Source organism: Gouania willdenowi, chromosome 8 (assembly GCF_900634775.1).
Source record: "Gouania willdenowi chromosome 8, fGouWil2.1, whole genome shotgun sequence".
Classification (NCBI taxonomy): domain Eukaryota; kingdom Metazoa; phylum Chordata; class Actinopteri; order Blenniiformes; family Gobiesocidae; genus Gouania; species Gouania willdenowi.
This window is the reverse complement of record NC_041051.1, coordinates 13,183,798-13,472,155: the sequence shown is the minus strand read 5'-3', so window position 1 is coordinate 13,472,155 and position 288,358 is coordinate 13,183,798. Positions and strand designations below refer to the sequence as shown.

The window sequence follows — 288,358 nt, the reverse complement described above, 5'->3', positions numbered from 1 at the left end:
CTATTCTGCCCCTGCACTGAAGTCAGTCACTGCGCACCTGCACTGTAGGTGGAGCGGCCCTGAAATGTGGCAGTTCCAGTCAAATCTCGCCTTACGCATATCCTCCCGTTTTTGCCCCCTGCACGCTTCTGAACCTGGAATACGTGCAGCGACCGGGAAGGTGAAATAATATATTGCACTAGAACAGTGGTTCCCAAACTTTCCACAGTCCCGTACCCCTTCAGATATTTAACCTGAAGGCATGTACCCTCTACTCCTACTTAAAAAACTAAAATAATTTAATTTAATGTTAAGTTGAGGTGTCTTTTGTTTATTCAGACAAGGTTTTTCAGGATTTTTTTTTTTTAAATCTACTGACATGTTTCAACTGTTAAATGCCAGTCTTCATCAGAGGAGTTCTGCTGATCGCCTTTGATAATTCCTTTGAAGTTTCACTGGACTTCCATGTAATAGTTAAGTTGTTAAATTGAGGTTGAGACAAAACCTTGTCTGATATAAATAAAACCTCAATTTAACATACTATTCAAAAAGAAGACAAAATGAGTCTCGCTGGAACTATTAAATGTAATGTCGTATACAATGTAGCCCTCCAGTGAAATTTGTCTCTGAATTTTACATTACCTGTCGAGGAATAATATATAATTCAAAATCATAATAATATGTAAATCAAGGTATAAAACAGGTGTAAATAAATAAATAAATGAGATTAACGAGTGCAGCGAGTGCAGGGCGACTGGCCATGCAATAAATTTGCCCACCACTAGAGGGCAGTCTTACAGAGGTCAATGTGAAATTTGTGGCAATGCATGGAGGCTTCTGACTGCTGCTCTATTTATATTCTAGTTTCCATTGTTGTCACGCTGTTCTTTATTTTTATTCACGTACCCCCTATGACAATTTGCTCACCACTGGGGTACCCGCACCCCACTTTGGACTCAGTTATGGCAACAAGGACTCATAATATTGCAAAAAAGACTTCCAGAAGTAATCTATTCAAACACTTTCACGCTGTCACGGGGGTGGTGGGGGGTTCATTATGTTCACATTTCCAAATTTACCAGCGCTTGATGGGACAAAATGTCGAAAAAAAAATCACGGCCAAGTCCGCCTCCTTGTAAATGAAGCACATCAGACCGCCTTCATTCACAGAAGTACGCACATTTGGTCAATTTATGTACAGTGGGCGTGTCAGGAGTCTGGATGGGAGAAAACGTGTGGGAGATACGTGCGTAACCGCAGGCGTGTAAAAAAACTCTAAAGTGTAGACATGAGAATAGGCCTCTATATGAATATATTCCATACATGCTATAAAATGATTGTATTCACTGCAACACTTTAACTTACCATAAATAATATCATATTGATGTTGTTTGCCTTTAAAACCTTCCATGCATATAATAATTATGAAGAAAATACAGATGTATTATTACATTTGAGAGTTTAAGGGCTTGTGTATCTATTTGTGCTGTGATCCTGTTGGTGCTAAGTTAAGAACGAGTGACTTTAAGGTCAATCAACATTTTCATCAATTTCTTACAGGCTGCTTGTTTCATTAAAGGACCTCCAGGTGGTCCATACTGAGATTTTTCATGAAATTTGATTACTAATCACATGAACATAATACAGTATTGGCTGTTGTGCGCTGCTGTAGTATTGGATTTCCGTTTGTTCGGATTTTCCCTGATTTAGATTTTTTTATGACTTCAGTAACTTCTGAAATTGAAAATTGTTTGAAATCATTTGTTTGTTGTATATAAAAGTAAAAGTAATATCAAATTTTACTGCCCTGTTCCAATCACTCACTGATCAGCTTAAAAGTTTCTTATGAAGTCCTACGTGCTTTTAGGTTAATGACAGAGAGAACAATAAAAAAAAGCTCCCAGCTGAAAGCGTGTACCTGTATTGATGGATTTCTTACCCCAGTCAGAGACTTGTGACATTTGCACATTTCTCACCCTGGTTACAATATTAGACTTATTGAAATATTTTAATAAAATAGAAAAAAAAATGTTTAAAAAAATAAATAAATACAGTTTTAAAGTAAATTTGTGTGGATGGTTAAGGACTTAAATGTCACTGCACATTTTTGTGTGTAATAAAGGTATAAACCTAAAGTCTAGTTCACCACAAGTTTAAGCTTAATAACATACAGTACGTTTTTTTTTTTTTTCATCTGTATTTACAACTTTAAAAACATTTATGTTTACTCCAAGGAGAATACGTTGGGCGGACCAAACCAAGTTTAAAACTCCCTCAATGTTTTTTTTAATATATCTATATCTATATATATATATATATATATATTATAATTATAATTATAATATATAATTTTATTTATTTATTGAACAAGTACAAATATAAACAAACATTTCTGCAGATTATAGACAAAACAACAACACTAATAAACAACAGATTGGACTATTGAAAATATATATATATATATATATTTTTTTTTTTTAATAAATCAAATAAGTCTAGAGGCATTTCTGTCATTAAGAAAAGATCATTAATTGGCTGAGTTTAAGCTTGTTCCTCCAGTGGGTAAAGTTAGCATTCAAACTCCTTCAAAGTGTATTAGCCAATGTTGACATTCTGCACTAGTGCACACATCATTTTGTGCTGTGAACAGCAGAGGGCAGCTTTTGTCTGTGCTTACATTTACTCCCATAGTGTGTCATCAGACCTATTCAATATTACAGGATTACAAGATTTCAAATGTATGGCTATAGTGTCCATTTCTCTTTATGTTTAAGGTACAGTTACATTTAATGCTTTCTTTCTGTTATTTTGACAAATGAAAACAAGCAGGCCTAAAAATGACAGAATTTTGCCTGCACATTTTTTTTATTAGATTGACATAGTGGCCTAAAGTAATCAGGATTAAATGTGATGAACATAGAGGGAGACGTTTATGTTGCTACCACTGTGGAGCATTAGCAGCATATTAGATGCTTTATTTATTAATACCAGAAGACTAAAGCAGAAACAATACGCTTGTTTCCCTTCAGGGACCTAAGTAAATACAGAAAAAAAAAACATAAAAGCTGAAATGCATTACTCAAAACATACAATATAAATGATTACTGATGCATCATGTAAGATCAGTGACACTTTTCAACAGCTTGGTCCTGCTCACCCAACCTTTCCATGACCTCTTCTGGTGATGATGACAGCTGTATCCAGACATCCCATAACCAGTCACACAAGGAATTCTTCCACAATTCATCCCTTTAGGCAGACCCTGCTACCAGTTCTGACACAACAAACACTCTGTCGGCCGCTTGTCCGATCGTCCAGTGTTTCTAAAGCTCATTTACAGGAGAAGGAGAAGAAAGATTCACTGTCCATTCAGAACACTTTGGATTACAATATGCTCAAAGATGATTATGGATTTTTGACCAAACAACACCAAAAAAAAAAATTACATATTGCAGCTTTAAGTCTTTTCCTCCCCTTTATATTGGACGATAGGTCTAGCAGTGGGAGGTAGTCATATCACAGAAGATTTTGCATCTTCAGGTAGGCATCGAGGTTTCAAATGGCAAAATGAACGGATTAAAACAAAAAAGACATTTGAGGTAATTTTGCTAAAATAATAAGTACACCAAAATAACTTCTGAATACCTTGTGTGTATGTAAATATTGAAAAAGAGTCAAATTATCTCAAACTATGTGTGAAAAAATTTACATTTTCTTTTCTTTTAACCCCAAGTATGATAAATGCTCATGAAGGATTGAAAATGATTTTCCACTTTAGGGTCTGAACCCAGTATTTTTTAATCTTGGGGTCGGGACCCCATCCATGGTCACCGGAAATCATACTTGTAATTAATAATAATCAATAAATTAAATACTGATTAGAAATAAAATTTAAAAAAATGTACAACTGTATTCTATCCTTTCATTTTGTCAACTATAAATCAAATTACAATAAATAAAATTATTCAAATAAAATGCAGTATAAAAATGAATCCTGGCTACTCTGTATTTGTAATACAGTATAACAAACATGACCAAAAACTTATTCTAAAAAGAAATGTCTTGAGGGTTGCCAGAAATGTATGATATAAATATGGGGCCACGATCCAAGTGTGAGAATTGCCTCTGTAGTTGGAAGCCAGAGTCGGGCAATAAAGTGAATTGATCTGGGGGCTGTTTAGATGCGATTCTGGTCAAACTGGAGGCATGGATCATGACTCCTAATGTAGGAGTAACAGAGCTTGTCACCTGGTAACCAAACACAACCAGCTTGCATTCCAAGGACGAGTGTGAGGAAGAGAAGAACCAGCGTGTGAGGAAGATTCTGCGTCTCCTTTCTTTTCTCGCTCGGCCAACATTTCACTCCATAAAAGGCAGAGATGTTGGTGTGATGGATGGTAGCAGAGACTCTGACTGAACAGAGGGAGCTGTGGTGCCACTGGGCAGAGTCCCTGCAGTTTCTCCATTCAGCACCATTCACAGATGACAGCATGAGGGAAACCCCCTCTTCTACTGAGAGAAAACACTGTATACATCCTGCCTGCTCTCTCCTCCTCTTCATCCTCCTCTTTTAAGCTCCAGACAGAGTAACGCCACTGTATTTTTAGGGTGTTGGACAAATTGTGTTTTAACAACCATGCATAAAGCCTCATGATTACCATCTTTTCTAAAAGCCATATTCAACAGTAAAAAAGGGGAAAAAAAACTCCCAATTAAGCGGTTGTTTCATTACTTTCCCACCTCTGAGAAGTTTCCTTTTTATGATGGCATCAATTACTTTTCCACTTCAACTGCATCCACAGTTTGCAAAGAATAAGGACATGCTTGCTCAAAGTCTGGCCCAATAACTACTTCTAGGTGTGATATACGGACATTTATTCTGACAGTTTATATGGAAAAAGAAGGCATTCGTCTTCTCAAAGATCTGTCTGAACTCTTACTTTATTCACCAATATGGAATCAACACCTCTTCACTCCACTGAAACTGACTGGCCATGAGGTGAAAGCCGCTCTACTCACAGCTTGTGTTTCACTTAATGGAAAAGTCTGTACACACACACTCACACACACACATACACACGTGTTGATGGAGCCGAATCCGTCTTCCAATTTTGAGGGATTCAAGGAAGTTAACAATGTCCCCTTTGCTTGGAGCTCTTCTTCCATCGCCTCTCTCTTACATCATTCCTTCTTTCCCTTTTCAAACAACACACCGCCACCACCATTGGCCTTTAAAACCTAACGAGGGAAGACAGTTTTATGCTTTTTCCTCCATAAATTGAAACCAAACGTCAACACGTTGGGGTGACTCGTGTGGGATTTTAATGTTTGATTAAACTATTGGTCATTAACTTGAGTAAATGTGTTGTTATACTGTATTTACTAGATTTTATGAATTCATTGGAGCAAACACACCATTTATTATAATTCCAATCCAAGACACTTTTACAAGGACGTCAGGTTGATAATATAGGCTACTGGTTATACTGCACTGGTAGAGAATATAAACTCATATTACTGCAGACATGAACATCATGCAGTAACATGCAGAAGAAATGTTATTTATTTCATTTAAAAATGGTAACACTGTGTGTGTATTGTATTAAGTTTCTCTTAAGAATGTATTCTTTTGTTAAAAATCCTGAAATAGTTTCTTCTACCATGCTCGTCTTGATGTTTTTCAATGAGCACTTTTAGCGTCTTTACAACAACAAAAAGCTTCCAAAACCCTTGAAAAATCTTCTCAGTTTCCTCTAATAGTAGGAATTTAAAAAATTATCAGTTAAAAGAAAACATCTCTACACTCTCAGCAGGGTCCTTGAGGGTTCATGGTAGTTTGTCCAACTGGAGAAGGCATTCGACCGTGTCACTCAGTGATTCCTGAGCGGAGTTCTCTGGGAATATGGGGTATCGACCCCCTGATACGGTCTGTCCGTTCCCTGTACGACCGGAGTCAGAGTTTGGTCTACACTGCTGGCAGTAACTCAAACTTGTTTCCAGTGACGATTAGACTCTGCCACATTGCCAATTGAAAACGATTCTGTTCATAACTTTTATGGACAGAATTTTTAGGTGCAGCGAGGGCATTGAGGGGGTCCGGTTTGGGGGCCTCAAGATTGGGTCACTGCTTTTTGAAGATGATGTTGTCCTGTTGGCTCCATCAGGCCGTGACCATCAGCACCTCCAACACTGAGTCAATGGTTCTCGATCGGAAAAAGGTGGAGTTCCTTCTCCGGGTTTTGGATGAGGTCCTGCCCCAAGTGAAGGAGTTAAAGTACCTCAGGGTCTTGTTCACAAGTGAGAGAAGGATGGAGCAAGAGATTGACAGATGGATTGGTGCAGCGTCTGCAGTGAAACGGAGTCAGCACCAATCCGTCGTGGTGAAGAGGATGTCGAAAGGCAAAGCTCTCGATTTACTGGCCGATCTATGATCATGAGCTTTGGGTCATGACCAAAGAACAAGATCACGGGTACAAGTGGCTGAAATGAGTTTCCTCCGTAGGGTGGTCATGGGCTCTCCCTTAGCGATAGGGTGAGAAGCTCAGTCATCCGGGAGGGGCTTGGAGTATTGAGAAGAGCCAGATGAGGTAGCTTGGTCACCTACTTAGGATGAACCCTTAATGCCTGGGTGAGGCGTTCATGTCAAGTCTCACCGGAAGGAGACCTCAAGAAAGACCAAGGACACGCTGGAGAGACTATGTCTAAAAGCAAAGCTCAAATTCCGAATGTGAAAAAAATAAGTGAAGTCACACTTGTTCAGAACAAAAGGTATAAAGGTGACCCTAATAGAGAACATATTAAAAGAAATCTGCTAACTCTTTCAAATGCTTGTCATCCTCCCCAGAACCCAAATTATTTTAACCTGACTGCAAGAAAATAAGGCCTACAAAGTACCAGCAATAGTCTCACTGTCTTAAGATGAATCCTTGCATGTCTGTAGTTGAAATAACTAGGGTTAATTAAAGCGTTTCCAATCTGAAAATGTTTTTGGAAAAAATAAATCTTCTCTGGAAATTTAGAGGTGCTGAAAAAGCCAGGAACACTGAATGCCTGCTCTCACTTTGACAGACAATATTGACAGACAAATGGAAAGACACACATCCTATGTGTGCACCGGTTCACACTTTGCTCTGTGTGTGTGTGTGTGTGTGTGTGTGTGTGTGTGTGTGTGTGTGTGTGTGTGTGTGTGTGTGTGTGTGTGTGCAAAATAAAAAGCAAGTCGCAGAATTATATTGAAATGCAGATTATGCATCAGATAAAGGCCTACAGATGGCGCAAAATGACCAGTCTTGACAAATTCTGGTCCCTGGTGATTTGGTTTCAGGAGCTGGTGCAGATTGAGTGAGGGATTCCAGGGTTTGTGTGTCTGTGTGAGGAAATGTTGCCCCATTATAGCGTCTGTGAGGGAAGTTGAGTCACAAAAGGAAAACATTAGCCTGGTTTTTCCAACCATATAGAAGTTTTTAATGCAATCAATGCACACAGCCTCATTGATATAAACCCTGGAGTAACCCACATTTAATAAGAAAAGAGTTGCAGCCTTTTTTCAAAAGTATCAGATGTCCACTTCATGACCTAATCAAAGTTTATGAAGTTTAGTCCTTTATTTCATACAACAGAATGAACAGAAATGTATTAAAATATTTCTTTCAATATTTTCCCTGCAGTAAAACAAATGTACAATATTCTTCAGTGATGTGGCAGCAAATAATTCACACATCCATCCACGTACTGTGGGATACGCTGCATTCACTGACCACCAAAGCATTTTTTTCTATCTATCCAGCATAAACATATAAAAGTTATATCTGACTGTGGGAGCTCCTGCGACGGTTGGAATAAAGAGCTGCAGTGTTAATGGAAGCTTGACTGGTCATGCTGGGATCCTCCTTCACAAACAGAAGGCAACCTCGAGGAAGAGCAGCTGATTGATTCAGTTTCCACGCTTTCCTTGGCTGCAGGGCTGAAGGGAAGCATGAGGATGGAACCTGCTGGAAAACCAAACAAGGATGCTGGAAGGTGTGATAGAGTTTTGTGTGCTTCTGTAAGCACATCTGTCACCACACTGTCCTTAGTACTGATCCATCCAATACATCTTTTTATCAAGATATAATTGACATTTGCCATATGGTGTTGGCCTCCCTGTACCTCAGACATGGGCAACTGGCAGCCAATGGACCACATGCGGCCCTTGATCTAATTTTGTGTGGCCCCCAAAGTAGACGCATAATAAAACTACACAGAACAAAAAGAAAGTGTCTATTTGTGCGGTTGCCATACGGACAACCCCCGGTGCTATTGGTATGGTTACCAAAGTACAAGTATGTAGCGTAGCTTAGGGTTAGGGTTAGGTTTAGGGTTAGTCACGCGACCTAAACTGGCCAATGACTTACCTATCTTGTGACCTAAACTGGCCAAATAGAGGCGCTGCTTATGCATAGAATGTCGGTATATTGATGCGGCAACCGTACGGATAGCCACTGCCAAACAAAAACAACAATTCACAAAATGTGTCTAAAATTACAGGAAAAACACAAAACACCTACAAACTCAGACAGAAGCACCCCAAATTACACACAATTCCTAAAAAAAGCACACAACAACGACAAAAACACACAAAAATTTTTTTTAAAGTATACAAAACAAGAAAAATACACCAAAATATACAAAAAGATACAGCGTGACAACAGATTCCAAAAACACACAAAACAACAACATTTTAAAAAAACGAGCACAAAAACACCCAGAAACCCTCAGATTGGTCATTCTAAATGCTGACATGAATGTTTATATTGTGGCCATCACATTTTGTTGGCCCTGCTGTGATAAAAGTTGCCCATAAATTGTACCTGAATTTGCATAATCTAGTCCAAATCACTAATAAACAACAATCTATATAGCATGGGCTACAAACAAAGTTTGACTTTCCCCCTTTTCTGATGCCTGCTTGTCTCTGGCCTTCAGCCTCTCATATATCAAATAAATTTAAAGAACGCAAGGAGAGAGTGGAATGAGGGAATTTTAATTCCAAGTGTCTCTGTCTGCTGGGCCTTCATGACATCCTTACCCAAATTCTCAATGTTCCTATCTAATCTGGCAAACACATGTCCGATTAGTACAGAGAGAGCTCACCGGGTGTGTTTGTTGGTGGGATGCACCGAAGTCATAAAGCTCTACTTTATAACAACCACTCTTTCAACCAATGGGCCATTAAATTGCCAAATGACCCAACTTCACCGCCTCAGAGATCAGAAATTACAGGGCTGAACACAGTGATTGTAGATGAAAGGGAAATAAACCTGACACAACATGACCTGCTTCAATGCACAGAGGAGATTCACCAACATAAGGTTTATACAGATAATATTCCCTATGCCTTCACCTTATCAGCATACATGTAATGGGATGAAGACATGGAAATGCGCAAAATCTAAATAGCGCAAAAAAACCCAAAATCTGGTAATGGAAACACCTGAATTTTGAAAAAACACTCAAATATCGATAAAAAGTTTTTACCCTTTGATGAAGAGGTATTTTAGACGTTTTGATATTGAAATATGTCGCAAAAGCGCCATGGAAACACACCGCAAACACAAGTCACAGAATGCAACGTACCTTGTCACATGACCTGACGTACATGGTCCTGTGACCGCTTCTCTTCGAGAAAATGTGGCGCGGTACATGTAGACAGAAGAGGAGCCCGGGATATTTCTTAGTATTATACTTAAAAATGATTACTGTCACATTAGACGTGAAACAACAAAGGAATACAGAATGTTACAGTATAAGGAGGTTCTGAGTGTTATTCGTCCTGCAGCAAAGTCTCGTGGGATGAGATTTCACGGGAGTTACGTGGCTCCTGCCCAAAACAACCTTCAATGGAAACACGTTCAAAGTGCAATTATACTTTGTCGACATTTAGAAATATTGCTTTTATTTTGCGAAAATCTGTAATGGAATCTTAGCTATAGTCAATATAAGAATTTTACAAGTGGTTTTATTTCTACGTTTTCCAAAATATTTCACAGATGGGGTCAGTACATGTAATCAACCAATTAATTTATACCTTTTTAAAAAAAATAACTCCAATCCAATGGCGGGAAACACCTGCCATCTAATTTTATGTTTTCCCTTGTTTCAGCACAAATGTTTCTTGTTTGGTCCACTATGTGTTGTCTTGCAGTTGTAGAGAGGTATTTTAGAGTAGAATCATTGGCCATTCTCTTTATTTTGAGTGTGCGTGAGGGTGTGACCTGATTGTATGCTGTGTCAGTTAAAAAAAGAGGCTGTCGCAGCCGTCTGTGGGGTGCTTTTTTACCTCCCCCTTGTTGATGTTCTCTGCTGGGATTCATCTTTCATGTCAGACTGTCAGTGGCGTCCTGCAGGGGTCGAGGGTTGGGTCACGTCAGTGTGGTGCCAAGTGTCTTGGTGTCTCCATCGTTGTAAAACCACACTCACACACATGTAACGGAATGGAATTTACATGCGCAAACAGGATGAACATGCACAAATGCCTCTGGGACACATGCAAAGATGGCATGCTTACCAAGTATGCATGTGTACACGGTCAAACACACTGTAGACTCACCATGACTCCAGTCTCTCTGCTATGCCTGATAAATCATCCCAACTGCCATTAGATGTACAGGCAAGGCATTCCTTCCTAACAACTGTAAAGCGGAGAATGATGGTAGTGATTGGGAGGATGAGTTGGGTCAACATGTTTCATGGTTAAAGTAAAAAACAACAAAAACAACAACAGAAAACTAAGAACCCGTTGGAAAACCCCCAAATTTCTCCTCCGTGAAAAGATTCTCAAGATAAAATAAAGTAAAACAAACTCGGGGGAAATTAAAAAAAAAAAGTTGCCTCCAGCTTGTGTCATGCTGATGCACGTTTTGCATCACACTACTGCAAAGAAGACGAGGAGGAGGTAAAGAGTAAAGCCTTTGGATAAGTTGCTTTATCTCCCCTGCTGTCTATCTCCCCCCCCCACTTCGCTCCTTGTCCTCGCTTCTCTCATCTTTGATTTCTCTTTTTCTTTTGTTTACTGAAAGAACTGAATGTGCTGCCCTCACAGATTCCTCTAAGTGAGTATGTGAGCTGTGAATTGTTCTGTACTTCCCCAATAAGATGAGAAAAACTTGAAATAACAATGTCTGCAGGCGGCAGGAGACCCCCAGGTCTCTGTTTTATCTCTCGTGTCTCTCTGTTCCTGTTTCAGCACATGACAGTGATGCGCTCTGCAGATTTACTGCAGGTGTGCACCTTTAGCTGTTTAACACCAAATGATACACTCACGCCTGTGAACACATGGTACACCACCAAGCACAAGATTTTACTGCTTTAAGAAAATGACAAACGTATGCACTGCATGGAAACATTAAAGTACGGTGTTGTCACTGGAACTAATCTGCTGAACTTATAAATGTTTTATGTGATGGGTGAGCTGCAGCCAGAAGCCCAAACTGTACCAGAATGTTTGATGACGTCTTTGGAATCCAAGCATGACACAGCTACTTTTATCATTTCTAATCTTATGTTAAAATTTCTACATATGTGCACTTATGGAGTTTAACTGGCATTAGGGATGACTTTTCACAAGCATTTGTCTGTCAGTTCATCTGTCCGTCTGTTAATGTGGATGTTTGTTAGCAGGATATCTCAAAAAGTTCTTAAAACTGGGGTACTCGAATTAATTTCTTTAGCTAAAAAAAAGATTCTTATTAGCATCATAGTATATCATAAAAGTAATAATTTCTGAAAAAATCGTACATCTGTGTGCTGTCTGTGCCTTATAATTAATTATTTTAGTTAATAAAACCTTGGTGGTCACCCCCTCCAGCTCCAATCACAGGATTTAGAGAAAGGAGGGGTGAGCAGAGCCCACAAAGGAGCCTCCTTATTGGCTGCTGCGATATATGGTGAAGCGTGTGCACGGTGCAAACTTGTTTTCAGTCTTGGACTAACTTTGGACGTGCACGTGGCCGTTTTCCGTCCAGACAGGTAATCTAATGTTCCATTTTCCTATATGTTGTGGGCATTCTTTTGCGTGGTGACGTGTTTTACCAGTAGTGCACGTTCAGCTCTCGTGCGCGATTTCGTGCACTTCCAGAGAGGAGGAGACTGGGAGGGATTATCAGAGTGGAAGGCGGGATTCAGCCATGCCCCCCTGTCATGGTTCAAGATTCAATTAGTGCAGCTTTAATGGATTCAAATGTAATTTGATGAGCTGATATATAATGTCAAAAGGAAGAATAAGTTCAATATTGGAGATGAACCAGAAGGTATTGTAGATACAGTGACTCTAAACTAGGTGGAGGTTTGCGCTAGCTGAGTGATCTTGTGTTAGTTGCATCCTGTGTGCAATGACAATTAATCCAAATCTTTAAAGATCTGAGCTGGAACCATAGAAATATGAAAGGGATAAACACATTGGAGTGGTAATTCGAAAATAAGTGGCTGTTGTACTGGAAGTATGAATCCACTCTATCCAATATTTTGACTTTGTGTCGTTGGGCAAGTTACTTTACCCACAATATCCTGTGCCAGTGTTTAGGTATGCAGGAATTTAGTAGTGGTTGGAACAACTGTTGAAACAAACCAGCAGACATACTACTTAGACTGCAAGAGAGCGACTGCGTGTAGAGCTATGTGTTGATCGAAGTATCATCAAACAAGACACTGAACCCTAACCTGGCATGGCAGTGAATGTGAATGGAAACAAGTAAAGTCTTTTAAAACTACTAAATACGTGTTTTAGGGCTATACAGCATATTATAACCTTAAAATACTTGGTTAGTACCTTTAGTTACAGTACCTTCCTAATAGTTCAGTATTAAAACTACTGTGGAAGTTTCCTCTGTGTTTGGTCAATCATGTTTCTATGGTGTCCTTTGACTTTACGTGTAGACCAACTTGCAAAATAGTTTTTAAACTCTTTAAAAAAGGATCTAGAGTAAATCCTGCTCTGAGTCATCTTAACTCCCTTTTAAAGTAACCTTAAAAGAACAGACATTCTGAGTTAAACTCACACTTCATCATCGGCAGGGACACACACAAACGTCCAGCTGGAAAACAATTGTGTAATCAAAGTATTTTTCAATAACAACAATGCTCTGATTGGTTGTAACAAGGTTTAAGTCTTTAAAGGTAGATTCTACATGTGTGGATTACAGAGGTAACAATTAATGAAGTACAAATGCTTTGTTTCTGTACATAAGTATTTTTTTCTGGTATCTGTACTTTACTTCAGAATTTTTTTTTCTTTTGGTGACTTTTTACTTTTACTCCTTACAAATATCTGTACTTTCAACTCCTTACATCTTAAAAAAAGGCTTGTTACTTTTAAGATCATCGAAGATGGCATCATGACATAAAAAGATGCAACATTTTGGTAGTTTGAGCTTTTTTCTGTTAGGCAGGTCCCTTAGTTTTATGATTAATATTTTCAATTTTTAAAAAATGTCAAACTCAAAGCTACTCTGGGGTTTTTGTTTTTTTTCTTTAAACATTTTATTTACAAATTTTATCTATGACTGCTAAATTCTCCAGGTGTTCATAAAGTTTAACAAATTTAATTGATTTCCGTATATCAGTTTTCTACAAGTTCTTCAAAAAAATAAAATATATGGAATTTGTTGGTTTAAAAAACTCTGTGTTATTATTATAGGGACATTTGTTTTATTTTTTACTTTTTTACTTAAGTACATTTAGTCGCATGTACTTTTTTAACTTTTACTTAAGTAGGGAGCAAGTTTAATACTTTTACCAGTCATGTTTCATCCAAGTATCTATGCTAGACTAGTACTTTTGCCACCACAGGTGGATTTTTGTTCTACAGGTTAACTCCATTAAAAGCTTTGCACAGACTGTTTTTAGTCTATCTTTGTGACAGCATAGCTTTTGTTATAAATATATATTGTATTTGTACCCAGTATTAGAAGCAGTCTGTGTACTTGCTTGTGTGTATATACAGTATATGGACATAATTGTGTGTACATATCTGTGTTTTTGCAGCAGCTCACAGATGCCACAATCACTTTTGATGGATATCTACTGTGGCTATGGGAGGCAGTACGTGTTTCTGTGGGTGAGTCATGGGGCCTCCTTCAATATGTGCGTGTGTGTGTGTGTGTGTGTGTGTGTGTGTGTGTGTGTGTGTGTGTGTGTCCATCTAAAAATAAAAAAAAAACCTTTTAACATTAGCTAATCGTGCAGTTTCCAACATGGTAAATGGGAAAATCAATCACAACTCCTGCCTCAGGTAAACGAATAAAACCGGTGCAACAATGGAGCCCTTTTTTCTCTCATTGTCCAAGCCATGAATCAATATTTTTGAGTTCTCATCTTAAGATGCTCAAAGCAAGTTAACTGTCACCTTGCTTCCTCAATAAACATCAATGAGTTCATGCCAAAAGAAATTCACACTTGTACATTTACAGGCCTGGAGTGACTGACTCCTATCTGCACAGCTTTACTGGGAACAGAATATTTGGATAACCTCATGATTAGCTCAACAAACAGGGCGTCTGAGGACCTATTTTAGCTCTTTGATTCCTCTGCCAAGACCTCAAAGAATAAGCCATTAATTTATGTCATATATTTCCAAGGATAACTTGAAAATAAAAGTAGGAAGTGTGAGTTTTTTGATTCACAGGAGATCATTTTTACAGTTGAAAAGTCATGTAAACATATGCTTCTCTGTTAAACTGGCCTCTGGGGGTCCAGCTTAAAAAAAATAAAAAGACTCATGTGATAACTACTCTTAATTTGGAAAAAAAAACAAGACGTGTGATGGAGGGTCAGTAGAGAAAGTTCTATTGGGTGTGGAGGCCTTTTTTGATTTTTTTTTTTTTTTAATATTCATCAACACTAGTTCAAGACTGATTTTAAACCGACACTGGCTGAAGTATTCATTTATATTTGCTATTTTGTTCTCTGTATAAAATGTGGTAATACCTTTGTATTTTGTTTGTTTTTCTTTTTCTTTATTTGACAATGGGTTCTAAGATGTTTCAATGTGGGGTGGGTCTATGTTTCAATGTTTTTCTAAAAATTCAATAAATATATTAAACACAAAAAAAGACTCAAACACAAAAATAATATTTTGCATAAGGACTATCTTATCCTATATTATTATAATTCTTCTCTTCTTATCATTATTATTGGCTATGATGAGGATGAGACCTTATTACCTAATCATAGACGTCTTTGTAGACTTTGTTACAAGAGCAGTAATACATAAAAGATAGAATAACATTTAATCACAAAAAAAAAAAAACTGGTAAATACAACAGACAGTTCTACAAATGGTTGGGTTTGAGAAAAAGATTATTGGAGGTTAGAAACAGAGAAGAAGAAAAAACTAAATAAACAAACATTATGTCTGTAATGAGTAATTGCTGACGAACAAAAGGTAATCAGACATTCCTTTAAAAAAAACAAAAAAACTCATAACCTTCCAGGACACCCCACCTTGGAATTGTTCAGAGATCATGGAAACATGGAACAAACTCAACATATTTCTATATTACCTTTAACGTTCCTCTAGCAAAGAATGAGTCAATCTTTTGGCTGTGATGCATATGAATGACCTGATCACCCCATGTTATGCTCAAGTTTTCCAGGTTAATTCTCTCCAGAGAAGAAATGCCAACTTCCATTAAACTGTGACTGCTGAGTCAGACCTGAACTCTTTTATCAGGGATCATCTCTATGTGCAAAGTCTCAAATCTGTCCGATGTTTTCAAAACTCCATCCTCATGAGTTAGCAAAAAATGATAACAGCTTTCTGTGACTTCTGTCCTGATGGTCAGGCTATTCTGGGCTGAAGGTACTCAGACCACTTTGTGGTTAAACACAAATATAGCCTCCCTCAGTATGCCCGAGTTTAATCGTTTAAGTTTGTTGTGTAAATAATAAATAATCATTAATGGTTCTTCCACAGGTTTTTCCTCATTATTTTGTGCTAGTTCTCTAATCTCCAAAGAGCTCTTATCCTTCTCGACTGCTACAAATAATTCCAGAGCTAATATTGACATGTGCTAAAGAAGTTCACCTGCGGTGGAGGACTTGGACCAGAAGACTGTGAGGAGAGTCAAAGCCAGACCGCAGGCCTGCACAGCAAGGAGAGGCCAGCCAGCGGAACAACGGTGCATCAAAGACACCGGGCCGCTCTCAGCTGCTCTCCACCTCTCACGCTCAAGCCCTATTTTCAGAAAAAACAACATCAGAGCAAACAGCAAAGCTCCCATTATTGTTATCATTTCCAAACAGCAATTTGCCTGGTCAAAAATACCTTTGGCTTCTTGACATATGATAGGAGCTTGTGCAGGGGTTTTCAAGGGTGTGTGTGTGTGTGTGTAGGTTCATACACCTTTTCATAGATTCCCAAATGTTTACTTATTTCATTTTAGCTCGCAAAGGGTTATTTTCTGCCAGTTTTACTGTCGTCACTGGGATCGTGCAGCCTAGCTTTGGTGCTTTGGCTCAGCTTGGGAAGCACTTGGCTGGCCATGTCGACTCTGGGCGCCACTGTGCATTAGGTTGATGAAGAAGGTCTCTGTCCCCAAATACTCCTCCCTTTTCTATGGCAAAGGATGTGAATATGAAAGCAAGTGGCAAGCTGGCTGCCATCTGAGGATACATACACAGCCGACATCCGTGATGTGCCAGCATGTAATCCACACAACTTCTCTGTGCTCTATTACAAGAGTTTAAGCTGTACAGATTTTCCAATTTCTCTATATTCATGAATTTAAACATGCCAGGGCCTTTGGGTAAAACTGCCTGTGATGTAAAGTCACACTGTAAGCCTCAAAGATCAATAAATTTAAGATTACTGGCTGAAAGAAAGGATGTAAAAGGTTGAAATTGCTGCTTGAAAGTTTGGTTTCATCTACACTGTAAAGACTCTTTTATTGACATTTTCTGAAAAGTTTTGTGGATTGCATTGTGGGAGGTATAGTCCCGGCTTCTTGTTCCTTTGCCAGACAAGAAGGACAGCAACTTTTGTTCTAGATGTTACCGGTATTTAACGTGATTCCATGTCACTCTGTGAGACATTCAATTTTGGCCGGAATCGGATCCTTTCATGTAAGGCCAGAAAATAAACTTTTGGCAACAACTTTTAGTTAGAAAACATCAGAAATGTGTTAGGAAGCCACTCTGACAGTTTTTGTGGCAAATACAAGAAATCGCCATAAGAACAGTGCTTAATTTGTAAATCATCAAGTCCTGGAACACAGGCCGCGTGTTGTTCCAGCAGTGAGAAAGAAACAAAAATGTATTTTTTAAAGCATCTTTTTGCTAACTGAATGGGCCAATAATATTACGTGAACACAAACAACCAATTGACCTAAATGTTTAATAAAATAATTCTGAATCAGCATTAAAGAAGCATTGAAAATTGCACATTACGGAGCATCTGTAACTCTCTCCCTGAGTCAGTTTAGCCACTTTTAACTTTTGCACCCAGGCCATAACTCCTCTAATGAATCAGCAGCACAGCACAGCAGAAAATGAAAATATAACATGTGCTTACCATTTATTTGTCCAAAAGAGAAGGAGAACTTTGTATCCTCGCAAATTTTTTTACATATTTCTCAGCCGAGGCCTGTCTTGTCTTTTATAAGCCAAGAGTTGCAGCTCATCTTGGCTTTAAACTGAGCCTCTGTCCAAACTTCCCTGGTCTCAATGTCCATAGCAGAACGTTCTCCTTCTCTTCTCTCTGTCCCTGAGTCCTCCTCATGTCCCCTAGATTGTTCTTCTCCTGTGTCCTGCATTAGCCTCGTTGCTACTAGTGCTGCTACTCACTACGCTAACTGCTGCTGTGCTGCTTCTGCTCCACCATTTCCACAGAAAAAAACTTGGAGTTCTTGCCTTTTCTGCTTTTTTTATCCATTTTCTACCGTCTTACAAGTTGACAGAGAAACTATTTAGACGTAGCGTGGGCGTGGCTTGATATTGCATTGTCTTCCTCACTCACGCTATTCAATTTTGTGTGGAAAATGACATTTCCAGTGATTTTAACTCAATAAAAGACACAGATGTCAAAATATAGTACTTCAACATTTAATCAAAACACCTAAAAGCAAATGTGATGCTGGGAAAAAAATTATAAAAAGAACGACGTGCTGGATCCAACCAAATAAGTATCGGTTAAATTCTGGGAGGTGCCGGATCTTGCTCCGGCAGGATCCGGCACAAATTAAGCCCTGCGTAAGAACGAAGTCAAAACACTTCTCATCTATCTATGGGACTCCACATCCCACAATGCAATTGGTGAAACTTTTCCAAGAATATCAGGAATGTCAGGAAACGCAGTGTTTACTGTGGAGATAAAAAATAAACTTTAGCGGCAATTTTAACCTTTTTCATCTTTTATTCCAGAAAATGATCTTTGATTTATTGATGTAAGAGGCCTACACTATGTATTTATCTGATTAAAAAAGGACTTTGCCAGCAGCTTTAGGTTTAGCTAAACGTGGAAGAACACTTGTGATCAACCTTCTGCTAGGATTTATTGTACCATTTTGTCTTTCACATTTACAATCTTGAACATCCTCTTGGACATGCTCAACCCATGAAGACACTTTACCAATTTGAGTTTCAATGAGAGCAAGAGCTTAAACTATAACAATTCTTCAGGACATTTGTCGATTTTGTGGTGTGAAATGTGCAATTTTTCAAATGAAAGAAGCAAAAGGGTTTAATTGTGACTCTCTGTCCAGGTGCTCATGAACAGATAGCTGAGACAATTCCCTCATCAGCTGAAAGAAGCATCAAAGCTTCCACTGATGAGATGATGATGGTTGAGTGTCTCTCCATAGGGGTAGGGCCTCAGAAGGAGGTTTGTCAGTGAAAAGCCCCGTGATACAGGTCTCTTCTGCTTTTGATTTGAGTCTTTGGATGAATGCTATGGAGGCACAGACGTCAGCAGCATTTCACTGATCATTGAGATGCTGGGACAATAGACTGGGTTACCATAGTGGATTGTTTTGATCTTAATGCTAAACTGAGTGAGGATTTTGGTTAAACTTTTACTAAATGGCTATACGTTCACAACTACAAGGCAGCTCTCTGTTTCGTGCAAAGGCAATGTTCAAGTCAGAAAACCTTGAATCCAAGACAGGATAGAGGGGAGAAGAATATGAAAGAAGAATGGGAAAGAATTTAGTTTGAGCATGCTGAGCGCATACCGCGGATCAGTTCACAGATTCCACAGAAGGCTGATGGAAGTGAGCCAGGCCACCTCACACGGGAGGGGAGGAGAAATGCAACCGCAGACAGGAAAAGATGGAGGTAAAGGGGAAGAGAGAACAAGAGGGGGTTAGAAGGTTGGGGGTGCATTAAAAAAGATATTCTCTTTAATCAGAAAGCTGAAGGACACTGATGGATAAGGGACAGTGAGTGATGGAGGGAACTGGTGAGGGCAGAGGCAGAGTGACAAAGACGAAGAGGAGATGCTGGAGGAGCACTACAGCTGCAGCGCTTCAACACCCCCCACCGTCACCCCAATAACCCCTGCCTGCCTTCTGTTTGCCCTCCATACTTTACCCCCCACAAAAAAAACGCTGGTCTGAGAACAGGTACATTTTCAAATGTAAAGGTTTAAGGAAAAAGATTAAAGAAGCAGCGCAAAGGAAGGGAGGAATCTTAATAATTGAGTTGCAGTTTTTACCACCTACATCGCAATCACCAGAGTCAAGTCTGTAAGAGCCAACACAAGAAGAGTGTGGGCAACAAGCAATGCTCTTTGTGTGATGACACCAGTGACATGGACTCCAAGGTTGGTCAGTGACAGACTGTGAAGCTGTTAGAAGAGAGATTGATGGAGACACTTTGTACTTCAAGGAGAGAGGAAGGGGAAATGGGCTGATATGACCTCCAGATAACAGATAGCAGAAGAAGATGGTGGTGAAGGGGTTAAAAAACCAAACTTTACTCAAAGTAAAGTTAACTTCTGAATGTCCATCTTGAGCAATATGAGCTCTGTCCTCTTGACACACAGTGGCTTCACAGGCAAGATTACCGTCTCCACTGTTGTGAAGCTAGACCTCTGGGACAACCAATCCCAGTTCAAGAAGCCTTGTAACCCAGGCTATGAGAGGGTGGGGCAGGGTCAGGGGTTGGGGGGGCTGACAGACAAGAGAGATTGATGCCCGTTGACAAAACTTGAGCTGCACCCAGTCTCAGCACCAGACCTGTCTGCTCCCCAGGGACTGAAAGAGAGGTTCACAGTCCCCCATCCCCAATTCTTTCATCACCCCGGAATGCACATTTTGACCCCCCCCCCCCAACTCGAACTATATAATATATATATACTATCCCACTTTCCTGACTGTCATGTTTGATCATGATCTGAACAGTAAGAGGAAGCAGTAAAAACTTGAATAAATGGAGAGCTCTGACATATATTTCATTTCATCTACTCATGAATTCCTACATCACTGTGGGTGTGTTAGCTACAGAGGAGCCTACTGTCAATTGATGGGTGGAGACTCTGTAGAAGTTAAATTATGCAGGCATAGATAGAATTACATTGGGCAAGCATATAATTGGCCTATTCGCAGATGATGTAATTATTTTTTCGAAAATCTCCAGACAAAGGATTCCCCTGGCTGATGAACTTTCTTCGGGAGTTTGGCCACTACTCAGGATATAGGTTTTTTTTTTTTCTTTTTAAATTAATATTATTTTCCAAATACACATCACACACAATAACTGTATCCTATACTTTCTCAAATATAAATCTAGTTCAAATAAAATGCGGTATAAAAATATCCCAGGTGGCCCACTACTCACTTTGTGCATTACACATTGACACTTACTACTATTTATTATATACCTGAGGCGTGCAGGAAAGATCGAGACCGCCCCCTCCCACCCCGGTCACAAACTGTTTCAATCTTTCCCCTCTGGAAGGAGGTTTCGGTCCATCAGGACCAGAACCTCCAGTCACAAAAACAGCTTCTTTCCCTCTGCCACCATCCACATGAACACAGCCCCAGTTATTATTTTTATTGTTGCTGGCTTGTTTCTTTGTTTTTTGTTTCGCGCACCGACTACCAAGTCAAATTCCTTGTGCTGTCTTAAAAAAATCATTTCTGATTTCTGATTCTGATTGTTATTTGTAACACACTTCAATAAACATGATGAAAAACTAATTCTAGAAAAAAAAAAAAAAAATGTCTCTGGGGTCGCCGGACATTTGTAATATTAAAATGGGGTCACTACTCAAAAAAGATTGGGAACCTAGGGCTGAGGAGGAAGACAATGAACAAAAATGAAACTCTTTCGTTCATATATTGTTCTTGCACTTCCTTCAATATTTAAGTGTGAATAGGGAAAACTCCACCGTGCCGTGGATCTCTGCAGTGAGCACTGATCCTTCACTTGCTCTCGTCTCTTGTTACATGAAGTCATTCATGTGGAACGTCAGAGCCGCATCCAGACCTCAGAGGAGAGAAAATGAGATGGTGGCGGCATGTATAGTGTTTGATGATATGTAGAAAGCTGTAAAACTCTATCTGTGCGGTGTGTGTGGTGTCTCTGTGTGTTCTGACATAATGTGTCTGTACAAAACTGAGGCTATGAACGAGAGCCGATGACGAGTCCTCAGGTCTGGCTATGCAGTAATGACAGTATTACGTAACAGACATATTTCTTTAGATCAGGGGTGTCCTGGAGGACCGCAATCCTGCATGCGTCAACCTTTTTAAATGATTCATCTTGCCGCTCTGAAGAAAGTCTGCAATCAGGTGTGTTATATCTTTATATAAATCCATTCAAATTGCCATTAAAAATGATAAAACATTTATCAGATCAATATGGCAGGTTTTTTTTTTTAAGTTTCACATATGAAGCGCACAAAACTGTTTGTGAAAAAAATTAAAGCACAATTTATGTTTATAAAAGTAGGTAAAATAATACATATTCAATGCTGCATTGATTCATCATAAACTCAACTCATTTGTTTTTGTAATCTGTTATAGTGCATACAACACTTGGTTTTCTGTATTTCATTTGAAAATACATTGTGGTTTGACAGAGCTTACAGTAATATTTTTGAAACATATTCATAAAGATTAACCCAGTTCAGAATTATTATGAAGACAGATATTCCTTAATTTACTGATTCATATGGTGTGAACATTATGCACACATAAAAAACTGTTGTAAAAAGAACAACCACATTTATATCATGTGCACATTTCACTTAGAATCTTGTGCTTTACATAGTTTTATAGAAATAAACATCTCATATTTTACTGATAAATGTGGTTTCAGAATTGTATTGCTGTCCGGGGCTCGACCATGGCTCAGTGGTAGAGTGGGTCTTCCAATAGGGGGTTCGAATCCCGCTCTCGCCAAGTCATTGTTGTTGGGAAAGGCACTTTACCCATATTGACTTGGGTATGAATTGTGCATGAATGTTGGTGGTGGTCAGAAGGGTTGTAAGCACAAAGTTGCAGCCACGCTTCTGTCAGTATGCCCGAGGGCAGTTGTGGCTACATTGTAGCTTACCACCACAAGTATGACTGATGTGAGTGACTGGTGTGAATGAATAATGGTTTCTATACGCGCTTCGAGTCTCCTCGAAAAAAGCGCTATATAAATCCAAGCCATTATTATTATTGCTGACATCTAAAGGAAATGACTGTTAAAATAGTAATTTTGCTGTATACACATGGGAAAAATATTAGGAATGTATTTATTACAAATTGAATCATTCCCAATGTAAGTTGTATAAAAAAAAAATGACAATATGGAGCTTACTATAGCTAATGGGCTCATAACCAATAATGTTATATTTTCTTCCCAACAAATGTTTTTTCTCTGCAGTTTTGTGGGTAAATAGTTCAGAAATATATGTATTGACCAGATTTAACAGATTTATAAATACAGACACATTTAGCACTAGCTGAGCTCCCTCTACCTGTGCCAGAGCTCCACCAATCAGAAGAACAAGGTGAGGATTAGGTGTAAACAGAGAATCATTGGCCTTTTGAAGCCAACCAGGAGGTCATGTTCACATCCCTGCCCACTTCCACTCTGTTTCCTTCATTGATTGGGAATGTTTATCACATTAGGGGGAGGTCAAGGAGGGGGTCAAGTCAGAAAGGGGCTAGTTGGCCCCCACCTTCAGCCTGGCTGATGATATTATCCAGATTCTGATCCCAGAAAACCTGTTGAGTGGGATTTAGTGGATTTCACAGCTTTACCAACAGTATGTCTGTCATTGATTGATGGAGGGTAAAAAAGAAAAAAAAAGGTGGAAGGTAAGAAAAGAAATCAGATCATGGGAAGCCTATCAGTAGATGTGTTTCCATTGGAAATGCACAAAATCTAATTAGCGCAATAAAAACTAGTAATGGAATCACCTGAATTTTGAAAAAACATTCAAATATCCCCAAAAAGTTTTTACGCTTTCATGAGGAGGTATTTCAAATGTTTCGATATTGAAATGTGTCGCAAAAGCGCTATGGAAACACGCGTCGAAGGTTCATAATTCACCCAGTGACTGTGAAGTGGTGGGAACATTATTGTGGCGGTGTTTCCGGTCGGATGTATTTTGGTGTGACTGTGTGCACTGTGATGTCAGAGGGCTATAGACACTGTAAGTGTGGTTGAATGGAGAATCAAATTTGGAGTTCCTTGCTGAACACGCCGCCTCCGACTCCCGTTCATCGGCTCTACATTATCGAGAGTGGCTTGGCTTTATTTGCGCCTTGGCGCCCTTACTGGATTCATCAGAGCTGCGCTCGGACGAGAGTCGCTTTCAGCGCTACTTCCATCTCTCCTGTGCCCAGTTTGATGACCTGCTGACCCGCATCGGCGCTCGCATCTCCTACCAGGACACCAACTACAGGAGCTCTATTCCAGCAGAAGAATGTCTGTCCGTCCGTCTCCGGTTAGTGTTTTTTTTTTTTTTTTTTCTGAATTCGTCACAGTTGGGGAAAGCTCCTGATTGGCCGCTATATGCCCCAAAAGTTCAATAATCCCAACTCTAGCATCGCCGCACAGGAGGCGCGGGATGTGCAGCAGGACCCCTGATGCTCTTAGAAGCACGTCCACCATATATTGTCTTTGTAAACCTGACGCTGTTGACGCTTTGGATGCATTTGGTGTGAACATTTCATTACTGCCACATTAGACGTGAAACATCAAAGGAATACAGAGTGTTATAGGTTCTGAGTGTCTGTCTGTCTGCATCAAAGTCTTCGGGGATGAGATTTCACGGGAGTTACGAGGCTCCTGCCCAAAACAACCAATGGAAACACATTAAAAGCGCAAATATACAATTAGAAAAATCACATTTATATTGCTAAAATCGGTAATGGAAACCCGGCTCAACTAGTCTTGACCACTCTGATGTTCTATCCTTCTATCCTATTCTGTTTGACCTTCTGTTCACTAACCCCAACCAGTCGAAGCGGATGGCTGCCACCTCTGAACAGCTGGAGATTTCTTCCTATAAAAAAGATGGAGTTTTTTCTTCCCACTGTCGCTAAATGCTCGTTCATGTGGATCTTGTTGGGTTTTTTCTTCTTTTTTACTATGGACTTTATATTTTGTTCAGTGCTTTGAGATGACTTTGTTGTATTTTGCGCTATAAAAATTAAGTTGAATTGAATTGAATTGAATCTAAACCTTACAAACACCTGTAATCTAACCATTTGTAACTCCTCCTCTATAATTTGGTGCATAAACTGGTCTCCAGTCAGAATGATAAACAGAGCTTTAATCTGTTGAATGAGTGCAGGTTCCTGTGACCTATAGGCTTTACCACAGAATTGCTCGAGGGCACAAAGACATCCCTTTCATGAATGACAGAGCAGAGACCTTTATGCCTCTCCATTTGACCTCCTTGTTGCCCTAATTGTGTGTAATGCCAGGGCCATGCCCCACCCAACCCTTACAGGCCCCTGAGCTGCCATGGCGGGGCCCACAGGACCTGCAGAGGCCAATTATTTCCTTATTGTTGACACAGACATCCTAACAGTCCCCCCTCCCAAATAACTCCTGTCCTCCCATGTAGTCCTGCGTGTCTGTGTCTCTTTCCCTCCAATCTTTTTCAGGACCACCAAGGCACTTGCAAAGACTAATGCACACAGGGGCTTTTTTTCATGTTGCACAGTCAGGATCCTCTCTGTTCTGCTCATGATCATGCTCTCTGCATACCAGTGGAGATAGCCATTAAGAACTCCTCCTCCAGGCACGACCATGACAGAAGGGTGTGAGAGGTCAGCCGCTGTGGGGGCAAAATCCCTTTTCTCATTTCATGACACTGAAGAATGTAACAGAAATGTTTTTGATAAGTTATTGTTGGATTTATTTACTTTACTTACTGCTTGCCATTTCTCGATCATTCTGTTTGAAAGAACAGCCAAAGACTGATTTTTGTAGGATTTAACAAAGATTACCCATAAACCCTGCAATACCAGCAGTGTGCCAATCTTATGTGTTGTATTATCTTTTCATCTTCATCAATAACTGCATTCTTAGAAACAGTTTTTAAAAAAAACAGTTTCCACTTTTCATCTTTTTCAATTTTTGTAATGCGAAAAAGGCTTTAAAAAATGTAAGAAGTAAAACTATCTTCCCAGTTGTTCAGTGTTAAAATTTGTATGATGTATATAACAAAATTCGAAGAGTTAAATACATTTAAAACTAATGTTGTGCTGTATATAGCAAGTCATAATATTCTCCCTGTAAACACTCAAAAAATGTTTAAAAGTAAAGAAAGAAAATTATGATTTAAGAGGAGAATTTGTGATGAGAAAACATTGCGTTCACACCACCCATAAAACTATGTGTATCTCTGTGGAATGAGCTGGATAAAGAGACTAAAAGAAGCAAAACACGAGGACAACTATAAAATAATGTATAAAGACATTATCTGTAGGATTAATGCTGGAGAATACTCAGAATTTTTTATTATTGTACGGTGAATTTATTTTTGTATAACTATAAACAATAAATCCTTAAATCCTAAAAATCTGAGTATATGGTGAAAGTTTTTCTAGTGATGATATAGATGCATGAGAGATGAGGGGTTGGTTTTTATAAATTTTTTGAACTTCTTCCTGCTCCTTTTGAGCACAATTGTTTTAGTTCTGTTATTATGTAAAATAAGTTTGTAATATGCTGCTCAAATGAATAAATAAAAAAAAAAAAACATAATCTTCGAAAAACAAATGCAAGCAGCCTTAAACATCTAAAACTAATGATCTAAAAAAAAAACTAATTTAATGTTTTTTTTTGAAGATCACCATCTGCAGTGTTTTTCCAGATGTCATTCTGCCTCTTGTCGGTATATTACACATATAGCTGCGTAGCCTTGTTTTAAAAGCCAAGCAGTAGATCTGGATTCTAGAACTAAGCCCTGGCAAGATCAGCACTTTATTTTCCAGTCATTGGCAGGTTTCCTATTGCTATTTTCTGTCATTCTCATGCCTGTAACCAGCAACACCTTTTAAATATATTGCTTTCATATTGTATTTGAGCAAGTTGCAAGCAATGCAACAAACACACACATTTTCACTCCTTTGTAATGACATGTAATGACAATGGGAATAGACAGAATTCAAAGAGAATCCTTTTTTTATTGATATGATGAGAATAGGGCTCTTGTCCAGATGTGTTTGTATGCTTGTGTAGAAATCACACGTAGTAACTGTAATGCATAAATAAATACAGTCAAACATTGCAAGATCTATCGCTTTCTGCTGGTATGATCAGACTTCATTTCTGACTATCCTAATCATGGCTTCTCTCTCCACTGAGGTTTTGTGGCTGAGCTGACTGGTATTTGGAGGCCAGTGCAGTTTAACAAAGCTGCCTTTATTCATGGCCACTCACTGTAGTTTGAAGCCATAACTACTTCTGCCGACAGACTAAGATGAGGTGTGTTAGCGTGTTTTGCATTTGGTGGTATAAACTGAATTAAATCCCTCTGTTTGCCAGGTTTAAAACCTCACTCCAATCCGTGTCGTCCACACACTCTTTGGGACGTGACAGTTATTGTTCTGCTGGGATACAAGTCCCACCAGGTGTGTGTGAAGTCTCTGGCAGCCTGATGATTTAGCACAACAGCTCTGTGTTTTTTAACAAGATAGAGGAGCCTCTGTATGCAGATAGATGGATAGGTTGGACCCAGGGGAGCCATTCCGGCTCCTACGGAGAGGTCCCTTGGCCACCTGACTCCACCCCAGAGACAGTGCTGGGAGCAGGGTGTTGGTCCACAGCGGTGTGGGCTGGGGCCAGTCTCTGGTGTGACGAATAGGACACCTGAGGCACACTGTAACACCACCAGCGTGGTGTGTCCCTCTAATCACTCTGACTGCCCGACTTTAAGCATCAGGTTTCAGATTCCACAGAGTGTGATGGTGGGGCTCTGCCTCACTGGGGCGAAGGTGTCTGGGTTGTTTAAACAACAAATGTTAACAAACTCTCCTGCACATGCCCTTCAGTGCCCCACAATGCTCATGCACCAACTTTAGAAAAAGACAAGGATGAGCAAATTTGCATGTGTGCAATTATTAGGTAAAAACACACACACAGACCGCATGTCTCTTGCATGCTCTGGATCAAGGTTTACAGCACTAGGTCTCACCCAGCAGGTGGCAAATAACTGGAATTTTCTGAAATATGATCACTCGTAAGCGGAGTGATGCCCTCTTAATAAAGTGGAGGGGGAGAACATACCAGTTGTTTCCCCTCTTACTCAAAGTCCTGGTCAGAGAATATTATAGCTTTCATGAGATAACTATGAAGGTAGATACTGTATGTTGCAAAATAGGAGAACTTGTAAAGTGTGATGTGAGAACTTGAAGGAAAGAAATGTGAAATTGTATGAAAAAATGTTTCCTTGTAAGAAAAATCCACACGTATGAGATTAATTTCATGTCACAAATGATGGGAATAAATAAATGATTAAATAAATAAATGTTAAAATTTAAACCCAAAGCACATTTTCACACATGCGTGATCTGAATGTGAAGTCACAGAAAAAAAAATGTTCACAAATGTGTAGAATGATATTTACACAAATAAAATGACAGCTGCAAACCTTGTAATCCACCATTTACTCATGTTTTTTTTTTTTTTATTACTCATGCTATTCTTTACAACCACATCTCTGTGGTTCCAACTCCTCCAATCTGCCACATTTTTACATACAAGTTCTCAAGGTATAGAGGAGGATTTTCCCAAAGTTTAGAAAAGAAACGCCCTCTCCACTTTTTGAAAAAATGCACATGCGCAACACTGTACCTGCTCCCAAGAGGGAACGCGTTTTAAACGTATGTGAGAGAGCGTGCGGTTTTCCTCGTGCACAGCTCTGTTTACAAATTGGTGTCGGCATCGCTCATACGAGCTTACTTTCCACAAGAAGATTTGCACCCGGTGAGAACGGCTGAAACCGTAGCTCACGAGACACATAAACACTTGAAAGTGCGCATGTGCATCAAGCGAAAACTAGCTCGGGACGTCAGAATGATTGACAATTAGGAGGACCAATAGTTTTGATCATCCACCCGGAATTTGAAGCCAGATTAACATCCTTCACAATACCTTTAAGTTCTCACATCAGATTCTACAAAGTCTCCTATTTTGCAACATATCTACCTTCATAAATAACTTTATAGAAGTTGATTTACTGGTCCATTACATAGTTAAACTGCACAAATGATCTTCTAAAACTTGGATGGCTGATGTGTCATTGACAGTTAGAGATGGCCTAGTTTGTTCCTTAATAACAGGATTCTATTACTTGACTGGAGGTGATGCAGAGCCTTGTTGACATGAGAGACTATCAGTTGACTATGTTAATTGAAGATCTAATATCTTGGATCGAGCAGATGGCTTGAGGTGAACCTTGTCCTCCTGCCCCCGCTCTGTGGGTTTTATTTCTGGATCAGCTGGGGTAGGTGGGAGGGTGATGGTTCCTGTGCCCAGGACTGAGGCCTGCCTGTTTGGGCACCTGAGACCTACTCCCCCCCTTATCTGTGCAGACATTCACCACAGCCTAATTTATCTGAAGGGAAAACTAGGCAGAGAGATATTTTTGAGAGTTGTGTGTCAATAGCAAGGTTTTCCAAAGCAAACTCCATTTGCACTTGTTTCTCTGCTTAATCGCTCATCTAAACAAGCTTGAGGGTTGGTGGGAAAGGAGGAAGAAGGGTATTGGGGATGGGGGGGGAGGGGGTAAAGGTGAAGAGGCAAGCAAAGGGGAGTAGATGAGGTTTGCCAAAATAAATGCATGAATGCTGTCTTTGAATGGCTCGCATCTTTGAAGTAAGCTATAATTGCAGGCCTCTTGTCCAGCAGTGGAGCCTGTGGTCAGGCAGACTTTGGCCAAATTGAGGTATTTGGCTGCAGCAAAGAGGAAACATTATAGCTTAACAATAATCAGTATCAAGAGGAGTCCGTTTAGTTTTATGGAGAGTTGTGCTGCGGCAACAGAAAGAGGACAAAAGGGTTTTTCTTTGTCCTAGCATCGATGGAACACCATTTCCACAGTGGGTGCCCCCTCTGGCGGAGACACAGCGAAGACTTGTGAAGACGCCGCACTTTGAGGAAAAGGCAATCCCTACAAAGCACCATTCACAACTGCACATATGCTGCTATTAGGTAACACTACGCCCCCTAACAACAGCGCTACCTGTGTGTACTGTACTGCAGCTTTACCGAGAACACACCAAATGTATCGCATGTGTTTATATGTTCATGCGTGCACAAGCACATGACTGGGAGGGGGGGTCATGGCCTCCTGGAACATGATGGGGTAAAACTGACCACTCTGATGTTTTTTCCACAGGGGGAAGTTACAGTGTCATGATTAATACAGAGCCACTTGATGTCTTATTTAGAAAATAAACCCTTCCAGCCCAATGATTATTAGACTGAGCTCCCTCAAGATTACTTTACACAATGTACCTTTCAGTTACTCTTTCAGGTTTCCTCTGTCAAGGGTGTGTTGTCTGGGTGTTTTAATGTTCCACTGCTGCACTTGTGTGAAGGGAAAACCCCAGTTTTGGTATTGCCTTACAATACCCCTCGGTGTATGTCTGTGTAACTTCGAACTCTTTTTTAAAACTGGAAAAGTAAACGGTGGAGGGATTAGTCGGGCATTGCTGGGAGCAGAGCTGTGCTTGTCAGGGCAGACTTTAAAAAACTCCAAGGTGTTTCTTAGTCTTTGTCTTTTTTTTTTTAATGATAAGGATCCTCGACAGCTCAGGCAGTGTGATGCGAAGGTGAAACGACAGATCACTTTAATGCAGCTTTTTGAAGTTTAGCCTGAATTTGGGCAACGTGCCAAACGCACATTCCAGGTTGTGTGGTGTCACTTCAAAACCTGCAAAGCTTTTCACAGCTTAGAGGAAATGAATTCACCCTCTGTCAAAACCTGCATGCTTAGAAGACATCCCCTTTGTTTCCTTAAAACACAAATTCATAATAGAAGGGTTTTGTATTTTTGTATCTTATAGTGTATTACATTAAATGTATTCCTGAGTGTGTCCACTGATTTAAAGAAACAATATTCTTAAACATGTGGTCTGATAAAAACCAGTGGCTGGTCAGATTATCATTTACACCAAATAGCACTGGGACCCAACTTTTACTTGAACACTTTTATTTCATTCTTTGACCTTTTTCCCTAATGGGACGCATGGCTGCCTGTGTAATGCTTGGTAATTATGGACCACGTATTGATGTTTTTAGGCCCAATTTGTCTAAGATTGGTGTCACTGTCTGTAAATAGGCAGAAGTGCTTTATTGACTTCCTTTAAAAAAATAAAATGTTTATTTTAGCTTTGCTTTCCTAGATTCAGGGCTTCACAGTCCGTAGATTGTTTTAAGCAACATTTCAACTCAAACTCAAGCAACATTTTTAGACATTTTATTCTATCTTGATTGTTCTTTGTTTGATTTTATATTACTGTTCTCACTCCCTCTGAGATTTGTGTACAAATATAAAGTTCATTATTATTATTATTATTATTATTATTATTATTATTATTATTATTATTATTATTATTAATAATAATAATTTTCAATGTTAAAATGTAATGTAATTCAAATGGAAAAATAACCACCTGACATAAATGTGCAAAATAATGAAATTCAAATAATAGCATCGAAACTCGTTCTAGTTCAGGGGCCAAATATGAACCAGTTTGAACTCAAGTGGGCAGCAAGTTTTAGGTGGGGAAAAAAAGAACAACTTTAACATTATTGTGCCCTAGTTTTTAGTATCACTTCAGTTCACTTCAAGAAATAACTGATTTGCTTACTCGATTTTTTGGCATGGTACAACCAAAAGTAATTTGTAGAATAGTAGTTACAGTAGTGCGTGCGGCTCAGACTCTCTCCTCATGTCCCGTTCGGTTTAACCCACGTTTATCATGACATCATCAGTTCGAACATTCTGATTGGAACTCTGATGACATCACTATTGATGACATCATCAGTGTTCTAAAACAATGCGGGTCAGAGCCATACACTGAAGAGCCCACCCCCACACCCCACCCATTTTTGGAACATTCCCCACCCTCTCCAGCAATGATGTCATTAGTCCTCCTCTACAGTGATGATGTCATCCCCATGTTCTAATGATGTAATTCCTATGTTCCAATGTTGTAATCCAATCACTGGAGAGCCCACCCCCACGCCCCCTCAGCTCTGTCCGAATTTACTCCAAAATAACGGATGCACACACTCGCGGTATTTGGAAGCCGTTGACAAAGTTTCAGGTCGATCAGATACTGCGCCGCGGAGATATTAGCTCCATAAACACACACGCACACAGACGTTCCTTGCTTTTATGGATAGATAGCTCAGAATACAACAAAGTTATTTCAAAGCTGTAGAGGTAGGACTGATGACATCATCACTGAGTCTGTTGACTCAGGAGGTGGGGCGTGGGGGTCGGCCATTCAAACAAATCCGACGTTGCACAACCTTGAACCAAGCAGCAGCCATGTTGAAACTCTCAGGTCAGTCTGATCCTGACACACACAGACACACAAAGGTTCCTTGCTTTATAGATAGATCTACAACTGGAATATTTGCCAATTTACACAATAACGAATGCTCTAAACGGGCCTTGAGTTTGACACATGTGATGTAGTGTATAATGTAATGACAAAAAAACTGGTAATGTAACAGAAAATAAAAAAATAATAATGACTGGAACCAAGGAAGGAATTTAATGGCAGCCTTGGTTTTGGTGCACAGATCCGGCAACTGCCCAAACGGAAAATGACCACACACACACATGCATGCACGCAGACACAAAAATACTCAGTGCAGACACAGGGGATTGGTTCTCTACAAAATAATATCCGATCACACTATACATCATTGAAAATGAAATGTGCATATACAAATAGTTGCTGTCCTCTGATGAATTTGGTGTTGATAACGATGAGAGTCATTACCTCATCTGTCATCAGCCTTGAATGACCTGTGGTTTATCCTGAAGAATCTGTTTAACCTTTTTTTGTAGCCATTCTGAGTGCAAAACCTTTATAAAGTTGCTTATACAATACAAATTCAACTTTACTTCTTACTATTCTTTCGAGAAAAAAGATTACAAAATACAGTATAAATCATAACCTCACATAACTTCCTAAAAAATTAAATGAATTCATTATATACATGTACATATTAACTCAAACTGCTAATCAGCAAACAGCTGCTTTGTAAGGCCAACTTACCAGATGGTGGCCATTCATTGCACATCTGAAAAAAGATTGGGAATTTTCTATGTATTGTTGTTAATGTTTGCTTTTTTTTTTCTTTTTCATTATTTTATACTTTTTATTTACAATTTTATATTACATGGACAACAAGGAGAAAGAAAAACACAAAAAAAAAAAAAAAAAAAAAATTATAAATGAATAATTAAAGAAAAAGAAAATAAATAAATTAGGGGGGTAGTGCTCCTTGTGAATATTCAGTCCTTTATCCTGTAATCAATCCATTTTGTCCAGTGTATTTGTCCATTGAGTCACTGTTGGTGGGTCAACTTTCATCCAGTTTTTGGTCATGTTCTTTCTCACTGCAGTTGTCATTATTTTAAAAAGATAGATATCACTTTTAGAGATGACTTCAACCGGTACAGGGCCAAGGTAAACGACAGGGTCCACAGGTATAGTACAACATAGTACATCTCCCATTACTTGTATAACTTCCCTCCAAAAGGCTTTTATTTTTGGACATAACCAGAAGATGTGTGGACCATTCTTTTTCATTTTTAAATAAAATGAATACATGTTATGGAATATATAAAAATATATGATAAGAATTGTGTATGTTGAAGTTTACACTGGGAACAACACCAAATAACCCTTCTCATGGCCAAGAAAGAAGAAGACATAAAAGTATTATTGCATTCTCATACAAAAGTAGGAGAACATACGCAAGATAATTCTTAGAAAATGATTCAAGGGAGAAGGTAGGAGTGAGGAAATTGAAGTAGTGGAGCATTAGATCAGAAGATGACTGAAAATGCTGAAAGAACAATGAGGCTGAACCTGAATGAGATATGGAGTTCAAAAGGGAAAATAAAGGGAACATGATGCTAGAACATCAGCTTGGATATGATCCAAGGCAAACACACACTTTCTCAGGTTACATGCTGATCTCACACACGTAGTGTCTCAAGGTCCCTTTAATCAGTAACTCAAACAGCAGACAGTGCAAAATGTGAGGGAGTTAAAAAGTGTGATGGATGAGTTCAGTGCATTACACGGGCCAACAGACAACACAAAGACAGAGAGAAACACTTTGTGTGCAGTTCAGAATGTCATCGGTAAGTGGAGATGGTTCAAATGCAAAACGGATTTAAAGGAATTATGTACAAAAACACAATATTTTTTCAAAATACACTTAAATGAGTAACAACCCTTTAAAAATGAATGAAAAAACTCTTTTCTACCCTTAGCCTCACATGAAGACTATGATTTCTGAAATTCACTCATACTAGATTATATTATATCATAATATATTAGAGAAACTTTATTAATTCACAATGGGGAAACTCATTTGCCATCAAGTTCCACGGTATACACACAGTCCACAACATGACATTAAAAGTACAGCAACGTGCACAAAGTACACAAAACCGCACAGAAGATACACAAAATAACTCATCAAACACAAAATGAAAACAAAGACACACAACAACCACTTAAACAAGCCAAATGACGATGAAAACACAAAATACAACAACAACACATGACAGAATAGCTCCAAAGACACACAAACACACAAAAATGACAGGAAAATACAGAAAGCAACAACAAAAATACAGAAAGTGACCCCAAAGTGAGAGAAAAATAAAACAAAATTACAACAAAAAATATAAAAAACACACGTGATAACTCTAAAAACACACAAAATGACTACAAACTGACAAAACAACAACACCACAGACCAGACAAAAAAAGCCCTCTTCCCTCCTGTATTAATGCTCAGAACAGTCATTATTCTAAATGCTGACAAAAATGTTGATAATGTGGCCCTCGGATCAGATACAATCACATTTTTTGGCTGTGATAGAGTTGCCTGTCCCTGATTTAGAGCTTCCACAGAACAGACGTAGCAACAACTCACAGATGTTCATTAAAATAACTATACTAATACTATTGCAGACACTGATAAAAGTTGTACCTGATCTGCATAAAAAAAAAAAAGAAATTGTAAAAGAAAATGCTGCACTTTATAAGATATTTAAAACTACTTTCAGTGCTACTAAAACTGTTTTTAGTCTCTTGAATGGCCAAACAACCTCAAAATCATTTCTTAAGCATGATACACATCCTGCCCTGAGCCCGCACTCATTACTAGACTTACGTAAAGTCTGCAGCAGCGGTTTGTCATCACGCAACGACAGAGTAACGGAGGAAGACGGCACCTTGTGTCAAGAGCGGTTGCTTGAGGCTGTAGCGTGAGCTCAGAGATGTGCTATGTTGATGTTATCTGGACAGCAGTAAACACTTCTTTCTTAGAACAGACGCGGGCATGATACACAGGGCAACCCACAGACTAGAATAAACCTCATGGATAAGAAAATTAGAACTTCTGAGTCCATCTTTAACATTTAGTTTTAGTAAGTCATTATTTTTTAGTGTCTCCGCTGATCTTAGCTCACTTTATTGCCCCATGTACCCCTTAGCCTTTGCTCACGTTATACATTATTTATTTGTGTCTGCAGGTTCGTCTAAACACTTTCCTGTGTCTCCACCAACATTAACATGAATTTAGGCCTTTTTATTCATTTATTTCTGATGTTTTGCTCATTTTAGAATTTGAATTTCACCTTTTGGTGTATTATAAAAAGTCAAAAAGTGTGTGCATGTAAAAAAAAAAAATATATCTATCATGTTAAAAAATAAACTGACAAATGTTTCTGTGTACCTCCTGAGAGGTGTTCAAGTACCCCTAGGGTTACACGTGCCTCTAGTTTGGGAACCATTGTCTTCTTTTGAGTTGTTTACACATTTGTGTTTCGTCTCTGTGATGAAGAAGGTATCGCGTCACAGTTCATCTATTTTGTTTTGCTCTTTCTCTTTACTGTCCTTCTACCAAACACAGTTCACTGTCACTATCACACACTCAAAGATCACAGCTCGCGTTCTACCACAATCAAAACACATGACAGGGACTTTCTGCTAAAACCCCAAATCTATATACACCAAATGTAATATACATTAATAATACATAAAGTATGTGTAGCCTTTAATGTGAAAGGCTCTCCTAAACTCTCCAAGGGGCCCTGCATCTGCCTGAGCAGGTATGTGTTTATTTTATCTGGCTGTCTATTTGGATTACATTGGAAAGTGCACTGGGAGCTGTCAAGGCCTTGTCACACATTACAGGACAGCTTGGTTCTTGGCTGCTTGCAAACACTACAGGAATGCATTGACAAAGTGCCGCATAGCAAATCTATCAAAGTTTGTTTGTGTGGTTTTCAGTTTATTAGAGGACTTCCTTTTTTTTTCAATGACAGTGTATTCAGAATGACTTATGACAGCTACAAAATTGATATTCCTCCCTTTTGATGTCCGCATTGTATTGAGAGATTTGGATGGCTTGATAAATGCAAGGAAAAAAAGATGTAATGGAAAAAGGGGTTTGTTTCTGATGAGCAAGCAGTTTACAAGGTTTGTGTCAGTCAGCAGATGGTTGAACACATTTCATGTCTGCACAGGTCTGTCGTCTGAACTCAATCAAGGGTTCAGAAACAAATCATATTTCCTTTGAACACATTTGAATCAATAATAAGTTCAGACAATGCTCTATTAGTCCCTCATTGGGTATATTCAGGCTAACATTTACATCCATGTGGAAATTAAATGTAGTGGAAAGAAATAATGACAACAAATGGAAATGTTTTCAAACTTTTCAGCCCGCAACCCCCTAATAAAAGGTACCAGAGACTGGGGACCCCCACTGTACCTGAAGGTGGTTGAGCACAGACATGAACATTGAAGAACAGTCATGTGGAGACAGGACCATCTACAAGGGGCAATAAAGGGGAGAGATGTTTGGGGTCCAGCAAAATGATGGTCTATTGTTCTATGAATCTGTGATAACCACATTTATTTATTTATCTGAATAATGTCCACTATTATCCAGGAAATATGCTGTTGTTATTATTGGCGCCATGGAATATAGTCATCTTACTGATGTAAATCCTTGTAAAATGGGTTAAAAGTGACCAAAAATGGTAAAAAAAAAAAGGTGGTGAAATAGAGTTTTAAAAACCACAGAAGTTGGTAAAAAAAAAAAAAAAAAGTTGGAAATTACAGTGACCAGAAATGAACAGAAATGGTGGTAAAAAGGGTTCAAAGTGTCATTATTGGCTTGAAAGTGGATGAAATGACAGTAGGGGGGGTTAAGGTATTGTAATTTAAAAAGTAGGAACAATTAGTTTAATCTGGCAAATAATCTGTATACAAAAATGTGAATGTGGTTAAAAGTGATAATAATGAGTCAACATGGGAAAATTTGTGGAAAGGGTTTATAAGAAAAAAAAATGTGCTTAAAAGTGGGAGAAAAGGCATTGAAATTTGATGGAGAAGTGACAGTATTGGGAGTAATGTAGCAAAAAATACATTAAAAGGAACAAAAACATTTGGTGTAGTTTGGTGTAGTTGCAGAAAAAGGGTAAAAATAGGCTCAAATTGTTCAAAAAATATTTATTGAAGGCATCTGGCGACCCACTCCCAGTGTCTCGTGAACCCAAATGGGGTCCTGACCCCAAAGTTGAGAACCCCTATTCTAAAGCATTGTAATAAGCCTCCGTTCTGATACACATCGCTACATCAGAAAGGTGGTTTAAACATTAGGTTGATGACAATACATGTAGAACCATCATCAGGTTGTGTAATCTGACAAGAGTTTCCACTTTAGCTAAAAAAAAAAAAAATCATAACAACATGGAAATGAGTGTAAAAATGTGAAATCCACTGGTAGCGTCCAAACAAAACAAACGAAAAGATAAACCAAGGTAGCTGGTAAAGCAATAAAGAGAGAATGTGGGAGGAAGCCAGGGTGAAAGGAGGCTCTGTGTACACTGTTCTGCTTGCTAATGTTGTAGACAGTAATGTTATACCTCCACTGTGTTTTGACATTCGAAGACGAATAGACTAGTTTCATACCAACAAAAGGCCAGACGATCATCTGTTCTTCTTTACCAGGCACACAAAGGCAGCACGTTCCCATGATGTTGACGCTCCTCCTCTACCTGAGACAGCCTCAGATTACTGTAGATATATGTTGTTTATGTACATCGCTGGACACACAAATACTGGGTCTGGTCTAGATAGAAACCTAAATGTTGAAGGCTTTGGCAGGATGGGAGCTTGGAGACAACGGTTGATCACACACCTATCCACATGCTTCTTCATATGTCAATCACTAACGATTTTACTAAATTTAATAATCAATGTGAATTGCGGCAGAAGATTGTAGATTGTCTTCGAAATATCATTTGACGCAAATAGTGGAGTCCATATCCAATTTAGTTTTCACCTTCTTTTTTCTGTTTTCACGTGGCAGAATATATTTCTTTCAGAAGGTAATGTTCAGGAGAATAAATCATATTTCAAACGAGCAGAAAACAATAGCTATTTAACCAACTTTTTACTAGTGATGGACGATATCATTGGCCCGTTTGCCATGAAATGTAATAATGTTTGACATTAATATTGGTTTTTTTCACTGATAATAAAAAATATATATCTGCCATTGTTTGAGACAACGCTCTAAAATAAATCTACATTTTTCTATTACTAAAGTTAAATTAGATTTCCTATTTTGACAGATGATGTTTGAGGTGGAGTATAGCCAGTGGGGTATCATATTAAATGTAGGGTTGTGGTATTTACTAATATTAGGTTAGGTAAAAATTAGGTCTGTGTATTTATTGATATCAGTTAAAATCAGAAGTTTTAAGTGTTGGACATTAACGGCATATCAGATATCAATAAAATGTCATCTCAAACATCTCTACCAATTACCAATTGCAGCTAATAGACACGTAGAAAAGACAAGAATTTCTTCATGAACTGATAATCACAGCCAGTCTTAACTTTAAAAAACATTACTCGGGACCCACTGGTCATTTATTAAAGGCAGTGGCTATCCGTACGGTTGTCGTATCAATATACCAACATTCTATCCGTACGCAGTGCCCCTCATTGGCCAGTTTAAGTCACATGATAGGTCAGTCATTGGTCAGTTGAGGTTTAGGGTAAGATATTGAGTTATAACCAAACCCTAAGACGCTACGTACTTGTACTTTGGTAACCGTACCAATAGCACCGGGGGGTTGTCCGTATGGCAACTGTACAAATAGACACTTTCTTTAATAGACGAAGTTTCTATTGATGCCGCAACGTATCAATAGCCTCAGGACTATGAGTACGTTCTCCACGTTTTCTGGACCTTTTCTACATAAAAGTAGTGTGCCTGTGTTCTTTCACCGTGCCAGGATGGCCAAGTGGTCTAAAGCGCTACACTCATGATCCTTCCTTCCGCTAACGTGGGTTTTTGTCAGAAATATTTTTTCATTTTAACATATTTGACACGGCATTCCACCTTTAAAAATACATATACAATTTAGGGTATTTCCTTGGTTAAGGTTAGGTTTAGGGATGGGTTAGGGCTAAAATAAAAGGGTTAGCGGGGTAGCTAAAGATAAATATGAGCTAAAATAAAACTGACGGAACTTTAAGTCACATGGTGCACCGATCACGTCACCTAAACAAGCCAATGAGGGGCGGCCTGTATGAATAGACTGGCAGTCTTTTTACAGCCATGGCTTTTATTAAATGGATGAAAGAAGAAGAAAAAAAAGTATGTTCTTGTTTGTATTGTTTTATTGGCCGTTTTGCTTCCAACAAAATACAGTTTTTGTTTCGTATCCAAATTAAATGAGATTTTTTTACACAAATACATTGTTTAATGCTTCGGGACATTAAATGTTCAGTTAATTCAAAGATGTGTCGTGCTGACGTGGTTGAAAATCACTTTTTCTGTCCTCCAGTGTCAAGAAAAAAACATCCTAAAACATTCTCATTTTTTCCCACTTCAGAGAATAAAAATGACCCTGGAAGCACTAATAGGAGCTGAGGCACCCGGACACCTGAGGAGTCACAATCTCCCGCGTTACAAAGTGTCATATCATTTATCAAGTGCTGATAATGTCAGTCAACTGCTGTCTCTCAGATATGAGCGTGGTGGTTGTTTCTTGTCTTTTATGTGATCTGTTTAAGGAGATCAAACTGTTTTTTGTTTTTTTTTTGTTGTTTAGGCTGAGTGATAAAATGTGGTTTTACGGTAGAGCTATTTCTTCCAAAATACTGTTATGGGCTCATAATACTAAACAACACTTTACTCCACACAGTTAGTTGATTTAACTATTTATTTGTTATATTAAGCCTCTAATCCTATTACAACTGTAGCGTCTACTTTTTCAAACATTTAAATCCAGAGTTAAAGTTGCACTCATCAGACTTACCTCTTAATTAACCCCCACGCTCGCCTACCTGTCTTTTTCCCTCTTTCCGTGTGACCTTCTCACCCTTTTTGCTGTTTTTATATCCCTGCCCCCACCCCTCCTACAAACACAGGAAACCTGTGCTGGAAAACCAGCTTGTGTGTCACTCCACTTTAAAGTGAGAGTATCAAGAAGGAAAATAAATACGGGATAGAGAAAGTAGCAGCAGAACAAAGTAAGACAAAATTGGCGAGGCCGCACAGCCGGGTTCTGGCTGATGTCCATGTTGATAGAGAGGCTTAGGGAGGATGCTAGCATTTCAAAAAGACCGCTTGTGATGCTATCAATGACACGCTACGCCATTGCTTTGCTGTTACACAGGCAGGAGTTTTATTTCTGCTTCACAGTGGATGAGTGTGTGTTGTGGTGCTGAATAATCATTGGAAAGCCCAAAAAGATCATTGTATACGCACAAATGTGACGGCTGTGTTTACCTCTATCTCACGCCTCTGGTTTATTTTTTGCTTAGGTCACAATAACAACTGTTAGCTGGCTAACCATATATTTGTTCTGACAGCAGACATGCCACGCACAGGGTTTATTAGGAAGCGGGGGTGACGTTTATTTAACTATGATCTCAACTCAAAACTTGTCTTGCTTGCAGTAATTTGCTTAAAGTGTTTTTTAAGGCACTGAGCCACATCAAACACTCATCCCATCCCAAACTCCATCCCATCTTGTTTACATCAAAAACCAACACAATCATAGACCGTGACCTCTCACTCACAGCACCTGCACACACTATCAGTACACAGGCAATTTAACCAGGATCAACCACACAGATAAATACATAGAATTTTGGAAAAATGGCTAGCAAAATCAAATACAGTTTTAGCTTTTGAAGATAAAAAAAATATTGATTATTGGTCAAATTAGTCATAAAATATCAGTTTATTGGATATTCTTTCTTTCTGAAATACTGCTTTGCTGCCTCTAGCACTGACTGAAATGATAAGATAAAACAATGTGATATTTTTCCACTGGTTGTGATAATATATACCGGTATTTGTTTAAATCAATCAACTGCATTGTCACTATTTAGCCAAGATGCCAAAGTGGGCCAATGGGGAAGAATCCCAAATGAAACTCTAACACATTAAAGATAAGAAACAGGTCTGGAGTTTTATGCTGCGTTCACACCGAATGCGTCTTCTGCGGCACCGGATGCATCTGCCACACGAAACGTACCGCAGGGTCCGCAGGATCAAATAATTTCCCCAATTCGTTTCATACGCACATCTGAAGTGAACCCCCGCCCACCAGCGACACATCCAACTCGGTGAGTTTGACTGCCTGCTGAAGCGAGAAGCTGTGCTCCTTTTTCTCCTCTCATAAACATAAACCACCAGTGAAAAAAGCCAGTGTGATTAGCGGCTAATCCACCTCCTCGCTGATTCTCCTCCACGCCAAATCCTTCCTAATCCGGTCCCGGTTATAAAGGTTGTGTCATACAGCTCCAGGTGGTCACACACAGCTTCTACTCCATGGTTGAATGGGTGAACAGACCGGTGTCCATGTTGACGGCCTGACGTCATCGTCAACAAGGACTCTGATTGGCATTCGTCATGCGAAACAGTCGCAGGAGTTCAATATTTTCATCTCTTGCGAATGTGCGGATATGCGTAAAATCAGGAGCGCGCTCGCATGGCCAACGTTCTTGACGTGCGGATCGGACCGTACTGCCGCACTGGAAAGATTTCGCATCTTATGATGCATCTATCCATTGACTTTGTATGTAATCTGGACGTACGAACATTTCGTGACGCATCATTATTTTGAATATAACCTGAAACCAAGAGTTTAGATACACCCAGACTTCAAATGTTGTACAATGCAAAGAAACAAGTGAAAAGGACACAGAATGAAGACAACCTAGCAATTCAACAAACACATCAAGAGTCTACACTACATGATACATTCTGTTATACACAAGGGAGCACGGGGGCTTAGTGGTTAGTGTGCAGTTTGCATGTTTTCCCCGTGCTGCATGGGTTTCTTCCGGGTACTTCGGTTTCTTCCCACAATCCAAAAACATGACTACAGTTGATTGGACTCTCTAAATTGCCCGTGAATGTGAGTGCTTGTTTGTGTCTGTGTTGCCCTGCGATGGACTGGCGCCCTGTCCAGGGTGTAACCCCACCTAGCGTCCAGTGTGAGCTGGAGATAGGCACCATCAGACCTCCGTGACCCTGAAAAACAAGCAGGTCTGAAAATGGATGGATGGATGTTATACACAACAGAGCTGTTAAGATACGAGCAGAAACACAGTAGTATTGTAACAGGACAAAGATGCACACTGATGGTATACAGTATAATCCCAACTAATGTGTAGGTCATGCAAAGTTCTCAACCAAAGTCTGACCTGGCCTCCCCTCATCCCACTTACAGAAAAGTACCGGTAAGTGTTTTTAAGGTTAGAACTCATGCCTCACTGCTTTGATCCTGCTGATATGTCGCAAAAAGTGCTTGTATTCTTGTACTCTGTGAGTGTTAATTTTAAACATGTGAAGAAGTCGCTTTTAAATCCAATGTTGGTCATGAGGTGTGGACTGAAGTGTAAGCATGCACAAGCCAAAGACAAATATACAGGTCCACTGAGTCCATGTTTTTCCAAAGGCCAGCCGACAAACTAATATACACTTAGTGTGTGTGAACAGGCTACTTTTAGGATTTTAGGTAAAAGCACTCCTCGTCCTCCTGCGTGGTAATGATGGTATTCAGAGGCCAGTCTAGCAATGTAGCTTTGGAGCCTAAAACTGCTGAAATAAGCTAAAAAAAACGAGGCAGGATAATGGGGGACAAGGATTTCTGTCAGTTGTCAGTTCCCTCCTCCTTAGTCTCTCTTTCTAATCGTTTCACTGGAGCTTGCTAAAGAGAGAGAGCTGCACAGTGTGTGGACTTCAATAGCAGCAGCTGATGGGTTTCAAGCTGAAAGACACCACTCCACTGTTTAACTTCAATGGGTGTTTTTATGTCAATGAGGACTTCCTAGAATACACACACTTGATTTTCCCCTCCACTATACAATGGTGCATTGTTTCCTTGTTGGCTGGAAAGAGTTCACTCCTCCTCTGGGAGTTGTTAACAAACTGAAATTACTTTCATTTTTAAAAAGTCACCAAAATAAAACATTAAACACCATTTTGTGTTATGTTTTATGTGTGAAGGAACTTTTACAAAGTGTTTAAAGAAGCATAGGGCAGGATTTGTGTTAAAAAAAAAAAAAAAGAAAAGTCTTTTAATGCTTAAAATCCAAAGAGAATAAGCCCACACAGAATTGCAATTCCAGGCCCGAATTTCTAGTGTTGTGTTCAAGACCAGAATGCACCGAGACCAAGACAAGACCAAGGCTTGCAGGAGCGAGTCAAGACCAAGACCGAGACAAGCCGAGACCAAGACCAAGACCATAACATTTTTTTTTTAATTTAAAAAAATATATAAATAAATAAAAGTATGACAAGGTTCGACAGTTAAATAACATTCTGTCTTTAATTTTAGTTTCAGGTGCCTGCAAAAAATAAACTAAAATATTAAAACTGCTACTGATACATTCACAATTATTGTACATATTTGAAAACAAGACTTTTATGTCAGCTGAATGTACAGCAAGTGTTTAAAACAAACTCAAACCCTGGAACAGTCATTGACAACAGTTCTTGTTGAGAAAAATTATTATTATTCTGGATACAGTGGAAAACAGAAACTATAAAAAATAGTTAGATTGTGAACCTATTTATATTGTAGGGAACATATTATATACAAATATGTAATTGGAGTCTAAAGCCACAAAAACCACCACTTTAAAAAGAAAATAGACTAATATAAGACCTCTTTTTTTTTTTTTTTTTTTTTTTTTTTTTTTAAAGGATTTTTTTGGCTCTAGTGGCCTTTATATGACGGTTGCTTGACAGGAAGGGGGTGAGAGAGAGCAGGGAATGACACGCAGGAAAGGGTCCCAGGCCGGGAATCGAGCCTGGACCTGCTGCAGGTGAGGAACTACAGCCTCCGTACATGGGGCGGGCGCTCAACCCACTGAGCTACACACCGCCCCTATAAGACCTCTTTACAGTTATTTGAGTAGTTTTGCGCTTGCGCAACTTGCGGCGATGACGCGCTGGTGACGACATAATCCATAATCCAAGGATTGTTTTATCCCGTTCTTCTCCTTGTTATTATCACATTATAAAAAGTTTAAAAATAGCAGGAATTAGTGCTGATCTCGAACGGCCTTGAGGGAAAATCCCGAGTCCGGGCACCCCGAGTTCGAGACAAGGCCGAGTCAAAATGCTTCCGAGTCCGAGACGAGACCTAGACCTTTAAAATTTGGTCTCAAGACCGGTCTTGGTCTTGAAACCGGTCTCGACTACTACAACACTACGAATTTCCCACGCAGTTCTGCAGATGTGACGCCAAATGACGCTGATACACATTCTTGACGGCTTGGAGAGGCGTCCCTTCTGCCGGAAATAAAGACGAAGAAGAAGAAGAAGAAGAAGAAGACGGCTTGGAGACTGAATAAAGACAAGCGCAATGGACCGAACTATTGTTTTGTTCCGCAGAGGCATGTGACAGGCTTTCAGATATTTATATCCAAGCCCGACAGTTAAAATCTAATTTTTTCCCCATACAAATGACATGTTTACGTTTGTTTTAGTGGTAAGGCAGCTTTTATTAACAAACAACTGTTAATTTCAACATCAGATCAGTGCACATTGTAACAAGCGAACATCAAACAGGGGAGCAGCGCGCGCAAGAGACCCAGTGGATCTATTTACGTAATCCATGTATCAATGGATAATCCATGTTCTTGTGCAGAAAAAGGATTGTATCAACATTGGATAGTTTCAAGGCTGTCCTCCTCTGCTCAATGTTCCTGCCTGCAGTGCTGAAGCTGCGCTAACTGCTACTGTTGCAGGAATGGAAAAAACGCTGCGCGCAAGGGCACATGTGACCAAACCCAACCATTAGTTCTAAATATCTGTTCAAACCTGACCCGACCCGTCAGGCTTCAGTTGGGTATCCATCCTCTAGTCACAGTATCAGCTGCTCTGCTATCCCACACTGGCTTGGCCAATGACTGCAGTTACCCTAACGGCCGTCGTGTTACTATGGAGTCTTATTTCTTGATTCTGCCCTATGCTCTTTGAAATTGTGTGAAAAAATATGATGACTTTCTTTGTTCTGTTACGGGGTAAAAAAAAAGCTCTGGTTGCATGACATTTCAGATATTTGAGTCAAAATAGCATGAAAAGAGGAATTGTGCCAGACAGGAATGTCCGCCTCAAGGACATCTGTTGGATGGTGCTAACAAAGGGTGTTAAAAGTTGCTGGAGAGAAGCCAGAAGTTTAAAAAACAAAAGACTTGCATTGCTTCTGTTTCTAACCCTGGTTAAAAGAAAGAGAAGAGAAAAGTTGGAAGGAATGGCTCATCTATGTGGTTTTTGAGGTAACAATGTTTCCAAAAAGGATTACACAGAAACGCAAATGGACTCTTGTGAGAAAAAGTGATTGACTCAATGCCACAAGTTAGGAAGAGACAGAGGAGGTGAGAGAAATACAAGATGAAGAAATGATTTCACACGTGTCTCACTGAGATTCACTACTATGTGATATATACACACAAGTGAGGAAAACTGTTCTTTACAGATGACACACAGTGGGAAATCATTCCCATCTCTCTTCTACAAAGTAAGCCCAAATGTTCCTGTTTTCCTTGGCTCCCTTTTTTCCTCTGTGTCGCTCTGTAAATAGAAAGCTCTTGTTTTCACACCAAGAAACAGCCGAGCAGCTGGCTGCTATTCTAAGTGATCATCACCTGGATATCAGAGACTTGAGAATGAACTGCTCAGAAATATACACTGAGCAAATTATGTTATAAAATAACATGCCAGTAATAGCTTTCAACAGCTCCTTCTCACTCCTTACACAGAGAAGCTGTGGAGAACAGAAGCGATTGTCTTCGGTATGTCTGCCCGGCACAGCTCTGCATCTGTATTAAAAAAAAAAGTTGGCGTGCTGTATGTAAGCTTTTGCTGCTTTGTTTGTATCAACAGGAGCTGCTGTCATTCGAGCATTGACCCTGCTACTTTACTGGGGTTGGAGGCCGGAGGTCAATCCAGTGACACTGGGATTGTTGCAAGATATGGAACGAACTGACCGGGGCTTGTCACAGACGTGACACAAAAACAAAAGCCTGAGCGCTCCTTCCGAAAAGAAGTTAATTTTGAATCGACAGAAGAAAAACAGTTCAGTGAAAAGACGATGGAGAAATTCACCACAAAACAGAGTCATCTGTTGGTTATGGGAAAAAATATGATTCACAGTGCTGACAGTGGGGAGGCTTCCTGCAAGTCCTGACCATGGCATCAAAATGACACGTCTGTAATAAATCTGAGATTCTCATGTCAGGAAGACACAACAGAGTAGGTCTATGGAAGTAAATCTGTGCCATCAAAGTTTGAATTTGTATTCTTAAAGCAGAACTAAGCAACCTTTTCACCTTAATAGATCATTCTCATAGTCCCTGTGAGGGGAATACAAATGTCTACCCCTGCTGTCTCTGGCCAGAAAACAGCACTTGCAACTTTCCTGCCTCCGACCCGGTGGCAAGACATACTGCTTTACGGCAGCCTAATACAAACTAATGCTCGATTATTACCAGCCCCATGGCTGCACACGGTCGTCTACAAATTCACTTTTGTCAAACTTATATCATGGTGGAGCCAGCAAAAAAAAGGCAGAGAAGACCTTTGTCTGAGGAACGGAGCAGCAACAAGCACGCACACACACTCGCAACCCAGCACTCCATCAGGCAGCACACACACAAATGTCCAGCCATACTGTATCTATCTATCCATCCATTCATCTATTTTCAGAGCAGCTTTGTCAGCACACAAACAAACACATCACAGACATTTCCACACTCCCTTCCGTATTACTCCCACATCATTCATTCATTTTACTTGTCTCTCTTCAATCCGTTTATCATTCGCTCACTCATTATTTGATATTTGTTTCCAAAACCAAAATGAAAAAACGGAAAACGCCTTGTTTTTCAAATTCAAGCTCTTTTCCTTCGGTACAGAAAACGAAAAAACGGAAAACAAACACCTTTATTCATTTTCTCCATTACCGATTTGCCAAAGTACGTGACCCAGAAGTGAAGCGAGATATCTTTAGCTATGCAACACTTAGGAGTCTCTAAATCCTCTGAAATGTCCGTGAGGAGGTTCTGTGCCCAACACCAGCTAAAGCGAAAAGAACACGTTTCGGATGCACAGTTGGAAGCAGCAATCTAGTCATGCCGAACTGCCGTTAGCATAGCCGTTAGTGTTGTCCATTAGCAAAGCCGTTAGTGTCGGATGAGAGTACACTCGTTTTTCATGTTTTTGTTACATAATGAAAAACGAATGAACAAATGATACATGGATTCTCTTCCTCCTACTGTTCACATGGTCACATGGGACTATATGTGTGAAAGCACCCTTAGTGTCACTGTTGTATTAGGATTTTTCAGTGATCGGTTGCTACCGTATTGGGAGAGCAAAGATGCGCATGTAGCTGTGGGGTGGGGCAGGTGGCGGGGGGGTGCTTACGACAGTGACATAACCAAAAGGGACCTTTAGGAGGAGCGCTAAGCGCAAGTTACTTAGTTCCACTTTAAAGCTTTTTTTTAAACATCAAAACCAGACTTTGAATTTCAAAACAATCAAATTTCTAGCATGCTTTTATATTCCTGACACTTATTTTTAAAAGTTATTAAAAATTCAAAACTCAAACTTTAACATAAAATAATTCAGTGTCAAAAAACACCACCAAAAAATTTGACTGCAGTCCAAGACAACATCCAGGCCACCAAGGAAAAGCAATAGATCCCCTCCTCAATTAAATCCCCAACATTTATCAATAATTCTTACAAACACAAATAGCAAATGAAGTAAACAATCTTGCCAACACTCCATCGCTCCCGTTGGCCAACATCGTTACTTTCTCTTACAGCGTCGGTGTCACATGAATTTAACTTGATTGGCTGGACGTTGGATAATTGAGGAGGGGGTCTATTGCTTTTCCTTGGTAGCTCGGTTGTTTGCTTGGAGTGCAGGCAAGTTTTTTGACACAAATTTTTTTACACTGAAATTTTTTTTTTTTTTTTCTGTATTGAATTTTTTTTTTTTCTAATTTCTAATAAGTGTCAGGAGGAATAAAAAAGCATGGTAGAAATTTGATGGTTTTGAAATTGAAAGTCTGATTTTGACGCTAAAAAAAAAATCAGAATCTGATGGCACATACAGGTTAGTGGTTTGGTTTTCAGCAGGAGAGGTTATGATGTCAGCACTGGTGCTTGATGCTTCTTAGCAGCATTGGATTCCTGTGATATGTATTGTTTAGTAACATAAAGGGAGTGTGTGTGTGTGTGTGGGTGTGTGTGTGTGTGTGTGTGTGTGTGTGTGTGTGTGTGTGTGTGTGTGTGTGTGTGTGTGGTTGGATTAGATGTTATGTTACTAACCCTTGTGGTATTCCGTCTACCATTGCTGGTATTTGAAAATCATTGTTACCTGTGCCATTATCTGTATAATATGTGTGGTTTTGCACATGTGTGCAACCATAATACTATTCCTTAAAGAGGTTGTTTTTTTTAGAAAATTGAATAGGAAGCAGCTATTTTGTTCATATTAATTCTTTGTTAGATTGGGGTGGGGTTCAATACGTTCTTCTTCTCCCTACTCCATTTCAAGCATCAGTGTATGTGATTATTATTGTATAGCCTACACTTTGTTTTGTTCAGGCTGTTCATTGACACCCAAAAATCTTTTGCTGGAAGAGACACAAACCCACACCATGCTGCTTCAGCAGGTCCAGTGCAGATATTTGCTTCCCATGATCGCACAAAGTAGATATAAATAGAAGAAAAACCTGACATCAGACTTATTTACAGATGGAGAATTTTCAGTTGTGAAGTCACCATGAAGATTGATGTGACACAACATAAACAAGACTAAAACGGGAGACTCAGAATAAATAAAGAAGGAGCAAACACCCTCTGCCCTCTTTGTATTACTATTAATGAGAAGTCAAAGAGGCCACATTTTACCAGTACAAATTTAAAAGTGTGGTGACCTGCAAAACAAACAGGTGTTCAACAATGTTATTGGACTCTGGGTCTGTCCCAGCGACCAAAATTGTTGACCTTCTCTAGTTAATGATGCCCATTTGTTCCCTCTTAAGCTTCCAGGCTCCTGAAATAAGACGAAATAGATCAAATTTGTCATGTAGCAGCATACTATGTAGAAAAAGATGTGATTAGTGTAATGCAATATGTTTTTAAATACCAAAAAGCTGTGAATAAAAATAAACTAGTAAGTAATCGTTAGTGTAAACTTGTAAGCCCAATCTTTTGTAATTAGACCAAAATTGGTCTCATGAAAACATTATGAGACCAAAAAAAAAAAAGACTTGTGTGTTCCCCATGCACATCAAACCACCGATGCCACCTTGTAGCGACAACCGCAGTCTAACGCGGCTCTTCACACACAGCATGCCACCCATGCTTTGGCCTGGCACCCACAAACAGATGCTTCATCAGAGCGCTGATAAGAACACTCTTTCCCAGTCTGGGAAAGACAAATGAATAGAAACAGAGAAAAAGAGCAGATTGTTGTTACTGCTGCCAGTAATTCAGGGATTTAATTTCATCTCTTTGTGTGTCAGAGGGCAATTTAGACAAGAAGAAGAAAAAGTGGGGAAATGAGAACAGTCTGAACATGAACATTGTTGGTGCTGCTCAATTGAATTTATGATGGAAGCAACATCATAAATTCGAGATAATAAGTGGGATACTCATATACAAAACAATAAGGCTGTTTCCGTCATAGTTTTCCCCCTTTACGACAAAGAATTCCAAATGCCACGTTAACTTCAGTTTTCAGATGATCATGTGGTCCAAAATGTGACAAGTGTGAATTTGTTCCAAAAATCGGCTCTAAAACGCGTCAGGGCAGAGAATCGTAAATATTTAAACCTGTTCAATATTTACTACCAAAACTCCTCATGGGAAAGGCGACGACTCCCGACTCATGACCCTGGGATTTGTGACATTAAACAAAACGTAGCCAATCAAGAAATGAGCTGACTGAGAAACACTTAATGCTGCGTTCATGGCAACTCGGAACTCAGCATTTCCACGTTTAAAATCTCATCTGTTCAGCGGCAGCATGTTTGATTTTTTTATCTCGACTTTACAGGGTGGGAGTTCCAACTTTAGGTGGCGTTCCAAGTCCCTTTTTCCAAGTAGGAGGTCGTAAAGTCAAAAATCCGCGTTGCTTGGAACGCATCATTATATCACGTTGTTAGATCTTGTTTGGTTACGTGAGATTTCTGGCTTGGAGGAAGATCGGTGGTGAGACATAATGGTTGTATGTGTGTGGTGCTGTGTTCAGATTATCAGAGCACACACACACACACACACACACACACACACACACACACACACACACACACACACACACACACACACACACACACACACACACACACACACACACACACACACACACACACACACACACACACACACACACACACACACAGATGCTAAGATCAAAACTGTTCTAGGCCTGATTTTGTATCTTAAAGCTGATATCCGGAGTTTCTGAGAAATTTATGTTTATGTATGATTCTTTTGAAATGCAAAAAAATAACTAACTAGTCTTTTACTATGGTCTACTGCCGGTGGTCATTTATGTACATTAATGTATATAAGTCCCTCCTTCGTCCTATACAAATGGAAACGATCAACGACTGCGACCAGCCAATAGGCTTCAACTTCCTGTTTTTGAGACTGTCAATCAAAGTGAATGCGGAACTGTGCACGGAAACAAGGCCGCGCGTCACAACAGCAAACAGGTAAATATGATTTGGCTCTTACCTGATCCATAGACCTATATCAATGCGACCTTGTTATGTTCTGCGATGCGCGTGCAGAAAAGTAGAGGCGTGGCTTCTGGCAGATTGGCAGAGGCAGTGGGAGGAAGTGAGGCTGTTTAGGGCGGGACATCGAGCCGTTTCTCAGAAACTCCGGATAGCAGCTTTAATGTCTGAAGCCTGTTCAGATTTTAAAAAAATCCTGTCTGATCCCCTGTGATCTGTCTTGGTCACCTTGAGTTCAGTTCAAGTCTAAACTCATTGCATTTCTGCAGGATATGCATATCTCCCTAAACCAACACGCTGAGAATCAAGCTCTTCTTTATTATTCACAGTTATATTGTAACCTGATGTTTCCTTTTACAGTCTGCACTTGTTCCCATGCAACTCAAATCAAGCCTGACAAACCCAATGCCATGCTTGCTCTGGTTTTTGGTTGTAAATCTGAAGTTTTGAAGTACCCTGACAAATTGTTCATATGAGCCCTTTCAGTCATCTTATTATCACCTCGCACTTCTTTACCATCATCATAATTCAACTTTACATTATAATCCACAAAACCATCCTTTGTCCCCTTGCACACATATCCTATCTCACCTTGGTCTCTGGTTGCACATTTACTTTAAAGGGTGATGCCAAAGTGCCAAAAAAGAAAGAAAGCTATTTTCCCGATTTGCTCCAAGTCAAATGTTTAAAAATTGCAATTTCCTCGAATGATCATACACCTGAACATTTTCCTGTTAAAGTATTGGTTTTCTCTCTGCAAACATGCCACTGTTATCATTATCTGACTTTCATACACACATGAGCCCTGTAGCATTCGTTGTCTCCAATGAACTTCCAGCTGAAATGCACACTGCTGCCACTGGCACAAGAGTAACAAAGGTCTACACAGGACCATGTTGTCCTGGGACAGTACGGCAGTTATCTGTTCCACAGTGGAAACATAAAGCAGTCAAAAGATGAATGCTATCTTTATATCTACGGCACCAAAAGTGATTTGAAACGCTGCCGCAGAATGTCATAGAGACGACTAAGAAACGCAGCCTTTGAAGCACTGACAGCACCAACAGAATCAGGCCCGGCCTTTGATGGGGCAGAGGGGAAGGAAAACTTGAATGTTTGGAGAGGGAACATTATTTAGTTACATATAGAGCAGAGGACGCAAGAATAGTTTTAAGGAAAATCAAGGAGAATAAAAATATTTTCAAACATGCAAAGGAAGCTTAAGGGTAAACTAAGATTTCTTAATTACTTTTTCCCATGACCTCCACATTTACATCAGGAACAATGGAATAAACGTTCCCATTGTGAGGTAAAAGTTTAATCTTAAACATGATTCCAGTAATTACAGCGACACAAAGTCATTCCTAAACTGCGTAATTCAGGATGCTATCTTAGGTTCAGTCATACGTTTTTGCTATAATGAACTTCTTTGTTGGATCTGTTTGTGCTTGAGGGACTCTAGCTATATCTACCCAACGTTGGGTTTATTTTTCCTCAACTTCCTGTTTTCTGATTACACATCATCTAAATGCTCTTTCTCACTTCCTGCCCGCAGGACTTCAGGTAAACCAAAACATTACGTCAGCGGGGAACTTGCGTCTGGCCACTTTGGGCCCCCGGAGTATTTTCTGAGTAGAATGATAAACACAGCAGATGAAGGACATAATTACGAAAGCCGATTCACTCACTTCTGCCGGGTTCACGTCTGTGTGAGGTTTTTATTGGGATTCTTAACTTGGCCTGAGTAAAAGCACAATCTGTTTTTAATGGGACTTTGAATGGTTAGAAGTTGTGCTGCTGTGAACAGAAGTCAAGCCACTGCCGCTGCTTGCGGTGCAGAGTCATCTCATTAGACTCTCAGTAATAAAAGAGTAATGAGGTGATTAGATGGAGGGGTAGAAAAAGTCAATGACGATATCAACAGTTACACGCTGCTTAGCACACCACACACCCGGAGGCTTTCATTTGACCACAATCACACATAATTCCTGTGTGCATTCCAACATAAACGTACAGTGCAGCTCAGACTACACTTTTACCAAATCGGCTGAAAGGATTTTTTTTTCCTGAGCAGCCACATGAAGCCGCTGTGAAATACCATATCCAAAGTCACTTAAGAGAAATGTCTGGCTTTGGAAAACTCTTTTTACTGGGCAGTCTTCACAATGGATGAAGTATTGAACACAAACGTGTTGAACTCTGCTTTCACTTTCAAGATTCAAATATGATTTTTAAACAAATTTCCATACAACAGGTACAGTATGTCATCTGTTAGGTGAGGATCAGTGTTTGGAATAACAGCGTTAGGTAACGGCGTTTATTTTTCAGTGACGGGGTATTCTAACTAACGCCGTTAACGTTACTGAACGTTAAATGCGGTGCGTTACATGCATAGATTGAATGAACTGCTATCCGAAAGCATCCCTCGCATCATACGCAGCTGTAGTGAGGAGGTGGGTTAAAAACAAGGTGAACGATTATGATTGGCTTAGGCGGCGTCATGTTTCATGGTAGCCAATCAGAGCCAGTGTTTTTACACAAGTGGCAGCACACGCGCCACACACAAACACAAACACACACACACACACAAGACAAGAACGTGTATGTGTACATTATATCCAGGAGTGAAGACTTTGTCCACATCCGTTGTAAGCAACTCAAATTTAATGAAGCACCTCACAAGACACACGCATCTAAAAAAATCTGAATTATTTGACATAGAGCAACTTTTTTTTTAACAGTAACACAAATAGTTACTTTCCTTGGTAATGAGTTACTTTTATTATAGAGTAATTCAATTACTACATTTTTTGGATCAAGTAGTGAGTAACTATAACTAATTACTTTTTTAAAGTAACGTTCCCAACACTGGTTAGGATTCTGAATTTGCTCCTCGTGTTAGTGTGTGTGTGTGTGTGTGTGTGTGTGTGTGTGTGTGTGTGTGTGTGTGTGTGTGTGTGTGTGTGTGCCTCACTCCCTTTACCCAGGATGCTCTCTGCTTCTCTTCTTGTGTCATCCGTTTATTTGAACGTTGTCTTGAATCAGCTAGTAAACACAGTGTAATTGATGTTTCACACTACTGTGTTGTCTCTGTCAGCAGTGAAGCATGTACAGTGATCACTGTTGTTGAAGTATTGAGAGGCATAAATAAACGTGTTTGGTGTATAGATTGTGGTCTCCAATTTGACTGAATTTGTACGAAGTGTCTATTGATATCATTGAAAATCACTTCTAAACTACTTTGTCCACATCCGTTGTAAGCAACTCAAATTTAATGAAGCATCTCACAAGACACACGCATCTAAAAAAATCTGAATTATTTGACATATAGCAACTTTTTTTTTTTAAACAGTAACGCTAATAGTTACTTTCCTCGGTAATGAGTTACTTTTATTATAGAGTAATTCAATTACTAAATTTTTTGGATCAAGTAGTGAGTAACTATAACTAATTACTTTTTTAAAGCGAATTTGTACGAAGTGTCTATTGATACAGAAACGTATCAGTAGCCCTCGGGACTGTAGGTACGTTTTCCCGACCTTTTCTACAAAAGCGTAATGTGACTGTGTTTTTATCGTGTCAGGATGGCCGAGGCGCCTGACTCAAGGATTCTTCCTTCCGCTATCGTGGGTTTGAACCCCACTTATGACGTACAGTATATATTTTTTCATTTTAACATATTTAACAAGACAAATTCCACCTTTAAAAATACATATACGAAAGAAATGAACATTTTAGGGTATTTCCTGGGTTTGTGTTAGGGCTAAAATAAAAGGGTTAGTGGGGTAGCTAAAAAATAAATATGAGCTAAAATAGGGCTGGGCAAAAAATTGATTTAATCGATTAATCGAATTTGTAGATAAAATGATTTTTATTTTAAAAAAAAGATATATATATATATATATATATATATATCTTTCTTTTTTTTAAATTTCCCACCACAGGTTTTTTTTTACTTTTTCGTGTTCCGATGTGAGTCAGCCCCCTCTTTGTTTACATTTCTTTACCCTTTGAGTAGGCTATATGTGTGCCACAGGTATGTTCAATTTTTTATTCACACTATACTGAGATGCTCAGGGAAGAGTTTATTATTATTTTTTAATTGTAATGTTATAGGATGTGTAGTTATCAGAAAATTGAAGCTACTGTGAAGTTGCTGTCGCACTTTTGCTTAAACCTGGGTTAAAGCTTGAAATTGTTGAATGACTCATTTACTTTTTATTGTGGGATTGTTCTATGCATTTTACCTCTTGAGGACAATCACAGCAATAAAGTGGCACTTTTGACAATATATCTGATATATGCAGTCATTTTTAAGTGCATTAAAAAAAAAAAAAGAAAAAATCGAATTGAAACACGAATTTTTCTTTAAAAAAATCAGAGTTTTTTTTTAGGCAAAATCACCCAGCCCTATGCTAAAATAAAACTGACGGAACTTTAAATCACGTGATGCACCTATCAAGTCACCTAAACTGGCCAATGAGGAGCGCTGCGTTTGAATAGACTGGCAGTCTATTGATACGTTTCCGTATCAACAGCCACAGCCAAATTTGTATGTGGCTCCATGTTCTCTGGCATACCTTCTTACAAGGAACAAGATAGTTTCACAAAGATGAATGAATAAATGCTTCTGAACTATTTCAATGGATTATGATCCAGTGTAATAGTTAACAACTAGGTTCTGATATCATAACATTTTACTAATCTTCTAAGACGGACTCTTAATGAAGACAAAGGACATAGGCGAGCTGAGAACCAACATTGTCCCGGGGTGGCCTGAAAGCAGGAATATGAAACATTTTCATCATATCGAATACAATTTAGCTATTACCTACCTAATTATTTCCTAACATGAAAATTATGACTGCAGGAAAATATTTGCTGTAAATGTAGTAAAATCTGTAGTAAAATCTGTGATACAAGTATAACGTTTAGCGCTCTTACACTAGAGCAGGGTTTCTCAAATGGGGGTACGTGTACCCCTAGAGATATGCGATGGCACTACAGGGGGTACTTGAAAGAGAGTGGAAGATTAACAAATAAAGGGTCACACCAGGCGTGAGATGACCAGAAATGATGAAAACTATAGAATAAAAAAATCTATTCAGGAGCCACTAAATCAGTGTTTTTCACCTTGGGGTAATTTCAGAAAAACTAAAATAGGTTTTTGAATTTTTTAATAAAAACAACATATCAAACCAAAAAAGAAAAGAACAATATAAAGGAATTGTTTGTTGAATGTCATGCTTATACAACAGTATCTCTACACTTTCACTTTGTGAAATATAAATCTAGTTAAACTAAAATGCAGTAAAAAAAAATAAATAAATTATAATAATAATATCTGAGCTCAAATATGATCAAAAACTAATTTTAGAAGGAAAAAAAAGTCTTTGGGGTCGCCACAAATTCTTGATATCAAAATGGGATCACTATCCTAAAAAGGTTGGGAACCACTGCACTAGAAAACATGACGCAAGACAGTATTTAATACAGCTTAAATGGACTGCAATGCATTTAGACTAAGTTTACCTCAGTAGGCACAAAGAAGCACAGAAAGGTGATCAGCTGCATAACAATGGACAACAATGACAAAGCATCATCAACATCCATGTGGAGAGTCGACTGCTCAGAATGAGTAAAAGGCAGTGATAAAGAGGCTCAGGTCAGTGGGGTTAACTCCAGCCGTATCGCCTCAGACCCCTGCTGCACAGCTGAGGATTACTGAGCATCTTAAAAAGACCAGGGACTCCATGGTCCTGAAGACCTCCAGCAGCTCTGCATGTGTTCAAAGCATCATACAGCGGTCAAACTCTACCATAAGAGGCAGAGACTCAAATACAAAAACACACTAGTTGAATACGGTTGGTCTGTTTTGAATTGTCAGGAAAAGGGCAACAAACTAAAGTTTGTATGTGTAAAAACAACCCTGTTTGAGTTTTATACATCTGTTTATTTTGATATTCAATCACAAGAAGAAAAAATCAGAATGGTTGTAATATCACAAATAGTGTAAAATGCTTTGAATTGCTCATCTTTTCTATTTGGAGACCTTCTCGTATTGTCTATTGGGTTCTGTTAAACGGATGAAAAAGTTCTCCTTTGAAATAAACACGTATTTGATCTACTTTTAGCATGCTAATTAGCATGATAAGGATATGGTATAAAGTCCCAATGTTGTGGCCTTCTGTGGAGCTTTTTACATCAGATATTTTATATGAGATCTTCTTTAACTGAAAAGAGTCGCATAGGCCTTGTCGTGACTTGTGGTCTAGGATGAGGACCCAAATGCAGAGACAGATCGAAGCATCAGACAGGTATAGTTTTCATAATGATTTTGCCATGTTTTATTCTCAAACCTAGCAAAAATCCAATATGGCACAAGGAAAACAGGTAGGAAGGTAGAAAAAAACAGCAGGTACACAATGACGGTAGCATTGATGATGACAATGACGCAGCAAACACTCAACTAAATAGTGCAGGAGGCTTGATTGGGAACGAGCCACACCTGGGTGCACAACATGATGCGGTTAATCACCCACAACCCAAACACAGTGACATCACTGGGAGGAGGCGGCACGAGCAGGAGGACCTGGGAACACAGAGGCTGTGCCCGAATAGTCCCTCCTATCTCCTTTACTATCCACTTTTCCTTTACGCCCGGAAGTGTTTAAGTGGTGGCCATGATAAAGGGCGTCCAAGTTCTTTTTAAGCTCAGGAGAAGAGGCTCACTGCTTCCTTTTTTACCTCCTTTAGCCCAGGAAACACTGGTGCATCCTTTACCAAAGGAGACGAGATAATGCTGACCCACAATTCCTTGCGGTGACAACATATAAAGGGACACTCGACCAACGCAATAATAGGCCTTGAACAACTTTAAATAATCTAAAACCTACATTTTATTATATGCAGCCATGATATCAGATTAAAACTGACATAAAACAGACACTGTGGTTATAGAAAAAAGGATCAGAGACATTTTTAACCACATTGTGTTTTATTCTATAATTCATAATTCTGAGTGTGAGCAACCATTCTCAATGTGATGTTCTTTTAGTTTCCTCGTAGCCTGGTAACCTCTTTTCCTTTGATTGACATTCAAACCTTGTGATTTTTAAGATTATATCGGCGGAAAGTGTTATAAATGTGCTTTTAGTCCATTTTCAGAAATTTGTAGTTTTTTCACCACGGCATACGTCACTAACCTTCGCGGCCATCTGATTATTACGTCACCTAGTGGAAGTGCGTGTGATTGTCAAAACAAATGGGATCGCCTTTCCCTAACTCCTCCCCTAACACCTTTCCTTAACCCCGTGATGTCATCCACGGGGTTAAGGAAAAGTGGACAGGAAAGGAGATAGGAGGGACGATTCTGACGCAGCCAAAGACAAGAGTTAACACATGAAACTAGAACTATAATGTAAACTAAACAGAACCAATAAAGACTTACAGAACAAAAAGAGGACCACATGGGCTACAGACAACTAAAACTAAACAGAACATGACAAGCCAGTAGTGCAATGAAAAAAATGCTTCTGACCTCAACTGGAACCATGTGTTTTTAGTAGATATGTGTGTTTGTGTTTGGGTAGAACTGGGAATTATGAGGGGGTTGAAAGAGGGAAATCATAGACTTTGAGAACAACCTTTGTTTTCAAATTGTTCTTTGTTGGTATTTAAAAGATTTCAGTCATGTCGGAAACACATGTATGCTAGGATGTATACATAGCTATCTTACACTACAACAGCAATTACAGTGATCAAATGTGCTCAGCAATATTGGTACTTTTGAAGAAAAAAAACAAAAAAAAAAAACTGGTGTTCATTAAGTCATGGAAAGAAAATTAGAGTGAGAGGGCGAGACACAGAGAAGTGTGTGTAGGGGACAAAGATGGGGGAGGACTGAACATGAACTAAACGCCAAAATGGTGAAGTCAAACAGGTCATTGAGTTTCTCAACCACTCTTGGGTTCTGCTTCTTATCCTGTGACAATAACTTTGCCAGGCGACGCCTCGTAGCACTGGTAGCAGTAATACTGTTGCTGTCAATAGCTTTGGTGAAAGTCACGTCACAGATATTCAGGTCAGACTAAAAACACTCAATATAAAGTGTTGAAGTGTGTGCCTGTGTGCTTCTGGTTATTAACACTGTGCTGTGACATCACCTCAGAGAGTTGAAAAACTGCAGGATATCTCAGGAAGAGAAGCAGAGCATTGGTGAAAACAAGGGTTTGGAGCTAGGATTCAACCAGGATTAGAACATGCATAGATAAGCAATTAAAGCTGCAGTATGTAAGTTTTTTTTGCATCATATGGTCAAAAATCCATACTCATCTATGAGCATGTTGTAATCCAAAGTGTCCTGAGTGGACAGTTAACCTCTTCTCCTTCTCTTGGCCCTGTATAAGACATTTAGAGATCCAAGAGTGTGAAACTGGATTTCAGCTTTCTACAAACAGAGTGCTCCATAAGCTGTTTTGGGCATTACCATTGGCTGTTCAAGTGAAGTCAAGCGCGTCCACGTACCATCGATAAAGGTGTAATGACGGACGTTTCAGCAGAAGTCTCATTTGCGGTGTTAGGTACAATGGTTACACGTCAAGGCAAGCGGAAAAAGGAAGACCGACATGGAAAAACAACAGAATAAAGACACAAACTCGGGAGGAAGAGACCATTTTGCGTCCTCGTGGATCCCCATGACTGGGCAAGATCTGCCCCACGTACTGGCTTCAGGGGGAGAGTGAGAACAGACAGGATGGATTGCGTGTAAGAGAAGCTTATTCAAGGTGGAAAGAACAGACACCATACATTTTACAGTATTGGTTTCAAAGCTGAGAGCGGAGGGAAGAGTCTACATACTGCAGCTTTAAGTGACATTTAGACAATTTATTGTGATCTGGGGTTATCTGTTTAAACTCTGGTGGGGTTTTTAATTTGGGTTTTTAGTACTGTATGTCCTACCTGAGGTCGCCACACCATCGTCACCTGTCCTGCTTGGTATCGACGCATTCTCACTTTCACCTGGTGGAGGACTTTTTGCGTATCACCACCTGCCCTAATATTCATGCCAACTGGCTGTTTGCTTCGCCTAACCTGCCGAAGTTGCTTCACCGCCCTCACCTGCTACACCAGCAGTCAACTCACCATTGCCTTCTACACCATCAGCCTGCAGTGTCATGTACTGTGTTCACATTGTACTGAGATTGTATATGCGCATGCACGCATATTGAGCACTACCGAAAAATACATTTTTGCTAAAAAAATAATAAATCATTTTTGTTTATTTTTGTTTTCAAAGTGAACGGACACGTATTTTATTTGTTTATTGGATTATGTTAGCCAGGCTCCAACTCGGGTCGGGCTCTACTGAACTCTGCCCACCTGTTGGGCCCATTGAACACTGCCTGGTCTGATATTAGCATTGGTTTAGTTAATGTTCGCTGGTCTGCACCAAACCATGAACGTAACTACTTTCCCCCACATCTGATATCTAGGTCGTAAAAGTCTCTCCTCACTGAGTGCAGTGTCATAGCTCATCTTCAAGAGAACATCTCAGGTCTAAGTGGTGATCACATATCAAATCACAGTCTGTCTCATATTTTAATGAATATGTGTGACATATTTAGCCTTTCTGATCTGCCATAAATTGCAACGACAAGTGTGTAACGATACTCTGATTTAAACTGGATGGACACATAGACTTCATTTACAAATAAAGGTGAGCTCATACACAATTTTTGATAAAAAAAAGATATCTAATTTTATCCTACGTTAAAATATTCTGCTAACACTTTACAATAAAGGTCCCTTAATTTACATTAATTCATTCATTATTAAGGATTAATCAATAGTTTATTAATATGTAATTAATCATTATGTATTAACATTAATAGCATATAATTTAACACATCAATAAGCAGTTAATTCATCTTTACTCCGCAGTTAATTAAAGCATTATTGAGCATTTATAAAAATGACATAATGTCATTAGTTATCCTTTTGTATGCATTACTTATTAATTAATATTGTAGTAAAATGTCATAACTTTTCTAGTAATAATTTACTAACCGGTATGTTTTTTTTTTTTTTTTTTTTTTTTTTTTAATGTAAGGTGATACGTAACGTTAGCAACCTGACAAAAACCTTAATAAATATTGGAGTGCGCCTCATAAGCATTATTTGACCATAGTTATTTAATAGTTAATGCCTTTTGTTGTTGTAAAGTGTTACAAATATTGCTTTGTTTTTCTTCCATTAAATTGATTAAAGTATAATCAAAAGCTATTGAAACAAGTTCATGTTTTATATACTGTAAGCTTCTATTTTGGATTCATAACTTTGTACATTGAGGCATCAAGTCATGAACCTCACAGCATCAATGGAACCAGTGGATATCCTTTAATAGGACTTAACAATAGGTCTGCACCTTTTTTTTTAGACCCTTTTGTTTGAATATGTGCATTGATCTATTTTTCACCCCCAGGTGTGTCCTCCACCTGTGATCAGTGTGAGGTCTGTGATGATGCTCTCATCATACCCTCATCAGTCAGATAGGAAGACAGCTGCAGACCCAGTCTTTCCCACAATCTGAACATGAAAATGTGTAAACACACACACCACAGCTCAGAGTCCATCTTCAGTGTAGCTCATACACAAAAAGGCCTTTGTGTTTGATATGTCAGTGTGTGTGTGTGTGTGTGTGTGTGTGTGTGTGTGCAGCGTGTGTGTGTGCAGCGTGCGGTGCATGTGTGCGTGTGCGTGTTGGCCAAGTGTTTTAAAGATAAGCAGAAAAGTGTGGAGGCTCTCAAACAAGTGGTGTAATGATGTAGTAAAACCAGGTGGTCTTATCGTGGTAAATTATGGGATGTTGAGCAGTGAAACCCTTTGTTTGGCAGCTTTCTTAAAGCTGATGTCCGGAGTAAGTATCATTCTTTTGAAATGTGAAAAAATACCTAACTAGTCTTTTACTATGGTCTACTGCCGTTGATCAATCAGTTCATGAGTTATGAGGCTTCTGCCCAAAACCGCCTTCAATGGAAACCTTTTCAAAGCACAATTATACATTGTCGACATTTAGAGATATAGCTTTTATTTAGCAAAAATCTGTAATGGAAACCCAGCTTGTGATAACTAGGGATGTCGCGATACAACTTTCTCACTTCCGATACAATACCGATATTGCAGCCTTGAGTATTTGGTCGATACCGATATCAATCCAATACGAAATCAGCACGAATCATACATACGTTTATTACTTATTTTGTAGTGTGGAATGTTAGAAAAAGCTTGATCAAGTGGTCAGCAACAGTAGGGATGAGGAAAACAAACCCATTTATTATTAACCAATTGGTTACATGAATTTTAACCTTCAACATAATATCTAGAGTATTCCACAATTGGATAAATATAATATAGAATATATTGGAGAGTTTAGATGCAGTCCGATAAAATCCGATCTTCGTTTTCTGGCTGATATCGGACCAAAATCCGATATCAATATCAAACCGGGACTTCCCTAGTGATAATACTGAGACATATCAACACATCTGTTAAAGCTGATATCCAGAGTTTATGAGAAATCTATGTTTATCTATGATTCTTTTGAAATGCGAAAAAATACCTAACTAGTCTTTTACTATGGTCTACTGCTGGTGGTCATTCATATACATTCATGTATATAAGTCCCTCCTTCGTCCTATAGACCCCTATACAAATGGAAACGATTGCCGACTGCGCCCAGCCAATAGGCTTCTACTTCCTGTTTCTGAGACTGTCAATCAATGTGAATGTGGAACTGTGCACGGAAACAAGGCCGCACGTCACAACAGCAAACAAGTAAATATGATTTTGGCTCTTACCTGACCCATAGACCTATATCAATGTGACCCCATGCAACCTTGTTATGTTTTGCGATGCGTGTGCAGAAAAGTAGAGGCGTGGCTTCTGGTAGATTGGCAGAGGCAGTGGGAGGAAGTGGAGCTGTGGAGGCGGGACATCGAGATAGCAGCTTTAAAGAAGAAGACGGAGTCTGTTTAATTCACATTTGATAAAAACATTACTTTCTGCTCATCATATTTTCCAAACAAACAGGAATTACTGAATGGAGAAGTTTAGCTTGGACCATTACCCCTGATGACCTCAAACATGTCTGTGTTCACATATAAAGACACACACGCCCCAGGCTTCATTCATCACTAGCTGAACTTTCCTCATTTCTTCCCACAAACAGAATACCATTCACTCCTTACAAACTGCAGACATGTGATTTATATTGTGGATAAAGGAAAAGTGGCTTCCCGCTATCTGCTCGCATCGGAAAACATGCGAGCTCACACGCTTGACCTCTCTCAACAACCAGTAAGGGAAAGCACTCCACTAATCTCCCTTTGTTAATCTAACATATGCAGACCTCAGCACCCATTAGGACAAGAGTCATCTTCCTCAAGAGACCAATTGACACTGTTGATATTTCTAGAGTTCTGACAGAACCAGGCACTTTGTATTCATTCACACTGTCTTTGTGGAAAGAAGAAGTATTTAAACTCAAAATCTACATACCATAATCAATCACCTGGGGTGGCACTTAAGGTGAAAGTAACGTTACTGTAATTGAGTAGCTTTTATGGATACTTGTACTTTTTTGAGTATATTTCTAAATTAGTAATTTTACTTGTGCTTAAGTACATTTTAAAAGAAAGAAAGTAATTTGTTACTTTTCTACACCCAACAGTTGCTGAATACATTTTTATTTTTTTGTTTTAAAATGATCATTGGACTTTTTTTTGGACACGAGTCTGATTTGTGTTTGGACATGAACATATTGTATTGGTAGATGTCACCATACAGTATGGGCAAATAAGTAAATGTTTCATTAATTCACTGTGCTATTGATGCCACATACTTTGTTATATGGACCAGTCTCGCAGCTCTATTATTGTTGTTGTTGCAGTGTTAATGGTTGTTCTGTTTATGTATTTGTTTTTGTAAAAAAAAAAAAAAAAAAAAAACTAAAACTAATAAACAGAATATACAACAGCACAAAAAAAAAGTTCAACGGATACTGTGAAACTACAAAAAAATGAAATGACCAGACAACAATCAAATGCATCACATCATAGCCGACCAACCAGATTAAACGTAATGCACCGCGACAAAACAGCATTGAATGGAGGTTATTTTAGCCTGAGAATTATTTTAAAATTTACATTTTGACAAATCTTTTATTTTATACAGATGCCTTTGTGGAAAAAAAAATATTTCCAATTGTGCAAGATTTGGTCTCTTCCTTTTTAAGTTTATATATGAGATGTTTACTGTATGTAAGGGAACAGCGGCAAGATGTATTACCAAAAATAAACGTGGGGGTGAAAGTAACTAGTAACTTTTACTATTTAATGGAGCTGCTTTTTACTTGAACTTAAGTATTTCATGTATGACTTACTTGTACTTGTACTTGAGTACAATTTCAATCAAGTAACAGTACTTCTATACTTCAGTAGGATGTATCAGTACTCTTTACACCTCTGCCCCTACTACCTTTGCCTCTTGTAGCCATCAAGTTTGCCCTGATTTTATACATTTGTATTTAAAGTAGGTTTTTCTCTTTTTACATAACCTAAACCAAACCAAACCTATTTCCACATTACAATAAACATGTGTAATTATTCCATTTTATAAACTATTTTTCACAGTTAAATAAAGTGACCTAATATTCAACCAGAGGACAAAAAAAAAAAATGAAATATAAATAGTAGTAGACGAATGGTTAGATGAGAGATGCTACAAATATGTATGCTGGTCATGAGCAATTACCTGTGTGAGCTGAGATCTATGTGAATGAGAAAAATGTATATGCGAGACGCCACCCAAGGGTGAAACCAGAGACCAGGATGGAGAAACATGAGAGACCACGACCACCTCAGCCTCGCCTCTGCTCTAATCCACTGTTTACATTTGTCGCTGGGCAGTAATGATAGCCATGAGACTGTAGACCACACCACGTCCATATGCACCACCTTCCCCCCATCTCCCCCATCACTTCCGCCACCACTACCACCACCTCCACCACTAACCCAAAGCTGTTTTCACAGGAGCCAAATACCTTAAATACATAATTAGCGGGGTCATTTGTGCAAAAGGGGCCCCAGCAAGGGCATGAGCGTGTCCGTGTGAGTTTGTGGGGGGCAGAAGGAGGGTGGGAAGTGTAGCAGGGGGAGGATATAAAGACGTGAGAGAGCGGCGCACAACAAAGACACGCATTCATGGTAGTGGCCCCGAACAAACTTGGCTGTCGCCATCTTCAAAGGCCACTTCTGCCTTTCCTCAAAACCCAGAGGCCACAGGTTGGGGCAGAGTTAAGAAACATAACAGGGCGATATGGAGGGGAAAAGGAAAGGGGTGGATGGATGGGGGAAGGAGGAGAGTAATGAACGACAAGTTTAAAGATCTGCAATCTGGGAAGGAAACGAGTCAGGGCAATCTTTGGGGAGGTCATTCGGTCATTCAGTTCGTGTTTTCCTTAATTGGGTTAAAACCAATGAATTTTTTTGGTATAGCAGATACAAAACATTTATTCACCTCAGTTATGAAAATTGGAGATTGAAAACTTTCCAAGGTTTGTATTGTAAGCCTTTGCAGAAAACTGTTAAAAAACCAGTGATTAATCAGGGATGCAGCCTGTTAAATCTGAACATTGTGGATAGTCAAATCACATAATTCAGAATTAATTATTCAGAATCAAATTATTCAGAGTCAGAGTTTTCTGCTTTATGTTTGAATTGAAATAGTCATTCTGAATTGAGGTTTACATGGAAAACAAGTTTATTAGGCTTTTTTCGATTCTGCTTTAGGTCTGTGGGTTGGGAAGCGTTCTGATTGGACAGGGGGCAAACGTGACATATCAAGTCTATCGGGGTAAAACACACAACAAACCTTTTATTGTCGGCTACAACATAAAAGACGACACAATAAGAACTGTTTTCACTTTTAATTTGATTGTAGTTTTGTAGCAGCAGCTGGACAATAACATACGGTTTCACTTTGGTCAGCTGAGCAGGAGAAGGAGATAGGAACTAATCGCTGATAAATAAAGCCCAGTAAAACTCCGGAAAACTATAACCAGGATTAAATATTTGCTCACTGGTAAAAAATAGTAGGTCTAACAACCGGTACAATGATAAACATGGAGATATTACATCCTTTTCATATTTACTCCGTCTCCGGGTTTTAGTACCGATGAAGCTTGTTCCATTTACCGATGTCCTTGTGTGGTTAATAAGTCCGTGTGAATATCCGCATGTTTACGCTTCTGTCCATCCACTCTTTTTATTATATCCACGTCTTCTAAGGCTCTTATTAAACAAATAGTCTCGGCAAGAGTTCGGGCTGCCATCTTGGTTTATGTCATCACTGGCGCGTCATCGCGAGAAGTCGAATATGCGCAAAACGACCGGAACTAACTTCAAGCAGAATAAATGTTGAGAAATGATCTAATTTGGAATTAAAATAAGAATAAACCAGCCACATAATTCGGATTTAAGTTTAATTTGGAATTACATTTACATTCAGAATTAAGTGTTTACAAGGTCAGTTTAAAGAGGAATTCACTTTTATTCAGAATTAAAGAGGAACTAAAACTCCCACGTAGACACACACACACACACACACAAGACTTATTCACACCTTGGCTGTCCCCCAATGCCCCTCTGGCATTGTTTATGAAAGCATGTCCACTTAAGTGCTGCCCTGTCTGCCCTCTCTTGCTGTGGTGCCGATTACCCACATCCTGAGACCACTTCATTCTTTCTTGCTCCCTTTCTCCCCCACCTTCCCTTGTGCTCCATCCCATTGCACTCTCACTCCTCTGGGTATTCCCACTCCTCCTCCTCCTTTTCTCACTATAACTTTTTATCTTTCAGTTTCCGACAACTACACACCACACGCCATTCAAAATCCTCACCTAAGCTCTCCCCCTGGGCCTTATGAATAAAGCTGTGCATGTCAGATAAAAACAATAAAGTCAATCATGTTAGTGCTCTTCCTTTTATCTTTACTTTATTGACTTTATCCTCTGTTCCACTGGCCAGCTGAGCTGCTGCCTCTCTGATCCTCTCTCTCTTTCATGTTCTTCCTTTCTTTATCTGACTCCCTCCTGAGGTAATAAGCAGGGTGTATGGCTGGAAGTGTAAAGGAGGGGGACTTTCATATCCCTTAGCCCTAGGATTAGGGTGAGCGGCTCGCAGAAAAGCAATAAAGCCTCCGGAATATACCAGCTGCTGCTAGTTGTTGCTGGAATAAAACCTGGCCCCTGCTCCGCCTGCAAGCCAGGAAAAGCTAACATTTCCCGCACACACCACCAACCTTTTGTCACATCTACTCTCACAGAGCCCAACGCAAAACCTGAGGTGATCATTCTCTGTAAACTGAAGCTTCACATTGGTGGAATTTTCAACTTTTATCACTTGAATACAGTAATCTCTACAAATACATAAGAAAAAAATAAGATTTTTATTCATGAAAGCTTCTGGCAAAACCAAAATTTTACCTCCACCAAGGACGTCATATTTTCACTGGTGTTTATTTATTTATTTTGTTTGTCTGTTAGCAGGAATACGTAACGTATATTGTACAAAATTATAACCAAATATCGACTTTATGCCATTGAAGATTCCATCAAATTTGGATGGGATCTGGATCAATATATTGATTCTGGATCAGGTGCAAAAATCATAAAACTCTAACTCTCATCATTGGCAAAATTGCAATTATTCAGATCTCAGTTTGTTTGTTTGAGTTGATTCCTCATTTTTGAGTTTTGTTCGGATTTCATCACAATTTTTCAAACAAATGGGGGTTTGAATACATTTGGATTGTATCAGAAACGAAGCAGAAGTACAAACAAACCCCAAAGCAGAAACGAAGCACGAAGCACAGAAGAAGCACGAAGCAGATGTGAAGCACAAAGCAATAATTAATCTTCAAGCACAAACAAAGCCGAAATGAAGCATGAAGCCTAAACGAAGCACGAACAAACCCCAAAGCATAAACAAAGCACAAACGAACCCCGAAGCAGAAATTGAGCATGTAGCACAAACAAAGCATGAAGCAGAAACAAAGCACAAAGCAATAACGAATCATGAAGCAGAAACAAAGCACAAACGAAGCATGAAGCATAAACGAAGCACAAACGAAGCATGAAGCATAAACGAAGCACAAACGAAGCATGAAGCAGAAACGAAGCATGAAGCAATAACAAATCACAAAACACAAACTAACCCCAAAGCCGAAACGAAAAAGCAAAAATTAGGCACAAATCAAAAACAAAGCCCGAAACACAAACAAAACCCAAAGCAGGAACTAAGCACGAAGCCGAAACAAATAGAATTTTCTTACAAGCCTTAAAGTGTGTACCAGGATCAGAATCACTGATCCAGAACTGCCAATATCTGACAAAGAGTTTATTTGTCGGAGGTTTGTACTTTCTGAGGGCACTAGTTTACATTTTTTAATGTCTAGAACTGTTTTAAGGTTGTTGTGTATTTTCTTGTCAAATAAGTTCATTCTTTCCAACTTTCTTTATCAAAACCCCTTTTATTTTGAGGCCAGTGTTACATTTATAATGGTTTTTTTCTGTAAAAGGTTTGCTAATAAATTAAGAAAAATGTCTATAAAATGTATATAAACCTCTTTGTATTGTTCACTCTAATTTGAGATCTTGTTTGTATTATTATCACAGGCCAATGGTGTCATAGGTCCTGCTCTGCTCATCACCCTCACTCACCTCACCTGTTTATCCAAGCTGCAGCTAATCAGGTTATCTGTTTCAGCTGTATGTTAGCTGTGTGTTAGCTGTGTTCCTCCAGTGCCACTCTGACACTGTGGCTGTGTCGTACTACACACGACACCCTCAATGAGTATATACGGTCTACCGTATACTCTTTGTATGATTTGGGAGATTAGGATGATGACCTCAAAGTTTCCCAAGATGCATTTTGAACCTACAACAACTGAGGCTAAATATCTCTGTTGATTCGACACCTTTGAAACTTCTGAAAACATGTTAAGCAAGAAAGTAGAATATCAACATGTGCTCATTTGTTTCATAAAACTCATGGAAACACATCTCATGCCGACATTTTGGAGATTTTTGTGCAACTGACAAAACTTCCGGTTAACTTCAAAATAAGAACCCTATTTACAAAAGCGTTAAATTGCTTTTGTTTTTAAATGGGTATGTTTGAATTTTAGCTTGAAGCTCCAGGATGATTTTTACATTACGTTCGCAATGCATCATGGGGCGGTTGAGTATGACTAGTGTGCATACTTGTCCCGATATGGTCAACCCAGTCTCACTCCCAACTTGTCACGTATCGACGTTCCGGAACAACACTTTAGCGTCAGTATTTGATGCACGGGGTACCCCCTTGGAGTTCATTTTCAACGCTGAGGGTCCGGAAGCTCCTTTTCATTGCAACTTTTCAAAATAAGACTTCTAATCCTAACCATCAGTTATGGGTAAATTTCTCACTAGAAATGTAATAAAAACAATTGTAAAGCGACAACCTATCTTGAAATAAGGTAATTTGCCACGGGCCGTCACTACATGACGCCAAATGTACCAAATGTACCCTTCCGAACATAGATATGTGACAAGTTGGGAGTGAGAATGTGTTGATATGGTATACATCCTGGTATTTTTCACATACTTAATCTTTCCATACTATCTAACTGGAATGCACTACATACTAATTTTGACGTCAGACTTAGTATGAGTAGTACGTTAGTATGCGATTTTGAACACAGACTTTGTTTGCATTTCTCTTGTGTTGATCAGACTTTGTATTGAATGAACTCTTTAAATCGGCTTTCTCCAATAATGTATTCATTCCAGGGAACATTTGTTAGCAGAAATATATTTATTATGGAAAACATAAATATATAAATTAGGATTATTTATCCAACAAAAGCTCAAAAGTAAAAAAAAAAAAAAAAAAAAAAAGATAACCTGTAGTGTAGTAATCAAATATCTCTAAGCATGGTCCCTGATTATCCAAGAACACTTCCAGGGATGAAAATAGACGTGAACCATGGTGATCATCAGTTAGTTCATTTAAAGTGATGATACAAATACAATTCCAACTTTTCGTTTGATTTCCCATTGTCTCACTACTCAGTCTGTTCCAAGTCCAACTTTTGTATTTCAAAGCTGGCTGTTTTTGTATGAGTCGGCTGCACATTCATCATTGTGATCGAAATGGGAAACAAAGTAATTATTTGTTCAAATGGGAGCATGGGCTTAAGCAGACGCTTGAACCGTTCTCAGCCCCCCCCCCATCCCCCCCCTTATCAAATCTTTTGAGTGATACGAGTGGAAGAAAAGGTCTTGCGTGTTGCGTGCGAGGACACAAACAGCCTGTCTGCCATGACATTAAGGCATTCCTGCTTTTTATGGTTGCTCTAACAGTTTTGTGATTGACATGCACGCCCTCTGTTGTATCACATGCATGTTTGTGTGAAGTGTCTGGTTCCATAAAAACTACAAGATATGACTATGAGCAAGGCAAAAGCATAAGCTGCACTATACACACCAGGTAAACAAGGCCTTTTTGTTGGCCTGTCCTGCAGAACTGATGCAAAAGCAGAATTTTGTTGTTTTTTTTGCCAAACTCTTGCACCCTTTCAGTATAAAACACACCTTCAAGCACACAAAAAAAACAGACATTCTGCATGAATACAAGTATGGATAATATATTTCATAACAAAAATAAAGCATCTTCCTTTACTGACTTTCACATCTCCACCTTGCGCACATATATCCAAATCATATACAAGACATGTCATCAGGTATACTGAAATATAATGAAAAGCATTACTGACCAAAGGGGGGGGAAACAATAAAAAATGACACTGAGATTGCGATACTCTTTGCAATGAAGAACCAGACCAAACTGACACATTCTGAAGTCTGAACAATAATAAAACACCTTTTTTTTTACTGATAGCGATAGGCAACAAGTGTCCAAATATAAATAGTTTGCAAAAAGCGGCGCATCATCTTTTTTTGAATGATATCTTTAAGCAGGAGGAGTCACAGACAACCAAGGCTCTGAGAGAAGTTTAACTCTACATACATTAGTCTTTTGAAAGGGGGGGGGGGTCAGTCTCATGGTTGCACAGTTTCTCTTGCTTTTTTCTTCCTCTGTACGTAGAGTTATTCAAACGAGGCAGGGCACTTAGGTTGAGTCGGACCACTGGGTTTCCGAGCTCTGAGAAACAGCAGTTCAGTTGTGTGCCAGGTCTGAGAAAATAACACACGCTCCTTCCTTCGTCTCCCTTCGGGCCTCCTTTTGCTGTCTGAGAGTTTCTCCTCGTCTCTTTTATATCGGCACAGTTCGGAAGTCTGGGTAAGTTTCATACCACAGATAAAGTCATCTTCACTGGGAACTATTTAGAGTTTTAGTATTTTTCAAAAGCACCTTTGGCATCATATGTATATTTGTCTTTCATTGAGTTTCCTGTCTCTTGATTTTACAGAAAGTGTGTCCTTTTTGATTGGTGGATCTGCAGTGGGCAAGAGGACACAGCAGGCTTCCTGTTGGTGATCCTCTGTTTAGGTCCCACACAGAAGTCCCTTGTTCGGATTGGTTTCACCTCACATCCACTGTGAGAAAAAAAAAAAAAAAATCATGTTATTATAATAAAAATAAATCTCATCAAGTCTCAAATCGTGGTTTTTTTTCTACATGAATTTAACACAGCACACACAAGGCCCAAATCATCTAAAATTGCTTTTATTCGTCATTCAAAGACAGTGATCAAAGCAGACGTCAAGATTTCTGTTTAAAACACACACACACACGTTTGTTATCTTTTGTTCCCAAATTAAAAGACTGTTTCCAATTAAAGGACTGCAAAGATCCTCCAGAGTGATGATGAGATGAAAAAGTGAAGGAGAGCAAAAAGCAAACAACGAATGCAAAGTGCTTTTTATCAAAGTCAAAACACAAAGACAATCAAAGCGGATTCCTGCTCGGTGCACAAAACACACACACACACAACCACATTGTCATATAGGCTGTGTTCATGCTCAGCAGGCCTTCAGCTCAACATGCAGCTTCAAGGCAAAGAGTGAGATACGTCGGGCTCTTCCTCAATTACACACTGATTGACTGTGATGTGATTGGTGACAGTGATCGGAGGAGCCCCTGATTGGGTCGATGCAGCTCCAAAAAGTGAAAGAAAGCTACGGTACTTCAGTCCTACCTGTTCCCTTTACAGCTCTCCTGAAGACTTTGGGTAATGAGAGCAACTTTATTATGTCAGCAATAAGTCCTTTCTGGGCCTTAGATTTTTAGGTTTCCTTTTTTTACCTTTAGCCCTACGGTGGCCTGGAAACACAAAGTTGAAGAGGGTGGATTGGTAGGAGGGTTAAAAGAAAGCACGATACAGAAAGCGGCACCACGGCCCCGCGACAAAGCAGAGAGTGCAACACGCACTATAAATAGTTGAGATGCCTTATCAGCACACATTATAGCACTAATCTGCCCCAAGGCAGCGAAAGGCTTCACATCAAAGCAATGGCATATTTATCTGCTGTCCTGCCAAGCACCCTTTGGACACCCTCCCTTAACACACACACACACAATACGGAAAACACGTTTTAGAGTTTTGCAAGAGCTGTCCACTTCACTGGTGTGCTAGTTTAAAGCTGCTGGACACAAATACTTTTCATCAGATAAATCCATAATAAAGGCCTCTGATCAATAAATACAAGATCATGTCCTCAAACAAAAGATGTTAAATGTTTGGTAACACTTTACAATAAGGGTCCCTTATTTAATGTTAGTTAATGCATTATTAAGCATTATGATGTACTCCTATACATTTAATAACGTTTTTGTCAGGTTGCTAATGTTACGTAACAACCTACTTAATAAGCACCACAAGTAATTGAATAATAGAGACATTATTACTTATTACAGTTACTGATATATTAATTCAAAATAAGCAATGCATACATAGTAGGAGTGTGACAATATCGCAATCCGGCGATATATCACAATATTTTACAGCACGATCGATTATCGATATGCTCGCGCTAAGTATCAAAAAAAAAAATTTCAATTTTTTTCAATTTTTTTTTTTTATTTAGGTCTTCACAGAAATTTTGTCACTGATGAAGGAACCAATATATTGTTTACTGGAATATTACACTATAATGGTGTCACTGGTAAAAAAAAAGACTATTTTTTTTGTTTACAGAAAGCACTATTGGAGATACTTATTCGTTTACATTGGTATGTTGACACTTTTTTACAGAAATTTTGCACTAAAATGGTGTCACTGTTCATAGGACACTTTTTCAATTTATTGTCTTTCAGAGATATAAAATAAAAATTGTATTTTTTCACTTAATCTTTTTTTTCTTATGTCATAGATTATCGTAGATTGATTTCTGACCAATATATTGATAATCGCAGTATCGTCATATCGTGAGATAATCGTTATCGTGAGCTTTGTATCGCGTATCGTATCCCGTGAGGTACCCAGAGGTTCCCACCCCTAACATATAAGGATAACTAATTACATTATAAATGTGTTAATTAACTCTGTGCAGTCGACATTTTTTAACTGCATATTTATGCATTAAGTGATAAGGTAATTAATGTTAGGTAATACATTCTAATTATTCTTAATATATTATTAACCGGTTGATTAATGCTTAATAATGCATTAACTAATGTTAATTAAGGGACACTTTTTGTAAAGTGCGACCAAAAGTTTAAATTGCCGCTTGGAAGTTAGTTTTTATCTTGACACTCCCGTTTGTTGAAGTTTTTGCACATTGCATTGTGGGATGTGGAGTCATGGAAAAGGGTGCATAGAAGTGTTTTTACTTCATTCTGATAACACTGAAATCCCACTAAGAATAAAATTTAAAATCTCTGAATTTCTGAAAATGTTAATAAGTAGAGGATTAAAACCAACTGTAGAGCGGCAATTTCAACCTTTTTTCTTTTTGAGTAAATGATGTTTGAATTATTGATCTATTAGGGGCATCCACTATGATTTAATGTAAGAACAACATATTGTGGGTAGCACCTTTAAAATTCAAGATAAGTTGCAGCAAAGCAAAAAAGTCATTCAGGAAAACAGAAGAATTGATGGATCACGATGCTGGGTGTGAATCTTCTACAAAAAGCTGCAGTGATGTTTAGGATGGGGGGGGACAATTACCTGTTTCTGCATCGGAGTGCTCCACCACATGATGTTGTGATGTGCACACACACTCCAGGTGGTCTTCTAAGCGCACAAAGACCTCTTTCAGCTTTGGCTTCCTCCTAACGTACTCCACCTTGGCTACCTGAAAAGAAGAAGAAGTGAGAAGGTTAAGTGTAGCTGCAGGCTGAGGAACACATCTCTAACTTATCCATCTGTACAAATGACTGCACACTGTCTTTGGTCACCTGCAAACACCAGGAGGTTTAGGCGTGTGACTGATGGCACATTTATAAACCGTTTCATAAAAGCCTCAGTGGTGGCTCGACCTTGTTGTGTTTGAAGAGTGACGGTAGCATTCCTCAGTCGCTGATTCACTGGGTTCCTCTTGTTTTGTGCTTTATGGGCTCTTGATCAGGTGTGTAACTGAAGGGAGTGTATGACCCTCTCAGAGCAGGCTCCAACAATAGCAGAATAAGAGCAATGGAGTGTAAGAGGGAGTGTTGTATACCCCGAGGCTCGGAGAAGGTAAACGCTGGCAGGAGACAAGAAGCTGGGAGATCCCCCCCCCTTTCCCTCCCTCCTCCTCCTCCTCCTCCTCTGCACCATGCCTAGAGCATCCATATACAGACAGACACACACAACTAAAACTCTCCTGCCTTGTTCCAACACGCTGGCTTCAAACTACATCTCTTCAAAGGCTGGCCTCAGATACAAAAGTACAGTTTACATGGTTTAATGTTGGAGGTGGAGCCTGACAGAGTAATCACAGCAGACTGAAGGGCAGAATTCTTTATTCTTGAAGGTAAATCTTTCTTTAACCTGCTTTGCTCCCCCAAAAGCAGCCAGCAATGAAATGACCAATCCTCGGAGGGTTATGAATATGTCATGTTGACTAAAGCTTCAAAGAGACAGAAACAGGAAGAGGTTAGATGGAGGTTATGATGAGCTGGTTGTGTAACTCAGGCGAGATGTCCACATGCTTTTTTCCCTCTCTGATCAGGCCGCCATGGGCAGGTAACCTCCCCATCCATCGCTGAGGGCTTGGAGGCCACGTGGAAACAATATCCCCCTGCTTGACTTATCCTACTCACTGCACGAAAGAGGATATTGGCTGAAAATCTCTCAGCGCTCTCTGGCGTTATGAACGACACAATTTTACAGTCAGCATGAGGCTAACATAAACACACTGAGGGCCAAACCTGATGAGAGGGTTTCTTCCTCCATCCCATAATGGAATGACGCCAAAGACCATCTCTTGATGCTGAGTTAGTCATGCATATAAACGAACATACCAACTCCTGCCTAATAACTCAAAGCACAATGTTGACATTCACACAGAGAAAACAGCCTTTTTAGTCTTACTGCTTTAACAATGGCCGCTACGTCGGGGTGAGGGGCCTGCTGAGGCAGAATAGCACTGAGCAACTGTCAGTTTCACCCTGCAACAGTTTCTGACTGTGGAAGAAGAGGAAGAAGAAAAGGAAGGGAAAAAAAAGAGTGTGAGCAAGGGAAGGAGGTATGCAGTGAGTAAATAAAGGACAATGGTGTCTGGGTTAGTGGTGGTGTGTTTGCTGTTAGTGAGGCCTGACAGCCAGAGAGAGAGGGTGAAAGGCCAGAGCTAGGAAGACGTGAGAGTAGGATGGTGAACGATCAGCGTGTGTGTGTGCGTGTGTGTAAACAGAGCATAAAAGAAGGTTATTTAAGGAGGACAAGGTAGAAACCAGCCATGGTCATGAACTAAATGACATTCATATGTTACTTATTAAGTTTTAGGGGTTATACAGGAGGAATATTTATTACACCGTTGCTATGATAGATTATTTTGTTATCTGTCCGATGAGTAGCAGCATCAAAGGATGACCCTACATTTCCAGGAGATAGAATGAAAGATACAGAAGTCTCCAAGGATACCTCTGATGCTGTTCGATATGGGAATATCTCAAGCAGTAGCCACAGAAAGCTGAAACACTTAATACAAAAACACTCACATAGACTGAATAATGATGCAAAGGGCCTCCTTAATGGGAGCACCAGTAGTGGAACTGTCATCCAGCGCCCTCTCAGAGCAGGGTCAGAAACACTCCCTTTATCACCGCACACAGACGCACTGAAACATGCATATTTGTTCTATTATATCTATTCTTCAAAACACGCCCACTCCCGTTTCCTTTGTCTGAGAGGCATCCTGGCAAAGCCAATGTTCACAAGCCATTTTCTCCCTCCACTTTCTTTAATGTTTTATCTGTCATGTTTGAGCTATTTCTTCACCTCTATTCAAAGATCGTTGGCTTCCTTTCTGGCACCGAGTCAATGACTTCTCACATAAACCATACATCAGAAAGAGACCCCCATGCTACAACAAGGGGCCCCTACACTCTCTTTGTACAAATCAAGCTGCTATAAACTCCTTCGAAAGCTCAGGCCCTGAGAAAAAGTCCCCTGAGTGAGTGCGAGGCGACATCCGATCCAAACGGTTGGGGTGAAGGACAGGGGCTCTGGGAAGAGCACTCTAATGGTTTGTCCTCTAACAGCCTTTTCTCTGAGGCCACTTGTCCCAGTTAGGTTCATTAAGAATTCTCTAAGCACAGAGCAATGATGAGAGGATGATAGAAGGGAAAGTTTTATAATACATCCAATAAACACATAGCGGGATGTGGATGTGCCACATATACCATTAAGAGCCAAACCACTGACAGAATTAGGAAAAATAATTTGCGTGCGTGTGTGTGTAGAGTATCAGGTTAGGGAGATTTATTGAATGTGTTCCAACAAACAGAAACACACAGTAGATAAGCAGTGGACATCAGACAAAGACTGCCAAGACAACCTGCTGCGTACTTCTGCCTCCACCCATATACAACACATGCACCCATTAGCCTGGGGCATGGGTGAACGGGGTTATCACAATGCAGAAAAAGCAGGGAAGTAAGAGCAGCATTAATCATGAGTCACACAAATCTACAACGGTAAAAAAAAAAACCTCCTCATGGCACATCCCTGTCTCCCCACTTCTCCCACAACCACACAGAACATTCAAACATCTGCAGGGATGAGTGTCTTCCCGACCACATCGTGCGCCGAGCTTCCACACACACAAGCTATCATATATCAAAGAATCTAAAAAATGTAAAGATTTTTTTGGGGGGGAGGGGGTTGACTTTTCACTGGCCAACAATGCAAAGACATAAGGAGACAGATTGATTTCTCTGACTAAAAAGAAAGAAAAATAAACACAAATGAGAAAGAACAAAAATGAGAGATGGCAGACACTTAAAGTGGTGGATTAGAGAGTTGGAAACAGCTCTGTTTTAGGAAAGAAATGAAGAGAGATGTAAGAGAAAAACATTTTTACATTAGAGAGGTCTGTGTGAGGGGGGGGATATTGAAGAGGAAGATAACTTCAGCACAGGGGATAACAATAGGAGAATAGGGAGGCAAAATACAAATGTAAAGTCAAAGCCAGTTTAAAAAAAAAAATTCTTTCTATTCCTGATCCATTCCAGCTGGAGCAGCAGTAGCCCAACTCTCCAGCTTCTGGCTCAGTCCTGACACTCCCATGATCTACCCCCTGTCCTGCAAACCTTCCCACACACACATTTATACACACAAACTCCCTCACCCCACTTCATCTCCTTGAGGATCTGAGTGAATCAAAGGGAAAATAATTCACAGCTGCAAGCGACTTCAAACAAGGAGGCCCCTCATTCTCATCTGCCCACACCACTATTCAGATGATCATAAATCATTCTCACTGTATCACAGTAACACTGTCTTTTATTTAGGAAACACCCCGTAAGTCAGGGTCTCACGGAAACGCAGGGCTAATGCTTACCCCAACGACCAACGTGACCCGCGGTCATTGCAGTAACAACCAGTGTGTAACGTGTGTGTGTGTGTGTGTGTTTGTGCATCGGGGTCGAGGGCCAGTACCAGTGCAGAGGGATGTGTGGACCCCCACACTCAACACTGTGGTTATATCTGCCTGGCCTCTGTCAGCCTCCACTTTGATCCAGTGGCCATCAACACTTCATTACTCTGTGGCTCCTCTTCCTCTTGTTGCCACTTTATACAAATGGCCGTGTCCCTGCTTCTGTGGTTGGATGAGTTTATGGAGCATAGCGAAGAGCGGACACTCTCTGTTTAGCTGTCACCCACACTCACCCGCTCATATTCGTCTCTGGTTTGCACAGATGTGCAATGCTGACCTTTTCTGACCTCTGCAAAGAAACTCTACGTATGCCTTACGGGCAACTAAGTTTTCACAGCAATTCAAACCACCAATCGCGGATGCATAGAAAACCGCGATAATCGTAATAATCATCAACTCGTAGCACCCTGAATCGTAATCGAATTGAATCGTGAGGTTCCTTTGATGGCACACCCTAATAAATAAGTTGTTTGAGATCAATTCCAACAAAGAATGAGTTGGAATTATGGAAATGGAGTTAATTTATTAATAGTAACAGATTTTGGTCGTATAGTCGAGGAAACTGGACTTGGAGTTTTGGCATAGCTCATTAGCATAATAAAGGATAGATGATATCAGATGACACAGGCAGATCGTTGTTTAGTTCTCTAGGGAGGGAAGAGATGACAGGATTATACAGATCAGAGAGGTGATCTGGACCCATTCCTCTGTTCAAAGATGACCCTTCATGTTTTACAATGATGCCCTCTTTCATGTATTAGGCTAATGAGTCACACATAGGCTAATCATTGTTAATGAACTCACTAATATAAATCCAAGACTCCCAACTAGTCAGTTTCAAAACAGAAGAAACCTTGTGGATCAGACGTGAAATGTCTCCAGAGTTTTCTCCTCTAAACTACCAGAACCAACATGACCTGGACGACAGAGAACCTTCACAGACATTGGCCAGAGAACAACCTAAACAGGAAGCCAGTCTATTACAGACAAACACAAAGACAGAGAGTCACGCTTACACACACAGGCTGCATGATGGAAACACATGAACCGTCAACTGTGACTCCAGATTTCAAAATAAATACATGTAATGCAAAGTATCATATGTTTATATTGATAAATGGTCATCATTTGTACTGTAAATGATTGTTTTTCAATGCTGTATTATTCATCCCACCAGTCAGGGTAAGCAAGGCAGGCAGTGCCTTCCTAAGAGTGAATTGAAATGAATGAAATATTAATTTTGATTATTTTTTTAATTATGATGTAATTATCATTTATTTTTCAATTTCCGATAGAGTACCTATAAGTTTTAAAGTGTCAGCATTTTATGCTTTTCATCGCCCAAATGACTCAACACCACTTTTTCCTGGTATGGCAGAGACGCTGCACTCACTCCTGCACTGTAGTATGGTGAAGGCCACACCTGCTCCTGAAGGCCACACCCCCTCCTGAAGGCCACACCCCCTCCTGAAGGCACGCTACTGCTCTGTCTCTGCCCCTCATATCAGTGTATGGATGTTTTTGCGCATGCGCAGTCAGTTCCCCAATATGAAAACCATGTATGTAAAAAGGCAGATCGCTACGCTGCCTTTGGATGTAACCGTGCTCTACTAAATGCTATACGTACATTCAGAGTACATTAGTGAATTGATACAGCGTGGCCGCTGCTACGTTTTCTAGCTAGAAGCGGGATAACACTACAGGCAGGATGATAGCGCTAGAGACGATAAAGATATTTTCACAACTTTCTTTTGAGGAAAAAAAACGGCAGCTTTTAATAGAGACCAACACCTGAGCTGCCAGACCTTCAGCAAAGGAAAGGTCAGAAAATTGTCTGAACTTTTCACAGTGAATGGTACAAAAGAAAGGATTGGCTTTGTGGATGCGCCTCACTGAACCGGCTGTTCTGCTTCCCATCTTTGCTGTTTGGCGGGCGCATCACCACTGCCTTTCGAGTGTTTGTTGTTGTTGTCATTTTCTCTGTGTTTCTGTGTTCCCAATACAAACAAGAATGCGCTGCCGTGTCATGAGATATATCTTGTTGGAAGAGTATGGAGGCTGCTATTGAATAATTGTTTGTTTTTTTAATGGTGTTTAATAATCTTGATTTTGTTTGATTAACACTTACCAGCCGAAACATATGAAATTGTTATTGGTGTCGACATTGGTGGTCTTGATTTGCAACGCCCTGCCTACCCAACCCTAGTGCTCATGGCATGTCACTGCATCCCACCAAAAAAAGACCCATTTGGGTGTACAGCACAAAGGATAATTTATATAGATTTTTTTCCCATTTGGTATTTAGGAAATTTGAGTTGAACCGTCATTGAGTGCGAGGATGAGTGACAGGCCCATTCTTTGACAGTGTCATGGTCTGTTTACTTGGCTCCATAGAGAGAACACACAGAAAGACATCGACACACAAAGACCAAAGAATGCTGTCACTCTCATTCTGTCCCTCTCTCAACTTGCCTCTGCAGTGTTGTGTGTTCAAAATCACCAGTTTTATGAGCGAGTGTGTTTTGTGTGCATTAGTTTTAAAATCATTGAGAAAACCATCAGCAGTGCTGAGTGCAGCTGCAGCTGTCAGACAGGGACAAAGGTATGAGGGGGCGAGCAGGGAGGAAACAGAAGAGAAGTGTAGATGGAGAAAAAGCATGTTGCATGTTGAGGGGGAGAATACTATGTAAAAATGATCAAGGTCCATGCAAGGCACAATGTCCAAAATGATTTTTTTGTCTATGAAAATTGTTCCGATAGACAAAAAACAACAAAAGCATAGAAACAAGCCCAAACTGGAAAGTTGACATGTTGAGGGAGTGGAAAGATTAGACTTTTTCAAAAGAAAAATACATAATAACAAAAATAAAAAAAATCTGCCTCTCTCTTTTTTTTGTACGCTTTGCCTTTTTGTCTCATTTGTAACTTTTAATGAATTCCAAGGTGTCGGTAAATGGCTGTTCTTTTTCTTCTCTTCACACCTCTCTCTATCTCTCTGAGATTTTGCATCCTTTCACCCCAAAGGTATGCAGGCCACTCGAATGTAAAAATATTTCGATGTGCACCCAAGACTGAAAACAATGAACCCAATTGCAAGTTTAAAAAAAATACCAAAGAATGCTAAAGCAGATGAAGAAAAATAAAGAGTGACTTTTCTCCTTTTTCCTGAACTCGTCCGTTGTACATTGTTTTTATTTGCACTATCCAGGAACAGGACAGGCTTGTATAGTATAAGGCCTGCGCAGACCTGTTACCACTTTTTTGGGTCTCTAATATTAAAAAAAGAAAAAAGAAATAGAAGGAAAGAGAATGAGGAGAAGTAAATGAATACATAAAGGTGCATTTGGACAAATGCATAGTGGCATGAGATGGAACAAAAAAGCACAGTTAATGTGTTCTTTAGCTAAGGAAAAACATGTCAGCTTAGGTCAGACACCAAGCATTTTCAGCTTTCTAACAGACAAGAAGGGAAGCATAAAATGAACTCCTATTCAAGCTTCCATGACAGGAAGAAAAAAACTTGACATGGGACAATGTTTCTCACATACAATGTGGTAAGTGTCTCCTGACTGAAGAGAGCCATGATTTATTATTTTTATTTTTTATTTATTTTTATTTATTTATTCAGTTTATTTCCGACGTTACATTCACTTTTTTTTTTTTACATTTTTTTTTTTTTTTTTTTGTACATGTCGAAAAAGGAGACGAGAGAAGCAGTTTGCTTATCTGGGTCCCGTCCCCTGTTTTACCATTGCAAATTTACATGGGTTTACATGTCTCTCTGGTCAAACATTCTTGAGTTGTTCTGAACTGTCCTTTTTTTGATGGTGACAACTACTTTGCTGCCGTTGTGCCAATGGCTGAAACCACATGTCCAACACCAACAAACCCCAAGGTCCGCTTAAAGGCTTCTTGAACTCATTTCATATTCAGTGTCATGATGAGGACATCTGCACATTTTCACGGATCACAGCATTCCAGAAACAGTTGAAGCAGACCTTGTAGCGCCTTTTGCACTGTTGCCAGTGCCTATCTGTCCTTCCTCATCACTCGGATCACAGACAGAGCTGCTATTGAGGACGACAGACAGCAACTGTCTAACAGGCGGAGAGACAGACTTGCATGCAGACTGATAAATACTCTGCTTTTTGCTGAGCATCAGGGTTAGAAATTCTTACGCACACTGCAAGTCAAGATTTCCCAGCAAAGTTGTGTGTGTTGCTTTTGCATCATCTCTTTAAAGATGATGTTAGTTGTATTTGTCATTTAATGAGTTGAATGACAAAATTACAGATCCAAATGGCAGACCTAAGCCAATGCAACTGCATGAAAAACAAGGACAGAAATCACCATCAAGTTGAAAATGGCACGGCAAGAATGTAAGGATTCCAGAAGAGACAAACTGGTGCCCAGATAGATTTGATGGGAAGCACAAACAGTCAAGAGTGTTTCAGCCTGTCCTGTTTATACCAAAAGTATCTGGTCCTTTTACAGAGCAGGCCACATAACCCCTATACCTCCAAAGAGGGTCATGCACCAGCTAGCAGACAGTAGTGTAAATAATTCAGAAACATATCTCAGGTCCAAGCTTTATGTCACTCCTGATCCTGAACAGATGGACATGTTTTTAAGCAATTGATGCCAAAAAAGCCCCTAAGAACTGTGCAACCCTCTACAATCCTTTCCCATTCTCTTTGTCATACCTCTTTGCCTCCTTTTTTCAAGGGACGACTTAAAAAAGCCAAACAAATGGAAAGCGGAAAGACTACAACTGTAGCCACTGATGCTCCATCATTGGCAATGTACAGAAAAGCGCTTCCCACTCTTTCGCTCACTCCCTCTCTCTGGTTGTGCACTCCTTAACAGGATTGTCCCACGTGGGTGAATCTTTCAACAGATGTCCTGGGAGAAAGTGCCAACAAGCCCCTCTTTCTGTCCTCTCCCTCCTTCTCTCTTGGCATAGCCACCCTGGCCATTTGCCAAACAGTGGATAGAGTAATGAGAAAAGTGGGTGGTGATCAGTTGAAAGGGAAGGAAAGAATCCAGGAGGGTGGCAAATATTTGGGTACAGGCCAGTAAAAAACAAGACGGAGAAGACCTAAAGACTAGAAAAAGCATGAAAAAAGACTCACACGACATCCTGTTTCTGTTTGCACCACGTTTTATGCGTTCTTACAAAAAAGACTATTCAGTTAAATCTATCTTACCTTAACGGTGCGGTGGTGCTTGCGTGAAGGGTGACATCGCATGTTGCTGGTGTTGCAACAGCCTGTGCAGCGTTTCACTTCCACACATGGCGGCCATATCAGGAAGTTGGCAGACGTGGGGTCCACCTGGCTCCTGGGGATCTCGTAGATCACTGTCCGTGTCTTACAGACCGCAGGGACTGCCTCTTCGACTGGAGGAAGAATGAGAAACAGGTCAACTTAACCCTCTGTTTGTCTATATCAGTAATCAACCCTTTTCACTTGCATGTTATTTTACTACTCACCTGACATGGGAGCAGTTTGAGGCAAATTAAAAGACAAGTTGTCAAAAAACTAGCTAAGGAACTGGCTTTGTTTTTGTTGTGGCTTCTCAAAGGGGTTAATGCAGCGTAACTAGACTAGAAAACCTTTATATACATTGGTGGGTGATCTAATAGACCCATTTCATGTGACGTATGCATATTAAATTAAGTGCATGCGCGCGCAGGCTCGGTGCAAAACAACCAGAGAACTGCATTATACTAGCATTGGCATGCGATTGAAACACTTTTTTGTATTAAAACAACACAATGCCATTGTGTTGCGTTGTTAATTGCACAAATAGGAGTACCAACAATCCAGGACTTAAATTTGACAACATACTGGCTGGTGGGCGCCCTTTTCAGAAGAATAGACAAGACTTATGGTTGCGTGCTATCAAACAGAGGCTGACAGCTGACATATCTGACGTACACGGAGAGAGAGAGAGAGAGAGAGCACTGAAACATTCCAGATAAAGTAAAAATCAGCTGGTTTATTGTAGAAATAAACAGCATAAAGTTTCCAAATACCCACGTTACGTTTGTTCAGAAGCGATCGTGTCAACGTAATCGCTGCTGAGGCGATGGTGCACAGGGAGTGGACGGAGCGCTATCTCAGTCTGGATCCAGTAAAGAGTGACCATAAAAAGCTGTAAATAGACTGATATGCAGACGTGGGACAGTGAGGAGGAAACTTAATGTAGAGATGGAAACTCATCTGTTGAAACTGATCAGAATACGTGGAAATACACGGAAACCTTCGATTACAGGAGTACAGCAGCCCGCCTACCTGCCCGTTCATAACAAGTAGTTATAAACATCTAGAGACATGTATGCTTTTAGGTTTTCTTTTGTACTGTATATACACTGGGTTTTTCTATCAGATATGTATAAACGTATGGCCAGTGAACATCGGGTCAAGAGCGCACATCAGATGACCACTCATTTTCGGGAATGCTGCATGGGTCCCGCAATCGTTCACCTGTACTTAAAGTGAGTTTCCTTAAATAAGCGGTCGCGTCCTCAGGTGACAAGCTTTCTACATACTTAGAACTACTTTCGAGCCTTAGCAGAGGTTCATTCATTGCCATTTTTTGAGTCACATATGTAAACAACTGATAGCGAATATAATGTTTGTCCACACTGAAATCCGTCTATAATAGCTTTTGACCACCCTCAGCTTTGGTTAAAATAAGAAGGCAGTGAGAATTCTATTCAGATTTAACACTCTGACAGATGCTCAAACATAAAGATGTGTACAGTGATATACAGTACCATTAAGTTGTAAATGCGATGGGTCAATCGTGCAGAGGAGAGGTTTTTGATGAGGAGTGCTAAAATGCAATGCAATCATGTGTCAAACTCTCATGATACTTCTACGTGAAGCATTACTGGCCACTTCATTCAGTGTATCTGGAGAGAAAGACATAAAGCAGCCAGGCCTAACTCACATAACACACTGCATGGTGCACTCCACGCCTTGATCAGATATCGTACCGCACTGCATTTTATGAAGAATTATAACTGAGAGCTTGGGCGAGCTGCAACTTGAAACCTGAATGCCAGGAATTTCCACGCTCAAGGATATATTTTTCTCTTGACGCGTGTGTTTTAGATCTGCAAGCCTCGGGCCAATTAAAAGGCTTGCTGTCAGACATCCCGTTTAACCTCATTCACCAGTATCATTTCCAATGATTCCTTGATTGCCATAAATGCTAGGAAGACATCTTTATTAGGGTTGGGTTTATCCGCAAAAAGCCATATAAAGGCCACTAAATATCATCTTTGTTTGAAGTTAGTGTATATTGACTCTCATGGGAACTCGTGTCAGAAGTGATATTTGAGACATGTTATTTTAAGGGCATTTTGACACCGCAATGGTGTGTGCCAGGCAGTTATCTATAAACTCTCAAAGGTAACCCCCCCCCTTCCTTAGGCAACATGGTGTATATTGTGTTCATTCAGACTTACCAAGGCTTCTCTTGCGTCTACTGTGTAGCTGAGAGCTCTTCAGGTCATTGTAGTAACCTTGATGATGAGAGTTGTTTTTCTGGTGGTTGTGGTGTTTGCGGTACTTGTGCTCCTCAATAACGTTGTTTCCCGCACCTCGTCAAAACAAAAGGAGGTCATATTAATAATGACACAGTACAGGAAGACTTAACAACAGCCACAGCAGCTTTTTACAAAGGGAAGCAGCTGCTAACACAGTGCTTTATACACATCCCCTCCTTAAGCATCAGTTAGTCACACAACCTTTATGAGACAGCAACTTCCGTCTGATACGTTTGTGATTAATCCCTAAAGGACTTCCCTTCAACATACAGGGTGGTAGGCATCGCGGTCAGGCGACTCCTAATGAGGTCACGTATTGAGGTACAGAGTCTAGAGTACACAGCATGCACGCAGGAGGCACAGCTTTACTGAGACCTCTGTGTAACTGCCAGCTTTGTGTGTCAGCATCACTCACTGATTTGGCTGAACTTTCCCAGCAGGGTAAAAAAAGTAACTAGACACAGGTGACTCAGCAGGATCCTTCAAAAACACCCAGCTTTCACAGGACTTAAGTGGCCATTCAACAGGTGGGTCTGCACTGCCATTACTCTCCAGCCCAATTAGTGGTTTCACTTTCCTCCATTACTTAAAATGTTTTGCTTCTTCAAATGTTCAGTGGCTTAAAGAGGTACATGTTTTATTATGCTATGTTCAGCATTTCACAGTCCCGGTCCTCTGATAAAGCTAGCTTGTTTTGGTCTCCGCCTTGACTTATTGTGGAAAAGTTCAACTGCAGCAATAAAGTTATAAGGCTTGTCTGTAAGACACTGCCCTTTGAGAGCAGAGTCTGACAGTGTTTGTTATGTGGGTGGGTGTGCCTGGTACAACACATCCACCCCATCTCACTAGCACAATCCTACACCTGTACGCTTAACTTAAACACACACAATTACGCAAACCTGCACTCATTATCCTCCACAACATGCTAAAATCCAGTGTACACCACTACAACAAAGCTCAGCCATAAGCAAACACATTCCACTCAACCAGCTCCTTTGTGTTGTGACCATAGTCTTCTAAAGGCATTTCCTCTACCTATACATGTTCCACTTCAGGGATTGGTTGTATATTTACTTTTGAAAGGTGTCTTTTTCAACGTCAGTCAAAGTTTTTAGTCCCACTTCAGTTCCTTCAGTGAGAATTCCCCCCCAGCTTGCCCGGTTGTCAGTTAGACTGCCAGTGACCCTGAACCAAAGGTGAGGAGAGGGGAAGTGTTGATGGGAACAGAGGCTGAGAAGAAAGCAAAGGGTCTCGTTTTGGTCTCTCGGACACAAGTATGGACAACTTGTTCTACCTTCGATGCTCAGACTAACTGTACAGCCTTGTCAACAGGATACAAATATTTCATCAAATGAACAATTACCAAAGGGATCCATTGACTTCACCGCATACTGAGATACATGTCACAGTGATGAAAGGAAAGCTATTATATAAACTAAAGCAAAAATCAGAACAATAAACAAGTGGCCAAAATTCTACTCAGTAAAATTAAAGGGTCCTAATGGTTTTTAAAATATATATGAATAAAGGTGATGTAAACAGCAATAAAGAAGAAGCAAGGAGAAAGTTAATGAAAGTAACAGTGGCTGACTCCAATAGTTCCAGGTGACCACATTTAAATGGCAAACAAAACATCATCAAACTCAAGACTTTTACAATGAATCAGGGCTTTATGAGCAGTGACTCAATCCCTATGTCAGTGAAACAATTTAATTTCCTCCTTTAACTCCTTTAAGTCTTGAGGTAAGTAACTAATTCTTTCCTGGTTCTCTCATTACAAACATTTGCATGTAGGGATGTTTTTTTTTAGCTTTTGGCCCATGACTGATATTCTGATATTGTACAACACAAAGTTTCCAATATTAATCGATATCGATATATGCATAAACACCCACACACCCCCATCCTAATTTTAGGTTACATAATATACAGTATATCTCCATTGGAATAACAGATTATGGATACTTTTAATGTGATGCCCCACTGGATGTACTCCACAGATAAACATCATCTGTGCGAAAATAAGAATAAGTATTGAACTTTAGTAATGGAAAAAGTGTTATTTTTGTTTGTATCATGATGTTTCAACCAACAGCACTTATTGGTTTTGTAATATCTCTGGAAAAACCGATACCAACCATGACCAGGTAAACATTTTATGGCTAATATTGGCTGATAATATCGCCCATCTCTAGTTGCATGTTTGAGTTATCGGTGCACAAGCCCCCATGTTTTATATGTAGGACAGGTCTTACCCTTTTTATAAAATCCAGGTCAAAAATCAAATGAACTTTCCCTTTGAGACTATGGAGTTAGGAGGTAGTCCTTCTAATTGTACAGACGTAAACACAATGACAGCTTAGCAGAAACAAAAGCAGGTTGCACAATAAGTGTCGGCCTCTCTGAATAAAGCGGGAACACAAGCTCCAGATTCCCTCTGCTCCAAGCTAAGAGTCAGGTTCCCTTTTCTGTCAAAGTCCGTCAGTGAACGAGATAAGAGCAGGCAGGCGGGCAGGGGGGCCACCTCAGGAGAGAGAGGAGAGAAGAGGAGAGGAGCACCTCCGGGGCCAGACACATATCTGCAGACTTCCAAGGGTCATCACATCTGTCAGTCAGAGCTGAGAACACCATCCATGTAAAAACAAACTCAAAGCTGCGCTGAGCAAAGCAGCACTAAATGAAACACAGTAACGACACAAGTGTTGCAGGCCAACTACAAACATGTCTACAGACTAAAGTACACAGTCATTGTTCACCTTGGAAGGCATCAAATGTTGATCTCCACTCAAATAAATGATTATTAGGAAGTTAATTTGTTGCATAATCTAACACACATATAATCATAGCTCTGTGATTTTGTTGGTATTTCGTGCTGGGTGCACTTTAGCCTATTTTGATAGCCTTCCTGCGTCCACAACAAAAGCTCTGAAAATACCCCACTGGCTGGCGTCGAAAGTCTTTAATGGGCTGCCCAGTGCCGCCAAGCCGGCCCTCAGACAGATTTATGTCCTCGTAATAATAATCAGCCTACTACTGTTACCCCACAAAACATTACTCTGTTTGAAAAAGACATGTTAATTCAATTATAAACACCTCTTCTCATGCTAGAGGCACTCCAAAGGTCTATCCTGGTTGAGTGATTAGGAGTACAGGTCTGTCGTTGGTTTCACTGTGAAATAATTAAGTAATACAGGGCTATTAATCCTAATTGATACGTCCAGTTGACAAGCAGATGTGTGCTTACATAGGAGGATAAGTGAGTGAAAGGCCTGTTTTCAAGCAAATAGCTGAAAAAGTTTGGATTCTACCAATGATCTTTGACCTGTGGGCTTGCTAACTTCATCAAGTCGACTTCACCTATTACCTATCTCCATCTATAAATCTCTGTCGTGAACTCTGAATTAGATATATGTCGAGAGCCTGTGTAAATAGAAGCTCAAGTGAAGGCCGACAGCTTCTTCCAGTGGACCCCTGTAACTCAATCTAATGGCGGTCCCCCCACCAAGGAAGAAGCAGCAATCCAAGCACAAGAAGCCCCTCTGACCTGTGAGCTGCTGTCTCTATTTACAGGTCTACAAATGTGCATGGCAGTCTGCTTACAGCAATGGCTACTGGAACAGGAAAAACAGTGAAAGTCCACCTTATATCACACCTGTCACAATAAAAGCTTCATTGTGGATGTCATGAGTCTACTTAGCAGTTCCTCTTGTTTACATAAAAACAAAAGAGAATGTATTCAATAATGATATTAATATTGTACTTATATAATCCCTGATGGCTGAGAATAATTTTACACACAGTCTTTTCTTCTGCAGATATATTATCTTATCTTCGTCATATATTAATATTATTTATTCAAAAACAACAAAAACAAATTTCCAATCCAAACGACTTCCAGGCAACCTTTATGGTTCAACAGCAGCAGATTGGTATCTCAGTAGAAAAAGAGAAGCAAGAGGCAGAATTTACCTACGGAGTCAATGTCCAGTAGCCGCTGGAGGTCGCTGATGCTGTGGATTTCACTGTGGGACAGTCGGTCTATCAGCTCCTGGGGAAACTCCACTTCCTTTGGACGCATAGAAATCAAATGGGATGGAAGTTAAGAGTGTGTCTGTGTAAATATTGCTTTGAGGTCTATTTTTAAATACACATTTCGAGCTACACTGTCTGGGAAGCACGTTTGAGATCCATCTGCAGGTTCATACACCTCTTTAGTAATAAGATCATGGTATACTTTGTAGTAGGAAAACATTTTCATTTTGATAGGCAATGCAGTGCACCCTATCTGCTTAGAAATAAACTCAAAATATTAGTGTTCTGAAAATAAAAATGCAACATCTGTGCCTCCTTTTTTTTTTTTTTTTTTTAGACAAAAACTATAAAGTTCTCCTACCATAGCATTATGATTCATCAGCATTCAAGATTAAACAGCATTAAGGTCTAATCTCCTGCTTTTTTAACCCGTGTGAACTGCGCCTGCTTGGACAGTCTTTGCACTTGTTGCGCTCCTGCAGACGCCTCGGTCAGTGCCGTGCGCCCTGGCATGGACACCGGCTATTTTTACCACCCGCAGCCGTTCCCATGAACGCTTGGCCCGAGATAGACTCTTTTTTTCCCCCAGTTGGCATTCGACCCAAACAAATTTGGCACGAAAAGCAAAAAATAAATTGAATCATGCGTCCAAGTTGCTGGCGCGATGCGCATTCTCCGAGCGCAGTTATGCGTAACGAAGATGCGCTTTTACACACGTTTCACAGACTCTTGTATAAAAAAAAAGTTTTTGTCAAGTTATTAAAACCGTTTTCTGCATCATTTTGTTTGTGCAAATGGGTGCGTGAAGGTGCGTTATTGTTGTGCGTAAAGCAAACAGAGGGTGGTGAAATGAAACTCCACACTATCATTTATGACACACGGTGCCTCTCATGGCTCGGACTTTACCTCAGCGGTGGCCAGCAGCAGGTACGTTGTCCACAGCAGGAAGTGACAAAGTGCAGCTCTCATTTCCCTTTAATGTAGAAAAATCCCCAATCACGAAAAAGTTGCAATCCCGTCGGAGCCTCCGAGTCGCTCCTGACGCCAGTGGATCCACGACCATCCCCTCCGGGTGGGAAACCGGAGTGTCAGAGCAGCTCAGGGGGGGCTCACACACACTCACACACACACTCACTCAACGTGCTGCACTTGCTGCTGTGAAAGTTTGAGAAGTCTAGGAGTTGATTGTGATCATTGACTTTCCTCCTTATGGAGCCCTGTGCTGCAGCTCAGCATGGTTCCTTGGGCGCACATGAGACAAATCCCCGGGAGAAAACAACACGCCTGAAGCGCAGTGCACTTGTCCTTCACCCTATGGAAGAAAGACAAAAAAATATATATCACAGCTCAGCCCTAGAGACGAATGGAACGCACTTCTTCTTTGTTAGAAGCTGATAGTCGTAAATGAGAATAAATCCAAGCGCGCGGATGGCCTGAGAAAGTGTGAGGATAGGAGAAGGTTTGTCCGCGCTGTGGTGTCCTGTCCACACACTGTGGAGCAGAGGAACCTTTGCTGTGTGACTGTGGAGTCAGTGAATGGTGTCAGAGCCTCTCAGCCTGTGAATATACAGAATGTGCTCGTTGCGCCTCCCCTCGCGTTTTGGTGATTGTGCATCTATTCAGCCAGAGGCGCTGGTTGGTTGGTTGGTTGGTTGGTTGGATGACTTAAGACTTAAACAGCACGTCCTCCCCATCCCCCTGTATGTGATTCATACACACTTTCATAGAGGAAAATGAATCAAAATTGTCAAACAGCTGCAGACTAACAATCAAAGGCGATGTCTTTGTAGGGAAATTGTGATCATTTGCTGTCAGGAAACAGGAAACCAAAGAAATTATAACTCACATGTTGACAGATCTAAACACAACACCCGAAATGAAATTGCATGGATGGAGTCATTAGAAAACTACGGAAGCGGATTAGGGCCAATTTTCATCGAGTGAATAACTTTGGGCAAATTATTAATAAAGTTAAAATGTCGAGAATAAAGTTGAAAAGTCGAAATTAAAGTTGAAATTTCGAGAATGAACTAAAAAATACAATATCGTGATAAAAGTCAAAGGTTTGCTATTAAAGTCAAAATTACAGAAGCCGATTAGGGCCAATTTTGATGGAGAAAATAATTTTGAGCAAATCACAAATAAAGTAGAAATGTCAAAACTCAAGTTTTAATGTTGAGACTAAAATTGAAATTTAAAGAATAAACTCAAAATACAATATTGTGATGAAAGTCAAAGGTTTGCTAATAAAGTAAAATCTACGTAAGCGTAAAACAATAACAGTCTGCATCAAAACTGGCCCTAATCTGTTTCCGTAGCTCCTCAGATGGACTGAAAGCTCCACCTCTTCCAAACTTGACTGGTTTTTCCATCTGAGCAGATTCTGTTTTTGCCAATATCTCTTCAAAGTCCTTAAAAAAAACGCCTTGTTTATGTACGTCTCTATGTTATTAAACCCGACTTTGAAGAATATTTTAACGCATTCATTAACACACAACATTTTGTTAATGGTCACAATTTGCTGTTTGTTGTATATGGTGAATTGGCCGTAAACTTGACTTTATTAGGAGACCTTCCACTTTATTGCAATATTGTATTTTACGTTTATTTTTGAAATTTTGACTTTAATCTTGACTTTTTCGGCTTTATTCTTAATTTGCCCAAAATTATTTTCTCTATTAAAATTGGCCCTAATCCGCTTCCATAGAAAACACACTGTACAGCAAATTAAACATAAATTACAAATTGTTCTTTTTAATGCAAAATCATGCATCCAAATTCTTGCAATGAGTCAGTTTTTCAATAAACAGTGGGGTGTGCGGTCATAACATTTGTACACATGCAGGAAGTAGCCACTTAACGGCATGTTCACAGGTGACTGGCCCTAACATGTAATGAGGAAGCTGGAGGTGCTGTGGTTCAGTGCTGTGGTGTGCTGGGAGGTCTGAGGGGAGAAAGCCTGAGGGTCTGACGAAGGAGACACACCTACACACAGCATGCGCTTACATTATCAGCCAGAGGGGACAATCAGTGTAGAGCCATAGGTCATCAGCCAACCAGGTGGTTGTCAACCCCCCCCGCCATGTCCATTCACCTGGATCATGGAACAGAAGGCCTGCACAGGCTCGGGGTGTGATATCTTGATATATCACACAGAGAAAGCTCCATAAAATGTAATGTGTGTATTTTGATGAATGGAACTATAGGGACATGATATAAAGGTGACCTACAGGTGCAGACAGGCCCAACCAGATTGACCTACAACACAAGGCAGGGACACCCTGGATGTACCATGTCTAATAAACTCAGTCACACAATCACTTCTACAGAATGTTTTAAGTCTGATTATTACCTCCATCAAGGAGGTAATATTTTATATGTTTGATTGTTTGTCTGTTTGCACTAGCAGGATGACTTCTGACGTACCCATACTAACAGATTTTGTAGTAGTTGACCTGTAACTTTGGGATAAGGATTGGCTCTAAGGGCTGGGTCGGTCGGGCTGGGGTGCGAAACGGGGCTGGGCTCGTGCCACGATTGGAGGAGCAGCTGCCCCCGCCGCCGCCCTCCTCTCCTCGCCGCCGGAGGCCCGGGGCTCGGCCTTGCTCGGAGCATTGATACTGTCAAGTAGTGTATATTGGCCTGAGGAATCATTTAAAATAACTCACGTGTGTCAACTCAAGTCAGCGGTGTGCCTTTAATTACCTCACTGAATTTGCATCTAAATTGAATGTGGATTGCTCATTTCATTGAAAATTTTTCTGAAAAACTGGGGGTGCCTATACGTTTGGACCTACTGTATTGATATTGATGGGGATACACATTCCTTCCAAGCCTTTAAAGTATGATCAGGATGTTTGGCATTTGCACTTGTTTAAAAGTCTGATTATATTAAATTATTTTAGAATGAATAAAAACAAATAAAAAAAAAAAAAAAAAGGAACTTGTTAAATCCGAGACGGAGCGACTGGGATGTGCAAACCTGTGATGCTGCTACACACTCCTCCACCGGACAGTTTGGATATTACCAGGGAGATGAGTTCACACAGTTGCACAGTCATCAGTACTCAGTTGCTGATGGTGGAAACCTGATTACTTGTCAAAAAGTCATGTAAGCGCAGGGAACGTCCAAGTTCTACACAGTAATAGTCCTGATTGGAGGCATTCCCGTGTGTTATTGCTATGGGAGATTATTACAAACCTCAGTGATGTTTGTATTCATTGCTGTCATTGTGGAATGACAACAATGATTCAAACAAGAACACAAAGGTCTCCCTCAACACAAGTTGTCAGCTCAGTTGAACGTAAGGTTGTAACCTCCTTCACTGCACCAGGAAAACCTAGTCCCAACAGTGCATGATATTCAGGACGAATAATATAAAAGACTTTGAATGCAAAAACATTTTTTTAAAAGTTGTGACCAAAGCTTAGACTTTAAACTTTCTTGATTGAGATGGAAGATGGTGTGACAGACTGACTCACTTCCCATCATCTCATATCCTGAGGGGAACAACGGAGTCAGAAGATGAGTAGAAAGGGCAGCACACAGAGGAACAGAGAGGGATTTCTCTGTTTGGTGAAGAAGTGAGTAGTAGAAGGAAAAAGTAACAGGTGGAAATGAATCACCGACTAGACAGAGTTTCTAATGATCAGAGTTTTCTCCTACCTCTTCCTAAAATAAGCTTATATATTTACTGGAAACTGTATCTTACAACATCAACATATTAATTAATATGTTGTATTGAGTTTGCTGCTGCAACTCAATCCAGCTCTATGAACTCAGTGTTTAGTTGTCAGAGCGAGGGATGAGATCCCCCATATTGCCCAGTGATACTAGCAGATGGGAAGTGGAAATGATTTGCTGTTGAATGGATTGGAGATGCTTGGTCATTGAGCAACCAAAGTGTGTTTCAGTATGGACTAATCATGGTGTTTCTTGGAAGGGATTTAATACATTTTTGTGGGCTTAAACATTTACTCGAGGCTACGTTGTAAGTTTATCACAACTCTGACAGAGACAAGTTCTGAGACCAACCAACCAAGTGGTACAACTCCATTTACACACATGTGACTATTAAAAAAAAAAAAAAAACGGTTTTAGCAACACAAACATGTATGTGTTTTTTTACTTATTAAATGAAGACATTTTGAGTAAAATAGAGTGTAGTTTATGAAATGTCTTGACTGTTTAAAAGGTGGACTTATTCAGAAATAGCTTCAGCGACAATAACTATCGTAATTTTTGACGGAACAAATAAACGTCTGTTTTTTAGCATGTCTACTTGTCACAAAAATGACAAACCAAAATACACATTTAAGAAATGTTAACGTATACACAAACAATACACAAAGTTCCACCAAGAGCCAAATGTCCTTTTTGCCTTATATTGGCAGTTATCTAGAGCAGTGTTTCCCAACATTTTCTGTCTCATGTGCCCCCGATTCCTCTCTTCAGATTAGGAGAATCCCTTCGTTACTCCAATTTAGTAACCTTTTTTTGTTTTATTTGCATGTTGTTAACATGTTGCCTCTGAAATCTCCTACAGCTTGAAAATGTCAACCTGTAAGTTTAATGCACACTAAATATCAATTTTGTGCATTACAATTATTGTATATCAGAGAATATATTTATAATGTGCATAACATGTTAGTAACAATTTAGTAGAATATTAAGGTCACAATATTGTTTATTCCATTAATGCCGTTTATTGTCAACGGGTGGAGAAGATGTTGGATGATCATGTACAGTGTCTGAAATAGGCTCAACAATGACTCAGCATGTTGGAAATAGATTCATCAATGTTTCCAAGTACCCCCTGCAATGTGTTCAAGTACCACTGGGGGTACACGTACCCCTGGTTGGGAACCACAAATCAAGATCATTGATCCTGATCAATGGTGCCATGATCATTCACACTCTAAAGGCTTGGAAAATGATATTCCCATTAATAACAATACAGTAGGTCCAAAAGTATGGGCACCACCAATTGTTCAAAAGATCACAATGAAATGCACAATCTGGATCGGATCCAGATGAAACCCGGTGGAAAGCAAGATATGAATTTTAGAAATGTAGTTAATGATGAGAGATAAGGATTTTTAATTTTTTTAAACTAACCCAGAATCAGTATATTGATTCAAATCTCCTCCAAAATTTAACGGAATCTTCCATGGTTTAAAATCTATCTCCGGTTAAACTTTTGTCAAAATCCATTAAGCACTTTTGATGTAATCCTGCTAACAGACAAACAAATAATTCAAAACCAAAAATAGCCAAATTATTCAATAGATTATTTAAAGAATGATACAGTACACAGCTGCATTGGTGATATTCTTTGATAAAGATATATTACAATAGCATTATGATGCAGCAGGAGGAGTGCACAGGAGTTCCAGAAGGTTTTGGTGTAAAAAATAATTATTAATTATGATCCCTGTGAGAATGAGTTAACATGTGGATTGAGCAGTAATGGCCTGTGAGTTCAAGTTTGGTCATAATCAATAATACACTCAAATGATTGGGTGTGTAGAAAAAAACATGCAACATTCTTTTGTGTTCCAGTACAGTAAGTGTCCAACCGCACCCATTGTCATCTAATACTCAACTTGAACCCAGTGTAGCTGAACTTTGACCCTGGAACCAAAGCCAAGAGTCTCACACTCCAATAATGAGAGCTGTAAAAAGATAAGACAAGTGAAACTCATTCCACTGATAGCTGAATATTCAATACAGAGAACTTCGTTTCCACTCAAAGTTATTACAATATTTTCAATCAGTGGATACCACTGATATGACAGCTCATCATATTCATGACCAAGTGGATTGCCGTGCAACAGGGAAACAAACAGAGATCCTAACCCGATGCAATACCACCCTCCCCCCATCCACCCTCCACCCCTCTTCACCACTCAGCCATATCATGAGCATGCATGAGTCACGGACACGAGCAGCGGGTCCTTTGTAGATAGGAGTGATCACCTCCCTCCTCCTCAGGGTAGAGTTAGGCTCTGCTGAGCAAAGCCCCGAACGTCTCATCAGTGATGATGATGATGATGATGACAAAGTTGATTCCATTAGTGGTTTTTTGTCTCGATGGTTTTAGTGGAGCTGTGTGTGTTATTTGACACACAGCACTTGTAATACAGCCATTAGTTCACAGCAGCATTTATGGTTGAGTTAGTCACGCACACACAAGCACACACACACACACACACACAATAGTGAGTACTGTCGAGGAAACATCCATGAGAGCATCTTTTCACGTACATTAGTATTTTCATTGCTGTGATTATTTTTGTTATTTGCACATTTTCAATTTTATGTATATATTTTTTTTACGGTAAGTCACATTTTAAAAATAAAATTGGTTCAAAATGTGTTTAATTCAGATTGGAATAATTAATCATTCAAACATAATTTGTTGCCCACATGGACCATGAGAGGTGCTCCCAGGAGCTCTAGTCACCAATGAGCTCCATTTATAATCTGATTTACTTTCCAGGATTCTTAATCACAAAGATAAATACAGATGATAGATGTAGTTAGTATTTAGTACATGTATTAAAATTCTAGTATCAAATTACCATCTATATATGTTTATTTTCACTGAAACATTATGACCAATGTTTTTTAAGTGTTGCAGATTTGGTGTATGGGTTGTGGTATGTGATATAATATGATATATATATATATATATATATATATATATATATATATAATTCTTAAACACAAGGGGGATTTTTGTAAAATATTATGTAATAGTTAAATTTTACAAATGTTTGTTAGTAGCGAGTACAATAGGAAGATGATAATTGTTAATGAAATGTAATGAAAATGAAACACTTGCATAAATTAGGAGAAATGAAGTGTTGCATGTTGAAACTTAAACATTTCCTACATTTTTAAGTTACTGCTAGTCTTCCTTATTATTTTACCCTCTAATTAACGTGAAACTGTGAACATTTATTTGAGAAGTGCTTGTCAAACTGGTAGCCCTTCAGACTATTCCATTTCTGAAAGGTTGGTGACCCCTGCTTTGGAGCAACTGTGGTATAAACCTTATATTTGGTGATAGTGTACAAAAAAAAAAAAGTAAAGCAGTGATTTGTTGGAATATTGAAATTGGTGAAAGCAAACCTCCAGCTGCAACACATCAAGTCTTAGAGCAGCACACTTGAGTCGTTAAGGGTCCTCCTCTCTGTGTGGTCACCCGCTCCGTCAGACCGTGCTCTGCTTTTGTCATAACTCTCCTATGAAGGGTTTTAATATGTTCTGCATTGTGGAAGCTCAGACGGGGTGGACAGTAAGAAAGAGATACTAAAAAAAGGCTGTGATGTAACGACAACGGAAACAGAAGTTTACCTGGCTGCTATAAAGTGTATATAAAACTAACAAAGGAGATGAATTTTTACACATTATATCCATATTTGGAGAAAATGATATTAACTGTAAAAAACAAAAAAAGACTGATTACCAAACTGCTGGAGAAATATTAAAGGTCCGTGTGTAATACTGCCCTACATAGAGGAAGTGGTACTGACTGCCTACCGTTGTGATTTTTAGTGGCAGGTTTAATGACAAATGAGAGAAAACAGCATAATCATTAACATTGTTATCATTAACATTATTATCTCCAAGTAAAGACCTATACCAAAGTGACAGTCAGTGAGGGCTTTTATATTGACATAGAGCCTGAAACAATGCCTGAGTGTCAAAAAGCAAATATGTAACAGAGAACATGCCTGTGCTCAAAAATACCCATCATTAAAATGAACAAACAAAATCAATAGACAGTTACATTAATTTACTACATTTGTGGAGTTTAAAATTGTACTTGGCTTTGTTAATAGGTAGCTTTGGTAGGTTTTGTGGGCTGGAGGTTTGAACCAAGAAATAGAGGCAGGAATGCCAAATAAAGAGTCAACAAAGTAGCAAATCAATACATAAAAAGTAGAGGTCGACTGACATATGGACTTTTTTCAATATCGGCTATCGGACAATTTTCATTTTTTATTTTTTATTTAACACTAGAGGAAAAAAGAAAGAATGCAAAAAACAAAACAAAAAAAGCAATAATAATAATAATTACCATAATACCATGTGCATGGGAGCAAAAATAAAAGCAGATATAATAGGATAAGGATATAATATAATAGTGCCTGATCAAATATCCTTATCCTATTTTATCCTTGTGAACTTTGCACATTGTATATTGTTGTCGTGCTTACCCGTCCTGTACTTTTTGATTTACTTGGTTGTGTATGTTTGTATTTAAAGTTTGATAAATGTTAGGAGTTCCATTGGTGTATTTAATTTAATTTCTACTATCATATGAGTGTTTCAATTGTCTTTCATAATCAATGTGCTTTAAAAAAAAAAGAAGCATATCGGCTTCCAAAATCGGCTGATTTTTTTTTTTTTTTTTTTCAAATTTGGTTTCAGCATCGACCTTTAAAAATCCCATATCGTCGACCTTTAATAAAAAGTGCAAGTCAAAACTGACAAAACTTGAAAAAAAAAGTTGTTCAAGCACAGCTTTAGTAGTACATGTAAGGTAATCAGGGAGTGAGGAACACCTGGCTGAACGATGCACATTCACACACATGTAATGACAAAACAGGGGGTGCAATGAACAAGAAGGGACGTGAGTAAAAACAAATGGTTTTTGAATCATTTTTGCTGTTTGTCTTGCATTTATCTTCAAAGTCTCTTTGAAACAATATGATTTCAGTGTGATTTTACATTAATCTCTGTTATTATTGTTATTGTTAAATAACAATACTGTTTAATGTGATGAATTATGTTTTAGAAGACCAGACGTCTCCGCTTGAAGGACAAAGAAAGAAAAAGAAAACGGAACATTATCAGTAACTCTGTGTTGGTTTTGTTTTTTGCAGAGTCAGCATCCTAACTGTGACACTGTGAGCATCCCTCAGTAATCACCATCATCATCATCATCATCATCATCATCATCATCGTGATTTCACTCATAAATACATTAAACAAAAGTAGATGTTATACTAACATAAACCTGCATAGCTGCACTGTGTAAATTCCCTTTTTTTTAGACAAACAGAGAGAAATGAAGCAATGTGGGCACAAGTCCTTACTTGCTGCTCCTCAGAACCCCCCCACTTACCCCCCCCCCCCTCCTCACCCCACAACCCCATCCCAGCTCGTTTTCTTCTTAAAACACTGCCTCTTTATTTCCTATGAATGAAAGAAAAACACTCTCTCTTTCAGCACACGCAGTCAAACGAAAAACAGGGGACTTCCAGCTATTAAGAAATCGCAGCATAATTGTTGGTGCTCTGTTGTCTATCAAGACGTGACCTTTTCAACATGTGTGTGCCGTGTTGGGAGCGATGGGAACCGTGGAAGGCGGGGGGGAAGACAGGGGTGTCCCCAGCTCTTTGGTGGTCTGACCCACTCTCCCCTCCTTGTTCCTTTACTCTTACTCCCCCCACCAAAAAAAAAAAAAGCTATGGGAACTCCTACTGTGGCAGCATGTTGTGTGGGTATGATGGCAAAGGAGGGGAGGACACGGTAAAACCCACAAATCAGGCCCAGGGCGAGGGGAACATCAAAGGCGGGATGGGATGATGTGGAGGGGACAACAGAGAAAGAGTTGCCCTGTCTCGCTGTGATCCCGAGGGAATGGACTGGAAAAGTAGAAGTCAGTGTGAGTAGCCACAACATTATAGCAGGACAAATCATGGCCCTTTTTCAGTGCCAGGAGGAAAGTAGCAGACTGGTGTTGACTTACATGAGGCTGGCCCTCAAAACAGGACATTAAAGAATGAACCAGGGTTGGCCTCAATTCCATTTTTCAGTTACAATTACGTCTTCAATTACCCATGTTCAATTACAATTCAGTTACGATTATAGTGACCAGCATTTTTCCCTATTACAACTAAATTACAATTATCTTTTATCCTCAGAAAGTCAATAGCAATTATGTTTTCAATTACCTTGTCTTTCCTTGTACTGCCCTAAAAAACTGTACTTGGCCATTAAAACATTTCTGATTCTTATGTTCTGTGAGCATCTCTTATTAATAACTGGTCCTAAATCAGCTGTAAAATACACTAAAAACAAATATCTATCATCTAATTTGCTTCTTACCTTGTTAGGCTTCCTAATCAATTAGAATATAGCTTTTAATATTTTTGGTGTGGACACAAAAAAGGCTCTTTTTTGTGTCATTATACCCCTTGATTTCAATTATTTTTGACATCGTAAAATGTGGGAAGGCAAGGCAAATTTATTTGTATAGCGCATTTCATAGTCAAGGCAACTCAATGTGCTTTACATGATAAAACATTCAACTGTTTAAAATCAATAGGAACATTTAAAATCATCAGTAAAATCAATTAAAATCATCAGTAAAATCATCATGACATCAACAACATGACCAAAAATCTGCCTCTCAATCATATGCAGCAGAGAAAAAAAGTGCCTTTAACTTTGACTTAAAAATGTTCACATTGGATGCTGACTTCAGCTCTACTGGCAGTTTGTTCCACTTCTTTGCAGCATAACAACTAAAAGCAGCATCACCATGTTTACTGTGAGCTCTGGGCTCCACTATCTAATATATGTCCATAGATCTCAGAGACCTGCTGGGTTCATACCTGACTAACATCTCACTGATGTATTCTGGACTAAACCCATTCACAGATTTATACACCAGCAGCAGAACTTTAAAGTCTATTCTGAGGTGACTGGGAGCCAGTGTGAAGCTTGATATGAAACATATTTTAATAATTAACTACATGTGTAGAACTGTACATAGAACTGTAACATGCTTCCCCAGTTTTGCATTAAATTATAACTGAACAATTTTTTTAGAATTTTATAGAATTGTAATTAATTATCAATTACTCAATTACAATTATAATTGACCCCAACCCTGCAGAGAACACACTCATAATAACCATCTGTGAACTTTGCACTTGGGGTAAAAAATGGTTCTGAGTCCCATAAAGTCACCTTTATGATATTTGACAGCGCTGTCTGCAGCCATATATTAGCATGGAGATTTTAAGCTCATAATGACTTCAATTCTCATGTCAGATTGAGCTTTCCCTTTACTCTTCTTTCTGCCAATCTGTCACTGGCCACGTTGGTGTAGGAGCCTAGAGATGAGTGGTGGATGTGATGATGGTGAGGATGTTTGGGATTAACCACTAACTTGAGTGACATTAGTTGATGGAGATGGGAATGAAATGATAAGACCTGGAATGAAGAAGGGGAAAAAAAAAGAGTGGAGATGGAGTATTGGAGTAAATCCAGATTGAAAGATGAATAAGATTTTAATGCTGCGGTGTGTTGCAGTCCACAAACAAGGAGACGAGAAGGTAAAATCTGTCCTGCAGGCAAATCCTCAGAGATTTTCCTCTACATATTTTATTTTCCTATGGCAACCTCGCTCAATTAGAAGCACTTTATCTCCAGCCGCACACGGTTTATGAGCCGTAGTACGAAGCTTTCCACACGCATCATGGTAACGATTAACAGTGGTTTGTGTAAGCCCCCCTGCCTTTGAGAAGTTGCACCTAGCTGTTGTAGAAAACCGCATGATGGCTGCTTTAAAAACTAATTACAGCAGGTCTTGGGATGGTTTATTGTTGTTGTTCCTACAAAAAAGTTATAAAGCAACTCAAATCCAGTCAGATCCGACACAAAGATGCATGTCAGCATGTGTGGGAGGAAAAAAAGTGTGAGAAAACAATGAGAAGGAGCTGGGTTTAGTTTTTCCGAGCACGTTGGTGTTCCTGCAGTAAAGAGTGACGTAGTGGGGAAACCTCACAGGCACAAAGAAACCAGTGAAACCAAATTATAATGTTAATGTTAAATCTTCTGAGACGTTAAAGGCCAAATCTAATATTAGATGATGTCATTATTAACATTGTCTTCAGCAGAAGTGAAAGTAATGGATTACAAGTACTCACGTTACTGTGACTGAGTTGCATTAATGGGTACTTGTACTTTTTTGAGTATATTTCTAAATCAGTCATTTTACTTGTACTTAAATACGTTTTGAAAGACGTGAAGTAATTTGTTACATTTCTACACCCAAACATTACTAAGTAAATTCAGTTTTTCTGTTTTAGAATGATCAACGGACATTGTGAAACTCCAAAAATATGAAATGACCAGACAACAATCAAATGCATCACATCATAGCCGACCAATCAGATTACAACATAATGTACCGCGCCAAAACAACAATGAATGGTGGTTATTTTCTCAGTTTTAGAGTTAATACACTTAGCTATAAGTAGAGTATGAGAATCTTTTTTATTTTGAATTGATTTAATTGGTGTTACCAAAAAAATTATTGTACATTTTTACAAACCTTTTGTTTTATAAAGATGCCTTTGTGGAAAATAAATTAAGTTCCAATTGTGCAACATTTGGTCTCTTCCTTTATACGGCCGGGCCCGCAGAATGTTTCTGCGCCGAATAGCACGTACCACGTTCCCGAGAGTCAAATGACTCAGTTCCACTGAGTAAAAAAAAGACTAGCATTGGACGTGCAACATCAATGTCTGATTTTGGTATTGGTGTCGCAGCAATATAGAACCGATACCGGATCCCCCCCCCCCTTTCAAAATGGTCTCCGACATCCACTCATAGAATGTCCATATCAAATTACAGCCCGATTCAACCATGCGTTAACGGAGGAGTAGTCTTTTAAAAAATGGAGCCCCCGGGGGCCTCCTGGCACCCCTGTGGCACATACAGAGTAATGAGCCCCAATCATATATTGGTATGTGTCAATGATTAGGTACCACCAACTGTCGTAATATTTGACTCATAAATACATGAGAAATCTACTTTCGGGTTTTTTTTTTTGGGGGGGGGGGCTTGCCATGCGCAAATTATCATACTGAGATTACAATGATATCTTAGTTGTAATTCACATTAATAGTGTTTATTAAGAATTGTAATAATGTATTTTAAATATTTCAGCAAGTTATTTGTCAGTGCATTTTATGCCAAAAAATGTTTTGAACATTACCTTTGAAATTGAATGAACAATCTCAGCACAGCGGAAGTGGCAAAAATTCATTTTCCGGTAGTGCGCATGTGCATATGCAATCTCAGTATGATGCAAACCCAGTACGCCACACCGGCCTAAATATAAACGTGGGGGGTAAAAGTAACTAGAAAGTTTTACTTTGAGTACTATTTAATTGAGCTACTTCTTTCTTGTACTTGAGTTTTTTTTATGTATGAATTGTATTTGAGCACAATTGAAATAAAGTAACAGCATTTCTACTTGAGTATAGGATATATCAGTACTCTTTCTTGATTAAAGTATTAATCATGATGCTTTAACTCCGAGGTCTCAAGATGAAGCATCAAAATGCTGAGACAGCAAAAGATCACAACAAACTTATCATGGACAGGAAGTGGCTCCATTATGAGCTTAAAAGTAGGAGAGCGTTCTCTGGTTACATCTTTCACTCAAATCCACACATTCCTGCAGGGTTTAGGGAGAGTCGGGTCACCCCAGGGAGGGTTCCTGCACGTCCTTAAGAGGAGCTGGGCAACCGTGGCTTTACCCCCAGGATGCTGCCTCATCCCTGAGGCTTCGCTCCGAGCACAGCTGAGACATGCGAGCGATACTTGATGCTCAAAGAGAGGGTGTTGATTTTGTAAATGTCTGAAAATAAGGAAAAACTTGACAGCTTTGGCTTTGGGGAATTTAGACACCTGCAGGAGGAGAAGTCTGCACATTGTTTAGGATGTAGATCCATATTTTGCAGATGGCAGCCACTTCTGCAAGAGATTTCTTCCCATTAAAAGGGAGGGTTTTTTTCTCCACTGTAAATGATGCATGTTCATGTGTATTTGTTGGGTTTTTTCTTAATACTCGTATATTTTGATAAGCACTTCGAGACAGGGCTGGACTGGGTACCGTCATGCTGGGCCGTTGACCCAAAGTGGCCAAAAATGGTCCATAAGTGGCAAAAATGTGGCAAGAAAAGAGTGTATATTGACTCAAACGAGCCAAAAGCAGTCAAAAGTGGTCAGAAAATGGGCAAATAAAGTAGAACTAGATCAAATGTAATGGCAAAGGGTTGCTTTAATGAGCAATGTGGCAAACAATAGTGAAAAAGGGCAAAAATATGGAACAAAAAGGCAAACTATAGGTGAAATAAAGGAAAAAAGGAAACAAGTGGTATTTATTGGGCAAAAGGATAGCTAATTGGGATGAAAAGTGGCCAAAAAACTGAAAGAAAGGACAAAAATTTGGTTAAAGTGTCAAAAAGAACATCCAAAAATGGACTGGACAAAAAATAAGCAAAAAAGGTGTATTTATTAGCAAAAGGTAGCTCAAATTTGGAATAAAAAGTGTCAAAAACTTTTTAAAAAGGGGCAAAAATGGGACAAAGGAAATAAATTAAAAAAAAGGGGGTTGGATAGAAAATGCCAGGGATTACTTTTTGTCCCAGTCCACCCCTGCTTTGAGATGACTATTGTTATATTTGCTATATATAAATTGAATATTTTACAGAATTCTATTAACTCGTGCTTTTTTTCCTGTGATGATTACACCAGTCATCCTTTACCTTGTGATAACATTAGAACATGTGATTCAACACATGTGGATCCAAACCTTTGTTTGCTGTAAACCTGAGACTTGTTGTTCTACAATGAGCTGTTCTTTATGTCCCCTGAAATGTTTACTGTGTCTCATAACAACAGTTTCAAACATTTTGTATAATTTTGTGTTTCGGTTTTGTTTTTAATGTTGAAATGTTTATTGGTGAAACCGTACGTGAGGTGCAAATGTTGTTTCTTTTTTTATGTCATGGTTGGGGTCCATTATAGTTGTAATCACGTAACTGATAATCATTTACAATTATGGCATAATTATAGTTGTAATTGGAAAAATCTGTCTGTGGTGTTATTGAATTGTAATTGAGTTTATAATTGACTTTAGTTCCAATATTTTCATGTATTAGGAAGCCTAGCATGATAACCAAGAGATGAAAAACAAATAGGATCATAGATAATATTTTTGAGTGTATTTTACAGCTGATTTAAAACATGGGTCAAAACTGACCCATTATCATAAGAAATGCTAACAGAAAGCTAACACAAGGGGAAGGTTAAGTTATAGGCTTATTTATTAAATGTTCAGTAATTGAGAACATAATTGTAACTGACTTTCAGGGGGAAAAAATAATTTTAATTTGGAAAAAATTCCGGTCACCGTGATCGTTATTGAGTTGTAATTGAACATGGATAATTGAAGACGTAATTGTAATGGAGAAATGGAATTGACCCCAACCCTGATTGATGCACTTATAATAGCCTTGTCTAAATAAATAGATACATAACAGGAGCACAAACCTCCACCAAGGGCCAAACCTCCTCTTTTTCAGATATTGGATCAATGATCCTGATCAATGTACCATAGTCATTCCCACCTTAAAGGCAGGGAACAAATGTACAGTATATCCCCATTAATAACCATACAGGAGGTTGAAATGGACACCCCCCCTTTTAAAAAGTGCAATCCAGATTCAATCCTGGTGAAACTCAATGATGAAACACCTTCATCCTCCTAAAGTGACAAAGACAGAGTTTGACCACTTTCATTAACTGTACTACAAACGTTAACGGCCCCTCGGGGAAGCTGAGGCACTGAGGAAAAGGAACAATTAGGACAATTGGTGGCCTGCCTCCCCAGGGAGTGAAGTCAGAGGTGAACGGAGAGAAAAGGGATTGTGTTGAACTGGGATGGATGTGATCACGGAGTCAAGCTCAGGATGGAGTGTCTCACTCCGTAACACCACAGACGCATGCAGCGTCAGGGGAACATTTCAGCCCTTTTGTTTGTTTCTTTTAAACGACGTTGGAGGCAAGTCGCTAAAGGTTTACTTTACTGGGACTAACTTTGAAACTGAAGCCAAAGCTCCGACATACCAAGCCGGCCTGTTCTCAGTGTTTCTACATGTGTACATGTGAATTATTTACTTGTCGTTAGGCAGGAAATGAGAAACGATAACAGGCTTGGGAAAGAAAAGCAGAAAAACAAACAGATGGTATCGTATTCCCTCCTTTCTCTCCTTTCATTCATTATCCGTTCTTGTCCTCTGTGTGATGTATCAAACTGAGCACATCTAAGGACAGCAGATATGAGACTAGACGTTTACAATTAAATTAAATTCACCCACATGTTTACAAGTCAGCAGAAGTAACAAGTAACAAAGTACAAATACTTGGTTAGTTTTTTCTGGTATCTGTGCTTTATTTGAGTGATTATTTTTTTGGCGACTTTTTACTTTGACTCCTTACTTTTTAAAACAAATATCTGTACTTTCTACTCCTTACATTTTAAAGGGCAGTATTGTGAAAAAAATCACTTTATAATGGTTTTGCTACAGTGATATACATCCCTTAAGCCTCATTCAGAGGGCCAAAGTTGAAGAAGTTCGGTTTCCTCCCTCCCTTGTTAGACCACATTTTGTAAAAAGTCAGCTCCAAATGGGTGAGTTGGATTTTGGCCCCCTATTGAGTCATAAGGGGGAAACTCCTCCTCCTACCCTACATAAGAATGTGAGCTCCTCCCTCTCAAACTACCTCACAGGTAAAACAAACATAGCGAAGGCAGGTTGATATTACAATTATTATGACAGTTAATATCTTTATGTTCAGTATGTAGATAATCCAGAATATGAATAAACCGAAGAGCGATCACAACAGTTTCACTTTTAGTAGCCGTTACACCACCTTGCATCGCTTTTATGGGATGATCTGACGTGTTTGTGACCCAATGCGATGCAGCGATTGGACAAAACGATGGTCTATCGCAGGGGTGCCCAATCCTGGTCCTCGAGGGCTGCTATCCAGCATGTTTTAGATGTTTCCCTCTTCCAACATACCTGATTCAAATGATCAGAATCGTTATCAGGCTTCTGCAGAGCTTGTTGATGAGTTGATGAGTTGATCACGGTTCTGGCTGTGATCCTGTTTTCCCTCTGGGTTCCCTCCCCCTTTGTCTGTCTGTGTGTCTCTGGGGGGCGTGGCCTCTGCAATCGAGCATCTGTCTACTCACACCTGCAACTCACCTGCTCATCAGCTGCAGTACAAAAACCCGTGTTTCTGCTCGACTCCTCGCCAGATTATTCAGTCTACTCAAGTGGTAGTACTCATCGGCTGCTCTAAACCTTTCTTTAGACTTTATTCCCAGTGTCTACTCTTCCAAGCACTAACTGTTTCCTCTCCTGTTGCTGACATCTCCTCCAAGCCTGCTTTCCTCCTCACCACTCCACAACCCTATGCCTGCCTGCAGGATCGGATTTACTCCATCGAACTCCTCCGTCTGCCTTCCAGTCCGCCGTTCATACCCTGACTTTGCAATCAAACCTCAAGTCCTTCAATTCAGCTGTCTGGTCTGCATTTGGGTCCACATTAATATCGTAACACATTATACTTTAAAATTATTACTGCCACATTCGACGTGACACAACAAAGGAATACAGTGTGTTATAAGGAAGAAGGTGAAGTCTCGCGGGATAAGATTTCACGGGAGTTAAGAGGCTCCTGCCCAAAACAACCTTCAATGGAAACACGTTCAAAGCGCAATTATACTTTGTATATTTTATGTTTTTATTTTTGCTCAAATCTGTAATGGAAACCCAGCTTATTATTGAAGGGACATTTGTTTTACTTTTTGCTTTTTTAGTTAAAGGTATTGTGGACGATGTAATTGTGGCTTCAACTTCTGGGTGGATCATCTTAACTATTGGTCCTCCAAATTGTTAATCATTCTGATGATATGTTTACATGAGGCCGTCATACGTGCTTGTGCTCATGCCCAGTGCACACCGGATCCTTTGAAAATTGATTTTCACTTACCGATGGCGAGTCTGACATAGTGGGAGTGCAAATCTTCTTTTGCAAGGTAAGCCTGTATGAGTGATGCTGATTCCAACTTGTAAACAGAGCTGTGCACGAGGAAAACTGGGCTCGTGCATGAGTGTTGCACATGTTCAGAAGGCGTTTCTTTTCTAAACATTGGAAAAATCATCTTCTATATTTTTGAGTACATATAGTAGCATGTACTTTTTTTACTTTTACTCAAGTAAGGGAGTGACATCAATACTTTTACTTATACCAGAGTATTTTTTTATTCAAATATCTATACTTTTACTATGGTACTGATGAGTACTTTTGCCACCTCTGCAAGTCAGAAAGTTTCTGCTGTCATATTATTTAGCATTCCTAAAAAGAAAAAGTATTCAAATCTGCAAAGTGAAGCCATTTAAGCTAAATCTTTGTATTTCTATATTAACACCTAATTTTACCACCAGCTTAAACACTTGGTCACGCTGTCCAAAGCCTCTCTCTAACTGAGCCGGGCCTTGTGAGGATCTCCTGACCCAATTTTTGACTCTCCTCCTGACCTCCAGTGCACACACCCCCCTCTCATCTCTAACCTTTCAATCCCATCAGCTTCACCACTGCTCAGCCACCTGTGGCCAGGCCCGGGTGGTGACCTTTGACCCATGGGGTTGGTGATTAGAGCTGATAATCAGAGCAGCAGAAGTTGGCACCAGTGACTGGTCTGAACCAGAGCCGTATAGAGAGAGAGTTGCAACAACAGATGTCCAAAATGTTTGACCGTCACGTGATTCATGTAAGACTGAATTTTGTCCCGGAAGTTAGTGGCGGGCCATTCCAATCCATTGATTCCTAGTGACATAACTGGGATTTTTGGTAATTTGTTGTCAAAAACTGCATTGACAATATTTATACAGTACATTGTCATATGTATGTGTATATACAACATATGTTTATGTAGTACCATAATTTATTTTTTTTCCCTAATGTAAATTTGTATGATTAGTGTAAATGGCTAACTTACCTGCTTTTTTTAAGGAGTTAAGGCCAACATTAATTTGGTTAAAAGATGTGTTAATATGTATTCTATACAGTATGTATTGCTTTGAATTTTCTTTTGATTGTGAGTCATGTTGTCTGTTTATGTGGTATTTCCTTATTTTTCATGTGTTTTTGGAGGTATTTCAGTGTTTCTATTGTTACTTTGTGTGGTTATTTTGTGTGTTTTTGAGTCATTTTGTCTGTATATGTGGTATTTCCTTGTTTTTGGAGTTATTTTCTGTTTTTGTTGTTATTTTCCGTGTTTTTGAAGTCATTTTCTGTGTATTTGGTATTTCCTTATTTTTCATGTGTTTTTGGAGTTATTTTCAGTCTATTCGTTTTCTGTTTTTGTTGTTATGAGTCAAGTTGTTTGTGTATTTAAGGGAGCCTAATAATTTATGTCATCATTTAGATTGTGTCGGACACCCTGAACTGAAATGCACCTTTTTTTTGTAACTGTTTTCAATTTTGTGTTTTTTTTATTTTCTGTTTTCCTCACTATAGAAGCTGGCTTATTTGCTTGTTTGACGTAGTTAGGGCCAACATTAATTTGGTTAAAAAATGTGTTAATATGTATTGTATACTCTATGTATTGCTTTGAATCTTCTTTAAAAAACGGGTCATTAAAAAACACCACACATTAATGGGTTTAAATACGCTGATAATAATAATATCCGATATGATTATTTAAACGTCTTAACGTTCAAAAGTGCATCACAAACTGTCTCATCTGCTGTAGCTTCAATGTGCTACAAGTAAACTGATCATTTCCAGAACAAAATGTGAGGCTCCATGAGCCGCCATTGCTGTAACAAAACGAACCATTGGAGTGAACGGAGATGTTGCAACTCTATACAATATACGGCTCCGGTCTGAACCATCGGGGGAATCAATGAAGTTGAATGGTTATTGGATCAGAAATAGGGATGAACAGTGCAGAAGATGATATGATTCAGAGAAAAGGAGTACCAACGTACCCAGATGTTAGACTCCCAGATCTAAATCAGAACCACCAAATAAAGCCTCCTCTCCTGGGACTGAGAGCCTGGTTAATGATGTATTACACAAACTCCCACACACACACACACACACACACACACACTGAATTTCTCCCATTGTCCTTATCTTGTAAAAATGTTGCCAATTGTTACATAAAAAAAAATAAAAAAAAAACAGAATTTCAGAGGGATGCTCAGAAGACTGCTCGTAAATAAGAGGCTAAAAGTTTCCATGTTGGGAAAAATTCTTCAGTGTTGAAGTCAGTGGCTTTCAGAGACCTTCACTCAGACCTGCTCATATAAAAAAATGCTACTTAAAATAGTATCGTATCATCACTGATACTGGAGTAGCAATATTATGGAAATAAAATTCAGTCGAATCGTCACAATTTTTCCATTCTTTGCCTTTCAGCTCTGTCAATGATCCTGGAGCGCTCATGTGGTTTGTTGTGGAATTTTTTGATTCTCCTGATTGGTTCTCCTCTTGGATTAAATACTCAAACCCAACACATGTTATGTAATAATGTATTATATTAACCCCCCCTTTCCCAATCAATCAAATGGTTATGCTTTTCCATTGTTTTAGGGTTTAAACAATGTTTTGTATGGGTTTTTTCTTTATTATTTTACTTTATTTCTTTATTATTATTTTTTATTGGTGCATGAGAGCAGAAGTCAACCTCTGAAATGTGAAAGATGTTTAAGTAAATATTGAGGTGTTTAGATGAGGCACATTGTTTGAGTATCTTAATTTATGACGTGTTAAAGAAAGAGTCAAAAAGTACAGTCTATCAGAGATGAGCAACACCTATTACAGCAGGGGACACAAAAATGTGATTGTGATCCGAGGGCCAGATGATCAACATTCATGTCAGCATTTAGAAGAATGACAAATATGAGCATTAAGCCTAAAAACGCACATTTTGCATGTGAATTTATTTTGTAGATTTTCTCATCAATATCGCACATTTTTGTTGTCTTTTTCCAAGTCATTATGTGTGTTTTTGTGATATTTGTTCTGTTCTTGTTGTCATTTTGTGTATTTTTCTGTCATTTTGTGTAAAGTCCTTTGTAAATGTTGTTGTTTTTGGAGTCATTTTGTGTGTTTAAGTGGTTGTTTAGTGTGTCTTTGTTGTCATTTTGCGTGTTTTACAAAAAAAAAAAAAAAAAAAATTTCTTTTTGTGTTTTTGTTGTTAATTTTTTGTACTTTTCTTGACATTTTGCTGTTGTTTCCTGTTTCTGGAGTTATGTGTACAATGTTGTTCTTCATATAACTTCCAAATTCATGAAGAACAATTTTGTAATTCATGCCGCACATAATTAGACCGGGGGCCACATGTCTGTATCAGGAGGTTCTCCTGAACTCATTCCTGTGTTTCAAACATTAATCCCTGAGGTTCAGCCACAAATTAAAATATTACGCTAATTTTGAAAACATTTAAAAAAAATCCCAATGCAACTTTTGTGTAATTACTTCATTAGAGAGTAAATACTGTGTCCTTTGTAAAGTTTAGCTAACTATTAGCAGAAGTGTGATAAAACAACCTCTACGGCATAAATTAATCATGTTTCAATAAATTACAAGAAAAAGACAGTAATGTATTGAGACATATTATTGTCCTGTCCAAAAAATAGCCTAAAAACAACTAGTGACGTGTTCCTATTGATAATTGATAAATGTTTCTGAATACTCCCTGCAACGTGCTCCTGTGCCTTTGGGGGTTCGTGTACCCCTGGTTGGGAATCACTGGATTATGGTACGAAAAAAGACCCAGTCAGTACAACTGTGTGTGTGTGTGTGTGTGTGTATGTGTGTGTGTATGTGTGTGTGTGTGTGTGTCGTACAGTAATTGTCACAAAGTCATATTGCTGCTGTGTTGACTTCAGTTTTACGGGAAGTGTGACAATGCCAAGTTTGTCTTCAACTGGCCCACCCAGAATGGCGCACACACACACACACACACACACACACACACACACACACACACACACACACACACACACACACACACACACACACACACACACACACACACACACACTGTACATCTCAAGTTGACAACTGAATAGCCTAAGCACCTCTTTCAGTTTCTTTTGAAACTTTAACCATGGCTGTTTGTTCTCTCACTACATACTGTAAACTGTAGATATTGTTTTACACTCATTTTGCCATGAAGGTGAATTCATTAAATCTCTGCAGCAGGGTTGGGATCAATTATAATTGAATTTGCTTAATTGATAATCCTTTACAATTAATGATGTAATTATAATTTAACAAAGGACTTAAAACCCACCTTTTTGCACAAGCTTATTTTAACAGCTAATGCTTGTTTTTAGTCCTGTCTTTTTAATATATGTTGTGTTGTATTGTTTTAATTCTGTAGTCAAATGTAGCACTTTGGTGTCAAATGTAAAGTGCGTTACAAAGAAAATGTATTATTATTATTATTATTATTATTAGGGCCCGATTAGGACCATATTGTAATGCACCTCATTTTTATTATTCTTCTTCTTACAAAAAAGTGATGTCATTTTTGGGGGCCTAAACCTGTTCAAAAACTTGTGAAATGTGAATGCATATTAGGACTGATATTTTGCGGGAATTGCACATGTGAATGACAAAATGACTCAATAGGGGGGCTAATACAATTAGTTTCACATACAGCCACGAAATTCTGTAGAATTCTGACATCATCACTGTAGAGATAGGACTGATGACATCATCACTGTAGAAACAGGACTGATGACATCATCACTGTAGAGGGAGCACTCTAACGGAATTTGTAAAGCTTTTATTATGGTTGCATTACGAAATGCAGTGATTAGCCACCTACTGGTAAAAGGAAATCATAGACATTATATTTTCACAGAACATTAAGGTAATCAAGCGATGAGAAACTAATTGGATAATATATGATTTAGTGTATTTTACAGCTACTTTAAAACGTGTCAAAACTGACCTATTATTATAAGAGATTAAAGTTTTATGGGTAATTAAGTAATTGAGAATGTAATTGTAATTGACTTTCAGGAGAAAAATAATTATTGTAATTGGAAAAAATGCTGGTCACCGTAATCAAAATTGAGTTGTACTTGAACATGGATAATGGAAAATGTAATTGTAATCGAAAAATGTAATTGACCCCAACTCTGCTCTGCAGTATGAAGCCAGAGTGGGAATTCAATAGTGAGGATAGTGTGAGACGGAGTGAAAAGTGGGAAAAAATAACTACAGCAGGTAAATTAAACACATCAAAACAGTTGAAGCATGATTTTAGTGTAACTTTGAGGAATTTCAAGTTAGTGCAGGGGTGAACTGGCCATCTGGCATACCGGTGGGGCGTTAACCCAAAGTGGGCCGGTCCGGTCAGCCACTACGAGTGAGTGGAGGCACACATTGTAAGAAGTGGCCAAAAATGTTCCAAAAGTGGCAAAAATGTGGTAAGAAAAAAATGAAGTGACTAAAATTGGCCAAAAGCCGTCACGAGTGGCCAAAAAATGGACAAATAAAGAGAAGGCAGGTGGTATGTAATGGCAAAATGTGGCAAACGATAGTGAAAAAGGGTAAAAAATGTGGAACAAAAACAGGCAACATTTAGGGGAAAAAATTAGTGGTATTTATTGGGCAAAAACGTTAGCTTATTAAATAAAAAAATAAGGAAAAGTCAAAAAATGGATAAAAGTGTCAAAAGTTGGGGGAATAATAATTAAAATGAAGACATAAAGAGCCACATGTTGAGCATCACTGACTTAATAACGGCTTCTATTTGGTGTCGTAGAATAATTTTCTGGTCTGGACACAAAATGCCAGGGATGAATTTTGGTCCCAGTCCACCTCTGAGTTAGTGTGTGTGTTATCAACGGTGGAGAAGCTGTGTAAGTTAGGGAAGCATTAGACTCAATGTCAGCAAGTTTAGAGGCGCATTCCTTGGTTGATTTAATGGGCATTAGGATGAAGAGGAATGTGTTGAAGCTGTATAGGCTTTATCCTGCACTGGTGTTAACTGACTGGGAGGAGCTCGCTGCTTTTCTGACAGCCCAGCCTGATGGATGGCTGACACTTGGATTTATGTGAAGCTGATAAGATAAAGACGAGTGGAGGGAGCCCAATGAAGCAAAAATAAAGGTGCTTATAAAAAAATCATGTTTCAAAAGCATTCCTTAATGAGGAACTAGGCCAGTCAAGAACGCCAGAAACTGGGATTAAAGTTCAGGAAGAATGTGGGAGAAAGTCACAGTCCCCTGGAGAAGAATGGGTGAATAGAAAAGCTGGACTGAAAACAAAAATATATTAGAAGCTTGTCTTTATTATGATTTTATAGTCAGAGAATAGGGAATACAGAAAAGCCTTTTCTTTAGGTCCAATCTATACATCACTCATCAAATGTGCAACGTGAATATTCTGCAGATTAAAACCTTTAAAATATCTTTAAACAAACAATGAAATGAAACAGCTGTAATGACTCGACAGTATAAACTCAAAGCAGTGGAGCAGCATCCATACAGCGATTTTATATATACAGTATATAGTGTGTGTATTTGTGTATTTCAGTCCTGAGACCTTTTAGGCGTACACGTTTCAGCTGTGTGTGTCAGCTCAGACCTACGTTTAGAATGTCAGACTGTGCCACTTCAGGAAACGTTGGACAAAAGTGGATTTCCATCAGAAAACACAGAGCTGACTTTAGTGCTGCACACTAACAAGTTTAAAAATGTTCTTTTAGGAAAGCAATGTCAATATATCAAAAGCCTGATGTGGCTGTGTTTGTTTGTGCCTGTAAGTTGATCATACATGTGTTGATGCCTGATATACAGTAAAGGGAAGGACTTTCACTGTCTCTGCAAGGTAACGGTCTTTGACTAATATGTTTGGGAACCACATGGTTATGATAACTTTATCATACAACAGCCTTGACTCTAGCGCTGAATCCTACATGGAATCATAATATAGTCCCTCATGCTGCCTTTAAAGCGACTGAGGACAATAACCACCATTATTGAAATGCTTTTAAATGCTAGAAATGTCATTTTCTTAAAAAGTGACATTTTTACGAGTTGAAAACAGCTGCACAATATGTGCCACTTTTGGCTTCTTCTCCTGTAAGGGACAGCACGTGTGAGTGAGTTCTGTAGTGAGGCTTGTTTATGGGATGCACTCATCAACCCATCTAACTGTGCTTTTAATGCTGTTCTGAGAAGTAGCAAAAGCGCAGCGACTCCTAAAACAAGTGTATTATTGCAAAATAAGCTATAAAATACAAATTTAGATATATTGATTTAGATAGATTGCCCAGGTCTAGGTAAGATTAGGTAAAAACACTTCTTAAATATCAGAAATCTTACTTCTAACATCACAGAAAGATTCCCAATCCCACAATGCAAAGCGCTATTTGTCAATGAACCGATTGTTTGTGATGGAATCACAAAACAATCTTGTCAAAAACAATCAATTTCAACCTTTGAAATTTGTTTGTGAGTAAATTCTCCCAATTTTCAGAAGAAATACTTTTAATTTACTAATCTACACTGTGTCTTTATCTGTGTTAGGGATCGTCTTCAGCAGCTTTAAAGTACAAATAGAAAAACAAAGCTCTGGTCTTTTTACATTTAAAATTAAATATTTCCTTCATTGGTTTTTGGTCCCCAAAACAAAGCAAAAATACAGAAAATCTAACATACTACTTTTCAATAGATTTGTATAGGTAAACCTTTAGCTGCATGATTAAAACAGGATTCATTTAGGCCCAACTTTTTCTACCAACACCAAAAATAAGACAATTTGGTTCAGATTCAAGACAAAATACGACAAAAAACAGCTCAATAGGAAGACGGACAGAAATATTAATTTTGCTGACCTTTAACAGAGCTATATTAACCTGCTGGTGTATTGTGACCAATGTAGAGTTGAATAGTTTAGCTTAAAACGTAGTACCAGTAGGTAAATTAAATGACATCTGGTGAGCTCTACGTCACGCTCTCCTGCTAAGATCATTAGACTACGTACATACGAATGACATCATCGTGTTGGTCCCTCCAGAGACAGTGAATAAAAGAGTCGACAACGTTCAAAGTTTCACTACATTTTAAATGAAGTGGCAGAAAGTCAGAGTTAAGAGGGAAACGTTAAGCTCTTGGCCAACGCAGTCTTTAAGGGAATAGACGCAGGAATGGAAAGGACGCTGTTGATAGAAAGACAAGAACTCTAAGCAGAATGAAATCAACATTAGTTAAAATGTTTATTGATGATTTTTTTAACCACCAAAATATTCAAGAAAATGAACAAAGTAAGCACTTAAAGCAGTTAAATCCCCTGAATAAGGAAAGCACACCCAATAAGCAGTGATAAGAAGTCGAGCTGATAAGAAATAATTCTTCTTCACACCTCTATAGCTACATTTCAGAGAACAGAGGTCTGTGTAAGTGTTGGTTGAGGTCATCTAGAAATGGCACCACGCACACACCCAAAAGTGAAAATAGGCAAACCACAGGCAGCAATGATGGAGTGTACTCACCTCCACCCATTTGCTTCCTTCCTATTTCTCCAATTCATCTAAATGTAAAAATAATCAAAGTGCAAACACCATTCTGTCATTTTATAAGCATGCATCATGTACAGCTGACATACTGTGTACATGGCTCGTTTACATGTTATAACAATGATCTCATTTTCACTCCTGAAAGTTGTTTTTGACATAAAGCTACGTGACGCACACATCAAGTCAAAGTGCACAAGGTCAAAAGAAAAAGAAATGCAAAAGGACAGAGGCAGGAAATGAGCACCCTGTGAGCGTGGACGTGTAACCTGTGTCCTTCACCCCTTCACCCCCACCCTCACAACCCAAACCTCTGATGCTGATGTTGCACAGCTCTGCTGGCGGGCCCCACACACGCCCAGATGTCACACGGTGAGAGATATGAAACTGTTGTATCTCTGGATGTTCCTCTTCAGGATCTCTGAGCAGGGGCCGAGCACACGCTCGAAACGGGGCCGATCCAGCTTCACACACTTTAGTGGCCCTCGAGCCACTACAGTGGCAGCCCTGGGACGGTTCAGCAGCAGAGCGATCTCACCTGGATGAGGAGAGCAACAGAAAATACAAAAAGTAGAGCTTTGATCCTCAGGAACTGGAACTCCTTTATGAATGATGGTCATTGTGTCACAGCCTGTAGATTATGCTTTCAAGCCCTGCTGAACATACTAATGTACTACTCATACTAAGTTTAACGTCAAAATGAGTATGATTGTACGGAAAGATTGAGTACACAAGAAATACCCAAACGTATACTATATGGGGACATTTCCTAAGTATGCACACTCATATTGAACCGCCCAATGATGCGTTGCATGCGGAACGTAAAATCGTCCTGTGACCGGTTTCTATGGAAGCATACCTGTACCATAATTCAATTTGAAATGAATTAACAGAAATGCTTTGTCATTTTCAGAATAAAGCAGCTTCTATAGGCTTCAAGCTACAAATCGAACATCCCCTTTTCAAAACAAAAGCATCTCCTCTTGTCTTCCATTACTTCTGTAACTCTTTAGTAAATAGGGCTCTTGTTTTGAAATTAATTGGAAGTTTTGTCAGTAGAACAATGATGAGCCTCTTGTCTATATCACATTTGTCAAACTCAAGGCCCCCTGAACATCTAGTCCGGCCCATAGGGAGATTTTGTTTAAAGTAAAAACTACAGAAAAAAACAGGACTTTTTGAAAATGATCACAAGTTGTCGATAAAATACAATGGAGGTTGCAGTACTACATTAATTACAGTAATACTAAATGACAATTATTTCCAAAAACCTAGAAAATTTGAGCAAATTATCCCACACAATTTTGGCAGATTTCATTGCAAGTATCCAGAAAATGTGTTGCAATGTCAAGGAATTCTGACCAATTCCTTAACATTCAGGTGTTTGTTTGAATTTGTGCTTTTTTTTCCTTTGTAAAAACAGTCAATAAAATGTTTTGGTTCAGCCCACTAGAGGTCAAACTGGGTCGTATGTGGCACCCCTGGTTTAGATTACCACTAAATAGGAATGAATGCCATTTTTTTGTCCAAAATGTTTGGCCTAAGAAGACACGATGAAGGTAATCCTATGATTGATAAATGATTCCACTTAGTTCATAGTCCTGGCTGGTGAATCACTGCCGTACAGTAAAATATTTCTCTCACTCTCTTTCTTTCCTGTGGCCTTAACCCCTCACTGTGTAGGCACATTGTCCCTTTAACTTATGGGGAAAATGTACTCACCAAAGTAGTCAGAGGGCCCAAGACGTCCAACCTCAACATACTCCTCATTGTCAGATCTGCGCTGCAGGACAGACGCGATTCCCTGGAGAGCAGAAGGAAGGACCAGAGAGGAAGAGGGAGACAAAACAAGAAGGAAGTGAATAAAACGAGAAGGGTTTCTCTGATTGCAGAAGGAAACGATGGAGGTAGAGATATTAGTATTAGACAGGGGAATGAATATCAGCAGGAGGATTAAGCTGAGGAGAAATTCCTGAGCTTCATAGGAACACAGGTGCACAGGATTTAGTGCGTTCTTCTGCAGGAAGGACACCTGTTGTGTTGTGTGGGAAGTGTGAGAGCACAAACACTAAACATCACACACTCACATTGGAAAACTGATTGGTTCGGCTTTAATTCCTCTGGAGAGCAATAAATACAAACATCTACGCAGCACCAGGGCTGAACTGATTTGTCAGTGTCTCCATCATGTAATCCTCTTCATCTGCAATCATTCATCCAGTTAGTGGAAACCAGTGTATGGTCCAAGAACGACTGGGCTCAACAAACCAAGGCCTTAAATGACCCCCATATGAAACCGACAATAAAGTATGTACCAAAAAAAACAACTCATAGATATCCACATGCTCACACACACAGAGAGGAAGCCAACAGCAGATATTTACAGTTAGCCTCTCTGACCAATCACAGGAACCCTTCCATCTTCTAACCACTATTTGTTGTGTCTGTGACTCATCTAATAAGTATAAGAGGATAAATGGGATTTCCACTCACTGTGGCCACAGATGACCACAGTTTGTTCATTCAAACCGGACAGCTTTAGCACATTTTCTGCAGATGTATTTAAATATTCATCTTTGCAAAGGTTTAGGGTCCACGCAATTAATCACATCATTAGTAAACAACCAACCAAGTACCTACAACTCAGGTATGATAAATATTCAAAACCCAAAACTTTCACTTGCTTTTGCATTGTAATCGTTTTCTAAAAACATTCTGACCTCCACTCATGGTTTTAAGTTTAAAGTAGTAGAAATTTCTTTTCAATCAAAAAAGTCCAAAGTGGCAATTCAGGAAAAAAAGTAATCATCGAGGGGCCTGTACTGCAAAGTTCTTATTCCTCTTATTGCGCTAACTTCCGGGATTTATTCTGAGTGTCCTGTACAACGATGCTGGTTAACTTCTTACCAGGCTAAATCCCTCTGGTAACTTAAACTGAAAACCTAACCTGGTCGGGTTTTGTTAAGCTAGGATATGAGCGCGTATGAGAGCTCCGCCTCCTGACCTGTCAGTTCTCCTGGAAAATGACCTGCCCAAAAAAAGCTGGATCGTTCTGTGGACACGTCATTACACGATCTGATCTGACAACTGACAGGAGAGAGAATATTTATGCATCCATGCAATCCTTTCATGTACCTGATGACGTCCTATAGGAAACAGATTTTGATCTAATGGACTGAACAACATCAGACATCAGTTAGTGCGTGTGTCAGGTGCTTTCAGACCAATAAATTCATTTACTCATTCATGTATTCTGTGGCGATGCTCAAAGCCTTAGTCCTGTAAGTTAATTCAGACTGTACAAAATATAAATATTCTCTACCTCTGTATGTATACAGCATTAGAGCCACAGGCATGGTCTGTGCCTTTTAAAAGTGAAACTGATCAGTGTCCATTTTCTCCAATGAATATTGTATAATCACACTAATTTAAGCATTAAAGCTGAGGTATGTAGAATCGTGAGGCGCTCCATGCTCCCCTCTCCCCTCCTGAATGAAACTTGAGTGCACACGTACACTGTAAAACTCTTTGCAACTGTTTTCTCCATAGAGACTAGTAATAAATGTAGGAACTTTGTCTTGTGTTATTGGAGAGTTTTCTGATGTTTTAGAGACATTACAGCACGTATCACTCACTGCTGTGAGGACAGTAAGAGGCTCAGAGTCGCAGCTGCTGCTCAAACACAAGCAGCCGATCTCAGCTGATCAGAGCAGACACACTTCGTCCACACTGCGGATGAACTGGGTCTGTTCTTTCCACCGTAGATCATTTTTAATAAGCTATTTTTTCCGTCTGTTCTCACTATCTATCTCTGACTTGGGGCGGACTGTGCTGACTGAAAACGGATCACTTGCAGTTCGCTGCACACACGGACTCTGCAGACAGCGTTCCTCTTGAACACGTCTGTGCCTGTATTCTGTTGCTTCTCCACCTCGGTCTTCTTTTTTCATCTTGCTTTGCCATGTAACCGCTGTGCCAAAAGCCACATTAGAGACTTCAGCTGGAATACAAGCCATGAGACTGTCCCTATCCTCAGATTTCAGAACGCGCATCGACTTTTGACCAGCAGCTCGAGCAGCCAATAGTAATGCTTAAAACAGCTCATTGGATCGCCCTGTTGGTAGAAAGATCTCTGATTGGCTGAAGTCCAGTGTCACGCTCCTGTATTTCTAAAGCTCATTTACAGCCAGGAGAAGGAGAAGAGATTCACTGTCCACTCAGAACACTTTGGATTACAAAATATAATACGATACAATAAGATAGTTATGGATTTTTGACCAAAAAAAACCAAAAGAAACGTACATACCCCAGCCTTAACAGCCATCAGGTCCTGCATCACTTACTTCCTGCTTTTTCTGCAGCAACAGTGTTGTTTTTGGTCTGAATTATTGATTTTAATTTGTCATATTTTTAAAGAATTTTTCCTCAATTGCGACGTAAGTCTGCCCGGTTTTCCTCTGGGTTTGTGATTGGTCTGATGCTGCAATCTCCACCCCTGTCACAGTAGGCTGAAATCACCTGGGTTAAGCTTCGAAGTTCAGGCCTGTGATGTTATGGGATACAGACGGCAATGAAGAGTTGAAACAAGTTGTGTAAAAATGTTGGGAATACCGTTTGTGTCAATTGGGAAATCCATGTTAGAATTACTTCCTGGTCAAACACGTACCTGTTGATGCATTGCAGTTAGCTGCGAACTGTGGCTAATCTTTTCCTTACAAAATGTTACCTTAATGAAACTTGAAAGGGATGAGTGTGTTTGTTATACAGTATGTAGCAATCTTCAAGATTTACTTTCTGCCAAATATAGGACAAGGTAAATATGACACTGATGTCTTCACTATTTGAATATGTACTGTAAACAACTGGGACATGACTCAGGGTTTGCAGCATGACCTGCATGTTTTAGTCCTTTCTCTCCAGTACACCTTAGTGCACTGAGTTTTTATAAAAGATGTATGATGACAAAATTATTACAGTGAAATGTAGAAGCAGGGAGACATTGTTATCTATGTTTTTGCAGATTTTTGGGGGGATTACTCCAACTGTTGGACTAAATTTGTTTATTGAGTATGGAGAAAGTAGGACAGACAATAAAAGGGGAATTTTCTTAATACTTTTCATTAACTCTCATTTTGTTGTTTGAGTGACAGCGAAAGTGAACTTTTAGACATGACATGGGGTTGAGGTGACCTTTATCTTTGTCTGACTGACAACTTTTGGACGGGCTTTCTCATGAAAACCTGAATTTGCAGCGAATCCAAAAATACTCCCGTTTTGAGAATATATTGAATGTCTGCAAAATTACACTGAAGCTAAATTAAAACAAAGGCCTACGCAGACATGGGAGGTCACTGTAACCACCAGCCAGAAAACACAAAACAGTATTTGGTGTGCAGATACTGCCCTGAATAAAAATTGAAAGTACAGCACTGCGTCTATCCGGCATGGATACACAGAGAAGCAAAAGGAATGAGGTCAATGCAGCACAGAGATTCCTGCATTTGCGACCAATGGATTCCCCTAATTTAGACATCTTTAGACATATAGACATCTTGCATGGACCACCCCAGTAGTGAGATTCTGCTACACTGATAACTACTTTATAAACACACACAGTGAGCAGAAAACTGAGAATCTGATTCTAATGTAAAAGTAATTTTTTAAAATATAGTGACGGGGGAAGTGGCAGAGATGCATCATTAATCTCTTATTGAGAAACTCTGTAAACATTCAATATATTCACAAAATGCCAACACTGAATGCCCATCCACACCTATTTTTATGCAGGCAGACAAGTGGACCACACACACACAGAGCCCAGTGTGTCAGTTCACTGTGACATGTCCAAATGTAGCATCTTGCATGTTGGAAATGACAGCCATTGGAACAACATTCCCAGAGATGGAAAGACAGGCAGAGATGGGGAAAGGTGATATCCTGAGTAGCCTGTTCATGAGGCCACCCAGCACCAGCCATGCCTGCACCTTCTCATTCAAACACACACACACACACACACATACACAGTTCACTAACTCAACATACCAGAGTTTGGCGTCGCTCCATGCAGCAGCCTGAAAGCTGCTCCTCAGTCATACGAATTCTAAACAATGGTTTAGCACTAAAACATTCATGGGATTTTATTTTCAGTTCTAGCTTGTGACCAGGCCATTTTCAATCATAGAAAATCAATGACAGCGTTAAGTAGTGTTATGGTTAGCCTAGTGTAATTACTAATTAGCTTAATTGCATCTCAAAGAGGATGGATTCCAAACCAAAATCTATAGAATATGTTTGACAATAAACAGAGGAAGATCCTTCAGTGTGACTCATTGGAGGTGTTAAGCTTGAGTTGGTAAAAAAGACTGATTGAGGTCAAGAGACAAATGACAGTCCAGGAGGCATTCTCCCTTTGGCCCAGTACACATTAGGATAGACTCCAGCATCTATGGATGGATGGATGGATGGATGTGTTTTAGTCAGTTTTCTTAAGAGAGAAAAAAATAAATAAATAAACATCATCCATCTATCCATGATTTTCATGCAGGCCACATTAAAACAATTTTATATGAGAAACTTTTATGAGATATTAATTTATTTTCTGTTTCTTTCTTTCTTTCTTTCAACTCAATCTGCTCATTGGACATGACTTGAACCTGTGGTAATACTTAATATTAAGGTGCTTGTAATAAGGCATCAGTCAGGGTTGGGGTCAATTATAATTACATTCATGGCGTAATTATAATTTTTAAAAATCTGTCGTGATCATAATTAAATTGTAATGGAGTTTAGATAATTGACTTTTTAAATGTAATTCCCATGAAAATTCTATCAAAATTGTCAATTAAAATTTAATGCAAAACTGGGGAACCATGTTACAGTTCTAGTTCTACACATATGTAGTTAACAATTATTAAAATATGTTTCATATAAAAAATTCTCACATTTTACCATTTACAATAAATTAAAATGGAGGGCCATACTGACACAAAAGAGGCTGAGACGCTCACACCAAAATTATTAAAACCTATATTTTCATTGATTAGGAAGCCTAACAAGGTCACCAATAGATAGGAAAGAAATTAGATGATAGATATTTGTTTTTAGTGTATTTTACAGCTGATTTAGGACCCGTTATTATAAGAGATGCTAACAGAAAGCTAACACAAGAGGAAGGTTAACTTTTGAACGTAAATGTAATAGATTTTCTGAGGATAAAAAATAAATGTAATTTAATTGTGATTGGAGAAATGCTGGTCGCTGTAATTGTAATTGAACATGGGTAATTGAAAACATAATTATAACTGAAAAATGTAATTGACCCCAACCCTGGCAGCAGTACCGGTAATTAATCTCTCTCTTGATAAGGCCTTATTAAATTCTAATTAAATTTAATAAGGCTATATACGTGTTAAGAAATAGCTTCAATAATATTTTTATTATTGTTATCAACACTGAAGCTGCTTGCAATAAGCAGTAAATATGTGTTAGTGATCTGCTTAAAAATGCCTTATTGAATGATTAACAACATTAATAATGCTATATAAGCTTCATATTAATACTATTATTTATTTATATTTATTAATGCTATTTAAGGACTTATAAGATTTAACTATTGATCAATATTAATGGGATGTTTATTGACATTAGAAATAATCGGTTATGATTCTAATATTTCCTATAAAAAAGGGGGAGTGTTTTCCTTCCACTGTCGCTAAATGCTTGTTCATGTTGATCTTGGGTTCTCTCTTTCTTTATTTCTTTCTATGGACTTTATATTTTGTTAAGGACACTGAGATGACTTTGTTGTAATTTGCGCTATATAAATAAAGTTGAGTTGAGTTCAGTTAATGCCTTATAAAGGCTAATAAATGCTTTTCTTATGCACTCATTGATAATTGCTCTGCAGCTACTGGATCAAAAGAGGGAACAGTTCTTTACAAGGATTAATAAAAGTCATTATCATGCACATATTAATAGTTAACTTAACAATGCTGTGGGCAAAGCATCTCATTAAGATTTAAGTGTAACAAGTAATAAATCATTCATAAATGATAGGTTGTGGAAAAACACAGTTATTTAAAGGTGACTCTTAAGAACACACTGAAAGAACTGTTTTTTTACCATTCGTAACAATAAATATATGTAGATAAATAAATATATAAATTATAAACTTTAATAGCACTACTAATGTTAATAGAATTTAATAAGACCTTATTAAGAGATGAATTACTGCTTAGTAAGGCTTATTAAAAGCACCTTAATTTAAAGCTTTCTATACTTTGAAATGGGAAAACAACAGTTCAGTTGTGTGAGTCGTCTTCTCAGTGCTTTACAATCTAATGCAAGGATCAAGCACGTCAATACAGTAAAGAATGACGACTGTTTAGTTTGACATTATGCCAAAAACACAGTTGAGTTATTATCAGAAATATTGCAATCCATCATGAAGATGTTGAACAATAAAGACTTTTAATAATAATAATAAACTGCAAGATTGAACACGAAATTGAGAAGAAAAAAGAAGCAGGCTGCGTGTCAGCTGTGTTGAGCTGCAAGCTGTAAAAGGAGGGAAGGCTTTAGATGCAGGTAAGAGTAATGCTCTATTTACGGTACTGGAGCTTGTATGTGCTTTTTTGTATCACGGGAGGATCAAGTAAACATGTTGCTTTTCATTCAAACTACATTTTCACAGCAGGCAAATAAGTTGATGGTCCCCAAACAATTCTTTTCTCTTTTCTTTTTTCGGTCATCAACCTCTTTAGTAATATGTAATTAATGTCTGTGGGAGTTGCTTTGACTGGTCCACCAAAACCACAGAAACAACAAGAAAAGAAAAGGTAAAGAAAGAACAGACAGAACAAGACTAATGGTGGACATGAAGATTAAGAGGCAACATTATACAGAGGAAGACTGTGAGATAAAAGAGGGACAAGTGAAGGATGCAGTGGAAGAGAAACAAGCAACCAAGCCAGGGTCCCATTACACTTTTACACTTATAACTTGTAGTCCCTGCCCTCACTGACTCATCCTACTGTCTGTCTGTCTTTTTTTTTGTAAGTCTCTCTCTTCTCCCTCCCTGGAGGCTGGGTCTCCTGACCCTGTGTGAAAGTCAGCAACATGAATTCCTCCACAGTCCAGCCTGCTCTGGGAAAGTCCAGCATCATGAGTGGTGGGGAGGAAAAGCACTGAAAAGGGATGAAAAGCGAGGGTGTGGGGAGGAAAAAGCAACATCTCGAGTCGTTGAAGGGGATAAAACGAAACAAATGAAATGAAATTTGCAGCACTGCAAAATGCATTTTACTTCCACCAAGCCCAAAGCGCAGAGCGGAAGGTTATGTTTTACCCTGCGTTTATCTGTCTGTCTGTTAGCAAGACAACTTGAAAGGTTATGAATGGATTTGGATGAAATTTTCAAGAACAGGTGATTACATTTTGGGAGTGTTCTGGATTAAAAATGATGCTATAAAAGCATGGATGAGTTGTGTATCCCATAAATCTGACAGAGAAATCCATCTTAGCCATATCTTATTATATTAAAGTACAAATAAAACCTGGCATTGACTTAATGTGCAAAACTGTTGGAAATGTGCATGTTGCAAATGCAAAAAAGAAAGAAAAAAAAAAAGACAAGGACTGAATAAATGAAACCTTGATATATATTAAGGACTGATATATCATGTCTATCCCATGTGCAAGCTATCAAAACCCACTGTGGTGAGTTCACACCAAACAAGTTCAGCACACAAAATAGTTTGGAATAATTTTTCGAGAACTAACTTGGAAGTAGAAGCAAAATCCTAGACCTAACCCTGCAGGGCCCATGTTCAAGTATGGAGTTAATTAAATGTGTGTTGTGGTGACAGGCAGGAGGCCCTTCATGAAGTGATGCTAGGGGCCCTTATTCCATGAAGCCTGCAGTGTCTGGTGGGGGAGGAGATGGTGGAGCAGCACTGGTTAATCTGTCTGCTGGTAGCAATGAACTGGGATCAATTTTGATGTCAGCATAAAGCCCACCATCGTCTGCATATGATGACACGTGCATGGACTATAGCACCCAATTGATGACACAGACGGGTTCTCAAGTATCACACATCAACACGGTGAGCTTCGAATGAAAGTGATGGTGATGACAAGTTACCCCACACACACACACACACACACACACACACACACACACACACACACACACACACACACACACACACACGCACAGTGTGTACTGGACAATAGAATTCGTATTATTTTACCTCTGTTATAATAAAGAAGTCATCCCCAGGCTCTCCCTGCACCACAATCTTCTCTCCATCCTCAAACTGAACAGGTTCCAGAGCATCAGCCACAGTCAAGCGCTCCCACTTATCCAAAGACTCTGTATACAAAAACACACACAAACAACATGGTGATATTTATACATACAAATTCTCTTTCGGTACTTTGTTTAAAGATTTGAAGGAGCCTAAAGTGGATCACAATGACCATATCATGAGAGAAACAAATAATAAAAAGCAAACATTAAAATCCAACCCTAGACAAAGACACCGGTTTTAGAAATAGTACAGTGATTACATAAAAAACAGGTGCTTGTAAAGATGCCTGTTTCTTCTAGGATCAATCACCATCTTGCATTTTGCCCAGAAATTCAAGTGGCCTCTTTTTTTTTTTTTTTATGAATACCCAGTTTGGCTGCTTGTATTCATAATGGAAAATCAGGGGTTAAACTGACAAATCTTGATCAGCCCTCAATGTTTGCTTGAATAAGTAAATCAATATTATCTACAAATTTCTACCCCCTGACGTTGAAATTTTTCTCCCCTACGAAGCGATGGCGCCCCTACGTTCAGTTTTCAGCAACGTAGGGGGGATTTTCTCTTGTTTTTTTTCCTTTTTTAGTCGGTATTCGGTATCGTTGTCATAATTGTTGCACACTTAGACACAAAAGCACGGGTTGTTTTAACTCTCTTTTTAAACTGAATAACCCAGAAACACATACATCAACCGCACCGTCTATTTAATACAGGCAATCTGCTTGGATGCTCCCGTCTTCACCTGAGGACCCCTGCAGCCACTTAGCTGCCCCCGATGCTGCCTGCGTGCACCGTCTAATATAAACAGTGTAGCTTCAACCAGACGTGGCGCACATGAAGCTGCTTGTCATGTTTACAACTCACAAAGGATCATGCTACATGTACGCGCACGGAAGTGGACACCGTTGAGTTGAAACGTGTTCGGGCTTAAAGAGACATGGGCTTCATTCTGGTCTCTCGGGCCAGGTTTTCTTTTTCAGCCCGATTAAAGCTCTACTGTGTGCGTGTGTGAATCCTCTGCGAGTGTTTGTGCACGCACGCATTGCATCCGTGCGTGTGCCTGCATGCGTGTCCTCCACGTGGGTGTCTGTGTGTTCCAATATTACTGCTGGTCCCACATAATACCTCATTTAAATTTGAAAAGCACGTCTTGGAATCGGTCTTTTGAATAAAATGTTATTTATTGTCTCTACAGTTTTTATGAGTATTTATTAGTGGAGGACCTACACCAAGCATGAGTAACTCTAACTACATTCATCATGACCAATTCAACAAATAACTTTTAGCTTTTAAGTAAGCTGGAACAAAGATAAAACACAATTAAAAAAAAACTTCAGCTTTACTTCACTAAATTTGGCCCTCAGAGAGTTATAAATTTTAAGATTTTCAGCGCTCTTGGCGCTCGCTCGCACGCCACACAATCCCCCTATGCTGTGAAAAATTCCTGGTGAGAACCCTGATTATGTATTTTTTTCCTACAGCTTAGTAAATCTGAGCCTTATTTAGTAAAGTTTGCATGCCTAAAATTCAGCGCAAACTTGACAGCAAACACATCCACTTGTAGATCCACTACCCCTGCAATTGCTTCTGTCAAATAAGCAGAATATGAGAGATCTATTTAGTGCATTTATGAAAATGAATATGCAATCTGTGCGCCTTAGCCAGAATGCACTAAATATTTGAAGGAGACTGATTGCAGCGATTTGCAGTTACTCTTTGTCCAGCTTTACGGACAGACAGCTGTTGTTATTGATGTAACGAGACAGGCTAAAACCTGCCTGCAGGAGTCGACATTTATTAAATGAATGAATCAATGGTTCTTCTGGTTATTTCTAGATTTATTTGCTGTAATTCAACAATAGTTTTTTTGCCTCTTGCACTAACATCTCCAAAATGTCCATTTGCGCTTGTGGTTACTCTGTTCCTAAACACTCTCCATTTAAATAGGACATCTCCACCACTTTTGCACCTGCTATCATTTGCACAAACACTTTTATCTTACCTCATTTAGAGCTCTTTATTTTGGATCTTAGTAAATCAGGCCCAGCATGTCCACATATGGATGAAAATACTCCCCGTCTTCTGTTTTGTCTAGATTGATACATGATTCCTTGTTTTGATTTGACATTAAAACACATAAAACTACGGCAAAACCTTTTTTTTCTGAAGCTATTGTCTCCAAACACCCTCAGTAACTGATCCCAGTGTGTCCAAATGTGTGTGCGGAAATGTGTATGTACAAGGGATTAACTAAAGCAGGTCTGGTGCTTTTGAGGTGTCCAGTGTCCCCTTGATGGGGCCGTAGTGTCTGCCCTACCCAGATGGATATCTTCTGTCTGGCTACTGGCTAAAGGCAGCCGATAGGGGTGATTTTTAACAGCTTGGCATGTAATGTGATACACAAACTGCTAAAGTGCTTACTATAAAAACCTACATTTCATGCTTGACAGGACCTGCTCCCACTTAGATCACCTTGTTTCACACATCTACCATGAATAGGAGGAGAATGGGACGATGGGACGTTTAAGTCGACGTGTGCGATCATGATTTGTTTTTTCTCCCGTCACTCTACTACATCAAGGCCTTGTACCCAATTTCATGGTTATCTCAAAAATCAAAGACAAACAAAAACAATCCCGCCTACTGCTCCTCCTCCCTCCAATTCAAAGAGGTAGAGCGAGGCAAAGTGACAGAAGAGGAATGGAAGGGAGAAAAAGGCACTTGGGCAAGGGAGGAGGGTGTTTAAATACAGGCCTCGACAAGGCTGTCAAAAAGAGGGAGCTGCGGAAGAATGGAGGTGAATGAAAAGAGAGTGGACCTTGCAGAGACGTTCTCCTCAGGCCTAAGTTGAGTGTATGTGTTTACTCAGCCAGCTAATAACTCTGTACAGGGGGCATGGCCTTACTCTACACACCACACACACACGATCAAGTGGAAAGGGATGGGATGTCAGTTCCATTTGCAACTCATTTTCAAAGTCTGAATGAATCTCATTTGCTATCCCCTCCAACCCACTAGCCTGGCTGAGTAGTGTTGCCCAAATTCCTGAGGGAAAAAAGGAGCTTAGCTAAAACTCACTATTCTTTAATTGACCACACTGAGACATTCCTCTTTGACTGGCTTTAGTGTAAACAGAATGAGAAGATTACCACCACACACAGTAAGCCCCTCCTGGGACAAAGTGCCCCTGTTTAGTTTGGTTCATCTACTGCCTAGGTTCCCAAAGTGTGGTACGTGAAGAAAAAATTAAAATTGGAACCTAGAATATAAATCGACCAGCAGTCAGGAGCTTCCATACATTGACACAACTTACACATTGGCCTCTGTAAGACCACCTTCTAGTGGTGACAGAGAAACAATCTCATCAAAAAAAGCGCAAATATGACTATATGCTTTGTGCTAGCCAAACTTGCTGTCAAGACATTGATGCCCTTTGCCACCAGATACTTGTGTGAAAGTGGATTTTCAGCTTTGACAAACACAAAAACCAAATACAGAACAAGACTTTGTGTGGAGAAAGATTTAAGACTCAGACTCTCTCAAATTCAGCCAAACATTGCAGTTATGTGCATTATCTCAACCTCACCCTTCTCATTAAAGTTGTAGCAAGTTGTATTTCACAAGTTCAGGGTGATGAAAAAGAGAGATTTTTTTCTTACTGAAAATGCCAGTAGGTTAGTAAAATAAATTGACTGATAATTCTAAATTACAGATTTTTATTTTTCAACCATATTATTCATCTGACATGGCAAGAGCCAGATTGATGTGTAACTCGACTTCTCCACATCAATCTAGGTCTGTGTCTGGCGAATCCTTTCGGAACCAGGGAGGGACATGGACAGAATGCTTGAAGCTGATTGGGTGAAGCGCCTGTCCACCATGATTTGTTTTAGCCAATCACACGGTAACAAGTGATGTCGTCATTGGCATGCGCTGCAGAGACACTGCAACAACAACAACAAGGCTCCGCTTTGCCCGTCTTTACCGTCCAAAAATGCACAAAGCGCCCCTCGCTGTTGCTCTTTCAAAAAGGAAATGCTGGATTCTTCTAAAACTGAGTTTATAGCAGCTTCCACACGTTCATCCTCCTGCGTCGACATCTTTCTATTTTGATTCGGAGCTATGCTAATAGCGGTAGCCCAGCTAGTTCCTCTCCCCGCAACTGCGCACGCGGCAGTTTTGCTTCGGTGCTTCTGCCTTCGTCACACCCGTATATCCCGCCCTAAACCACAACACTGCTTCATGATTGGTACGAATCGGTTCGGTTCGCTATCGAAAGGCAAAGGCGGTAACAGCACAAGATGGATTCTGGTGTTTGTGAACATCCATCTTGCAGGCAAGGTTAGTATTCCTCAACTGGATAGATACAATTCAGAGACACATTTCACTCTAGCACTACACTGCATTTGACATTATATTATTATGTTTTTAAGTGTGCAGGAGTAGGAGGCGCATGGCTTCAAATTAAAGGTCTGAAGAGGTACAGGACTGTGAAAAGTTTGGGAACCACTGATCTACTGTAGGGTTGATTTACCTGCCTTGACTTGTTTAAAAATTATATTTTTGAAGGTATGACTGTACAATCAGCAAGAATATTCCATTATTCACAGAGGAAGGAAAATTCTGCTTCTTCAAAATGATCAATTTACACAAAAAAAAACTTACCAAGGATGGAGACCTTGCTGAGAAACTCTTCGTACATCTTTCTCTTCCTCAGTGTGCTACCCTGAAAATCAAACAGTAAAACACCCATCAACAAACATCAAACTGAACCTGCACTAAAAATCAGGGGTGGTCATAGATCAACGAATCGAAGATCATTTACTCCAAAAAGAGTAAACAATGTTTTTATATTTACCATAAACACTCCATGCATTGTATTGTGGGAGGTGGAGTCCTGTAGATGGATGCGTTAGTGTTTTTCACATGATTTCTTATGTTTCTTTGCCAGAAAAGCAGGACAGTTTTTCGCTTGATGTCATTTTTGTTCTAGTTTGTTCCCCATATTCCATGTGATATCAGAATGAAGCAAAAACACTTCTATGCACTCGTCTCTGCAACTTCACATCCCACAATGCAACACGAGAAAATTTCAACTGTCTTCATTGATCTATGAGGAATACACTATGATTTTATCTCATAAATAAATATCAGGGGGAGTAGCTTTAATTAATTTTCACCCTTTTCAAATGAATAACAAACATTAATTAAACTTGGTCACAATGTTGTAGACATTAAAATGCATTTAACTTGGCAAAATTACGTGTGAACAATTGGTCCGAGTTCATGGGGTCAAGCTATTGAAGGTGAAGATAAAGTATGTGGTAATGTTCATGGCATGTGTATGTCTGTGTGTGTGGCCCACCCCACCCAGCAGGCTGGGGGACTTTCCCCTCTCCACTGCTTGCTATGACAATCAGGTGCTTCCTGACAAGTCTAGACCCAGAGGACCCCTTACCTAACGGCATTTCTTCTCTGCTGCACAGAACCACGAGAAAGTGAGGAGTGAGGATCTTGTGCACTGTCGCATATGGAACTGATATATGAATGTCAGGGGTGCCTTTAATGCAAGGCCTGAATGTAATCCCTGTCTCTAATTTGTAATTCTTTCACATTTTGACTTAAAAGAGGATACAATACTCCAAAGTGAAGCAATGTCAAACTCTGAATTGTAAACAAGTTGATTAAAGGAAATCTAGACGTTCATCCTACCTAATGATTTTAGTGTGTGTGTCCCATGGCCAGAGCATGCAGTCTGTTTTTACCTCTGCCACAGGCCATGAATCTTACTCAGTATATTGAACTGTGACTTAATGTGCTTCTATCACAGTAACCACACACGTGCATGCATGTGGGATTAAAAAGGAACTATCACTGGAAGTTTGATGACAACTGATTATTGAGGTTAATTTTCTGGAAAAGGTCTGCCCTGACAAAAACACATCTTCAATGTAGTAGTAGGGTTGGGGTCAATTATAATTGTAATTGTATAATTGATAATTAATTACACATATGACAAGTATAATTGCAACTGTAATTGAAATAATATGTTGCTGTTGTAATCATAATTGAAATGTAATTAAGTTCAGATAATTGACTTTGTAAATGTAAGTGGCATGGAAATTCTATAAATACTGTCAATTAAACACAAACCTGTGGAACCATGTTACAGTTCTATGGCTTACACATACGTAATTAATAAAAAAAATAATAATAATAGTAATAATAATATTAATCTAGGGATATACTGACAGAAAAAAGGCTTAGACTTCCACACCAAACATATTAATACCAATATTTTCATTGATTAGGAAGCCTAACAAGGTAACCAAGGGATGAAAAACATATTAGATGATAGATAATAAGGAAGGTTAAGTTTTATGGGGTTATTTATATCAATCTCAGTAATTGTGATTCATTGAATTAGTAACTGAGAACAAAATTGTAATTGACTTTCAGGTAAAAAATTATATTTGTAATTTTAATTGTATTTGGAAAAATGCTGATCACCGTAATCATAATTGAACATGGATAATTGAAGATGTAATTGTAAATGAAAAATCCAAATCACCATTTATGGCCCCTATCCCAAACTATTTTTTAAGTTTAGAGCATCTACCAATCCCGATTTCTTTTTTTTCTATTATCAGCGTTTATTTGTGTTTGTCTGTTTACAGGATTACATCAATTGTATTTAACAGATTTTGACAAAAAACGATCTTTATGAAATTTGACTAAGTTGTGTCGGATTAGTTCTTCAATCACCCCAACAAGTTTTATTCAGATCAGATCCAGATTGTGCTTTCATTGTGTTTTTTGGAAAAAACTGGAGTACCCATACATTTGGACTGTATCACAATAAATGGGGAAAGAAAATTCTTCCAAGCCTTTAAAGTGTGAATGATCATGGTACCATGATGAGAATCACTCATCCAGTTAACTGCCAATATCTGGAAAAAAGGATATTTGGCGCTTGGTGGAGGTTAGCACGCTCTCAGTGCTCACATTGGTAGATATGAGAATAGTGTTTTCTAATTCTTTGATATAAGAAAAAGAAAGATTTAAAGAAGCTTTACAAGCATTACACTTTCTCTCAAATCAACAGTTATCTAAACTTCAAATTATACATTTCATGTAAAAATACATCCTTAAGATAAGCATTTTTTTCCTCTGTTTGTACTGCTTTGATTTCTCTGCGACCTTAACCGTCCTATCTACTTGGGAGGGCCCGAGCACATGTTTCATCTTTAATACTCTTCTACCCCTGTTGGCTGTAATATGTCCACTCCTCCTGTGGTTAAAGATGAACCCGCCTCTGTGTCTGTTGGCTGTCTTTCATGTGGAATCATCAAAACTTGAGGTGTGGAACACGGCCAGAATAAACCAACTGTACCTTAGCCCTTGTCTTCTTCACCTTCATCTTGTCCAATGTAAAAAAAATAAAAAATCCCACCCTCACATCAGTGCATCAACTCTTCTTGCTTTGTTTTGTGATTTACTTTTTTTTTTTTGCCAGTTTGTTCACACCTTTGTCTGATGCTGTATGTGTTTGAATCCCAAAGTAACTCAACAAGGTGGGTATTATGTGGCTATAAAATGGTTCATACAATGCAGAGCAGTGTGTTTATCAAAGAAAATTTAATTATCTTTTTTCTACAGTACAGCATGTCCCACTACCTTAAAGCACTGATTAAATCAGTATTAGTTTAGATATAGTATGTTTTTTGAATATACAGTATGTAATACCAATATCATGGTGTGGTAATTCTATATAACCTGAGTGAAACGTTCACAGTCTTTGAAGGAGGAAAATATGCCAAACATATTTACATAATTCAGAAGGCTTTCATTATAGCAGTGGTTCCTAACCTTTTTTTGATCAAGAATTCATTTTTGATCAAGTTTGTTCAACTGTACTAAAGATACAGAGTTGCCAGTATTAGTAACAAACAACTAAGAAGTTGTGCCAGCTCAGATATTTTTATACTGCATTTTATTATTGTTATTGTTAACTACATTTATACTTGACAAAGCAAAAGTATAGAATATAGTTGTTTTTCAACAATTACATTTCATTTTCAACAATAAATTTCCGGCTACCCTGTTTAAACTCCAGGAGACCCCAAGGTTAAAAAGCACTGCATTATACCATCCTGAATGTGAAATAATGAATTTATTTGGTTTATATGCTCCATAAATTCTTTTTGAATGACAATCCCAAAAGCAACATTTTTCTACATTCTACTTTCTGGGGAGGAGAGAAAAAAACACAGATGTAGATACTTTATAATGACAATGTGAAATAAAGATTAAATGAATTGGTTGTTTTAACACATCAAAACTGTTAACTCTACAGGGCCATTAAAAGCTGAAACTTAATTACAATAAAAAATCATAATGCAATCGCGTCTTCAGGAATCTAAGAAACCACAAAGGCATATTCGCTAAACATATCTGTATTTCATTTGTATATTTGTATATTTGTACATTTGTAATATATTGTACTGGAGGTGTGCACTTGTATGTAATCCCTATTTAATCAACAGTCTTTTATTTATTTATGCACATTTTCTTTTTCCTTTCTTTCTTTTCTATGTTGAAAAAGCAATTTCCCAATGGGATAAATAAAGTACATCTGATTCTGATTCATACTAATTTTGTAAGATAACCCGTACTAGTGAGAATTCATTATTTTGGTTCAATGTAAATATTTAGGCTAATGTTGTTTTTTATTTAGGGACCAGAAAAACTTAAAAGAGCATAGACACCATGTTAAAACAATAAAACTGTTTACAGTGGTAACACAACAAGCTTCTAATAAAGCGCAGCTCTCAGCGCTTAGCGTCAAAGTTTTACTGAAAAACACACAAACACGCAAAAACAAACAAAATGCTAACTGTGTTGGCCTGTGATGTTGCCAGAATACCACACTTTGTAAGAAGTGCTTTACAAATCAGTGACAGCCATAATTAACTACAGGTTCACATAATTGAATTCTGCTTCACCCGTCTCCCCTCCTGCTGCTGCTGCATGGAACCAAGGAATGAAAGCTGCAGAGAGAATCCTTTGAAAGAAAGGTTTCCAGGGCGGATTGTGCCCTCAGCTTAACTATGTGCTTAAGAGGTGACATGAGTGCTGGGCAGGCCAGTGCCAACTCTACATGGAGGTGAAAGGTCCAAAAACAGAGCTCTGTGTTTAAACTATTTGACATAGAACAGAGATTCCACTAGCAAAGGCTTAAATAAATAGAGACGCTTTCAAAGCTAATTGGATGTATCTCATTGGGTTGGAATATGGATTTAGGAACCTTTGAAGGATTGCGTCGCAGCTCAGTAAGAGTCTGACACAAGTACAGACGCGCAAACACAATAATTGGTCATTATAGTGTCTGTGTGTGTGTGTGTGTGTGTGTGTGTGTCTGTGTGTGTGTGTGTGTGTGTGTGTGTGTGTGTGTGTGTGTGTGTGTGTGTGTGTGTGTGTGTGTGTGTGTGTGTGTGTGTGTGTGTGCATGTGTGTGTGTGTAAGTATGACAGCTGGGGCAGAGCACCTTGTGTTTCCAGTTTAAACATTTAGACATTCCTGCTAGATAAGCTCCTGCAGCGGGAAGTGTGTGTACAAGCATTAGATATGACCCTACAGTCCTCACACACACACACCCCTCCTCTTTGCCCTTTCCTTTGCTCCATCTCAGAAAACATGCGAGGAGACATTCAAATGGGAGGACACATGCCCACGTGCATGTGGATGTATATGAAAGATAAAAATGAAAGTATCAAAGGTTTAAGGACTCTTTAAGTGGTTGGGGAGGAGGAGATGTGTATAGCGCATGAATGATAAAGCTAAAGAACATATTCCTTCATAAGTCTGAGAGGATTTTAAAACTGACTGATTTGAAACAAAAAGCTACTGGCATATATGTGATATGAGTTTAGACTGTCCCTTCACTCACCCATGCACAAAGATAATTAAATATACAATAGCCAAGATATTGCTCTTGATAATATGAAACAAAGTGTCTTACCATGAGGATGCGCCTGTAGCTGTCTCTGTCAATGCCCCACAGTTTCAGATCAGTCTTGGCCTTGACCGTTGCAGCTCTCGGAGTCCCATAGATCAGTGCTAGCTCTCCAAAACTGCCTCCTTCTCCAATGCTGGTCACCCACTCACCATTTACATACACCTGTAGACACAGCAATCCACACACTGGTAAGAAATGTGCATTTTTATACTACATCCATTGTTATATGAATACTTAGGTACTGTAGGTTTGTGGAAAACAGAAGTTCTCAACCCTTTCAACCAAAATATGAGTTACAGACGTGTTTATAATGTGTCGTAGGTTAATATCTAAAACAATGGTCCCCAAACCTTTTTTGTTGCACAAGCCCTTTGAATAATAATAATAAAAAAACAGTAATAATAAAGTTGATTGAGTGCAAATCATTTTTTTTTTTTACTATTTTTCATGCTCAATGAACGCCGCACCCAACTCGCCTAACCTAGATTGGGAACCACTAGTCTAAACAAAGAAAAAACATAAAAAATATCTTGTGAAGCAACTTTGAAAGGGATGTTTTCAATACCGTCTGCAGAGGTGATAAAAAGCTCGTTTTGTATGCTTGTTATTGAAGAAAGGGTAGTGGGTTTTTTTAAATGCTGTTTTTTAAGACTGTAGAGAGTTTTTTTGCGCTCATGTTGCATCATTTGAGAAAAATTGTGCTTTATTGCTAAACTAAACAATGATGGTGTGCTGCACAGTCTGAGCAGACGGGAACCACTCTTGGAATCATCAGAAATATGGCCACAAAAGGGATATTTGGATCTGTCACTTAAAGACTAATAAAGGTCTACAAAATGAACAAACTGAAGGGTAAAAGTAGCAGATCTAAAACATTAAAGCTTAAGTGTACGCAAATAATAAGCATCACAATTAGTTCAAATGAAAACCAGGAAGTGGCAGACCAAACCACATATAGACCTATACAACAATACTTTAATTTTAAAGGCTCTACTTCACATGTTTTGCAGCTACTCAGTATTTCAGTAAATAATTCAGCTCCCAGTATTTTTAAGGGGTTTAAATGTAGAATTTATACCATAGCAAATATATTTCAAAATGAATTAGTATTGAACATTGTGTGAGCACTTCCGCCCCCCTCGCGTCTCAGTTTCTGGGCTGCTTGATGTGGCTGTAGGCTCATCGCTAAGTATTTGATCCCCTGTAAGTCCTCAGATGAGACCCTCTAAAAGGCTTTCTATCGCTCCATCAGTCCCTTTTATTTCCTTTGTCTTGTCTTGCTCAGGATTTTTTTGTGTGATTTGGAAGTGACGGAGATCAGAGAGCCATTATGGACTTTACGGGTGTATTCTCACATCTAACACTTACACACACTCTTACATGCCTAATGCCCTGCACACACTTGCATAGCTTGACTGGGACCTGCCACTTTTGCTCTATGGACAACCCATCACAACTCGTTTAACTCACTTAGGCTGATATTAGTTTACTATCACTATCATCTTTCTCAGTGACTTTATCAGAAAGGAAGAGAAAAGGAGGAGAATCCATCCCTCTAGTGGCTGCTGTGAACTATAAGCCATTGTTGAGTTAAGGATAGGATGGTGGTGACTGAACACTGGCATGAGATTTATGAAAAAAAAACCAAAGGGGAGAATAATTTTTAGAAACCTTTTTATTAGTAATCTATTTTGAAATGTGAACTGAACTACTGCATTTGCAGCAATATTTTCTTATAATATTGTTTTTAAATGTGCCAAATGACAACAAATAAAATTTTAATTCCTTTCCGATTACAATTTAACAGAAAACATGAAATACCACAAAGTGCTGTCAAAACGTTACATCAGGGTATACGTCAGAGTCTGACAGTCAAACAGTCTCTTTTGTCTTTAGTTTCGATGATGCACTAAAGCTTTTTTTTCTGCTTTCCGGTTGGCGGATCAATAGCATCTCCCTGCTTTAACCACATCTCCACAAATCTGTGGGCAGAAGGAGGCAACATCTTGTGCATTTACAGAGATGAAATGCAGGTTTTTCATTACTTCAGAACTTTAGAAATTCAGAACTTTAACTGTAGACCACACAGGCTGTGTGTAAAGATTCAGCAGAGGGAAGGACGTGTAAGCCAGAGGAGGGGAAAAGCCCCACCGGCAAATCATACCCTTCTTATAACCAACTTTTGGAGTGTAAATAAGCCTGTGCAATGTATCGAGAGTTGAGATATATTGTGATTTCTGTTTTGACAATGCAGAAAATTACAATATCGCCTTTGACTATATATTTTCATTTTGAGTTAAAAATATATCATAGATTTATATCGTATACAGCCATTTTGAGAAGTAATATCAAGATATGAATTTGGATCCATATCACTCAGCCCTACTCGCAAACCTTAAAAATGGAAAGATCCACTAGAAATACTAACAAAATTAAAAATTAATATAATTAATTGTATTGATACATTCGGTTTTTTTTCTTTATCAGCTTTAATCAATTGCTCATTTGTTTAAGACTTGTTTCCCTTTTCCCCTGATCTCACTCGTTTCCTTTACATGTTCCTATCTTCTTCCTAACCCAAAAACAGACACGAAGAGCATCATCTCACGTCACTCTTTCACACAAATTTAGCATCGGGTCCCCTTTCTTATCTAATCACTTCTTACATAAGAGCACATGAGACAAAGCAATCAGTTTAGCAAGAGGTACTTTTTGATAACACGACCATTCAACTATTTTTGATCTTCCTTCCGTCTAGGTCGGTGGGTCCATGATATTGGTAAACCTGCCTCTCTCCTCTTACCCACTGTCTCTGTGAGCTGTAAGATGATAAGGTCACTTCCTGTTTAACTTTCCACCGGACCCTGTTCTATCTCTCCGCTTAACTCCATCACACGGTGCCAGGCTGGTGAAGACAAATGATCTTCTCATTGTGAATGCCTTTCACGGTGCCTTTGACTCCATAGGATCATTTTAAGATTGTCATCAACGTGGAACTGAACTTAGAAGAGAACTAAACAAAAGGGGCAACCCTACAACCAGCCCATTGTCAGAGGAGCGCTCTGTTCTTCCCCCTGAGTCACATCACACAATCCTTCCTGCATCACATCATCTACTTTTGAAAGCTAGTGGATGAAAGCAAAGCTGGCAAACAGCAAACCCCTGTCGTCAACATGTATTTGAAACGACCATTTGATAAGTAAACACCAAAATAACTAAAAATGAAGACAGCACTGTTACTACTTACGTCTACTTCACCTTGGTCAATCACATAGAAGTTATCTCCTTCATCACCTGGGGAGAGAAGAAGAGATAGTCAATGGCTTCAACAAACTGAAAATCTAGCTAAATATAAAATATGGCTTTGATTACATTTTCTGTGCACTTAACTTCAATAAACAACAACACACAAAGAAAATGCTGTAAAACAGAACTTCTCAATTCATGACCCTTTTTCAGTGAATGCTTTTTTCCTAAGGCAAAGAAAATTAATTAATGTCACGCTTTCTTTTTTAAAGGGCATTTATAGTTTTTATTTGGTATATGAATATTTTTAAAATCAAGGTGATTTTTTGCATTCACTATTAGCACTGTGTTCTCCACTGATATGTATATACGTACCCTTATATAAGTAAAAACAATTACATCCTTTAAATTCAAGTTAAACATACACTTAAAGCCAAACCAGTTGATAACTGCTGATATCAACATCTCACTATATATATATATATATTAAGGTTTTCCTTCAAATAAAGACTTAGTTTTTGTAAATTTCACTCCTTAAGGTTTCAGAAATGAGTAGTTTTAATAAGTGTATTCTTTTGAGATTCGTGACCTATGATTGCATGCCAATCAATCAGTGTTTGCACTAACATTAATTCTAAAGGTGTATACTACATAAAATTACACAGAGTTGCAAAACACATATCTATTTTGTCGTATAATAACAACTGCACATAAATAAAGCCTCTGCTTCTGTTGCACACAACCTTTACTCCACAGAGGCAGAGGTTTTAGGTTTAATTAATACTTATTCTAAATGTGATTTCTTTTTTTATCTTTATCCGCAAAACATCCTGGCTCTTAGTTGTGTTGCAGACATAAGTATCCAGGCTTTTCAAATCAAACTATAACTCAGGACGTGAGTCATGGGATCAGGCCTTTTGATGTCTGTTAAAAGCATCTAGTCTTGAGATAAGACTGAAAAATGGCAAGTGTTCCTTTAATTACGCTATCCATTACATAGGACTCAAGGGAAATTATTAAAAGAGGACTGACAGCCGCATACAAGAGTGCTGTGAATCTCTAAAAAAGACACAAATACAACTCCATTCAGAGAAAGATGTCACTAATGATGCATGAGTCTAATTGACCAAACTATGCCTGTATGTGTGCTTAGTGGGGACCTATTGAGGGTGTGCATAGCTGCTTATGTGCACGACTGTTCTAGCGAGTACGCTTACCTGGAAAGTTGAAAGGCCGAGAGCGCCCTGTGAGTAAAGTTCACAGGAGTTCACATGGCTAATTAATACTGAGTAGAGAAGGCTCGTTAATCATACAGCTCTATTTGTCACACAAAACGCTCCTTGTCTGTCTGACGGACTGTTCCAGAGGAGACCCCAGATACACTCATAATAACACACCCACACACACACACACACACACACACACACACACACATCCTGCTGCAACCTGGCCCTCCACTATCTCTCTCTTTGAGTCTCTGCTTCTTTTTCTTTCATCTCTTCTGTCGCTCTTTCGATTCCCTCTCGCTCTGTCGCTCTTTTCTTCTACTCTTCCTGTCTTTTATCACTTCGGTGCCTGCTCCTTTGTTTCGTACCTTTCCAATCCTTCCATGCTTGAGAGTGCAGGCAAATATTTGACTAAGACGTGCACACATTCACACACACACACAAAGAAAAAGAAACATGCACACACGCAGACGTTCATCGTGTGGTCTTGTTTCAACACAAGCTGATCAGAAGTGAATTAAACTCAAACCCGTCAATAATTCCTTGCTGTTCTAAATACAGAGTGACCGGCTTTCCTGAAGCTTCAGCAGTGCAAACACTTAGAATGACATCAGTGCTGTTTATAGTACCTACACTCTACAGTGGACTGTATATAACAATGGATTGTCTGGGTCTGGGGGCCCCACAAAGTTACCAGGACCTTTTATCTCCAAATTAGGGCTGATATACTCTTGAATGGTGTCCTATGAGAGGAAGGGTTTTGTGTTTTAAACCTTAGACAACATGAGATTGCAACATGTGCCACAAGTATGAGCTAGATTATTTTGTGCAGACCTAAACCTAAAAATTATCCAAAAGCAAGAATTTTGTCTGTCAGAATGTGCATTTTTGGTGTGCTAAATGTGTGATTAAATGTGTCTGTGTCTGATAGCAGTTTGAGTGGGGGAGCATGGAAAAACATAGTCTGGCACTGCTAGCCTGTGATTCTTCAAAGTCCAGGGATGTCGAGAATGAAGGTTTAGAGAGAACTACATGGAGACAGACAAAGGGATGCAATGCCTGGTGCAGATTTAAGAACAAAATGAGTGGGGAGTAAAAATAAGGAAAAATAAAGGACATGGGAGTGAGTTGAGCAGCATAAGCAAAGGCAGTACAGGAAGAATGATTTGCAAATGTATCTGATGAATTCTCCAATGTCATGTGATGGAACAAAGTGCTAATCAATTCCATTTACTCTGGAGAGTTCTTCCAATCAGGAGTATTAATTTTGCTGACTAAAAATTCTCACCATAGTTTTCTTCTACTACATTTTTATGATGTGACAATAACAAAACAGACTATGACTAGTTAATAAAACATGAGAATGAAAACAAAATCAAAATATATTGATATTTTTGTCGACTAATAAATACTTAACTATAATTTCTTCACATTAGATGAAATCCAATCAGAACTCGTGGTCTTAAGCATTGATCACTTCAAATCTGTCGGTGTGTATTTACAAACATTAATACCATCGTTTATCAGGTTGATAAATGCTAATTGAATATTTAAAAATATACATAAACTCTTATTCTTTATGTTTAGTCAACTATATCTGGAACAAATTTTATCGGCTAAAATATTAATATAATTTAGTTGACTAAAACTAGACTATAACTGAAAATAATCCTGATGACAAAATATCTTGGCTAAACCTAAGTTGCAGTTCAGTCAAAAGAGTATGACTAAAACTAAATAAACTAAACAATTTGTGTGAATATGAAACCAAAGCTAAATCCAAAAGTAAATGCTTTGTAATAAAACAATAGAAACCAAAAGAGTTTAATCTTATTTGGCTATACATTTTCACATTCACATTGCTGTCAGACAGAATCACCTCTTAAAAGATGATCATCTTAATAACTAGGCAATTTTACGAGATAGTCACAATTAAATACAATTAAATCTTCCCATATTGACAGTTTTTATACTAACCTTGCTGAATAACTGTTTCCCCTGCAATGTGGGTGACTGGAAACATGGCATCAAATATGTCACTATAGAAGGAAAAAAAGAGATAAAAACAGGAGTAAATTACAAGAACAATATTATTCAAATGCTTGTTATAGTGATACATGAGTCAACCAGATTTCTATAAGTGTACATAGTGTTACGTACAATATACAGTAAAACAAACTTCTTCCATGGACATACATAATAAACATGTGATAGTGAAAACAATGGATATCCGTTGATACAAAATGGGCTCTTAGATTTGCAGACAGATTGAATTTGAAGAATATACAAACATTTTCTCCCAAAAGAAAGTAACACATCCAAAAGGAGAACAAAACTGAAAACAGTGAGTTAATATGCATTCTACTGTAGAAACATGGTAATGTAATAAACCAATGAGAACTTTTCATATTTATTACAGATGTTTTTCACTATTTTCTTCCCATTTTACAAGAATAGATATAACTTCATTATAGCAAAGTATCCAAAAGCAAACAATAAAAGAAAGCAAATTAATTGTAAATGGTGCTTAAGTAACGTACTTCATATTTATTTCAGCCCATCCTTTAAATTGGTGCTAATCTAAATGCTTAAATGTATTGTAATGTGTAGCATCTAATCAGTTAAATGTCACATGGATTATACAAAAAACAATGACAAATACCAGACCTATAAAATACATAGTGAGTGCTAAGTGAATGCTTCTTTGGAAAGTCTAAGTCCATTCTTAGTTCCCTTCGTAGCCTATTTGTTGTTCCAATGCATGTGTGTATATTATATTTAAGCTGCCACACTTTTGCATTTTGATCTACATATTGTAGAAATGATGATCAGGTCAGGCAGTGCAACACATTTTGTAAGGACAGACTTTAAGATTGTGCAGATAAAAAGGTAAACAGCATTTTGTTTATTACAAAATGAATTCACTATGTTGAAATACTTTCTCTTACAGTCTGACCCTGTTCATTACAGCAGGACACCAACTCATACTTACACATTCACATTGTATTAAAACACACAAAGCATTTAGAAAGCAAACTGACCTGCACTGGTGTAATGAAGTAACTGGCACTAAGTGTTCATTCTATTCTAGTAATTTTGAATGTTTTTATGAGTCATTTTGTATATTTTTGTTGTCATTTCTGTGTATTTGTGTTTTTTTACACTCTTCATGTTATTTTTTTGTGTGTATTTTTGTAGTCATCTTGTGTGTTTCTTGCGTAAATTTGTTGTCATTTTATGAAATTTTATTGTCATTTATTGTGTTATTTTGCTATATTTTTGCCGTGGTTTTTTAGTGTTTTTCTGTAATTCTTTGCATGTACTTTGGGAGCATGTGGCCCTAGGGCCACCAATTGAGCATGTCAGTCTATTAGTCAATCTATTTCAGATCAGGTGGTAACTTAGCAGGGTATGATTTACCAACATTTGAGCATTGACACATCACAAAACTTCACGGGATTCTTTATACCAGTGTTTCTCAAATGGGGGTACGCGGTGGCATTACAGGGGTTACTTGAGAGAGATAATTAATAAATTAACAAATGAAAACATTACACATAATACAATACAATAATGATGATGGAAATTATCTTGATTAGAACATGAAGTGAAAATATAATGGTCAGTCTTGGTCCTACACCAGGCGGGAGATGACCATAAATGATAAAAACTATAGAAATACATTCATTCAGGAGGCACTAAATACTGTTTCATTCTACGTATTTACAATGAGATTCTGTCAATTGTGTGTTATCACTCATTCATTCCATCATTATGCTCAGTAGTTGTTGTTTTTCATAGAATTTTGAGCTAAATATTGTAGATGGACAAAGGCGGTACTTGGATTCAGAAATAAGAGAAAGCGGGTACTTGAACCAAAAAAGTTTGAGAACCACTGCTTTAGACTATTATAACAATAGGATCAAAGTCAACACACTTGCATACATGTAATGATACTTTGTTCTCAAGCCCCGTACCCCTCTTTCTCTCTCCTGTCAGTGAATGCATCAGACAACACAACAAAGATACTTATGCACTTATCCTTGCCTCTACCTGTCTCCTTTCCCCCTTCTTCATCTCCCACTTCCTCCCCATCTCTTCTTGATCACTTTTTCTCCTCTTTTCCTTTCCCAATTACCCTTTCTTCCCCCCAATTCAATCCCTGCCTTACCTATATCTCCCATCTCTCGGTCTATCACCCTCTTTCAGAGTGTCCCAGATGAAGCGATTAATCTTGTCCTTTCCGCTACCTGTAACCCCTCTGACCTCATGAAAAGGCAGAGTAACCCTACAAACAATGACTCTGCTGTTCTGACAGAGACAGATATAAAGACAGAGAGGCAGATATACCTAAAGGACTGGGCGGGAGTTACTGGCAGTTCACCTCAACTCAAGGGAAAGACACAAAACTTCTTCTGAGCTCATATAGGAGGGTGTATATCTACCGGCTCTTATTGTTATTGTTATCAAGCACTCATTTAGAAAGCATTTGATTTAGTGTTTTAGTGATAAAAAAAACCTGGCTTGCTTGATGTTGCTTGTGATGATAGACTTCCTCTCTATTACTCTTCTTCTGTCCTCTTTCATTTCCTCCACCAGACAGTTGTTTATTTTTTTAAACAGCAGACATCTTTTTTTTTTTTTTACTAAAACATGAACACACAACCCTGCCAGGTTTCTATTAACACTACTGAGTTACTGAACAGCCCAAAATGTTGTCATGTCTTTGTGTTTACTAATGAGCTACAAAACATTGAATTAAACACTCTTTAACAAAGAGGTAGAAGTTTTGAAAGATCCCACGTAATCCACAACCACACTTTATACAGTAACTTTTTTGTTCTTCAAGTTGTGTGTGATCTTAACAGAGGCCATTAGTCTCTAGTTTGGCTGGTAAAGTGACCACATTATGAGCATTTAAAGGGTTTCTCACAACGGGGAATGTGGACCCCTGATGGTTGTTAAGTCATAGTTTGGGAATCCTACAAAATAATAATTGAAAATTAAATCTCGAGCGTATCATTAAACAGTACACAATACAAAAATACACAAAGCCACAAAAATAAGCTTATAATTACTACTACATGTGCTTTGAATGGATAATAACTAACACGAACACTAGTCCCTTAATGTGTCATGTAATTCTTTCACCAATTCTTTGCACAAGTTGTTAATATTACACTTTTTTTCTATATTTTATTTTTGCTGTCGAACTGATGATTTAAATCCATCACTGAAAATGCTAGATTAGATATAGTGTATGCCTCGTAGATCAATGACTCAATCATCATTTACTGTGAAAAGAAAGAAAAAAGGTTGAAAGTTTGTTTCCATCACCAGTATCTAAAATGCGTGTTGACAATTTTGCCCATGGCATTATGTGATGTGGATTCCTATAGACAGATGCATCAAAGTGTTTTTACTTCATTCTTACCATGATTTCTTGTATGGGGTTTTTTTCACATATTTTGTTTCACGGTATGTCTCGTGCTATCAGACCGAAGTAAAAACACTTCTCTGCGACTCCATAACCCACATTGCAATACGTCAAAATGTTGTGTTTATGGTGTGAAGATGTTTGACTCTTTGATCTAAAAGGCATACACTGTTAATGCTTGTGATATAGAAATTTAAGGATTTTTCTTCAGTATATACGCAGGCGTGACAAACAGAAGTTAGCGTTTACTGTACATACTGCACAACACGTGACTGATTTGAAGTCCTACTTTTGTGGGAATAATGTTGTGATTAGTTAGCATAATGTAATAGATCACAAATTAGAGCATTCAAACAATTCATTTTTAAACCATTTTGGTGTAAAACCTGTTACCTTGAAAGGCTGGAACACAGCTTTTTAAGGGCGAGTATGTGGTGCACAGTTGAACGCCCAGTATCAAGAGCAAGCCCAAGCAAGCACGACTAACTTGTGTTTTCTTAGTGTGATTACTCCAGTGTGATTTTTTTAGTGAGGACAAAATTGCCTCCAATCCCTTTTAAAATTACCCAAACATGCAAAAAGCCCCATACTGTATGCAATGGTGTGTACATTGTACAACCTCTGAAACAATGAGGGTGGAGCCACATATTCCCCTCACATCAACCTCCAGGAAAACCCCTTTACCCCTTAGCGGTATACAGCAGCTTAAGAAGATTAATGAATGAATGATCGTTTGTTTGCAGCTTAGGACTGAAATGCACATCAGAGAAAGTTGTTAGTTTTTCTTTAGAGATTTATAAAATAAAATCCTACATCAAAAAAAAAATTGAGAACAACTTACGGGACGCAATATATCAAAGAGGTGTCTAAGAAATTTACAGGCAAAGAAACAGTTTATGACTGGTGGCAACAAACACCGACTTAGGGTTGGTCTACGGGAGATGAGCAAAAACATCAAATCCAAATGTGAGGGGAGTACATCCAATAATCTACTAAAAGCTTGTAGGTTTAGTCATCAGAGCATTTATATACATACCATAAACCAAATCAGATATTTATATCTGTCCTTATATGTCTTTTTATATCATCGCTCTATAAAAGCAAGGAATCTCTTTCTGTCTGTGTGTCTGTGTGTGTTCCTCAAAAATCCCTTTGGATCAGAATCAGAATGACCTGAGAGTTTCAACATGGCTGCTGCTTGGTTCAAGGGTGTGCAACGTCAGATTTGTTTGGACGCCCCACCTCCAGAGTTGACGAACTAAGTGATGATGTCACCAGTCCTACCTCCACAGTGATGATGTCATCAGTCCTACCTCCATAGTGATGATGTCATCAGTCCTACCTCTACAGTGATGATGTCATCAGTCCTACCTCCACAGTGATGATGTCATCAGTCCTACCTCAACAGTGATGATGTCATCAGTCCTACCCCTACAGTAGTGTTTCTCAAACTTTTTCAGACAAAGCACGATTTATCCAATAAAAGCAAAATCTGGGACGACCTAATTCTGTTAGATAGATAGATAGATAGATAGATAGATAGATAGATAGATAGATAGATAGATAGGTAGGTAGGTAAGGGTCGCTCAAGGACCACAGTGGTCCACGTACCACTCTTTGAGAAAGGCTCTACAGTGATGACATCCCACCTTCAAACACAACGTCATTTGGCCATCCATGAAAAAGCTACTTACCCTCCCACTTTTCTATAGCAATACATACTTCCTAAGGGCACTGCACTAGTTACAAGCAAATATAATGTTTATGTGCGAAAGAAAATTAAATAAGGATCAAATATTTAACATTTGAAAGCAAGGCAATCATTTTTTTCTTCTTGATATATCCAAATCTGTGTAATTATATGTAATGGTCAAGGTAAATTGTGATTAAATGTCAGCAGTAGCATTTGGGAGGAATCTGTGTTAAAACCACACACCTGGCTCTCTGAGGTTTATAAAGGGTGTAAACACGGGCGCATCCTGTGGCTTTTAAGTGTGGACGTGTGTCTTAGTGTGTGTCTTCTGGACTAAAGCGCCTGAGGGGACGCTGCCTATATGCTGGTGATCTGTGTGACCTGAAGCCTTCTGCTAAAACCTGCTAAAGGAAAGTGTCATTTATATGTAGTGCTGGAAACAGACCACCTGAGAGGAGGAGAGTTAAAGAGATACACTGATGTTTTTAGGCATCATATGTCCTATCCATCTAAAGTGGTCATCAGAAAGACCAAGAAAGAAAGAATCGCAGGAGCAAGATTGGTCCTGATCTTTTAACAATGATCTTATACCAGAAGTTTAAGAGATACAGGTTATTTATACTGTACATCAATGACATTTATACTGTACATCTAAGCCCTCTGACACCATGTTCCCTCTTTAATGAGTAGTTGTTCTTCATCAAAAGTGACACTGCGGTTTTACAGGCCTACCTGATGATCCAACACACACCACCTGCAAATGCAGCCATGATGTCAGTCCAAAAACATCACAAACATGTCCAACCCTGCCGCCTCTCCCTTTCATTCTCTCCCTTTCACCATTTCCTGTTACACATTATTCAACATTGAAGAAGCATGTTTAGCCAAGAGTCAATATTCACTTTATTTTAACTCATTTCCAGTACTCATGAAATGTAACACTTTTCTAATGCCCGCTTTCTCTTTTGTTATTCTTTGCCATAGGGCAGGAAAAAGTGAGCTCTTCCTCCACTTAAAGACAAAAAGGCTGCGGCTAAATCAGGCGCTGACAGGGCTAAGCCTCTAACTCTCTGATGTGTCTACAGGGGACGGGTCACTGGAATGAAGGAAAGTAAATGACAAGACAGTCGTTACCTATTTCAAAGAAAAAGAAATGATTTAAAATACACACACACACATATCAACAGTTTAAATAACCCTGTACTTTATGTGCAGTTGCCAAAGGCTATGTCTCTCTGGCTCACTCCCTCTCACCTACACACGAACACACACACAAGCGCACAAACATCACAAGACGTGCGGCTGTCCTGCAGGCATGTCTTTTCCTCTCAGCTTTTCCTCCACCCTGGGCTCTGATTCCCACCTCTCAAAAGACAACAACGAGAACAAGAAAGGCATTTAGGAATCAGATCGAGGTGCAAATTGTCTTTTGTTGGAGTTTTAAACCTGAGAGGTGTTTACACAACACGGCGTCGGCCCATTCTCCAATGCACGCTCAAACAGATGCATGCATTGAAATTGAGACAGCAGGAAAACTTTAGAGGGAATAGCCTGAGGATCAAGGAGATTTGGATAAGCAGATGGTAAGACAGAGAGCGATGAAGGAAATATTCCCTGTAAAAGTAAAATAAAAAAAACATAGCTGACATCTGATTGAAATAGGCTTTCCCAGCTAGGAACAAAGAAACCCCTTTACCATTTACAGATCCTGCAGATTTGAACCGTGACCATTGAGTATCTTTCATTATAATATGCTATAACATTAAAGAATGTTGGCAGGTTTTTTGCATCAACAAATTCCAGCAACTTACACATAAAATAATATTTTACATTACTATAGTTCATCATACACTCAACAATCTTTAATAAATCTCTTTATTTTTCTCTTGAATTTCAGAAATAATTATTGCTGAAATTTAAACCAAACATTACAAGTTAGGAAACAATAGCAACATTTCATACAATTTTGATTGTTGCATTCATTGCAACTAAATAGGTTGACATTTAGTGATGCAAATATCAAAAGAAACCCAAGTGAACCTGAGGTTCCTTTAAAACTTGAAAATAGGCCGAGCCCCTAAAATCCAAATAAACCTTAAATTGAGAGGAAACCAACAAACCCATGAAAAGGTCATGGGAGAATTATCACACAACAAAAAGGACTCTTGTGTGTGCCTGTGCACTGGAACCTATCGCGGATACACACACAAAGCCGACGGGATGTATACAATAGGAGGCCATGGGCCAACTCTATTCTGTAAGGCGCTAAGCTGCTTCGTCCCAAGCTAATGTGCAGTGGTCAGTGTATGGTGTATCAAAGCACTGTAGGGTTTCAAGAACATCATGTCCTCACAGTGGGGGCACATTGGTGAGACGGTTACTGTCCCGCAGACTTGCATATTTACCCTACCAGGGTTCTCACCAGTGCTGTTGAGTACAAGGGCCCCCGATGCTGTGATCATGATCCCCAACGCTATTGTCAGTTTTTCTGTTGTTTTGTCCTTTTTTTAACCGATACCTACATAATAATTGTTGCACACTTGGTCACAAAACGGACTTCCAGGCATGCATGGGTTGTTTTAACTGTCTTTTTACCGGGAAACACATACGTCAGCCGTACCATGTATTTACTACAGACAAATTGCTTGGATGCTACTGCCTTCACCAAAGGGACCCCGAGGAACCCTGCAACAACTTAAATGGTAAATGGTAAATGGACTAGATTTATATAGCGCTTTATCACCACACTGAAGCAGTCTCAAAGCGCTTTACATATCAGCTCATTCACCCAATCACTCTCACATTCACACACCAGTGGGACAGGACTGCCATGCAAGGCGCTAGTCGACCACTGGGATCAACTTAGGGTTCAGTGTCTTGCCCAAGGACACTTCGACACGTAGTCAGGTACTGGGATCGAACCCCCAACCTCTCAATCAGAAGACAACCCTCTACTACCTGAGCCCATTACGAATGCAGACTCATTACAGAACTTTAAAACACTCCTTAAAACCCACCTTTTTAAACTTGCTTTTCCTTAACCTTTCTTTTACTTTTATTATGTATTTATTTTTCTGTATTCGATATAAAATTAATGTATTATTATTAGTAGTATGTAGAATCGTGAGACGCTCCACGCTCCCCCCTCCCCTCCTGAACGAAACTTCTTGTGAACGCTTGCACGAACGCCGACACTGTGGAATTGTTGCGTGTTATTGTAGAGTTTTCTGATGTTTTAGAGACATGAAAGCACGTATCACTCACTGACCGACACTCCATATCCACACTGCAAATTAATTGCATCTGTTCTTTCTTCTTTAGATAATGTTTCCCTCATTTTTTTAAGCTATTTATCTCGTTTGTTATCACTATCTCTCTAACTCGGTATGTGGGGCAGACTGTGCATGGACTGAAAGCGGATCGCATGCAGTCCTCCACATACCGAGTCAGAGAGACCTCCGCGGAGTGTGTTCCTCCTGAACAACTTTGTGCCTTTATTCTATTGCTTCTCCACCTCGCCCTTCCTTTTTCCTCTTGCTTTACCTGCGTAACCACTGTGCCAAATTACGCAATGGAGACTTCTGCTGGAATGTCCGCCATAGGACTTTCACTACTCTCAGATCGCGAACGCGCATTGACTTTTGACGAGCAGCTCGAGCAGCCTATAGTAACGCCCAAAACAGCTCATGGATCGCTCTGTTGGTAGAAAGATCTCTCATTGGCTGAAGTCCAGTGTCACACTCCTTTATTTCTAAACCTCATTTACAGAGCCAAGAGAAGGAGAAGAGATTCACGCTCCACTCAGAACACTTTAGATTACACTATGCTCAAAGATTACTATGGATTTTTGACCCAATTATGCCAAAAAAATTACATACTGCAGCTTTAAGTCCCAAACATACCTGGACGGTCAGCCACGGAGCCCGGACTCCGCAAGGCCAATTAAGTGCAAAGCTCAGATTTTATGACCGCGTTAAGTCGTAGTGTGTACAGCAGCAAATACATCTCAGCATAGAAAAGTCTGTTTTTTCACTCTTGCTACACTTAATTCTCACTGTATCTGTATTTTAAAACATCTACAAGGAAACATTACAATTGAATAGGGTAAATTTGCAAAATGTTTCACTTTCCATCTTATTCGAGCAGGTGGACACTATCAAATATAATTTCCTTGCTCATCCAGTTCACTGTAAAAATTCATTGGTGACATAGATGAGTGCATATCCCACACACATGCAGCATGTCTCCTTAATATGATGTTATAAGCAGCTGAAAAGGCAAAAATGAATCATAGGTACCTGGAAAAATAACTTACAAAAACTCTGGGGTACATTTTGGACGGAACACAGCCTTTTAAAAGACTCCAGACACGAACACACTAGCATTTCTCCATGATGGGGTGGGAAAAAAATTACAGGGGGTGGAGGAAACAGCAGAAGACAGGTCGAAGCATAGCTTAGGGTATGTGAGAAAGGACTAAATATATAGTGTTGTATGTGGATCTGCGTGTTATTGTGCGAATGCATCTATCGGCACCAGCACACAGACATGCAGCCGAACTGATATGAAATTAAGTGCCTGCAAATTATATATTTGACAGTCTGCTGTGTCGTTTTACATGGACACGGTAGTAAGAGAGCCTAAATTAGTCTGGGGGGACGTGACGCTGCCCGTCTGTGTGCAGTGGATAGTGGTGGGGGATTCAGTCAGGCCTGCAGCTCTCCTGTGGTGAGTGACCTCATCGCCTGGCCCCTAGTATTGTGGCTGCAGCACAAAGCCATGCAGGGAGAAGAGACTCCACATGGATGTGGGGGAGGGAATGGATGTGAATTGTGGATGTAGATGTGAATGAGTCTAAAATGACTGAGAGAGGGAGGAAGACAAAAAAGAGAGAAAGCAGCCAATTCTGTAGAGAGGAAAACGAAGACCCCCAGATAAGAACACACAGAGCCAGTGAGAGGATCCAAACACCTGGAAACACAACCACTCCAACAGAAAAGACTGAAGAACACAGGACACAAGCTTGTTTCTTTGTTAATGCTGCACACAATCATAATATGTAAAACATGGAATTAAAACAATAACCACAGTTCACTATACCAGATAATTAATGAAGAATCATGAGACTACAATTCCTGTGTAAAATGACTCAAACACAGCATTATGGATTGTCTGTTTTTAAAATGTTTTATCCTGTTGAACAGCCTACAGAGATTAAAAAGAAAAAATAATTACTTTAATCAACATAAAACTTGTGCACTTGCATAGATGTTCCTGTTATCAATACCTGTGTAGTCAGAGTGAGGCACAAACACCCCCTAGGGGCTGCTGCAGGGTAACACTTGGCTCAATGTCCCCAAATAAAAGAGATGTAGAAGTCCCTTTTCTGTCAGATATTACTCACAGTCCTTTTGGAGATAATCTGTCTGTGTTGCAGACACAAACCATTCACTGCAGTGCACGTCTCAGGTTCCACATCCCATCTGAGCAACCAGATATAATGACAACATTGATCATCTGATCCTGCCAGACACACGGTATTCTCTCTGAGTGCATCTTCATTTGTTTTGGCCTCGCAGGCCCTCAAATAAACTTTCTGTGAAACTCAAGATGCGACACACATCTCTAAGACACTTTTAGAACCTCTTCTCTTTGTTATTGTTGAAGTTTTCCGTCACTTGCTGATGTATTTGTTATTGTTTTAGCACACACACACGCACACGCACACGCGCACGCGCACACGCACACGCACACGCACACGCACACGCACACACACACACACACACAGTCCATATAAACCAAAGATGTCCCCTGTCCATCGGCAGGGGCTCGTGAGGAAGGTGCAGAGGTCAGAGTTTGAGGGTTAAAGGTCAACTAATCATTCACTTCATCAACTCATTACTTTGCTTTTTAATTGGTGGATTAAAGCAGGCAGAATGAGGAAAGCACAATCGCTTTACTACCCCTCCCCCAATCAATCTTTAGATTTAAACAATTAATTACAACCATCAAAGTTTGATTTACTACTCTTCACTGGTTTGTACCACACATATTTGGAAACAAACCGTTACATTTAAATTTAGGACCTCGCAGATGTATTCATTGGTCATGTAACCATGGAAACAATTTTAGTCAAGAAAAGCATAGGATAAACAGGGAATCCTTATGTCTGCATAATATTTAAGTTGCCATACAGCCAGAGGGGATCCTTGTTTGTATAATATCACCAAGTGTGTTTTATAACACTACATTATATACAATAAAGTCATCAGACACCCTCACTCAAATATATACTACTGTATAGTTATAGTAGTGCACACTTCTTATGGCTGATAAAAGTGTAAGCCAAGGGGCCTCCATATATTGCAAAATCAAGCCAAGCTCCAACCATATCTTGTGTAACCAAGTACCTGTTTGCAGAGGAATGCAATAATTCTGTCATTACAGCAGATAATAAGCAGCATGTAGAAGAGCTTGTCTAGCCTTAAACTCTATGGCCTGCTAGCAGGACATTAGACATTGATTTCCAGACAAGTTAATGTCAAGAAATTTGAAATTTCAGTAAAATGCAGCTTATAATAATCTGTGACAGGATATGAATTTGAATAGAAGAGTAAAAGTAAATAAAGTCAAGGTAGATGAAGACACACACACACACACACACACACACACACACACACACACACACACACACACACGGCTGGTAGGGCTCAAAAACTTTGAGGTCATAAAGTTTGACATATGGAATGGTATGTTAATCAGAAACTCCACACTTCCAGCTGGAGCAGACACATTGAGAAAACATTCTGACATGCACAAAAGAAATGTACTCTTAGTGCATGTGTGTGCCTGTGCCATGATAAAGTAGAATGTAATCCCTGTCATTATTTGAGATATGTGTGCATGTGTGTGTGCACGTGTGCCAGTTTCCGTTAAACCAAATTGACATGTATGTAGTTTTAGGACTTAAGATTTTTATGTAATGTAGGATATAAACAATAATGTAATATCTGAATATTCACTGTGGTTGTCACTTTTTTTGCCCTGTTTGAATGCATTCAGCAAAATCATCAGAATCTGCCCAGCTGGATATCTACAGGGAGTGCTACATCTGCAAGGTGTCAGTTATCATAAAGGACGCACAGCAGTCATCTCTGGCCTCTCATTGGCCTTTTCTCACTGCTTTCATCTGGGAGAAATTACAGCAGCAAATCCAAGCAGTTTCTTCTCTTAAACTGTAGGACCATTAGAATAACATCCTTTCTAACCCGCACCAATCCAACAAACTTTATATGTACAAAGTTAATGTATTGTACTTGTTTGCTGATGAAAACTGATTGTATAATGCAACTATGAACACATTTCTTTAGATAAATGTAAAACATACTTATCATGCTTACTCTACCATTATTATCTTAATCTTAAAACAGGAATAAAAGAAAAAAGGCAAGATGAAAACAACAAGCCACGAAGCACCAACAAACTGAAGAAGGAAAATAATGAACAATGGAGAAGACAGAGAGTTTATTCTTTTCACTTATTCTTGTTAGGGTAAGAAAAAGTATACAGTATAAAATAGTGCTAATTGTCAAGCAAATTGCTTGGTCTTCGGCTTATGTACGGCTGAATGACTTAATCACATAAAAATATTTCCTTGTATGTCACACATGGACTGCCACCAGCCCTGCTTATTCTAAAGCTATACACATCTATTTTTACATGTCTTCTTTTTTACTATTAAAATATTCACCTAATTTTGTTTTACCTTTTCATTTTCCAGTTTTTAATCAAATAAAAGCTATTTTCATAGCAAATAAATGCCAAATGAACTCAGAGTGATGCAACTCTGCCGACACTCTTTGTCTCTGTTAATGAACTTGTTAAAATCTAACTGCATTGATCAAATTAGATCCTATATCTTCACCCAGAGTGGCAAATTATCAGAAAATCTATTTGATTAGCTTACAAAAAGGAATCAAGAATCAAGAAAGAAGCTGATGCTTTTTATACCTGGACTTCAATCTGGAGTTGAGTTTGTTTTGTTTTGTTACTGGTGTGATTTCTTTTTCACTGAAACATGGCTACCATTTAGAATGAACAGAAAACACTGATGCTCAATCTAGTTAAGTTTTTTTATAGCAAACTATAATGGTGAAAGCTGTAGGGCAAACTCTTAAGTGACTTTTTCATGTTTAAAGTTCCTCTGGCAATGTAGTATTTCAGTACTGATGAATGAGCTCATTGGCTATTTGGGCCCAACAACCACAAGCCAACTGTTATGCAGTAGCATCACCAGCCAGTAAGGAAACCACCCAGCCAGCATCATTAACTCTGACTAAAGAGTAAAGAAGAACAGAAGCCAGGGGGACGGCCTGATGGACAAATGTAGAAGAGAGTTGAGTGGAACAAAAAGCCAAGAAAATGTGATCTTGCTGAAGAAGTGAACAAATTAGACCAAACCTTTAGCTCAATGGGAGTCTTTTGACTAAAAGACCTGCATGACATCAATAATGAATGTTAGTTGTGTGTAGCGAAACAGCAAACATGACAGCCGGTCAAAAGAAATTATACACCATGTATGGTTTCAGAGACCTATGAGAAGAGCATTACATAGCTTACCATGCCAGGAGGCCTTGGATTCATTAAACCCAGAAGGTTTATGGTTTCCAAGAGTTATTTTGCTAGTGTAACTCTAATCTGCCACTTTAGCCACCCAAGGTCATGGTTTTTCAAACTGTCCCAATCCATCACATACTGCAGCCAGCTTAAGGCTCCTTCAAAGGCTGTGAGGTGCGATCACAAAGGCTGACGAAAGTGTCTAAATCATTTAGATTTTGTTTTCAGCCGGCAAGAAAACTTCAGTATTTTCCTTTTCATGGGACATAATGGATTTTCCCCGCCAATTAAACACTATTCCATGCTGGCAAGGCAGCAACGTCTGCCACCTGAGAGCAATTCCCTCAACAACATATCTTCTGTAAGAGACTGGGACAGCCAGCACTGCCGAGCTGGGAAGGAATGTAAGAGGATGGCAGAATAAAGGAGAAATATGGGTAAGAACGATAAGGAGATCAGATGGTAACATGGCTTACATGGTAAAAGCAAAAGGCAATTCATGAAGACAACTGAAGAGAATTGCCTGTACATTTTGTTATGTACTGTATAAGCAACACTGCATATATCTGAAAAGGCAACACAATGGCCCTCATTTATCAACCTTACGTGAAAACGGGTGCAAATTTTAGTTCACATTTGGTCGTACAACAGGACCAACGTGTGATTTATGAAACATGCGTATTTGACCAATCCCAGTGTACAATTGATTGGGCGTTGATAAATGCGGCATTAACATGTTACGCCCTTAAATCTTCCTGATTCGGAGGCCACACCCAATGAGATCAAACAAACGCTGGCAAGAAAAGAAAGCAAATCCTCACATGTGAGATGGAGCAAAATCAAAGATGTGCTTTTTGACAATGTGAACATTGGATTTAAAGGTACAGTTTTGCAGCATTGCTGTGTTTGCAGCGTTTTGCTGCTTGCTGCGCGTTTGTCCCTGTCGGCCACCATGTAAAGGCGCTCATAGGTGACGTCTGCCTTGCTGTGGGCATACAACTTCACATGGAAATATGCCCTTTATTTTGGTCTCAGTGGACAATAAATTAATCCATTCACCAAGGCAAGGCAAGGCAAATATATTTGTATTGCGCAATTCTTACACAAGGCAACTCAATGTGCAATGTTGTGCAAAACAAGTTAAAATAACGTCACACTTCCTCTGTGACACACAGCAGCGTTCCCCTGCTGGTCCTATACAGAGCCGAAGCAGCGCTCCTGTGATCTGGGTGCGTGTTGTACACTGTTGAACCTATGCACTCCTGCCCTGTAGCAGGATTTGTTGGTGGATTTATTGAAGGAAAACCAAAAAAGTGCAGGTATCAGTAATAACGTGGGCTTTTTTAAATTAATCTTACTTTTGTTTTCATTTGTTGTGAAAGACTCACTCACATTTTGCTGTGCTAAACCACAAATCCACACACTCAGATTTGGCTAGACGAACTCAGACCAGGCGTGAGATCTGATCGTAGCGTACTCTCATGTCAGAATTGATAAATACCAAAGCTGTAGTGGATATGGTGGAATGCATGTCATAAGCACAGATCTAAACGTACAACTACTAACTGTTGATAAAAGAGGGCCATTATGTGCACACATGTTGCTATAACAACCACCACATCGGAGGGAAATATAACCCTTTGTTGCACCAGCATCTCTTCTCTCATGATAAGCCATTAAATGCAATAATAATGGCTCAAAGCAGTCATAAAAACACTCCACTCAAGTAAAATAGTGGTGTTCTCATGTTATTATAACCCAAAAAGCATGTGTAAACCTACATGGATGTTGCTGGTAAGTGGTAACACACCCGTACAAACCACTTTTTAAAGTTAGATAGGTAGCAAAACACTTGTACCTTCTCTCATTGTCATCAAGATGTGCGAACAGCACATTCTTGGAGATGGCCTTGGCCAAGGCTGTCATGGTCTTGTAGTCTTTTGGAATCACCTGTGCAGACAATAAAGACAATCATTTAATGTAAAACAGACCTCAGTAATACTAAACCAGCACATAAAGTGACAGACTTCAAAGGTGAACTAAATTAAGTCATTTAGGAGCAGTTTATTGGCAAGCCTTGAAAGAAATATCCAACACGTGTCCTGTGTATTTTAGGGAAAGCATCTGTTACAGAATTACACTCAAAATGTCACACAGACTCTAAAAATTTCACAAGACTCCTGAGCTCATTCATAAAACATGCATTTTCAAGTTCCAGACTCTGTGGTGTGTGTGCACGATTGGAAAAGGCCAAGTCTGAAGCCACAAGAAAGGAGCCGAAGACAGAAGTCTATATTTATTTATTTTTTAAATATCTTAAAGGGGATATAACTGTAATTTAACCAACCAAAAAGTGGATCAAATATTTTTAGAATACTTTTTCTGAACAGAATGTGTAAATGTGTGTACATGTGTAAATATGGACATGTTTGTGTACCTTTGTGGAAGTGGAGAGGAGACTGTAATTACGTAAAGCAACAGATGGCTCCACATGAATTTAACCACACTGAGCTACACACAATGAGCAGATGCACACAAAAAACCACATCACACTGAAAAATTGTATCTTTCTGTGGAGCAGCAGGCTTAACTTCTTGGCAGGCACGGAAAGAGTTAAGCCACTTTGGCTTGGAAACGAAGCTAAAGGACACAGATTTAACCACAATTCATCGCCCATAATGTTGGGCTTTATTGCTGAAAGGGAACTCAGCAAGTTGGCTGCTTGAAACATTCTTACTCTGTAATTTACGGTTCATGAGAAAATACTGTGATAATACCAACAAAAAAATTGTTTATTTTAAAAACATGTGATATCAGTTTGTGAGTGTTAATTGGACTTCAGACTCAAAAAAGTCAACAGCAGTTATACAGAGAAGCCTCGTATTCTATTGGAGCAGAGATAGCGAATGAAATCAGGAGTGAAATGAACTGTTAAATATGGCAGTGGAATTTACACACACACGCACTCGCGGGCACACACACACTGCATGCTCTACTGACCATTGGATTACAGTGTGGTGGTATGGATTCATACCAGTTTGTCATTACCAAGCAGCACGTAAAGGTGTGTTATGTCAAATTACTATGATGTGTGTGTCGTTATATTACTAGCAATGTACTGAAATGAAAGATAATTTTAATTTACTTGGCTCAAAACAAGATAATGAATAAATCTGTTCTTGTCAACGCTATGTTATGCAGCCATTAAAGGTTTGTTTGTCACACAACTGTTTCACTGTCATAGATAGAAGGGCAATTAATGATGTTTTTTAAACCATAAAACATCTACTCTGTCTTTTTTTAAGTCGACATCCAATCTGTGCAGTGGTTTGCTTCATATTACTTCAAAATGCAGCTTTCAGGTAAGGGATAAGAAACTTTAAAGATGTTATCCATCCATCCTCTAACAAATATTGCAGAGGGGGAACATGTTGTCTTTCGCTAACACTGTAAAGGAAACCAAGAGTAATGACTCTTTTTTTGTTATATTACCAATTAGCGCCATTAGCTAAGCAGGGTTAATGTGATGAAGTCGATAGTGTGATAAGTTGTATCGTTTATGCATGTGTGTCCTTCCAAAGCTTACCTTGCGCACATAGCTGACAGCATCCTCCTCAGTGTAGACCTCAGCACTGACCCCTCCCCTGCGACGTCGAGCTTTGACAACAGGGTTGGGAGGTGGGGGAGAAATCTCATCGTCATGTGAGTCCGACTGGCTATTAGATTTCTGACGTGCCATGATCTGTTTGCATTCTTCCTGTTAAAAAACAAAACGCAAAAAAATGTAAAAACTTTTTTGAGGCACAATAATAATATTAATAATTAGCCTTTAATCTCATATATCCACATACACTAAATTATTTATCTGGTTTTAACTCATCCCTGAGGAGCAGTGGGCAATAAAGTAATAAAGAAGTAATTAAATAATGCACCCAAATGCTACAAGCACAAGGTAGAAAGAACAGAAGAAGAAAAGATGACATGCAGCAAAGGACATAAAAAGCCCAATTGAGGCAGTAATTTGAATGATCATATTTTCATTGTTGGAGTTAGAGATGCAGCCTTCGCCTCAATACACCCAGTCCTCATCTCTTGCAGTCACCAGAGCAGCGGGCTTGTGCCACTAATGTTACAATAAGCCTTTTCACACTCTCGGAAATCTTGCTCTCGTTCAGTTCTCGCGCGTGAGTTCAATGGTTCAGAGGGATAAACTCGCCTTGCCTGAGAATGAGTCTGACAGAGATTTAGATTATTTTTACCGTTAGAGCGTTAAATCCTTGAAAGATTTTTTTGCGGAAACGTGGTATCGGTCTCCAAGGCAGAAATGCCGAGTTAGCTGCTAAAGCTAATGCTGCACACAATAGCTTAATAAAAATAATCATGGACCATAGTGAATGATGTACCTCGTAAATTTACCTTTTCTAAGTGAGAACTCATACTGTCCTTTTCACACTCGGAAATCTTGCTTGTCCCGTCAATAATAATGATACATTTCATTTATATAAATGCTTTTCAAAAACTCAGACATTTTACAGTTTTTACACAAATCAAAAAAAAGAAAGTTTGGGAGAAGGAATGTGGAACCAGAGGGGGTCTGTCTCTCAGGTAGTCATTGTTTTTGTTCACCAGGTGTAATCTTAGTAGAAGTGAGAGGATTTGTCCTTGCCTCGATACTGCTGCAACTGCTCCCGATAGTTTTTAAAAGAGCTCAGATCGGCCGAAAGTGGCTTTAGCGGAAGTCCCTGGTCCCTTCTCGAGTCCGAATATGTGTAATATTAATAAAATAAACACTAATAAAACACTAAAGATCTCTGGAATAAAATTACAAACGTTGTTAGGTTGGAAATATAAACAGAGTGAACAAGCTTGTTTACATTTATATCTCTCTCGACCTATGACCCCCCAGGTCACGCATGCGCAGTTCCAGAGTGTGAAAAGGCTTATTATATTAAAAGAGAAATAAAATGCACCTTCTGCACTGGACATTTTTTATCCCCTCTTCCAATCGTCCCATCAATTTTGTCAACAACTATTCCAACAAACCAATCAAATGTAATATAGTAGTTAAAGTCTAGGATAGCTTTGTTTTAGTGACCCAAGCAGGGTGGTGGTTAGTGCACCATGCACTTTGCACCACAGAATACCTTATTTAGATTACTTTATGCCTTTAAACCAACTCTTGGTGTAACTTTTTTGCAAATGTTGAACTAAGATTTCACCAAGAAGTATTCTCAGCTTGACCATATTGTATTTTCAACCACTAAACGGATGTTTAATATGACACACATTTAATATGAAAATGTTTTAATTTCACACAGACAGCCAAGCCTACCATTCTATTTTTAAAAAAACATGTGCACATACACAGACATTGTGCCTCTGGCTGGCTTTTGTTTTGATGGACAGGTAGGTGGTGAATTATTAATTGCTAACTTGATTAACACATTACCATAAGCACTCAACAAAATCACTACTGTCTAGGTTGCAGTGGTGGGCTGTGCATTTCACACCTGGGCCTTCAGTGAGGTCCGAGACCAGTCAACCCAGCGGCCCCCGGGCAAGATCCGGTCCGCACCGACCCTTACACAACTTCATTACATGGAAAAAAGGTGATTGACGTACTGGTAAAGAAACTTCATTTATAGAGGCTTTAATACCAAAGCCTTTTCCACTGAGTCACATTTACCTGTTACACATTCACAGCCTGTTTGATGATCAGAAGAAGGACAGAGACAAACATTAAGCCTGATGTGCACGATCAGAATGTCATATTATCATTATTGTTATTATTATTGTCAATATTATTATTATTAGTAGTAGTAGTAGTAGTAGTAGGATAGCATTTTCCGTCTGTTCCTTAATCCGCTTCCCACTTCTTAAAACACCCACAGTCAAGCAAACTGTATGTGTCTTTTTCCCCCCTCCTCCCCCCCTCCCACAGAGACACCTTTCGCCATCAAAGAGAGAGATGTAAATAGACTTTTCAGGAGACAAAACCCCCGTAAGGCCTGTGGACCGGACTCTGTCTCTCCTTCCACCTTAAAGCACTGTGCTGATCAGCTGTCTCCAGTGTTCACAGACATTTTTAACACCTCACTGGAGACATGCACCGTACCAGCCTGTTTTAAGGCCTCCACCATCATTCCTGTCCCTAAAAAGCTGAGGATCACAGGACTTAATGACTACAGACCCATCGCTCTGACATCTGTGGTCATGAAGTCCTTTGAACGCCTCATGCTCTCCCACATCAAGGACATCACCGACCCCCACCTGGACCCCCTGCAGTTTGCCTATAGATCCAACAGGTCTGTAGACGATGCTGTAAACCTGGCTCTCCACTTCATCCTCCAGCACCTGGACTCCCCAGGCTCCTACGCCAGGATCCTGTTTGTGGACTTCAGCTCTGCTTTTAATACAATAATCCCAGCTCTCCTTCAGGACAAGCTTTCCCAGCTGAACATGCCAGACTCCACCTGCAAGTGGATCACAGACTTCCTGTCTGACAGGAAGCAGCACGTGAAGCTGGGAAAAACCATCTCTGCTCCCCGGACCATCAGCACTGGATCTCCTCAGGGCTGTGTTCTTTCTCCTCTGCTCTTCTCCCTGTACACCAACAGCTGCACCTCCTCTCACCAGTCGGTCAAACTCCTGAAGTTTGCAGACGACACGACCATCATCGGTCTCATCTCTGATGGAGACGAGTCTGACTACAGGTGGGAGACACACTGGCTGGTGTCCTGGTGCAGCCAGAACAACCTGGAGCTCAACGCTTTAAAGACAGTGGAGATGATAGCAGACTTCAGGAAGAACCCAGCCCCCCTCACCCTGGGAGACTCTACAGTGAGCTATGTGGAGTACTTCTGCTTCCTGGGGACCATCATCACTCAGGACCTCAAGTGGGAGCTGAACATCAGCTCCCTTATCAAAAAAGCTCAGCAGAGGATGTACTTCCTGCGGCAGCTGAAGAAGTTCAGTCTGCCAACAAAGATGATGGTAAACTTCTACAGCTCCATCATCCAGCCCATCCTCTGCTCCTCCATCACCATCTGGTACACTGCAGCTATGGCCAAGGACAAGGCCAGACTGCAGCGTATCATCCACTCTGCAGAGAAGGTCATCGGCTGCAATCTGCCCTCCCTCCAGGACCTGTACGCCTCCAGGATTTTGAGGCGTGCAGGAAAGATTGTGGCCGACCCCTCCCACCCCGGTCATAAACTGTTTCAATCTCTCCCTTCTGGAAGGAGGTTGCGGTCCATCAGGACCAGAACCTCCAGACACAAAAACAGCTTCTTTCCCTCTGCCACCATCCACATGAACACGCCCCAAGTCACCCGCTGAACCCCCCCACCCGATCACCACCTCCATGATGACAATATCTGCTGCACTGTATATATATATATATATATATATTTATCCTATTTATCCTTTATTCTCTATCTATCCTTTATTTATCCCTCATCCTTTATATTTATCATTATTATTATTATTATTATTATTGTTGCTGGGTTGTTCTTTGCTTTTTTTTTTTCTTTTTTTTATTTTTTTTTTGTTTGTTTTGTGCACCAACTACCAAGACAAATTCCTTGTACTGTCCTTAAAACTGTACATGGCCTTTAAAAACATTTCTGATTCTGATTTTGATTCTATATTAATGTTTACATTAATTCAAGTATCTTCACTGTTGAATCATACATGTAGCTTTTTCTGATCAGTTGAAGGGAATCCCGGTGCCAATCTCATTTCAATATGAGTCGCCTGTCTCTGGACGCCTGTCTCTGGATTGAGACGTACGCTTTTTTCACGCAAGTCTTTGTACATGTAGCCCCCAGTCACTAGGGGTCAGTGAACCACATCAAACCTTGTTAAACTACCTCACTCCTCAATGCATTTAAAGCTGTTCGCCGAAGTTTCTGAGAAACGTCACGATGTCCCGCCCTAAACAGCCTCACTTCCTCCCACTGCCTCTACCAATCTACCAGAAGCCACACCTCTACTTTTCTGCACACGCATCGCGGAACATAACAAGGTTGCATCGGGTTGCATTGATATAGGTATATGGGTCAGGAAAGAGCTACAATCATATTTACATGTTTGCTGTTGTGACGTGCTTTAAGCTTGGAAGTTGATTGCACTTTATTTTTATAAAACATACTGAACACTTTTATAGATGTATGTGATTACTTTTTTTTAAGAATTACAAACTTAACAGAATCAGAATCTGTTGTAGAAGCAAAAGTTTAACTTTATTGAAAAATATAATTTGACAGTTTGATAAACATACAACATGTTTTTGATATTGATGCTTGAATTACTGTTAGTTACCATTTACTTGTTTACGCAAGTTTAAAAAAAAATAAAATAAATTGTATTTTATACTATTTTGTACTTGCAAGGGTGAAATTTGTAATCAAAATTGTGATATATCATGATGTATATCGTATTGTCTTGTATCGAGATATATCGTGTCATGCAAATCGTGAATCGTATCATCAGATTCATGGCAATGCACACCCCTACAACTTACTACCTATATCTATCACATGCTATCATCCCAGAAATAATACAATTCACTTTCCTTCCTCTGACTTTTCTCTTACTTGCTCATTACTTAGCTTACAGTGCTGCTGTGTTCTCTATTTGTAAAACAAATGTAATCAATATGCAACTAAACGCCACAGGACACACACACACACACACACACACACACACAAACAAACATATACACACATTTCTTGTATTCGCAGAGTCACTACCAGAGGGATCACAGCCAGCAAACTGTGCATAGAAGCAGTGAAGCAGCATCGATGCACACTTTAACTCACACACATACATAAATGGCACACATACACACACCTACACAGGCAGAATACACAAGCAGCAGCACACACCCTCAAGTTGATCAAAGTGGCAAAATCTGCAACCAGGTAAGGTGCTGCATCGCCCCAAATAGCAAAAAAACAAACCACCAACCTGCACACATCTCTTTAACCTTCTTTTGAGAACAATGCAAAAAAGACACAACCTGAAAAATTACAAGCTATTTTTGCATTACTAGAACAACAGTCATTGTATTGAATGATTACATATGATATGATCATGCAAGCCAAAATGTTTCACAGAGGATGTTACCATTGCCTGGCTTGTTTTGTGAGTCCCTCCACCTCTCAAGGCACCAGGGCATCAAGTCAAAGCATGTGTTCAGTGTGCTTCATTAAGAAAAATACCCATCCTAAATTCACCAAACACACATGTCACAATGTAATATCATTCTGCTATTCTCTCACAACAACTGCAAAGTGTTAGTCCAAGTAAGCAGAGAAGCAAATGTTGCTTTCTTGTAAGAAGTGTGAACGAGCAAGTGGAGAATTCAATGCAATCCCCCAAACAGCAGATAAAGAACAATCCAAATGACAAAAAGACTGATCACAGCAACACCAACAAAAAAAGCCTCTATCTTCAGTGCAACTGCGCAACTGTCTCTTTCCTTGCTTTCAAGCCTATCCCGTCCTCTCACTTGCTTTCTCTCTCACATTTACAATCACGGGGTGCAATGAGCAAGCTCCTCTTACTACGCCTTATCGCTATGACAACCAAGTGCAGTGAGCATCTTGAATGGTTCATAATTGGACCAAAAAAGAAGCAATGATGCCTTGTACACTCATGTTCAGACGTTCTGAAGCCTTGTTGACAGATTGTCACATATCTCCTACGCTCTTATTCACACATCTACAGCCAATCAGCAATCAAGATGGAAAATGTCACTCTCTTCATATAGATATCTGATGCTCTGACCAAATGGTAGTCTACAGGTGCTAAATTCCTGAAGAGCTTTGAAGGATTTTTTAAATAAAGCAACACACAAATAAGTGGTATGACTTTTCTGCAACAACACACAGGAAAATTCACTTTTGAAAATATGTTTTTTCCACTGTATATTGAAATTAAAAAATATTAATAATAAAGTTATTGCCTTTTACTTCTTTGTTTTAAAGCTAATAGGTATTTTAAAAGTAATTCCAGTACGTTTATTTAGTTTATTTTTTTTTTTATTAATAATAATGTGTTAAGGTTTCATTTATTCAGAAATCTTAACATCAGTAGATGTCTCGAGACGTGTCAGGAAATCAAAGTCAATTTCAAAGTCAATTTCTTGAATAAATGAAATCTTAACATATTGTCTTTTAAAAGTAGTTGAAACAACTTGATTTAATCTTTTATTACATTTCCATGCATTTCCTTTTCATTAATTAAAAACTTAGAGATCAAATTTAGGCAAGGCTGGAAACTTCATAGGTAATAGCAGCATGAATAACCAATACCAATCAGCACGTCCACCCATAACCCTATTCACCCCTTTTGTTTGGATCATTGAATACAAAGCACTTAGATCTCAAAACACTCATTCTTCCATGAAATGATTTTCTGATATTATTATGAGAGAAGAAAAAAAAAAACTATCGTCAACAATCCATGACGCGTTACCTTTGACGGTCCAGCTTCTGTCCTGTGATCACCGTCAGAGGAGCTAAAAGCATGAACGCAAGCGAAAAACAAAGACGTGCAAACACACGTAAACACACACAGGTAATGAAGCATACAGAGCTGAATCACCAACGCAGATAACGGTCTACTCATCACTCTGTTCCACATCATTACAGCACAACAAAAGACAAAAAAAAGTTCACTGCTGTAACTAGGTCTGCCAGTGTGTGGACTTATGAAATGATGTTCAACACACACACACACACACACACACACAAACCTGTCTCAGTGTGCAACCAATGCCTCTTAAATTGTGTTCATTATTTTTTACAAACCAATCATTAGACAACATGTTAAAGATTATGACTGCAATCAAAAAAAAAAAAAAAGATTATGAAAGCAGATAACAATATTGCAACCAAACAATAATGAGCATCATGTCCATTTAGGCATATCATCTACAACTGTGGTTTCCAAACAGGGGTACGAGTACCCCTATGGGTACAGGAGCACATTGCAGGGGGTACTCAGAAAGATTTAACAATTCATTTAAAAAATAATCAGGAAATGTTCTTAGTTCCTTTTTCAGTGCTTTTTTGTAATCAATAAGATTGATTAATAAAATATTTTATTTTCTTGTAATTTATCACACTTCTGACAATAGGAGACAACAATTAGCTACATTTTGCATAGGAGACCATATTTACTCACTATTGAAGTAATCACATAAAAGTTGCATTGGTATTTTTTTTTTTTTTTATAAATTCCACTTTTAACTTTACTCAATGTTTTTAATTTGTAGATCAAGCCTTAGGGAACCAATATTTAAGATGCAGTTAACGGTTTAGGAGAACCCACTGTTCCACAAATAAAAAAGCATATGAAATTATGGAGGGGGTGCTTTTGATAAGAAGGGGGTACACATGATTTGACAAAAATGCAAAGGAGATACATTAGATATAAAAGATTGCGAACCACTGGTCTACAATCAAAAAGATCACATATAACCCATGTTTGGGTTGCACGAGGACAGTTACAATACTTTCACATTAAGTATCTACTTGGTCCTTTAAAGAAAATACATCAAGTTTCCTGAAATATATAATATATATATAACAGTATTCACAGAAGTCTCAGAGTGACAAAGGAAGGTGAAGGATTTCAATGGGTGGATGGGAAAAGGCAATGAAAGACCACCAAGGAGAAGTGGGTCAGGGTCCGTTTTACCTGCCTGGGTGTTTGGTGAGGGAGGAGGAGGAGGTTTAGGTTTGGGTCAGTGCATGCAACCGAAGCTGATCTGACAGGCGAACTTGCTCTGAGCATGGTGGTGATGAGTGAACAAGATTTAACCATGTCAAAATGTAACATATTCATAGTGAACCAAACTGAACTCTGAAAACTGTAGCTGCAAGGTTTATTCATATATCAAAAAATAAACCTCAAAAGAAATAAATTAAAGAGGAAAACGAGCAGAAGATAAGGGAGCTTCCAAAGCCCCACATAATGTTTTTCTAAATGCTGCTGGCAGACTCAACAAACAACTAAACCTTCCTGATGAACTCTCAATTGGAGGCCTTTGAAGGGACGGGTGGTTTTGTTATGATAGGCCCTGATGACAGTTCAATGGATGGGTGCATAGAAAGCCTTCTCATGTTACAGCAGAGGGGGTGTGGGTGAATTATTGACAGATACAGAGAGAGTGAGACAACAAGTTTTAGCATTTGGTTTTCTCAACAGATGCCGTGTTAATCTTTACTTTTTCTATTTTTTCACATTTTCTACAAAAGGTATTTTACACCCTTTTTTCAAAAGGCACACTGTCAAAAGCTTACAGCACAAGTTCTCAGTCTATCGTTTTTATCAAGTAAGCCCAATCAACAGCATCCTCAAATGTTTGGAAATCTTTACATATATACAGGGGTGGACTGGACCAAAGAGTCAGTCCTGGCATTTTGTGTCCAGACCAGCCCAATACATTATCAGTGACTCCATGTAGAAGTTGTTATAAAGTCTTTGATGCTCAACATGTGGCTCTTTATGTCTTTATTTTAATAATTATTCCTCCAGAAAACGTTAAAAGGGGGAAACTTTTGAACCCCTTTTTGCCCATTTCCATTTTGCAACTTCCTTTGTCCCTTTTTTAAAAAAGTTTTGACACTTTTTTTAGACTTTAGCTTTCTTTTGCAATAAATATCCCCTTTTTCCTTTTTTTGTCAATTTTTTCAAGTTCTTTTTGACAATTTTATATTTGTCCTTTCTTTAATTTTTTGGCCACTTTTCATCCCAATAAGCTAACTTTTGCACAACAAATACCACTTGTTTCATTACTTCCCTACATTTTGCCTCTTTTTATTCCACATTTTTACCCTTTTTCACTATTGTTTGCGACATTTTGCTTATTTAAGCTACAATTTGCCATTACATATCACCTGGTTCCTCTTTTTTTGCCCATTTTTTGGCCACTCATTTTAGTCACTTTACACTCTATTCTTGCATCTTTTTTGCCACTTTAGTACCATATATGGCCACCTGTTACTAAGGCTGCCTCCACTCACTTGTCAACAAAAAAACGTAGTGAACCGGACCAGCCCACCGGGACGATGCCCGGTATGCCACATTGCCAGTCTGCCCCAGCATATATATTACACATTCTAATAATGACAAACTTATGACCTATATTAGATAATGATGCAATACATTTGAGTAATAACAAATAAAAAATTAAGCTTTGAAATAACACATCAGTTTAAACAAATTCTGCAAGTCACTGATGTGAATGCATAATTATTTTGTTATTCTTTGTCAGGGTTTTAATACAGTTAAATATAGAATCAAATATAGTAGAGAAATGGCAAGTAGCTTTACTATAAAAGTCAAGCATGGATGATGACAGATAAGTTAAGCTATAGAAGGATGATAAACTATGAAAAACATAAGAGGAGAGGAAAACTAACCTGTATCGACAAGACTCCAGAGGGAAAAGTGAGGAAAAATAAGATCAGAGACGCGTAAAGGAGAAGGTTTTATGTCACGAGTGACGCACTAAACTTAGACTTATGATAACCCTGTGATTGTAAAGAACAGAGGAGCTTTCTCTAAAAAATATTCAAGATGATAAGCAAACAGGAGGGACCATTTGATCTGGGTGAAAAAAAGGAACAGTAAAGGGGTAAAAAAAAAAAAAAAAGAGCACAGGTCTAACACTGTTTTAAAATTGGTTAAAAAAAAGCAGGGTGTGCAACTGCAAACTGATTCACTCGCTTTATTTTTGCATGAATCAATGATGAATGAATGAATGAATGAAACAATGAATGTTTATTTTGAACATGTACAAATGATCACAGGCCATGCAAATCGAAAGTTTGTAAACAACATGTTAAAAAAGGGGTAAGAAGAAGGATTTACAGTAATTCACATTACTACAAAGGTTAGGGCAAAATATGAGGAACTTGACAACATAACTAACTGCACGGATGTCTTAATAATATAAAGACAATGAAGGCGGGAAAACAAATGCACACACAGTCATGGACATAATATTGTTTTTTTGTCACAAAATCTGATGCGTAAACTAGCCAGTGGCATCAGCTACATGTCTGGAAACTTTAAGCTAAATGAAAGCATAAAATATCTAGATTTCAACAAGAAAATGTTCTCAAAAGTGAGCTCCAAAGCAAACAGCTGCTCCCATGAAATTCAACAAGAAAGAGACATTTACACGGTACTAAACTACAGCCGTTGCACAGCTGACAAGCCAAATACTGTAGATTTAGGTCTGAGGAAAACACAGCTGGGCCGAGTAAAAGTACAGAGTGCCAAATCAACCTAAACATCTGTGATACCAGCTGCTCTCTTCATACACTAAGTGACATTTTCACATTCACATCCATGCACCTTGGTACTAGCAAAGATTTGTAAGCAGTGCACATTTTCTTTGGTGGCAATAATGCTTTCTCTGAGAGAGCTTTCAAGCTTTATTTTCTAAAGCAACGTAACTATCTATAAATGACTCACTTGTATGTGATGTAAACTAATTACATAAAAAGGTAAAGTTGTTTATCATACATTAGTATAATTTTTATAGTATAATAAATCCCAGTTACAGTTACACAACATGCAAATTGTAATTTCCCTGATGGAGCCTTCCCAAGGGATCAAAAAAGTCCATTTAATCTAATCTAATCTAATCTAGAACCCTTTTGACAATTGGTACATGCTATTCTAATATTCAATATACAAACTACTGCCACAAACAGTTTACACTTTTAGAGTCACTGTATCTATTAAGTATTAAAGCCCATTTATGAAGTGTGTTACAACACGAACTGTAAGCAAATTGCTTATCTCTGCACTGCTAAAACACATAATCCATTTGTTTATGGTGGTTTAAGTTATGTACAAACGCTTGAGTTACTGAACAAATCAGATGACTCTCACATGGTACCACACACATGCAATGCATGCACACAAATCCTAAAAACAATGCTAAAGATTGTCCTCATGACTTGAGAAGTCAGAGTTATTGCTCGTGCTATATTTGAATTCTAATCACAAAAACTTCTTTTGTGAAATATCTTGCAAAATGATTGCTCCTTGGGCAGCCAAACACAAGCAAACTGCATTTACACTTTAATTTTTCTGTCAAGTTTTTGCATGAATCTATCAAAAGCATTAATCAAATAAATAACATTAAAATATCAAAACTTAAGTTGAGCATATCTTTTTTTAATCCTTTGATCAAAACCTGAAATATGTTCAATATGTCCATGGGGTGACTGTCATGTAATAAAAATGTCAAAATTGTCAAAATGTCAAAAAAGTTATTAACAAAGAATCAATGTTTTTGGATATATTAAGCTGAAAATTGAGTTAATCATTAATAATAATATTATTATTTATTTATTCAGCTGAAAGACAAATGCATACTGGCTGTTTTCCATCAGTATTTTACTTTTAAGAGAATTTTTTATCAAAATTAAGTGAATATGTTGCCTCCACTTCAAACATTATTTACCAGGTAGTATGAGCTTTCTTTAGTTTTATATTACATAGGCAGACCACTAATGTTTGATCCAATCTTCAAGTTATTTTTTGTTCTATTTAAGGATGCTCCAATCGATCGGAAACTGATTGTGATCGACCGATATCAACAAAAACAGACACTTTGGTACTCCCATGAAAGACGATCAGAAACTAGCCAATCAGATGAAGCAAACGGCGTTGCAGGTGTTTCACACGTACAGCTAAGACGGCATTCCTGCTGGTCTTTTGGTTTTTCATTGTTAATTTAAATTGCTTTTTTCGTAGATAACATTTTGTTGTTGGTTTTTATATAAATAATTTTTTTCATACAAGAAAGAAAGCTAGCAAGAAATTGGTTAAAAACAGACCATTCTAAAAAAAAATCACCAAGCACTGGGCTTTTCTATTGCAAGGGCACATGTGGAAAAGTGGGTAACTCAAAATATTTTCCTATCTTTTCATATCAACATTTGGATTAAAATGTTGAGTGATTCAACGATAAATAGTGCTCCATGATGCATTAAATTACATTGCATTTTCTACAGATCATGTGATTGATAATTAGTAATCAGCATCGGCTGGTACCGCTCTCGCTGATTAGTACGAGGCCATAAAAACCCTGAACCAAGCATCATAGAAAACCTTCCCTGTAGCTGCTATCCTTGGATGAATAAATGAATGAATCACTTGTGTTGCCTATCTGCTCACTGACAGACAGTGACAGAAAGGCAAATACAAAAAGACTCTGTTGTTAACACTCCTTTCATAATTCCTAATGGACTCTCCTGTTATAGGGACCAATGAAAGCTCTGCTATACTGTATCTGGATCACTGAGCACATTTTTATCGCTTTAGCTGCGATTCGGCATCTCCGTTCCGAAAACTAAACAAGGACAAATGTTTTAAATGTAACATATGACTAAGGAATCACAAAAGATTACTCATTAACTGATATCACAAATATTATATCAATAAGTTAAGTTTTTTTAGTATTTAACAGAGATTTTCCAAAGAAACGGAAGGAAAAACTAATCATAAAACACCTTCAACACAAACTCAGGCATTATAGAGAAAATGTGTTTTCTTTTTGTTCTCACCAACCTTCTCCAGTTTTTCAAAATGCTCCCGCAGGAACTTCATAGGACGCTCAGGCTTAGCGATGCAGAGGTTCACAATGCACTCTTTGAGGATCTGTTGGATGTTGTGCTTCTGCACAAAAATTTCGCAGCCCTTCAAACTCTCATCTTCTTCCAAAGTGGAGGAGGAGGAGGAGGTGGCCATCTTATCTTTTATCTGTGTGGCAGTAGGGGAAAAAGGGAGGGTCATGACTCGGAGAGGATGGAGAGCAGAATAAAGGGAGAAAGCGTTGTGGCTGGGAAGAAGCAGGTATGAAGAGCATAAGAATGGAAATGGAGGACAGTCTTATAAGCTCAATATGAAAAGAAAAAGGAAGATGTGAAGTAGAATCTAAAAAAAGAATGGAGAGTTGGAAAATGGCTACTTGTCATTTTACAATTCACAGTACAATGATAAATAATGAAAAGACAATAAATAGATCATTACATACTCTTGATGCTAAGCATTTTAGTGATATGTGCATCATTCTTAAAGACCAAGACACTTGTTTTTAACACTAAGATATTCAGTAAATTCACAAACTATACAATAAATATTATAACACAAAATCATTGATATACAACACTTGGATTGGGACAGCTTAGTGGTGTACTAGTTGGCAATGCTGCCTGAGAGAGTGGGTTAAAGTACCACTAGTACTGGCTCCTTGTCTGCTTCTGTTAAAAACAGGTGTTGTTATATAAGCTGGGATAAGATGCAGAAAGATCTGCAAAGACTCCAGGTTCTCGCCCTTACTGAAAACAAGATGAAAATTGGGAATCTGACAAATGTATTTGCATACACAGATTGTAGTTTTCCTGCTTGTTTAAAGAATAATTTCCTCAAAAAGAGTTGCTACTTAATATTTAGGAAAAAGTTCTACGACAGGAATATATTGACCATTACCAGTTTACAAATCTACAAACTACTGTCGTGATGAATTTGAACCCCTTGTTAACTTACAGATGTCTCCACAAAAGTGTTATTGTGATACGAGGGCAACTTTCTATTACTGTATTCATGTCAGCATTCACAATGATAATGAATCTGAGCAACATTACAGAAACTAAGTATATTTTTGTTGTCATTTTGTATATTTTCTGTGTATTTTTGTTGTTGTTCTGTGTGTTATAAGTGATTTCGTGTTTTTTTGTCGAAATTCTGTATTTTATCAGTACATTTTTGTGTATTTATCTTGTCTTTTTGCATATATTATTTTCGCATTTGTTGTGGTTTTGTGTGATTTTGGAGCAAATTTGTGCAGTTTTGTTCAACGTTTTTTGCAATTTTCTGTAACTTAAAATATTTTTAGGGGTGATTTTGTGTAATTGTGGTGTTGTTTTGTAAATTTTTCTTTCATTTTGTGTGATGTTGGAGTGTTTTTGTGTGTTCGCTTTGGATGCCACATAAAATTAGACAAAGGGCCACCAGTATCCTATGTCTGTCTTACAGCATCATATTGGTCAAAACCATATGTATGTTGTACACTTTTTGTTTAACTTCTTTTTTTTTTTACTGAATTTCCTTACTTTTCTTACAATCAGCACAAACAAATGCATTTCTTTCCCAAAATGAAACTATTTATGACTGATTTTCATTAGGCTTGACTATGGTAGCAGTGTCTGTCCTTGCACATATACCAATGAAGCTCACTGACTTCACTGACAGCCTCTGTGAAAGAATAGATATAGGAATCTGATACTACTTATTACAAAGCACTAAAGCACATTGGGCCTAAATACGTTTCATTTGTACTTAAATCCCAGAGGCCATTTGTAAACGGTTCTGTTTTCCTAAAGCTCTAGAGCTTCATTAGCAGCTGCTCTGTAATAAGGCAGAGCACTCCACGACTGCTTAATTCCTTCCAACCTGGCAGCACACACACACACTACACAGTCATGTAGGCTTTATAGTTTACACTGTAGTGATGACAGATGTCTGTTCATGCACTATTTAAGGTGTGTTTTTGGATTTAGCATCAACATGACATTTGGTGTGACGTGCCCTTTAACTCTAACTGAGGTACCCACGGCTCCTCACTGATTGGTTGAAAGTAGAGAACAAGTTTTAGAATATTCCAGTAAGTTTAAGTTAAACTAGTGTTTTTTATGCACTTTAAAAATATTAAAAATAATAATTATGATGATGACGATGATGATAATGATTATTATTATTATTATAATATTTAATTTTTGTAAGTAATCCATTGGTAATTAATAAATGGGTCAGTTTTACTATTTTACTGTTGCTGACTGCTATCATTGTGTAGTATAGGAACTTTTTAGACAGGACAAGAGGGCAAAACTTCTGTGTAACTTTACATGATATTATATACATATACACACACACACATATATAGATAGATAGATAGATAGATAGATAGATGTAGTGTTGTCATTTCTTTTTGGTGTTTATTGCAAAGCCATAAAACTATTCAGGGTAAATGGCGTAGATTTTAGACTTTTTTTTCTAATTTGTTAAAAAAAAATAGTATCTACTTATTTCTAAATTGATGAATGTCTAAAGTTGGACTGTACTTTTTGGTTTAGGTTAGGTTTTATGTTAATGAACTTGACAGAGCTGCAAAAAATATGTGTTTCATTTTTTGCAAGTATAAAGTTAGGATTATAAGAACATTGTTACACAACAATATCAAACGACTGACAGCAATAATAAGCATGCAGGCAAATCTATGGAAGCCCATTCCTGCCTGTAAAAAATAAAAATAAAAAAACTCAGAAAAGTAGAATAATAAATAAAATAAAATAAAAATCCAAGTCATAATTATGAAATGCTAGGTGATAATTTAAAATAATTTTACTTTTCCAATATATCATTTTTTTGTTTTGTTTTTTTGTTCATTTACTGGCGGGATCCGGGCTTCCATACAAATCCCATGTATAAATAACATTGAAATTTGATTTAATGCCACACAGGTGTGCACGAGCAGCTAGCTTAGTAGTAGCCAACCTATTTCCTCATTGGGAGGCGTCAATGATGTGCTTTTAAATGCATAATTAATATATAACATTATTGCATTGCTCCAGAACGTCACGACTACCGACTGTAGGCTTTGTAACAATGAATACCAACGTACACCAGCACACGACCGTTTTCATGTTATTTGTCAAGTTTGACATCAAACCGAGCACCTGTTCAATTGGAATGAATTGACAGCTAACGCTAGCGTCGCTAGCCTTACTATGACAAATACAAACACTGCAGCTTTAACTGGAATAAACCAAACAGAGCTGTCAAAGTCTATGCGGTGATTTAGGAAACACGGTGCGTCCTCAGTGCGCAGTTCTTACCGTTTTTATTGCGGATGCTCGAACAGAAACACCCGCTGATGGTGGAGGAGGATGACGTGTGTTATGGATGCTGCTGCTGTTTCTGTCTGTGGTCTGTCTGTCTGTCTGTACTCTCCTCCGCCTCTGAGCTCGCGCTGCGTCAGTGCTGCTGATGACGTCAATGTGTCCCGGGCGCAGAGAGGCTGTCCCTGACGACCAACATCAAACTACTCAACAACATAAAAGAAGATGACTACTGGCCCTGGTTTTTATTCAAGATGCATACAAGAAAGCAAAGGGCCTCCTTCAACTAATACTAGTTTTTATTGCTGTTTTGACAAATACAATTATTATAATATTCCTAATCTAGACAAATGTAAATGTACTAGTTACCTGTGTTCTGCAACATCTGCTTAATACGAATAATAATAATAATAATAATAATAATAATAAACAATGAATAACTATTTTGGGAGCTACATAAAATACAACTGGAAAATATAATGTATCGTTTATTTAACTATGAAAATTCCAATAGTGTGTAAGACTTTCAGAAGCTTGATAACATAATGATAAATATACCATGAAAAACAAAAATCAACTATACATACTGTATGTAGTAAAAACATTTTAAAAAGATAATAATAATTGCGTTATTAGTTCTAAATTTGTATCATACTGAATTTTAACATGAAGTTTTATTGAAACTGATGTTTAATGACAATATTTTCTGTAACATTTACATACATACAACCTTACCAGACTTTCTAATGAACTGGATCTGTGTTCTGCAACATCTGCTTGAGTAACAATAATAATAATAATAATAATAATAATAATAATAATAATAATAATAATAATAATAATAATAATAGGTAAGGCAAGGCAAATTTATTTGTATAGCAAATTTCACTAAGACAATTCAATGTGCTTTACATGATCAAAAAGTGCTACAGAAAACATTTATTTGTGATTTCTCAGCCATCTATTTATATTAGTATAATAGCCTTTGGGTCAAGAGGTCACCAACCCACCCTGCTGGATTTTTCTGGATGTACCATTCTTATGTTTCAATTCAGTACGATACAAATCTAAAACCAAAAAAAATCAAAAAAAAAATGTTTTCTTTTTTTTGTTTAATGTTTTTTATTGTATGTATAGTTGATTTTTTTTCATGGCATATTTGTCATTATATAAATTTTCTGAAAGTCTTACACGCTATTAGAATTTTCATTAACTATAAGATAAAGGATACATTATATTTTCCGGTTGTATTTTGTGTATCTCCCAAAATAGTTATGCATTGTTTATTAGTGATTTATTATTATTATTATTGTTATTATTATTATTATTATTATTATTATTATTATTGATAAAATTTTGGTGATGTTCTGGCTACCAAAAGAAAATATATAGATATATACAGTATATATCCCATTCATTTTCCCATCCACACTGTGGAACTTCTGTTAAACATTGTTTTAGAACACTGATGATGTCATCAACAGTGATGTCATCAGTGTTCCAATTAGAATGTTCTAACTGATGATGTCATCAACAGTGAAAATGTCAAAGTTTATGGTATGCTAGTTAGCAAAATAACTTGAAAAGTCATGATTGGATTTTTGGGCCGTAAAAAAGTGTGCATTTTGTGAAATGTAAAATTTGGTATCATCAGACAGGTTTTATTCCACTGATTCTGAATATGTGCTTGGTTTTTGGATAGAGTCTAATTTGGGCCCACGGAAGGCTCCGGAAGGTTGTTGTATTCCTCTGCCATGGGTAGCGTGTCAATGGATGGAATTACACCTTGAACAAGGAGTATTTTATTTTGAAATTAACCCTTTTTCGTTTTATTTCACGTTCAACACATTAACAACTACAGCACATTTACAAATGACCGCAACACTTTTACAAATGACTGCAACACTTTTCAAATGATCGCAACACTTTTACAAATGACCACATCACATTTACGAAGTAGTTATGATGTCAGAGTTAGTGCAAGTTGTACTTTAGGTGGCATTTACAACAACACGGCCATAGTGTACATTTCTTGCGCACTTAATCTTTTGCACATTATCAAATGGTTTCTGACAAAGAGTCAGACCAGAGATTTAGATTATTTTTACCGTTAGAGCGTTAATTCCTTGAAAGATTTTTTTGCGGAAACGTAGTATTGGTCTCCATGGCAGAAATGCCAAGTTAGCTGCTAAAGCTAATGCTGCACACGAGCTTTTTAAACAGTGACCAATCAGCTGATCGGTGTGGTTTCACCTATTGGCCTGTCCATCCTGTGCACTTCCTTCAAATTTGTAAATTGAATTAAAATAATAGCTTAATTAAAAATATTCATGAACCTCGTAAATTTACCTTTTCAAATTGAGAACTCATACTGTCCTTTTCACACTCTGAAATCTCGCTTGTCCCATCAATAATAATGATACATTTTATTTATAAGCGCTTTTTAAAAACTCAAAGACACTTTACAGTTGTTAAAACAATATAAATTAAAAAAAGAAAATAACACAAAAATATAAGTAACTACAGAAGAAAAAAAACATAATCACAATTTAAAAGCTTGGGAGAAAGAATGTGGAAGCAGAGGAGGTCTGTCTCTTTGATACTGCTTCTCTCATCGGTTTTACAAAAGTGCTCAGATATGTGCATCATTCCCAGGTAGAGTCGGAATTCCACCCACTGGGCTAACTCTCGTGTTCAGTACCTTAGATTGCATACAGAGAGACATAGTCAGAGGTTTTGCTTTTCTGAATCAATCAATCAATCTATTAGAGATGAACACGCACTCAGCTGTGGGCCTCGCACGTAGTTTTCTCAGCATTTTTATTCTATGTTATCTCGTGTTTCTCATGGCTGCACATGTCTTCTTTTGTAATGATACATGAGACATTTGTGATTGTCAGGGTCAAACATGAGCTCATCAAAGATAAAGGCATACATGCAGGAAGAAATGTACAAGTTTACATCTAACAGTATTATTTTATTTAGAAGGTTTTACGTTTAGAAATCAAACTATTAGTTATTGTACTTAGTTAAAAATGACATTTACTGGTGATTTAAAGCAATACAAATTATGTTCAAGATTTATTGATTGATGTATTATTAGTTATCATTTAGGGGTCTATTGTGTATGTTTATTTGATTTATTAGGTATGTCTATATGAATTGTTTAATGTGTATTAAGTTTAATATTTAAAATATATTTATTCTTATTTGTTAATGATTTAGATTTGTACATTCTGGTCAAACTATCTTTTTTAGTCTTAATCTGACTGTCTGGTGATCATATCTGTTTAGTCTCTTCGCTTATGTACATAGTTGTGCTGTTTTTAGATTTAGATTAAGTTGAAATTAGATGTTCTGAAACTCAGTGTCCTTGTCCTGAAAAAAATTCTGTGATCGGCCAAAAGTGGCTTCAGCAGAAAGCCCTGGTCCCCCCTTGAGTACGAATATGTTTAATAATATCAATAATATAAACACTATTAAAACACTAAAGATCTATGGAATTAAATTACAAACGCTGTTAGATTGGAAATATAAACAGAGTGAACGAGCTTGTTGACGTTTATATCCCCTCTCGAACTATGACCCCCGCAGACAGCGCATAGTGTGAAAAGGCTTACTATGACGTCAGACTTGTGCGAGTAGTTAGTGCGTGATTTGGAACACAGCTTTTGTCTAAAGATTCTCACTTATCCTGGATGTGTTTATCCGACTTTTGTGCAATACTCCCATTCGGTTGGTTCTTTTAAAGGCATGTAAATATTATGTGATTCAATTAAGGTCCATATGCTCAAATTCAGTATGATACAAATTTAAAACAATTTATTTATTTAAAATTGTATGTTTTTATTCTAGCCGTATAGGGTTTTCATGTATTTGTTATTCTATAAATTTTCTGAAAGTCTCAAACACTACTAGATTTTTAATAGTTACATATAAGATTAAGGATCCATGATACTTTCCGGTTGTATTTTATGTATATAACACAAAAATGATTAATTGCTTATTATTATTATTATTATTATTATTATTATTATTATAATTATTATTATTATTATTATTATTGTGTCATGATCGTGCCTCTTCTTTGTGTATTCTGTTTCTTTCCTAATAAAGTTAGAATATTTGAATCGTCAGGCGGAAGTTTGTTTCGTCGTGCGACGACCGGTTGCCATAGTGACAGCAAAGATGGCGGCGATGGCTACTATAAATGAACACGCTCCCTCCGAAGTGCTGAAAGGACTCGCCAGGCATTTAAACAGCCTTAACGAAGACAACAAATCGACGAGAAAGAGAGCTTTGGAGTCGATAAAGAAGGAGACTGTTGATAAGGGACTTTCTAGCGACGTCTTACAGGAAGTGTTCGCTGCTCTCCTAAAACCTCTCCTCAGGTGTTTGTCTGACCCAATGGAGAGATGCAGGGAAACCGCGATAGAAACCTTAACAGAGTTCATCAAATGCGTCCCTAAACCAGAGGAATCCCTGCCGTATCTCATGCCCTGCCTGGCGCAGCGGTTTGGGGAAAAAGACATCCTGGAGCCCGCGGAGGAGCTGCGGCTGTCGGCCATAGAGATGCTGTCTCTGACGGTGACTGTGTGCGGGAAACATTTAGCACCCTATCTAACTGAAATGATCAACATCCTGCAGAGAACCATTGTGGACCCGTTCGCAGATGTTAAAAGAGAAAGCTGCAGATGCACGGTGAACTTTGCACAGTGTGTCCCAGGTTAGTGTACCATTGTTGTTGTTGTTGCTCCTGCTGAAGCTTGTTGTCATGGTTACAAGGTACACAAACACGCCCATTCAAGATAATAAATGACTTAGTTTCATACAAGATAGACATAATTTAGTCAAATATAATATGGATAATGTCAATATTCATTGTAGAGCTGGGCAATATAAACCAAAACTCATATCTCACTCTTTTTTTTCCTCAAAAGGGTGGTATACGATATAAATCTCAAAGTTTTTATCTCAATTAAGTTTTACCAGAAATATAATTTAGGATTAAATGTGTTGATGAAAAATTCCACACAGGCTCATGTATTAACAAACAGCTGCACAGTATGTGTCACCTTTAGCTTTTTCTTCCATAAGGGACAGCACATGTGAGTGAGTTCTGTAGTGTGGGCTTTTCATGCTGTTCTTAGGAAGTAGTGAAAGCAGCAACTCCTAAAATGTGTATTTTAATACAAAATAACATGTAAAATAAAAAGATGTCATTAGAGGCGATATTGTAATTTTCTATACAGTATTGCCAAAATAGAAATCTTGATATATCTTGAATATCAATTTATTACGCAAGCCTATTTTAATGTATCATCAGTCACAATTGTCCTTACGTGACCAAACCTCACTCACACTGAAACACGTGTTCAGTATTCTGTGTTTAGATTGTATTTCTGGGCTTAAACTTTTTTTTCTTATTCTAATGCCTAGATTTAAAAAAGTTGGATTAATGTCTTACTCTCTATAATAAGCAGATAACCTTTTTCTCATCCTGCACCAGGCACAGACAGTGTTCTCTTGTTTGTTCATTTTGATATAATTCTACAATAATTATTAGATTAGTTTTTGGTTTGATTGTAGACGAAAAATGACCTGAAACCATTTAGGTGAACTATGGGCTTTGCCTCAAAAAATGACCATATATGACAGCTGATCAGTCTTTCCCTTTGAGGTCTTGAATTACACTTTTTAAGAAATATTTAAGTGAGACAATGTAGTTTCTAGAAGTTTTCTGATTTTGGAGATATGCATGATATTCTGCGCCAGTTCACCCATTTCAATTTCCTTTCTGTTTCATTGGCTTTCCAGATGAGGTGATTACTAGCTATTAAGATTTACAAAATTGTGCAAAACATGCTTATTTACAGTGAACTGTGTTAGCTTTTGTTATTAATTTTGTATTTCTATGCAGCAGAAGTGGGCCAAAAAATGTGCGCTGCAATCATGCGTGATTTTGTGTGAGAATTGACATGTCCATTAATTTTTTTCTGGACAGTAGACCACCTGTTTTACTGTGAAAAATAACTTGGAAATGTGTGATTATGATATTGTCTCAGGGCATGTCAGTGGCACATGGCTGTTTTCACATTAGTGGGTGAATTCTGTCATATTGCATAATATTCTGTCAGATTTTGCGCAAGTTTTGAAATTTTCGTCTCAAAATTTTTTGAAATATACATGTAAGCATGATATAGTCCCATAATAGGCATGTGAGGGTATATTCCATGTTATATTGTAATTGACACTTTTGTTAAAGAAAATAATAATAAGAATAGTAATAATACCAGTTTTTCCTTTTCCACTTCAAGTATTTAATTCCATGAGGCCCTTATTAGTGAAATGATGGTGTAGCCTGTAGGCCATATATTATTTTGCCCTATTTACCACCAATTACAGTTGGTTGGTTTAATCTACTAAACCTACCACTGCTACCACGAATCATCTGACTATAGATACGACTGTAAGGGTGAAGCATGTTTAAGAGTTTGATATTTTATGGAAATTCCTAAGATTCGAATTACATTTTATCTTCTTTGCTGTTTTTTCTTTCTCTGTAAATAGTTTTGCAAGATTGCAAAATTAAAATATAGCACAAATTTTATCTTTTTGGTTGGACCAGTAAACTAATATAATCAATTCTGTGTTTTTAAGCACTGGACGAGGCCCAAAAAAAACTTGATAAATGATAATTGTATGTGTTAATAGCACAGTAACTACAAAACAAGTTAACGGATATTTATGTCATCTATTTTTTTTTTCAGAGCTCTTTCATTTGCAAGCAGAAAGTCTCGTGAAGCCTCTCATGCTGACAATAGCTCATCAGCACTCCCGGGTACGTGTGTCAGCCATTGAAGCCACTGGGGCTGTTATTCAGCACGGGAGTGGAAAAAACGTGGATGACGTGCTCTCCCACCTGGCTCAGAGACTATTTGACGACTCACCTCAGGTACCGTAGTTTTTTTAATAAATATTGTTACGCTTTCCACTGTGTATCACTGCGTGTGTTCTTTTATTGTACTTTGTTTAAATGTTTAGATTTGCTCAATGTGGCTTTTTATAAATATGTGATTTGTCATTAGGTGAGAAAAGCAGTAGCTGCAGTTGTCGGTGGTTGGCTGTTGCACTTGAGGGACCGATACTCTTATTTTCATAAACTCATCCCACTCCTGCTGAGCACCATCAACGATGAGATCCCAGAAATAAGGTTGAAATGGAACACTACTTTCCTTACTTTTCAGCAGTATACCACTGCTCCTACCTTTAATCTTCAATATATATATATATATGTATATAAAACATTAAAATAAACACTGACCTAAAGGATTGTACAGATTTCTTTTTGTTTAATTATTTTTCTTTCCTTCAATCCTTTAGATTATTTGCAACTGATTTATGGAGGGATGTGGGCTTACAATGGGAGAAGGAGAATGAAGATGACCTCAAAGACAAAATGGACTTCCTCCTTTTAACACCACCACACTACCCAGCAGGAGGTCAGTAGTACCAAATATTAGTCCATATACATGTATATCTTAATGAAGAAATAGCTTCCCAAATGACCTATGGTTACATCATTTCTTTCAAATACACATCAGTTACTCTTAAAAATTTAATTATTTTTACATTGTTATATAGTAGTAGTTTTGAACATGAAAATTCAATGTCCTCTTGGACATGAAGAGGACATTTTTTTCCACCTTAGAAAGTCTTTTGTTGATGGTTGTCAGTCCCTTCAAATTGCAGTTGTGCAGCCCTGGGTCCCAGTTTAGGTTGCTGGTGATCACATTTAGGACCTCAAGACACATTATCACTTTTATTTGTGAAATGAAGTGAACTTGAAGTCCTCCTCATTCAATTACAATTATGTATTCAATTATCTATGTTTAATTACAACCTAATTACGGTGATGGGCATTTTTGCCAATTACAAATGAAATTACAATTATTGTTTCCCCCTGAAGGTCTATTGCAAATACGTTCTCAGTGACTAAAGTTCAAGTACAATTAATCACACTTATTGAGCCTTTAATAAATACATCTATAAAACGTATCTTTGCTCTTGTGTTAGCTTTCTGTTAGCATTATTTATGATAAAAGGTCAGTTTTGATTCATGTCTTAAATCAGCTGTAAAATACACAAACAAATATTATCTATCATCTAATTTGTTTTTCATCTCTTGGCTACCTTGTTCGGCTTCTTTACCCATAAAAATGTTGGTAATATTTTTGGTGTGGGCGTCTGAGCCTAGATTTCTATTTTTCTAAAAATGGTGAAATGATTCTGAAGAGAACTGACAGGTAGTAAGAAAAGTTTATATTAAACACATTTTGATAATTGTTAACTACGTGCATGTAAGCATAGAACTGTAACATGATTCCACAGGTTTTCGTTTAATTAAATTATAAATGACAGTTTTTATTGAATTTTAATCACAATTACAAAGTACATTTTCTGAACACAATTACGATTACAACAGCAACATATTTTTTTAAATTACGATTACGAGCTGTGGCCTCTTTCAAACTTTAAAAACAAGGACCTATCTGTGCATGTCTACTAGGGGTGTTGAAAAAAAATTGATTCGGTGATATATCGCGATATTACGTTACCATATTACAGGTTTACAGCTGCTACAGATGATGGATTTTCTTCGTTCCTTTTTCAAAACACATAAGATTTTGTCAATCTTCTCTAAGATTCTGTATTCTGTCAGGACATAAAGAAAATTTCAACCAAAAAACGCCTACCCTAGCTTTAAAGCCAATGTTTTGAGTGTAAAATATGCCAATAAAATATATTTCTTACATAATGATCACTTGAAGGTGCACACATTTACAGATTAGTTGTTTCTAAAGTCATATATAAAAAAAAAATCGCAATAATTGCCTTATACTTTAATATTGAGATCTATCGTATCGTATCGGGATACGAATTGTATCGCCAGATACCAGGCAATACACACCCCTAATGTCTACATATGTTTTGACCTGCTTATAACTTACCTTTTCTTATTTTTATAAATAAACGTCTGTCACAAATGCAGAAACCTTTTAAATGGGAGTTGAAACTAATTAATTAAAACTGAAATTGCCTTTACAACAACAAGGCATACCATGAGCTGAAAAAATCACATAGTTTACACCTGGAAGTTTCTATTTTTCTCAGGGTAAGATTTATCTATTCTCATTTTGGCTTGTCATGATCCTATATATTGCAAGAGTTTCTGGCATTAGCACAATACCGAGTGTTTTCAACAGCTGTGCTAATAAAGTTGAGCATTATCTAAACTCCAAAGCTTAAAAGTCATTGCCTTTTTTTTTTCTCCCAGGTGCACTTCAGTGTAATGGGAAATGTAATCGCTACACTTTAGATACCCCAGTAAATCTTAACCTTTAACTTCAGCCGTCCTGCTGCTTATACAGTAAAACATGATGCCGTCTATAACGACTTTTTTGTCATGACAGGCAACGACTTGGAAATGTAAGTTTTTGCTTCAGGGCCAGGAATGAGCAAGAGCCTGAACATGGACAGCATATATATGACTAAAGGGCAGGACTTTGAATGAGATTGTTCCTTAAATTGCACAATTAGACATGTGATGATATTAATCAAAAGTGTTGCAGCCTGGGGACAGGACAGGAGAGGAAATCCAAGATAAAGGCGAAGGCGTTCCCCTTTTCTTTCTTTGTCTTTTTCCATCTTGCTGTCATAAATCTGTCAGGCCTCCCAGTGTGAAGAGGTCACAGTCAGACAGTGAGAGACAACCAGGAGGGGACTTGTTTGCTCTTGTTCTGGTGTGTTTCTGTGATTTATTACTGGTTTTGTTAAGTTCATGCTTTTTTTATTGAGTTTGCCATCGAAGAAATAGAAAAAGTGGGTTCAGCAAAGCAAGAAGAGCAAGTTGTCATAGTGAAAGACCATTTAGGAATGCGTTGCTCTCCTGTATTTTATTTGTACCAAACACCAATGTTCTTTACATAAATAAGAATAGAAAAGGCCTGAATATTTAGCATTACATAATGATGTACGTTTTGGTTTCAGTGGTTCGTCCAGGGCTTGGCTGCAGGGAACTGGTAGTCAGGAACCTTGGGAAGCTGGTACCAGCTATTGCACATGATATCACCGACTGGCTGATGGCGACACGAATCAAGACGTCCCAGCTTCTCTGTGTGTTGCTGCTCCACGCCGAGGACCACAGCACCCAGCACCTGCAGCCTCTCCTGGCCACCCTCTACCGGGCCTGTGCGAACTCAGAGAAGGAGGTTGTCAGCAATGTGAGTCCCCAAAAAATAAACCTTTTGGATTTGTAGGTTGTTAAATAACCACCATGTTTGGATCCAGCTGAGGGAAATGTGCCATTCCACCATTTAACTACTGAGTCAGCAGCGTTGGCTCCATTTGACTTAATATAGACTGAGTTAATGACTAGTTTATGAATGTGTGTTTTTGTGTATGCAAACCAAGAATCAGATTCCCTGTCTTTTCTCTCTTTTTTGCTCGTTCTAGTGCCTGGCAGCTGCCAAACTGTTAGGAACATTTGTCCCTCCGCCTGTCTTCCTTAAGCTGCAGCTGGAAGACGTAACAGCACCGTACTCCTCCTCCCACCCGTGGGCCCCCCTCATGGTTCTGGCTGCGGTACTGTCAGGCTGCTCCAAACCGCTCCTTCGACCACATCTCCAACAGATTGCTGACACTCTGTGCCAGCCCGAAGTCTGCCAGGAATATCAACAGGTCAGCAATGGGAAGTTTGTCCATTTGTTGTTGTTGACTCGTGTTTAATGAATGTCGTTTCAGTCATACCACCTACCTTATTTTGGCGTATTACAAACATATCCACCTACTCGGGAGCAGCAGTAGCAATGAAGTCAACCGTGGGGAACAGGTTGTTGCTTGATGGTTTGAAACTCTGAGTCAGGCTTATTTTGATGGCAGCTTTGCCAGCTTTTCTCTGTACCACATCTTTCCCCCCGGGTCAGTGTACAGCAGCTGCGACTCCTTATATCTTGACAGGTGATCTTGGCGGAGCCACAAAAGGTCATTTTCTGCATTTTCTCTTATTTTTGGCTGTGACCTCGCTGCAACCATTGTGTGTATTTCGTGCCTCATTTGTCCCTTTTTATGATTGGATGACACATCTCTCCAAAGAGATTGAGTCTTTGGGAGTTCTCAAAAGCCTTCTTTTCATGATGGGTTGAATGGGTTTTCTCATGGTACTTTTGTTTTCCAACATGCCAACTGTACTAAAGTGCCAATCTGCATGACTAATTTGTGTTTTGCAAATCTAACACTCCAGTTCTTTGATGTAATTTCTTGGTTTTTTTTGACAAAGTAGAAAATAAGATTATTTTTATGGAGTGTTCTTTTGCAAGTGGAAAACCCCCAAAGAGCCCGGACCAGGCTTGTCAACATTTTCCTTCAGCTCGAACTGTGTTTTTCTTTCATTTTTAAAATAACAGTTGTCTAGTAGTTTTTTTCTGAACTTGTTGCACTCTGAATTCATCTATACCCATGACCCCCTTTCCTCCCTCAGAGTGACCTGCCAAAATTTCCTCGCTGAGATAATAATAACACACACAAAAAAAACGCCAATTTGATGTGACCCTGCATGGCAGCTCTGACCTTTTGGCGTTGACAAGGCAACACAGAGTCTTTGTTTTTTTTTTTTTATAGCTACATGTAAGGTCTCAGCACCGGACCCTGATACAGCCTCGCTATTAAACGCATCCCAAAAAATTCAAAGCCTGTCTGGCCGAACCAAGTGATAAATAATGAGGGAAAATGACCTTAGTTTGTCCTCCCTCGGTTCTATTCAGCAGGGTCAACCAGAAAGACTGAACAGGACGGGACAGTCACATGCTGTCGCACAGATGCCGACAGACCTCTGCTTCCTTTCTGTCTACGACTCCATTTATCTCCCTCTATCATTCTCTCTCTGTTTCCGAGGGCAAAGCATGTAGCATTGTGCTTGGAGAGCTCGTCCAGACAAAGCACCTGCAACATTCTTTGACTACAGATAGAATTCATAGCAGACGGAGACGGGCTGGTTCACCATGTAGCCATAAATCAAGCAACTACAGACAGTTACACACAGCATGCTGTCTTTTTTACAGCCCAGAATACCAGTTAATCTTCTCCCAGCCACAAACAAGTAAGCTGCTTTGTTTTAGGAATAGTAAAACATTTTAGGAACTCCTGTAATAAGATGTCCAGTTAAAAGCGACTAAAAAGAAAGAGTTATGTTCTTATTTGAAGTTGAAATTCTGGGGGATAAAAACATATTGAAAGTAAACTTGGACAAAATGAAGAAAAATGGGACGTAATTAATCTTGAAAATGAACAAGCAGTAGAAACTACATCGCTCCGTGGGATGCTTAAGGTTTGAAATGTGATTTGCGATTCACGGACAAGAAAGAGAGCTTAATCAATCACAATGGAAAAGTAGACTAAAAATTATTAGCCATAAGTTAAAGATGATGTCAGGAGTTTAAGAAAGTGTGTAGATAGAGCTGAAATTTAAAGTCATCAGTACATCTTGAGGTCCAGTATCTGATCTGCACGTGACAGCATCTCACTACCTTTACATCTGGACTAAATCTAAAAATAAAAGCTATGTTTCCACCACATCAAACGTGCCATCATAAAAATTTAAAATATATGTATATATATTCACAGTGCAGCAATCATCCTATATGAAGCAAAAAGAAACAAAAAAGCATGAGGCCTATTAGAAACAGGTGCTACCTGAATGGAAGGAGGATAGAATCCCACTGACCCCACTGAAGTGTTTGTTGCTCTGTTGCTATAGCGATTACAACAGCTGTGAGTAGAGAGAGTGGGCCCCCTACTGGAGAAGAATGTACTACCTAGCATTGGTCCATGAAGATGAGTCTGTGGTGGACATATACACACACATTGTGCAATGAGGCCCCTGAAGCATGCCCAGGCCAACAAAACCAGGTGTATCGGGCCTGGCTCCAGGTGTAAACCTACTTATTACTACACCACTTTTTCCATTCTCCCTCAGCAAGCTCTAATGATTGTTTTCTGCATGTGTATAAAATGCTTGTCTGTCTAAGTGTAAACCAATGTCTACCGCTGTTTGTCATATTAGCTTCACTGCTGCTGACCTGGAACACAGGCTGCTTTAATGCACTTGTGAATCTTTGCACAGGCAGGGACGTTTCTCAAACTGCTTCAGTAAGAACTCTAACATCTTTTCCTTAACAGTACAATGATTCTTTTTTATTATTATTCTTGGTTTTCACTATCTGGAAATGTAGTTTTTCTCTGTTCCTTGTGGTTGTGGATTTTTCTATGTTCGGCACTTGTTAATCCATTAAACTTAGAAAAATATTATGCACTCTTAATGATTGAAAACTGGCATCAAGTAGAGGCATTATGGTTGTAGCGAAAGAGTGCATGGGGAGTCTAAACTGAGGGTTTCTTGCTCACGCAGATCCTCATGACCCATCACCAGACCAAACTAAACACCTGGAGGGGACGCTTTTCCGTTTTTCCTAGACATAGAAAAACACACACTAACTCTCTCACCCTGGAACATACTTTCTTACCGCTCCTCATCATGAAAATCCTAATGACAGGCCGCGTGAAAACAGGAAAAGAGGCCGTGATCCCTGTGATGGCATGGAAATGAGGCTGAGCTGCAGGCCTTTGTCTAAACATGAGCTCAACACTAAGTTGGCAGAAAAGTGAAAGCAATCACATGCACTCATGCTTAAGATAGATAACTAAACTTTCAGTAAATGGTTTTTTTCCACTCTGTTTTAATTTCTTCCAAAACAAGAGGCAAGAGTCACCCAATTAAGGCAGGTTCCTTGGTTAAAGTCATAGCATTGACTCATTTAATCAAGTAAGAGTGGATAAGCGATGAGAGGCTGTTAGAGACAGTGAAAGTTTCCCACGTATTCACTGACTTACTAAAACAACATTATTCTGCAGAAATCATCTGAAAAGTCTCACAGGACGGTCTTCTTCTTAACGTTTCCCTTCTCCATATTTTCCAGGTTATGTACTTGGAGCAGTTGTTGGCCTGTGTGGATGCGCTGCAGCACCAGTGTGAGTCAGACTGTGGATCAGTTAGCCTGCAGCTGCTGCAGGTGGTGGTCACTGTCCAAAGTCTTTCCACTGAGCCACAACTCAGCCAAAAGGTGAGATAAGTGCCAAGATTTGATCCCTGAGGCATCCCTGCCACTCTTTCCAACCTACATTTTCTTTTTCCATCCATATTACACGGGAAAACTAAGCAGGTTTCATAAAGCAGGAGAGCTATTCAAGGAATGTTAGCATTTGTACATGTTCAGAGTATAATTACACACTCAGTCAGAGGAGCTGAAATTGCAGTTGTGGAGTGGAACTTTAAATTCAGCGTTGGGTGAAAAGAGGCGGGGGGAAAGATGGACAAAAACATGGGAACTGTGAATTTAGTTTTGTAAGAAGTTTGTGTCATAATTTGGTCATAATTAGACTTTCTCAAGCCTTCCCAACAAAACAAAAGCCTTAATAATCTATGCGCATAATCTTTTCCCAACTTGTGGCCCGTCTCAAAACTGAGAAACAAACGGGTACATTGACAAGTCAAGCTTATAGTACCCAATGTCAACTTAGTTGTCGCCCAACTTCTGTTTGCTATTTAGAGCTGATGAGTAGGAGCTGGCCAGGCTACATTAAGCATTTATTTATGTCTGTCTGCACCGTCACTGTCAGAATATTGGTAAACAGATGGGAAGGAATGACTTGAAAAACAGAAAGGAGGGTGAGAATGGCCCTGAGCATTGTTGAGCCCAGAGGAAATGTTGGACTTGTTTCCCAGAAAGGGGGCATGTCTTTCCCATCAATAGACAGCTCAGGGTTGTCTCGTTTTCGTCTGAAGAGCCTGATCTGTGACTCAAACAATGTCTCTGTCCCTGTTTATCCCTAAGGGACTGTGAACAGAGCTATGAAGTGCCTCAAAGGTCATTCCCCTGCCCTAAAAGGTTGACTAACAGCTCTCATTTCTGCCCTTTCCTCTTAACTCAACTTTGTGGAAACGTGTGTGAATGTGTTAAGGGAGCGAGACATCCTGTCTGTCGAAGCTTTTGTTTTTTAAGTTAGCTTTTTATATGTGAAATATAGTCATGTCTCTTCTCTCTCCGTTCTTTCACACAACTCTTTTTTTTATTTTATATTTTCTGCCTTCTGTTCCTGTCCCCAGCCTCTTTTCTCCAAAAATCACATACCTCTAACAAATAACGTTTTTCAAAGCTTCTACATGACCTACGTGGCTAATTTTTTTTTCAGATTGAAATACAGCCCTTAGTGGTTAAAGTTGATGTGAAGTTTTGGAAATATATGATACTGAGTGACAATAAATCATGTTTTAAATAGAGAAATCTGTAGTCCGCCTAAAAAAAACCTAGAGATTTACATCAAATATAAAGCCAATTCTCAATAGGGAAGGCTACAAAAGCATAAATTATTGAACTAATGTATGGACATCAACTGAAGCAAGTTTGGTGATAATAATAAACAATAAGGTACACATGTTTTTGTAAAGCAGGTGACACCTGCACAATGCCATAAACTCAAAGGAACAATAAGAAATGTAAAAACATGTTTAACAATCTGATATAAAATGTTCCTTGAATTGTGTTGACATTACTTCCCTCCCTTTCTGGTGCAGGCTGTGGAGAGCACACAGTTGTTGTGCAAGGTGCAGGGCCTGGACTCAGTGATGTCACTCTACAGACAACACATGGGTTCACTGCTGGACTGGTTGTCAGCCTCCGTCAACTGCTGGACCAGTTATTCCCCACAGAGTCTTCAACTGCAAGTCATTGTAATGCAGTCAGGTAAGCCCTGAAACCCTTAGACATCCACAAAGTGTATGGTAGATGCTCAAGTTTGCATGTGCTTAATATCAGCCATTTTTTACAGTATTGGACAAAATTACTACTACTTATTGTATTAGCATCTTTACTTTCAAAACCACTAGAATAACTCCAATATCCAATGACTGCTGACTGTGAAATGATTCAGCATTTATGCACATATCTGTAATGACATCATTTGCATCTTACATAAACAAAGTGAGCACGCTCACACCAGGGTGTCAAACATACAGCTGGTGTGTCAAAACTCATCTGTCAGAATATGAAGTTTGGCTTAGGAAAGACAAAGTTAAGATTAATAAATCACTGCAAGGACATTATTCATAAAATAATAGGCTATGTTACTAATGTGTAAATGCCTTTCACAACAAACTCAAGGGGCAAGGGCAGATTTAAATACATCAGACTGTCTTGAATGGATAATTACTGGTACAATGTGGAACCTTAAATAAAAACATGATTGTGCAGTTCCTGATCTTTGCCTAAATCGTCTTAGACATGGCTAAGCAAGTTGCCATGTCTGATTTAGGCCTTTTTTTAGAGTCCTTTAAATTTATCTACATCACTAAAGGAGTGGAAAGTAAAATTGTGTGTTTGTCCATTTTAAACGCAGTTCAGGACTTTGTTGGAAAAGTGAAAAAGCTTTTGGTCAGACGCTGATTCAGTGGAGCCGTTATTACAGTGTCAGATTGCTGACTAACTTTTGTCCACTAACTTGTTTGTCTCAGGCCAGCTTAAAGCACATCATGCCCCAGCAACCCCATACACCTCCCTCATCACCTTCTTCATGTGCCACACTTTCATCGCCATCTCTTACTCCCTCCTTCACCATTCTTTCTACTTGTATGGACAGTTGGTTAACACAGACCAATTTGCTAACTGACCAGTCATTTCCAAGTGGGCTCATTGATCTCTGTGCCCATGGGCCAGTAGATCAAACAGCAGTATAACAACCTGCTCTTGACCCTCTCCTGGATCAAGGCCCCCTTTGAAACTCACTGTTTCAATGTGACTGCGCATATTTCTGTTTGGCTTGTTTGTGCATATTCTTTTTCATAGGAACCACAATCTATTTGAAGTAGGGGTGTCCATTGCCATGAAACTGACGATACGATACGATTCACAATTTGCATGTCAAGATTCAGTATATCCCGATATATCCCAATACTAAACAATGCCATATACATTGCGATATATCACAATATCACTAATTATAAATTTCAAGTTTACAAGTACAAGTACAAGATGGTATGAAATACAATTTTGTATTTATTTTTTTTAAACTTACGACAACAAATAAATGGTAACTAACTGTAATTCAAATACCAATATCAAAAACTAGTGGTGTTTATCAAACTATCAAATTCCATTTTTCAAAAAATAAAAACTATCCATATATATCTATACAAGTGGCCAGTATGTTTTATGAAAATGAAGTGCAACTAACATGCATTGAGGAGTGAGGTAGTTTAACAAGGTCTGATGTGGTTTACTGACACCTAGTGACTGGGCATTTACGTGCTATGCATATGTTAGTGAAATTAAATAATTATTTCTTTATTAAAAGACTTGATTAAAAATCGATTTGGATGTTTTTTGACAAAAACGTTGCATTTTCATCTCATAATAATAAAAGCACATCAACATTCTGTATGTACTGATTTCAATCCTCCTGTTTGTTTTCATTGAACCACCCTAAAAATATATGTTTCTTTTTTGCACAATAACCTGGCGTCCCCTAATAAAACTTAATGACTTTTCCACAGGTAGTAGATCAGACAGTGTCCAATCATGATACTTGAGATTCCTGTGATTCAAACAAGCCAGTTTCCACTCTGGAAATTGAGTTTAGTGAATATGATACTGTATCTCAGAGTTGGTCATTTTGCTTACTCATTAGATGCCTGTGTGACTAAAGCAGTTTTTGTGTTGCTTTTAAAAACTATACTGTATGCATATGTATTTGTTTGTGTTTTACTTTTGCTCACAAATATTCTTCAAATATTGTAAGAACTCCTCACACCAGTGTGTCTCTTGTTCCTCTCCTTGTTTTCTCCTATTTTTTGATGACACTTGCTGACATCCTCAGGCAGTGACAGGATTTCCTCTGTCTCAGCTCACTTCTGTACTACTCAGAGTCTAAACATGGGCATTTATCACTCATCCCACACACTGATCACTATTTATACCTTGTTAAACATACAGTCCAGTTGTCAGTGAATAACACTGTGGCCGTGAATTCCCGAAATGGAAATGTTTGCACTCTGGGTTTCTTATTTTTCTCTGAAATAACTGATTAGTAACAAGCTTGTTCTGTATATCGTGGAACTTTTTCTGATTCATGAATGAATTTTGTTGAAAAGGGACTTTAGTTTCCAGTAACGTCACTTAAAGTTGTGTTGTGTCAGAAGCTATTGTTATTGAAAGCAGGATTACTGTAGCACACGTAACCTCATCTGCCTTGCAATGTTTTCCATGTTTTTTGTGATGGACTTTTATGTAGTCCTGCTATTCAACAGAATAAAACACGTAATCACTTGTTAACTTCATCGCCAAGAGTATTGGAAAATTAGCAGAAAAGAACAAATGTTGCTACGTTCCATTAGCCTTGATCACATTAGATTGAGATATTTTATTTCTTTTCAATACAGTATCTGGCTCTCACAGTAGCATTTGGGAAAGTTTAGCCCTCTGACCAACGTAGTTTCAGATCCTTGGAGCCGATTCTGTCTCACAACAAGGAAGCATTTTTAATTCATCATATCAAAAGTAACTAGACTAAAAAAGGAAGAAAAAATTAAAAAAAATAGATATATCCCATTTTATTTTTGTCAAAAATCTGAAAACATCACTGTTTAACACATCTGTCTGTTTAAACAGCAGTAATACATTTTCTGGGTTTTTGTATTTGATTTAAAGTTAGGGTATAATGTACTTTCATCAGTTTTAGAAGCTTTTATTCATTTATTGCGATTTTGTAACTACGATGTGTGTTTAAGAAGGAAAAAAAACTGCAGTATTTCTAACATATCAGCAAAGTATAATTTGTGTTTGTTTGTGTATTACAGGCGCGGTGATTGGAGAGTTTGTGAGCCAGCTGATGCCTCTTCTTTATAGCTGTCTCCAACCAAACAGAGACGTTGAAATGAGAATGAGAACCTTCACAACACTGGCCAAGTTGTTAATGGATGCCAACAACACTCTGGACTCCCAGGGGTGAGAGACATGTTCATTTTGGTGTAACACACTTAAGAAAAGGAATGTGTACATATTTTTTGGTGCGTCGTCTTCTTTTTTTTTTTTTTTTTTCGTAAAGACGTTTTAGGTTGCTCAGGGAAGTTTGATTCTGAAAGAAGAAATGTCCTAAGTGTCACAGAAAAGGACAGAAAAAAGACTCCCAGTTGAATGAAAATGGCCCTTAAGGGAGTATCCCATTAACACAGATGAGTTGATCACTTGTCATGCCTTAAGAAAAAGAAGATGCACATGTTTCAGAATTTTGAAAATATCTTCAAAGGCTCTAAAAAGAAACTTGATGGTCATTTAATGAAGTTGTTATCCTCTTACAGTTTACAGTTAACAACAGGGATTTTGACATGGATTATTGAAAAAACATTTCACCAAATTCATTCAACACTTATTTTAACAAAAAAAAACAAAAATTGAAATTATGGGAAAATGTTGCTTTTCCAAAAGGCTTTGAAATATTTGAAAAAAAGAAATACAAAAGTTTTTAATAGATTTTCTGTTTTTACCTGAAAAATTTTAACCTAAAAAAATTCAAGCTTATTATTTGTTTTGTTATGTTGTTGTTTTTTTTTACAACCAGTCATTATTCAATTTTACAAACATATTTAATTTAATATTTAAAGCAAATTTTAGATACCTGCAAGACCTTGGCTTATTTTGATTGGCTAATATACTGCTCATATTACATTTTACAGCTGCATCATTATTTTTGCTGTATCAAGCTCATTTAGGTCAGTCTTTTATCTCACAGATTAATCGCTTGTCGTGCCCAAAGAAAAAAAAGATCCACATGTACATGTCTTTTGTCTATAATTATTCATAGTATTTGTTTTTTCAACGTATTTCAACTTTTTACACCCGATTTCAACTTTTTCAACCTTATTGGTAATTTTCAGATATTAGCTAACGCTAATGCTAGGTTAGTGCTAATGTTAGGTTAATGCCATTGCTAGATTAATGCTAATGCTATGTGAATGCTATGCTAATACTATGTTAATGCTAATGTTAATGCTATTGCTTGACAATACTAATACTAATTTGTACTAATGCTAACGCTAAGCTAATGCAGTGCAACGCGGGCCAGCACCTGCATTCTCACTTGCATTTTCTTCAGGAAATGCAAATATTCTAGCTTGGATTGTTAATGGCAGATCAAGAAAGAGGAGAGATTGCAAAAAAGATAGTCTGACACCATCGTCTCTCCTCAGCCTGGACTCTGAAAATCCCAGCAGCTGCTCCTGTCCATCATAAGGACACCCTCCATCTGTGGTGTAGCCATCAGCACATCTGCACCGTAGAGGAAAAAAAGCCACATTGTTCCAATATGAAGGCCTGAATGGGACAGTTGGTTTTGCAGTCATGTAATAGGGAGAACAAATTGGTAATCTTTATGGAGGAACGCAATGAAAGTAACCATGCGCGTAATCTAAAATGTAAAATGAGTGAAATTTGTCACTTCAAAAGCAAACCGTGCTCGTGGGCCAGAATGTTCTCCTACTTTTGCCAAAAAATTTGGAAGTTGGAGATTCTGTTTTCATCTAATTATAACTCCACAAAAGAAGCCTCTGTCTCCTCCCCACCGCAGCGCTGCCACCTGTACTAATACATGCTTCTTTCATCCCTGAGGTATCTCGTCACACAAATTCTCCCCTTCACACTGTATATTGTGCATACGGTCTCTACCATAGCATTAGCATTCACCTCTCCTCTGTATTTAGAGGTTCTGGCTTCATTAGAGTCAGATTAAAGGCCACACACGTGCTGTATGTCATCAGAGAGAAAACCTTTTGTCTTTGTTCTTCAACCAAACTCACATAATGACAGCAAGGGGGGAAAAAAGCTGAGGGAGAAAGTTTTTATACCTGCGATAATAACCTGTCATCCACACGTGTGTTTCATGTGGATTTGTGCAGTGAGATTAAAAAGCTAGATCTGAAGTGAAAGTAGAAGGTGGTGCAAAAGGAATGAAAGTTTATACCTGAACTTGACATGCAGACATCTGAGGGCACTTGAATAAAACCAAGTGTTTTTATATCATACATGAAGTAAGGCAGTTGTGTTGTATTGCAATAAATTGCTATATTTCCAACTTAACTGAATTAAACAATTTAATCAGCTTTTCTAAAACAGAATTTTGAAAATTATAAAAACTTCAGAGGCTCTAAAAAGAAACTTGCTGATTATTTAGTGAAGTTTTTTTCCGTTGCAGTTTACAGTTCAGTACAGGGATTTTGACATGAATTATTGAAAAAACAATTCACCAAATTCATGCAACACTTGTTTTAACAAATCAAAATAGAAATTATGGGCAAATGTGGCTTTTTAATAGAGTTTATGTTTTTACCAGAAATAATTTAGTCTAAAAATGTTTATCTTTTTTTTTTATCACCAGTCATTGCGCTAATTTACAAACTTATATACTTTAATATTTAAAGTAAATTCCAGATCCTTGCAAGACCTTGGCTTATTTTGATTGGCTACTATACTGCTCATGTTACATTTTACATCTGTATCATTATTCTTGCTGTATCAAGCCCATTTGGGTCAGTTTTTTATCTCACACATGTAAAAAGTTCAATCACTGATTTAAGCAGTGTTGGAGTGAGATCAAAGTCAAACAAATTATTTCGTCTAGAGTTTTTTCTTTTAACATCAAAAAAGATTGCAATCACATTTTCTGGCTGTGATTTATTTATTTTTGCACAGAGAAACAAAAACCACTAAAACCACTTTTTTCTGCTGAATACAGATATGATTAGGTATTAAGTAATGTAGTTTATTGATCCTAGTCCCAGTCTTCACATTTTTGTCTAATTATATAAACTTAGCATTTTTAGCTAAGTGTTTTTTAAATGTGTGACTGCCCTCTATGGGTTGAATGTCGGCCATTGTAGTTGAATTTTGCTATTTGTTGAGATTAGATGTCTTTTTGGATCAGTAACGGTTGGCCCCACCCCTCCTATAAAAGAAGGGAGGAGGGACTTGTTTCCTCCTCTCACAGTCCTCAGTGAGCAATGATTGACAGCTCCATGCGGAACTGTGCAGCGCTGTGGGGACGGGGCGGCTGTGACTGGGCATGTCTTACCTACTCTAGAAGCAATGCCCATAATCAAGGCATTTTTTTTAATTCCCCCTAGTGGCAGGTCAGCAAAAACCTGGGAGTGAACTTACACTTAAAGCTGTAGTATGTAGATTTGTGAGACGTGTAAAGAAACAACCACGCTCCCTCCTGTTTCGAAACCTATCGTCCCATACTGGTATCCTTTTCTCAATATAGACTAGTGATAAATGTAGCGTCTTTATCTTCATATGAGCCAAGAAAAGGTGCAAAATTACACTGTCCTCTCAGAACACTTTGAATTACAATATGCTCAAATGTGATTATGGATTTTTCACCAAATTAAGCCATAAATAACTGACATACTGTAGCACACTTGAGTGTCTGAGTGGAATACAGTCTCCCCCTCCTGGCAAATTTCAGCATTTTTAACTGGGAAAGGTTTATAAAGTTTGAAGGCAGCTTAGGCCTCGTCCACACATAGCTGGGTATTTTTATAAACGTATATCCACCGCCCTCCATTAAAGAAAAAAAAAGTTACGTCCACACATCATCGTTTTAAGTAAATGGACGTCACTTTCTGTTGTTGGCAATTAATGCATTGGGGTCCCAACTGCACTGTTATAGCTTTGCATAACAGCCTAACAATGTTTGAGACCCGGTCCATGTAGGAGGCCTGTCTGGTGTGAGCCCGGCCCGTCCATACAGCAGCCCACCGGAGAGGGTAGATGGCGCGGCCGCTTGGGGCCTTCATGCGGCCCATGGGTCGCCCCATGGGCCGCTGGGGGTTGTGGTTGGCTTCCCCGCTGTGCCTGGGGAGTGGGGTGTGCCGTCGTCCGTGGGGCCGGTATGGTTTGGGGAGTGCCGTGGAGTGGGTTGCTGGCCGTGCTGCTTGGTGCGTCCTTGGGACCTGCAGTGCCCACCCCGTCGCAACAGGGAGCGACCACGCTGCAGACCAACTTGCACCAGGACCAGCACATTCTGCACGGCCTCACGATACAACACCATCCACAGGGAGGTGGTCCCGGCCCCCCCAACAAGAGAGGACACCATTAACCGCCCAAGCAGGGCCACACCACCAGCCACAGACTGACAAGCCTTCGTACCCAAGCACCCCCAATCGGACAACGCTACCCCACACCCAATGCCGCCAGCACAGTCCCTGTAACGTTTGGAAACTTAAAGCTCCGGTTATCAGTGTACACACAAACACAATTGGTCAGGGTTTTCCAAAAGCCCCGTTTTTAACAACCGTATCCTGCGTTTTCGTGTGGATGACAGGCCGAACCGTGCAGAAATATATTAGTTTTAGCAGATACACGGCTATGCGTGGACAGGGACTTAGAGAAGGTGAAGACACTGTTTTCATTTGGATACTCTCACAACAACACAAGCACTAACATGTGTGCATAAAAACAAAGTGCAGTGAATGACTGGTAACACAAGCTCCTCTGGTCCCTCCTGTTTGTGTTGCACTAACTCATGTTGTCAAACTATTATTTTGTTTTGTAAGAAGATGTAAGCCCTTTTTACTATTTACCACCACTTCCCACCACTTTAGGGCTCATTTATAATTGTTACCCACAAATCTGCAAAAATCATTAAGAGACAAAGTAATTATAACATTATAATATAAAGTTTATAACTATAACGAAAAAACTCAACTTGAGAACAGTGCATTTCATTTCAGGGGGTCAGACTGTAGAACAATCTAAATGATGACATCAAATTATCAAGAACACTTAATATGTTTAAAAAGAATGTGAAATGTATTATGTTGAAAAAACTGCTTTTGTTTAATGTAATTCATTTTTCATGGAGGGGGCAGATGTTTTTGTTCATCTTTTTCTTTTTTTTCAGTATGGAGGAGAAAGAAATTAGATTTCATGTCTTGAATGAAACAAACAAACAAATGTAGCAGTCTTACAGTGGGGATAAATTATTCTGCATTAATTTGTGTCATTTCAGGCATTTCCAGGACGAGTCAGAGAAGTTAGTGTGTGACATCCTGCTCCCTAACCTGGTGTGGCACGCAGGGCGCACTGCTAGGGCCAGCCGCCTCGCTGCACTCAGCTGTCTGTTAGCTCTGCTACATGGGGGGGCTGTTACACCAGGACAGGTACACAATACAATACACACCTGGGTTGGGGTCAATTACATTTATTGATTACAATTATGTCTTCAATTATCCATGTTCAATTACAACTCAATTATGATTATGGTGACCAGCATTTTTTTTTTCATTTACAATTCAAATTCAAATTATTATTTTACCCCTGAAAGTCAATTACAATTACATTCTCGATTACTGAAGTTAAATTACAATTTACTGAGCTTTTATTAAATAACCCCATAAAACATATCCTTCCTCTTGTTAGCTTTCTGTTAGCATCTCTTATGATAACTGGTCAGTTTTGACCCATGTCTTAAATCAGCTGTAAAATACATTAAAAAATACAATTTGTTTCTCATCTTGTGTTACCTTGTTAGGCTTCCTTATACATGAAAATATATTTATTATATATTTTTTTATGTGTATGCATCTGAGCCTTTTTTCTGTCTATATACCCCTTGATTTAACTTTTTTTTATAGCAAAATGATCCTCAAGAGAAGTGACAGGTATTTGAAATGAAACACATTTTAGTAATTGTTAACTACGTATGTGTAAGCCATAGAACTGTTACATGGTTCCCCAGTTTTGCATTCCAGTTGTAATTTTAATGCCAATTACAATTACAAAGTCAATGATCTGACCTCAACTACAATTCAATTATGACTGCAACAGCAACAGATTTTTCCAGTTATAATAACATCATAATTTTAGATAATTATCAATTGTGTAATTACAATTATAATTGACCCCAACCCCGATACACACACATAAACACACACTGACAATGACACATCATTTCAGAGATGCTTGTTTAAAGCATGTCTTGCTGCTATAAGTTCAGTATTTGTGTTACACCATATTCCCTTTTTGTCATTATCATGAGCCTCACTGTACATATATATATATATATATATATATATATACACAAATACAGTTTCCTTTTGGTGTTAGGTTTTGGTCACCTCAGGTAGCAGGTGTGCACAAGGGCAATCAGGTTCACATAACTTTGTCCTCCAGGAACAAAGCCTCCAGTGTTGTGGGTTGTGGGTGTTCTGCAGGCTGAACAACTGCCACCAGAACACGGCCGTGCACCTGCCTGTCGGAGCATGTGCTGGGTAGTGGGTTACTGTAGCCGTGCTCATGCAGTCACATCTGGCTCGTCTCGCGCACACGGAGCAGTTCAGGCTGACCTCACGCACACCTCCTCTATTCACGCACCTTTAGCTGCAAACGCAAGTGTGCCCGTGCAAGTGCACGTCCTCACAGGAAGGATAAAGGTTTTAAAGCAATGATTGAATCAAATTACATGCCATCAAAATGGCTATGTTTGGGTTTTAATTGTTGAGAGTAAATCCACAGCGTGTCCTGACAGATGTAACAACATAAAGTTTGGTATGTTTTCACAGGCAAGCCCATCATGTAGAAGGACAGTTTCCTCACTAATCCCTGTGAAAACAATTAACTGCTCCAGTTACACTTGGCACTCTCACGTCATCACTGATGTAATGCCGGATGAATCGCCTGCCAACTTTTCTTTTTGTGGACTTCTCTTTTCTCTTCTCTTGTTTTTGCCTGTGTGGCTTCAACAACCAGCAAACGAGCTCACAGAGAAACGAAGCTTCCTGTCTTGGCCTGTGGCTCTGCTCACTTAGCTTTCCCTCGCTTTTTCATCTGGAAATGTGATGAGAACATCCAAACCTCACTAGACTCACGCTCTTTGATTGTACAGACAAAAGCAGCAACAGATGAATCAGGATTCCTAGTTTAAATGAGGACACCAACTCTTGTTGATTTTGGAAAACCCCTGCACTGATCTTTGTCTGTGCGTTGTTTGAAATGTGACTGTAAACATCAGGTTTCTTCCATGTGTACAGATGATGAATATGGAGGAAAAGCTTCGCCCTCCGTTATTTTCTGCTCTCGAGGACGATTCACAGATGAGCCGAGTGATGGCTTGTCGATCATTTTCTACCATCCTCAGATGCATTGGAAGCAACCTGCAACCAGAGACTCTCAACAAGATTTACCCAGGTACGCTTTATTGTTTTATGCGCTCTCTCATGCAATTTAGAGTCCTACGACCACCTCTGGTGTCGCCCGGCCGGGATTATATGAGAAGGATATTATTTTTGGGTGAAAGTCAGACAAAACTATTGTTTTTTGTTGTCAATTGCATCCATTTTGATGGACTTTAAAGTAATTTGCAACCTATCACAAAAATTGAGTATCCCAACCTTTTTCAGGTCGTGACCCCATTTTTATATCACTAATTTCTGGCGACCCCAAAGACATTTTTTTCTAGAATTCGTTTTTGATCATGTTTGTTAGGGGTGTAAATCACCTGTTTTATTCCGATTTGATACATTGTCGATCATCAAAACAACGATTCGATATTTGCCGATGTCACAAAGCCTGCCACGATACCATTTTGATTTCATTCAATTTAGAGGGCTGCAATTGATATCCGACAATAATCTGGGGTTTTTTCACATTACACAATAAAAACACAATATTTATACATTTTGAGCATTATATTGCCTGACTGTTTAAGGCATTTATAGGAAAAACATTCTTTGAAATACCTTTTTTCTCACCAACTAACGTTTTAGTGTTTTAACAAAGCGGAAGGCAATATGGCGATGGATATCATGTTTATACTTTAGATCGATTTTAATAAATTATTGATCAAACAATCAATTCATCTTTACACCCCTAATGTTTGTTATACTGTTACAAATATTAATTATGATGCTCCAACTCAGATATTTTTATACTAAAATTTATTTTAGCTATATTTATATTTGAGAAAGTGAAAGTATAAAATAGTTGTTTAACATTGCGTGTTATATAATATTTAAAAAAAATGTGTAATTGGTAACTTTTTTTTTTTAATTAATTGCTGAGTCATGACCCGAAGGTTGAAAACCCCTGCTTTATTGGCTCGTTTTGCAGATTCAGAATGCTTCTATGGAAATTGTAAGATGGTTTGATTCTAGTGGTTGAATGCGTCAAAGCCAGTGAATCAGAGAGATCAGCATCAACGTATTCACTGCATGATTGCATCATCCGGGAGTGTCAAAAATCAAAGTCCACGGGCTAAATGCATCGTGCAGGTTAAAGTTTGATCCACAGGAGGATTTTGATCAACGTGAACATAACAGGAAAAAATATAAATCATTATGTCCAGATGTTTGGTCATTTACATGCTAAATGTCCACTTTTTTCTGAGCACCCATTGATTTTCCCTGTTCTGACCCTCTTGAGAATGCACTCAAATTGGGGTGACACTTCTGCTGGTCTAATGCTCTTTACCTTTTCTCTAGATTAAATTTGGGATTTGTTTTGCCAAAAGAAATTGCAAACCACCAAGTTTTTACTGAGGCAATCGTCTTGTTTCACTTCAGAGTTGCTGAAGCGTTTGGATGACAGCAGCGAGGAGGTGCGTGCGGTGGCCCTGCAGACCCTGGACCTGTGGATGTCCAGCCTGACCAAAGACTACAACCCAGAGCTGTTTGCTCCTCACCTGCAGCTCATCTTTCAGCAGCTCCTCCTGAATCTGGATGACCCCGACTGTTCAGTTCAGGAAAACGTGCTCGGTGAGTGAGTGTTGGTGGCATTTCGGAGGCTTGGGGTGTTTATTAATAAATAGGAAGTAATTCATGTTTATAATTAGGTGGGGTTCATTCTGAAGATGAATTTAAAGTGTTGCCTGAATAAGGAGAAATAATTAAGGAAACAACAAAGAAGAGAATACTTCCCTTGAGTTAATACAGTGGTTCATCAGAGTGTAAAGTGCATTTGCAAGTTTGGAACCACATCTTATGGACAGAGAGATGAAAATCAATTAGTACCAGAACGATAAGAAGTATCATCTTTATTAAAAGATGGTGTTTAGTAATTAAGTTGTGATGGCACGACTACTGATGAAAAACAGCTGGAGTGGAACATCTGCCAATATTTAACCAGTGGCTTGAGAACTAATGCTGACGGACGATAGACCAAAGCAACGAAAGAATGTCATTGAGAGAAAGGAGGAAATGTTGTGCTTTGGCAAAGTTAATCATCTGGATTGTATCCAGCTGAGCATTTGTGTCACGTTAGGGGAGAAAAAAGTCATTAGGAAAATTCGAATGAGAAACCAAATCAGTGACTGAAGACAGTTGTTGTTTATGCCTAGCAGGAGGTTGCCTAATGGGATTTTTTTTTTTCCAAAATACTGAAGTAACTATGATATATGATTAAGATTGTAAAATTTGCTCCTTTGAACGCCAAAAACGTATCGACTAAATGCACGTTTTGATGTTTTTATTGTAAGTCTGTTGTGATTCTGTAGAGTTCAGATGTTAATAATTGTGTTGGGCATCGTTTGAATTTGAACGAATACGGTTCCAATTCAGATTTTTTTTTTTCTCGCCAACTAACGTTTAGTGTTTTAACAAAGCGGAAGGCAATATGGCGATGGATATCATGTTTATACTTTAGATCGATTTGAATAAATTATTGATCAAACAATCAATTCATCTTTACACCCCTAATGTTTTTATACTGTGTTACAAATATTAATTATGATGCTCCAACTCAGATATTTTTGTACTAAAATTTATTTTAGCTATATTTATATGGTCAAAAAAGTTTTAAATGAGCTAGCTCACAAGACATCTTTCTAGATGAAATAGTCTGAACCTCTCCGTGAATTTGAATTCTATGAACTTTGTACTTTTTTATGAACTTTACTAGGAATTTCTCACAAGGCTGTTTTTTTTCTAGTATCTATTATAAATATCAAATCTATGATGGTGAAGATGGTGAAGATTATCAAACATACAATAAAGAACAACTTGTACAACCCAGTCCAGATTAGCAGCAGGTACAGGATCAAATCAGGAACAGTTCCTCCGCACACTGTTCGATCGACGGATTTGGTGTCAAAAGTTCGGAATCGAAATTTAAACAATTTCGGGAGAATCAGAAATTTAGTCCCTGGACCAATCAATACTCGATACCCTAGTTACCATCTATTTAGCCCAAAGCTATTACGTTTTGTGCTATTTTTTTGTTGGTTTGCATCTAATCTTTTTATTCTACGTTGAAAAACCCCCGTTGCAGACACTGATGGGACATCCATGTGTTCACAGACTGTGTGTCTTCTAATAATGAAGTGCGATCAGGCTGTGATGAAGGCCGATTAGAGGTTTAACATTCTGCTGGTTTTCCTGCCACGAGAGGAATTTGGAGTGTCCTCTGTCAAACATTACATTTTTTTGCACTGGCGAGCGGCCAACAGACGTCCGTCCACAGATTTCAAACGCTCTCTAATTTTCCACACAATTTATCAGGGAGAGCAGCGTGAACAATAACCTTTGCAAAGCAATGTAATTCCACATGAGGCTGGCCTGATGGTGGGCTTAAAGAGTGAAACACAAGATCCAGATCTGGATAAGCTCTCTCCGGAGAGAGACATTTCATGGGTTCATATGTGAGCCCGTGCAGCCATAATTCCCTCCTTTCAATGCTGAAATGCATAAACTAGAGCGGCGTGCGGATGTGTAGCAAATCTCTGCTTCTCCACCCAGGATGGCTGCGTGTTAGCGTCCCACTACCACCTAATGATAACCACATGAAGACCCTCTACCGACATCCCATTGAACCCTAATCCCTTCATCTTTTATCTGCCAGTGTCTCTTCCTCCTCCTCTAACCTCTGTTTTAAATGATAGATCTTTGTTTCATGACTGCTTGAAGTCTTTCTCAGTGTGTGATCAGGGTTTAAAGTTTGGACTTTCTTCCTCTCATGAACATTAGCTGGTATTACTTCTGACAGCAAACAGGTGAGAGGTGAGGTACTGTAGATCCTTGGTTGTACAGTCTACAGTTGGACAGTTTATTTTGTCTCTAAGACATTGGCTCTTTCCCACACAAAATTGGAGATTTGGTCTGAAACGTGGCTTTTAAGTTGTTGTAGGATTTATTTACTTACTATTAACTATTAATGTCAAATAAAGGGTTCTTTTATTATGAAGTTTATAGCTACTGCTAAGAAACATGGAGATCAGGGACTCTCAACTGGGAGGGGGTCACCAGATGCCTTGAAGAAACTAAGAATGTTTTTGAACATTTTGAGCCTATTTTTGCTTATTTTAACCCTTTTTCTGCAACTACACCAAACTTGCCTTACTTCAACCCATTTCCATTACTTTTTTTTTTGCCATTTTTTGCTCCTTTAAATGCATTTTTGCTACATTACTCCCATTTCTGCCACTTCTATATCAAATTTCAATGCCTTTTCTGCCCATTTCTTTCTCATATAAACTCTTTCCACCACTTGTGACGCCTAATGTCATGTATTTGAACCCATTATGGTACATTTTAACCTTTTTTCACCATATTTCATTCTAATTTTTGCCAATTTAACCACATTCATGTTTTTTTATGCACATTATTTGCCAGTTTAATCTAATTGTTCCTACTTTTTGAAAGTACATTAACCCAACCCCCCATTTCTGACCCTTTTAACCACCTTTTTTGTCAGTTTGTGGCCACTTTAATTTGCAACTTTTAACCAATTTCTTTGGTTTTCTTTCACCACCTTTTCCACCATTTTTGGTTACTTTTAACCCAGGATTTACATCTTTAAGATAACTATTTACTAGGACACAAATAATAATAAAGTTCCTGGATAACAGTGGATATTATTCAGATCAATAAATTAATGTGGTTATTGCTGATTCATACAACAATGGACCATCACATTTGCTGACGTGATGTAGACACAGGAGATAAATCATCTGCAAGCAAAACATTGAGCAGGTTAAGTTGTCTTAACTAAGCTACTATAATTAACATGTCTTCAAGTCCTTCCACTGTGTTTCTAAGTGAAGTCATCTCCTGTAACTTCTGTAAAGCACCCGTAGGTGCTAATACTAACCATAGAAGTGTTCTCATCCTCTGTCCTCCTTCTGCACGCCTTCTTCCGGCCTGTCTCCTCCCACTGTTGCCTTTAATGGTTAATCCCGTTATTATGCTTCTTGTGTTTCAAACGCATATCTATGAAGTGGCTTGATCTCTGCAGCGTGTCCAAACAGAATGATGGACAATCCTGCCATCACATCTGCGTCCTCTCTCCTTTCCTCGCTGTTGGCACAGGAATAACTCACTTCTCACAAGCGGTTATTGTTCTCTTTGATTCAAAGCCCATGCATTAATCCTGTGTGAGCACAGTGCACACAAAGGCTCCAAGTCCTCACAGTTTCCTTGAAGAACAAAGGCAGGTATCAAATGATGGTGCACTAACTCATCCAGAGTGACAGCATGTCACCACTAGTACAGCACCTTCTTTCCTGAAGAATGTACCGTTTCAGAACAGTTCAAGTAATTTGACCTTTGTTGCCCCTTCACAATGTAGAGTTAATGAGACATCTGTCGTTTATAACTGTTATCACATCTCACAAGAAGAGCAGAAGGAGGGTGGTAAAGTGGAATTAACTGTGGTGATACTACACGTCATCACTGCCATCTGCTGGTGTGCAAACCACCAACAGGGTTATGATTCTGTAAGATATAAGGTGTTGAATATATTCTCCTTTAGAACAGTGGTTCTCAAGCTTTTCAGCCTCCGACCCCCAAAATAAAGGTTCCAGAGACCGGGGACCCCCACTGTAGCTGAAGGTGGTTGAACACAGACATGAACATTGAAGAACAGTCATGTGGAGACAGGACCATCTATAAGGGGGAATAAAGGGGAGAGATTTTTGGGGTCCATCCATAAAGTCAGCATAATGATGGTCTATTGTTCTATGAATCTGTGACAATCACATGTATTCATTAATCTGAATAATATCCACTGTTATCCAGAATGTTTATTATTAATTGTGTCCTAGTCTGTAGTCATCATAAAGATGTAAATCCTTGTTTTAATCAGAAATAAAATGGGTTAAAAGTGACCATAAATGGCAGAAAAGGTGGTGAAATGGGATTTTAAAACCCACAGAAATTGGTTAAAAGTTGCACATTAAAGTGGCCACAATCTGGTTAGATTGGCAAAAATAAGGATTAAATAAGATGAAAAGAGGTTAAAAGTGACAATATTGGGTCAACATATGTGACATTAGGTGGAAAAGCAGTGGAAAGAGTTTATAAGTGCTGAAATAACTTGAGAAAATGTGCAAAAAAGGCAGTGAAATTTGATGGAGAAGTGGCAGAAATGGGCTTAATGTAGCAAAAATGCATTAAAACGAGCAAAAACATGGCAAAAAAAAGTGATCAAAATAAGTTAAAAGATGACAAGTTTGGTGTAGTTGCCGAAAAATAAGCAAAAATGGGCTAAAATTGTTAAAAAATAAATATTCTTAGTTTCTTCAAGGCCCCCTCTCAGTGTCTCGCCACCCCAAATGGGGTCCTGACCCCAAGGTTGAGAACCCCTTTAGAATAGTATGTATTTAAAAAATTAAGAACTGAGGGAATATTACAAATGTTCTAATTCGGGGCTAATGTTACTGTTACCTAAATGTTTAATGTTCCTGAGAATCTTTCTGATTTTTAAATCCACTTCACATTTGTCGTCTCTTTGGTTTGATGTGCAGAGGTTCTGAAGAGGAGCTGCTCCATCCATCCTGCTCTCCTCCAGAGGGAGGTGGAGTCTGTGCGTGACAAGCATCGAAGCCCCGCCTACTGTGAACAGCTGCTCCAGCACATCCGCCCACATCTGCTCAACATCTGCCCACATTTGCCCTCAGAGACAACGGCAAACTGTTAAGACTCACGGAAACCAAGACTTGTGTTAAATCCCATCAATTAGTATTTTTTTCATGCTCACAAAGTGTTCTTCAAGGCTAACGTACACTGAACAAAAAAATATATATATACGCATCACTTTTTTATGAGCTGAACTCAAAGATCTAAAACATTTTCTATAAACATAAAAGACCTATTTCTCTCAAATATTGTTCACAAATGTGTCTAAATCTGTTTGTGAGCTCTTCTCCTTTGCAGAGATAGCATGATTATGGGCGACTGAGAAGTTGTGGGTTCGATCCCAATCTATACGTCGAAGTGTCCTTGTGCAAAGCACTGAAGTTGCTCCCAGTGGTTGACCAGTGCCTTGCATGGCAGCTCAGTCCCATTGGTGTGTGAATGAGTGGATGAGTTGATAGTGGGACTACTTCAGTGTAGGCATAAAAGCACTATACAAATCATTATTATTATTGCACAGGTGATCCTCAGGGTGGCCTCACGTGAAATGTGCAATTTTGCTTCATTCAGTAGTTAAGTCAGTATCTGGTGTGACCACCACTTTCCTCACACAGGGCAACACGTCTCCTTGGCATAGAGTTGATTATGTTGTCCATTGTGGTCTGTGGAACGTTGGTCCACTCCTCTTCCAACGCTGTCGTATACGCCGATCCAGAGCAACCCCTACACGCTCAATGGGTGACAGTATGCTGGTCATTCAAGAACTGGGATGTTTTGAGCTTCCAGGAACTGTGTACAGATCATTGCAACATGGGGCCGTGCATTATCATGCTGCAACATGAGGTGATGGTTGCACATGAGTGGTCACAAAATGTCGTCAATAAAATGCACCTGTGTTTGTTGTCCATGACATACCATAACCCCACGGCCACCGTGTACCACCCCATCCACAACGTTGACATCAGCAAACCGCTCACCCCCCTCACGACGCCACACACCCCGTCTGCCATCTGCCCTGAACAGTGAAACCAGGATTCATTCATGAAGAAAACACCTCTCCAACGTGCCAGACGCCATCGAATGTGAATTTGCAACATTTGTGGCGTTGTGCTGTGTGATTAACCTAAACATCTTTAGAGTGGCCTTTTATTGTGGCCACCCTGAGGCACATCTGTTCAATTATCATGCGGTTTAATCAGCATCTTGATATGCCACACCTGTGAGGTGGGGTGGATTATCTCTGCAAAAGGAGAAGTGCTGACTAACACAAATTTAAACACATTCGTGAACAATAATTGAGAGAAATAGGTATTTTGTGTTTATGGAAAATATTTTAGATCTTTGAGTTCAGCTCATGAAAAATGGGAGCAAAAACCAAAGTGTTGCGTGTTTTATTTTTTCTTCAGTGTTTGTTGCATTTTATACAAAGTGCAATAAAGCTGTAGTTGTTCTATTCTTGTTGCCTTCATGTGTTTAAAGACTTCACTCGATTTTTAATGATGTTCAGATCGTTTTTCAGTGTCAATTTAATGTTTGTTTGAGAGCAATCTCTCCTCCCCCTTATTTTGTGGTTTGGATTCTAATATTAGAATCCATCAAATCAAACAACCAGACTTTACATTCTCATTTGTTTGAGAAACTTTTTATGCAAAAAACAAATAAATAAATTCTGTCTGCAGTTACAAAATAAATTATCCTTTAAGTACAACCTATTTTTTTAATTTTATTTTTAAATACTCAAAAGTACAACACATGTACATTTGTGTGTGAATCTGCAAAGTGGGAAATTAATTATTGTCTAAAGTCACGTGACAATGGAAAGAAAAAAAATGCAAATGAATCATGAGGTTTCAGGGTTTTGTTTTTTTTGTGTGTGTTTTTTTTGCGATTTAAAAAAACGAGATCATTTTGAGAAATTTCTATTCAGAAAAATTACCACACAACAGTAAAAGGCTACAGTATATGAAAACTGTTATTTCTTGATTAAACCTTACATTTAGGCTACATAACGTAGGCTGTAGGTCTGTTTAGGTCTGAATATATCTGATATTCTTATACGTATATATATATATTGTAAATTACAATATTGTATATTTATATTGTATATCTGACCATCAGACTCTGCTTTGATGATGCACTTCAGCCTTTTTTCTGCTTTCAGGTTGGCAGAATAACTTTAGAACTGTGACATTAGAAATATAGTTTTAACTTTAGAACTATAGAACTTTAACTTCAGAACCCGTATCAAATTTAAATGCTTTTTATGCATATTTTTTCCACTTTTAAGACATTTTCGGCACCTATAAACCCTTTCCACTGCTTTTCTCACCTAATGTCACATATGTTGACCCATTATTGTCACTTTTAACCTCTTTTCACCATATTTCATACTGATTTTTGCCAATTTAACCTCTGTATATTCACGATTTGTCATGCCCATTTTTTGCAGGTTAAGACTAGTTGTTCCTACTTTTAAGCCAATATTGACACCACCCCCACCCTCACACACACACACACACTTTTTTTTGTTGTTTGTTTTTTTAAATCCCATTTGACCTCCTTTTCCACCATTTTTGGTCACTTTCAACCCACTTTATTTCTGATTAAAACAATGATTTACATATTTAGGATGATTATATTAAAGTGCAAATCATAATAAACTTCCTGGATAACAGTTGATATTATTCAGATAAATAAATAAATGTGGTTATCAACACATTCTAATAACAACAATGGACCATCATTTTACTGACTTTATGGATGGACCCCAAAAATCTCTCCTCTTTATTCCCCCTTATAGATGGTCCTGTCTCCACATGACTGTTCTGCAGTGTTCATGTCTGTGTTAAACCTGTGGGGGTCTCTGGCATTTTGGGGGTCGCGGGCTAAAACGTTTAGGAACCACTGCTGTAGAGGATCTTGTGTGTGGACGCTGTCTCTTTAAAGCACAGAAGGAGGCGTGTGCGCACGTCGAGTGCTGCGTCATGACGGTGTGCGCCCTCTCTCTTGTGAATGACAGTCTCTGTGTCAGGTTATGTGACATTGTGGCAGGTATAGGACACCTCTGACACACAGGGATCGTTACGCACTGAACTTGGAGAAGAGGAGAGCTTTTACGCACGGGCTGCTTTTACGCAAAGACTGTGCGCGCGTTGGCCGGAGCTGTCTGAGCTTCTGATCTTATACCAAAACTGTGGAACCAAGTGTGTGGACCTGCAGTGAGGGGAGATCTAACCTGACGCATCACATTTTGATTTCCTTTCTCACACTTTTGGTGAATGGTCTCTGTTTGCGGTGGATTCCAAAGTGCTCCATTGCTCCATGTGGACGTGTTTGATCAAGGAGTCCAACTTTTGATCTGATGATGTACACAATTACTAAAGGACCCAGCAAACTGGTCACACAGCGGAGAACAGGTAGGTGTGCGTGTGTGTGTGTGTGGTCACATGGATGTATTGATGCTTTCATTCCCAGGTCCTACGCAGCAGCTGGACAGCAGCAAAATCAATGACTTCAAACACAAGCAGACGTCCTGCAACATGCCTGAGTAAGTTTACTCTGTAGGATTTCAATGTTTCTGTTGGTTTGGTGTTTGATCAGTGGAGAGCAGCCTCCTCCTCCTCCTCCTCCTCCTCCTCCTCCTTCTGCAGCAGCAGCAGTGAAACGTCATCAGTGTGAGACACCTTGTGTTCCTCATTGTGTGCAAACACCCCCAGCCTCAGTCTGATTGGCTGCTTTAGTGACTTTGAAGCAGGCCTTGCATGTGTTTGTGTGACCTTGGGAGTGGGGGGAGTCAAGGTGGCACATGGTCCTTCCTTCAGCTGTTGTAATCTGTGCCCGGTGAGGAGTAGGGGTCTGCATTGCTATCAATCTGACGATACGATTCACCATTTCCATATCACGATACGATACATCCCGATACTGAACAATACGATATACACTGCGATTCCAATAATTCCAAAATCCACAAAATGGTATGAAATAAAATGTATTTCCTTCTTTTTTTTACCTTATGAGAATGGTAACGATTTGAAACTCAAGTCATAATATGAAAACAAGTGGTATGTTTATCCAACTGTCAAATTACACTTTTCAAAAAAGTTTAACTTTCTGCAGATTCTGATTCTGTTAAGTTCTTAAATTCTCGATCTTGAACCACATACATCTATGAAATTGCCCAGTTTGTTTTATGAAAATAAAGGGTAACACTTTACTTGGTTTTATACATAAGGCTGACATTACGCTGTCATTAGCATTAATAAGGTGTCATGAAGGCTGCCATTGAGCGTCTTTCGCTAAATTATGACACCTTTGGAGCTATGTTGGCAATTTTTGGGTTAAGTGGAGGAATCTAGTGGGGTTCGCTAAGGTAAAGGTTAGGGTAACAAACAACACTTTATTCATGCTAACGACAGCGTAATGTCAAACTTTATGTGTCAAACTTCAAGTAAAGTGTTACCAAATAAAGTAGAATCAACTTCCGAGCTAAAATGCATTGAGGAGTGAGGTAGTTTAACAAGGTCTGATTTGACCAGACGTTTACGTGTAAGCACAAAGTGGTTTTTCTGTTAAAAAATCGACTTGGACATTTTTTTTGGATTGATACGATAATGGCGCGGGGAACTATCACAATATGTCGCTGGATTGTTTATTTCATACACCCTTAGCGAGGAGGTGATGGTAGGGAGACATAGGGGATTTACTAAACTTAAGATCCTGTTTCTGTTCCCCTCCTCCACAGCCTTCCTGCACCAAAGATTGTTTTTAACCGCCTCAATGGTAAGAAGTACCATCAGCCTCCTGCGGACATGTCCGCACACAGCCAGGGGGAGGAGAGCTTCACTCCTGCTCACAAGGACAACGTCCAGTTTGTCTACGAGGGTGAGGAGCAGCACACCAACCATCCTCCATGAACTGTTATCACACGTCTGATCTCACCTTCTGTTCTTTGGATTGTTTTTATATCTTATCAGTTTGTGGAAACAGCCTGTCTTTAAGGCCTTACCCTCCCACACAGCTGCTGTGACACTGATAGCCACACACACACACACACACACACACACACACACACACACACACACACACACACACACACACACACACACACACACTGTTACACAGCAGATTCCAAGCTGAGTCACTAAACTGAAAGTGTTGGGATGAGATTAGGTAAACTGTTGTGTTGACACAGTGACCCAGTTTTCAGATCTTGGAGGATGGACTGCTCATCTGGCCCACGAGGCGTGAGTGAAGGCAGACATGGTAACAGATGTGGCAAGAAAAGAGTGAAAAGTGACTAAAATGGACCAAGAGCAGTCAAGAGGGGCCAAAAAATAGGCAAATAAAGAGGAACCAGGTGGTATGTAATGGCAAAGGTAGCTTTAAAGGTGCAGTCCGCAACTCTCAGATCCCTCCCTCCCCGCTGCTCTCTTGTCCTGCCTCCAAACTTTCCAAAGTCCCTCCCTCAGAGGAGCTAACAAGCTAACGTTAGCCCAACAGCAACATCACAGTAATATAACATGCACTGTTAAAAGCATATTACTGCAGCGCTTCTCTCTCTCAGTGTGCACACACCTCAGCAGCAGCAGCAGGGGGGACTCAATGAGCCTTTTTTCACACAAACTACTAGTTTCATGTAAAGCTGTCCTTACACAGTGACAGCTTTAGCAAATATGACAAAAAGTCACTTTTATAAGAGTTGCAGACTGCACCTTTAAGGAGCAAAATGTGGCAAACAATAGTGAAAAAGGGCAAACGTGGAAGAAAAAGCTGCAAAATGTATAGGAAAAAGGAAGCAAGTGATATACTTTTCCTTAATCTTTCTTTTGATTTTGTTATTTCTATATTTCTTTATTTTTATGTATTCTGTAAAGTGACTTTGAGTTCCAAAAAAGCGCTATATGAAATTATTATTATTGGGCAAATGTTCGCTTATGTGGATAAAAAGTGGCCCAAAAAAATAAAGAAAGGACAAAAAGTGTCAAAAAGAACTTGCAATAATAGACAAAATATAGGAAGAAAGAGGTATTTATTGGATAAAGTCTGAAAAATAAGTGTCAGAACTGTTAAACTGTTAACTGGTAAATAGGGCTTTAAAGGTTTCCTCCTTTTAAGGTTTTCTGAGGGAATAATCATTCAAATTAAAACATAAAGAGCCACATGGTGAGCATTACTGACTTAATAATGGCTTGTACGTGGTGTCCTCTGATAATGTAGTGATAATGTAGTGATAATGTAGTGATAATGTAGTGATAATGTAGTGATAATGTAGTGGTCTGGTATGGACAGATAACACCAGGGATGACTTTTTGTCCCAGTCCAGCCCTGCTTTTGGCTCAAACGTGCTGGTTTTCGGTCCCTGTTCTGTTGGTGGCATTGAAGCGGCTCATAAATCACTGAACAATAACCTTGTGGCTCAGTGTTCAAGGGCGTGAACGCACTGCAGTGTGACGCCTGCTTCAAAAAAGAAAGTAAAAGTCTCCAGGTTATACTTTTAAAACATTAACTCAGCTTCTAAAATCATTCACCCCGACGTGACCTTTAACACACACACACACACACACACACACACTGACGTAGTCGCCCTGCTGGACTTTTTAAACAGCGGGTGTGACTCAGCGAGGGTGAGGGGTTGTTGTTTTTATTAACTCAGATATGTAAAGATGTATTTTAACACGTGACATTGTTGTTGTTTATGCTCCCAGCCTGGCAGGAGGTGCTGCTGCAGGAGGAGCAGGCGTGTGTGGAGAGCCAGGCGGCAGTCCACTACAACGAGACCTCACCCCCCAGCCCACACATGGACGGTGAGTACAGCTGCTTCCCAAGGCTTTTTCCTTGGGGTTAATTTGACCCCATTCAGTGTTTATCATTCAAATCACAATAGTTCACCTTTTCATGACTTTTCCTGATTTGGTGGGTACAATTAGGCCTGGGCGATATTGACCAAAATTCATATCTCAATACGTTTTCTCATAATGTCAATAGACGATATAAATCGTGATATTTTTAACTCAATAAAGCATCACCAGAAAGACAATTTTGGGTTAAATGTGTTGATGAAAAATGCCACACAGGCTCATTTATTAACAAACAGCTGCACAATGTGTGGGACTTTTGTCTTTTTCTCCTCTAGGTGACAGCACGTGTGAGTGAGTTCTGTAGTGTGGCTTGTTTAGGGGATGGTGTGGGTTAGGACGCACTAAGTATTCCATCTGACTGAGCTTTTCCTGATGTTCTGAGAAGTAGCGAAAGCATCGACTCTTAAAACAAGTATTTTAATACAAAATAAGCTATAAAATAAAAAGAATATCGATTTATAGACAATATTGAAATTTCCTATATCACCAAAATGGAAAACTCAATATATTATATTTTAAAACTCAGTATATTGCCTGGGTACAATTCATTTGGCGTGTGTGTGCGTGCGACTTTACATCCTCACACCTGCAGGTGTTGAGTTGATATTATTCAGTTGATACATGATCTGTGCCTGTATGTGTGACCTCGTAATCAAACCTGCCAAAGTAGAACTGATATTCCCCGTGCTGTGGAGGGTGGGGCATCCCTGTAAGGACATTGGTAGTTTATGTAAACTAAGAGAGGAACGAACATATAAAAGCTTGCATGGCAGCCCTTTATCCAAATCATTCCTCCCTGTGCTCTGTGTCTATTGCAACATGCACGTTTACTCTCTCTCTCTCTAGGAAATGGTTTACTGTCAAGGAGGTTTTGGAACAGCTCTTTCACAGTAAAAGTGACGTAGTGGAGGATGTGTTTGAGACAGAGGACTTTATAGTGAATAACTCCAAATAGGTTTCACAAAAGGAGATAAAAATAAGTAAATATATTATTTATGAGAGGAAAGGGGGAGTCATCAACATGAAATGATAGATTTCCAAGATGCACAAAGTGAAAAACTGAACGTTTGACCTGCAGGTGGCGCTGCAGGAAAGATCATATCATCACCACAACAATAGAGTTCATAGTCATACTGTTGTGGTCATTAATGTTGTCAGTAAATTTGAGAAGATTTGGATGAAAACTATTCAAGGTAAATTAATTGTATTCTAAAAGTTTGGCCTGATGGTGGCGCTGGAGGTCAAAGTTTCATTATCAAAGGGTTATTTATGTATTCAACAAATAAACAAAGTGTCAGACACTAAAACTTGGTCAACAATTTTCTGAAAATAAATTTCTGGAGGCAAATATGCTCTAATATTGAGGGCCTTTGTAAAATAATGCAGTTCCTGATTGTAACCACTAGAGGGCAGTGGGTTCCACGTGTTTAAAAAGTGGCTTTATTTACCATGTGTTGGAAAAAATCATTGAGTTAGCATTAGTGAGTTAGTGAAATGACTTCCTCACACTGTGGGTGTGGGCTTCAGCTCATTTGGACGCCAATATTTTTTTGCAGATTGCATGTTCTCCCAAAACAAACACGTTTGTTCCCACTGTACAAACACATACATTAGGTCTTTATTTACAAACACGTTCACTGAGAAGTGTTCGTCATAGAATCCAAAAATAATTTAAGCCTGACGTTGAATTGTGGAGAAATCGTTGTGAGGTAAACATCAAACGTGCGTTTAGGGCTGGGCGATATGGACCAAAACTCTGCTTTTTCTCAAAATGGCAATATTTGATATGAATCTCGATATGTTTAAGTCCGTCTTACGAGAAAGACAATTCTGGGTGAAATTTGCTGATGAAAAATGCCACACAGGCACATTTATTAACAAAAGTGTGCCACATTTTGCTTTTTCTCCTCTAAGGGACAGCACGTGTGAGTGAGTTTAGGGGAAGGTCTGGGCAATATATGGAGATTCAAGATATATAGTTTTCTATTTTGGCGGTATGCAAAATTGCAATATCGCCTATATCCATATATATATATATATATATATATTTTTTTTAATAGTTTGTTGTAAATATCTGTATCATATTTGTATATTTTGTTTTATTTTCATAACTATCATATGTTTAATCTTTCTTTTGTATTTTATTTGTGATTTTTCTTAAGCGACTGTAACAAAAGCAATTTCCCTCTGGGATTAATAAAGGAATTCTGATTTTTGTATTAAAATACTCGTTTTAGGAGTTGCTGCTTTCGTTACAGTGAGATGGATTACTGTGTGTCCTGATCCTAACCAAGCCACACCAGAGAACTCACTCACACGTGCTGTCCCTTAGAGGAGAAAAAGCCAAAAGTGGCACATATTGAGCGGCTGTTTGTTACGAAATGTGTCTGTATGGCATCAGCAAATTTAACCCAGAATTGTATTTCTAGTAAGACTTGATTTTAATTAAAAAATATTGAGATTTATATTGACATTTTGAGAAAAAATAGCCATTTTTGGTTAATTATGCCCAGCCCTGTCTGGTTAGGAAGCTCTCCTAAAACAAGTATTTTAATGCAAAATAAGCTATAAAATTATGTAATTAAATGTGATTTTCTATATCGCCAAAATATAAATTGATAAATTGCTCAGTCTTACGTATGTTTTTACAGCTCAGATTAGAATTTTTAACAAACGAAAATAATTTTAGTGTCTGATTCTTTTTCCCAGACTTTGTTCCCATAGACCTGGACGAGTGGTGGGCTCAGCGCTTCTTGGCCAACATTGACAAGCTGTCCTGATGCTGGTCGGACAGGTGGAGGGTGAAACCTGACTGACTGATTACTAAAGCAACCCTGGTGTGGTCCAGATGGACTGGTTGCGCTGGGACGCCGACTGTTGCCTTTGTCTGTAAATGCTTAATAACGGGGACAGTACACCACAGGGTGTTGTACGAATGCTCAGGATTTTCTATTATTGTTTGTGACCCACAGCTGAGATGTGACTCTGTAACGCAATGAAAATGCATTTAATACAATTCCAAGTGTTCACGTTTTGTTGTCTTTTCCGTACACAGAAGAACAGCTGCAATAATAAGTGGCTTTGTTGCTGATTGGATGATGGACATTTTCAATTACCCATTATTTCTTATCCTCAGAAAAACAATTACATTCTCAATTACTAAAGTTCAAATAGAATTAATCACAGAAATAAATAACCTAATAAGCTAGCCTTCTTTTTGTGTTAGCATCTCTTATGACAACAAGTCCTAAATCAGCTGTAAAATACACTAAAAACAAATATCTATCATCTAATTTATTTCCTATCTATTGATTGCCTTGTTAGGCTTCCTAATCAATGAAAACATAGATTTCCATATTTTTGGTGTGAGCTTCTGAGCCTTTTTTGTGTCAATATACTGCTTGATTTATGATTTTATTTTTTTTAAAATGGTAAAATGTGGGAAAGATTGATCTGAAACATATTTTAACAATTGTTTACTACACATGTGTAGAACTGTACATATAGAACAGGAACATGGTTCCCCCAGTTTGGCGTTAAATTATAATTGATCATTTTTATAGAATTTTCATTACAATGTCAATTATCCGAACTTAATTAAAAAACATTTTTAAAATTTTTAAGAACTTGTTGGACTTACATCAGTGTCCTGAAAAGAAGCACACTCAGCACATAATTCAGCTTTAACAGCACTTTTTCAGCAGTCTGGAGGTTTATTTCTATCATTGAAGGCTGTTTATCTGTTTTTAAGCTGTTAATGTAACAAAATGTCTTCAGATTCATGAACTTAATAAGCGTGCTGAGGATTCCATGTCTGAACTTGGTTTGGTAAAATCTGCTCTTGAAAACAATCTACAACATAAAAGTGACGTCACTGTATAAAGGGAAAAGAACATTGAACTTATTTCACGCTGATCTTACATTGACCTGATAACCATCTGGTTCCAGCCACACAAACTCTGGACTAAACAGTCGTGTGCTTGTGGAGAAGCTTCCAGCAGCTCATGTTTCCACGTGTGAGAGCAAACACTCCTTCCCGTGGTGTAATGGCTTCACATCATAGATCTAGTCAGCTCTGAGTCTATCAGACACACCAAGTCCGTCTGCACTCATCCCACTTTCCCATAATCCTCAGTGTTTCTCCAAAGCTTTAGTCAGGAGGTCAGTGAGGCGGGAGATCATTGGTCGAGGGTCGTCGTTTAAGCCTGCAGCGATCATGGCGTTGTCGTAGATCTGAAAAATAACCAAGAATCTGCGTTAATTCTGACAGTGTCAGCAAAACAGTGAAAGGCTGTTTGAAATGTCTCACTCCATACTATACACTACAAACTCAATAAGTATATACTCTATTATATACTATAAATACCATTAGGATGATGAGTATACTTCCAAGTTTCCCAAGATGCATTTCAAACCAACAACAACCTAAAACACACTGAGGCTAAATATCTACGTTGATTCTCCACATTTGAAAATTCTGAAAACATTTCAAGTGAGAAAGTGACCAAGTAGAAGATCAACATGTGCTCATTTGATCCATAAAACTAACGGAAACATATTTCATTTCGACATTTCTGAGATTTTCAGAGACTGGAAACTTCCTGTTAACTTCAAAACAAGAGCCCTATTTACAAAACAGTTAAAGAAAAAAAACAACTAATGGAAGATAAGAGATGCTTTTGTTTTGAAAAGGGGATGTTTTATTTTTAGCTTGAAGCCAGTCCCAGGACCATTTTTAACATTCCGCTCACAATGCATCATGGGGCGGTTGAGTATGACTGGTGTGCCCACCATGCATACTTAAAATCCTGATATAGTATACTGTATTTCTCGCGTACTCAATCGTTCCATACTATCTAATGTGAACACACTACATACTCATTCTGACATCAGACTAATTATGAGTAGTACGTTAGTGTGTGATTTCAAACAAAGCCAAAGACTCATCATTCTTATCGGTCACATCTAAAACCTACTACAGGAAGTGGTCTGGAATCTAGGCAAGGTAGAGCAAATTTATTTGTATAGCGCATTTCATAACTAACAGCAACTAAAAGCAGCTTCACCATGTTTACTGTGAGCTCTGGGCTCCACTATCTGACCTGTGTCCATAGATCTGAGAGACCTGCTGGGTTCAGACCTGACTAACATCTCACTGATGTATTCTGGACCAAACCCATTCACAGATTTATACACCAGCAGTAGAACTTTAAAGTCTATTCTGAGGCTGACTGGGAGCCAGTGTAAAGACTTTAAAGGGGACATATCATGCTAAATCCACTTTTTCAGCCCTTAAATGCATTTTGTTGTATATTTAGAGTGTTTAGAAGTACAGAAAAGTTCAAATTAGTCTCTTCAGGTGCTCTGTTGATATCATTATAGTCTGTTTCTATTTTTCTATTCTCTATTACGTTTTTTGAACTATTAATTACATCACAGTATTTGCAGCGGAACTGCCAAATTAGGACATCGACTCCAGGCCCAACACTTCGAGCAATCCGCCGTTTTTATTTCTCACTTTTATTTTGTAGTCCAAGCTCAAGGATGCCGAAGTTACGAGAGGATAAGTCAAAATGTTTGGTTGTTGGATGTAGTAACCCACACGCTTCATTACAACGTCTCCCAGCATCAGAACCTTTTCAAAGTGCCTGGTTGAGTTTTATTTTTTATGGAAATGTACCCACATCTGTGGGTAAGGTCATTTTTGTGTGTGAAGCACTTCAAGGATGACTGCTTCAGCAACCTCCGCCAGTATAAAGAAGGATTTGCCGAATAACTTTGTCTGATTGAGGGTTCAATTCCTTCTATCTTTGGAGACGACAAACAGAGCACTTCGGTAAGCTGTAAATAACGCTAAAAAGTGTGATGATAAGACGTCCCTGTCATTGTTTTGTTAGCATTAGCAGCTGCACCATCTTCATATGTTAGCGCTGTGTGCGCGTTTTAGATACTTGGTGATATGGCCTACGTGGTTTAATTTAAGTCTAAAGTTTTCATTAGTCATTTCATTTTGCCATTTTTGTCTCCAAAAAGACTATTAAAATGCATTTCGTGACGTTAGCTCGGCGCTAGCGTTAGCTCACTTGTTAACATCCACATGAAGACGTTGTTCTGCAGGTTCATCATTTTCATCTCGCTCCGCCGGGTCAGACTCTGGCTCAAACATGTGAGGCTGGATGGACAAGTCTTCTGTTGTTGACATTTTGTAAATAAAGTGTGAATAAAAAGTTTCTGCGCCGCTACATAATTGTATCTCTTCTATCAAACTACAAAAATGGCCGAACTGGGTGGCGTTGAACCGAGTGTCACCTCTGCAACCTGGAGAGGGGGCGGGGTATGAAGTGTCTCATTTGCATTTAAAGAGACCGCACCTAAACAAGTTGCTCTCAGAAGCACATCAGAAAATCTATAATAATGAGGAATTCAGACCCAAGCATTGCAGTTCCACTTTATATAGACCACAACTGTATGATTTGTATGTAAAAAAGGAAGGATTTAAATGCATGATATGTCTCCTTTAAAACTGGAGTAATGTGTTCTGACCTCTTTGTTCTGGTTAAGACCTGAGCTGCAGCGTTCTGAACCAGCTGTAGCTGTTTGATGCTCTTTTAGGGGATTCCTATCAGAAGACCATTACAATAGTCCAGTCTGCTGGAGATAAAAGCATGGACCAGTTTCTCCTGATCTTTCTGAGTCATTAACCCTTTCACCGTGGAGATGTTCTTTAGGTGTTTTTGTGATAGATTTGATCTGACTGCTGAATGTAAGATCTGAGTCAATCAGAACACCAAGGTTTTTGACTTGGTCTTTATCTTTTAAAGATCGAGACTCAAGATAATTGCTGACAGCAGTCCTCTTTTCCTTGTTACCAAAGACAATCACCTCCATCTTGTCATGGTTTAGTTGAAGGAGGTTTTCACTCATCCAGCAGTTTACTTTTTCTAAACAGTCACATAACATCTCAATGGGACCATGGTCATCTGGGTTCAGTGATAGATATAGTTGTGTGTCATCTGCATAGCTCTGATAATCAACCTTACAGTTCTGTAAAATTTGTCCTAAAGGAAGCATATATAGGCTAAACAGAAGGGGTCCAAGAACAGAGCCCTGAGGAATCCACAGGACATTGGTAATCTATCAGATTCAAAGTTTCCAATGCTTACAAAATAACTTTGCTCCTCCAAGTATGACTTAAACCATTGCATTACTTTTCCATTTAGTCCAACCCATGTTTGAATCTGTGCAACAAAATTGTATGATCTACAGTGTCAAATGCAGCACTTAGATCCAACAGAATGAGGACAGATATTTTCCTGAATCAGTGTTCAACCTTATGTCATTGATCACTTTGATCAGGGCAGTTTCAGTGCTGTGATGAGAACGAAAACCTGACTGAAATTTATCAAATATTTTGTTGAATGTTAAGAATTGACTCAGTTGGTTGAAGACCACCTTCTCAATGATCTTGGCTATGAATGGAAGTTGCTGATTGGTCTATAGTTAGCCAGTATAGAGGCATCCAGTGTTCTCTTTTTTAACAGAGGTTTCACAGCAGCTACTTTCAGGGATTTTGGTACGGTGCCTGATTGGAATGAGCAGTTAATTATCTGACACAAATTATTGACAATTGACTTTTTAACAGTTTTAAAGAAGTTTGAGGGTATTGTGTCAAGGCAACACGTTGATGGATTCAGCTGATGAACAGTCTCCTCTATTGTTTTTGAGTTCACTGTAATAAACTAATATTGTAGTTGACTCATCCCTCAGTGGTTGAAGCTGTTCAAGCTTTTTGTTATTTTGCTGGTTTGTTCTGATGTTTGACCTTATTGATTGCATTTTTTCATTGAAATATACAGCAAATTCATTGCATTTTCCAGCTGACAGTAATTCAGGGGCTATCTGATCTGGGGGTTTGTGAGCTTTTTAATTACAGAAAACAACATGCGAGAGTTGTTGACATTTTTGGCAATAATTTCTGTAAAGTATTGCTGCCTTGCTTTGAACAAGCCATCATTGAATTTTCGCAGACTTATTTTGTTCAGTTCTAGATGAATTTGGAGTTTTATTGATCTCCATTTACGTTCAGCTCTTCTACAGTCAGATTTCAAATTCTGCATTATCTCAGTCCTCCTCCAAGGTGTTTTCTGTGTGTTTGGTTTTCTCTTAGTTTTGATTGGAGCCACCACATCTATGACATTACAGACTTTTGTATTAAACTCATCCAAAAAATTATCAACTGTCTCAGCATCTAAAGTAGTGGTCGACCGATATGGGATTTTCAAAAGTTGATGTAGATACCGATTAAAAAAATAAATAAATTCAGCTGATATCTTAAACCAATTTTTGAAGCCAATATTTGAGGCCGAGATAGTTTTTTTTTTTAAAAGCAAATTGATTATGAAAGACATTGAAACACTCATTTGATATAAATGCGGGGTCCTTCCGTCAGTCAAGCAGTGGCAGCAGCTGCCCACACGAGTGCCTGATCAAATATCTTTATCCTATTAAGGATATAATAGGATAATGATATTTGATCAGGCACTATTATATTTTATCCTTATCCTCTTATATCAGCTTTTTATTTGTAAGCCTATAAGCTTCTACCTCTCCCATGCACATGCTATTATTACTATTTTTTTGGTTGTGTATATTCATACATCCGAATGGATGTTTTTTATGTTTTCTCTTTTTTCCTTTAATGGCTACTCTAAAGTGCAAAATAAATTGAAAAAAATAAATCTATACATCGGCTCAATACATCGGCCGACCTCTAATCTAAAACACTTGAGAGGAATAAAACTCAGATTTTTGTTTGGTACCTGCTCCAGTAAGAGTCCAGCCAGCTCAGAGTTTGAGTCCTTTAGTGCGTGTAACTTCTTGATCAGATCGTGCCTGAGAAACAGTAAAAACATGAAAACTATTGAGAGAGCACAAAGCAGTAGTCCATCTTTCACACTCCGCTCCCTCTCACCCTGCATTGATCTCCAGTGTGGGCTGCAGTATTTGAGATCTCTCCTCAGGAGTCCGTGCAAGCTGCTGCGTGCGCAGGAAGTGGCGAGCAGCCCCCATCTCCAGCACTGTGATCATCGCTGGGTGGGTGTCCAGACGAGGAGTTAACTAAGAGTTACAAAGAAAATATCTATAATCAGCTCTAGGTGCATTGCCATGAATCGGACAACACCATTCACAATTTGTGTGTCCCCATGCGATATAACCTTTACAAGTACAATGGTATGTTTATCAAACTGTCAAATTACTAAGTTCTTAAAGGGGACATTATGCAATTTTTCACCCGCCTTTATTTGTTCTAAGAACCCCCAAAAAAATGTATTGAGGTTTATTTTCCCAAACTCGCCTGTTTTCCAGTTTTATCCCTCTGAAAAGTCACTTTCTGAGCAGTTCTAAAATGGGGCCGTTTTGGGGCCTACTTATGCATATTCATAAGTGGGCGTGTCTATAGACGCTCGCTCACTTCATGTCTCGCTCTTTTACAGGCCGATCAGTGATCACCAAAGCAATTTCATTTTTGCTATCCACACACATTGTTTTCAGCCAAAAAACTGCACATTACAATAAAACACATGGCTATTTAATAAGCTATTGTTATTTTGAGTCCGTCTCAGAGGTTCAGGGTCCATGCATCTCAGCAGCAGCAGCAGCAGCCATTCAAACTCTCACCGCAGTGTTAAGCTAAGTCACTTTCTCCACCTCCTCTGCTTTTCTAACTACAGGATTAGTGCATTTAAGGTGATAATCATTTATTTTCTCCAACCGATGCGTCGCATCAGATCAGCGATACAAGGAGATATAACAGGTTCGTCAATGCGCCGAACCACAAGAGCAGAGTACACCTCCACATGAACAAATAGTGCTGACACTACAATGTACGTTCACTGTGGAGGTGTGGCACCGGCAGCAGGAGAGTTCTGTATTTAGTTTTATCCGTAGCCATCACTCCTTCACTAAAAAAAACAATGGCAGACTTTAACAAAAGTTTTCATCAGGTTAGGGGTGAAGTCCATGGGTGGAGATACCAGCGGAGGGGAGTGGATTTTCTTTCCCAATTTGACTTGTGACATCACAAATAAGAGAAAGTTGCTCCGTTTCAAATTTTCCAGTGTTGTAAGACTTACACAGACCACAAAGAGACGACGAGATGGATTTATTTCACATTTTGTGTGCTGTGTGGATTTTTCATAATATGCCCTCACTAAATTCCTTTTTTTTTCTTTTTTTAAAGTAACCACATACAGTACGTCTATAAAAGTGTCCAGTATGTTTTATGAAATCTAAGTGCAATCAACTTCCAAGCTAAAATGCATTGTGGAGTGAGGTGGTTGAACAAGGTCTAATGTGGTTCACTGACACCGGGTGACTGTGTGTTTACGTGTTATGTATAAGTTAGCGCAATTAATTGTTTTCTTTTCATTAAAAACATGTTTGAAAACATAAATTTGGACGTTTTTTGGATCAAGACGATAATCGCGCGCTGAAATATTGCGATATATAGCCGAATCGATTCTTTCTTACACTCAATCAGCTGAGATTTTAGTCAAACTCGCTACGCTCTATAATCAAACATTAAGTTTGCTATTGCATCTAAACCATATGTGTCAATCTGGCCTTTTAGAAGATTCAATCCGGCCCACTGGAGAAAGTTAAAAAGAAACAAATTATGCTCCAGATGACCAAATAATTCATTTGTAGATATCTCAGTCTTTCTAAATACACACATTCAATGAAACTCCTACAATATTAGGAGGATCACAATTTTCCCATGCTTTTAAATTATTTCACATAATTTCCACAAATTAAAAGAAAATTGGTCACAACATCAATTACATTTAAGAGACATTCCTGCAGGGACTCTATATCTGTCACTTATTGCCTGGATATTGTCTGGGCCTTATATAAATATGTGTATGATGTATACATTGTGTAAAGTGCAAACTTAGGGACATTAATGATGAAATCTGTGGCCCACTTAAGATCAAAATACTTTGTATTTGGCCCCTGAACTAAATGGAGTTTGACACCACTGATCTAAATTATAAAACTTACTTTTATGTTGGTGACTCTGGGTCCAAGACAGTTCTTCATCCAAGACATCAGGTCGTCTGCCTGCTCCTGACTCAGACGCTCAGACTCTGCAAACACAGGTTGAGCCCGACTCAGTGGAAAAGGTCCACGTGGTACCCTAATATCTGTGTAGGAGAAAGGTGCTCACCTGGTTTGCTGTCTTCAAACTTCTCCTCCTTGTAGTGGTCCACAACGATGTCGGTCTCCACTGAGATCAGCTTCTTCTTGTCGAACTCTCGCAGGTGGAGCAGCGTGAGCTCGTCAAACTGCTCGTAGCAGAACAGCACCTGCCATGTTGGATCAGCATTAGAAAGGATGGAGATGAGCTCAGACATGCTTCACTCATCTTCTCCGCTTTACCTCCGTGTCCTTCTTTTTCATGGCCTCGTAGTACGGGGAGTGCTCTGCCAGGTGTCTGTTGGGAGCACACAGGTAGTAGATGTTGCGTGTTCCCGCCTTCATACGAGAGCTGTACTCCATCAGGTTGGTCTGCTGCCCAGCTGGCAATGCCGAGGACTCGTATCTCAACAGCTTTGCGATATCCTCCTACGGCGAGGGCATGAAAGCAACGCTTATTTCCTGATGGTGTGTTTGGAAAGCTAATCCTTCCTCACCTTCACATCCTGCTCCTGAGTGGTGACGATGCCTTCCCTCATGAAGAGGCCGAAGTCCTCAAAGAAGTTCTTGTACTTCTCTGGTTCCTTCTTGCTCTGGTCCAGCAGGAACTTGATCACTCTCTGCTGTAGAACGTCACGGAGCCTTCTGAAAAAGCCATGACATAAAGAACCTGTGATCACAGGTAGGTATGGGTAGCTTTCACATTTGAACAAATACTCAGTACCTTTGAATCGGTATCGGTACTTTTGTACCAAATAATAATATGAGAGACGACACTAAACGCCTGACTCCCATCACCAGCACTAACCGTTGGACCTTGAAGGACCGAGCCTTCGTCATCGCTGCGCCCACCCTTTGAAAGACACTCCCACCACACATTAGAAACACTGACTCACTAACAACCTTCAAATTATTACTCAAAACCTGTTCAAAGCCACTTTTTTGTTTTATTCCCCATGTAATTCCTCTTTGAGTGTCCAAAAAAGCACTATACAAATTTGATGTAATATTATTATTATGATGATAATAAACTTTAACAAATATAGCAAACCATCATCCAACCAACAGCAACATTTGTTTTTTTCTTAATAATGCACAAATTAAAAAGCAGCTTTATGTGACACGGCTCTGTCACATAAATCTGACTCGCAGGTAAAAAAAAACCTGATTGCGAATGGCAAAAATTAACTTATTTATAGCTCAGCCAAAGTCAGTTACCCCTTTTTGGCCAAAAAAACAGAGTTTTTATTTGGTGCTATTGCTAGTGCCAGAGCGTAGTTGGTTCTAATCCTGTTTATCCTAAGGACCGTCGGTGGGAGGAGCCTGTTTTGTGTATTCGGACCATGCAGCCACAAGATGAAGAGAGACTGATTAAAGAGAGGGGTGAGGCGCTCCCTTATACTTTCTCTTTAATACCGGACATTTCTGTCCATTTCAGCAGGTTGTTGAACACACCAGCTTGTGTGTGTGTGTGTGTGTGTGTGTGTTGAGCTGATGAACGTAGCTCTGAAGCCCTTAGCAGCTTGTTCTCAAACTCTTTAGCAGTCGGTACAGTGAATTTCACATCTACACCTGTCATGTTTCAGAGGTTCAGCAGGAGCTCGGTCTGTAGCGCATCCTAAAAGCAGAGGCATACTTTCAACATCTTTGGAAGCCATCGCTGAACCTGCATCTACTGCCGTCATTACGCTCCTGTGCGTGCAATGTTGTGTTCAGGTACGGCACGGGAAATTGCCTAGATCACAGTCACAAAGATGTTGGTACCCGTCCTTAATCACAGGGAACGTCTTTGATCTCCTGTGATGTTGACATGGATTGATGACTGATGGGTGCATGTGAGCAGCTGTACCTGATGAGGGCGCTCTCCTGCAGCAGCTCTCGGCTCAGATTCAGAGGGATGTCCTCGCTGTCCACCACACCTACACACACACAGAAAGTCTTTTTACAGGAACAAATGATCATTTCAGACATTCCCTTTGATGTGAGTTAAATCGTGGGTGTGAAACATTCAGTCATTTGTGCAGACTCTGACCTCTGAGGAAGCGCAGCCACTTGGGCAGAATGTCAGCGGCTTTGGTTTGAATCAGGACCTTCCTACTGTACAGAGCCACACTGGAGCCCATCTCTCTGCTCACGTCAAACATGCTCGGTTTCTGGAAGGAGAAAGAAAAGCACATGAGAGCTGAAGGACTATTCCTGTGTGTCTCCTTCAGAGCAAAAACAACTCCTCACTGAGTCAGGGACATAGAAGATGCTGCGGATGTTGAGCGGGGCGTCAGCGCGGTAGTGCAGTGTGTAGCGGGGCCTGTCGTACGCCTGAGCGATGTAGCGGTAAAACTCCTCATGCTGCCAGTCGCTGATCTCTTTGGGCTCCATCATCCACAAAGCCTGACGAGAGGCAGTCACAACACATGGAATTCTGAGACTGATTAAAGCTGTAGTTTGGTCTTTAATAGATAATCTTTCTCTGTGCTGTATAAACAATACTCTGGTCCTGTCTTCACCTGCAGGGTGTTCAGCCGCCGTCCATTCAGGAAAATCGGGAAACTGACAAAGTTGCTGTACTTTGTTACAACCTCTGGAAAAACAGACATGTGGTCAGGACATAGAACGATTGAGCACTAAAAAGCAGCTCCAGCAGACATAGCAGCACCTTTCACTCGATCCTCAGAGGAAAACTCCTTACAGTCGTCCTTCAGGTGAAGCACCATCTTAGTTCCCTGCTGGACGCCGCTCGCCTCAGCAATCTCAAACACTCCAGAGCTGAGGAAGATGATGTTGCAAAGTTTCAGGATCTTGTTTGTGGTTGAAAAACTAGTGATGCACCAAAATGATCAGAAACAAAAATGCACTTTGGGGCTATTTTTGGCCAAAACACTTTTATCACAAAAACAAAACGGCTGAAACGTGATGTTGAGTCTGTATACGAGCCAACATGTGCACATGTTCTAGTTTATCTGAGAAAAAAGGTTGAGACGTTTCATTTTAAATTGTGCATTCGGTGCTGAATAAATTTTTACAGATATTTTCAATCAATTTCTTTGTTGAAGTATTAACATTAACCTTTCTATTATCCTCAAATATTACTAACACATTATACCCGTGGACTCAATCTGACCCCAGGAATATTTGTCTCCGGAAAATTATTTGAAATTGCTGAGCAAGTTTTTGTGTCAGGCACTTTGTTTATTTGTTGAACACTGAATACTGTTTGTAATTCTATTTCTAAAGGTAATTTCTCATCTGAGAGTCACGTGTAAACAGAATAAATGTACCTACAAATGTATGTCAAAGACTTTCTAGACTATAGCAGTAATAGGTGAAATACCTTCAAGAAGTCCCCAAGTTAAAAAAAATAATCCCAAATAATTATCCAATTATTGCATAGAAAATAAAGCCAACATTACACAATGTGTGAAATAATGATTTTCAGATGAAAACGTGAAACTTATGTTTCGTTTTCAGCAACTTCTGTGATCAAATATCAAACGATTTCAGAAAATTGATGAGCAAGTTTTTGTGTCAGGCACTTTGTTTATTTGTTAAATACATAAATAACCCTTTGATAATGAAAACTATGACCTGTTCTCTAGCGCCACCATCAGGACAAACTTTTAGAAGAGAATTAATTTAATAAATTACATTTTCACCCAAATCTTCTCATATTTACTGACAACAATAAAAGTAGGGTAGGTGATTTTCTCCAGATACACTTTTTAAGTTTTTGATTGAAATTTTCTTTATGTCCTGACAGAATTTAAGATTGTATGCGCTTTGAAAAAGGAACGATGGAAATCTTTCATCTGCAGCAGCTGTAAAAATGTAAAAACTTTGACCAATGGAAAAAAAAAAAAAACAATCACGTCTCCCTGCTCGTTCTCAACACCTCGCGTGCACGAGCTCACACTCAAAGCACGTCATCGGTGACCGACTTAAAACAGAGTTTTTAGTCATGTTTTTTAACATATATAATGCTAAAGTTTAGTGTTACTTACTGCTGAATGAGACAACAAAGTTTCTATACAATACAAGCAATGAGCTGAGGTTTGCTTCTGGAGCAGCGGCGCTTGTGCATGTGAGTGAGACGGAGCACAGAGGGGAGGGGGGACGGAGGTAAAGGCGGAGCCATCGGGGAAGCTACAGTCAAAAATGATGCTAGCTTTCGAAAATCCCCTACCTTGCCTTTAATGACCACAGGAGTATGGACCCTATTGGTTGTGGTGACGATATGACCTTTACTGCAGCGCCACCATCAGGTCAAACTTTCAGTTTTAGAGTTAGTGCATCTTGAAAATCTTACATCCAAACCTTTTCTAATTTGGGGTGCACATTAAAAAATATCATGAAAATGTTATGTTTAATCAACTGTACCCATCAAGTTAGGAAAAATCATTAAATATGAAGCAAAAAAATAGAAGTTAACTATTATTAGACCCCAAGGATAATAGGAGGGTTAATGAATTCTATTGCAATGCCTTAATTTTAGTGAGGTTAGTGAACAGTCGGTTTTTCAGTTTTCAGCCTTGGTTTCCTCATTTTCAGTTTGGGCTAGTTGTATTGTTATTTCGGTGAATCCCTAATGTTGACATTTCTGCTGTCATTGCTCTCACCCATCTGAGGACCACTTGTATCCGGGCACGTCGGGATCAGCGGAGCGCGAGTAAACGTCCACACAGTTGGCCACCATGAAAGCAGAGTAGAACCCGACTCCAAACTGACCAATGATGGAGCTGCCAGCCTCACCCTTGTTCTGCAAAGCATCCAAGAACGCCTGCAGGGGGCAGTAAAGAGTGAAGAACAGGACTATACACAAACACTGTGACTACCACAGAAATAACACAATGCAACAAACCGAGCATGTCATTTTGAATTAAACAGCAAAGATCACCTTGGAGCCAGAGCGTGCGATGGTTCCCAGGTTAGCCACCAGTTCCTCTTGGTTCATCCCCACTCCAGTGTCCTGCACACAATCCCAGTTAGTGAAACCCAGTTACTATGGAATACCAGCAGCTTTTACAGCAGCAGAACCCAGTGGGAGGAGTCTTCTCAGTTAAGAGGTGGCTTACAACAACATTAGGACACATGTCAAACTCAAGGCCCGGGGGCCAAATACGGCCCTTTAGAGCAGCTGATTTGGCTCACAGCAGAACGTGAAAAAAACAGAAAAGATGAATCTGTGTGTTAATTACAAAGTAATTCAGTTGTAGATTTCTCAACCCTTCTTAATACAGAAGTTCAATAAAACTTCACAATATTTGCAAGGCTCACAGTTTTCCCATGTTTATATCACATGATGGCAGTCATTTTTAATCTCAAATTGTTGAAAAAAAAAAGAAATTTTCTCCAAATAATTGCACAAAATTTCCCTAAATTTAATAAAAATTGGTCACAAAACCTAGAACATGTAAGTAAAGATCCTGCAGGCACTGATATCTGTCACGTATTGCTCACTTACATAGTTTACATATCATTTTTAAGTGGAAGAGCAAACCAGAGCAGATTAATGTTACAATTTCTCGTATTTGTGCCTAAAATCTGCAACCCACTTGAGATCAAATTGCTCCATATTTGGCCACTGAACTAAAATGAGTTTGACACCCCTGCATTAGGAGGAAAGTTATTTAAATATAGTCTTCCATGTCAGTAGGTGGCAGTGAATAGCACAAAAAGGTGTGTATTATTGGATGCTGTGATGCAGAACAAGTTAAACACTGACTTAGTTGTTATCTGTCACTATTACATCTTCAGTGATGATTATCCTGTACTATGTGTTCTGTGATCTTGACACCACAGTCATCGTTTGTTCCGTGGTTGTGGGTGTGAATCCTGTACCTGGATGGTGAACGTTCCCTTTGCCGCGTCTGTCTGCAGGTGTATCTCCATCGGTGCCGTTTCTCCTCCTGCTGTGATCAGTTTGTGGCGCAGTTTTTCCAGGGCATCGCTGCCGTTGGAGATCAGCTCTCTGATAAAAACCTTAAAGACCGTGGAAAGCAAATTCAGCCATTTTCTTCTAAACACATTAAATAGGTCATAAATGTATTTCCTTAAAACATGTAAAAAGCCATTCAACCATTTAGAATGTAATTGTGGAGCGAGGCTTCACAAACTGTGATTAACATTTCTGTGTTCTAGATTTAATGGGCGGGTCAGAAATCATAGCTGCGTTACGTATCTGAGCCATCATTAGCATAGACCCGCCCCTGCTGCTGAAGCGTACAGTATATGTGAGGAACGAGAGAGAGAGTCGCGGAAAAGTGGCCGTTCCAGCGGGTGGAGGAGCGCTTCGAGGGGGTCCCGGAGCTCGTCAGAGGCGGATCGTGTACTGGTCGTTCCCATGGAACGAGTGGGAGATCTGTGTACTTATCGTTCAACAATGGCGGAGAGGAGGCTGGGAAAGCAGCATCAAGCCACGGCAGCCAGAGTATCGCTCTGCTGGAGGGCGGCTGCTTGGACAACGTCCTGCAAGTCGGTGAGTGTAACTGGGTCTAACCGGGGGAAAAACCCTGACCGGTGAGGATCAAACAGCCACTAAATGATGATTACACGTATGAACGAGTATAAAAGTGTCCGATGACGCTGCTAGCGCTAGCTTCCATTGATTCTGTAGGTTACGTCCTCCAGGCTCCTACGGTGCACAGAGGCGACGTCCTTCCACACGTGGGCGTAGTTCCAGTGCCTCTAACTGACACGCCCCCAGCATTTCAGAGTAGAGAAAAGTGCTTGTTTTTTAATGATTTTGAGACCTAGTTTTATATACTTGGCAATTTTTTTCATCCTTCAAATTTGGATCAGTGGTCAATGACACACGTTTCTGTGGTGGGACAAACTTATAACACACTTTTATTCCTGCTTTACACAGACTTTTATGTTTTTGGCTGCCATATTGTGTCAGTTGTAGATAGAGAAATCAAACATTCTGATTATTTCTCACCTCTTTCTCAGAGTAGAGGGACCTGGCAACAATGTCGAGCAGTTGCTTTGTTTCAGCTTGAAATTCATGTTTGGAAAAACTACCTGGAATAATCAGAAGAGGAAAAACTCTTAGATTATATTGGCTGTAATGTTTTTTTTTTTTTGAAAAAAATTCACAAAGTCTGTCGCACCTTGTACAGACTCTGAATCAGTGATGATGGTGTGCAGCGGCTCCTCTTCAGGCTCTTTCTCCGCCTCCTGGGTGCTATAGCAACGCTGCTGGTTAAAGCCTTGGTAGAACCGCTGTGAGCTCCAACCATCGGGTCCACTGCTCCATCTCTGCTGCTGTCCAACCTGTGGACCTGCTGACACGGAGAGAGTAAGTTAGAGCTGCCTCCTGGGTAGGGATGAATTACATTTTTCAATTACAATTACATCTTCAATTATCCATGTTTAATTACAACTCAGTTAAGCTAATCAGTGTTTTAAATGACTTTATAAACATGTAGTCTGGTCACAGTACAGTGAGGGTGGGGCTTAATGCAACTAATAGACTGACTACATCTATGGCTATTGTATTTAAATGTGAATTGCACTGAATGAAATTTACTACCATTGTTGGTATTTTGCTTTGTATTCTTGTATATCTTGGTTACTGATTATTAGTCAGTTGATGTTTTTTTTCCTATTCTGTTTAATACATATTGTGTAAGTCCAAGCAGACAGAAGCAATATGATGAAACTTGTTGATTATGAAATGGGGGTGGGCTTAAATAAGTGTTTCTTCTTACTACTCCCTTTTGAGCAAACATATTATTAAAATTATAAGTTTACATGGCTCTCATCTATTATTTTGAACAACTTTGATTTTCCCTACTGGTGTTTCTTTGTACACAAATAGTTACAATTACAATTACTAAAGTTCAAATTCAATCATGGTCCATATCGCCCAGCCCTATTCGTAGCTTATTTTTTTCCATTTAATTTTGTTTTTCAAAGTTGTTTCTTACCTGCTGTCAGAGAGCACGAGAGGGCCCGTCTATTGACTACACGCGACACAAGCCTAAAACCAGCCCTCTGAGAAGAACCGAGAGCGAACCGAGCCAGAGACAAACTACGGGACATGGTGTCACACTGACAGAGGACAACTGACGCTGTAGAATCACCGACAAGTCCGTGACACACGGAAAGAGAAGCTGACTATACAAGTGTCTGACCGTGAAACACACACAGAGCAGCAGTGGCCACTAGGACCCTTGACGGCGCATGGAATTGACGTCACTTGGTGTCTCTTATTCGCCTGTTTAAAAAAAAAGGACCTTGTTTTTCATTTGGGATTGTTAAAAGTGGGGTTTTCAGGATCACTTAATTATACAAACATCGGAAACATTAAGACATTTAGTCTACAGTGAGGTTCATTCTAATGTGTTTTACCCGTTTCTTTCTATCTAGAGCCGTTAAGGGTAGCCTCATAGACATCATCATACTTACACTATATAAGTGGACGCCTTTATGCTATTGGCCGAACTCAAGGGCAGCCATAACATAGAGTTCAACCTTGGGGTCGTGAACCCATGTGGGGTCGCCTGGAATGTGTTAAAAATAATTACTAATTACTGGTTAAAATGTATGTATTTATTTATTTAATTATCATTCCTTTTCAAATTAAAACACAACATAATCCCTAAACAGTTGTGTTCTATATTTTGACTTTCTCAAATATGTATCTAGTTCATATAAAATGCAGTGTAAAAAAAATAAGAACGAGAAAAATGAACGGGGGAAAAAAAACAGTATAAAAATATCTGCGCATCTTGTCATTTTGTACACTATTCCTGGCTGTTATGTATTTGTTACACAGTATAACACACATGATCAAAAACTATTTCTAGAAGAAACAAAAATCCCAATTGGGGTGACCAAAAATTTGTGATATAAAAATGAGGTCACGATCCAAAAAAAGTTGGGAACCACTGCTAATAACATGTCATGACCACTGGCGATGCCTCATCTTTTTATCCTCCTGGCTGTTTTATGATGACTCTTAAAGAAAGTTACCCGTCTAAGCCTCTAGTATTATATATAAATAAAAATGCTGTTAAAAAAACAAAAACATTTAGTAGGAATGTCCCAATACGTTTTCATTTCCGATATGATACCAATATTGCAGCCTTGCGTACAGGCCGATACCGATATGATCCAATATCAGGATGAGTCACATACTTTTTTTTTCTCTTTTCTTCAATATAAAAAAATATGACTTATTTTGTAGTGTGGAATGCTAGAAAAGGCTTGATCAAGTGATGTTACTCAAACAGAGAATAGTCAGCAACTATAGGTGTGAGGAAAACTGACCCATTTATTATTACCCAATTGGTTATATCATTTTTAACCTTCAACATAATATTTACAGTATTCTACAATTGAATAAAATAGATTTAAAAAAAAAAAAAAAAATCTGGAAGTTTGAATCCGATATCCGTTTACAGGCCAATATCGGACCGATATCGGATTGGGACACCCCTAATATTTAGTTTGTTTATTTGAACTTCTAATTACAAGTTCTCAAAGTACCATTGAAAAATGTATCCGCATTAAACTGTAATTACATCATGTGCATCTAAAGGAAATTTAGCTGCTTCGTAAAACAAATGGATGATTTTTTTAAGGGTTTGACTTCCTGTGATGAATCAGCAAAAGAAAGAAAAGAAAAAGAAAACTTGGGCTTCAAATATCAATGTTCAGTCTTTTAACTTTCGTCAATGAATTGGCCATTATACAGTATCTTCATCTGTTCCACATAGTTTGAAGTGATAATGCTTTTTAATTTGCTTTTTCAGATGGCTAAGAAAAACAACTTTTTCTCTCTTTTTAAAACAGTTTATTAATATTGTGGCCAAAAATCAAAACAAAATCAAGAATTTCAAATCTTTATACAACTTAGAAAATGAGTGAGGAATAAATAATACCGGACATTTAATCATTGCTTTTACCTTGAGACAAAATCAAAGGAAACTCCAATCTGCATCTGTGGCACCCAAGTTTATTTAACAATATGGTGTTTAAGTACGAAATGAGCCATTTGAACCAGTTTGTACAGTGATTTCAATCTTGTTTTCTGCATATTTACAGTACTGTCCAGCTGCATGATTTCCATTAGAGAGCAGTTCATCATCAATTCAAGTTTAACGTCAGAAAACGTGATGCACAAAACTCTCTCTGAACGCAAATCAGCAGTCAAACAAGTTATCCCACCACAGGCAAAAGGAGAAGAGGTTCAGTACTTAAAGAGCATCTTCAGAGCGAAGGGAGACAAACCGACTTCCAAAGAGACGAACACTGGGCTGAGGCCAGTAGAAAAAACATTCTGGCACCTGAACATGAACAAGCTTCAACGCAGGCGTTTTCTTTCACCTGCCTTTTTTTGTTGAGGTGTGTGCAATCAATTTCTAAATCTGTACAAATATGTTAATCTCCTTTAGACTCTGCAAACAGGAAAGAAATTAAGGCTTTCCTAAAGGCAGTCCTTTTGAAATATGGCATATTAGAATAAATTAGCCAGGAACAGAGGAAATGAGTGCGCTGAAACCTGGTAAATCATTCCCAGACAAATAATTTTACAGTCTTTTCAACACAAATACATTAATATTTTTGTAAAGGTACAAAAAAAATAATAAAATGAAATTAATGTTGTTTTTTATACCAGGAATTAAAAAAGTCAACACCAGACCATAACACATGAAAAACAAATTCAAATAACACAAAGACCAGAGTAAAATGCTGCAAGGCTGGTCTGAACCAAAAATATATCCTTTGTGTCTTTTTTTGTCATCTTTTCAACAGCAATTATTAAATCACTCTGTGTGGTGTAAGAAAAGTAGTCTTTAAAGGAAGTTCACAATTTGCAGACTTGGTAAGACTTGCCTGCATTTAAACTTTTTACATCAGCAAATACAAAACTTTATCAGCTGAAACCAAACGAGGCCTTTCTTCTTTCTCGAAATGCTACAATCCTTCCACAAACTTCTCTAGTGTGTCCCCCGTTGTGTCTCCCACCATACTCATGTCATTACTCAAACCGCCTCGGTTTGGTGTGTTCAGCTGTGGGAGCATGGCACTCTGCTCTGCTGTCCCCATGTGTCCCTGCTCCATGGAACCTGACAGGGGACCTCCAAGGCTGGGGTGGGGAGAACTGGAGTGGAGGGCCCCATGCTGAGGGGAGGGCTGCGGCTGTATGCGGGGGGAGGGGCTGGAATGAGGAGCCTGCTGCGAGGGTGGCCGTGGCGACTGAACTGGCGCAGGAGAGCGCACTTGGTTTCCTAGAGGGTTTCCCATGGCCTGGCCTGGTAGATGAGCTCCTGCTTGGGCCTGGCCCTGGAGCATGTGGGGCTGTGGACTCATGGAGTTGGCCTGAGCTGGAGAACCCATCTGCTGCTTCATCATCTGCTGCTGCTGCTGCTGCTGAAGGATACGCTGCTGAAGGAGGTTCTGGGGTCCATCCATGCCCATTGTGGGTTGGCCCATTTGAGACGCAGGTGCGAGCTGGCCCATGGGTCCGCCGCCTCCTTGCATAGCCATCTGCTGCTGCTGCATGCGGAGCTGGGAGTAGCTGGCAGGGCCCGGCTGCTGCTGCTGCTGCTGGGGGAACTGAGCGTGGACCTGGGGTAGCCCTCCCTGCTGCTGCTGCTGCTGCTGCTGCTGCATCTGCTGCATCCTCAGCAGTTGCTGCCTACGATACATCTGTGGATTTCCATTTTGAGCTGTATTCATCATGGGCCCTTGTGGACCTATGGGGGCCATGCCTTGTGGCCCCGCCTGCTGAGGGGGTTGCTGCTGAGGCACCATCACAGGCCTCTGTACCTGGTTTGCCATTGCTGCCATGGCCTGCATTCCAGCCTGTGGCCCCATCATGGTTTGGGGGCCTTGTTGCTGTGGCTGCTGCTGCTGAGGCTGGTTGGCCTGGTACTTGGCGGTCCTCTGCTTGATGAAGGCAGCCATTAGATGGGGGTTGGATTTAAGGATGCTAAGGACCTGATGTTGCTGCTGTTGCGAGCTTGGAGACTTGAGAGTGCGCAGTAACTCCTGCAGGGCACTGGGAGCAATGTTACCAGGCATCCCTCGAGGCATGTTCTGCTGCTGTGGTGTCATGCCTTGCTGCACGGGCCCTTGGGCGGCCATGACGCCTGGCATCTGTAGACCTTGTTGTTGGGGCATCACGGGCCTCTGCATTAGTTGGCCCTGCTGGGGCATCGGGCTTCCCTGAGCCGATTGGGGAGCCATGGGGCCTTGCTGGGGAGGAACCTGTACCTGGTGACCCTGAGCATTCTGCATTGGATTCTGCATCGCTTGGCTCCACTGGCCCTGCTGCATCGCCATCACCTGTGTGCCCCGTGGGCCCTGCATCATCTGCATCTGGCCCTGCATGGGTCCCATCATCCGTGGGTGGTTCATGGGCATTCCATTCATAGCATAACTCTGCTGCTGCTGCTGTTGGTGCTGCTGCTGCTGCTGCTGCTGTTGTTGTTGAAGTTGTTGATGTTGAAGCTGTTGATGTTGTTGTTGCTGCTGTTGTTGCTTGGCTTTCATCTCAATCTGTCTGGCCACCTTCAGGGCTGCCAGCAATGGCTGCTGCTGCTGCTGCTGCTGCTGAGGCTGCTGCTGCTGTGACATGGTAGCCATGGGTGACTGCTGCTGATGGAGCGGTGAGGACTGAGGCCCTGGTTTACCCTGCGGTACCGGTGTTGGAGGCTGACTGCAGCGGCCATTATGAGGGAAGCCTTGGGCCATGTTGGCAGGATTTGGTGGTTGCTGCTGTGGCTGGTTGGACATGGGCTGGGGGGTCTGGGGCGTGTTCGGCTGCTGCAGCGAATGTGGGGTGTCGGGGGCAGCTGAGGTAGGTGGAGATGGGAGGGGCATTCCCCTTCCCGCCATTATGGCCATTCTGCGGCGCATCAGCTGTGCCTGCTGGAGTCTGTGCTGCAGCTGCTGTTGACGCAGTTTGTGCTTTATGTTCAGGCAGAAAGGAACGGGACACTTGTTCTCCTGACAGTGCTTAGCATGATAGCAGCACAGAGCGATGAGCTGCTTGCACACCGGACAGCCACCATTGGTCTTGCGCTTGCAGCCCTTTGTGTGTTGAACAACCCTTTTCATTTTCTGGCATGAAGGCAGAGAGCAGTTGGCGTTGCGGCACTGGCAGGCGTGGACCAGCGATTGAATACAGCGCTGGATGCTAAGTCGTCGACTTTCCTGGGGACTCTTGGAGGCCTCTCCACCCTGTCCATTGCTATCGTCATCTATACCCAGACCCCACTTCACCATCTGGTGCTCGTGGCCCTTAATGTTGTAGCAGTTGATGCAGAGATCGTAATCCTGTTGAGGGGCAGAAAGAATTCCATCAGGATTCTGTGCTGAAGATGAAAGCCACACTTCATGGTATGCAGTGCAAGTGCTTCTTACCTCACAAACGGTGCAGTGCCAGCGGGTCTCCACATGATGCTTACACTCGTTGCATGTGTACACAAAGCGGTCCTGGCCCTGGTTGTGCAGCTCCACCAACATGCACATTGTGCTCCACTTGCATCGCCGCAGAGAGCTGAACTCCCAGTGCTTGTCCCGCGCCAGAGTCAGAAACGCATCGCGACCATCCATCAGGTCACAGGTCAGCAGAGGGTCAGGGTCCATGATGGGGGGTAAGGTGTTGATGACTGGTCCAGCATGGAGGTGAATGACAAAAAATACCTGGTGGGATAGAAGGAAGAAATACTTAGATCTCTGCTGGTGTACATTCCTATCACAAGGGGAGATATTTTGTTGCACTAAATACAGTTGAAACCATGTGCTGACCTCCTTGTGTTTCTCCATGGTGGCGTAGAGCTTCTGTGACAGATCATTGGCTACATTTGGCATCCCCGGCTTCTTCTTACTGGCCCGACTGACACTGCTCTTGTTTTTGTTGGTCTTTTTGTTATTCTTCTTTTTGGCATTCTTGCTGTCAGGATGGGCTCCCTTGTAAAACCAAACACAGATTGCTTAAGATGAGTATATGTAATTGAGACGAGCAATAATAGGGTACCTAAAAAAAATTGATTTCAGAATTCAAAGTCTACAGATAAACAAACATACCTCTGTCATCTCAGAAGATGCTGTACTCTCCTCCTTCTTCCTTTCTTCCTCCTCCTGCTCCAGCTCCTTGATGCTTTCCTCTAACACATTAGGCCAAAAGTCACCCTCAAAGTACGGCAGCTCGAAGGCACTTGTCAGTCTGTCTTCAGTTGCCTGCTTAAAAATGTCCTGGACACAAACAGAGAAAAAGCCCCTACTTAACATTTGAGATTTAAAACATGAGCAAGAAACACACTTAACCTACCTCAGGACTGTGAGAAGTGTGTTAAGCTGCTGAAATCATAAAATTAATTACATCCAAACACAGCTAATAACATTAGGGAAACAATTTTAATCAGACTATAACATCAAATGGAATTATCTCCAGTGATATTGATCAAGTCAGTTATGCATCAGAAGGTTGATAATCAGTTTCAGCGGCTTTGGTGTTATTGGCCTTCATTTATCAACCGTTCAGATGTTCAGATCTGAGGGTACAGTGTGCATTCGACCAAATTCATGCATGCTTTGGCATTATCAATTCTGACATAATCAGACGCTACAATCAGATCTCACATCAGGTCTGACCTTGTGTACGATAATCTGAGTGTGTGGATTTGTGGTTCAGCACAGCAAAATCTGACTGAGACTAAAAATAAAGCATTAAACCAGCATCAGTTGCTATTTAAGCATAAGCAGACACATATTCACAATAGATCTAGACAAACGATTAAACTGAATAAAAATGTTTTTTTAAAAAGCCCACGTTATTATTGATACCTTTTTTGGTTTTCATTTCACAGAATACTGTATAACCCGCTAATAAACTCTGTTACCGAGCAGGAGCGTAGAATTGGCTGAAGGCATAATAAACGGACAAGAGACAACATTTACTCATTTTTAAGGCTTTTTAAAAGAGTTTTGATGGTTACTTTCTTTTAATGTGACATTTATTGCCTAAAGCGTGTGGACCGATGCCGATATAAACATCATCCGTATTTTTCCAGGATCTCCGTTGTGTAATTGTTCTCAGTGCACACAGGGGGGCAGACGTCACCTGCCCGGTAGCTGATTATCTTCCACGCAGCGATTAAATGCTCTTCTTTAATTCCAGTTTTCATACGTTCAAAAAGCACATATTTGTTTTGCTCCACCTCAGATGTGAGGATGCCAGTTTTCATCTTGGAAATTTTCTTGTTTGACCTCAGTGGGTGAAACATGTTAATGACGATCAAACTCAACACCCAATCACTTGTACGCTGGGATTGGTCAAATACATTGGTCATAAATGTTTCATGAATCACAGGTTGATCCTGTCGTATGACCAAACGTGCACTCAAATTTACACCCATTTTCACACAAGGTCAGTGCTTTTCACAAACGAGAGCCGGTTCAACCTGAGCAAGAATGATATGTATTCATTTCTGGATGTTTTATTTTGAAAAGTTCCTTCTTCCACTTCAATGCTCATCACTTCTGCTCATTTATGCTGAGCTGGTCAATCTGCTTTGATGCACGTAACCACGCAGACACAGCTGCCCGACCTCCGCGAGTGTGTCAAAGATAATTTTCTCTCCCAACACTCAGTGGTCCAGTTCTGTGGCTCACATGCACATTTTGGATAATTTTGAACGTTTTCTTAACTAGTCAACTAGTTATTCTAGCACCTTATTATCAGAGCCTGTATTGATTTCAACAGCCATTTCAGCTACTTCGGCTGGCATTTTAAAGGAACAACAAAAAAAAGAAGCTTTCACCACACACTCACATCTATGAGCCTTGGCAATCCATGACCCTGATGCATTCACTGTTTATAACAGATATTGTCTACTGCAGATTGGGAATTCCACACAAAACCTCTCACAGTTTGGCCTCTATCTGTAACTGAAACTGAATTTCCCCTCGGGGATTAATAAAGTATAATCAATTCAATCTTACTCATTCAAATTCCTGTGTTTGCTAAATTTTCATGCTCTTTAAAAATACACTTTTAAGTCAAAATGTAAAGTGACTGCCTACCGTCTCTCTTTACCAAGTTACTCATTAATAACTCCAGTGGTCATAATGTTTTGGCTACTGTGGGTGAAGCAAGTCATTATGCATTGGATCCATGCTGAGGAATGTGTTTTTCACAATCACATCTGTGCTCTTATGCATGTTTCTGTCGTCGTTTTTTGTGTTTTTGTTTATGTTCTTGTTTTGTGTGTGTTAATGAGTCCTTCTGTATTTTTTGTCATCGCTTTGTGTGTTTTTTCTGTCGATTTATGTATCTATGTTCTCATTTTGTGTATATTTAGTCATTTAGTCTATTTTTGGTCATTCTGTGTTTGTTATGTGTGTTTCTGTTGTCATTTTGTTTGCTTTTGATTACATTTTGTGTATTTTTGTTGTTGTTTTGTGTTTTTAATGTCTTTTGGGGTTTTTCCTGGTGTCATTTTGTGTTTTAGGAGTCCATTTGTGTGTTTTTGTTTATATTTTGTGTGTTTTTGTTGGGGTTTTGCATATTTTTGGCCACTCTGTGCTTTTAGTTGTTGTTTTTTTAAGTTAATTGGAACTGCACAGCCTCAAGTCGCCCACTCGACAACATATCCCACTGTGATCATCAAACATGATTATATTGTGACTGGCTAACCTTGTAATCGTGAAGGATCCTTTCAGCGAATGCCTTGTCCAGCATCTTCCTGTACCACTCTTGGAGTCTCTTGGGCTTTGGGATTTTCTGGTCAGGGGGATGGCAGTGGAAAATGTAGTCGTCCCCTTCACTCGGTGGGCAGGCCCAGATGTGACCAGTCACATATCTGCTCAAAAGACACATTATATTAGCCCAACATCAAAAAGTGTATGCGTTTCTTTGGGTGCAGCCAAAACTGTGCGCTCACCCAAGCTTCTTCACATACTCCAGGTAGCCGATTAAAATCTCATGATACACTGCAGTCCTTAGCAGGCGTGGTTTGAAGAAGTGAATACTGTCGAGGTATGAAATGTAAACTCGCCTAAAAGGGAGCATGATGAAAATCAGGATGAAGCGTGATCAATATACTACAACTGGAAGGAGGAGTTTGGATGTATTTTACCTGGTATTTGGAAAAGGGCATTCAGAGCCGTACTCCTGAACATGCATACCAAAGAAACAAACGTCCACTCCGTCTATTTCCTCGAATGCAAAAAGTGCTTTGGTTCTGTAAGGGAAGCTCTCCATCATCTCGCCAGAGTCCACAAACCTAGGGTGTTAAGGGAACAGCTTGAGATAAGTGAAGTCTTTGGCAGAGCATATTGGACCCAGTTGTGTTTGATTACTATTTGGAGCTTACCTAGACTTCATGCCAGGTTTGACCTCCACAGATTTGTCAGAGCTGGCTACTACTCGCACAAACACCTCGCCAGCTTCTGGATGGTTCTGCCTTTTCAAGTACTTATTCACTCTGTCTTCAATATAAGTTCCCAGCCTTGTAGACTGCAACCCTTTAAAAAGAAGCACATTAAATGTAATTTGTTGGACAGCTTTGGTGGGATTTATCTATATAGAAAAAAGGTGCGTTTCTTTAAATATGTGAGTAATATATATATTCCTCTGACTATCAAATACATAAACACTCGGAGAGCAGGATTATTTTTATTTATGATGAATAAATATTAGAGAAGGGGTAAAAATAAAAAAGGTTTTACATCATCCTACCCCTTTTCAGACATGTTATATTAGATACAGGTGCTATACATGTATTCTTATGTGTAAATATTAGCAAGTATCGCATTTCACGGGTGACTGAATGCACCGCTGTATTGGCTGCATTCTAAAAATTTAGCAATTTTCCAAGTAAAATCCACGTGAAGGCCGCACCGTCAAATAAGCAGCACTCTATTGACTGATGAGGGTGCCCTCAAATGACTCGGCCAATCACAACAGGCAGGTAGGCGGGCTACTACACTCCCGTTAACGGAGGTTTCCGTGTATTTTGATTAGTTTAAACTGATGAGTTTTTATTGGATCCAGACTGATATACTGGTCCCTTCATCTGTTCTTATCGACTCAGGAGCGATCAAGTCGAGTACGGAGTCAGAATGCAGAGGCACTCTCTTCTGAACAAACCAAACATAGTGATTTGGCAGCTTTATGCTGTTTATTGTTTCCTTCAATTACAAAATGATTTTTTACTTTATCCAGGCAACTACAACGTGGTCTCTCTGTGCGTGTCAGTTACGTAAAAGCTTTCCTGTCAGCCTCAGAGTCCCCGGCTGCGATCGTTCCTGAATAAACCTAACATGGTGATTGGACAACTTTATTGCCGTTCATTGTTAACTACTATTAAAAACTGGACGATATCTTACATTTAAACCTTATTGTACTTTTTATAGGCTCTTTCCACTATAAATGCATATGTGTGCACCGCTCCCCACTCCAGAAACTTAAATTTATAACCGGTATTTGATTTTTATTCATACAAATGTCTTATTTTAGACACAGAAAAAACAAATATATAACAGATGTATGACTTCTGCTGTCATTCGCTCCGACCCTATTTTCCTCCACTCGGACACCGTCCTGCATACGGAGCGCAACGCCACCATCCTACTATTAAAGCTGTGAGAGCTTTAACTTTCCCCACATTATCCGTAGCTCGTTTTTGAACATTCAGTTCACCGTGATGTTCATTGGTTCTCCCTCCCAACATTCGCTGTCACTGGACACGTGTGCGCCTTACTGAAAAATCCACACAGAGCGCACCACTGCATCCTTTAAATAAAAAAAAATAGCATCCCATACGCCAGAAAATATGGTACTTATTTGTACGGCGTTCTCTACATATGTACACATACGATTGTTTTCCTTTTGTATGCATTTGTATTATGTTAGAATGGTTTTGACATGTCTGAAATAGGAATGGGCGATATTGACAAAAAAAAAAAATCCCGATAATTTCTGGTATTTAATCATTCAGTATAATTAGGTGTAATAATAATAATATTATGCTAACATTTATTTCACACAACGTGTGACATGTTAGTTTTTATCCTTCCATACAAGTGTTAAATCTGACCATAAACAAATTGATGGCTCTCTGTGCCTTTATGACAGTAAGACGTGTTCTTTTTACTTGGTCTATTCCTTATGGAGTAGTAAGCATTAGCTCTTAGCCCAGTCAGTGTGTCGGTGTGTTAGCTTAGCATAGTTAGCTTTAGTTGAGTTTTCAGTTCATAATCGTTGCCGGGGGTTGATCTCTGTCCCCGTGTTTGTGGAACTTTGGGTGGATATGACGGAGGAACTTGAATCAGTTCCCTTTGTTGGATGGTTGTCTGGTTTTAACCAAGTAGTGGTCCATGATGTATCGCAGCATGGCAGTTTTGGTCCGTGAAACACGTTTTTTTGGGGGCATTCTTGGCAAAATTGAGGAACAAATGGCCCGTGGCCCTCGCTAATTTCCGATATGAGAATTAATTGTTTATATCGTGGAACGACATATGCTTACCGGTGAGAATGTTTTTGACGATAAATCATAAACAATAAAATATCGCACATTCCTAGTCTGAACAAATTAATAAAATGTGTTAACAACATTTGAAAGTTACATCGGACTTACTTCGGGCTGAAAACTTGTTATCTTTTTTCGTTTTGCCAGATTTCTTCAGGCAATCATCACAAATAAAGCTAAAACACAAAGAATCAAACAGGTGAACATCAACACAATGTAACTGTTTCCTGAGCATTAGGATGACTGAACAGGAGCCGTAGCCACACTCACCCTGACGGCCAGATGACGTCATAGTGCAGCACACAGATTCTATGCATTTTTCGTCCACAGTCTTTACATTCAACAAATCTAAAAGTGGGACAGTTTGCTTGGTCAGTATTTTAGCAAAAGAAGTAATGAAACATTACTGCTTTGAAACAGTTGTCTGTCAAACTTCAGTTACTCCCAGAACAGTACGTACGGTTCAGGATCCAACATGTCATTTTTCTTCTTTTCAAATTGTTCCTTTGATATCATTCTGCATAAAAAAACAGAAAACAAAGTTTCACACTAGATCCTGCAACAGTAGCTCAGATGGTCAAAAATTAAGCTGTCAGGCTATTTTTTTCATTTCTTTGTCATTTCTTTACCTAAGGTTTAAATCAAAGCTGCAAACCTCAGGTGACTATAACAAATAATGTACAATATGGTTTTGGACTGATCCCTTACGTTTGTGGCTGTGCCGGGTCGTCTCCCAGGGTCACACTGTTGCCCTGGATCTCGCCAAAGCACTTCTCACAGAAGTGATACCTGTCAGCAATAAGGCCATATTTGGGTGAACTTCAGCCAGCAACACAGAGTAGTAGCACAGGCAAACCAACGGACAGTAGGCAGAATGCGGTAAACAGAAAACACGGCAAAGATGTAGCATTGGCGGCAGACACAGACAGACAGACAAATGGACACACACAGGCAAAGACACGGGTTAGTCACATGGTCATGGTCGCAGCAATCTCTTTCAAACTGAGGCAGAAAGTGGGGTTAACATGCTTTATGCATCAACTGCATGCATTGGATGTGAAAACAGATGAACACATTCAACATGAACATTTGACACAAAACAAACATGCAATGAGGGCAAATAATCGTGATGATGATGCATGCACTGTTCAATATAACAGATGGAGGTTGATGCACAAGACACGGTTTCACTACTTGGGGCGTTTTTTATTTTTTTTTAGAAAACTAAATGTCCAGCAGCTTTCTTGGGTCTCAACATCACTGGTACTCTTTTTGAAACAGATGTAGGAGCTGCTGGTGTTTATATTAATATATATATATATACTCTAATCAACACTTCTTAGAATCTTTTGTTTGAGAGAATCCATGTTGCAGGAATCAAGTTTAAATTAAGCAAATTGAAAAAGGCTGAATTAGAAAGAAGTGTAATTGCAGCTCCTGAACAGAAGGAGGCGTTTCAGAGCTGAATTTCAATGAAAATGCTAAGCTATGGCTGTTATCAGGAGCCAACCATGTAAAGTTACCTAAACAGAGATTTGTGCTACCAGTTAGTGGTGTAATTAAACACCCTAATAAAACTAATGCTATGCCAGATTAGTCCTTTATGGATAGTGGATTTTTGCAGTAGTGTCTTTGGCTTTTTCAAGCTGGGTTGCATTCAACTCCGTCCATCTGACCTGAACCATTCCACACACGGCACTTTTACCTGTTCTGATAACTGTAGTAGGTGCCATCCCTGGATATGGTACACAACTGTTTACCATAGCAGCACAGTGTCTGGGGGGAAAACTCATACTGTGGAGAAACCGACATTCAGTTAAGAGCTTTGTACGGTGTTCTAAATAAATACTATAATAACCAGTGCAGGGTTCTCACCAGGAATTTTTCACAGCATAGGGAGATAGCGAGGTGCACAAGTGAGTGCCACCGCCGTGAGTGTAGTAGTGGGGGTCATTAATGACCCTCTGACAGCCAAATATCGTGAAGGAAAGCAAAAGTTTTTGGTTTTTCTTTTTAAATCTTTGTTCCAGCCTTACTTTAAAGCCAAAAGTTATTTGTTGAATTGGTGAAGGGTCATGATGACTGTGGTTAGAGAGTTACTACCGCTTGGTATAGGTCATCCACAAATAAATACTCACACTGTATAGTGTGAGTATTGAATAAACATTTTATTCAAAAGACTGATTCAAAAACGTGCTTTTCAAATATAAGTATTAAGTAATTAAGCATTATGTGGGACCCGCAGTAATATTGGGACTCTTATGGACACAGGGTCCTTCAACTCATTAACTTTGAGATTATGAAGCACACTGTTTATATTGGAAGGTGATTATGGGTTACAAAGCAGAGGATGCACACAGTGGAGCTTTAATCGAGCCTAAAAAATAAGACTTGTATTAATTAGAAGGTGCGGCTAATGTATGGGTTTCTGGATTATGCAGATTAAAAATAGAGGTTAAACAATACGACTTCACCGATTAAAAAAGGAAAAAACAACAGAAAAGCCCCATGCGCTGGTTGAAACACACCATTGGGGGTAACATCACACGGTAGGAGTTTAAAATCACAGCGTCGGGGACCCCTACGCTCAACAGCGCTGGCGAGAACCCTGCAGTGGCTAATGAACTTCAGCACTTCTGCGTTATGAATGAATTCAGTTCACAAGTGGTTTTGTCTCACCTTTCTTCCGCAGCAGTAGCCAAGGCTCTGCATGACGGGATCAATCTCAGACTCAAACACTTCAGCCAGTTTGGTGCAGTACTTATAGACGCGGGAGGTTTTACGGTTGTACAGCCAAGCGTTGTTGAACATGAGCCACACGTCGTCCACATACTGCCACGGCTCCTGGTACTGACCAGTGTCCAGCTTGCGCTTGATGGTGGATAAGTCGATAGGGTTCTTTACAATATCAAAGTAGTCCTACACAAACAGAAAGGGGGGTCACGTTGGGGAACGAACAAATTATGAATATGGTGTCTGGACTCCATTAACGTCATTGTGTTAACTTACAGGAATACCCAGCAGCATGGGGTCCACAGGTTGCCTAAAGGGCAGAGATTCTGGGTCTTGCCTGTAGAGGGCCTCCAGCGTGGGCATTAAGGCTTGTCTCAGCTCCTCTGGCTTAAAAACTTCACAGATAATAAAATCATCAAAAACAGGCAAAAAAAAAAGTCTGAGGATGCTTACACTTTAATTTTATTTTTACGCTGCCTGAAAAGTTAAAATGGTTGTCGTCACTGATTTGATATCAGAACATTGAAAATGTTTCTATGGCTTCTCTGTTAAAGAATGGAATTGTTTGAAAAAATATTGTGTATAATGAAATTGAATTGACATTAAAAACTACTCGAAAAACTAAATGCAAAGTTATCTTACAGATATGCTATCAATCAATCTACTGAAAAATAATAAAAACTTCTTTAAATATAAAAAAGTAGTTATCACCAGAAAAATGTATAAATGTACAAAGTAAATATACATTGTGACTGTAGGCTCTGCGAGTGTTTTTGCATCCTATTGTGCTAAAACAAGTTATGGGCTTATGTTGCAACAGAAATCTATGAAAAATAAGGGAAATCTTCTCACCTTTAATGCGACTCTGAGTGTTGGAAGCATTTGATGTGCCGTTAGCCCCGCCTTCTTCCTCTTCTTTGGCTTCTGCCTTCACCTCTGGTTTCTTCTCCTCAGTTTCCATTGGCTCCTGCTTTGGTTCAGCTGCATCCGGCTCCTCCTTTACCTGCAGGGGTTTGGTTTCATCCTCTTGCTATGTGAAGACAAGCATGATTCAAGAGCTAAGTAACAAAATCATCAGGCAACTGAAATTCTGACCAATAAGTGGAGATAAGTGCATAGAAGCGTTTTTTCTTCATTCTGATAACACAGGGAATACTGGGAAAAATTAGAACAAAAATGGTGTCAAGCGAATCACTGTCCTTGTCTGGAGAGAAACACAAGAAATCACAGTAAAAATGAAGCAAAAACACTTCTAGGCATCTATTTACAGGACTCCACATCCCACAATGCAATGCGTGAAAATGTGAACAAACGGAGTGATTACGGTTGAGATGAAAACAAACTTGAGTGCCATTTGCTACCTTTTTTGGAGTAAATTATGTTTGATTTATTGATGCATGAGGCATACACTATGAATTAATCTAATAAAACATAACCTTGGGTAGCAGCTTAACATTATCACACACAGGAGCAGATTCACAAAAGGGTTAGTGCTATTAAAACGTGTGCAAATGTCACTCCACAAGCTAGTAATGAGTACAAAGCCCAGAGAATCAGGACTGCGCATCTTCAGCGCGTCAGAATGCTCCCTCATTCCATTTAGCGCATTTCCCTCTAATGAATATGCATAGGAGACGGATCTCCCAGGGGGAGCAAAAATATGGGAGGAGGAAATGCAAATAACTTAATGCAAGGGGACGCAATGCGATTCATGAAATCTAAAACTGTTTGCGATGATTGTTTTAGCATGGAAAAATAGTACAACTGAGAAGCAGGTGCAGACACACACGCAGTTGACAGAAAACACAGGAGAGATGGAAAAAAGGCTGTGTGTGTGTGTGTGTGAGACAGAAAAAAAAGCTAGACGTGCGGCCCTGGCGGCTGCAGTGCAGATGGTCGCTGTGCGCAGAGATGATTATATGGATATGACCATGGATCGATGTAGCTTCGGACACACTGCTCCAGTCTGTGTCTTCCTCTCCATGCTTTGACCGTCAAAGTCTTGTGTCGTGTTCATGTCAGGCCAGAATCAGCGGATCAGATGCGTAATTTACGCAGTGGTGATCACTGATGGTGGCACAATGTTCACATATGAGAGTGTGCGTGACACAGCGCTGCTCAGACCTACTGGATTATGGTCAGTATATCATCGTCAAATAATGCAGACTGATTGACAGACTTGCTGTATTAATTCAGATCAATGGTAGATCAATAGGACGGTTAAAATACAGGTCCTGAAGGAGCACCCACATTAAATTAGGGGGAAAAAATATCATTAGGTTTGAAGTTGTTTAAAAAAAAATAAATAAATAAAAAAAACACTTATTTGTTTCTTTAGTTTTCTACATTATTAAATGTTTGTGCAGCAGACAGAGAAGTCCATCTGCCTCAAATTTAACTTCCTTAAATGTCAGTAAATGTGCGCACTGACGTCTCCACATTAAACGAGCAAAACGTTCATTTAAACAGGGGCGGTCTGCACCAGTTCTGCCCATGCACTAATGATTGCTGCAATCTTAGTGAATTCCACTCAGCAGGTGAGGAAACTGCAACATAAAAGGATTTAGGGAAGGAACTGGATTACCACCCTTTATTTCAGATCTTTGTGAATCTGCCCTACAATGTAACAAAATTAAGCTGTGAGAACCCCTAGTATAGGGTTACAAGGAGGACAATAACAACTTTCTGTTCTAGTTAAAGAAAAATTATATAATAATATTTATTATTATTATTATTATTATTATTAACAACAACAACGATTTGTAACACATCAATAAGGAGAATACACACCTCCTTTTTTATACTAAATTGTTTCTTCCCAGAACAGCTGTCATCATCTTCCTCTTTTACATCAGCCTTTGTTTGAGAACCCGGCATTTCAGGCAAAGCCTTTTGAGAGCCCAGCTCAGCCACAGAGGCTGGCGTGGGAACTCGGTTGTCGATGCTTGCCGCTGCCTGAGACAACTGAAAGTAAAGACAAGTTGGTCACAGAGCTGAACAACAAGACTGGGAATAAAAACACAACAAATAAAGAATCAAGAAGGCTGCCATGGACTGAAAACTGACAACTCAAAGGACAAAATACCAGGTGCTTGCTTAGACAGAAAGCCATGAATGGACTATGTTTGTGTAACTCACCGGGGTGCTAGGGGGCTGCGCCTGCACTGAGGTGGGCTGTTGGATCTGACTGGTGGGCTCTGGTTGGGGCTGCAGTGGTGTCTGTGGCTGGGAAGGATCGGGGGTGCCAATAGCCGAAGGTGGGCCGTGGAGCCCGCTGGGGATGTGTGTTGGAGTGGAGGAGGGCCCGCCTGTGGAGGCAGGGGTTGAGGGCTGTGGTGGGGCCTGGACCTGAGAGGAAGCATGGTGTGGCTGTAGTTGGGGTGGTGGCTGCTGCAGGCTGGAAGGGGCATTTGGAGGAGGGGTGGAGCCAAGCGAGGGCTGGGTGGGGGGGCCGCAAGGTATCTGGGGCCCAATGGAGCCCAAAGCATTCAACGGCAGGTTAGGGTTAGAGTTCTGAGCCTGCTGAGAGAAAAATGATCATGGGATTACTAAGCACTCGGTCACATATCTTCATCCACATCTCAACAGAATATAAGATATCCTGGTCTTACCTGTGCAGCAGTGGTCTGTGAGTTGGGCTGACCCATGCCCATGTTCACATTCATAGCTCCACCTGCAGCTACAGGAAATTGGCCTTGTTGCAGGAACTGGCCTTGGTTGGGAGGCTGAGAAACCATGTTATTAGCATGGTTACCCATCATTCCTTGTGTCTGAGGCATTCTTGATGGTGACATCCCCATCTGGAATGTGGAAAAAATTAAGGAAAAACACAAAATTGATAAACTGGTTGACAATAAAGACTCATTGACAGCGTGGTTTTGAAATCAATTAAGTCCAAATCATCAGGTAAAACTATTAGGATGAGCAAACTAAAAATTCAATAAGCTCCTAAAAATTGAATTTAGAGGTTCAGAAAATAAAATTAGCAACAAAACTGGTACAAGAAGAGAAACTGACCGATGCCACAGAACTCATGTTCATCTGCTGTGGGTGGTTCATGGGGGAGGGAGCCCTTGCTCCCATTGGTGCCTGTGACAGCTGTGCATTCTGCATTGCCATTGGGTTAAACTGATTCATTCCTATTGGAATAAATACACAAAATTATACAACAGTTAGTTCCAACCAAGTAATTTGATTGGACAAGAGACATTCCATGAGTGTTGAATGATAAAAAGCAACAACAGCACTGGGACTTTTTACAGACATGATCACTCCGCTGTACAGGAGTTCTAATAACCGTCAGTTAGGAAATGTTTGTGTTGTCTGGCAACAGCCTTGTCTCCCTTCCAGTTGTGGACCTATTTGCTTTTATATGTATTTGTTTAAACAAATGTTTACATAAACAAATAAATCTCTTGTAGCTCAATACTGTTAATGAATAAAATGTGCTTGTAGAAATGTTGTATGAAAGCAATATCACACTCAAGGTCGTGCTGTTGTTCTGCACAACCTCGGCACGAGGCTGCATGACCAAATCACACCAGTGCTGATAATTCAGCACAACACTCCCTGTGGTATAGCTTAATTATCAATCCCCTGACAACATTACATTTTCCTTGAGTTCAAATCTTACGAGGTAAGAATTTTGACACATCAGGGGTTAACGTTTGAAAATTTTAGGTCAAAATCAATCCATATGTAGCGAAAAGTTTACAGTACACATACCTTGAGGCACCTGCATACGATTCATTAACTGATTTGGCATGTTGGACATCGGTCCATCTGAAGGTTGTAAAAAAAAAAAAGAAAAGGTTCAAACAAAACCACAATAACAATCTGGATAAAAACAAAGTCATCATCAAATGGGTTTAAAAGTTTTGATACTGACTGGGAGGTCGAATGGCCTGTCCTTGAACCATGGCGTTGGGCTGAGCCAAACCAGGCTGCTGAGGTCCACCTGAGCCCACCATGCCAGGTTGTTTCTGGAGCCGCGAGCGTCTTTTCTCTTCAAGTTCCTTCTGGATCTTGTAAATTTTTTCTGCCAGGAAGTGATAGTATTCATCCTGTAAAGAAAAAATATTATTTTTTAAAATGTTATTGCATTTCATTACAGGGTGTGCAAAAAATAACTAAAATGAAAAATGGCAGAAAGGTGGGTAATCCTAATTTTTGTCCAAATTTTAAAAATGTCTTCATTATTTTCATTCCCAAAACTTAAAGCTGCTACCCCAGATAATATATTTATCAGATAAAATCAGTGTATGCCTCACAGATCAATTAATCCAAAAAATAAGGAAATGTATGGGCATCACTGTGGGATATGGAGTCACGGAGACGGATGTATAGACGTGTTTTTTATTTCATTCTGGTATCAAAGTGAATACTGGAAACAAACTAGAACAAGAATCGTACCAAGTATACCACTGTCCTCCTTGCATGGCCAAAAAAAAACAAGAAATCATTGCAAGAATGAAGTAACAACACTTGCATCCGTTTATGGTACTCCACATCCCAAAATGCAATGCACAAAAATGTCAACACTCAAGTGGCAATTTCAACCTTTTCCCTTCTTTTAGCATGACAGTGATGTTGGATTCTTTGATCAAGGACGCATACACTATGATTTTATCAAATAATAAATTATCGGGGGTAGTAGTTTTAAGGTTTTAAACAAAATCATTTGTTGGGTGTCACTAAATTTATCTGAGATAGTGAAGACAGAAATGTGAAGTACACAAATAATTACCCTGCTATTGGCTGACTCATACATGTCACCCTCCACCTTGCGTGCATATGCAACCAGGTTCTCCATTCGCCGGTCCTTCAATGCTGCGGGGTCTGGAGTGGGAAATATGGCTTGTACGCTGCAAAACAAAAACAGACCCATAATGATATGCTGCACTATGACAGTCTATGAAATTATCCAAACATGTCGACTTTCTTGGTGGAACATACAGTTTATGCACCAGGTGGGTGCGCAGGTCCTGAGTGACATGTTCATGCCAGGCCTTTCTCACTCCTGATGCAGACAGCGGGGTGGTAGTGGGAGGGTTTCCCATGCCACCTAAAACTGACCCATCGGCCATCAGCTGACTGCAGGACAAACGACTCATTAAAACAATTTGCATTATTGGGGGAAAAAATAATTTTCTAATAAATCCTTCTCAAAGTACAGCACTGCATATATTGTTGGAGCACAGTCATTTAGTGTTTGAGTAACTGTTGGTTGTAAAAGCTCACTTGTTGAGAGTGGAGGGCAGCGATGTGTCAGAGAGTAGGCCAGTTTGGTCTGATGTCACTGTGCCCATGCCTCCTCCCATCTGTTTCATCTGACCAGTACCTTATAAACAGGAAATATTAACATTTACAAATATGCCTTTAAACAGTTTATGACAACTTTTCGTGTGAGTGTGTATGTCTGTAAAAGCATGCCTCAAAAGGCTATAAAAAACAAAATAAAACTAATTAGCAGTAGCATCATATTTCCCTAGGTTACTCTGCAAAGAAACTTCTATAGTGGCAGGTATTCGTTACCCAGTTGGTTCATGCCCCGCAGCTGCTGGTGTTGGGGACCCTGTGCGTTTTGCTGGGCCAGACCTTGTCCCTGGGCCTGGGCAGGCGAGGACTGGTTCCCATATGGCAGGCCCAGGGCTGCATATGCCCTCTGCATGGAGCTCGGGTCTATGTGTGTAGCAGCACTGTTGATAGCTGTGGCACTGGGCTGGCCAGGTCCCACTGTATTAATGGCATTCTGCAGACCAGTCCCAGGGGAACTCAACATTGCTGGAGAGAGAGAGAGAGAGAGAGAGAGAGAGAAAAAAACAAAAAACAAAAGAGAAAAATAATTAGTTGGCTGTAAGCTCTAAATTAAACAAATGCACTGTAAAGTCCACAGGAGACTGAGCTTAGACTAATGTCCTACTTTACTTATGGAAGATTAAGCATCAGAGGGTTTTTACACACTTTTCTAATCAGACATTAATTGGAGACTTAACTTATACTTTTAACCCCTAAAAAACTAAATAATTGATGGTCTGAAATGTTGTTGCCTTTCTTACACTTTTTGATCCATTGCTTGACAACGAGCCTGGTAGAAAAGGCTTAAAAGTGCTTAACATTCAAATTTGTACTTCACAGGTTGAAACAACTTGTCAATTCCATGTTTAATGGTTGATGCCAGGGCTGGGCGATATAGACCAAAACTCAAATATCGATATTTTTTTCTCAAAATGGCAAAAATACTATATATATATATATATATATAGACAATTTTAATTTTAATTGACCAGAAATTCAATTCTGGGATAAATTTGCTAACGCAATTTATCGATAAAACTAATTTATTATTTATTATGTGTCACTTTAGTCTTTTTCTCCTATATGGGACAGCAAATATGAGTAAGTTCTGTAGTGTGGCTAGTTTAGGGGAAGGTTTGGGTAAGGACACACTCACTGCTGTTTTATGCTGTTCTCAGAAGTAGAGAAAGCAGCGACTCCTAAAAAAAAGTATTTTGATACATAAGCTATAAAAAATATGATATAGACAATATTGTAAATTTCTATATCGCCAAAATAGAAAACTCAATATATCTTGAATCTCAATATATTGCCCAGCCCCTTAGTTGATGCTCAATGACGTAATGATTGTCTTTGTGTTACAACATTTTTACAATGAAGTGATTAATTAACAATTTCCATGAAAACATTTTTAAATGCTTAAAGTAAAACAAATCTGAAAAAAAAAATAATTTAGAAATTTTAGAAATATAGAATAGAATATTTTAGAAATATAGAAATTTTTAATTTTTAATTAATTTGCAGGGAATAATAAAAAATAAAAAATCAAGGTGTCTGAGGCGGACATCGGAAATCGCCATGCGGTTCCCTGCTGTGTTGATTGCTGACAGAGAGCATGCTGCCTCTGTGGGGGATTTAAATCTGTCACAGGGCCTTTTAACCAATTAGAGAGCCTGCTGTCCCAAAACCCTGCCCCCCATGGCAGCAGAGCCACAGAGCCCCTCCCCCTAGTGTCAGATTACAGGGCCTGCCTTTCTAGAGGAATCCTCTCACTCTTGGAGCTCTCAGCCAGAAAGCTAACATAGCGCTGCAGCGGAGCAACACAACCTCCAGGTGGCACCACTTGATTCAACACATGCTGAAAAGTCAGCCTTTTGCTAGTGATGGATGATTGCCTTTTTAGTTTCAAGCACTTGTTCAGCACCTCCCGTAACTTTTGGGTTAAACCCCCTGTATTGTTTTTTTTATTAAACTTTTCTTTTTTTTTTAAAGAAAGAGAAATGAAAACAAAGACTGCCAGAGGTACTCACGCTGCTGATTCCTCTTGTCACTTGCATTCTTCAAAGGCAGGCAGACAGGACAGTCATGCCGCGTACAGTTCTTCCAGTGAGAGATGATCTGTCTAGATGATGCACAGTGAGCCACTGAAAAAAAGACATGAGTATGATTGGTGACTCCGAAAACCTCAACTAAGACCTTTATTGCAGCCAACTCGTTAAATAAAAAATAAAAAAACAGTTTAAAACATAAGCCATCATGAAGACAGCTGGAAAAACTAGAATACAAGTTCGAATATATTTGCCAGACAGATCTTCCAAGTCTGCATGACAGTGGTATGTGGTGACAAGAATGTTGTTGACCACTGGTCAACTGGCTTTAACTGGGAAAAGTGGGATAGGCTCCAAATTGTTTTAAAGCAGTGGTTTACTTTAAACCTCATACTTTGGCCACTGGCACCCCTGGTCTCCTACCAGTGTGAAAAACAACAACAAAACATTAAATAAAAAGTCTAAAGTCTGAAGAAGTTTCTGACTAAAAAGAAAAAAGAAAGAAAAAAATTCCCCATACATGAAGGTCAGTTTAAACACATTTTAACAATAATGACTTAAATTATCATAAAAAACAATGTGCATTTATGTTTTTAAAAATTGCAATCACAAATTGTACAAAAATGTAAATTGTGTTCCAATGATATCTTTTGGAAGTTTGGAGCTATGAAAAACAAACCAAAGAAAAAGAATAATTGTCATGCAATTTCCTTTACATTTGTGTTAAAACAAGTAAACATGACATTTACTCACCTTGGCAGGACTTGCCTGCCTGACAATGGGTCATGTGGTTGAGTACGTTCTTCATGGTGCGGCAGTGGGGCAGCGTGCAGGCCCTTACGTCCCCGTTGGCCTGCTCCCGTCGCTGGCACTTGTGTGCGTGAAGCAGCAGGACCAGCTGCTGCTGAATGAGCTTTCGCTTCTCGGGGTCAGCTGTAGGACCCGTTGACACACTACCAGCTCCTGGGACCATCCCCATTGACGCAACCTGCTGCTGCATTTGGGACTGCAGCAATGTGAAAATACACAAACAAATAGACATCACTTAAAAGAGCAAGATTACATTTGTTTAAATCTGGAAATAGATAACTTGATTGGGTACATGTATATTATTTGAGGATGCTTTGAAATGTGCTTCCCTTTCCCAATATATGCTAACTGGAATCTAAAACAAAGCATTAGGTTTGTTTCATTCCTAATGCTGCGTTCATACCAAACGTGTTTTGGGCTTCAAAATTGTGCCTCACGCCCCTAGTTGGACGCTTGTGCTCATTGAATCATATGCTTGTCACAGAGCGTCGAGCACACTCTGGACGCGCGTCCAAACAAGTTGGGAAGAGAGTGCGTTGAGTTGGGGAGAGGCTTCTCTGTTGCCGGTGGTGTTCATACAATGGATGATATATTGGCGATCAGTTACGTTCATAATTTAGCCAGTGACTGTGAAGTGGTGGGGAACCCTATTGTGTTGAGAAGGCTGTGTTTCCGGTCGGATGTATTTTGGTGTGACTGTGTGCACTGTGATGTTAGAGGGCTATAGAGAAATGTGGTTGGATGGAGAAAAAAATTTGGAGTTCCTTGCTGAACACGTCGCCTCCGACTCCCGTTCATCGGCTCTACATTACCCAGAGAGTGGCTTGGCTTTATTTGATAAATAAAGCCAGACAAAGTGGTCGAAGGGCGCCTTGGCGCCGTTTCTGGATTCACCAGAGCTGCGGTACTTTTGTCTCTCCCGTGCCCAGTTTCATGACCTGCTGACACGCATCGGCGCTCGCATCTCCTACCAGAACACCAACTACAGGCGCTCTTATCCAGCAGAAGAGCACTGGTCCATCTGTCTTCGGTTGTTTTTTTTCCATTATGGTTGGGGAAAGCTAATGATTGGTCGATGTGCCGCGATATGCCCCAAAAGTTCAAATATCCCAACTCTAGCATTGGAGGCACGAGACGCACATCAAAAGCTTGAAATCTCAAAACGTGCGGCATCCGCGGCACACAGTGCTTCAAAACGCGCAGCACAGGATGCAAGGGATGCGTAGTGGGACATCTCGACGCTCCTAGAGATCCACCATATATTGTGTATATACACCTAACGCTTTTGACAAGTTTGGTGTGAACGTGCCATTATTCCACTCAAGGGCGGGACACTGGCGTTTCTAACTGGTAAAGTTCAGCTGACAAACAGTTAGCATAGCAGGCTAGCAGCAAAAAAGCTTGAAATCGACTGATTGGCAGAATACAGTGAAACATTATTTGTTGGGGCAAATACGGCCGAAAGTAGCCCCCACCCCAAGGCATGCTACGATTGACTAAAAATGTTGTCACTCAGCATTGCAGTAATATAATTCAAAGCTAATCAAATATGAAACTAATATGCAACTTATTTGTGGATTTTCATCGCATGCTTGTTGCCAAAAGGAATACTTCTGTGGATGAATCAAAGAACTGAGATGATATATACTTCCCTTAGATAAGTTGTGAAATGTATTCACCTCTAAACAACTTCAATTGCTTTTTCTAAATATGTAAAGTAGAAGTTGGACTACATTTATTTATTAATTAGAGACTTTGTAATTAATCTCATAATATTTGAAATGAGAAGCAAAGTTTTTCCTAGTTAAATAGATTTTGGTATATGACTGAATCAATGAAAACAATAAATTAGCTCAAACAACAAAATTGTTTATTATTTTCATCACTGAGTGGTAACAATGTGTAACGTGAATAAAGAATATTATGATTGGATTGTTGACAAGGCTTAAACTTAAATTTAAGTAAGCTACATTCATGGTTTTTGGGATTTTTAGTAAACTTTCTAAAACAAACGTACTTTTAGTGTTCTCAAATAAAAAACAGCACTTAGCAAAGAACATTCCACGACAATCATTTATCAGTGAGTTTGTTCATGTGTCAGTCATGGACTCATTCATTTTTGCTCTGAACCCTTATCTTGTCGGGTGTGGATTGGCCACTCGGCCTGCTTGGTCTACTGTAGTGTCCAAAGGATCGTTGTCCGTGCTAGCTGCTACTTGTTTAGCATTGAGGTGGAAAAGCTACACTGCAAGGTTGGAGGAGGAAGCGCTCCGATGATTGGCAAACTCTTTCTTGCACAATTTGCACACAACTGGGCTTTTGTTTTACATCTGTTAATTTCAATTAATGCATTAAAGTCCCAGCTCTAATATCAAGATTCAAGACTGAATCATAACATAACGTAACCGCTAGAGCAGACATGGGCTCGTCTGTAAACGGTCGCATTTACAGACCTTGTAGTCGCTGTTAACTTACCAATAAATGGGAAGAGATTTGTTACCTTAACAATAAGTGTTGACTAGGCCACTGGCACTGACAAGGCAGGCTGACTTAATAATACTGTATTATGTTTTTCTGCAGTCAGTGCCTTCTCCTCGCCCTTCTCTCTCTGCTTTGTTTCAGGTGTCGTGAAGCTGATGATGGCAGTTCCTGATCTGTGATTCATGGCTCAACTAGTCTGGGACACTCTGATGTTCTATCTCTCTATCCTCTTTCTGTTCGTCCTTCTGTCCACTAACCCCAACCAGTAGAAGCAGATGGCTGCCACCTCTGAACCTGGTCTTGTTCTACTGTTGGGTTCTGGCTGCCATTACATTCAAACATTTGCCTTTCTAACAGTGAACTTAGAGTTCTGAGTCTTTTCTGTACATGAACTAGTAAAAGTCGATCTACTATAACTGTAAATTGTAGCTAGAACAAACAAGGCAGTTCAGTATTGCCAATGGTAGTATTGCGGAGGCGCAGCTGTGAGCCAAGGTGCATGCGCCGGCTGCAGCTTGTTAAATCAAACTCTGAAAGACCTCAGACTTCTGTCCATGCCAGTCAGACTGATGTCCAACTATTTTCATACTATGTACAATGTAAAGCCACAGTTTGATCATACAAGAGTAAATATCGAGTGAAACAAGCTGTCAGCTATGCAGAGGTTTGTGAAATGCATATTAAAGATGGATACCTGAAACTGTTCGGATTCATACTTAGAAATGATGCTCGGCTTCAAGTCAGATTACCTCCATAAGGCATTGAACATTTTACATTTAAAACAGCTTATTATATAGGCAGCCAATTGCTGTTTCAATGGATGTAAAATCTCTGTCTCCTATGTATTAAAACAGAAGCTCTGCAGGATCGCAGGCACTATATCTCACAATATTTCCAACGCATACTTGTGCAGCCAGGCTTTAGAACTCACTGGTACAGTATTGATGACAAATGATGATGACTAATGCGTACGCTGATTATTTCTGAATGTAGAATTCTAAGAAGTCCATACACAAACGAGCGTTAGTATGAGGGGGGAAAGAGACATTTTAAATGTGGCTCAGACAAAAAAATGTGGCCAATCCTCACCAGATCAACTCGATGCATTGTTCTTCAACAAAGGCGTTTCAAATTAAGTGTGCTTTATCATTTGCAGAGATCTCAATGATATTTACAAGTGTTAGGAAAACTCCATGTTCTGTGATTTCCTGACAGCCCAGACTACGCGCGTTGGGTCGATATACGTGCGGTTGGCGTGTCAGGAGTCTGGATCGGAGAATAACTGCGAGTAACTGCAGGTGCGTAAAAAACTAGGGCTGGGACTTTAATATGTTAATTGGAATTATTTAATTACAGAAAATAACGCACTAAAAAAATGCATCTTGTACAATATGTTAGCACTCAGTGATGAAAATAATAAATTAAGCTCATTTATTGTTTTAATTGATTCAGTCATACTAAAATCCATTTAATTTGGAAGTAGTGGGTGATTCACGCACAGAAGACGGATATGACGTACACTTTTTCAGCAAAAAGAGATCACAGCTGTAGGCAAATGTTTACTAAGTGTGATTCTTATTGGTCTGACACCTACCATGTTTGGCACCTGGGGTAGACTGTTGGAAAGGGTCGTCTTGTTCTGGAGTTGTTGGGCGTTGACCCCCACTGCCCCCATCTGCTGCACTCCAGCCTGACCATACTGCTGGCCAAATGCAGCTCCTGATGTGGCCATCTACAGTGGGCAAACAAGACAAAAAGGGGTTGCACATGTGAAATCCAGCAAATCTCCAATAGTAATCCTTTCCATCCAAAAGCGCTTTAAAGGTCCCATATTATGAAAAAAAAACAAGCGATTCCTGCATTGTCTCTGCAGAACACCAACTGGTAAAACGGCGCTCCTACAGGCTGTTCAGATTCAGCTCCTGTCATTATGTAACCAAATGAGTCATTTTCATAGGCTGACCTCCTCTGAGCTGTGATAGGAGACATCCGCGAGCAGGGCGTTCATCCCCAAGGTGAAGTTTGGTGTGTCCAGCAGTGAGATTTACACATAGCAGTAGTCATCGCTCAGAGCTAGACACGCAAATTGCTCTGTTGTTGGTTATAAAAATGACCAAAGTGCCTATATTATACTAGCGTAAGTGGCATCCTCTCCGTGAGAGGGGCGTATCGCAGGTAAGGCCATTGGGCAAGGCTCTCCAAGTAGGAGTCAACAGACGGAGCTCATTAGCATTTAAAGGTGCAGGCACAAAAACGTCCAGTTCTCAGGAGAGCTCAGCAGAGCACATACAAGCAACTTTTAGGCAGCTGAAATTCACGACCACGGATGAATGTGGGGCAATGCATATAGAATACAGTGTTGTTGGACCTTTGACAGCTGTGTGAAATTGATGAAAAACAGTATAATATGGGACCTTTAAAGGGATCGAAGCACACAAGTGGCTTTCTCTTGCAGCAGGTTAACACAAAAAGCTTGACAGATAAGAAAGTGATGCTCAGAAAGCTTGAGTACACGGTGTCTGTATTCCAGTCATGTTCTAACCACTGTTGAAGCGGATTTGTTTCTAGCAGGCAAATTACACAAATGCAGCTCTTTTCAATTTTACTTTTGCAAAGCAAGTATTTGTTTAATGAAAATGAAATCTAAACTTTAGTTTTAAAGGTTGAAGTTACAAACTTTTCTTAAAATACTACGGAAGAACCATCAGTGAACTCGATCGAAAGCAAAATTTTACTCTTGCTTGAATCACAGGCATCTGCAAACCGTAATAACAAGCTACACAAACATTGGAAATTAGAAAATTCTAAAGAAAAAAAGTATTTTATATTTGACTACTCACATTACTAGTCCTGCTCAGTATTGTTTTCCAAATAAATTAAAAGGCAGTGCAAAGTTGTGTCGTTTTGTTGTACCAACAATGTTGTAAGTTAGTGGTGATAACACACATTATAAAGAATCTCATTTTGTAAATATTTAGTGCCTCCTGAAGAGACATATTGCTATAGTTTTCATCATTTCCCACCTGGTGTGGGACCAAGACTGACCCTTGTAATTTTTGTTCAGTTTCTAATCAATATTATAATCATTTTAACATAAAATAAACATGGGAAAACCCCATATCTCTAATGCTTTAATTTGTTAATTTTCCACTATCTATCTCAAGTACCTTTGTTTGAGAAATGTATAGCTATGTTGGCAACTTGGCATTGGGTAATAGATGCCAACAAAGTCTTTTTAATGAACTGAACACAATGGGAGGAGCCTTTTCTTTCCCAAATGTGTTTGTTTACATAATTTTCAGTAGGTAACACAAGTGACCCACCCCTCCCCCAAAACCTACCCATAGGAATCATGGACACCTGTGGATTCAATGCCGTAAGTTATTGAAACATTTGAGTGCTTTCTGCTGGCATTTTGCCAACAACATAAAAAGTTTGACTCAGATCTGATTAAAAGTGTAGAATTATTAAACAGGTTAAATCTGTACAATTAATGAAAAATAACTTGTATTTTGTTGTACTTTCAGAGATAGTTATATCATTTTAAGTAAACCTCAAACAATCTGACTATTTCTGAAAACACAACCAGATCTAAAAATAAAAGATTAAATAAAGTAAAGAAAAAATATTTGCATACTTTTTGTAAAAATTCAGTTTTCATCATTTGGCCATTTTTCATCTTCACTGTGATGCCCTCAGCATGAACTGCTGACTGCCTTTGCCTAATGTTCACTGTGGTGGCCAAAGCAGCAGCATGCTTTGCATTGCAGGCAGAATATACGGGAGAGGACAGAGAGAGGAAGAGCGACTTCAACAACTAAGCGGAGCAGAGCGCTGAGCGGCTGCCTTCCCCTCCCCCTCCTTTGCACAGAAGCTCACAGATGCTCGCCTGCTGCCTCCGTCTCATTCACACAGTCAGCCTGCTCTCTCAGACCAGTTTCCCACTTGATGATCTCCATTTATAACCAAGTGGAATATCACTGTGTAAAAAATCTGCATATTATCAAACCTTAAGTTTCTTTCTCATTTTTTTCCTCTATGCATTTAGCAATTATGGTCCAGAATTATTACTTAATATCATTAGATTAAACGCTGTCATAACTGAAAAAAAAAATCCATTTGATAAAAGGCCCAGCTACAAATTTACATTTGGGAATGCTCTTCAAGCTATAATCCAAAACACACTCAGTAAACAGAAAGCATTCAGTATCTGCTACAGAGATCATCTCAACCAAAAATACAAAGCTCTGACCTGGAGGAAGGCAGAGGTTTAGAAATTTATTGTTTCAAACAGGTTCGTATAGAACACGTGTCAAACTCAAGGCCTGGAGGCTAAATCAACAGAGTCAACATGAATCATTTGGGAAAATTACCAATTAATTTAGTTAATTTAGTAATATAACCTTCCTATCAGCCTTCCAAATGCACAACTTCAATGAAACTCCACATTTGCAGGGCTCACAGTTTTTCTATCCTTAACACATGATGGCAGTCCTTTTTAATTTCAAATTGTTGAAAGAACTTTTAATCTTTTCTAAATTCAAGCAATTTGCTTTAAGAAAGAAAAAAAAAAACTTCCATAAATTAAATTTAAAAATTGGTTGCTTGGATTCGACTGGTGCCTTACGTTATCAGATATCATTTAAACATGGAAGAGCAAACTAGGGAACATCAATGTTGGAAATGCTTGTATTACTGCCTAAAATCTGCTGTCCACTTGATATGGAGTGACGTTGCTTGGTCCTATTGAACAGTGTTTTTGTTGCAACACCGGTGATTTGTCCAAAAAAAGAAAAGACGAATCAATGCCAGTTACCTTTCAAACTCAAAAAAACACATCAGTAAATTAGGCCATTGGATATGTCAAGATTTCTATTTCAGGCAATATCGAAAATTACAATATTGCCTATAATGATTTGTCGTCATGTTAAAGCTTACTTACTCTTACAGTGCAGATGCAACATGACAGATGACAGAACTATGTGAGGGGCTGAATACAGTTGTCTCTTTGCATTACTTTCAGTTATACGAGCAATGGATGCACTGAGACAACATGGGTGAAAATAGTGCATTTATTTATCTTCTCTAACAACACAAATTTAGTGTTTGAACCATTTGCATTACTGTGCTCTGTTTGCGCGCGCGCGCACACACACACACACACACACACACACACACACACACACACACACACACACACACACACACACACACACACACACACACACACACACACACACACACACACACACACACACACACACACACACACACACACACACACACACACACACACACACACAATCTCCTCTCTCTTAATCATGCGGTAACACAGTCCCATCTCTCTTAAGCCCCATTCGCACAAGATAAGAATTATCTGGGGACCCCATGTAATAAAAAAAATGACCCCTCAACGTCTGCTTTTTAAGTGGCGCATTCGCATGGGATAACCAAAGCCTGAGATTTTGCTGAAATTAACAGAGATCTCTCCTATTTGATGTCAACGCGCTGTGTATTGCGTAACATTCGCTCACATTGTTCTCAAGATTATGGATGCTAAGAAGAAAAGTAGGCACTGGACGCGAAGAAACCTCAAAATTTGGCAAAAGTAAATAAACATGCCTCCCGGAAACAAAACAACGCGTAATCACGCATCAGATCCCGCCCATTTCAATTACAATTCGCATTGGATTAATATTATCACAGGACCTCGGAGTTCAGCAAAATATAGTAAGTAATTTGTAGGGGTTGAAAGACTTCATAATTTTAAAGGTCGACTTTATGTGCATACTAGTTGAGTCGACGTCGACTAGTCGATGACGTCACCAAGAGCCGAAACCGAGCCAAGCGGCAGCCGAGTGCCGGTGTAGTGCCAAAATCTGTGACCTGAAAAAAAATCTTTGACCGCAGGTGGCGAAAGTTCCAACCCCTGCGGTTTCTCGGTGGACATTTACTCCCCCTAAACAGCTCCTTAATAGCTACAAAGAGGTTTAGCACTCTTCTTCTCTACCGCAGAGAAGCCGCAGCGGTCAGATTTTTTGGGGTCACAGACTATGGCACAAAACCATCAGCCCCTAGGACACACAGGATCAGCTCATTCACCCATTTACACTCACATTCACACACCAATGGGACTGAGCTGCCATGCAAGGAGCTAGCTCAACCACCAGGAGCAAACACAGGAACACTGCTGCTTCGCCTACCGTGAGTCTACGGTAACTGTTAAGCCTCAAGGATTCCTCAGAGCCGGGCGTTTAGACTTTGTTTGGGCTGTTTTTACGGTAGCTTTGGCTTCCTTCACCGAAGCCGGTGTTGTGCCAAAATCTGTGACCTGAAAAAATCTGTGACCAGTCAGAAGCCTTCCGGAATTGAATTAAGCCGAATAAACCGGTTTTTCATGTAAACCTCAATTCGGAATTACTATTTCCATGTAAACACGAAGCAGTACACTTTAATTCCGAATAATTTAATTTGGAATAATTAATTCCAAATCAAAAAACCGTGTAACCGTGGCCAGTGTTTTGTGTGTGTTTCATTAACAGTAAACAATGACCAACGTGCTGAGGTCATTGTGGTCATCTTGACAGTGCTGCCCCGCTCCCAACTCGCTGCTTCCCCGGGCCGTGGTCCAGGTTACCTAGCTGCTCCTTCTCCGTTCTATGGCGGGGTCAGAGCCCCATCACCCCCAATGTGACTGGAGACAGTTCGCTCGATACACTTTTATACTTTGTATATATTATGTTTATATTGAAAAATAAAGCGTACGTTTTGAAATCATTGTTTTATTATCTGTGTCCAACAATACATACATAATTAAATACAGTAGGTAAGTAATAATCCAAAAATAAATTATATTTTAAGATGCTTAAAAAACATAAAACATTGTTTTTCTGTGACTGGAAGACACACAAGGGCTTTTTAATGCTCCTCTGTAACCACACACAGCCACAACCCCCTAAAAGCATGGCAGCCAATCGCATAGTGAGGCGTTCCCTCAATACAGAACTACAGTGGGCCAACCTCTGCATTACGTTGATGGCGTAGGTCCTGCCGCAGAACCATATACCAGGCTTAATTCCATGAAAGCACTACAGCGTAGCACAAACCCTCTAAATGAAAACACCCGAAGCCTCTGTTCCTTCCCGTAACACAGAAAAGTGAGATGCGTCCCAGTGCATCTATTCAATGTTCTTGTAATGGTAGTGTTAATTGTAAAAATAGAAAAAGAATTGTTACTAATCGTTAAAATAATTGATAGTCGATAACAAAAATATTCAATAGTTGCAGCTCTACTTTTAAATGCTGAAAATCAGATCCACACTGTATGATCTGAGCTATAGTGAATCAAAAACAGACAACGCTGTGCCTCACAGGTGTTTTCCCGTCATTTAAAGACAATTCTATGATTCTGACTACAAGCTCATCCCTACAAGAGAAAAGTGACTGTCTTTTGTTTTCAGAATAGAAGAAATACACCTACACCCGAAGAGACCATGCTAGCATCAGCATGCGTACCTACATATCTTTGGCCTTGAAAAAATATTAGATTTGATTAAAGTTAAGCTTTAACTTCATGTTCAAATATAATAATTACTAGCTTATAGAAACTGTTGAATAATTTCACATTAGTGTTTTGTCTACTTTTAGCAGATTAAAAAGCTTGATTGTTTAAAGATGACTATAATAAGTCGATAAAAAAAAGATCACTGCTAAGCACTTCTAAGTCAGTGAAAGTAAAAGGATTTCTAAAATAAGAAAAGAAACAAATTTCATTTGCAAACCAAGCAATATATGAACTTGCAGATAAAGCAGAGACAGCGACAGAGACCCAGCGTTACCCTAGGCATACTGGGTTGGTGTCAAGTGGTCTTAAAAGAACTACTGTATTAAATAATGTGAGAACCCCCACTCACCTTATTCATGTTCCCAGGTTGCTGAGCATTGATTGTGTTGTGTGCCCCCATCTGTGGCCCTCCCTGGGTTAACGTCTCTGCCAATACACTGCTTCCAACTCCAGGTCCAGCCCCCACTTGTGGCACCTGCATGCCTTGTCCTTGGTACTGCATGGCAGGCCCCGGTCTTCCTCGACCTGCTGGTCCCATTGCACCGTTTATCACCTGTCCAGTCTGACCCATTACACCATGACCCTGCCCACTGTTCAGCATAGCCTGGTTAAAGCCCATGCCATTTCCTTGTGCACTAGACACACCTCCTTTTTGGCCTTGTGGGGACTGGTGATTGGGGGAGCCCTGCCTCAGTGGACTTTTACCCAACACTGCACCGAGCTGGTTTGCCAACATGCCTCCTTGCTGGGGGTTGGCTGAGTTGAGGCCACCGCCCAAGATTGAAGAGCTTCCTGATCGTAGAAGCTCAGACAACTGCTTATGTTTGGCGGCTGCATCTGGAACAATTGAGTTGAGACTGGAACCCCCTCCACCTGGGCCACCATTGGAGGACATTCCCATTCCCAGGTCTCCATTAGGGATGAGCTCATCTGGAAGGTCATTTTCTAGGTCAAACAGTGACACGAGATCTGAAACAAACGAAAAAGATACCATTTAGTGAGCCTCATTGCCTTTAACGAACGACAAAGTTATTTGAATAAAATGCTCGAATATATATGTCAATGTTTCACTGTCATTTTTATGGGACTGATAACAGATTGCTTGTCAGTGGTTTACGCATCCCAAATTCTGATCCTCTTACTCATTTGCAAAAATTTTTTATCCAACTGAGGCATTCTAAGCTTAAGGTCAATTTTATGAAAAACGGAAAACACATATGATCCATGTTCAACTCATTAATTAAAACATTGAAGCTTTTTTAGTCACAAAATAAAACCTCTTATCCATGCAAAAAAATCATTACCAATCTTAGCACAGACTTAAATTTCCTGACATGATCATGTTATTGGCTTGCTTTGGCACTGTGATGCACCACACGTTTAAAATAATATAATTGGTAATGATGTTTAAAATCAAGAAAGGTCTAAAATGCCGTACTTTGAAAATGATTCAATCAATTTAGATAAAGTGTGCCTGATGAGATGGCTGAACTTTTTGAAACTGGCAAACTTAATTTCAATTAAAAAACCACAGACAGAATCGGGATGAAACGCCGTCACTGTGAGGCAAGGAACATTTTTTCATGGGGAAATGTTTCCGGGGACTGCTCATTAGGTGCACCGCCCGCCCCCCTCCAATCATCGCTGTATTAAACACCGCCTAAACCACTCCAAACACCGTCTAAACTGCCAAAAACCTATGCAAATCATCACAGAGTCATAAATACAGAGCCACCCAGTGCCCGCTTAACTTTGCTGTGCCTGTGAAACGTTTCTCGTGAAGTGCAGCAGCACGCCGTGAAAACATGATCAGCTTGAATTAGCTTCACCTGCTCAGAGTGCTCACCTCGTCAGCGCTACAAGAGATCCATGGGAAAAGTTGCGTGTTGTTGTGAACGAGACCATTATTGGTAACTTCTAATACTGTTAAATATTCTGGCCTCTAGTGGTGAAATAACTGGATAGATTCAGTAAACCATTGATCCCTGAGGGTAAATTGGATGACATTAATGCTGGTCTCATACATATTTATATGACATATTAGCACTACTGATTATGTGTAGATATAAGTTGTAGTGACAGAATAATCTGTCACTACAACTTCTACCTTTAATATATTAGTTAATATATTAATATATTAGTATTTATTTAGTTTCCTCACAGGAGTTAAAAATGAATATTTTCTTATTATTAATATTTCAAAAATAAAAAAACGGAATTTAAAAAAATGTATGTGGAAAACACTGAATTTTGGGAAAAACAAAACAAAATTTTGAAAAGGGGGTTTTAATGGGGCCCTTTATGTGCAGTAGATCCATGCACTCGCCGATTAAACTATTGGTCAATTCACTGGGCCGATTTTGGCATGTGACATATTAATCAACATCGGTTAATATTTAACCGCCCCCACTCACAGCAGCAGCAGCACAGCTCTGCAGAAGGAAGCGGAATATTTTGCTTCTCTTTGGTAAGCTGTGACTTTGTAAAACAATATAATGGGACAAAAACATTCTCACAGAAACACACTAATAGGGCATGTTAAAGAAGGCATTCTAGTTTATTTACACAAGTTTGAGAGAGCGGCTTATTGGTGATTTTTTTTTATTTATTTTTTGCAGAATATGCGAGTTGAAGTCATGAAGAAACCACTCCATGCTTTAAATAACAGTATTGAAGGCTTTAAAACAGTACATTTTGTGTTGAATTCAGCTCTTAAATTTTTTGTGTAAAATCCCATCCCAGAGGCTTATTAACTCACTCAGTGCCATTGACGAGATAACTCGTCATTTCAAATCCAAACGCTCAGTGTCATTTGGGGGGGGGTTACAAAATACGAATTCCTATATCCTAAGGCTTGGCAAAAGACACGAGAGCCGTTAGAATGGTTAAAACAACCAGTCTCGCTGCACCAAGAGGCTCAAAGCACACGCACTAACGGGCTCATTTACCTGCAAGGCCACATACACTGATTTAAGAATACAGTTGTAGATTTTTCAAGCACAAGATTAAAAAACTGAGCACCAGCTTATTCAATGGTTCCCAAACTAGGGGGCAGTTTGGATGAAGAACAATTTGAATTTTTACCTCTCAATGAAGTTTATATTTTATCCCCATTTTGTTGAAATGTGATGAACAGAGTAAAATAAAATATAAATAAATTCATTATTTATTGAAAAGATGCATTTTTTTTTAATTTTTTTTTTGCATTTTAAAACCAACTTAATTACAAAACATCAAATGCTAAGAAGAAAACGTGCATTTTTAAAAGTGATTTAAAAACAGGAGTTGATGAAGTCTGCTATATGGGTAGTGGCAATGCACATAAGGACAACTGAAAACTTGCACTCCTCTTTAAGTTTGTGCCTAATTTTTGACACCCTGAGGAGCAACTGATCAAATAACCAAAGAGAGACGAAGTGGGGACAAAAATATAAGACAAAAGCACAAAAATATAAGATGGAGCAAGACCCTTCATCGATTTAAAAACAATTAAAATAAGTTTTAAAATCATCTTAAAATAAGCATGCGGCCAGTAAGGTGAGCTGAGGACAGGCAAAACATGCTGGACTTTTCCCAAACCAGTTAAAAGATGCACAACAGCATTTTGAACAAATTTGAGATATAAAGTACTGATACCATCTCAGCCGAGACATGAAGCAGCAGAGCCAGGGTGTCATCTGCCAATTTCTCTCCAAGCTGTGGAGAGTCTACATTTCTGAGCTTGAATGTAAAGATACTAAAACTACATGCCCCCCAATGATGGGTACTAATCACATGCACAAGTCAGATTGAGGAAATCCTCTAAAGTGAGCAGTGGGAATGGATCTTAGGCTGTGTCCAAATAGTCCCTCTTTTCTCCTTTCCTATCCACTTTTCCATAACCCCGTGGATGACGTCACAGGGTTAAGGGAAGGTGTTATTAGAGGTGTCAGGAAAAGGTGATCACGTTTGTTTTGACGATCAGACCCACTTCTACTAGGTAGAATTCGACAGCCGCGTCTCCCTTCCCCAGCTTAAAGAAAAATTTGAACACTCTTATGGCCACCACTTAAACACTTCCGGGGGTTAAAGATCAGTGGATAGGAAAGGAGATGGGATGGACTATTCGGACGCAGCCATAGTTGCTTCTTGCCTGTGGTACCGACACGGCCAGCTCAGCCGTATAAATGAAAACAAGCCTGACACTATCCTGTGGCTACAGGCGAACAGCATACTGAAACGAAACTGGCCGTTAAAAAAACTGTCACACATTAACATGAACATCTAAGGCAGGTAATCTATGCCTGTAAGCATAACTCTGGAGCTTCAGCGGTTGAATGTGATAAAAAATATTTCACCTAGTGGTGATCACGCAAATGATGGACAAGAGGGAAAGAAATAACTTTGAGCTAAGAGAAAAAACAATTGGACAAAAGACGATAAATTTCCCCCCTGGCAGGGCTTTATATTAACTTTCAAAGATCACTTGTCATCAAGGTTAAGTAGGGCATCTAAACAATTTGTCAAATGAAGGGCTAAGATTTTGATTGGAAAAGTTAACTATATATCATTTCAAATACTCCTGAAATAGCCAACAGTTCGTTTATCAGCGAGCATATAGCGTAGGCCTGCCCAATATGGCTTAAAACCAATATCTCGATATTTTTAGGTTAAATCACAATGTACAATATATTTTAATTTCTCCTCTCACTTATTGACTGAATGTTAATTTCAACCCTTTTGTGCGTGAAATGAAACCAATATGGTAATTCAAGTAGCCCCTTATATTAGGGATGTGCCATCTAAGGCAGGGATTGAAAAAAAATAACACAATATGCACACTGGACTCGTGCATTTATTACCTCAAACAAACACGGGTTTAACAGCAGCAGAAAAGAGAAGAACAGCATGACATCCATAAAATTATTTACATGTTATCAGAACAATTAGTCAAGGTAGGTTTAATAGCCAAAAACTGTTCAAGTGCGTCAACATCTGAACACTATTGAACTGCAAAATTATATTGTGATAATCTCACCTAATGAGATGGGTTGGCAATACGCATGGTGAACAGCAGATCAATTCTGGGTTCAGAGACGACCACTCTGACATTATCCTCCATGTTAAGACGTGATCTGTATTTATTTGTAATATATGTCAGTGCTGAGAAACACACAGATGTAGAACCAAACGGCCTCAGTGTGCCCAGCGTGGCCCTGGATAGTGTTGGATATTCACTCTGCACTGAAATCTAGAACACGGAAAGCATCTTTAAATAAAAAGCTGTTTTTAAGGTGCGGTCACTTGACATTTCATCAGTGCGTCCTGTTGAGTTGAGGGCATCTCACCCAGAGGTATGGAAGGGAGGGAGGTGGAGTAGAGAGGGACCTGTACAGACAGACGCGCCTACTGCCCGGGGCCGGACGAACCGATAGCTCCCACCAGGGTTGAGGTCAACTACATTTTTCAGTTACAATTACGTATTCAATTACCCATTTTCAATTACAATGGAAAGCATTTTTTCCAATTACAATTACAGTATTTTTTTGTCCGCACAAAGTTCACTACAACTACGTTTTCAATTATCCATCCATCTTCTCCCGCTTAGCCGTTTCCGGGTCGTGGGGGCAGCATCCTCAGTAGGGAGGCCCAGACTTCCCTCTCCCCGGCCACTTCCTCCAGCTCTTCCGGGGGGACCCCGAGACGTTCCCAGGCCAGCCGAGAGACATAGTCTCTCCAGCGTGTCCTGGGTCTTCCCCGGGGCCTCCTTCCAGGGGGCATCCTAATTAGGTGCCCGAGCCACCTCATCTGGCTCTTCTCGATGCGGAGGAGCAGCGACTCTACTTTGAGCCCCTCCCGAATGACTGAGCTTCTCACCCTATCTCTAAGGGAGAGCCCAGCCACCCTACGGAGGAAACTCACAATGACGGACTGTGCAGACTCTGCATCACTGCAGACGCCGCACCAATCCGCCTGTCGATCTCTCGCTCCATCCTTCCCTCACTCGTGAACAAGACCCCGAGGTACTTGAACTCCTCCACCTGGGGCAGAACCTCATCTCCAACCCGGAGAAGGCACTCCACCTTTTTCCGGTCGAGAACCATGGACTCGGATTTGGAGGTGCTGATTCTCATTCCGGCCGCTTCACACTCGGCTGCGAACCGATCCAGTGAGAGTTGAAGGTCACGATATGTTGGAGCCAACAGGACCACATCGTCTGCAAAAAGCAGTGATGCAATACTGAGGCCCCAGAACCGGACCCCATCAACGCCCTGACTGCGCCTAGAAATTCTGTCCATAAAAGTTATGAACAGAATCGGTGACAAAGGGCAGCCCTGGCGGAGTCCAACCCTCACCGGAAACGATTTCGACTTACTGCCGGCAATGCGGACCAGACTCTGACTCCGGTCATACGTTTTCAATTACTAAAATTAAATTACAATTAATCACAATGACTGAGCCTGAAATAAATAACCTAATAAAAGTTAACCTTCCTCTTATGTTAGCTTTCTGTTAGCATCTGTTATAACAGGTCCTAAATCAGCTGTAAAATACACTAAAAACAAATATCTAATCTAATTACTTTCCTATCTATTGGTCACCTTGTTAGGCTTCCTAATCAATGAAAATATAGGTTTTAATACTTTTGGTGTGGATGTCTGAACCTTTTCTGTGTCAGTATACCCCTCGATTAAAATTATTTTTTAAATGGTAAAATGTGGGAAAGGTTTATATGAAACATATTTTAATAACTCTACTACATAGAACTGTAACATTGTTCACCAGTTTAGCATTAAATAATTGATCATTTTTATAGAATTTTCGTGGGAATTACAATTACAAAGTCAATTATCTAAACTCAATTACAATTTAATAACGATTACGACAGCACCAGTTTTTAAAAAATATTACAATTACACATTTAATTACGCCATAATTGCAATTAATTATCAAGTACGCGATTAAAATTATAACTGACCCCAATTCTGGCTCCCACACCCTTCCCCCGAGGAGAAAGGGAGGCCTGCTGGGCGCGCACTGAAATATTCAGAGCAACTAACGGCAAACTGACAGGTGCGTTACGCATGGACGCCGGTACATCCCCGTGAGACGAGTCACTTGACGGAGAGCCCGAGTGCCCGGGGTGCGCGAAGCTGCCCGGCAGCCAGGCCGAAGCCGAGCCTAAATGCAGTGTTAATTTGAGCTAACTACTGCCTAAAGTGACGCGCAAATGTAAGTGCGGTAAATCTGTCATCATCGCCTCCTAAGGAGCATTCTTGAAATCATATCACGACCCCCACTCGGCGGCTTGCAATCCCCCAGGGGGTTATGACCCCTGAATTGGGAACCACTGATCAAGGATCCTAAAGATTTGATATGATTACGAATCAGAGTGCTACAATTCGATTATTCAACCATTATCTCAATTTTTGATGCATTAGGTCATCCGTGTTCTCCTTCCATTTGAGTCCGTGTAAAGCAGAAAAAAATTTGTGTTACAAGTTTGTCACACCACAGAAACATGCGTCATTGACCACTGAGAAGGGTGCCGCCTCCTGTACTGTGTCTATGGGGGAGAGCAGTGTGAAAGCGGCTCCAGCGTTGATAGTGCTTCGAAAGTGCTCGGATCTGGCCAAACAAGGTATCAGCGGAAAGGTCTGCTCCGCCCAAGTCCAAATATGTGCATCCCTCCCGGATACAGTCAAAACCCACTAGAAAAAGTGTAGCACCAGCAGACGCGTTTTATTCCCTTGAGTCTGAATACGTGGTTTGTTTTCAGCTAGGGGCCGAATTGCGCCCACTGGAGGCCGCGGAAGTTTGGTGTGCTTGAGCAGCAGGGTCGGCTTGGGCTTTTCACTTTTGTTCCCTCTTCCCATCTCTGGTTTTCTGGATGGGCGGGGGAGTGCACAGCTTGGTGTGTAAGGAGCGCCAGGAAAGTGAAAGAATGCCAGCCAATAGCAAAGCATTTATGTGAATTTATACTCAACAGTCGCGATATAGTCATTTTATACATCTCACATGGAACAGGCCACCATTAATATAGCATGTATGGCACAGTTTTTGCATGATAAAAAAAACAGTATATTAACAAGGCAGGCTTGTATTATTATTAACTGACTAGTAAAGGTATTTTGTTAACTAAATATTAAGGGTTTAAGGATTCATCTATTAGACGGGCGAATTAATTTATATTGATGGATCCACCTACACTGGTCCATGATAGGCAAGTTGGCCTTCCAGATAACACAATCTGATATCGTTTTAAAAGGTCATCAATCGATTGTATCGATACAAAGAAATAGATTTTTAAAGGACTTTTAATGAAAAAGACGCTACTCGACTCGGTCGGCCATCTGTGACATCATTGCCATGTGCCAGATGACAACAAAACATAGCATGGCGAAGAAGCTGAAAATTTTAAGCCACCATTGGGGTCCAGTGTGTGGAAACACATTTTTGCCCGCTGTTTGTAGGATTTGTAAGAGTCAAATAAAATACGACAACATCACAAATCACTACCTACTAATGTACGTTCAGATTTTACACAACGTCGAGTGTCCAGGCAAGTTGCAGCATTTCTACAGCAGCAGCGCAAGGTAAAGTCAGCTCTCAGGCCTCGCCATCATGTTCAATTTGTCTTTGATTATAAATGTTAGTCTTCAGGAGCTTTAAACCAACCTAAAACATAATAATTAGTGATACACTGTGGTTTTGCATTACACAATCTAGAGGTCGACCGATAAGAGATTTTCAAAGCTACCGCAGACACCAATTTTTTTCAGCCCATGGCCGATATCTAAAGCTGAATTTCGAAGCCAATATACTTTTTTTTTTTAAAAGCAAACTGATTATGAAAGACAATTGAAACACTCATATGATGTGTATATATCACAAATTAAATTAAATACATCAATAAAACTTTTAACATTTATTGAAGCATCTCAGCGCATCAGGGTCCGTGCATCTCCGCAGCAGCAGTCATTCAAGCTCTCAACAGTGTTAAGCTGCGATGTCACTTTCTCCTGCCCCTCTACTTCTAACTACAGGAATAGTGGATTTAAGGTGATAATCATTTGTTTTCTCCATCAGCTGCATCGCATTGTGTCACAAGCACGTCAGATCAGCGATACGAGGCGATATAATAGGTTCGCCAATGAGCCAAACCACAAGAGCGGAGTACACCTCCGCATGAACAAATAGTGCTGACATTTCAGTGTACGTTTCACTGTGGAGGCGTTGCACAGGCAGCAGGAAAGTTTTTCTTTCCTTAAAATTTTGTGACGTCACAAACTTTGCAAATTTGAAACGGAGCAATTTTCTTTGTGTTGTAAGACTTACACAGACCACAAACAAATGACTGGATGGATTTATTTCACATTTTCTGTGCTGGTGGACACTCAAGTTACCTCATATGTAATAAAAAAAAAACCTGCAAAAGTGGACTTTTCACAATATGTCCCCTTTAACTTAAAGTATCTAGTAATTAAGTTCACAAAGATATAATAGGATAAGGATATTTGATCAGGCACTATTATATTATATCCTTATCCTATTATATCAGCTTTTTTTATTTGTAAGCCTATTGGCTTCTACCTCTCCCATGCACATGCTATTGTTATTACTTTTTTGTTTTATATGCATACAGCTGAATTTATGTTTTTTATGTTCTTTCTTTTTTCCTCTAAAGTGCTAAACAAAAAACGATATTGAAAAAAGTCCATATATCGGCCCAGTATATCGGCCGGCCGATATATCAGTCGACCTCGAATACAATACATTGTTTTATTTTAGTTTTTTCATTTCATCTTTTTATCTATTTTTTAAGTCATTGCACCAATGGTAAGCACTTAAATGTCTACAAAGACAATTGAATACATTGCAGTTTTGGCAGCTACTTAATGCTCAAACATACTAGGACTATTATGCCAGTATGCCAGTCCAATTAAATGCAAAGCACAGATTTTACGACCTCGCGAACTTCTCCGTGTAGTTGGTGTCATACAAAACACTGCTCGGCATTGTATCGATCCGCATTAAATGTACAACCGCCCTTCATTTTACCGCCTGGCGAAACAGAGCAGGAGAGATGAACACGAGCTTAAAGGAGAGACTGGCAGACGAGCTACGACAATACCGATACTTTTTAAACACGTCCCAGGAGTACAAGGACTACAGAGAAGCAAATGTAGGATTTGAATGGAAACTAATATGTGGCGGTGCGCCCATGTATATAAACTCTGGAGAGAGCGGACAGTCCGCGCAGAGTCCATTGTGCACGGAGTCTGCCCGAATATGTTTGAGCCTTTACAGTGCGCTGTTAAACCAATGCATCCATAACATCAGATTAACGCAATTGTAATAACAAATGGCATCCACTGCATGCAGCACTTGTAAGAAAATAAAAGTTTTCAGGACACGGGGTTCTCGTCAGCGCTGTTGACCGTAGGGGTCCTTGATGATGATTTAATCTTTCAGTATATTTAGGTGTAATAATCTCAATAGTTACATTAGTCTAATGGGACCAGCTTCGTCTGTGAAGACGTGAAATATGATTAAAAAATATTGCGTTTCACAAATTGGGACAGATTAATAGTGACATTATTTATGTTAACATTAATTTCACACAACGTGTGACATGTCTGTGTGTCGTGTGTTAGCTTAGCATAGTTAGCTTTAGTTGAGTTTTCAGTTCATAATCATTGCTACAGGTTCATCTCTGTCCCCGTGTTTGTGGAACTTTGGGTGGATCTGACGGAGGAACTTGAATCGGTTCCCTTTGTTGGATGGTTGTCTGGTTTTAACCAAGTAGTGGTCCATGATGTAATGCAGCACGGCAGCTTCAGGTAGCTGAGACGAGCACTCAAACGGCGGTGTGTGCGGGGGGGGGGGGCGGTGGTGGTGCACGTCAGAGCTTCCGTAAACAACGTTCCGCTCCAGAGAATAAAAGTTGACAACAAACGGGGGCAGTTTTGGCCCATGAAACACGATTTTTTTGGGGGGCAATCTTAGCTAAACTGAGGGACAAATGGCCTGTGGCCCTCGCTAATTTCCGACATGGGAATTTATCGTTTATATCGTGGGATGACATATTCTTACCGGTGAAAATGTTTTTGACGATAAATCATAAACGCTAAAATATAGCACATTCCTAATTGTTGCACACTTGAACACAAAAAAGACCCTTGCATGGGTTGTTTAAACTCTCGAGAAATACATACATCAGCAGCACAATCCATTTACCACAGGCAATCTGCTCACATAACCCCACCTTCAGCTGAGGACCCCTGTAGCCACTTAGCAGCACCGTTGTTGCCTGTGTGCCTCCTCCGCTTTGTACGTAGGCATAGTGGACTTTGTGCGGTGTTCGCACTCCTCAGAGCTTACATACTTGAGCGCACCATCGCATAGTAATTTCCAGTACAATCCTACGTTTACGACAATCTTTGCCATGCTCTTTCTGGGACGCGTTTTAAAGGTGTCGCGGTACTTTCGAAGTTTGACTGCCAGTCACTCCTCTAAGCTCGTCTTTATCGCTCCTGCTCTGTTTCACCAGGAGGGCAAAATGCAGGTCGGTGTTACATTTAAGTGAAAAATACATGTTAAGTAGTATTTTGTGTAACAAAGCAGACTCTGTGCGGTTATAAAACCTGAACTTTGCACTTATTGGCCTTGCGGACTCCGCCCGAGTATGTTTGAGCATTTATATAAACAAAAACAATCAACTTAATAAAACAATAGAAAAATATGAAATAAATGAGTCCATAACAGTCCCTTTATTACTGAATAAAATGTTATTTATTGTAGACCTATACAGTGTCTGAGTATTTATTAGTCGAGGACCTACGCCAACAAGGTTCTCACCAGGAAGTTTTCACAGCATAGGGGGTGGGGCGCACGAGCGAGTGAAATGATAACTCTTTGAGGGCCAAAATTAGTGAAGTAAAGCTAAAGTTGCTTTTTTAATCTTTGTTACTGCCTTACTTTAAGGGGTGCGCCATCTAAAGGACCTGACGAAAAATTACAACGTCTGGGGCCCCTACGCTCAACAGCGCTGACGAGAACCCTGACCAAGCACGACTAACTCTAACTCCATTCAACATGACCCTTCACCAATTCAAAAATAACTTTTGGCTTTAAAGTACGGCTGTAACAAAAATGTAAAGGAACAAAAAAAAAAAAACTTTGGCTTTACTTCGCAAAATTTGTCCTTTAATATGCAGAAAATCTTCTGGGAGAGGATGCCCCCCCCCCCGGACCCCCTTACTATACTCTCATGCCCGGCCACACTAAGTGATCCACTACGCTGCGAAAAATTCCTGGTGCGAACCCTGGGACATGATAGGTGGAAGTATCACTAAATTACACAAAGTAAGACCTTGCAATTTTGAATACAGGAAAAACCCTACATTACATAAAATGTACTGTAAATTTCAACAAAATAAAAAAAACAATTATGTTGATGTAATGTATTGTTATTATTGTGGTCTATAAAACACTAAAATTACAGTACTGGTAAAGTGTAAAAAAACAAGAGAAACTGTCAGATATTTGCGACTTTCAAATTTGCAACCATCTATTACTTAGTGCAAAAAAATCGTGGAGCAGCCACTTATGCAATGCTTTCTCTTAGCATAAAATGGTTCATTCCATTCTACCCTGGGCCAAGTCTTTCTCATCAGTGTGTGTGTGTGTGTATCAGCTCTGTTATAGACAGACTGTATTCTGCCTTCCAGCTAGATCATGAGTAAAATGGGATAGGCTGCAGCGCCCCACACGACCATGATAAGAATAAAAAAGTTCAGAAGATAAGTTGTAAGATGCAGGCTAAGGCAGATTAATTAAAATGATCTGAAACACCAGAGCAGGTAAAGCAAAGACTTTTGTCATAACTCAATCAAGAGAAAAACAGTCAAGACAACAGTGAGTCAAACTGTTATCCAGGTGTGATCATTCATGTGCAGGTGACCAGTTTGCAGGTGAGTGAGAAACTGTTTAAACTTCACTATTGTTGAGCATTGCTGCACATCGTTGCTTTTAAATTTCCAATATTAAAGACTTGAGTTCACGTTTTGATTATCCCAATGTATGTGGTTGAGTGTTTTTATAATATTTTGTTCATAATTTATTTTCGATTAAAACAATTTATATCATGTAAGTAAGTTTAATAATATCAGCTATAAGCATTTCCATAATATTAGATCTCCAAATGGGGGCATTTTAAAGGTAGATTTTATGTGGGCAGCCCTACATTGGTAACTCATTAACTCACTAGATGATTGATTGACCAAAAAAAACAATGAATGTAATCAAAAACCATCAGCTCAATCACAAATCAGGAGTTAAGAACTAAATTTGGTTAGTGCCCAGAATATATATCTACCTCAAAAGAGCTGGTAAATTGTACCACATTTCAATGTTCTGTACATTGACAACAAACATTTCATTTTTCTAAACCAACCCAACACATCAAGGCAGAGTTGCTCTGCAGGTTGGACTACTGCTGACTCGAGAACCTTGGGCTATTCTGATATTCAGTCAGAATCTGGCAAGAAATAAGGTTAAATAAAGCTGCACTGCATGAGATTCCAAACCCAATGCCTGTTTTTTTATTTATTCATTTTTTTTTTTAAATCATGTTGCTGAACGAAGGGCTGAGCCATCTCCAGCAGAAAGATCATCCATTGGTCAAGCAGTAAAGGTTAAAATATGGGTTGGGTTCAAGCAGGCTACCATATTGAGATAAATTCTGCCATCTACAATATGCTGATGTGATAACTGGGCTTTCTCTTGATAGTTATCAAATATTATTTTATGTAGTATTTAATATATTAAGTAAACCTGGGTTGTGTTTGATATAAAATATATCTAATATACACGTATTTTCTCAAATAAATGGATTAAATTAGTTTTTAAGTTTTTGGTGTTGTCATAACTACATTAATTACCAGTTTACACCATTGTTAGCAGGCAGAACAACATGCAAACTGTGCAATGACAGCTTTTTACCCCCCGGTGATATTTTGCTAATTTTCCTGAAGTGACTGTGAGGTTAATGCTGGGCTGCACGTCTCGGTTAATGCTGGTAATATTACAAGTTAGCAGAGGCTGCAGTCTTACCTGGGCCATCGGATCCGGAGAGAGGGGAATTGAGCTTGGGTCTCTTTGCGGTGGGGGGTCCCACATCCAGCAGATTATCAGCCATCCTGCTCGCAGGAATTTATGGATGGGTGGAGATACTGAAAAATATCTGACCGGCCTTTGTTTCGTGATACCAGGTCAAATGTCTTGACGTTAAAGGAGCACTTTAACAGTTTTTTGCGGTGCTGGCAGACTGGCGAAATGCTGCCCATAGAAGAAGGTTTCAAAAGAAGAGCAACAGCGCCACGCTTCGCCGCCGGAGATCACCCCATGATAATCCAACACCCAACACCCACATAATTATCCTTAATAGTTACGTCCAAAATTATTTCCGCTCCAGAAAAATAAATATTAATCAATCATGAAATATTACACATCGCGTAGGCCGATCTCCTTCGAGGCAGGTCGACGGTTTCGCGTCTGCACACAATCATTTTTTTGCAGTCAAAACGAGCGGTGGTTAAATGTTTTTTTGGCTTAAATAAAAAGATCAAAATTCAAAAAATATTTCCTATGAAGTGGATTATTTTTACCGGTGCTGTCTCCCGGTAAATACGGCGTCTCGGGACGGGGATACGGAGAGAGGCAGCGCTCTCTAAAAGGGAAATCAAATATACAGAGGGCTCCCAAGACGACGAAAACCCGCATAACCCTCACATGTTTGGAAAAATCCTCGTCGCAGACACCGACGCTTCGCTTCTCCTCCCAAAAATAGCCGTCTGAGGTCGCTCTGAGCGGCTCCGGTCAGTTTTTTAAATAAATGCACCCTCAGAAATCCCGATTCTGAGCCGCGTCAAGATGGCGGCTGTTGATTCCTCCGATACAAAAAAGTTTTTTTTCTTCCCAGCTAGACTGAAGGGGCGGGGCTGCGCTGTGACGCACTGACGTAAACCTGAGTGCCCCGTGCGTCAGTGTGGACGTACGTGAAGGTGCTTCTCAGGGGTTGAACCATGAAGCGCCAAATTTACTAAGTTTATTCCACTTAAATATCAAATCATGGCAGTGCTACAAGTACAAAACTACAACAGTGTGTTTGTTTATTTATATAGAGTAACAAAATGTTTGTTTTGGTACTTTTTTCTTCAAAAAAAAAAAAAACAACAACCAATTTTCAACAAAATTATTGACTTTCATTTACTTAAATTAATGACACAAGTCAATGTCATGAATATTCACATGTGGATAGCAACTCTACGTGTTCATTCCCCTCTATCAATAGGAGAAGTGAAATTAAATAATTACCAGAGATGTAAAGCGTACTGATATTTCCTACTGAAGTAGAAATACTGTTACTTGATTGAAACTGTACTCAAGTACAAGTAAGTCACACATAAAATACTCAAGTACAAGTAAATGTAGCTCAAGTTAAATAGTACCCAAAATAAAAGTTACTAGTTACTTTCACACCCCATGTTTATTGTTGGTAATAAATCTGGCCACGGTTCCTACATACAGTAAACATCTCATGTATAAACTTAAAAAGAAAGAGACCAAATCTTGCACAATTGGAGCTTAATTTATTTTCCACAAAGGCATCTGTATAGAATTAAATGTTTGTCAAAATGTAAAATTCTTTTTAAATAAAACAACACTAATGAATGTAATAAAAATACATAAAAAATGTCAGGCTCTAAGTGTAGCTCCATTTATGAACTATAGAAGAGTGCCATGCCAAATGTGTAATGTGGACAACAACATAATAGGTAGAAACTCTAACCTGAACCAAAGAAAGGGGTCAAATAACTGGCATTCATTGCTGTTTTGACACCGTACTTTACTTTTGATCAGTCACTTTTCCCCTCTGCTAATTACAAGTATTCACGTTACTGTAATTGGGTTGCTTTTATGGGTACTTGTACATTTTTGAGTATATTTCTAAATCAGTCATTTTACTTCTACTTAAGTACATTTTAAAATAACTAAAGTAATTCATTACACTTCTACACCCAACCGTTACTGAGAATTTTTTTTTTCTTTTTTAAGATTTATGACCAAAAATACATGTGGGAGGTGAAAGTAACTAGTAACTTTTACATTGAGTACTATCTAATTGAGCTACTTTTCACTTGTACGTGAGTATTTTATGTATGATTTACTTGTACTTGAGTACAATTTCAATCAAGTAACAGTACTTCTACTTGAGTAGGATACATCAGTACTCTTTAAATCTATGATCACGAGTGAATTTTTGGGATTTGTTATCGTATGACGCTAAGCTCTGAAATGTCTTTAATCTTTAAATTTAATCTTGATGACACACAGGTCTGTCGTTCATTCTCGTCAACACAATACGCACATTATACGGTTCGAGAGCAATTTATACAGCTTGTTACAAAATGTTTTGCTTTGAAACATTAAAAGCTGCATACTGTACATACAGTCTTACATTTGAAAGCTTTCTAACCTCCTTTATGCACAGTTTTACCCGTGCCCACAGATGAAGAAAACATCAATTCACTGTACAAAGCTTTGTTTTTAACACCTAGAAAAGCCATAGCCCACACTTATTGCACTTATTAAAATACACTAGTTTTATTATTCTGACCAATGACATGTAAAATCAAACACAGTGATTATCTTATTATTATGGTACATTACCACTGTTGGAATTTGAAAAAGTTTAAATGACACAAGTCAGGACTTGAATTGTGAGGGTTTTTCATCAATGGTTAATGTAAAAAAAGGCAAAAAATATTCAAAATAACAGCAAAAAGGTTAAAGCTCATTGACGTTTCTAAAGAGCGGTCCATGTCGTACGTAAAAAGGTGAATCACACTGTGTTGCATTTATAGGGAACAACAGACCATCATCAATGGTGTTGATGATTGATGTTCATCGTTTAAAAACAGAAAAAACAAAGATCTCAAAAAGTCAGATTTTTTGTTTTTTAGCATATGACATAGATGTTTTAAATAGAACAAAAAGCTTGTCAATTTCCTTCTTAAGAAAAACTCATTGTATATATCCAACTATAAACTCAAATAGACATACAAACATTTCCATTTGACTGTTTTTGTTTATTTGTGACTTAAATGTTTCCTATTAGCGTGCTTTAGGCAAAAACACAATTTAAAACAAAAGTTGGTTTACTCTATAACTGTCCAATAAGTAACATCATGTAGTCTCATTATATTGGCTACTAAAAATAAAAATAAAAGATCCCACCCACCGATTGAAGCTTTCGTGTCGAGTTTTATGGGGATATAAATATAAGTTGACAGAAAAGAAACATCCAGAGCCCATTTTTGTTACGACTAGTGTAACCTTTCAATAATGCATATAAACATTTTTACAAACACTCAGGGTTGTAATTCTCATGCAGGCAAACAGAAAACAGTAGTATTATTCCAACACTGCCAAATTAACCAGTTCATACATTCACATAACACCAAATGCTTTGATACTAAAAAGATCCACTGTGCATTACAATTTAATCCGTTGTGCAATTGTGTTTTTTAAAGCATATAAAGGACCTTAAATTTTATGAGATGACAATTACTCTTTGGCATCATCATTTTATAGCACTTCACTCATCGGACCCAAAAAGTCCCTTTTATTTGTGAATCCAACCAAACCCACAAATATGTCAGTGTATATTGTGAGACAGTCAATGCTGTGGTTTGACACCATTAGCACAATACCCTTATTTGTATCAAGGACTTTTATTCTTTTTACTTCATGAAGACAAAGTATTTCCAAAAAATAAGTTAATAGAAAAGTGAAATTTGATGCAATGTCACTCATAAATCCTGGCCTTCACTAAAAATGGTACAAACAGGAATACTATTTTAATTCAACAGGTCTCTAAAATAATTCAACGGTAAATAATTACTAAACTGCCAATAATTCCACATGTAGTTATTTACAGGAATCTGTACAAACGCCAAGAATTAGACGTGCTTTCCATCCCATTATCTTATAAAAATAGCCAATTTGATCAAATTTTATTTAAAGCCAAGTAAATTGCATGTTAATATTGCTAAATCATGTGTTTTTAGAGAATTGTGAAGCTGAAAAAAAGAAACAACTAATAATGAATTTGTGTTATTGAGAGTAAGGTATTTTCAACTTATAAACCTAAAGTTAAGCAACTTTGACTCTTTGTCTTTGCACCGAAGCAAATACTG

General features: G+C 39.1%; 6 protein-coding genes across 11 annotated transcripts; 2 read left to right on the top strand and 4 right to left on the bottom strand.

Moving 5' to 3' along the window:
* Positions 1-70,080: 70,080 nt before the first annotated feature.
* Positions 70,081-91,501, bottom strand: pdgfab (platelet-derived growth factor alpha polypeptide b). Of its 2 annotated transcripts, XR_003674642.1 has the most exons (7): positions 90,631-91,501; positions 89,662-89,758; positions 85,612-85,746; positions 83,342-83,532; positions 74,222-74,348; positions 72,248-72,372; positions 70,081-71,645 (listed from the first exon to the last, which is right to left on the bottom strand). XR_003674642.1 is itself a non-coding variant. In XM_028455258.1 (6 exons), the coding sequence occupies exons 1-6, from the start codon at positions 90,691-90,693 to the stop codon at positions 71,632-71,634; spliced, it is 627 nt and encodes a 208-aa protein (XP_028311059.1). In that variant the 5' UTR covers positions 90,694-91,500; the 3' UTR covers positions 70,081-71,631. The 2 variants fall into 2 exon arrangements, 1 of the variants encoding a protein (XP_028311059.1); XM_028455258.1 differs by lacking the exon at positions 72,248-72,372 and having other exon boundaries at positions 90,631-91,500.
* A 23,452-nt stretch (positions 91,502-114,953) lies between these two features.
* prkar1b (protein kinase, cAMP-dependent, regulatory, type I, beta) lies at positions 114,954-177,792 on the bottom strand. The gene is made up of 11 exons (XM_028456101.1): positions 177,637-177,792; positions 174,311-174,502; positions 161,292-161,462; positions 159,564-159,655; positions 143,937-143,998; positions 140,735-140,781; positions 137,491-137,649; positions 132,135-132,195; positions 127,413-127,534; positions 118,888-118,969; positions 114,954-117,703 (listed from the first exon to the last, which is right to left on the bottom strand). Exons 2-11 carry the CDS (start codon positions 174,488-174,490, stop codon positions 117,531-117,533), a joined length of 1,149 nt encoding a protein of 382 aa, XP_028311902.1. The 5' UTR covers positions 174,491-174,502; positions 177,637-177,792; the 3' UTR covers positions 114,954-117,530.
* A 3,510-nt stretch (positions 177,793-181,302) lies between these two features.
* On the top strand, positions 181,303-212,351 carry dnaaf5 (dynein axonemal assembly factor 5). Of its 3 annotated transcripts, none has more exons than XM_028456277.1 (14): positions 181,303-181,390; positions 181,756-182,365; positions 184,410-184,594; positions 184,728-184,852; positions 185,023-185,141; positions 187,690-187,922; positions 188,155-188,379; positions 191,673-191,816; positions 193,328-193,496; positions 196,604-196,751; positions 201,811-201,961; positions 203,831-203,987; positions 205,361-205,552; positions 210,535-212,351. In XM_028456277.1, exons 2-14 carry the CDS (start codon positions 181,828-181,830, stop codon positions 210,705-210,707), a joined length of 2,559 nt encoding a protein of 852 aa, XP_028312078.1. In that variant the 5' UTR covers positions 181,303-181,390; positions 181,756-181,827; the 3' UTR covers positions 210,708-212,351. The 3 variants fall into 3 exon arrangements, with proteins under 3 accessions (XP_028312078.1, XP_028312077.1, XP_028312079.1); XM_028456276.1 differs by having other exon boundaries at positions 181,320-181,374; positions 181,760-182,365; XM_028456278.1 differs by having other exon boundaries at positions 181,332-181,374.
* Positions 212,352-213,629: 1,278 nt separating this feature from the next.
* LOC114468452 (MAPK regulated corepressor interacting protein 2-like) lies at positions 213,630-220,527 on the top strand. The gene is made up of 5 exons (XM_028455360.1): positions 213,630-214,059; positions 214,118-214,190; positions 215,385-215,524; positions 217,348-217,446; positions 220,210-220,527. Exons 1-5 carry the CDS (start codon positions 214,005-214,007, stop codon positions 220,278-220,280), a joined length of 438 nt encoding a protein of 145 aa, XP_028311161.1. The 5' UTR covers positions 213,630-214,004; the 3' UTR covers positions 220,281-220,527.
* A 434-nt stretch (positions 220,528-220,961) lies between these two features.
* Positions 220,962-236,864, bottom strand: trap1 (TNF receptor-associated protein 1). 2 transcript variants are annotated; one of them, XM_028456105.1, is made up of 18 exons: positions 236,619-236,864; positions 235,800-235,973; positions 235,628-235,710; positions 234,529-234,669; positions 233,585-233,656; positions 233,307-233,467; positions 231,350-231,459; positions 231,201-231,274; positions 230,929-231,084; positions 230,729-230,849; positions 230,546-230,615; positions 229,194-229,341; positions 228,940-229,125; positions 228,728-228,866; positions 228,562-228,647; positions 226,472-226,617; positions 226,320-226,392; positions 220,962-221,733 (listed from the first exon to the last, which is right to left on the bottom strand). In XM_028456105.1, exons 1-18 carry the CDS (start codon positions 236,731-236,733, stop codon positions 221,632-221,634), a joined length of 2,157 nt encoding a protein of 718 aa, XP_028311906.1. In that variant the 5' UTR covers positions 236,734-236,864; the 3' UTR covers positions 220,962-221,631. The 2 variants fall into 2 exon arrangements, with proteins under 2 accessions (XP_028311906.1, XP_028311909.1); XM_028456108.1 differs by having other exon boundaries at positions 235,800-235,970.
* Positions 236,865-239,011: 2,147 nt separating this feature from the next.
* Positions 239,012-285,044, bottom strand: crebbpb (CREB binding lysine acetyltransferase b). Of its 2 annotated transcripts, none has more exons than XM_028454356.1 (31): positions 284,211-285,044; positions 270,463-271,082; positions 264,144-264,281; positions 260,012-260,264; positions 259,241-259,354; positions 257,448-257,696; positions 257,154-257,253; positions 256,869-257,006; positions 256,660-256,777; positions 255,802-255,976; positions 255,639-255,695; positions 254,931-255,052; positions 254,525-254,713; positions 254,052-254,435; positions 253,704-253,877; positions 251,766-251,943; positions 251,190-251,308; positions 250,860-251,099; positions 249,886-249,974; positions 248,889-248,969; positions 248,641-248,697; positions 248,451-248,528; positions 248,289-248,356; positions 246,024-246,174; positions 245,787-245,933; positions 245,592-245,705; positions 245,345-245,510; positions 242,734-242,901; positions 242,455-242,616; positions 242,068-242,349; positions 239,012-241,980 (listed from the first exon to the last, which is right to left on the bottom strand). In XM_028454356.1, the coding sequence occupies exons 1-31, from the start codon at positions 284,293-284,295 to the stop codon at positions 239,614-239,616; spliced, it is 7,383 nt and encodes a 2,460-aa protein (XP_028310157.1). In that variant the 5' UTR covers positions 284,296-285,044; the 3' UTR covers positions 239,012-239,613. The 2 variants fall into 2 exon arrangements, with proteins under 2 accessions (XP_028310157.1, XP_028310158.1); XM_028454357.1 differs by having other exon boundaries at positions 254,052-254,432.
* Between the last annotated feature and the right edge of the window lie 3,314 nt (positions 285,045-288,358).

What these genes read in the sequence shown, in the direction of transcription:
- dnaaf5 (XM_028456276.1), top strand. Translation starts at nt 181,338, where the DNA reads ATGTGTTTATCCGACTTTTGTGCAATACTCCCATTCG. An exon ending in TTGTGCAATACTCCCATTCG is followed by an intron (nt 181,375 to 181,759) that starts GTTGGTTCTTTT and finishes TAATAAAGTTAG; the next exon opens with AATATTTGAATCGTCAGGCG. An exon ending in TCTGCCAGGAATATCAACAG is followed by an intron (nt 188,380 to 191,672) that starts GTCAGCAATGGG and finishes CATATTTTCCAG; the next exon opens with GTTATGTACTTGGAGCAGTT.
- LOC114468452 (XM_028455360.1), top strand. Translation starts at nt 214,005, where the DNA reads ATGATGTACACAATTACTAAAGGACCCAGCAAACTGGTCACACAGCGG. An exon ending in CGTCCAGTTTGTCTACGAGG is followed by an intron (nt 215,525 to 217,347) that starts GTGAGGAGCAGC and finishes TTATGCTCCCAG; the next exon opens with CCTGGCAGGAGGTGCTGCTG. An exon ending in CCCCAGCCCACACATGGACG is followed by an intron (nt 217,447 to 220,209) that starts GTGAGTACAGCT and finishes TCTTTTTCCCAG; the next exon opens with ACTTTGTTCCCATAGACCTG.
- trap1 (XM_028456105.1), bottom strand. Translation starts at nt 236,733, where the DNA reads ATGTCCCGTAGTTTGTCTCTGGCTCGGTTCGCTCTCGGTTCTTCTCAG. An exon ending in CAGGAGAGCGCCCTCATCAG is followed by an intron (nt 229,342 to 230,545) that starts GTACAGCTGCTC and finishes TGGCTTTTTCAG; the next exon opens with AAGGCTCCGTGACGTTCTAC. An exon ending in GTTTGAAGACAGCAAACCAG is followed by an intron (nt 228,648 to 228,727) that starts GTGAGCACCTTT and finishes CTGTGTTTGCAG; the next exon opens with AGTCTGAGCGTCTGAGTCAG.
- pdgfab (XM_028455258.1), bottom strand. Translation starts at nt 90,693, where the DNA reads ATGAGAGCTGCACTTTGTCACTTCCTGCTGTGGACAACGTACCTGCTG. An exon ending in TGCTGCTGGCCACCGCTGAG is followed by an intron (nt 89,759 to 90,630) that starts GTAAAGTCCGAG and finishes ATGCGTCCAAAG; the next exon opens with GAAGTGGAGTTTCCCCAGGA. An exon ending in AGCACCACCGCACCGTTAAG is followed by an intron (nt 74,349 to 83,341) that starts GTAAGATAGATT and finishes TCTTCTTTTCAG; the next exon opens with GTAGCCAAGGTGGAGTACGT.
- crebbpb (XM_028454356.1), bottom strand. Translation starts at nt 284,295, where the DNA reads ATGGCTGATAATCTGCTGGATGTGGGACCCCCCACCGCAAAGAGACCC. An exon ending in TCGTATGCAGGTGCCTCAAG is followed by an intron (nt 255,053 to 255,638) that starts GTATGTGTACTG and finishes TTATTCCAATAG; the next exon opens with GAATGAATCAGTTTAACCCA. An exon ending in TGCCCTTTTCCAAATACCAG is followed by an intron (nt 245,706 to 245,786) that starts GTAAAATACATC and finishes GCTCCCTTTTAG; the next exon opens with GCGAGTTTACATTTCATACC.
- prkar1b (XM_028456101.1), bottom strand. Translation starts at nt 174,490, where the DNA reads ATGGCCACCTCCTCCTCCTCCTCCACTTTGGAAGAAGATGAGAGTTTG. An exon ending in CTTGATGACAATGAGAGAAG is followed by an intron (nt 143,999 to 159,563) that starts GTACAAGTGTTT and finishes TTCCTTCTATAG; the next exon opens with TGACATATTTGATGCCATGT. An exon ending in GGAAACAGTTATTCAGCAAG is followed by an intron (nt 140,782 to 143,936) that starts GTTAGTATAAAA and finishes TTCTCTCCCCAG; the next exon opens with GTGATGAAGGAGATAACTTC.